Source organism: Malaclemys terrapin, chromosome 25 (assembly GCF_027887155.1).
Source record: "Malaclemys terrapin pileata isolate rMalTer1 chromosome 25, rMalTer1.hap1, whole genome shotgun sequence".
NCBI classification, from domain to species: domain Eukaryota; kingdom Metazoa; phylum Chordata; order Testudines; family Emydidae; genus Malaclemys; species Malaclemys terrapin.
The window spans coordinates 4669907-4913699 of NC_071529.1; the positions used below are offsets into that span (position 1 = coordinate 4669907).

The window sequence follows — 243793 nt, forward strand, 5'->3', positions numbered from 1 at the left end:
GGCTGAGGGGATTCTGGGGAGCGGAGCTGAATCCTCAGCTGGGTTGGGAGGTAGAACAGCTCTCGGGGGGACTGAGAGGACTGGGGGCAGGAGTTCATTCCCCAATGGTGGGAGAGGGGATGGGAGTCACTGGAGAAGAGACGAGATTTTGTCTCGGGGGTTGGGTGGGGGAATCCGTCCCTCAGACATGGGGGGTAGGGAGGAAATTTTGCTGGCTCCCGGTGCCGTTAATCCCCTTTGTTCTCGTGGGTGTCGGAGTCTCTGATTGATCCTTGTTCCCTGGCAACAGGGGGACATTACAGCAAAGGTGATATCCGAGCTCTTTGCTATCAGGAGATTGAGCCAGGTGCCCAAAGCGCTGCAGGGGCTGTGCTCCACGTGGCAGCCTTGAAGACCGACCCCCCGCTTCACATGACTAGAAGCCCCCAGCCCCTGCCACAGGTACTGCTCTGTCTCACTGTGCCTGGGGGAGAAGGGCTGGGGGAAGCGGCCATAGAACCCACAGCACTGAGAGAAAGCCAGGCTGAGCACCTCGCTCTCACCACCCTGCCCCACCCCGACCCCTGGAGCTGGGGCCAGGCCAGATAATGGTTCGGAAGAATCAGGCTGTGGGACTGGCCCAGAAATGAGAGCATCCGCAGAACCAGGGGTTATGCTCAATAGCCATTGCAGTCTGGGAGGGGTGGCCTGACATGGAGCCCCTCCCCTGTCGTCACTGCTCAGACATTCCCATGTCCCGTGTCACCCCTGATGCAGCGAATGTCTGACCATCCCCCACCTCGGGCCCAATCCACCCACCTGGTATCTGAACCCTTCCCAGCCAGGAATGAAACTCGCCCCTAACAGTCTGGGGCAGGGAAGGATCCTCCCCATCTGGCAGGTGGGAACTGAGACGTAGAGGAAGGGCTGTGGGCCTGGTCACACAATCCTGGGTGGAGATCTGGGAAGTGGACTGGGTCCCAGCCTAGAGCCTTTCCCGCAGGGGCACTTTCACTTTCTGCCCTTTATTCTCCTCTCCAGCTAGGGGGTCTGTGAGTGTGAAATGAACAGGGAGGGTGATGGGGTCCTGGCACATAGCCTGCATGGGAGCTCCCCTTGGCTTGGACCCCAGGGTCAGAGACATCTTGGTCATCCTGCTGTCCTTCTTCTATTGCTAGGAAGGGAGTCCACCGATGAGGGGTCTCTCGGGCTCCAGTAAGCCATCCTCATTCCCGCCCGCATGTACCACCCTGCCCTGCCCTGCCCTGCCCTCCGGTTTCCTCGCTGTTGCCTCTTGGCATGACCCTTCTTGGCTCCAGATTTTGGTTATGAACCCCGGCTCAGTATTTTCCTTACCTTTCTCTAGCCTCGCTCCAGTTCCTCCACCCACCCGCTCCAGCATTGCCTCCTCCTCCTGATCTTCCCCAACCCCTCGGATTTTGACTACCCGGATTTGACCTTCGGCGTGTCTGTGGACTTTGGCTTGAGAATGGACTTGGATGATCTTTGGTCTGACCACCCGGCTTCGAACTCTGGCCTGGACTTGGACACTGGCTCTGGTTCTGCTTTGTTGATGGACTCTGATCTCAGTTTTGATCCTGGTGTGTCCCTGGACCTCGATTCTAGCATCACTCTTAGCCTAGGTGCCATCCGTGTGCAAAAGGGGACCCATCACACCAGGTGTGAACCATGGCCTCACTACATGAGCCTGGCCCGGTGCTGCCCCTACTGGAGTTGTGCAATGGAAATGACTGAAAATGTAGGGGTTCCTTTAAACAACCTCCACCAGCATTCTTGACTTGGACACCCGGCCATAGAATAATGGCCCTACCATCAATCAAACCCTAACCCCCCACTTGATTCCTTAAGCCCAACCCCTTGACCCCTTAGTCCCTCCCACCTGTCACTGGAAATCCCGCCCCATGGGGGTATTACTTCCGGGGTCAAGGCGGCCACATGACCAGACGCAAGGTGTGTCATGTGACACCTCTAAGAACTCCTCCCATCACCATCTACCAATCAGAATGGGTTTCATCCCAAAAGGACCACCCCGAGAGGAGATTTGACCAATCAGGGTGCCTTCCGGGGTGGGGTGACCTGACCAGAAGTGGGCCGTGTGACCCCTCTAAGAACTCCTCCCACCACCCTCTACCAATCAGGATGGGTTTCGTCTTGAAAGGACCATCCCAAGAGGAGATTTGACCAATCAGGGCGAGGTCTGGGGCAGAGTGACCTGTCCAGAAGTGGGCCATATGACCCCACTAAGAACTCCTCCCAAGGCCCTCTGCCAATCAGAGTTCAGCACCATTACCCCATCAGTCCCAGTGCTGGACAGAAGAGGCCATCTCTTACCAACGACACATGTTTTAGAAATTGTGGAAAGGCTGTTGAGAGGAAAGATGAACTCCTTCACCACCCCCGGGAAAACTTCGAACTTTGTTTTAGCCCCGAATGTCTTTGACCATACGCAGAGAAAGCGCTACATCAGCAACAGTTTGAGGAGGAGGAGGGAGCGACCGAGGGGAGCCCTTTGGCCCAGCTGTTGATGGATATGCCGGAACCCGAACCCAAAACCAAACTGCTTGTGAGACACCCTGATGAGCATGGTGGCCTCTCTTCGTTCACCCTCTTAGAGGTGAAATGCGATCACGTCTTGCGGGAGTCACCGGTGGACAAGGTGAATGGAAAAGACAGCGCTCAGGTAAATGAACGATTAAGAAGAGACGGTCGAGGTCTTGCGGCCAACATAGATCTTTTGGAACACCTCATTGCCCATGACGGAAGATGATACGTTCAGTTCTGCCATGGCATTCAGAAACACACCCCATTGTTTAGGTACATGTCTGCTAGGAACAGAGCGCGTCTGGGTGACGGCCCTGCCTAAGTCGAGCATGTTAGAATCATTAGCCACAGAGCTTTTATACACAAAAGCCCCTTTATCGTTCCATGAAGAGATATTTTCGTCCTGGCCCAGTTTATTTAGCAATACTAACGCTTATTCACGTTATCCAACACCTCCTGAGCAACAGAGTCTGAGGTCTTTGGTGTTTCTGGAGGTTTGGCAGTTACACTCTGTTCCTGTTCTGGGAGAAACAGACTTATTTTCCCTTTATCCGCATCGTTCTGCTTCACGTACATTAGGTACTTTTGAAGCCCGGCGCTGTAAAGTTTAGCCTTTTTGTATTCGGCTACGTCAGTTCTTTGAAGAACAGACTTCATTTCAGCATCCAGTAAGCGAGTTGCGGTCGTTCTAATATTTTCCTCTGCCAGAGGGGGAGCCCTTAATTGCTCCAGCTGATGGCTGGGCACCAGGTACATTTTTTCTGCATACTCCATTATCGATTAGTTAAAAGCCCTGTTATCAGAGAGATAGCAAAACTTAACAGAGGGCCGATAAACCCCCCAGACTGCTTCACCACATGCTTCTTTCTTTTAAGTGAAACACTTTTATTACAAAAAGAACAGGAAAGCGTGCGTCTCTTTTTCAGCACGTGCACTTGATTCTGTGTTAAAGGTACGTTTCCTTTTAAGGTATTGAGCGCTATTTCTGAGATGGCCACTACTAGATCGTCAGAGGCCTAACACAGTATAGCCCTCCTTTGCTGCGGGGACGATTTGCTAAGTCATTTTAAAAGGCCCAGGTTGCTCTTCACACAGCTAGACAGGTTTTTGGTCAGCAGCCCGGCTGTTAAAAGGGTGCCTGGCAATAATTCATCTCTTTTTATACCCCCTGTTGTTCTTTTCAAAGTATAAACCGCCGGCCAGTCTGGAGGAAAAAGACCAGTTCTTAGTCTATAAGCTTCTGGTGTGGAAGGATTTAAATCCACCACCAGGTAGCCATAAGGTCTTTTGGTAGCATCCTCAAAAGCTTCTAGAAGGAACTGAGCTTTGCCGGGGTACATTTGCCGAGTGAGCGTAGCGATTTGTCATTTATCCCTGGGGTTTTGAACAGAACCATGTACTTTGTGTTTAGGTTAATCGTGAGACTCTTTTTTCCCTAGCAAACTCCAGCATTGCAGGAGTTTTCAGTCCTTCGTTTTTTATTCACACCCCCTAGAGCGCATGCTCTGGGTTTGTGAATGTGTGTGGTTCTGCGCACGTTCAGAGCCCCTAGAGCGCATGCTCTGGGTTTGTGAATGTGGGCGTTTTCACTCACAGTTTCCTCAGGGTTTGGTGTGGCGGCGGCCGCTAAGGAACTGGAGTTGTAGTTGTGTTGTTGCAATACCTCGGGGAGGACCAAAAAAAAAAAAAACATTTTACAAAACTGAACTTTACCATCCTTCTCACCCACACCTATGTATTTACTTAAAATACAAAACCTCATAGAACAACCAAACCAATAAGCAAAATATATTTACGGGGCTTCATCCATCCATCAATCACTGATGATGGTGAATTTTCCTTTTCAGCTCTCTCTTTCCTTTTTCTTTTGAGCTTGTTTTCCCTCTGCTCTAAGGATCTCTCATGTTTTGACCGTACTGCGGAGCAAACAACATTATTATAAAACAAATGAAACTGTCTTGTAAACTTAAAAAATAAAATATTCATTAAGGTGTTTTTCTATTTAAAAAGTCATAGCTTTAAAACAAATAATCCATTTCAGTCTGTACAACAAACACAGGTTTTGAGTTTATTTCTACCACTTAAAAACAAAACAAACAACAATAAACCCACAAATTTTTTTTAAAAAATACATCTAATTTTGCAGAATAAAAAACCAAACTGCTTTTAAAATCCATTTTAAAACATATTTTGCACAGTAAAAAACCTTGTTAGTTTGAAACAAACCAAGTACTTTTTAAAAACCTACACCTATGCCTTGCACAGACCCCTCTCACACACAAAACAGCAGCTTTATAAAACACACCAAACCAAGTCTGCAGCCCTATACTTTTCAATAACCCCCCCATGCATTTAAATGGCCCATGCTTGTTCTGTCCCTCAGCCAGGTGTGCTTGGGCCTTTGGGTTAGTTACTATTATTCCCCCAATTGCCTCAAACCCATTAAAAACAACACATTATGCACAGTAAAAAAAACTGTTAGTTTGAAACAAACCAAGTACTTTTAAAAACCCTACACCTACGCCTTGCACAGACCCCTCTCTCACACAAAGCAGCACATTTAAAAAAAAATACTTTTCAATAACGCCCCCACGCATTTAAAAGCCAATTTCAAAAAAGTTCCCTTTCACTATGGGATAAAGTGTTGCAAGCACATGCTTGTTCTGTTCCCCCCCATGTGTGTTTGGGCCTTCAGGTTAAAGAACAAGAACAAATTGTAGTTAGTATTGCCAACAAATCCCTATACAACTTGCGTAATACCTAAAGTTTTAAAAAAAAGTATTAAGCACAACTATAGTTAAAATGTTTTTTACCTTTGCCTGTTGGTGAACTGCAGCTTAAAGTTACTGGTTCCATGCTAAGCAGATCACACTGCAAGGAAGATAGACACCATTAGGGTTACCATATCTCATAAATAAAAAAAGAGGACCCTCCACGGGCCCTGGCCCCGCCCATTTCCCCACCCCTAGCCCCGCCCCAACTCCACTCCTTCCCCATCCTAACCCCGCCCCTTCCTCCCTCCCACTCCCAGCCAGGGGGAAAGGGCTGCCCCAGCGCTACCGGCTTCAGGGTTTGCCGGGCAGCCCCCAGACCCTGCGCCCCCAGCCGGCGCTTCCCCAGCGCAGCTGGAGCCCGGGAGGGGAAGCGCCCAGCCGGGGGCGCAGGGTCTGGAGGCTGCCCGGCAAACCGTGAAGCCAGTAGCACTTGGGCTTTGGGCAGCCCCTATGCCTCCGGACCCTGCGCCCCCAGCCGGGCACTTCCCCTCCCGGGCTCCGGCGGCGCAGGGTCCGGAGGCACGGGGGCTGCCTGAAGCCGGTAGCTCTCGGGAAGCCCGGCTCTTAAACAGAGCCGAAGAGGAGCAGAGCCTCCAGCCGCGGTGGCTCTGCTCCTCCCCGACTCTTCGGCTCTGTTTAAGAACTGGGCTGCCCGAGCGCTACCGGCTTCGGGCAGCCCCCATGCCTCTGGACCCTGCGCCGCCGGAGCCCGGGCGGGGAAGTGCCCGGCTGGGGCGCAGGGTCTGGAGGCACGGGGGCTGCCCGAAGCCGGTAGCGCTCGGGAAGCCCGGCTCTTAAACAGAGCCGAAGAGTCGGGGAGGAGCAGAGCCGCCATTTTCCCGGATATGTTCGGCTTTTTGGCAATTCCCCCCGGACGGGGGTTTGACTGCCGAAAAGCCGGACATGTCCGGGAAAAAGAGGACGTATGGTAACCCTAGACACCATTATTTTCCAAAGACAGCATGGGCAAAGAGTGGCATTTCAGAGTTAAAGACAGCAAGCCTTACCTCTTTCTGCAGTCCAGCAGCCATTCAAGAACGTTTCTGTTGAAAAGGACAGTCTCCAACATACCTGAGCTTTTTATAGCATCTTAGCCCATTGTTTCAAACAGACTTCAACATAGTAGCTAGCATGTTAATTTAATCACCACAGCTCTGAAAGAATAGATCCTTAAGGACTTTAGGCACCTCTCCCATAGCACACCCTTTTGTGATCTGGGGTGGGGGAACCAAGTTGTCTGCACAACAGGGCTATTTTTTTAAGTAAGTTAAAATAAATTTTTCAGTAGGGCCATCTTACAGTATCGAACAGTACCCATTTCCAAGTGGGGGGCCCTTTGCAGATATTAATGAATGTCTTGGGGCTTTTTTATTAAACATGTCTTTCATGCTTAAAGTTTGGGGGAGGAGGTCCTAGAAAGAATGACCCATAGCAATCAACCAACTCCAGGGCCATATTTAAACCGTCCAATAGTGTCCCACCAACTCCTGGGGTCATATTTAAACTGTCCAATGGAGTTCTGCCAACTCCAGGGGTTATATTTAAACTTTCCAGTCGCATCTGCAAATTCCTGAGGTTTTATTTCATTTCATATTAATCAGAACTCACCATCCACACCCACCCACCCCCCTTACTATGGGTGCACCCCCATCAAATTTAACCCTATGGCAACAAGGGTAAGTAATCGCAGTCACCCTGGCTATTCAGTGAGGGGGGGAGGTGTAGTTAAACCCATTCAGTTCAACTCTATTGTACTCAAACACATGTCTGAACAAGCCCTGTTTGTTTTATTGTAAGCACATTTTTTTAGGATTTTTTCCTTCTCCCACAACATACATTTCAGCTTTTTGCTGTAAATGGGTCACTTTTATACAAAAACCCCACAAGAGCTAGGTGCTCACAAACAATTTATTTTTTATTTAAAAGTCATACAGCTCCTTGAAAACAAACCAAGATGCTTCATTAAAACTTTCAGAAAAGAAATAGTGTAAGCACCCCACTGCTTGTTTTTCGATTTACACAACCCCCAGTTCCTAACCCATTATACCTCCTCCTCGACCGGCGCTTCTTAATAATTCATTTAGCTGTGCGACGTCTTTTCCATTCACTTTGTCCACCGGTGACTCCCCCAAGCCGTGATCGCATTCCACCTGTAAGGGGGTGGACAAAGAGAGGCCTCGGGGCTAAAACAAAGTCCAAAGTTCTCACGGGGGTAGTGAAGGAGTCCATGTTTCCACTCAGCAGCCTTTCCACGATTTCTAAAACACGTGTTCTTGGTAAGAGATGGCCTCCTCTGTCCGGCGCTGGGACTTATGGGGTAATGGTGCTGCACTTTGATTGGCAGAGGGCTTTGGGAGGAGTTCTTAGTGGGGTCATACGGCTCACTTCCGGATGGGTCACCCCGCCCCGGATCTCGCTCTGATTGGTCAAATTCTCCTCTTGAGGCAGTCCTATCAGGGCAAAACACATCCTAATTGGTAGAGGGCGGTGGGGGGAGCTCTTAGAGGCATCACACAAGCCACTTCCAGATGGGTCACCCCACTCCGGAACTCGCCCTGATTGGTCAAATCTCCTCTCGGGGTGGTCCTTTCGGGATGAAACCCATCCTGATTGGTAGAGGATGGTGGGAGGAGTTCTTAGGGGGGTCACATGACACACCTTGCTTCCAGTCATGTGGTCACCTTGATCCCAGAAGTAACACCCCCATGGGGTGGGACTTCCAGTGACAGAAGGGAGGGACTAAGGGTAAAAGGGTGGGGCTTAAGGAGTCAAGAGGCGGGGGTTAGGGTTTGATTGATGGTAGGACTATTATAGTACTGCTGGGTGTCCGAGTCAAGAATGGTGGAGTAGCTCCAGAGACGGAGGTTGGTTAAAGGAACCATAGAATCATAGAATATCAGGGTTGGAAGGGACCTCAAGAGGTCATCTAGTCCAACCCCCTGCTCAAAGCAGGACCAATTCCCAACTAAATCATCCCTGCCAGGGCTTTGTCAAGCCGGGCTTTAAAAACCTCCAAGGAAGGAGACTCCACCACCTCCCTAGGTAACGCATTCCAGTGCTTCACCACCCTCCTAGTAAAATAGTGTTTCCTAATATCCAACCTGGACCTTCCCCACTGCAACTTGAGACCATTGCTCCTTGTTCTGTCATCTGCCACCACTGAGAACAGCCGAGCTCCATCCTCTTTGGAACCCCCCCTTCGGGTAGTTGAAGGCTGCTATCAAATCCCCCCTCATTCTTCTCTTCTGGAGACTAAACAATCCCAGTTCCCTCAGCCTCTCCTCATAAGTCATGTGCTCCAGAGCCCTAATCATTTTTGTTGCCCTCCGTTGGACTCTTTCCAATTTTTCCACATCCTTCTTGTAGTGTGGGGCCCAAAACTGGACACAGTATTCCAGATGAGGCCTCACCAATGTGGAATAAAGGGGAACGATTCACGTTCCTCGATCTGCTGGCAATGCCCCTACTTATACAGCCCAAAATGCCGTTAGCCTTCTTGGCAACAAGAGCACACTGTTGCCTCATATCCAGCTTCTCGTCCACTGTGACCCCTAGGTCCTTTTCTGCAGAACTGCTACCTAGCCATTCGGTCCCTAGTCTGTAGCAGTGCATGGGATTCTTCCGTCCTAAGTGCAGGACTCTGCACTTGTCCTTGTTGAACCTCATCAGGTTTTTTTTGGCCCAATCCTCTAATTTGTCTAGGTCCCTCTGTATCCGATCCCTACCCTCTAGTGTATCTACCACGCCCCCTAGTTTAGTGTCATCTGTAAACTTGCTGAGAGTGCAGTCCACACCATCCTCCAGATCATTAATAAAGATATTAAACAAAACCGGCCCCAGGACCGACCCTTGGGGCACTCCGCTTGAAACCGACTGCCAACTAGACATGGAGCCATTGATCACTACCCGTTGAGCCCGACGATCTAGCCAGCTTTCTATCCACCTTACAGTCCATTCATCCAGTCCATACTTCTTTAACTTGGCGGCAAGAATACTGTGGGAGACCGTATCAAAAGCTTTGCTAAAGTCAAGGAATAACACATCCACTGCTTTTCCCTCATCCACAGAGCCAGTTATCTCATCATAGAAGGCAATTAGGTTAGTCAGGCATGACTTCCCCTTCGTGAATCCATGCTGACTGTTCCTGATCACTTTCCTCTCCTCTAAATGTTTCATAATTGATTCCTTGAGGACCTGCTCCATGATTTTTCCATTGCACAACTCCAGTAGGGGCAGAACCGGGCCAGGATCATGTAGTGAGGCCATGGTTCACACCTGGAGTGATCTGGCTACTTACTTGCAGAGAGCCTGCTTTTATGCAAAAAGTTGCACAACCTGATGTCACATGCTGCATCTGATAATTAGGTCCAGTGGTAGGAGCCTAGGTCGCAGCGAGGTGCAGGATGGCACCTAGGCTAAGGCTGGTGCTAGAATCAAGATCCAGGGACACACCAGGATCAAAACCGAGATCAGAGTCCATCAACAAAGCAGAAGCAGAACCAGAGCCAGTGTCCAAGTCCAGGCCATTACCCCATGCTGTGAATCTCACAATTGTTGGCTCCCAGGAAATCTGCAAAGGTTTTCCTCAAACTTCATCTGCGAGGATTTCCAATCTAACACTCATTTGGGCACGGGACAAATGGAAGACAGATTTCAAAACACACTATGGACATTTTAACTGTCTGATATGCTATTGGAGCTAACTAACAGTCCCCTGACCTTGCAACCCTTCATCAGTGATGTATCTGGGAACAGTGTCATCTATTCAGGTGACATACTCCTCTTTTCGGAGAACCCAGAGCAGCACACACACCTCATCCGGACCTGGAGAGGTTTCGGCAGCGTGGTCTCAACACAGAATTGGTAAAGCGTATCTCCAGCGAACTCTCCACAGAGTTTAGGGGGTACATCCTCTCCCCAGAAGGTGTTACGATTGATGCAAATAAGGTGGAAGCCATTCATAAATGGGACAAAGTTTGAAGTCCTCAGCGCTTCCTAGACTTCACCAGCTTTACTGCTGCATCGGCCCAGGGTTCTCAGAGCCAGTAAACCCCGAGAGCTTCCTCCACAAAATGGCCACATTCGTTTGGTCATCCAAGTTCCAACAAGCCTGCAAACAGCTCAGAATTGCCTTCACCACTGCATCTATTCTGACGCACAGCATTCATCATGGAAGTAGACGCATCTACTATGACCACCAGGGCCTGCTTTGTTTGGTGCTGCCAGATGTGGACTGAAATTCAGACTTAGCTTGACACACGTGACTTCTGCGCTTTCACCAAGGCACCACGCACCTAACTTCTTGGCATCTCAGGCCTCTGAAGACCCTGCTCCGTCCATGGCAGCCATTGCCAAGAATTTCACTCATTCAAATGGCCACATGATGGAACTGACTCTCATAGATCACCTGACCAAGATGGCGAGCTTCATCCCTCTGTGCACGAGTACCTTCGGCTAAGAGGACAGATCAGCTCCAAATTTCCAAAGGCCAATGACACCTTTGTTTTGCTAACTATAGATTTCCCACTGATTTCATGCCACACTACGAATAGTCACTTCGCACTTCCTAGCTATCGACCTGGGTCAACGAATCCACCACATTCAAGAAGAACGAAGGGAGCCCCTCGAGAACACTAGGAAGGAGTCAGATATTATACAGACTGCTGATGACAAGAGGGAAGCCATTTGCTGAAGGGAGGTAGCAAGTCCCTGGCACTGACCGAATCCCTAAGCCCCGTCTGTTGCAGCAGTTCCTGACCCATCCCCCTTGGCTGACCTTCTGATCCCATCCTCCTCCCCTGGCTCTAGGGAGCAAACTCTGGGTCCCTTCCCTCACTCTGGCACAATCCGTGCCCAGAGGGACCGAGCCCCTCACAGACAATGGGACTGTCCTACCTTCTCCTCCTTGTGGGGGGGACTACTACCCCCATTTTACAGACAGGGAATGAAGGTGATGAAATGACCTCTCCAAAGTCACACCTGGAAATGTGGAGGAGATCTGGGAACTGGACTGGGTTTTACAGGAGTGCCCTCCCCACAGAGGCAGCTTCACTTTCTGCCCTTCGTTCTCTCCTCCCCTCGTGGCCCGTCTTCGATGGGGATCTCTGAACTGGGAATGAGCAGGGGCTTCCTCCCCCTCTGTCTTCCAATGTCTGGGATCTGTCCACAGCAACGCAGCTGCAGCTGGCCCAGCTTGGGGAGCCATGACCTCATCCTGTGAAATCAAGACGTGCTGGCTCTCAGTGATGCTAGACGGAAAACCACGCACCCCACACAGAGGTAGGAACCGCCCATTCCCAGGTTGTTCTGAGGAGCCATGATTCCTCCAGGAGCTGGGGAAGGGCACAGTGAGCAGTCTGTCAGAGGTAGGGGAGGATCGTGTGAGGGGAGGGTCTAAGAGAGGAGGAGGGTGAGCTAGGCTCTGTATTTGGGCTTGGCAGGGATCAAGAGAAGGGACGGGGCTATTAGAGGGCAATGCGAGGTGCAAGGGGTGTCGGAGATGGGGGCAAGGCCTGAAAAGTTCAGCTACTTTAGATGAGTTGTGCCAGAGAATCACCGGTTGAGGTGACTGAAAGCTCTGAACTGGGGGTGGCCGAAAGCATCCTCCTCAGATGGGAACATCCCAAATGTCTGCAGAAGCTCAGCCTCTGAGGTGAACGTTGTGGCCCAAACCTCTCTCTGCTCTGTACCTCGCAGGATTCCAGCGGCTGTTCCAATCCAGGGGGAAAACTGTGCCATTGAAATCACACAGCACCTGTGCAGTGAAGTGCCACTTAAACCCGCTGTGATGCACAGACCTTGCCCTGGCTGTCTGCACAGGCCTGAATTTCACCTCTTCAGAGTGTAAGGAAATAATTGGCTGAAGGCCTTTTTTTCTTTTTGGATGACTGTCTAGTGGGGAAAAACTATGGGGATTTTTAACCTGTTTGGCTCCCATGACTGGTGCTTCAATGATGCAGACAAGTGCTGATGCATTGGTTGATTTCCCCACCTTTTAATCTACTCTCTTCTTCTCTTTTAACAGGTATTCTGAGGGCACCCCGTGCTTCATATGGGCATTCTTGGGTGGGCAGATTGCATCAGACCTGCACTTGAATAAATAATAGTGAATGAAATATGCAGACACTAAAGTTCTGCAGCCAAATTCTCAGAAACCTTCCTCTTCAATGGAGGATCAGGATTTTGTTTCTAATTGATTTGTTTAAAAAGTGCTAAGCAGATGCTACACTGTAATAAGAGGAAACAGAAGCAAAAACTGAAAGAATGTTACTGAAACCAATGAACAGATGCGGAGAGTGGAAACACGGCAAAGCAAACAAATGACTACTATGAGTAAATAACCTGAAAGCAAATGGAGAAGAAAAGCTCATCTGGGTAATTGTGGCTCTTGGGACAAAAATCAGGTTCCTGGTATGTAGCCTGGCTGAGATCATACCTTTTCCCTGGATCCCAGACCTGGGCTACAGACGTCATTCTCTGTGTGATGTCCTTATTTTATTCCTAGGGAAAGGATCCCCAACGGAGATGTAAGGATCCTGGACTCTAATGTCTGCAAGAAGCTTCAGCCACCTTCACAGGTAGAAGTCACTGTCTTTCCTACAATGCCACTAGTGCTCTTTCTGCTCTCCAGATCTCCTCCCTCCAGCAGGACAGAGACACCCCTTCACTCGCCGAGTCCTGATTTCCTAAAATTCAAGGGGCTGAGGGTTTGCATTGCCTCCACCATCAGAGACTTTTTCCTATGGGAATCTCCCTAGAGCAGGGGAGAAATCTGTTCTTCCATTAGAATGAGACTGCTCAGTAAATCCACTCACACTGACCTCATCTCAGCTGCTTCGTTTATCCGAGATTAGTGGTATCTTTGGAAAACACTTAGGGTGCCGGGGTGTGAGGTGGAGCAGGGGAGACGGGCGCTCCAGCAGATTCCCCTGAAGAACACCACCCTGTCTTTCTCTGGTCAAGCTCAGACTCACCGTCCATTGTGGAAGTGAAGACCGGATGGGTGCTGCTGGATTGACCTTGATGTGCCATGTCCTTGTGTGGATGAAGGACCTACATCTCAGGGATGGCCAGCAGCAGATGTAACACATGTGTCCAGGAATAGGCTAAACAACCTACACTGATAGGTAAGTAAAATCATGGCCATGTGTAGACATCACAGGAATTGGTGGGGATTGAACCAGGGTTTTCAGCACAAGCCCCTCTCACTCAGTGTCAACCAATCCAGCTCCACCCACTAGATTACATCCCTGTCCATTGTCACAGAACCCAGGAGCCCTGATTCTCAGACCCGGGCCTTACATCACCAGGCCAAACCGCCTCCCATTATGGGTGCTGTAGAAGGGACCATTGGCAAAAACCCCTCTTCATTCCCCCTGTCAGAGACTGCAGCCATGGGTGACAAGAGAATGAGCTGAGATCTCCCCTGTGGGAATCCGAGGGGCTGCACATTTGGGGTTTCACAGGGAAGGCCTCTGGCAGCCGTTGACAGAGTGTTCCTGGGAGGAGATTTTCCGTCTCTAACAAAGGGTTTCTGTTCCCCCAGATCTCAGCCGCTCAGCAGAATGCAGGAGAGCCGAGTGCTGATGGGCTAGAGGGGTCCCAGGAGTCGCTGTGCGGCAGGTGCAGTGTCTGCAGTCACCATGGGCCAAACCCTGCGCTCCAGACAACCCAGGCTGTTTCCCTGGATTGCGAAAGGGACTTTGGCTTGGGGAATCAGTTGCTGGTGCCTGTGTCTACAACTGGGATGTTTTCATGAGGCTACTCAATGGTCCATAAATCACCATGCGAGCAAAGGGAGAATGGACATTAGAGAGCGAGGCTGGGACCTCTGCAGAGCTGCTGCAGTCGAGCATCCACAGCCAGAAGAGAGACGACGGGAAACGCGCTTCGATGGCTGCCACAGCAGCTGTCTCATCAAGCTCTGCTCACGCTCTAGACAGCAGAGGCAGGACAAAGAGCCACACAGTGAGAGCCTGGGTTGCAATTAGCAATACGCCATTTTTTCAGTGGATTATGCTGTCCTGACTGTCTATTTCCTGTAAAGTCCACATCCAGCCTCCCTGGATGACCTCAGTGGGAGTTAGGTTCTCCGTGCCCACAGGACAGGGCTGGCCTTACCATGAGGCGAACTGAGGCGGCTGCCTCAGGTGACAGACTGTGGAGGGGCGCCACTAGGACCCAGAGTGTAGAAAATTGTGTCTGCTCCTGGTACATATGTATCCTCTCTGCTCTAGACGCACAGAGATGGTGGCGTGCTGGGCTGGAGGAAGGAGGGCACAAGAGATATAACAGGCAGGCAGGAGAAAAGGTGAGATGGAATAACAGAAAGCAACAGGAGCTGCAGGAAGAGAGAGGAGGAGGAGCCTCTTATGTACCTCTCCAGCACCCCCAGGAGCCTGGACTGATTAACACCAGCTTCTCAGGGAGCTTCCTGTTTCCTGCTGCTTCCCTGAACCCACTTGAGGAGAACAGGCAGTGAACTGAGGTAGTAGGAGCCAGTTAGGCCCTTAAGACGCTGATATCTTCCCTCACTCAGGTCCTGCTACCAGCCTGCTTATTTGTCCTCTGGGGCAGCATTCAGAAAAAGCAAGCAAGCAAAGGAAGCTTTTCTATCTAAGCAGGAAGGAGCTCTCCTGAGATACATAGACACAAATGTTCACGGTGAGCCTTCCGGCCACAGTGAGGATGTGAGTGGTGAGGAGATGCCTGATCGTCCAGTTAGTCAGAGTGCAGGTGACCTGGCAGCTACTGCAGCATCCATATCTCCATCTCCAATGGATGTAACCATGCAGATTCCTGAAGAAAAGTGTAGATCAGAGAAGAGTGTGGTGGAGGTGCAAGAAACAGCTGCTGCTGAGTTTAGTTCCTTAAATATAGATGATCCAGGACGGTGGACCCACTTGAGCAGTAGCCTGAGGGACTTCCTTGTACTGCATGGGCCACAGCAGGTGAAAAACGTCATGTTCCCCAAAGACAATGAAAATAGAAGTTTCCTTCCAACATATTACTTGTGTGAAATCCCCAATGGTGACAAAGTGGAGAGGCCATGGCTTATGTACTCAAAAACCCAGAATGCTGCATACTGTTTTTGTTGCAAACTCTTCCAGTTTAATGTTCCAGCCACATTGGGTTCTACAGGAGCAAAGGACTGGAAAAATCTGGCTAGAAATCTGGCATGCCATGAGAAGGCAGCAAATCAAGCGAGAGCATTCCATAGGAGGAAAGAACTTGAGATGAGACTAAGGTTAAAGGCCACCATAGATGATCAGCATCAAGAGAAGATTGCATCAGAGTCTCTTTACTGGCAAAATGTTCTGAAAAGGCTCATTGCCATTGTGAGAATGCTTGCTACCCAAAACCTAGCACTGCGTGGCACTTCAGATCAGCTGTATGTGCCAAACAATGGAAACTTCCTTAAAATTGTGGAGCTGATGGCTGAATTTGATGCTGTACTCCAGGAGCATCTAAGAAGAGTCACCACCCAAGAAATGGACACACCCCATGACCTTGGAAAAATAATTCAAAATAAGATCATACAATTACTGGCAACAAAAGTCAAAGAGAAGATTGTGGCAGATCTGAAGTCAGCAAGATATAACTCTGTTATTCTGGACTGCACACCGACATCAGCCGTACGGAACAAATGACTTTAATGGTGCGTGTTGTAACAACAACAGAACCTAGTGAAAATGTCCCTGCAATGGTGGCTGTCAGAGAGCATTTTCTAGAATGTATTGACATTGATGATACTACAGGAGCTGGAATGGCAAATATGCTTCTTAAAAAGCTGGAAGATATGGGAATTGCGATAGCTGACATGAGAAATCAGGTCTACGATAATGGTGCCAACATGAGAGGAAAGAAGAGAGGAGCGCAGACATTGATCCGAGTGTTAAACCCTCGAGCTTTTTTTGTCCCATGCAGTTCTCATTCATTGAACTTGGTGATCAGTGATGCAGCATCAGCTTCTAGCGAGGAGCTGAATTTTTTAATAAAAGAACAGGAGTACTTGTGGCACCTTAGAGACTAACAAATTTATTTGAGCATAAGCTTTCATGAACTACAGCCCACTTCATCGGATGCATAGAATGGAACATATAGTAAGGATATATATATATACATACAGAGAACATGAAAAGGTGGGGGTTGTATCACAGGCTGTAGGTGCTCTTCCTAATTTGAAACAGGTACGTCAAAACTGAAGATCTGAAAAACAAGTCCTAGGTTAGACAATTGTCTTTTGTAACTATAAAAGTAACCTACAAGCTTCAACCAAAGACATGCTGGAGGCATCAGCTCATCCACACATCTTCCCAAATCTAGCCTGGGAAAGAAGATGTGCTTGACCACATTCCCAGAATGTTAACACATCCAAGGGATTGTGGACCAAAGTAGAAGCGAGTTTGAAAGCTGGTGACTCTCTCTCCCCAAAAGATGCTCTGTCCCTAGCCCTCAATTTGAATCAAAATATTTCCAGAGTAAAATTCTTATTCAGAAGATACCAAGAGGAACTGCTCTCTTTCAAAACAGCTTGCATCTTCTATTCTCAAGGACGGCTCTCTGTGCGGACATGGACTACCAGCTTCTGTGAGGGCAGCCTGACTTTACTGCTTTGGAAATAATGGCAGAGGTGTTCATATTGAAAGAGGATGTCTTTCCTTAAAGGCAGCTTTAGCCTCATTCCTGTCAACAATTATGAGAGCTGGTGGCCATTTTGAAAGGCTGCAATTCTCTGAAGAAGAACGATTCACCATTAAAACTTTCGGAACATGTTCCCCTTGCCTATGGAGTTTTTACACACATACACATAAATTCTTATGCATTAACCATTTTAGCAGAAAATTTCAGCTTTTTCTCAAAAAAAAAAAATAAACCTTGAATGCTGGACATTTTTATTTCGCTTCTCTGGACTTTTTCAATTCTCATGTATCTTTTTTTTTTTAGATAGGGCAACCAGAACTGCACAAAGTATTCAGGGACTGAGGATACAATGTATTTATATACAGGCAATATGATCTTTTCTTTCTTATTATTTATCCCTTTCCTAATGGTTCCTAACATTAAGTTGGCTTTTTGAACCACCACGTCACTTAGTTTTCAGAGAACTGTCCACACTGACTCCCAAGATCTCTTTCTTGAGTGGTAACAGCTAATTTAGACCCATCATTTTGTATGTCTAGTTAGGATTATGTTTTCTAATGTGCATTACTTTGCATTATCAACACTGAATTTCATCTGTCATTTCCTTGGCTGATCGTCCAGTTTTGTGAGGTCCCTCTTTAACTCTCTGCAATCAGGTTTGGACTTAACTATCTTGAGTAGTTTTGTATCATCTGCGAGCTTTGAAACGTCCCTCTTTACCCCTTTTCCCAGATAATTTATTAATATGTTTAATACAGTTCTTTATGGAGCCCCGTTGTTTACCTCTCACCATTGTGAAAGCTGGCCATTTATTCCTACCCTTTGTTTCCTGTCTTTTAACCAGCTACTGATCCATGACAGAACCTTCCCTCTTACCCCATGACTGCTTAGTTCGCTTAAGAGCCTTTGGTGATGGGCTTGGTCAAAGATTTTTGGAAAGTCCGGGTACACTATATCCATTGGATCACCCTTGTCTACAGGTTTGCTGACCCCGCTCCAAGAATCCTAATAGATTGGTGAGGCATGATTTCCCTTTATAAAAACCATGTTGACTCTTCCCTCAAAAATCATGTTTATCTATGTATCTGATAATTCTGTTCTTTGCTATAGTTTCAACCAATTTGCCTGGTAATGAAATTAAACTTACTGTTGTAATTGCTAGGATCATTTCTATCATTTTTTGAAATCAGGGTTATATTAATTTTCCTGCAGTCATCTGGTACAGAGGCTGATTTCAGGGATAGGTTACATACACAGTTAGTAGTTGTGCAAATTTCATATTTGAGTTCCTTCAGAACTTGTGCGTGAATACCATCTGGTCCTGCAGTAAAGACCAATGCAAAAAGTTCATTGAGATTCTTCACAATGACCTTATCTTCCTTGAGTGATCCTTTAGCACCTCAATTGTCCATTGGTTGTTTAACAGGCTTCCTGCTGCTGAGGTACTTAAAAACAACTTTCTGTTTTTGTGTCTTTTGCTAATTGCTCTTCAAATCCTTTTATGGCCTGCCGGATTTTATTATTACACTTCACTTTCTCTTAAGCTTGGTTTTCCTCTGCTAGCCTTGGGACTTGCTCATGCAAAACTCCAGGTGACTATGAAATGCTACCTTGCTTTGAAAAGGCTGCCCCGGGTCACTGTAAACACTTGCTGGGTTGCATCACCCCATAGGAAGGTAAAATCACCCCGGGAGTCTGAACTAAGGTGGAGTTGCTATAGGAGCTCACAACGGGACACAGGGGGTGCTGGAGCTCCACCAGCCAGTCCCAGAGCATTTGAGGCTGTGTGTCCTGCCCTTGGGAAAAGTGGCAACCCTTTCGACAGTACTAATGAAAACGAGCTTGCATGCACAGTGATTTCGAAATAAATTACTATGTGAATTGTTTCAAAGACTATGACACTATCAATAGTGGGTTGTTAATACATCTTGCTGTGAAGGGGACATTTTCAGTTAAGTAAAATAACAGGGAAAAAGACCTAAAAAGTTCTTTTCAAAAACCACCCACTGCCCCAGATCCACCCAAGACTTAGTTCTTTGGTCATTTCCATTGAAATAGGGAGGACCTGGGTTGGGTTATTTAGGGAGAAATAAATGGATTGACACTGTGTTAAATTTTTAAAGGACATATTTTTAAAATTAATTTTAATTCAGAAATTAATTAACAGATTCACTAGCAAATTCTCAGAAAATTCATTCTTTAGTCAGGGCGTAGTGCTGTAAATATGAGGAGGACATGGCTTAAATATGTCAAGAGGGAACAGCTGGACACAGACAGATTAATAGGGGAGTACAAGGAAACAAGGAGTTAATATTATCAGCATGAAAGGCAGTGACCTCAGCACACCACCATCAGATCTCTTGATGACAGAATCGCACAATTAAGTAACTAAGACTCACGTTGCAGACAGACATTTTGGGTACAGACTAATTGCCCTCAGATCTATTGTTCTGTTGGGAGCGGGGGTGCGAGAAGAGATTTTTACTCACATGCCCACTATTTCTATTCCTGTTTTCTTGCACAAGGATCATTGATCTTCCACATTTGGGTGGAAGGAGGCCCAAAATAAAGCTCCAATTTCTGATTCTAGTCTATATAGACTTACATCACCATAATATCTGAGCATCGACCAGCAAGGTATTAAGTGACATGATTATTTGTTCTCACTTCTTCTCCCCATTGTTCCTGGGGGAATTCTGTACCATTGCACAGTGCAGAATTCACACCACATTAATATTCTGTGCAGAATTTCCTCCCTTTCCCCCAGATTTGGCATTGCAGAGCTGCTGGCTGCCACTAGGGGCCGCTGGACCCAGCAGAGTCCAGCTCCCAGTTTGCACATAGGAGATGCTGCCAGGGTAGGGAAATGGAGATGAAGGGTTCCTGGCACACCCTGAAAGGAGGAGGTGACATGCAGGAAACTCCATACAAGCACAGGGTCCAGCATCAGGTTGTTTCTCCCTCTGGCTCCCTGGACTTTGGAAAGGGAGGGGTGTGAGTGTCTGGGCGTGGAAGGCTGCAGCTGGGCTCTGGGGGATGGGAGGGGGTGCAGGTGTCTGGGCCAGGGCGGCCCTGTGGCTGGCAGGTATTTTGAAAAATTACCAAAATAATTGAAACCGGTGTGATTATATAGTGTTATTTTGACAAATTAAATACGCAGAATTTAAAAATATTGTTTTGTTGCAGAATTCCCCCAGGAGTACCCCATGGAGAAAGCTCTGTACAGTGGAGTATATTGTTGTGGTTGAGGTTTTTATTATTATTATGATTATTATGATCTGGTTTGCACAGGTTTTACATAGATGGAACTCCAGGGGATTTCAATGCAGTTCCTCTTGATTTGCATCTGTTTATAGCTGTTTAAGAGAGACCTGAATCAAATCTGACTTCAGATTTCAGTTTTCAGTGTAACGGCCTCGACACCCGCCTGTCACGAGCACCCCCTCTCTGGCCGATAAGTGCCTACGGTCACTCCGTTTGGAATGGGGCAGCACCCACTGGTTCAGATTCTCTCTTTAGAAGGAATTTGGTCTGCAGAAGCATTTGGATTCACCGGTCTTTTTATGAAATACTGGATAAACACATAGAAATTGCCAGATTGGATCAGACCTGAGCTCCATCTAGTGCAGTATCATGTCTCTGATAGTGGCTAGTATCAGAGGTTTCAAAAGAAGGTTTAATAGCCTTCAATAGGCAGATGTGGAATAATCAGCCCTTCCCCACATCCTGCCATGATCTCTAATAATTAGAGATTGGTTTAAGCCCTGAAGTGTGATGTTTAGTATCCCTTAAGCAACCGCATCCATACACTATGCCATATAAAGCTGTCAAATCCCTCCAGTTTCTTTGCAATTCTGCTTTAACAGCTCTCCTAGGATCTACAGACATTTCCCAACTTCTCAGCTCACCCAGAATAAGAGCTCAGACCAGCAAGGTACTGAACTCGCTAACCCCAATCCAAGGAAACATAAGCACATGCTTAACATGCTTTAGACTGTAAGAAGCCCCATTGAAATCAAGGACTCTGGGGCTCTGGTCTCAGTTTGCACCTCCAGTCGCTACTGTAAAACTAACAACATTGAGCTACGGGCAAGTTTCAACCACATGCCAGGCTCCTTCTAGGATCTTTTGATTTTATATGTATGACCCAACAGGGCTCTCCTCAGGAATGGAGAGATTGAAGTGGTCTGAGGTATCACAGCCTAAACCCTAGGCCCGCTGCCTTTCAGACCCATGATGCCCAGTCAAACATTTCCCCTCTTTTCCATGCAATTTGCTCCCTTCTGCCTCCTACTGCTGCCACTCCCTTTCTGCCCTCACCCAAACACCGTGGAGTTTTCATCTCCCTCCCCTGCCCCCAACACAGCTCAGACCCAGGGCAGGGGGAAAAGCAATTCTAAAGGCTGGGGAGCCTGCTGCGTGGCCTACAGAAGCAGCGGTATCCTAGAGCTGAGAACTGTGCAGGCAGAGGAAGGGGGCAAAAAACAGAGCCATACCCAGCTACTAGCACCAGCCATCTTAACAAAAAGCATCACTTAACCCATGACAGAATCATAGGACTGGAAAGGACCTCGAGATGTCATCAAGTGCAGGCCCCTGCACTCATGGCAGGACCAAGCACCATCAAGAACATCCCTGACAGGTGTTTCTCTAACCTGCTCTGAACAATCTCCAATGATGGAGATTCCACAACCTCCCCAGGCAATTTATTCCAATGCCTAACCACCCTGACGATTAGGATTTTTTCCTAATGTCCAACCTAAACCTCCCTTGCTGCAATTTAAGCCCATTGCTTCTTGTCCTATCATCAGAGGTTAAGGAGAATAATTTTTCTCCCTCCTCCTTGTAACAACCTGTTAGGTATTTGAAAACTGTTATGTCTCCTCTCAGTCTTTTCTTTTCCACACTAAACAAACCTAATTCTTTCAATCTTCCCTCACAGGTCAAGTTCTGACCCCACAGGAGAGAGCAGGGGGGCTCCTTTCGACCGTGGGCCCGGCGCCACGGCGCCACTGGCACCATTATAAATCCGGTATTGGGGCTTACGTCTTGAGAGGGCTGCAGGGCTGACTCCATGAGGAGTTGCATAAGACGGAACTCCCTCTCTTTACGCGTTCGAGGTTTGAACGCTTTAGAAATTCTGCACTTGTCTGCTTGATGGCCCTCTCCCAGACACCTGAGACAGGAATCGTGGGGGTAGCCCGAAGGCATGGGCCTGCTGTAAGACTTTCAAGGCTTGAAGCCCTGAGAAGGCATGCCCCAGGGCCCCCCAGGGCAGTCGTTCGCAAGACCGCCCTCAACAGCTAAACTACACCTAATACTATAAAAGAACAATTAACACCTAGTAACTATTAACTATTTACAACTAAGATAAGAGAACGCTAGGGATAAGTGGAACACTTGAAAAGACAAGTGTTGCATCTGAAGAAGTGAGGTTCTTACCCATGAAAGCTTATGTTCCCAATACTTCTGTTAGTCTTAAACGTGCCACAGGACCCTCTGTTGCTTTGAAAAGACAAGAGACCACTGTTCCAACAACCTTCACAGGCCGCAAGAAGGAACTGAAGGGGGGTCGGACCGGCAGGGGCTTAAATAGATTGCCAATTCGGCGCCACTCCAGGGGGCTCCCCAGCCGGCCCGACAGGTAGCTGCTAGGGAAAAAGTTTCTGACATCCGTGCACGCAGCATGCGCACACACCTAACTGGAATTGATATGAGCAATCACTCGAAGAAGAACACGGGGAAACCCGCTCCGTGGGCTCCTCCAATCCCAGCCCCATGGTGGGGGGGCACTGCTCCCTACAGCACAGCCTGGATTCCTGGGCCCCACATCCTGCAGACAATTCCACCGCCCCACTGCTCTGGGCCAGGCGGGTTCCTTGGGGATTCAGTCAAGGACATCCCTTTGCTCAGTTCCAGGCCTTCTCCTAGCTCCCCCCACCCCCATTAGGCAGCATTGACTGACACCCCCCCTTCCTTCTCCCAGATCTTGGGGGGGGCTCCCTGCATCCCCTCAGAGACGAGCACTCGTCTCACCCACCCCCACCCCATGGCCCTTCCATGCTCCGGTCAGAGCTTGCCTGCAGGGCCTCTTGCTCTCTGCCCCGTCCCTGTGCTCTCGGAGGCCACGGACATGCCAGCGAAAGGCTGCGTTTCCACTGACAATAAAGCCCCCAGTGGGGGGGTGTCACACCTACCTGAGCTGCAGGGGGCGCTGTACTCAGCCTCTGTGTGTTCATCTGCAACAACAAGGGCCGTGCACCATGAAAGTAATGACTGCAGGAGAGACTGGGGGGGGGGGGCTCAGAGCCCCCCACCTCTCAATCCCACACAGGCAGAGTTACCCCAGCCACAGGGGAGCCCACCTATAAGTCTGACCTGTTAGTGGCAGGGGAGGGGGGTTAACCTCAGCTGTCTGAGTGGGGCTGTGAACTCTCAGGCTTGTCAAGGACCCCTCCAGGCACCAGGGGAACCGTCCTGCCACCTCCTGGCCCAGCACACAGGATTCTGGGGGAGTCTAAGGAACTGCATTGCAGGGGAAATGTGGGGGGCCCTGGAGAGGAGGGCCACACGTGCTCTGGCCATTCCTGCTGGGACGGCTCCAGTTACACCAGCCCCATGTGCCCCACTAGCCCGACGAGCACATGGCTGCCGTGTCCCGCCAGGTGAGCCGACTCCACAGATCAAACCCGGGAACACGCCCCCAGCAGGTGTCTCCAGCTTGACCCCCGCAGGCCCACGGCGGGTCGGCTGCCAGCCTCTGCCCAAGTGTTGGGCCAGGCCCGAGCACGGGGCCGAGATCAGCCATGGACACGGGTGACACGGAGCAGGGGGGATTGCAATGGCACCACCCTCTATCCAGGCACTGACTGTGCCCCAGAGCCCAGGAAAGTGGCTGTAAAGGTGGCGGATCCCGGGCGAGACTCACCCGTCTCATAGTAATCATACAGTCTCACTGGGGCTGCTCTGAGATTCTTCATAGGGAAATCCTGCTCCAGGGAGAAGGTGAAACTCGCCGCCTCCTTCGTCAGCTACCGAGAGAGCGACAGAGCGAGCGCCTGGGCTGAACGTCTGCACTGGCAGCTCGAACCCCCTCCTCCCCGAGGCTCGCACTGGCCTAGCCACTTCCCCCTGCCCCTGCGGCCTGGAGCAATGAGAAAATGCTCCCCCCAAATCCCTGTTCCACCCCCCTGCAAAATATGACCCCCTTTCATCACACTCAGGGCCCAGCTCCAGCTCCCCAACCCTGAGCTCCCCGTCGCTCCGTTCACGGTCCTCCCTGGGGTTTGGCTGAGTCTGGTCCCATCTTCCCATCCTTTATGGAAATGGGTCACTTGGAACCAGGGGAGATTTCAGTGACCCCATGCGGTGCGTGTGACACAGAGCCCATGAGAGCAACCGTAATGGGGGTGGAGCCAGGGTAGGACACGCCCTCCCCATTCACACCAGGCCCCCAGAGCCTGGAGCCGCCTGCACTCACCTGGTCCAGATAGAGCGTCACCTGGTCGTTCTGCACCTCCAGCCTCTTCACCAAAGGCTGCTTCTCCAGCTAGGAGCAGAGGGAGGAAACAGCTGAGCCAGGAACGGAGGGGCTGGGGCCGGAGTCACTGCTCTGCTGGGGGCTGGGACATGGGGCACCAAACGCCCCCGTGGCAGAGGGGCCTGGCTGCCACCTCCCATGCCAGTCACACCTGAGCACTGGGTGTCTGCTGGGGGGGGGGGGCGCTAGACATGGGCGTTGTGTTGTAGGGGGAGCTAAGCAGGGTCAGGACCTGCTCAGTGACTGGATGGGAGACCCAGGGCTGCACAGTGCCCCACGGCAGGGGGCAGGGCTCTGCAGGGGGAGCTCCCCCTGGGGGTCAGAGCTGCAATCTGTGCTCTCCTGCGGGTCTGGACTCTCCCCCATGGATCAGCCCCTGGTTTCATGCTGTGTGACTGGCCCGGCCTGTTCTCCTCCCTGGGAAGCTCACCTGCCGCAGGGAGCTCTTGACAGGGGTGTAGCCGGACGGCAGCTTGGCCTCGATGATGGCCATATTGGAGGCTGGGCGCTCCCCGCTGTACCTGCAACAGGAGCCGTGCACTGAGATTGGTGTTTGCCCTGGTAACAGACCCCAGGGGGATGGAGGGGGAGGAGACGCCTCCCGTCTTCTCGGCCCTGCAGGCGTCTCTAATGCCCTCTGCCTGCTCTGGGCTGTGAGCCCCGCTAGCCCCCGGACAGCCCTGAGCTCCCCAGCAAGGGGCCCCGGCCCCAGGAGCTCCTTGGGAGCTGACTGTCCATTAGATCAGCCCCGGGACCAGCCCTTTAGTCCCTGGCACATTCCAAGGGGCCCCTGCCTCTGCCCTGAGCCCTGTGGGGGGATGGCTCCCCCGGCGATTGATTCCTGCCCCATACCGGCCCTGCAGTGGGGCGGCTCTGCCCCGGCCATTTCCCTGCTGCCTGGGGCCTGCCCCTGCCCCCGGGCGCTCTGACCCAGTGGGGGTGAGGGGCTGGGGCTCGTACCGGGCGTGCAGCACGAGGCTGAAGCGGGATCTGGCGCTCTCGGTGCACTCCTTCGGCTCCGTCTCCACCCGCAGGTCAAAGGTCACGACACTCTTTGGGGGCGGCACGTTGTAGCGCAGAGTCAGCTGGGAGACAAGCAAGAGGGTTGGGGCAGAGCCTGCTGCCTCCACTACCACAGATCAGAGCCTGGGCCCAGAGCCAGGCGCCGTGGGGCAGGGCAAGGGCACAGCCAGTCACCGCTGGGCCGGCTGGTCCCCAGGGGCTCCTGCACTCACCTGCACAAAGACACAGTCCTTGCCACTGGCCCGCACCGTGTACTGCCCGGGGATCTCCTGCAGGGCTGCTCGCTGCAGCACCAGCCGGTTGGCATTCTCCACGTGGAATTGCTGCCGGGCCCCAGCCTGGGAGCTCACCGTCACCGACACAGCCCTGCTCGCGCTGTATGTCAGGGCTGCGTATTTGGCCAGGGCCTGCAGGGCCACCACCGTGTCCTGGGGAGGAGAGTCACCGAGCTGCTGTCACACTCTGGGGAGAGGAGCCTGGCTCAGACTCACTGCAGCAGGATCGGGACCCGCCGGGGCGCTGACACCGAGACCCCGGCTCCCAGCCCCTGAGGGCAGGGGTCTCTGCACCCAGGACGGGCCCCAGTTCAGCTGCGGAGATGCTGCCCCCGGGGGGATCCTGACCCCTTCCTGCACCTGGCCCCCAGCGCTGGTTTGCCCCAAGGGCAGGGGTGTTACCTGCATGGAGGCAAAGCCCCCAAAGGGTTTCTGCTGCTTGCTGAGCCAGCGGACAATCTGGGCGGCGGTTGCCACGTCGGCAGCAGACACATTGGGCAGGGAGAGATAGGCCAGGAGCACGTAAGCCGTCATCTCCACCTCCGCCGACGGGGCCTGGTTCCAATAGGGGCTGGGCAGGGCCTTCACCTTCCTCTGCCAGTGCAGCTGTCCCCCTAGGAGAGGGGCCGAGGAAAGGGCAGCCCCACGGCTGCAGTTACAACACAGTGCGTCACCTGTTTGCTTTCCAAAGGGGCCCCAATGGCTTCCCAGGCCAGTGGGACTCCTGCTCCCCACTGAATGCAGCCACCTCTGGGGCAGGACACGGCAGCTGATTCACAGCGCACAGGAGGGCTACACAAGTGTAACACAACACCCCTGGGTGGGTCGTCAGCAGGGACTGAACCCTGGATGTCTGTCTCGAAACCCCTGAACCTCTGCTGCCCAAGCTACAAGCTGAGCTCCACTGGGTCACGGGGTCTTGGGACCTTGCAGACTGTTCCTGTAACCTATGGCCTGTTTTACCCCAGTGTGGCCCCCCAATATCCCCAGGAGCAGAGCCTCCTCTCCCAGGGGCAGGGGCCAGGTATTGCACCCAACACTTTTCCCGCCTCGGGGCGGGGCAGGAGGTGACACACACAACTCGCGGGCACAGACCAGCTGCAGCCACCACGCTGGGCTTGGAGAGAAGGGACTTTTCACCTGAGCCGAGACATGACAGAGCCGCCCAGACCACGCAGGTGGCTCCTCTCTGTGGGGGGACGTCTCCCCAGGGCCTGGCAGGAACCGAGCGCGCCAGGCCTCAGCTCCCAGCACAGCTCAGTCTGAGCTCAAACGGCGCCGAGGAGACGCGCAGAGATCACTGGGGCGTGGTCATGACGAGTGTGAGGGACCCAACCTGGGCCCCATGCCGATGGCTCCTTCAGCTCAGCACCGACGTGGGGCAGCGCCACCTCCTGCGTCCCCAGCTGCACTCCCAGTGGGCATAGGGCCTCCCATGGGACCTCCCGCCCTATGGGGAGCTGGCCCCAGGCTGCATCGCTCACACCGTGGCTGGGCTGGGAGTGGAACAAACCCAAGAGCATCTGTGCAGGGACAGGCTAGGGGAACGAGCTGGGGGACAGGCAGCCTCCCAGCAGGAACACGGGGACACAGGGTGCAGACAAGGGTGAACCCCCAAGGCCTCCTCCCCTGCCCAACTCCCACGCACAGAGACGGCAGGGCCTAGCCGGCCACCAGCCCAGTGCTGCCCGTTCCCCTCCCAGTATTAGCCGGGCCAAGCAGAGAAGCCTTGGGCAGGGACTCCCCAGCTGGGATGTCTCCAACACAGGATGGGGGCTGGGATCCTCTAGCATCTCCCCAGGGCTCGGTTACGGCCCGTTCCCCTTGGGAGCTGCCTACGCAAGGCCCTGCGCCACGGGCTCTGAGCCCACTGGACCCCGTCACGCTCCTGGCCCCGGGCGCATAAGAGGGCTGGGTTCGTACATGGCGCTTTACCCCTCTAGGTTCTCAGCTCCAATCCCCCCAGGCTGGCAGCGACCCAGCCTCGTCCCCCTTCGCTCCGTACGCTGGGCCCTGGGAAATGGCGGGACGATCTCACTCCAGCTCTGAGGGGAGAAGTGTCCCCATGACAGAGCCCAGCGCGTCGGCCCCTTGCTGGCAGCCTCAGCAGAGACCACGGACTGACTGGGCCACAGAGACCCAGCTCCCCTGCCAGGCTGAGGAGGCCCCGGGGCAGGGGGGCACCTGGGTGGGCAGGGCCATGGGGGGCAGCTGGCCCTGCCCTGTGTCTAGAGGCTGGCAGCGAGGGGAGCACTAGAGCGAGGTGCTGCCGGTACCGGCGCTGACGCTGTGCTGGGCCAGGCGCTGCAGAAGGGCGCCCCGCAGCTCAGTGCTCCCCGCCAGCCCGAAGGCGTAGGCCAGCAACGCCTGCGTGTAGAGGTCACTGGTGCTCGACTTCCGGAGGCACTGGAGGGCCCTGGTCACCATGGGGTCCTGGGACGGGGGAGACACCGAACAGACTCCCCGTCAGGCTGAGACGGCCAGAGGAGATGCCCCGCGCCTGGGTGTGTCCCACGACAACCACCCCATGGGGCCCTAATACCCCCTCCCGCCACCCTGTAATCACCTCCCCCGACCCTGCCCCCACCGCCACCCGCACCCTGCACCCCACAAGCCTCGCCAGACCCCCTCCCCCGAGCGCTAGACACCAAAACAGCCCGGCCCCTCCCCAACCTGCTGAATCTTCCTCCGACCCTGACCCCAACCCAACTACCCACAGCACCCTGACCCCCGCCTTGGTACCAACCCCCACGACCTGTCAACTTCCCCTCCCCCTACCAACCCGCCTCTCCACAGCCCCCCACAGCACCCTGACCCCCGCCTTGGTACCAACCCCTCCCCCCGACCTGTCAACTTCCCCTCCCCCCACCAACCCGCCTCTCCACTGCCCCCACAGCACCCTGACCCCCGCCCCGAATCCTGCCGGCCCCTCCCCTGGGACAGCCGGGCTTGGCCTCACCGTGAGCGGCTGCCCCAGCTCCAGCAGCACCACCGTGATGTAAGCCGAGAGAGAGAGCTCGTCCACCACGCCGCCCTGACGGGGATGGAGACATCGGGAGTCGGCTCAGACCGAGCTACGGGGCACGTTGCCAGGAGCAGGTGAGCAGCTGCCCAGGACAGGCCCATTAGGCCAGAAAAGAACCGGCTCCAGCGCGCCAGGTGGCTGGGTTTGGGTCCCGCCTCCTGCTGGGTCCTGTCAGGCCCATCTGGGTCCCAAGCAGCTGCCCCAGTTGTAGCAGCCAGGGAGGCCACACGGTGGCAGTGAGTTCCACAGGCTACTTCAAGAGAGGCAGTAGCGGCTGCATTGCCAGGGCTGTGCTAGTGCCAATGTAGGAGTCAGGCCTGTATTTTCACCTGAGATAGTATTTTGGGTTTTGCTTGTCTGTTTGATTCTTACTAATCTGTGTGAAAAAAGGACAAACACACTGTGCATGTTGCTGCTGCCTGGCCACTCCCAGCTGGGTTTGTTAGTATAATGGGAACAGCTACGAGCAGTTAAATGTTACCGGGCATGGTGGGAGCACTAGCGTAGCTAGCGGGGTGCAGGGAAAGCAGCCGCTTCCCTCGCCTTTCCAAAAGCGGCCGGAGGAGCGAAGGGGGACCCAGGTTGGCGGCCCGCAGCGCGGCCCACTGCCATGGGGGGGCGGCGGGCGCGGTCGGAGGAGCGGGGGGGGGGCGCAGCATGGTGGCCGGAGGAGCGGGAACGGCCACGGGGGTGGCATGGCAGGGCCGGAGGAGCCATGGAGGGGGAGGGTCGGTGCGGCCGGAGGAGGAGCCAAGGGTGTGTGGCCAGAGGAGGAGCCACGGGGGGGTGCCTTTTTTATCTTTGCTCCCCCCCCTCTTAAAAGCTGGCTACGCCACTGGGTGGGAGTGTAATATCTGAGCGCACTCTTTAAGACTGCCTCCACTCCTATCTCAAGGCAAGGTCAAGCAACCAGTTGGGAGGGGCAAGGAGGGACTGGGGGAAGGTATAAAACACTAAAGGCCAGAGAAAGGCCTGCCCCTGACCGGAGCACTCCTTACCCCTCCCATGGGGTACAAAAGAGGTGGGACAAAGACCCTAGACACACAACCCCCCAAAAGGGAACATGACCATAACTTGTAAGGGGTGGGACTGTGGGCCTGCCTTTCAGGTATAAATACGCCTGCTGAGAAGGTGGGGATGGGACATTTGGAAACAAGGCTCTGAGGTGTCAGAGTTATGAGACACATGCTTGCTGGAAACTAACCCCATAACCATCGCATTGCCTGCACTTCAGAGTTCTGCTCATCTGCTCTCTGTCTGCGTCACAAGAACCAGGGGAGAGGATGAAGGGAAAGTCGTCTAACAATGGCAGAACTGGACTCCAAGTATAAAACCCTATCTGAGCCCCCCTGGAACCAGAGGCTGGGAAGTTGGTTTGAACTGACATTTGCCAGATTTCCTGTGAAGACCAGGGGCCGTTTCTGCAGAGGCTGAGGGATTCGCCCCTCGCTGGGCGAGTTCCTGCTCATTAAATAGTCCCCCCGTGCGGGAATCTGGACTTTGCCTAAGTTTTGTCTCCCCCCTCTAGCTGCTAAACGGCCGGTACAGCCCCAGCCCCTCCTGTAAAGTCCCAGTTCCCTGCAAACTCCAGGGCAGTGGCAGGAATCGAGCTGGATGGGAATTTCCTGCTGAAATGATTTCTCGAGAGTCGATGCACTTTCCACAAAACCAGAACTCTGTGGGAAAACGTTACTTTTGCTGAAACATTTCGATTTCTGTTGGGAAAATAGAAACGCAACATTCTGCTGTGGGTCGGCGGGGCCCAAATCGCAGCCTCTCGGGTTGGCAACCTGAACCGAAACCTTCCACTGTGAACCCGTTGAACATTCAGCTGCACCGGCCTCGTTCCCCCATTCCTCCATGGACTTGGCTCCTTCAGACTACATCTCCCATGATGCACCGTGACCGCCCTTCTGACTGAGCTGCATGGGGAGTTGTGGGAGTCACATGACTTGAGGGCTGGGCTGAGCCCTGCCCCTCAGGTTCTCCATGCCAGGCAATGAGTGCGGGGTCTGCTCAGTGCCCGCGGGGAGACCGGGCTGTGCAGGAGCCAGCGGGGGCTGGGCCAGGGCTGCTCCCTCGTTCGGTGCAATAACCCGCTGCCCCGGCCGTTCCAGCCATTCAGCCATTGCTAAAAACCCAAGGAAATCCCCCAAACCGAAACAGGTCACAACAACCAGCTGCCATGAGAGGCCCGCACCCCCTTCCCCAGCTTGTCCCCTCCTCCCCCATCCCATCAACCCATCCCCCCAGCCTTCCACCTGCAGGGCCTTGTTCAACAGCTTCCCCACACTGCGGAAGCAGCCGGTCTTCCGCTGGTGGCGCTGTAGCCACCTTAGGGCGTCCTCTAGGTGCTTCTCGTCTATGGAGATGTAGGATCTGGCCTGGCCAAAGGACTTGAGAACGAAGGCCGTCAGCCTGGGTGGGGAGAGACCCCGTGAGAGGGACAATCTGCAGGAGATGCTGCGGGCCAGGAGGGAGGTGCGTGGGGGACGGGACTGGGGGTGAGCATTGTGGGGGGTGAGCAGAGCTGTCAGGGGAGCCCAGGACGGGAATGGGGTGGGAGTTTGGAGTGAGTAAGTGGGGCAGAGCTGTGTGGGGAGCAGGAATGGAATAGCAGTGGGGCTGGGGGTCAGGCTGCAGCCCGGTAGGCCCTGCCAACCCAGAGCCCTGACTCGCCCGTGCCGTGCGGCCCCTCACCAGGTGTTGCCCGTGGCGTTGCTCTTCCTAAAGGCGCTGTAAGAGCCATCGTTGTGTTTGTAGAGCAGCTCGCGCTGGTAGCCTGCGGGGACGGGAGAGAGACAGCGAGTCCTGGATCCGCTCACCCCCAGGGGCTAGAATCCATCCCCACCTGCGCCCCGTGGGGCCCGCTAGCCCTCCCCTTCCCCATGACACTGAGACTCAGAGATTCCAGGGGTCTGTTTGAATAGGGGGACAGAGTTAAGGCTGAATAGGGCCCTGATCCTCCAAACCCTCCAGCGCTCCGACCTGGGGCCGGATCCCAACCAGCGCCCCCTAGAGGGGAAAGGGCTCCTCTCCCATTTCCTGAACCCTGAGTCAAACAGTCCTTATGTCCTGGGCCTCAGAATTGGTGCCCCAGAGAGGAAAGGCCAAGGATCTAATTCCCTGATCCCCAGAGCCAGCCAGGGCCCTGATCTGGGTCTGGATTGGAGCCTGGGCCCCAGAGGTGGCATGGACAGGGCCCTCGCATGGCCCCGCCATGCCCTTGGAGTGGAGAGGCGGGAGGACACTCACCTCTCCGGAGGAATCCCTGGGCCTTGTCTCTGATCTCCGGGCTCAGCTGCCCTGTCTTCTCCAGGTACTGTTGAGTGTAGATGTTGGGAGCGAACCAGACCATGTTCTCCTCTCCATCATCATCGGACATGTCCAGCAGGCGGTCTATGTTCTGCAGAGCCGTGGCCATTATGTCTCCAGGCACCAAGGGAGTTGGGGGAGCAGAGAATTACCAGGCTGCACAACAGCTGCCCTGTCCCTAACACCATTTCTGTAGAGCCCTGGCACGCAGGGGCCCAGAGACCCCAGTTTGATTCAGGCTGGGTGGGGTTACATGGATAGAATCATAGAATATTAGGGTTGGAAGAGACCTCAGGAGGTCATCTAGTCCAACCCCCTGCTCAAAGCAGGACCAATCCCCAACTAAATCATCTCAGCCAGGGCTTTGTCAAGCCGGGCCTTAAAAACCTCTAAGGATGGCGATTCCTCCACCTCCCTAGATAACCCATTCCAGTGCTTCACCACCCTCCTAGTGAAAAAGTGTTTCCTAATATCCAATCTAGACCTCCCCCACTGCAACTTGAGACCATTGCTCCTTGTTCTGTCATCTGCCACCACTGAGAACAGCTGAGCTCCATGCTCATTGGAACCCCCCTTCAGGTAGTTGAAGGCTGCAATCAAGTCCCCCCCCCCCACATACACACTCTTCTCCTCTGCAGACTAAATAAGCCCAGTTCCCTCAGCCTCTCCTCATAAGTCATGTGCCCCAGCCCCCTGATCATTTTCGTTGCCCTCTGCTGGACTCTCCAATTTGTCCACATCCTTTCTGTAGTGGGGGGCCCAAAACTGGACAAAATACTCCAGACGTGGCCTCACCAGTGCCGAATAGAGGGGAATAATCACTTCCCTCGATCTGCTGGGAATGCTCTTACTAATGCAGCCCAATATGCCATTGGCCTTCTTGGCAACAAGGGGACACTGCTGAATCATATCCAGCTTCTCGTCCACTGTAATCCCCAGGTCCTTTTCTGCAGAACTGCCGCTTAGCCAGTCGGTCCCCAGCCTCTAGCGGTGCATGGGATCATTCCATCCTTAGTGCAGGACTCTGCACTTGTCCTTGTTGAACCTCAGATTTCTTTTGGCCCAATCCTCCAATTTGTCTAGGTCACTCTGGACCCTATCCCTACCCTCGAGTGCATCTACCTCTCCCCACAGCTTAGTGTCATCCATGAACGTGCTGAGGGTCCAATCCATCCCATGATCCAGATCATTAATAAAGATGTTGAACAAAACTGGCCTGAGGACTGACCCCTGGGGCACTCCACCTCATACTGGATGCCAACTAGACATTGAGCTGTTGATAACTACCCGTTGAGCCCAACAATCTAGCCAGCTTTCTATCCTCCTTATAGTCCATTCGTCCAATATTTGGTGATGAATAGCCAAGATGCCAATGTCCTGGCACAGCTTCATGGCATCACCGCAGGAGTCTATTGCCCTCACTGGGGACGAGGCCCTGGAGCACAGACTGCAGGGACCAGTCCTGCCCTGGCCCCAGATACCCACAAGATCTCATTGGTCTTTTCCAGCCGTGATGCCCCAGCCTCTCTGATCAGAGCGCTGGGTCACAGACGGGCTGGCTGGAGAAGGGCACCGTGCCCTGGCAGGGATGGGGCAGGAGAATTCCTTACCATGGACAGTCACATAGGCCCGCTCGGACCCCGCCAGGACGTTCGCAGGCAGCTGTAAGGAGATTTCTTCGGAGGCTGTGTAACACAAAGGCAAAGACACACCCTTAAAGGCCCGTTGGCACCTGCCCCTGCCTCCAGCCAATCAGTTCCCTCCATTCCTCACCATCTGGGGCTCTCGCCCAGTCACAGCCCCTCTCTCAACCCCAAGCTCCCCCCGCCGTGGCACATACGTGCCCGTGAGGGCGAGGGTTGGGGGTTCTCAGCGGAGGGTCCTGCCCGTGGGAGTCCGTCCCTCTCCTGGCCTCAGAGAGCTGGTGTGACGAGCTCTGCAGGGAGCATCGTACACACGGGCCCAGGCTGCAGGGAAGAGGAGCTGGTGCAACAGGGGCCCAGTGAGACTCGGGAGCAGGAGCCGGACGTTCTCGAGCCTTCGGCCCATGGCAGACGGTTCCATAACTGCCCACTAGGGGGTGCATCTTCCCCGGGCAGCTGGGCCTGGACCCTGTCCCAGGCAGGACATTGGCCTGGATGCCCCCTGGTCCGGTCCGGCCTGGCGGCTCCTGTGCCCCTAGCTGGGCCATCCAGCGGCTCAGCCATCACTGACGTGCCGCAGCCAAGAGACTCCCCGTGTTAGTGACACCCACTGAGCCCCGCACAGGCGCTGGGATCCTACCTTCCTGGCAGAGCAGGGAGCTGTGCGCCTTCTCCTCCAGGATCCCCCCCGGCTGTGGGGAAGGAGCATCAGACAGAAGGTCAGGAGAAGGGACCGTGCACGTCACAGCCTGACAGGGCCTGCTGGGTCAGCCAGTGCCCCTAGCCAGGGCAGGATCATCCCCTACAGCCCGTGCTGTGGGGCTCGGGCACATCCAGCTCTCAGCGCCCCAGCGATGGGGCTCCCGTCCCTTCCCCGGGGAGACTGTTCCCAGCCCAGCAGATCTCGCGGCTTCTTCCTCTTCAGCGCGGAGCTTCCCTCTGCTAGTTCCCTCCGCCCCCTCGAGCTCTCCCATGTGTCACACTCAGCCACCCCCCTTGGGGCTAACCCCATCTCTGTCTGCCCCAGGACTCTCCCGCCAGCTCCCTGATCTCGCTGGGACGGGGTCGTGTGACGGGGCAGTGCAGGTCAGGGTCTGGGACGCGGATGGCACGGTGCTGGGGTATTATTTTCTGTGGCAGGACAAAGAACAATCACAAGTGCAGACTCGGCCCATGGCCCCCAGAGGGTGAGACCCAGGCCCCGGATCTCCCTCTGCTCTGCCCAGAGGCCCCGACCAGACACTGACCTGGACCAGCAGGGGCTTTATCACGGTGTCCACTCGGCCCTGGGCCAGCATCACGGCCACCTCTGTGCCGCACAGCTCCTCGGTGCGCAGAGCCTCGGTGCTGACGGTGACGTTCACCTCCCCTGCCGAGCAAGGCGGGAGATGCCCCCATTAGACAGACCAACGGCCCTGCCCGAAGGAGACAGGACCCCGGGTCTGAGTGAGGGGAGGATAGTGGAAGGGGGAGGGGAGAGGGTGGTGAAGAAGGGAGAGAAAAGCAGAAAAAGAAAGAAAATGGAGAGAGAGAGTGGGGGTGTGATAACTGAAGGGGGGACAGCTCCCTTTGAAGGACACCCAGCCAGCCAGTTGGATGTAAAATCCCTCTTGGTGGCTGTTCTCTGGTTGCTTTACCTGTAAGGGTTAAAAAAGTCCCCCAGGTAAAGAAAAGGTCACCTGACCAAAAGAGCCAATGGGAAGGCTAGAACTTTTTAAAATTGGGAAGGAAGCTTCCCTGTGTGTCTGTGGTTGTTCTCCGACTCCGGAGAGGGGGGAACAGAGCAAAGGCAGGACCATGACTACGCTATGAGCAGCTCTAAGCCAGGTCTGAGAAATCATCAGATTGTACCTGGAAATACTGATTTGAACCCCCCCAAATGTGTAAGTAAATTAGGAATGTTTAGAAAGACGCAATTAGGTTTTTTCTGTTTATTTTTTTAAGGCTTGTGGACTCCTCTGTGCTAACCCCAGATGCTTTTGCTTGCTTGTAACCTTTAAGCTGAAGCCCCAAGAAAGCTATTTTGGGTGCTTAATTTTTGGAATTGCTCTTTTAAAAACTAGCAAAAGCCGAAGTTCCAGATGTATTTTCTTCCTTTTTGTTTTTAATAAAATTTACCTTTTTTAAGAACAGGATTGGATTTTTGGTGTCCTAAGAGGTTTGTGTATGTGGTTTGATCAGCTGGTAGCCACAGCTAATTTCCTTTGTTTTCTTTCTCAGCTCTTCCCCGGAGGGGTGTGAAAGGACTTGAGGGTACCCCACAGGGAGGAATTCCCAAGTGTTCCTTCCTGGGTTCAAAGGGTTTTTTTTGCATTTGGGTGGTGGCAGCGTTTACCAAGCTAAGGTCAGGGAAAAGCTGTAACCTTGGGAGTTTGATACAAGCCTGCAGTTACCAGTATTAACTTTTAGAATCCTTGTGGGCCCCACTTCTGCACTCGGCGTGCCAGAGTGGGGATTCAGCTTTGACATGGTGGCAGAGCAGTGGGATCATTTTGAACCAGAAGCACAGACCTCAGGATTTTAAAAGGACTCATTTTTCCTTTTGGCTTCTTTTCTTTTCTTTGCTGTCTGAGGAGGAACAGGCACGCCAAAGGATTAGCCTGCAAAGACAGGGAGTCCAACTTTTTTTTTTTTTCTAACTTCGTGGCAATGAAATAGTTAGGCTAGAGTAGGGCAGCCCAGTGCAGAAGGTTGAGGTCGGGCACGAAAACCCTAGAGCAACCAGTCTACCTAAGGCGGCTCGCCACGGAGAAGACAGACCCAGATCAAGCCCAGACATCCAGCTCCATGACGGAAATGAAGGGAGGGGATGGGGGACCGGGAACTTCCCAGAAGGGAAGGGTCAGCCCTCCCTCGACCGAGATCCAGGTGCAAAGCTAGAGGGATGCCCTTAACCCAGACCGAGTTTTGACTGCGGAAGACAGGGATTTCTTCCTACAGATGATGCGCTTGGAAGCAGAGGACAAAAGAGAGGTGAAGTGCTTGGAGTTGGAAGCGGAGGAGAGGAGACAGGCAAAGCGCTTGGAGGCAGAGTTAGAGCTGAAGTGCTTAGAGCTGGAAAGGGCTAAGCTGGGTCCACCATGTAACCCTAACAGTCCTTCTCCAGGTACCGTTCCCCATTCCAAGAAATTCCCCACATACAAGGTAGGGGATGATACAGAGGCCTTCCTAGAAAATTTCAAAAGGGCCTGCCTTGGGTACAACTCCCCTATAGATCAGTATATGGTGGAGCTGAGACCGCAACTCAGTGGACCCTTAGCAGAGGTGGCAGCTGAAATGCCTAAAGAACACATGAACGAGTACAAAATTTTTAAACAAAAGGCTAGAATTAGAATGGGGCTAACACCTGAGCATCCCTGTCGGCGGTTCAGAGCCCTAAGGTGGAAACCAGACATGGCATTTTCCTGACACGCCTACCACATTGTAAAAAAATTGGGATGCCTGGATATCAGGAGCAAGTGTTAAATCTCTGGAAGATCTATCTCTCCTAATGCAAATGGAGCAGTTCTTAGAGGGTGTTCCTGAGGAAATAGAAAGGTACTTCCTAGATGGGAAGCCCAAAACTGTAATTGAGGTGGGGGGATCGGAACCAAATGGATGGAGGTGGCGGAGAAGAAGAAAGCTAGTAGCAGTTGGTGGGATACCAGAAGGGACAACCAGAGACAACACCCCACCATCGGAGTTAGCCCAAGGCCCCACCTCACAAGGAGGAGCCCTCCACACAGCCAGGGAGACCCCCGATGCCCTCTTGTCCCACCACCCCACTCTCCAACCACCCGCCTCGCCCCAGCCCACAGTCGGCTGGGTGATGTTTAAATGTAATAAGCTGGGGCATGTGAAGGCCAACTGCCCCAAGAGCACCAGCCGACTACAACTCATCACCCCGGAGTCCCACCAAAAACCTTGAGGCCCAGATGTCTCGCAGATACCCCCAGAGTAAAGGGAAACTGTGAGTGTGGGCGAGAGGAAGATTACTGTGTGGAGAGACACTGGCGCACAGGTGTCAGCTATCCGCCAATCCCTGGTGGACCCTAAATTCAGCGACCCAGAGGCCCAAGTGACGGTGCAACCCTTTAAGGCCAACTCTTCTAACTTGCCTACAGCCAGGTTGCCTGTCCAGTAGAAGGGCTGGTCAGGAATACGGACTTTTGCAGTCTATGACGATTATCCCGTTCCCATGCTGCTGGGAGAAGACTTAGCCAACCACGTGAGGCTAACAAAAAGGGTGGGGATGGTCACCCGCAGCCAGGCTAAACAGGCCTCCACACCTAACTCCATTCCTGAGCCTCCTACAGGGACCCAGCCAGAGGTGGTGGAACCAGACCCCAGACCAGAGTCTATGGCAGTAGTTGTAAATTCAGTTCCTGGGACCCAGGCAGAACCAGCCCCAGGATCAGAACTGGCGGAGCAGTCAGCACCAGAGCCCGTGCCTGCAACCCCACCAGAGTCAGGGGAGCCAGCACCAAAGGGTGCCACAGAGCCTGCACCTGCAGCAGCAGCTAAACCGGTGCAAGAGGCTCAACCGGAGCCTGAAATACCACCTAGTGCACCAGTGGAGAGCGGTTCACAGTCAACAGAAACAACCCCATCACCTGCATCGCTTCCAGTGGGAACAAGCCCAGGTCCACCACCCAGTGAGGAACTAATGTCTCCAGCCTCAAGGGAGCAGTTCCAGGCAGAGCGGGAAGCAGATGAGAGACTCAAGGGAGCTGGGACGGCAGCACGGAGTGACCCACCGCCTCTCAGCTCTTCTAACAGGTCCAGGTTTGTTATAGAAGGAGACCCTTTCTGGTGGGCACAAGGAGGACTGACATCTTCAGAGACAGTTGGTAGTTCCAACTAAGTATAGGGAAAAGCTCTTGAGCTTAGCCCACGATCACCCTAGTGGCCATGCTGGGGTGAACAGGACCAAGGACCATTTGAGGAAGTCATTCCACTGGGAGGGGATGGGCAAGGACTTTTCTACCTATGTCTGGTCTTGTGAGGTGTGCCAGAGGGTGGGAAAGCCCCAAGTCCAGGTCAAGGCCCCTCTCCAGCCCTCCCCATAATTGAGGTCCCATTTCAGCGCGTAGCTGTGGATATTCTGGGTCCTTTCCCTAAGAAGACACCCAGAGGAAAGCTGTACATACTGACTTTCATGGATTTTGCCACCCGATGGCCGGAAGCAGTAGCTCTAAGCAACACTAGGGCTAAAAGCGTGAGCCAGGCATTGGCAGACATCGTTGCCAGAGTAGGTTGGCACTCTGACATCCTTACAGATTCAGGAATTGACTTCCTGGCAGGGACCATGAAACCTCTTTGGGAAGCTCATGGGGTGAACCACTTGGTTGCCACCCCTTACCACCATCAAACGAATGGCCTAGTGGAGAAGTTTCATGGACTTTGGGGGCCATGATACGTAAATTCGTGAATGAGCACTCCAATGTGTTGCAGCAGTTACTCTTTGCTTGCAGGGCTGTACCACCTCCCAGTTTGGGACTTTCACCCTTTGAACTCATTTATGGCCACAAAGTTATGGGGCCGTTACAGGTGGTGAAGCAGGAATGGGAGGGGGTTACATCTTCTCCAGGAACTAACATTTTGGACTTTGTAACCAACCTGCAAATCACCCTCAAGGACTCTCTAGCCCTTGCTCGAGAAAACCTACAAGATGCTCAACAAGAGCAAAAGGCCTGGTATGATAAACATGCCAGAGAGCGTTCCTTCAGAGTAGGTGACCAAGTCATGGTCCTGAAAGCGCTCCAGGCCAATAAGATGGAAGCACTGTGGGAGGGGCTATTTATGGTCTGAGAGCGCCTGGGAGCTGTTAATTACCTCCTAGTGTTCCCAGACCCTACCCTAAAACCTAAAGTATACCATGGTAATTCTCTAAAGCCCTTTTATTCCAGAGAAATCAAAGTTCTCCAGTTTACAGCCCAGGAGAGAGATGACGCTGAGTGGCCTGAAGGAGTCTACTATAAAGGGAAAAGCAATGGTGGCATAGAAGAGGTGAGCCTCTCCATGACCCTTGGGGATAAGCAGCGACAGCAAATCCAGGAGCTGTGCACCAGCTTCACGCCAATGTTTTCAGCCACTCCAGGACAGACAGAACAGGTGTACCACACCATTGACACAGGTGATGCTCGCCCAATTAGAATAATAGAAATCTAGAACTGGAAGGGACCTTGAAAGGTCATCGAGTCCAGTCCCCTGCCTTCATAGCAGGACCAAGTACCATCCCTGACAGATTATTTTTGCCCCAGATCCCTAAATGGCCCCCTCAAGGATTGAACTCACAACCCTGGGTTTAGCAGGCCAATGCTCAAACCACTGAGCTATCCCTCCCCCTACTGGATGGCTCCTTAAGCCAAAACCACAATAGAAAGGGAGCTCAAGGACATGTTACAGAGGGGTGTAATCCGCCCCTCTGAGAGTGCATGGGCATCTCCAGTGGTTCTGGTTCCCAAACCAGATGGAGAAATCTGCTTTTGTGTAGACTACCGTAAGCTAAATGCTATAACTCGCCCAGAAAACTATCCAATGCCACGCACAGATGAGCTGTTGGAGAAACTGGGATGTTCCCAGTTCATCTCCACCTTAGACTTAAGTAAGGGGTACTGGCAAGTGCCGCTAGATGACCCAGCCAAGGAAAGGTCAGCCTTCATCACCCACGTAGGGCTGTATGAATTTAATGTGCTCCCTTTCGGACTGTGAAATGCACCCGCCACCTTCCAGAGTTTGGTAGATAACTTGCTGGCTGGATTTGGGGAATTTGTAGTTGCCTACCTTAACGATGTGGCTATATTCTCAGATTCATGGGCAGAACACCTGGAACACCCTCAGGCTGTCTTCCAGCGCATAAGGGAGGCAGGATTTACCGTAAAGGCCAAAAAGTGTCCAATAGGCCTAAACAGGGTAACATACCTTGAACACCAGGTGGGTCAAGGTACTATCAACTCCTACAGGCTAAGGTAAATGCTATCCAAAATTGGCCTGTCCCTAAGTCAAAGAAGCAGGTCCAATCCTTCTTGGGCTTGGCCAGGTATTACCGATGATTTGTACCACACTACAGCAAAAAACTTTCTGAGTGGGAAAGTCACTGGTCAGTCTCAGAAAAAGAATGTTACGCCATTGTGTATGCTCTGGAGAACCTACGCCCATACATTTGGCGTGTATGGGGGGATTCGATAGCAGCCTTCAACTACCTGAAGGGGGGTTCCAAAGAGGATGGAGCTCGGCTGTTCTCATGGTGGCAGATGACAGAACAAGATGCAATGGTCTCAAGTTGCAGTGGGGGAGGTTTAGGTTGGATATTAGGAAACACTATTTCACTAGGAGGGTGGTGAAGCACTGGAATGGGTTACCTAGGAAGGTGGTGGAATCTCCATCCTTAGAGGTTTTTAAGGCCTGGCTTGACAAAGCCCTGGCTGGGATGATTTAGTTGGTGTTGGTCCTGCTTTGAGCAGGGGGTTGGACTAGCTGACCTCCTGAGGTCTCTTCCAACCCTAATATTCTATGATTCGGGGATGGCAGTTCCACCTGCAGACGGACCATGCTGCACTGAAGTGGCTTCACTCAGTCACAGAAACTAACAAAATATTTCGTCAGTGGACTTTAGCTCTTCAGGACTTTAATTTTAAAATACAACACATTTCAGGAGCCTCTAACAAAGTGGCTGATGCACTCTCCTGGGAAGGTTTCCCAAAATCAGCCAGGTAAAAATGTCCCTGCATTCTAAGTCATTGTAGTCCTTGAAATGTAAAAAGTACTGTTTGGTTCTTCATATTAGTGACATTAGAGGTACATGTATCTTATTAACTCTGTTTCCTAAACCTCCAGGAAGAAATCCCATCCTAAACCAGGCTGGCCGGCACCGGCAGTGATTTGGGGGGCGTGTGATAAATAAAGTGTGTGGCTCCCTTTGATGGACACCCAGCCAGCCAGTTAGCTGTAAAATCCCTCTTGGTAGCTGTTCTCTGGTTGCTTTACCTGTAAGGGTTAAAAAAGTCCCCCAGGTAAAGAAAAGGGCTTGTGGACTCCTCTGTGCTAACCCCAGATGCTTTTGTTTGCTTGTAACCTTTAAGCTGAAGCCCCAAGAAAGCTATTTTGGGTGCTTAATTTTTGGAATTGCTCTTTTAAAATCTAGCAAAAGCCGAAGTTCCAGATGTATTTCTTCCTCTTTGTTTTTAATAAAATTTACTTTTTTAATGAACAGGATTGGATTTTTGGTGTCCTAAGAGGTTTGTGCATGTTGTTTGATTAGCTGGTAGCCACAGCTAATTTCCTTTGTTTTCTTTCTCACCTCTTCCCCGGAGGGGTGTGTGTGAAAGGGCTTGAGGGTACCCCACAGGGAGGAATTCCCAAGTGCTCCTTCCTGGGTCCAAGGGGTCTTTTTGCATTTGGGTGGTGGCAGCATTTACCAAGCTAAGGTCAGGGAAAAGCTGTAACCTTGGGAGTTTAATAGAAGCCCGGAGTGGCCAGTATTAATGTTTAGAATCCTTGTGGGCCCCACTTCTGCACTCGGCGTGCCAGAGTGGGGATTCAGCCTTGACAGGGGGAGAAAAGAGAGAGAAGGCCGGAAGGGAAGGACGGAGGGAAGTGGTGACTGGGGGAAATGGTGAGTAGGCTGTAAGGGGTTTCTCTGCTGGGGTTTCAACTCCTCCACACCCCACAGTTCTTCCCATCCCCTCCCCTTCCCCTAGTCACCAAGCCCTCAGAGACCCTGTTCTGCGCCCTCCTCGTCACTCCCAGCACAGAGCCTCCAATGCCCCTTACCCATCTGTCCCCCCATGCAGAGCCTCCAAAGACCCCTACCTGCTTCCCTAGTGCAAAAGCTCCAGCACCCCTTCTCTCCCCCCCCCACTGTGCAGAGCCCCCCACCCCTTCCCTGTCCCTCCCCTCCGGCACAGAGCCCCCAGCGCCCCTTACCCAGGCTGCTCGCCGTCACCTCCCACTGGAAGGTTTTCTCTTCGTCTGCACAGAGGCAGCTGGTGTAGGCGCCGTCCTCGCCTGCCTGCACCTGGAACTGCACAGACTCGGCCAGCGTCACTCGCACCTGTGGGGCCAACACGAGAGCCCCCTTATGGCTGTGGGGGACGCGCTCATACGCGCAGCTCCAGCCGAGACATGACCCCTCTGGGGCTCAGGTCCCCTCACCGCGATGTGCTGACCCCAGTGGTCACAGGGTCACAGCCAGTGACTGCCGGTGTCACTCGCCGGCCTGCGCCGCTGCCCAGCTCCCCAGCCCCAGGTCACCGGCCCCAGCAGCTCAGCCCCGGGCGGCACTCACCTTGATGCACTGCCGCAGGTAGTTGAAGACGGTGGCCTTTAGGGCGAAGGCCTCTCCCTGGATCACAGAGTACGGCAAGGCCAGCTCCACAAAGAAGGGTTTGAAGGCTGTGAAGGTGGCCATGGGCGAGAGGCCAAAGCCCACTTCCGCCGTGCAGAACATCCCAGCTTTCCACTCTGTGATGGTGTCGGGCACTGAGACTGGGATGTCCTTGGAGCCCCCCTCGCTGGGCCGGGACGGACACAAACAGAGCATCAGACACGTGGCCGCCCCGTGGGAAGTGCCCACGGGCACGGCCACCGGAGACGTCCCTGCCCGACCCTCCGCTGGGCTGGGGCCCTGGGCCGGTGGCACAGAAACAGGTCAATCCCGGACAGCAGAGAGGGGAAGAGCTGTCAGTGCCCCCCTCTCTTCCCCTCCTCCGCCCACGCCAGCTAGCGCAGGATCCTTCCCTGCCCCGGGACTCTCCGGGCTGGGCTCAATGTCCCACGGGATGGGGATCCCCCCTTCCGCAGCCAGACGCGTCTCCCTGTCAGGGGGCTATTCCTGGGTGTCAGCCTGAATTCCCCCTGCTCGGGATCCCCTGCCCCTCCCACTTCTACCCCATGTGCCACCCTGCATGGCCCCCTCCCGGGGGTTCATTCCCCTCCCATGTTCTCAGCGTTGGAGCTTCCAGGCACCACATGGGAATGAAAACACCACAAAGGGCAATGGGGCCAGGATGATAAACCCCCTGCCGACCGCGACGGGATGCAGGGAGGGGCTGGCGCGAACCCCGCTCTGCTGGCGAGTCGCAGGGTCTCGGTGCTACCTGGGTTCCCAGCCCTCTCCCCCGCTCTGCGGGTTCATTATATCTGTAAAGAGACGAATCCCACGAGCCTGGGGGCTTGTTATTCCCTGTTGCTGTACTGGGTTCCTCTCCGCTGGCAACAGGGCACAGGAACCAGCCCCACGCGGGCAGCCAGCCCTCCCCCAGCCAGTGCACCGCCTCTGGGAGCTGCTGCTTTTGAGGGTCTGGCCTGGAGGCCGCTCCGCAGGGACGGTCTGTGACAGCTCCTCACTCACCCCACAGGCACCAGGTCCCACAGCCACGTCTCTGGGAAATACGCACGTGGCGCTGGCTCCTCCTGGGTGCTGGGTTCCGGCACGGGCCGGGCATTGCTCACTGGGGTCCCTGCTGCAATATCCACACCTGCCTCCACGTTCTTAGGGGCCATGACTAGAAAAGATGCAAAGGGGGTTGAGGGAACCCCACACTGTATTGGGGGCAAATCTAGGCGATGATTGACGTGTGTTTGCACCTGTAAAGTCTCAATATTTGGGGACATTGCAGGGACTGGATGTGGCACTGACCCCTGCCCAGATGTGACCTGAACTGGGAGCAGCCAGTGGCAGGGCTGGGGCTGGAGCGGGATCAGGCTGTGGGTGCCCTAGATGCAGCACACACTAGTAGGGGGAAAAACAATAACAGAAAATGTGGAAATGGCAGAGGTGCTTAATGATGTCTTTGTTTCAGTTTTCACCAAGAAGGTTGGTGGTGATTGGATGTCTAACATAGTGAACACCAGTGAAAATGAGGTAGGATCAGAGGCTAAAATAGGAAAAGAACAAGTTAAAAATTACTTAGACAAGTTAGATGTCTTCAAGTCACCAGGGCCTGATGAAATGCATCCCAGAATATTCAAGGAGCTGACTGAGGAGATATCTGAGTCATTAGCGATTATCTTTGAAAAGTCATGGGAGACAGGAGAGATTCCAGAAGACTGGAAAATGGCATGATATTTGCCCATCTATAAAAAGGGAAATAAGGACAACCCAGGGAGTTACAGGCCAGTCAGCTTAACTTCTGTACCCGGAGAGATAATGGGGCAAATAATTAAGCAATCAATTTGCAAATACCTAGAAGATAATAAGGTGATAAGTAACAGTCAGCGTGGATCTGTCAAGAACAAACATGTCAAACCTACCTGATAGCTTTCTTTTACAGGGTAACAAGCCTTGTGGATAGGTGGGAAGCAGGAGATGTGTTATATCTTGACTTTTGTAAAGCTGTCTCACATGACCTTCTCATAAACAAACTAGGGAAATGCAACCTAGATGGAGCTACTATAAGGTGGGTGCATAACTGGTTGGAAAACCGTTCCCAGAGAGTAGTTATCAGTGGTTCACAGTCATGCTGGAAGGGCATAATGAGTGGGGTCCTGCAAGGATCAGTCCTGGGTTCTGTTCTGTTCAATATCTTTGTCAATGATTTAGATAATGGCATAGAGAGTACACTTATAAAGTTTCTGGACAATACCAAGCTGGGAGGGGTTGCAAGTGCTTTGGAGGACAGGATTATAATTCAAAATGATCTGGACAAACTGAAGAAATGGTCTGAAGTAAATGGGATGAAATTCAATAAGGACAAATGCAAAGTACTCCACTTAGGAAGGACCAATCAGTTGCACACACACAAAATGGGAAATGACTGCCAGGAAGGAGTACTGCAGAAAGGGATCTGGAGGGTCATAGTGGACCACAAGCTAAATATGAGTCAACAGTGTAACACTGTTCCAAAAGAAGTGAACATCATTCTGGGATGTATTAGCAGGAGAGTTGTAAGTAAGACACAAGAAGTAATTCTTCCGCTCTACTCCGCGCTGATTAGGCCTCAACTGGAGTATTGTGTCCAGTTCTGGGCGCCATATTTCAGGAAAGATATGGAGAAATTGGAGAAAGTCCTGAGAAGAGCAACAAAAATTATTACAGATCTAGAAAACATGAGCTATGAGGGAAGATTGAAAAAATTGGGTTTGTTTAGTCTGGAAAAGGGAAGACTGAGAGGGGACATGATAACAGTTTTCAAGTACATAAAAGGTTGTTACAAGGAGGAGGGAGAAAAATTGTTCTTCTTAACCTCTGAGGATAGGACAAGAAGCAATGGGCTTAAATTGCAGCAAGGGAGGTTTAGGTTGGACGTTAGGAAAAATTTCCTCTCAGGGTGGTTAAGCACTGGAATAAATTGCCTAGGGAGGTTGTGGAATCTCCATCATTGGAGACTTTTAAGAGCAGGTTAGACAAACACCTGTCAGGGATGGTCTAGTTAATCCTTAGTCCTGCCACGAGTGCCGGGGACTGGCCTAGAGACCTCTCAAGGTCCCTTCCAGTCCTATGATTCAGCACATGGGCGGGAGCCAGGGAGTCCTGAGCGCAGTCCCAGCTCTGCCCCAAGCAGCGTTAAGGGTACGTTGCACTCCCAGAGCCCTTCACAAAGAGCTGCTAGCCAGGCAGGTCAAATCATTAGCCACACTGAGCAGCTGGGACATGGAGGCCTAGGGAGGCTCAGTGCAACCACCGAGCACGAGTGGGCATTGCAGGACCCCATGTGATCGCTTCCATAACACCGAGCTTGATTCTCAGATCCTAGGGCAGCACGTGGGGCTGGAGCTAGAAAAGCCATCGGTCTCTGTGTGAAGCGAGCGTATCTGGGCTGGAGTCAAAGAGAGACAGGCAAGGAACCGGGCAATGCCGCGGTCACCACCACTTGGCACAGTGTGATTAGCATGTGTATTGGGGTGGTGCCCGCAGGAGGTCGGGTACCGTCCCTCCACAGGCAGCTGCAGGCCCTGCCTCAAAGAGCCTCCAGCTGAAGGGGGAGGAGCAGAGCTGAATTGGAAGAGTCAGATGATCACGTGTGCCCAACTCCCACTGAGAACACTGGAGAACCCTCCCACCCTGGCCCCACTGAGAACAATGGAGAATCCCCACCCAGGATCAGAACCCAGGTTCCAGGCCCGATCTATGAGCCCACAGTGCCGTCTCCGCTCAGACGGCAGAGAGGGCATTTGGAATTGCTGATCAAGAGAGATGGAAGTGCCCAGTCCACTGACCTAGTGAGGACAATGCGGGGCCCCGCCCGACAGCCGAGGTTAGGACAGCACGACGTGTTATAAAGCGTTCAGGTTCACAGGGCTTCTTGGTGTTGGTATTGGTGAGAATTTTCAAAGCCGCATCCTGGGTGAGAAGGACGACAGAGGAAAAAGCATCAGGAGCTGCTAAAATAGGGGACTGTGGCATCATACTTTGGCCTTTCTCCTCCCCCACCTACGCTGGAAGCAACAAGAACACTGGGAGGACAAAGACTTCAACTGAGGAGACTGGTCCCAGGCTTAAAAGGGGAAGCCTGTGTGTTAAGAACCGTAACCTCTAGTGGGGTGAGAAAACTGCTTGATCCAAATACTGCCAAGTGTAATAAGGTTTAAGATTTAGATTGTGCACTTACCTTTTATTTTCTTTGGTAGCTATCTCTGACCTTTTGTGCCTACCACTTATAATCACTTAAATCGATATATATATGCCATCATGTGCCAACAAGTCTCTCTGCCATGTACATTGGCCAAACTGGACAGTTTCTACGTAAAAGAATAAATGGACAGATGGTACAGTTCCGGGGTGCAAGGCGGGGGGCTTGGGAGATTGGCTGGTGCCTTTCTCTGTGTGATTCATATGCGGCTCGGGGAGCATTCATGCAATCTAGCTGGGTGGGGGGCTCCACATGCTGTTGTGCTGAGTGATCACAGAGCCTGGAGGGGTTTGCTGCTTGTCACTAGCAAAGCTCTGTGAGAGATAGCCCAGGCTGGAGAGTGAAGGGGGCACAGTAGTATCCCAGTTCCAGGGTGTACCGGGGATCCCATCACACAGAGCTGTGCCTGCCACAGGAGGAGAGGGGCCCATGAACCTCAAAGGGTCCAGTCTGCTGCCGTCCAGCCCTGAGCCGCCTGCTTGGATTCTCCTAATTGGGTGCTGGAGGCTTTGTTCTTCCCTCTGCTCGATGCTCGTTTCCTTGGCAACCCTCTGCAGGAACGGCAGCGTCTGCACGTGGCTCTTACAGCCCTTGAAAACGTCGCCCTCAACCCCAGATTTCGGTATCAGGCAAAACTGCCCAACGGAGCCGCTGCAGAGCTCGGTCACTGTGACACCAGACTGCCTGCAAACCCGCTGGCTCCACGGAGCCCCAGCCTGGCTGCACACGCGCCTCCCACTCTCTGGGCTCAGTTCAGGTTACCCCCCCTCCCCATCAGGGCAAACAGCATGATGATAACCCGGTGGTCGTGTAAACCCATTTTATGAGGGGGGCTGTATCTTGGGCCTCCCACTCAAATGACCCCTCATGTGGCCCACTAGCCCCACCCTGTCCTGCCATGAGGCACAGCACATCTCAGGCCAGGCTGTGGCTGTCAGAGCACTCAGACACTCCTCTTTAAACAGCCAGAGACACTCAACCTCCGCTCGAGCAGAGCTGCTGCCCCCCTGCAATGTGCAGCACCCACCCATGGGGCCGGCCGCGCTCCCCGAGCTCCCCTCGCGGCAGCATCTGTCTGGTCCCCTGGTGCCCAGAACCCAACGCCCCCGCCCGCCTGGGGAACAGTTCTGGGGAGTGACTTGGCCACTGGGCAGCCCCTAGATGCCGCGGTGCGCGCGGTGCTGGGTGCCATGGGCAGCACGCTCACTGTACGGGGCTGCTGGCGGTGGGAGGGTGGGTTCCGGCCCATTCCACTATGGCGTCTGACTGGGCTCCCAGGCCCTGGGGAGGCTGCCATCACTCAGAGCAGCCCCCAGCTGGGACAGAGCCCCCGTCTCCTGAGTCCCAGTCCCCTGAGGGCTTTGGGAGGACGTCGTCCATCCCTCCCTCTGGCGGGGCAAGATACCATCACCCCCACCTCCTCCGCACCCATCCCCCCACCCCCTCCTTGTCCCCTCCGCACCCATCTCCCACCCCCTCCTTGCCCCATCTGCGCCCATCCTCCCACCCCCTCCTTGTCCCCTCTGCATATTTCACTCAGGTGGCTTCTTCCTCCTTCAGGCTGCCTGGGACCGGCAGGGGAGCACTGGGAGCACCAGAGGCACCATCTCCGGATGCTCCGTTCCCACACCCAGGGGCACCGCAGGTCCTGCTGGCCGGGAGGAGCCATTTCAGGAAAATCCTGCTCTGCCCCTGTGGCCCCGGGGAGCAGGCTCATTCGCTCTGTGGTGAAGGCACGCACAGGCCGGTCGGCACGTAGGAGGGGATGGAGCAGGCGCGGTGCAGAGGGATTCCTCGCAGAATAATGCTACCAAATTCCAAGTCTCTGCTGGGCATGTGGGTCCTGCCATTCCCAGGGACTTCCTATTCAGCCAAATGGGGCTGCAAGTCATGGGAAAGACAAAGGGCACCTCCCTGACCCCAGGGAGACCTCCTGGCCAAGGGTCAAGTCTCTGCTCCGAGGCAGGGAGCTTCTCAATTAAACATTTATGCTCTCTGTATGTGTGTATATATATATCTCCTCAATATATGTTCCATTCTATATGCATCCGAAGAAGTGGGTTGTAGTCCATGAAAGCTTATGCTCTAATAAATTTGTTAGTCTCTAAGATGCCACAAGTACTCCTGTTCTTCTTTTTGCGGATACAGACTAACACGGCTGCTACTCTGAAACCTGTCATTATGCAAGGCACTGCATTTAGCCGTATGGAGTGGAAATCCATCAACCTCATGAAAAAACTCGTACAGATACAGACAGACATCATCTTCCTTTCCAAATGCAAGCAGATGGACATCATACCAAAAGGACTAAAGGTAAAAAATCCATTACAATCTACATATCACACAGACTATGCTGAGAGACTGTGTCACACACTCTCAAAGAAACTGCGAAACCACCTGATCAGCATCCTATACAGCAAACAGGGAAAGATTAAGAATGAGCTCTCAGAACTGGATACTCTCATAAGAAACCAACCTTCCACACAAACTTCCTCATGGATAGACTTTACAAAAACTAGACAAGCCATTTACAAGACAAACTTTGCCTCTCTACAAAGGAAAAAGGACACTAAACTATCTAAACTGCTACATGCCACAAGCAGCCACAACAGTAGTTCCCTTAACCCACCCAGCAATATTGTTAATCTTTCCAGCTATACTCTTAGCCCAGCAGAAGAGTCTGTCCTATCTTGGGGCCTCTCCTTTTGTCCCTCCAGACCCATGAATATGATACAGTTCTGCGGTGACCTAGAATCCTACTTTCGACGTCTCCGACTCAAAGAATATTTCCAACATACCTCTGAACAGCATACTAACCCACAGAATCCTCCCTACCAGCACTACAAAAAAAAGGATTCTGCGTGGACTCCTCCGGACGGTCGAAACAACAGACTAGATTTCTACATAGATTGCTTCCGTCACCGTGCAAAGGCTGAAATTGTGGAAAAGCAACATCACTTGCCACATAACCTCAGCAATGCTGAACACAACGCCATCTACAGCCTCAGAAACAACCCTGACATCATAATCAAAAAGGCTGACAAAGGAGGTGCTGTCGTCATCATGAATAAATTGGAATATGACCAAGAGGCTGCTAGACAGCTCTCTAACACCACATTCTACAGGCCATTATCCTCTGATCCCACTGAGGATTACCTAAAGAAACTACACCATCTGCTAAAAAAACTCCCTGACAAAGCACAGGTACAAATCTGTACAGACACATGCCTAGAACCCCGACCAGGGGTATTCTATTTGCTACCCAAGATCCATAAACCTGGATATCCTGGACGCCCCATCATCTCAGGCATTGGCACCCTAACATCAGGCTTGTCTGGTTATGTAGACTCTCTCCTCAGACCCTACGCTACCAGCACTCCCAGCTATCTTCGAGACACCACTGACTTCCTGAGGAAACTACAATCCATCGGTGATCTTCCAGAAAACACCATCCTGGCCACTATGGACGTAGAAGCCCTCTACACCAATATTCCACACAAAGATGGACTACAAGCTATCCGGAACAGTATCCCTGATAATGTCACAGCTAACCTGGTGGCTGAACTTTGTGATTTTGTCCTCACCCACAACTATTTCACATTTGGGGACAATATATACCTTCAAGTCAGTGGCACTGCTATGGGTACCCGCATGGCCCCACAATATGCCAACATTTTTATGGCTGACTTAGAACAATGCTTCCTTAGCTCTCGTCCCCTAACGCCCCTACTCTACTTGCGCTACATTGATGACATCTTCATCATCTGGACCCATGGAAAAGAAGCCCTTGAGGAATTTCACCATGACTTCAATAATTTCCATCCCACCATCAACCTCAGCCTAGATCAATCCACACAAGTGGTCCATTTCCTGGACACTACTGTGCTAATAAGCGATGGTCACATAAATACCACCCTATACCGGAAACCTACTGACCGCTACACTTACCTACATGCCTCCAGCTTCCATCCAGGACACACCAAACGATCCATTGTCTACAGCCAAGCTCTGAGATATAACCGCATTTGCTCCAATCCCTCGGATAGAGACAAGCACCTACAAGATCTCTATCAAGCATTCTTAAAACTACAATACCCACCTGCTGAAGTGAAAAAACAGATTGACAGAGCCAGACGAGTACCCAGAAGTCACCTCCTACAAGACAGGCCCAACAAAGAAAATAACAGAACACCACTAGCTGTCACTTTCAGCCCCCAACTAAAACCTCTCCAGCATCATCAGAGATCTACAACCTATCCTGAAAGATGATCCTTTACTCTCACAGATCTTGGGAGACAGACCTGTCCTCGCTTACAGACAACCCCCCAACCTAAAGCAAATACTCACCAGCAACCACACATCACTGAACAAAACCACTAACCCAGGAACCTATCCTTGTAACAAACCCCGATGCCAACTCTGTCCACATATCTATTCAAGTGACATCATCATAGGACCTAATCACATCAGCCATACCATCAGGGGCTCGTTCACCTGCACATCTACCAATGTGATATATGCCATCATGTGCCAGCAATGCCCCTCTGCCATGTACATTGGCCAAACCGGACAGTCTCTACGCAAAAGAATTAATGGACACAAATCTGACATCAGGAATCAAAATACTCAAAAACCAGTGGGAGAACACTTTAACCTGTCTGGTCATTCAGTGACAGACCTGCGGGTGGCTATATTACAACAGAAAAACTTCAAAAACAGACTCCAACGAGAGACTGCTGAGCTGGAATTGATATGCAAACTAGACACAATCAACTCCGGTTTGAATAAGGACTGGGAATGGCTGAGCCATTAAAAACATTGAATCTATCTCCCCTTGTAAGTATGCTCACACTTCTTATCAAACTGTCTGTACTGGGCTATCTTGATTATCACTTCAAAAGTTTTTTTTCCTCTTAATTAATTGGCCTCTCAGAGTTGGTAAGACAACTCCCACCTGTTTATGCTCTCTGTATGTGTGTATATATATCTCCTCAATATATGTTCCATTCTATATGCATCCGAAGAAGTGGGCTGTAGTCCACGAAAGCTTATGCTCTAATAAATTTGTTAGTCTCTAAGGTGCCACAAGTACTCCTGTTCTTCTTTTCAATTAAACAGCTTCATTTTATCATGGGAAAACCGAGTATTTTCCCCACCTCCCCTTCTGAGCAACTGCTGAGCTGTGTTAGCTGAAATGCCTCAGAAAGTTCAGCCTGAGGCCGACCCCTGGCAGGGGAAATTTCAACACCAACCATTTCAGTCTGACAAAGTTACAAGAACATTAGAGGAGTGAAGTTCTGGAACAGCCTTCCAAGGGGAGTAGAGGGGTCAAAACACATATCTGGCTTCAAGACTAAGCTTGATAAGTTTATGGAGGGGATGGTATGGTGGGATAGTGTAATTTTGGCAATTAATTGATCTTTGATTATTAGTGGTAAATATGCCTGTGACGTTATTGACATAATCTGGGACCATATAGAACACGGTTGCAACCAAAGTCCTGTAGTGGCACCAAATCTTGTATAAAGGGGGTCAAATGAGGTGTCTAAGACAAGGTTAGGGTTTGCTGGTTATAATTATGCTGTCTATATGTGTGTATCAGTTTTGTAGTTGAAGTTATGAATATTGGCTCTATACTGTCTGTATTTCAAACTTATGCTATGCTTCTGGGAGATATCCCAGAGAAGTTGGTGTTAGCTCTGCCTAGCCTGCTTGATGGCCCATTAAGGACCATCAGCTATACAATTGACCCATTGAGAGAAGGCCTTGCAACGCCTTGCAACTCCGAATAGTATGCAGGGACTGGCCCATGTGACTCCAGACTCCATTTTGCTGTAATTTTCCACAGTAAGGACAAAGAGGTGTTCTTACACCTGGAAAGGACTATAAAAGGCTGATGCCTCATTTACATCTTGTCTTCAATCCTGCTTCTTACCTCTGGAGGGACTTCGCTACAAACTGAAGCTCTCCACCAGGTGTCGGCAACCTACGGCACGCGTGCCAAACACGGCACGCGAGCCGATTCTGAGTGGCGCGCAGCTCCCTTCTGCGGTCCCGGCCCCCCGCCCCACTCAGCCCCCCCTCCCACTGCTCTGCCCTGCGGGGGCAGGAGGCAGAAGCTTGGTTCTGCGGCAGCCAAGCTTCCCTCCTCCCCCGCTTCTTCCCCCAGCCTGGTGCTTTCCGGCCCCTCCTCCTCTCCACCCTGCGCCAATCAGCTGATGGCCCTAGCAAGGGGGAGGGGGAAGAGCAGAAGCGTGTACACAGCTCCCTAGAGGAGGCAGAGAGAGGTAGGGACAGAGCCTGGGGGAAGGGGGTGGAACAGGGCATATCCCTCCCAGTCCCCTGCCATAAGCCGCTCAGGGCAGGGGGCTGGGAGCACCCCCATGAGCTGAACCCCCCACCCCAACACACACCCAGCCTTCTGCCCTGCACCCCCCACTCTCCCAGCCCTCTGCCCTGAACCCCCCCCCACACCCAGCCTTCTGCCCTGCACCCCCCACTCTCCCAGCCCTCTGCCCTGAACCCCCCCCACTCAGCCTTCTGCCCTGCACCACCCACTCCCCCAGCCCTCTGCCCTGACCTTTGAACCCCTCCCCACACCCAGCCTTCTGCCCTGCACCCCCATACCCCCAGCCCTCTGCCCTGACCCTTGAACTCCTCCCCACACCCAGCCCTCTGCCCTGCACCCCCACACCCCAACACACACCCAGCCTTCTGCCCTGCACACCCACAGCCCCATCCCTCTGCCCTGACCCTTGAACTCCTCACCACACCCAGCCTTCTGCCCTGCACTCCCACAGCCCCAGCCCTCTGCCCTGACTCTTGAACTCCTCCACACACCCAGCCCTCTGCCCTGAACCCCCCACACCCCAACACACACCCGGCCTTCTGCCCTGCACCCCCCCAGCCCTCTGACCTGATCCTTGAACCCCCACACCCACAGCCCTCTGCCCTGACCCTTGAATGCCCCCCCCACCCAGCCTTCTGCCCTGCACCCCGCACACACCCCAGCCCTCTGCCCTGATCCCTGAACCCCTACACACACCCCAGCCTTCTGCCCTGATCCCTGAAACACCCCCCCCCCAGGTCTGGGGTCCCGGTCATAGGCCCTGCTCAGCCCGCTGCCGGCCTAGGTGAACAGAACCCCAGGCTGGCAGCGAGCTGAGCAGGCTGGTGGCCTAAGATCAGCATTTTAATTTAATTTTAAATGATGCTTTTTAAACATTTTGAAAACCTTGTTTACTTTACATACAATAGTTTAGTTATATAATATAGACTTATAGAAAGAGACCTTCTAAAAACGTTAAAATGTGTTACCGGCACGCGAAATCTTAAATTAGATTGAATAAATGAAGACTCGGCACACCACTTCTGAAAGGTTGCCTACCCCTGCTCTACACAAAGGACTGAATGACCCATCCCAGCTGTGGATGTACTCCAGAGACTTGATTTTAAACCTGCAGTTTATTCTATCACTGCTACAAGCCTAAACCAAGAACTTTGTCATTACTGTATGTAATTGATTCCATTTAACCACTTCTAACTCTCATCTATATCTTTTTCCTTTTATGAATAAACCTTTAGATTTTAGATTCTAAAGGATTGGCAACAGTGTGATTTGTGGGTAAGATCTGATTTGTATATTGACCTGGGCCTGGGGCTTGATCCTTTGGGATAAGGAGAACTTTTTTCTTTTACTGGGGTATTGGTTTTCATAACCATTTGTCCCCATAATGACTGGCACCATATTTGGGGTTGGGAAGGAATTTTTCCCCAGGGCAGATTGGCAGAGGCCCTGAGGGGTTTTCGCCTTCCTCTGCAGCGTGGGGAACGGGTCACTTGCTGGAGGATTCTCTGCACCTTGAAGTCTTTAAACCACGATTTGAGGACTTAAATAACTCAGACATAGGTCAGGGGTTTGTTACAGAAGTTAGTGGGTGAGATTCTGTGGCTTGCGTTGTGCAGGAGGTCAGACTAGATGATCATAATGGTCCCTTCTGACCTTAAAGTCTATGACTCTATGAGTCTCTGAAAACTTCTAACGGGAAGTGCCAGAGAACCGTAAGTAGACGTGGCGCTGCCAGCCCTGCAGGTAATACCCCTGTGTCCAGGAGTGGGGCGGTATGGGGCGTTCCCGCTCCCTGGATACGCCAGGGATTTGTCCCAGGGCCTGGGCCGTGTCTGAAGGTGGCTGGGGAGGTGTATCCCAGGCCTGAGTTTGCTAGGAGCATCTCTGGGGATTCACTAGAACAGGCTGGACCATTTGGTGGGATTCGCCCCTGGATGCCAGCAGCTCTGGCCACATCGGAGCCAGTTTAGTCCTTTCAAGCTACAGAGGAGTGTGAGGCCTGGCCAGGCCCAACCCTACCTTAAACAGGCTGTAAGCGTCATGCCGAGGGGGAGTCCAGCTGATAGTCCATCTGCGACACCTCCACTGGTCACCTAAGGCGCGGCAGTGATGAACTGGAGTTTGAGGCCGGGTAGGATCATCACATGACTCAGGCTCTTGCACTGCGTCAGGATAGCCTCCTTGGGGAAAATCGGGGAGCAGGTTATAGACCTAAAGACAAACACAGACAACATCAGCCATGAAACCAAGACACGAGCTACCCCAGAGCCAGCTCCTGCCCCTCCTCCCACTAACACATCACCCCACAAACCTTCGCTCTCACCCCAGCCTCATCTCTAGCCTGGACACCTCCCCCCACCCTGCCCATCCCCCATCCCTATCCCCCAGGTGGGCGTCTGTCCCTGCACCTCCACCCCCCAACCCTAGGAGAGGGACCCATGGCTCCCAACACCCTGGGAGAACCTGGGGCAGGGGGAGGGCAGGTGCCGCTACTCACCATGTGCAGAGCCCGTGAGCCCCTGGACAGTAGGCACCAGCGATGGGCCGAGTGCGATTCCGTATCCACCCGGGGAAGGGACAACTCCCACAATACACCTGGCCAGTTGTCCCCTGCTGTACATGGGGGCCAGCTGGGGACCAGCTCTGCCCTGGAGAGTGAGCTCCAGTTACCCCGGCCATTATCTCAGCTCCGAGCTCCATGTTCCCAGCCAGAGCCGGGGTGAGGGGGTGCTGGTAGGGGGGCACTGCAAGGGCTGATGGGAGAACAGGCAAGGCAAGCGGGGGCCCCCCCAGAGTTAGGGGCTGTTAAGTGCCATGGGAGCAGCCCCCAGACCGGGGAGAGGTGGCCTTGAGGGGTGTCCCCCAGCAGCCGTGCATCGCCCCTCCCTGCGAGGGGGGAGGACTCGTCGGGAGGGGCCGGGTGAGGGGCCGGGCGAGCAGCCGAGCGGCTCTGGACTCACCGTGTGGATGCTGAGCTCGGCCTCGGGCTTCATGAGCAGCACGCTCTGATCCACGGCGCGGACGGCGCACAGGGACCCGGGGGCAGCCTGCACCCGCAGCTGGAGCTCTGAGCCCGGCAGGGCCTGGTCCTGCGAGAAGGCCAGCTTCACCTGGCGAGGCACAGGGCGTCACAGGGGAGGGGGAGAGAGATCCCCAGGGGCAGGAGGAGATAGGCCAGGGTGGGCCAGGCACCGAGTGTCACTCTGGCCCCAGGCCCCGCTGGCTGAAGGGCTGGGGCTTTGGGAGTCCGTGCTGGGGATGGGGGTTGAGGCAGCCCAGGCTCATTCAGCACCCCCATGGGACAGCTCAGGGAGCTGCAGTTATTCATAGACACCCCATGGCGGGGGGGCGTTGGAGGTGCAGGGGGGTAGGGATACGACAGGATCGCCTGCCCAACCAGCTAAAATTCGTGAATCAGACCCCCGAAAAGTCCTGAGATTCTGGAGGAGGACGAAGCCCTGGGCTGCAGTCTGTCCTCTGGCTTGTCCGCTCCCAGCCTCCCCACCTCAGTGTGTCTGAAGACACACAGCACTGCCCAGGGCGGGGTCGGCTGAAGGCTGAGCAATGAGGCCAGTACCAAGCAGATGCCAGTTGCAGGGGGGGCAGCCACCATTGCTAAGGGGGGCATTGAAATGCCTTCGGGTAACAGTCCACTGCCTCCCCGGGCTGGGGGAAGGAAGGCAGAAGGGTCACACTTACCCCCCGGGCAGTGAGGTGAAGTGGGAGGGGGCAGAAGGACTCAGCCAGACCCCACAAGATGGAGGGGAGAGGTAGAGGAGGAATTCTGTATCTTTGCCTCCCTACTCCAAGAGGGGAAGGGCCTTCCTCACAACTGACCCTTATGTGCAGTGGGGAGGGGGCTGACACTGGTCACTGGTGAAAGCTTTTTCTCAATGACAGGGACGTCTCCCTGCCAGCTGCCCAGAGAAGGGAGTCCCAGCCTTCATGGGGGGGAATTTCTACTGCTCAGCTGGGCAAGAGTGAGAGCCGGCTCCCGACCCAGAGGAGGAGAGGGGCCCCTCCCCTCATGACACTGGTGCCCCAGTAGACTGGAGGGCCAGCGGCCCCTTAGAAGCCCTGTAAAGAAATATGGCCAGCTAGCCATCCCCGCAGGCCTCCAGAGGGGAAGGGGGCTCAGACCATCATATCCTGCCCCCCGCTCCAGGAATCTCCCAGGGTGAGCAGGGGCAGGTGCAGGTTGGAGGATGGGCAGTGGGTAGGGTTGAGGTGGCAGAAGTTCTGGGGGGTGGGGGAGCAAATGGCTGCAGAGACTGGGGAGTGGGGAGGGCTCAGGGCAGGCAGTACCTGCCCGGGAGCCCAGAGTGGGATGGGGAGGGGCCAGGTCACAGGTAGCTGCCTGGACCTGGTCAGTGGGATGGGAGGGACAGAAGCAGGAGCTCTGGGGAGCTGGGTACAGGGAGGGCGAGGGGTGGGACAGGCAGGCAGCAGGTACCTGCTGGGCCCGGAGTGAGAGGCTGAGTCCGTGGGGGAAGCAGGGTGGGCTGGGGGAGGCAGGAAGGGTTTGGGGGAGCAGGTACTTGCTGGGGCCAGGGAGAACGGAATGGGAGGGGGGGAGGGCAGGCACCTGCTCCTCCATTCTGCAGGGGCCGGAGTTCTTCCCGTCACCACAGGAATGCCTGCAGGTGGGGGCAAAATGGCTAGTGATCAATTCACTATAACTGGCACTACCGCAATGACCCTGGTGTTGCTGTAAGGCCGGGGAAGGGAGGGGCTGGGGGCACCGAGCAATGCCCCTGCTCAGGGCTCCTGTTATGGGGCAGCGAACGATTCCCCCACCCCAGAGGCTCCTCCCCCACGAGCTCCAGGCTCACCTTGTTCGGGAAGCACTTGGCCATGTGCAGCCGGGCGCGGTCGGCAGCCATCTCGCCATCGGGCAGCACCGTGTAACCCAGCACCATGGCAGCGGGCGCCAGGTCAGCGCCGACGGGCAGCTCCACGGAGAAGGAGCCCGTCAGCCCTAGGGACGGTGGGAAACACCCAGGGGAAGTCAGGCCCAGCCAGCAGAGCCCCCTCCCCCAGCCTGGCCCAGCTCAAGGGGCTCAAACCCCAGTTGCCCCCTGGGCGCCCCGTATCTGCACAGACCCCTCCCCCCACACTTACCAGCCCCCTCCCTGAGGTCCAGCCCCTTGTGGAGGATCCTGGCGATGGCTCCCTTGGCCACGACCTGCGGAGGAGGAGACGGGGGTCACTGAGCTGTGTGACGCTGTGTGGAGTCTGGGAGACACTTTATGGTATTGTTGATACCAACATTATAAAATCGCAGGGAATCTGACCAGATATGCCATGGAAGGTGTCTGTGAAAATGGTGCGATTTGCCAAGTATGAGGATCTTGTTTATATGTTTGTATCACCTTTGTATTGTGTTCTAGGTCTGTGTGGTACATCTGTATTTCAAAACTCAGGCTGTGGTTCTGGGTGACACCCCCAGACAGATTGGCATCAGCACTGCCGAGCCTGTTCGATGGCCCATCGCGGGTCATAGCCCGACAGTGAGCCCATTGAAAGGAACTAGGGGCTACACCTTAGGAGCCAGCAAGGCATGTAGGGGCAAGGCATGTAAGGACAGAGAACTCTAAGTCTGGCTTTTCCATGCCATGTGCTGTGCAGCTTGTATTTGGGACAAAGGAAGTACCAGCCACATGGCAAAAGGAATATAAAGGGCAGCTGCATCTTCTCCATTTTGTCTCCATTCCTGCTTCTTACCTCTGGAGTAACTTTTCTAAAAACGAAGCTCTGAACAAAGGACTGAACGACCCATCCAAGCTGTGGATCTGTTCCAGAAGGACTTCCAAGCCAACAAACTCACCAATACTGCTCAGAACCTGATATATGGACTTTGACGTCTCTGTTTGTATGTGATTGTTTTACCATTTAACAACTCTCTTCTTGTTCTTTCTTTTTTCCGTATAACAAACCTTTTGTTTCAGACACTAAAGGACTGGCTGGCAGCGTGGTATTTTGAGTAAGATCCAAACTAATATTGGTCTGGTGACGTGGCTAACCGTTTGGGGTCAGAAGAACATTTTGTATAGTGAGCAGAGGTTTTAAATGACTTCTCACTGTCCTGGACCTAGTTGCTGATTGGGAGCCAGAGAACTGGAATGCAGTAGAGGGGGCTGTGTGATTTCTTTTTTAGCTTCTAGATAACCAACATGGTAGGGAATCAGGAGCAGTTTGCGACTGGTTGGTGAGTCCAACTTCAGTGCGAAGCACCAGTTTTGGGAGAATCTGCTCTTCTTTTTACAGCCTGTCCTGACCTTGGCATTTCCAGTGAGGGCTGCCCCAGGCACACTGGGTCACAAGTTGATGCTATACAGGGGGCTGACAAACGCCCCGATGTGGGGATGGCCATGCAGGGTGGAGTCAGGGCAGGGTGCGGCCTCTCGTACCCACGTACTGAGTTAGCAGAGGTGGGGGAGCAAGAAAGAACATTCAGGCAGGTTTCCCATTCCCTAGCCCCCCAGGCCGGCCAGCCCCTGCTCTGGAGCCAGATTGGAACCAGAGCCCCTAGTGGGGAAAGGGGAAAAGCCCAGTCCTGATCTAGCCCCGCCCTTGTAATTCAAAGGAACCGTTCGATTCCCCACTGCTCTGCTGTGGAGTCACAGCGTTGACTCCGCACCTCGTGCTCACACACACACACACACACACACACACACACACACACACACACACACACACACACACACACACACACACACACACACACACACTGTAGTCTCTCAGGACGGGCTCACCAGGAAGATGAAATCCAGGCTCCTGGACCCATTCCCCAGGGCCTCCCTAGCAATGACGTAATCCACCTGGAGCTGCTGGGCCTGGTCGCAGGGCAGCACCCCTCCCAGCGAGCGGATCTTCAGGAAACTCTGGCTCTTGGAGTAGAAGGGCTTCAGGTCACTATAGGCATCCCGGTAACTGGGAGAGACTCTTCCATACACAGAGCTGTGATCCACCTGCTTGAAGCGCCCCTGGGGGATAGAGAGAGCGATGGGGCTCGCCGGGGAGCAGAGCACCCAGCACAGGACTGGAATGCAGCCGGGGCAGGGCAGGCTCTGATGCTGCCGGCTGAGCTCACCCCCATGGCCCCTCGCCCTGCGTCCCAAAAAGTGACATGGAAAACCCCAGCGGTTCGAATGGGGAAGCCAGACAGCAGCAATGGGGCAGCCCCTGGGCTGAACTGCCCGAAGGGGGCGACCTTCCTAACTAAACCCCACCCCAAATATTAATGAGAAGACAAGTGATGGCACTAAGATGCCGTTTGCATCACCCCATTGATGGTTCTGCTGATGGGTTCTGTGCCTCCCTCCCCCCCGCCCGTCTGTCCTGGCTATTCAGTCTGCAGGCGCTTCGGGCAGGGCCGTTTGCTACGCTGAGTGTGTGCAGCACCCAGCACCATGGGGCCCCGATCCTGGCTGCTCCTTAGGCACCACCGTAATAAACATCAACAATCACAGACACAGTAACAGAGGCAGAGTGCAGGGGCCCCACTGGGGCTCGGAGGCCCGTCACTTACCCTCAGAGTGACCCACCCGGTCCAGCCGGAGGTGTCCAGCTCGAAGGAGGCTCTGCCAGACTCGTCCGTCAGGAAGGTCTGGTTCTTATTCTTATCCCCATAACTAACAAAGAGCTGCAGCTTCTCATTCTTCAGTGCAGAGCCATCTGCCGCCTTCAGGAGCATCTGAGCCAGGAGAGAAACGGGGAGACGCACAACTCAAGGGAGCAGACTCCTGGGAGAGTGTTGCCCACTAGGTATTAAAGAGCTGGCTGGGAGCAGAAAGGGACAATGCAATCCAGCCCTGAGATGCACTGGGAAAGCCCAGGGCTGGGATGGGATGTTGGGGTGAGGACTGAGGGGCATTAGCAGATCTGGGAAGAAGTTGGGGCAGGACAGGAATAGCTGGGGGTGCTGGGGTGAGCACTGAGGGGTAACAGGTTGACTGAGCCCTCCCTTGGGATGTGGGCTCTACAGTCCAACCGCCCCCAGGCCCTGAAAAGGACAGTTACCAGTTCCGTAACTGGCGTTCTTCGAGATGTGTTGCTCAGGTGTATTTCACTATAGGTGTGCGTGCTCAGCACGTGCACCGGTGCCGGAAGTTTTTCCCTTAGCAGTATCTATAGTGGGGGAGCACCGCTGCGACCCCTGGAGTGGTGCCGGCATATCACACCATAAAGGGGGCTGCGTGCTCCCCCCACCCTCAGTTCCTTCTTGCCAGACAACTCCAACAGAGGGGAAGGAGGGCGGGATGTGGAATACACCTGAGCAACACATCTCGAAGAACGCCAGTTACGGAACAGGTAATTGTGCTTTCTTCTTTGAGTGATTGCTCCTGTGTATTCCACAGTAGGTGACTCCAAGCCATACCTGACGGAGGTGGGTAGGAGTTTTAAGTGTTAAGTTTTAAGGGTTACCCGGGCGGAGCACTGCCCTACCAAACCCTGTGTCATCCCTCGTTTGGGAGACGATCGCATAGTGCGATGAGGTGTGGACAGAGGTCCTGAATAGGGACGTGAGCCACATAGGCCGCTGATGAGGCTGAGGTCTCGTCAAATGAGCCTTCACAATGGGAGGCGGGGGAATCTAGGGATGGAATAATAGAGGCCAGGGACACCATGTGGAATTTGCAACGAACCAGAAACTGGTTGAGATTCCGCAGATCGAGGATGAGCCGAAGCCCGCCCTTCGCCTTCGGGATATGGAAATACCTGGAGTAGGATCCCTTGCCCTGGAATTTCCGAGGTACCCTTTCCACAGCTCCCAGGGAGAGGAGGTGCTCTACCTCCTGGCGGAGAAGGAGGGAATGTTCCTGGTCCCCGGGCAGCTCCCGGGATGGAGGATGGTTGTCGGGGGTGGGGGTTGAAACAAACTGCAACCTGTACCCTTGGGAGATTGTGCTGAGGACCTATTGGTCCGACATTATACGGGACCATTGCAATCGGAAGGCCGATAAACGGTTGATAAAACTGGGGGGGGGATACACTGGCAACAGGCCCGGTGACCCCCCTCAATGAGTCAAAAACGCCGTTTTCCCGGCCTCTTGGCCTTCGAGGGCCCAGGCTTAGGGGCTGAATGGGATTGGCGTTGGGACCAACGCCTTTGGTCCCACTGACTCTTAGGCGGGGTTTCGTATCTGCCCCAAGCCAGAGGAGCAGAGGTTTGAGGCCTGGGCTTGTCCTTAGAAGGCGGGACATAGAGGCCCAGCATCTGCAGGGTGATGCGGGAGTCCTTCATTCCATGCAGACGGGTATCTGTCTGGTCCGCAAACAACATGTTGCCATCAAACGGCAGGTCCTGCATTATTGACTGGGACTCCACGGACAGCCCCGAAAGTGACAGCCATGACACCCTTCACATGGAGACCGCTGAAGCCACTGACCAAGCGGCTGTGTCTGCTGCATCCGAAGCCACCTGGAGAGCTGCTTTGGCCACCGCCGCGCCCTCTTCGACCAGAGCTCAGAACTTCTTTCTGTCCTTGTCTTGAAGAAGGGGTTTGAACTTGGGGAGGGATCCCCAGAGATTAAACTCGTAATGGCTCAGCAGTGCCTGGTGGTTGGCCACTCTGAGCTGGAAACTGGCAGACGAATAAATCTTTTTACAAAAGGTGTCAAGTCTCCGAGCATCCTTGTCCTTTGGTGTGGGCGCAGGCTGGCCGTTCCGCTCACAGTGGTGGACCGACTCTACCACCAAAGAGTTCGGGGCCGGGTGGGTGTAAAGGTATTCGTGACCCCTTGCAGGGATTAAATACTTCCTTTCAGATTTCTTGGAAATGGGGCCAAGAGAGGCCGGGGTCTGCCAGAGGCCGGTGGTGATGTTGGCCACCCCCTGATGGAATGGGAGGGCCACACGCCCCGGTACCGAGGAGGCAAGGACATTAAATAGCGTGTCGGAGGGCTTCTCCATCTCCTCGGCCCGGAGCTTGAGATTCGCTACCACCCTCCTAAGCAGCTCTTGGTGTGCCTTGAAGTCCTCTTGAGAAGAGAGAGGCGGTACCGCAACTGAATTGCCTGGCGCCGAAGAAGTAGATGGTGCAGTGCCATCAGCCACCGACGGCATTGTGGGCTCGATGTCCGGGTCATGTCCCAGGGTCAGTGCCGGTTGTTCAGCACCCGCGGCCCCATCCTGGTCCCGGGCAGGCGACGCGGGGTGGCCCTGAGAGGCTCCCGCCACGGAGCGAGGTCCCAGCTGTGAGGGTGCCTGAGGCCACTGGCACCATTGTCCTTGCCAAGGTACAGCCTGGAACTGGGACGCCTGGGGCGCAGGCAGAGCTGGCTGCTTCTGTGGTGCGGTGCGGCCCAGGGAGAGACGGCTGTGCGCCGACGCCGAAGTCCTGGAGGAGCGCACGGTGCCATAGGAATGATGGAGTGGTCTCTGTCGTGACGGCTCCTGCCCCGAGACTTTGACCTGGATGACGTAGACAGGTAGATGTCTGAGGAGCTGTCTCTGGACTCCCTACGGCGCCTGTGGTCACGGTGCTTTGGTGCCGGGGACTCTCGGGACGGACTCGGAGCACGACCTCTGTGACGGCGGGCACTAGAATAGGAGCGCCAGTGCCGACGGCGTCGGGACCTGTTCCTCTCGGACTGACTCGAGGAGGAACGGCGTTGTCTCTTGTCACCTCCTCTATGGCGCTTGGAACCGGAGGGGCGGGACTCGCTCGCAGAAGAGCCGGCACGCAGAGTTGACGTACGACGCGGGCCTCTGCTCAGCACCTCGACCCTGGAAGGTACCTCGACCTCTGATACCTCCGGGGAGGGCTGACGGGCGCTCAAAGACAGCTTTCCATGGGACCATAGGCCCCACTGAGGTGGCGCTCCTGGCACCAGAAGGTCTAGGATGTCACGCGCGGCCTGAGCTGCCTCTGGCGTCGAAGGCATGCGCACTTCAGACGAGGCTCATGCGGACGGGACCGGACCACTCTGCTCAGCGCGAGTCGGAGGTCTCTGTCCCGACGGGGATCGTGGGCTGCCCAGCTCGGGTCTGGCCTCACCCCTCTCCTTCTCTCAACGCTGCTGAGTCTTCCCTTGCTTCTTACTGGGGGAGCGGTGCCGAGTTGACGACGGTGCCTCGCTGTGCACCGAAGACGCGGTGCCGGGTGCGGAGTCAGGTCGACGCGCTGGTGCCGGGGCAAATGCCGACTCCATTAGCAAAGCGCGGTGTCAGATCTCACGCTTCCACTTAGTCCGAGGCTTGAAGGAGCGGCAAATCCTATAACGCTTACTAACGTGAGCATCGCCCAGACAGCGAAGACACTGAGTGTGTGGATCGCTTCTGGGCATAAAGTTGCGACAAGAGTTGCACGACTTGAAGCCTGGGCCACGGGGCATGCCCTGAGCCAGGCACTAGAGGAAGAAAAGTTCAGCAAGGAAAGTTCAGTGAAACTGGATACCACTAAGCTATCGACGCTGCAGTCAAGGCTGGAGCAAGTTCCTACTCCCTTCACTGGCGGCAAGAAGGAACTGAGGGTGGGGGGAGCACGCAGCCCCCTTTATGGCGCGATATGTCGGCGCCACTCCAGGGGTCGCAGCTGTGCTCCTCCATTACAGGTACTGCTAAGGGAAAAACTTCCGGCACCGGTGCACGTGGCGAGCACACACACCTATAGTGGAATACACCTGAGCAATCACTCGAAGAAGAACCAGGGCCTCAGATCTCCCAGCCTCGTTGCTTTGCTTACACACATTCTCTCTGAGTCCCATCTGGGCTGTGGCTACGCTGGGCTTTAAGATTAACCCCTTAGGGACAATGTGGTAGGCAAGCAAGTAACCCGGGGTTAACAAAGGAATTTCTAAATCACAGTCACTTAGACGGCTCAAGAGTTACAGATCTTTGCCAAAGAACGAATGTCCTGATGAGCACCCTTCTCTAGTCTGATCTAACCCTGCCCCTGACTCTGGGGTTTGTCAACAGTTCAGGCTGGGCAGAATCAGTAGCTTAGCTAGTGGGGTTCAGGGGAAGCGGCCGCTTCCCCTGACCACATTCCCCAAAAGTGGCGCCTGCGGAACGGGGCCGCAAGCTGGTTCCCGGCGCTCCGGGTGACCGGCAGAACGGGGTCGTGGGCTGGCTCCCGGCGCTCCAGCCGGCACAGCGGGGCTGCGGGCTCCCGGCGCTCCGGCCGGGACTCCGGCCCTGAGAGCGTGGCCGGGGGTCTTGGTGCCCCGGACAGCGCTCCGGATGGGGAAGCGGAGTGGCCCTGCGCATGCGCCGCTCCGTCTTTCGGTGTCATTTTGGCGCATGCGCAGGGCTGCCAAAATGCCACCGAAGGACCGGCACCTTTTTTCTCCGCTGCTCCTCCTCGGCTGCAACCCTGGCTATGCCACTGGGCAGAATCCCTCCCGCCTTGTCTGTCTCCCGCCAGTCCTTCTGGCATGTGGTGATGGTCAGCACAGCTGCACAGAGCAACGCCCCTTCTTAAGTAGAGCCTCTCTGGACCCTTCTGCTATGTGCTCAGCTGGAAAACTCCTTCCTCCTCCCCCAGACGTGCTCACTGCACCTGCAGGCCCTTGTGTAGAAAAAACATTGTCTGTGGGGGTGGGTCAGTAAGTGAGAGACAATCAAAATTGATGGCACTAGATTGCCATCTTGAGATCTTCTCCATGACAGTCCTTAACAAAGTGTCACGCACCTTTTCTAGGCTGGGCACCTGTCGAGAATACAATATGATAATCTGCCTTGGGTAAATTTAGGCGGGTGCACAGCACATCATACAATGGGAAGGTACTTACCTGTTAGTAACTAGCGTTCTTCGAGATGTGGTGTCTATATGTGCTCCACTTCTGGTCTGCGTATGCCCCATGCACCGGAGATCTGAATGCATTAGCCACCAATGTCCATTGGTTGTGCCTGCACCCTGCATGCCTCCCTTGGGAGCTGGGATGTAAGATATAACTAGTAAGCTGTGGTGAACTGGTCCTTTGGGAGCAGCAGGCCTGGTAATTCTGTGGGTGCCCAGAGGAGAAGGGGCCGGACACTACCGGACTGGGGGCTATTACTCCCAGATCCTTTCCAGCGGCGCTATCACCTGGACAGGTGTTCCTCATTTTGTAGCTGTTCATTTGATTTCTCCTTCTTAAGTGTAGTACCTCACACTGGGCTTTAATTAATTTCATCTTGTTGATTTCAGACCAACTCTCTAGTTTGTCAAAGTCGTTATGAATTCTAATCCTGTCCTCCAAAGTGCTAGGAACCCCTCTCTGCTTGGGGTCACCCACACATTTTAGAAGCATACTCTCCATTCCATTGTCCAAGTCTTTAATGCCGATACTGAGTAGTACCGGACCCAGGACTGACCCCTGTGGGACCCCACTAGACACGTCTTCCCAGAGTTCTGCAAACTACTGATAACTACCCCTTGAGTATGGGGTTTCAACCAGTTACAGTAATTTCATTTAGACCAGTCATTTTCAACCAGGGAGCCAGGGCTTCCTGGGGGGCCGTGAGCAAGTTTCAGGGGGTCCACCAAGTGGGGCCAGTGTTAGACATGCTGGGGCCCAGGGCAGAGGGCTGAAGCCCCACCACATGGGGCAATTATCCTGCTTGCTACCCCCTCACGCCAGCCCTGGCTTTTATATGCAGAAAACCAGTTGCTGTGGCACAAGTGGGCTGTGGAATTTTTTACAACATGTTGGGGTGGGGGGGCTCAGAAAGGAAAAGGTTGAGAACCCCGATGTAGACCACATTTCCCTAGTTTGCTTATGAGGATGTCAAAAGCCTTACTACAAGTAAGGGGTCAGTCCCAAGGGTCTGTCCTAGGGCCGGTTTTGTTCAATATCTTCATTAATGATCTGGAGGATGGCATTGCTGGAGGGTAGGGATAGGATACAGAGGGACCTAGACAAATTGGAGGATTGGGCCAAAAGAAATCTGATGAGGTTCAACAAGGACAAGTGCAGAGTCCTGCACTTAGGACAGAAGAATCCCTTGCACTGCTACAGGCTGGGGACCGAGTGGCTAGGCAGCAGTTCTGCAGAAAAGGACCTAGGGGTTACAGTGGACGAGAAGCTGTATATGAGTCAACAGTGTGCCCTTGTTGCCATGAAGGCCAACGGGATTTTGGGCTGTATTAGTAGGAGCATTGCCAGGAGATCGAGGGACGTGATCATTCCCCTCTATTCAGCACTGGTGAAGACACATTGGGAGTATTACGTCCAGTTTTGTGCCCCCCACTACATAAAGGATGCAGACAAATTGGAGAGGGTCCAGCGGAGGGCCACTAGGCCAGTAGCCCTGAAAGCTAGACGTGGCTTTTCTTACTGGGGACTTTAAAATCTCACCTATTGCACCTCAAGGAGACAACAAAGGGGCGTCTGGGAGTTCAGAAACGGTCCAATCACCTGGTGCTGTGCCTGTCGGTGCGGGACACAAAACGAGCTCCAGCACTGTCAGCAGTGGCACGGAAGGACCCGTGCGATGGATGCTGAGTGCCGGAAATGGGACGTCTGGGCCACAGGTGCGGGTAGCAGAGGCACTGAGGAGAGCGGCACCTGGTACAACGAAGGCGAGAGCTCCGGGGGTGATGCGTCGGTGCGGCAAACAGTGGTGCCGAAAGCACCCGCAGCAGCTCCAGCAGCAATGACTGTGCCGCAAGCAGTGGTGCTGAGAGGCCACCACCAAGTGAAATCCTCTCTGGGCACCAAGGGATGAGCCAGCACCAGAACCAAGGACTCAGGACTCCTGCTCTCTGGGCGCCAGAGGGACCAGGGATTGGCCTCGAGCTGCCCTTCTCAAGTGACACAGAAAGAGGTGACGTAGCAGGCACCTGAGGAGGAGGTCTACTCCCGTGCTCCTTGGCAGGATGGTGTCCATCACACTCGAGGTCACTAACCGGGGCAGGCACAGCCTTAGGGGCGGAAGAGATGGCTGCCACGGTACTTTTTACACAAGGGTGATCGGTCCTAGGAGGACCCTGCATCTCTTCAGGGACTGAGCCTGGCCTCCTAGACTTCTCCAGGAGAAATCCCTTCAGTCTAGTCTCCCTGGATTTCACAGCCCATTTGGGGAGGGCTCTGAGGTCCCTGCACTGCTCTCTAGTGTGTGTCTGTGAACCCAGACAATACAGACACTTAGAGTGTCTGTCGTTCCGGGCATGGCAGACCCACATGAGGACCATAATGTAAATCCTGGGGGCAAAACCCCCCTGTACCTGGAGAAGACATCAACTGCTCACCTCAGAGCCCTACCCCGCCCGTAACAGGATTCATAGAGTGCAAGGCCAGATGTCAGCACCCGAGGATAACGTTGTAGCCATCCCACAGTTACAGTTTTCAGCCAAATGGGTGTTGGCCGCTCTGGAAATCAGGATTCTTCTGGGTTAAATGTGGAGTTATCTGGGTTCGTTGCTAAGCGATTAGCACTTGCAGTTTCGAACGCTAAGCGCTAACGTCACTGAGGCCGATTCAGGGCCCAGCGACACAGGCTGGGCCTTCACTCCACTCTGCCAGCTCAGTGCACAGCCAGAGGCCACTCGCGGGAGGGTGTTTAGTCTTTGCATGAATGTGCCCAGGTCTGAACTCCTCATGAGGGATCGATCCCAGTGATGGGCTGAACCAGAACCCCAGATCCAACCCCCAACGCTACCTCTGGGCCCATCTCTAAAGCAGCTGGGCTACAAATGACATGACCACATGTGCAAGTGAGACCCCTCTGCCCCTGGGGGTTCAGTGCTGGGGGCTGCCTGGGGGCATGCATGTGTGCTTGATTTCAGACCCACCTGTCCCCTCCTCCACGAGAAACGCCTTGGCCTGGAGGCTCATCCTGTAGCCAGAGTGGGTCAGGTTGAAGGGAGCTGTCACCACCTCTCTGGAAAAGCAACCGTTGCTCTCAGTCTGGAGGGAGAGAATCACAGCCCGTTAGCAGCAGCTCTGCACCAGGCCCCGCAGGTGTCAGCTCAGCAGGTCTCTAATCGGGCTTGGGCTGGTTAGTGCTGGGACGGGAGACACTCAAAGAAACCCTGGGTGCTGAAGTCAGCAGCAGGGGGCGCTCTCGCCTTGGAGTCAGCCCTGACTCCGGTACCCCAGCATGGCGCTAGGGGGCGCTGTGCAGCTGGAGCTGCTGTGGGTGGGATGAGACGTAAACAGGCCCTGGCCACTTGTGACAACCACAGATCCCCTGGTGCTTGTCCCCCATCGTCGTGGTAACGCTAGCTAAATCCAATCACCCCCCTAGGCCCCCAGGGACTGAGAGCATTCGGGGAGATCTGTATCGTTCCATTGCCCCACCTAACGAGAGCTGCTGATGAGGAAGGGCGGGCCCCGTAACCTGGGGCACTAGCCTAGGTCTGGAGAGACCTGTGGGGCAAGTCCCTGCCCTGCCACAGGGTGCCTGCAAGTCCCTCTGAGTACGGCTCCAGGAGAATCACCCTGCGGCCGCGAGTCTCAGAGCCCAGCCCTGCTGACCCCACTTGTGCTGCAGATTGACGGTTGGGTCCAGGCTCTAGACCCAGGGAGGGGGGAGGGTCTCGGAGCCCAGGCTCCAGCCAAGCGTCTACACCAGGGATCGGCAACCTACGGCATGCCTGCCAAAGGTGGCACGCAAGCCGATTTTTCATGGCACGCGGCGCGGGCTGAGCGGCTCAGTCCGCCGCCGCTCTGGGGTTCCCACTGCCAGCTCCTGCCAGCCGGGGTCCACCGCCAGTGCAACTCAGCACCCGCTGCTGGCCTGGGGGAAGGAACCCCAGGCTGGCAGGGGGCTGAGACCTCAGCTGGAAGGAGCTGGGGGCAGAAACCCCAGAGTGGCGAGGGACTGAGCCGCTCAGTCGCTGCTCTGGGGTTCTGGCTGCTAGCCCCTCCCCTCATATCTATGTAACCCTTCTGCCAGCCGAGTTGATAGCAGCAAGGGCCAGGTTCAATACACAGGGGTCCCCTCCCAACAACGTAACACAAAACCAGCTTGAGCCTCCACCCAGTGACCTGAGAAAATCTTACACAAGAGGCAATACTTCCCCTCTCGCAAGCACAGAGTCTCAGTGTAGCAGAAAATGTTTAATAACATGAGGTAAACAACATCAGCATTAAATTGGGAAAACACAACTAGAGTTCATAGACCAAACCATGAGCAAAGACCCACCCCAGCAAATTGGGCCGTGTCCTTTCCCTTTGGTTCTTGAATCCAGCAACGCAAAAATCACCCAAAGTCCCAAAAGTCCAACACCCCAAAAGTCTCTGCCCCTGGTCAGTGCAGCCCCAGAGTTCAAAAGTTTACCTGCAGGTTTTACCCCCCGCAGCCTGGGTGGAAATGGGGGAGGGGAAGAAGGGGGCGCGCAGGGTGTTAAGGGGCACCTTACGTGGTCCGAGGCCGATTGCCCGCCTCTCCGTGGGGTTCCACTGCAGCCTTCACCACGAGCCGCTCCACTCCACCAGCCGTCCCATGCGCCGCTCCTGCCGCCCCACAAACTGCTCCACTCTACCAGTCGCTCCGCTCCACTCTACTCCTCCAGCTGTCCCCACAAACTGCTCCGCTCCGCTCGCCGTTCCATGGGCCGCTCCAACTGTCCCCGCAAACTGCTCAGCTCGCCATCCCGTGGGCCACTCCATCCGTCCATCAGTTCCTTCTTGCCAAACAACTCCAACAGTGGGGAAGGAGGGTGAGACGTGGAATACAGCTGAGCAACACATCTCGAAGAACGCCAGTTACGGAACAGGTAACTGTCCTTTCTTCTTCGAGGGATTGCTCATGTGTATTTGACTATAAGTGACTCCAAGCTACCCCTGATGGAGGCGGGTAGGAGTTAAAGGTAAATTCTTAAGGGTTACACGGGCGGAGCACCGCCCTACCAAACCCGGCATCATCCCTTGCTTGGCAGACGATCGCATAGTGCGATGAGGAAGTGTGGACAGAGGACCACATAGCAGCCCTACAGATGTTCTGAATAGGGACATGAGTCACATAGGCCGCAGACGAGGCCTGGGCTCTGGTCGAATGCGCCTTCACAATAGGAGGCGGGGGAACCCCTGCCAGGTCATAACAGATGCGAATGCACTAAGTGATCCAGCGGGAGATCCGCTGGGTAGAAACTGGGCATCCCCTCATGCGCTTGGCCGAAGCAATAAAAAGCTGTGGGGGACTTCCTGAAAGGCCTGGTCCTGTTTAGGTAAAAGACTAGCGCTCTGCACAGGTCTAACATGTGCAGGCGACGTTCCTCATTGGAGGAATGGGGCTTAGGACAGAGGATCGGGAGGAAAATATCCTGATTCATGTGGAAAGCCGAGACTAACTTCGGCAAAAAGGCGGGGTGAGGGCAGAGATGAACTTTGTCTTTATGGAATACCGTATAGGGCGGTTCAGAAGTCAACGCCCTAAGCTCGGAGACCCGGCAGGCTGAGGTGATAGCCACAAGGAATGCCACCTTCCAGGAGAGGTGGGACCACGAACATGTTGCTAATGGCTCAAAGGGAGGCCCCGTGAGGCATGACAGCACCAGATTCAGATCCCAAGGCGGAACCGGGGTCTAGCGTAAGGGAATGCCCTGTCCAAACCCCTCAAAAACCTGGAAGTCATGTGGTGGGAGAACACGGACTGTCCCGTCACTGGAGGGTGGAAGGCCGAAATGGCCGCCAGGTGCACCCTGATGGAGGAGGGCGCCAGCCCTTGGGTCCTAAGGGATAGGAGGTAATCGAGGACAAGCTGGATAGACGCGGAAGAGGGAAAGGAACCTCTTTCCCTCACCCACATAGAGAACCTATACCATTTAGCAAGGTAGGTTCGATGCGTTGAGGGCTTCCTACTCTCCAGCAGGACCAATCTCACCTCCACAGAATACCTGCGTTCCTCCTCGGTCAGCCACAGAGAAGCCACGCTGTCAGGTGAAGCGCGGCTAGGTTGGGATGGAGGAGACAACCCTCCTCCTGGGAGAGGAGGTCCAGGCGGAGCGGCAGCCTGCAAGGCGGGGCCGCTAAGAGTTGCAGTAGGGTCCCGTACCAATGTTGACAGGCCCAATCCGGGGCTATGAGGATAACCCTCGCCCCATCTGATTTCACCATCTGGAGGACCTTGCCTATTAGGGGAAAGACCCTGGGGGCAGTAGAAAGGCCAAAGGGGAGGACCGTGAACTGGTAGTGGTCCTGACCCACTAGGAAACGGAGGAAGCACCTGTGACCCTCGAAAATGTGAAAGTATGCATCCTGGAGGTCCAGCGCTGTAAACCAATCCCCCTGGTCTAGGGAGGGAATAATAGATGCCAGGGACACCATGTGGAATTTGCAACGCACCAAGAACTGGTTGAGATTCCGCAGGTCGAGGATGGGCCGAAGCCTGCCCTTCGCCTTGGGGATGAGGAAATACCTGGAGTAAAAACCCCTGCCCTGGTATTCCCGAGGTACCCTTTCCACCGCTCCCAGAGAGAGGAGGAGCTCTACCTCCTGGCGGAGGAGGAGGGCATGCTCCGGGACCCCGGACGGCTGTCCGGACGGGGGGCAGTTGGGAGGGGTTGACACAAACTGCAGTTTGTAACCTTGGGAGATGGTGCTGAGAACCCATTGGTCCGATGTTATATGTGACCACTGCAGTCGAAAGGCCGATAAACAGTTCAAAAAAGGCAACTTTATTAACTGGGTGGGGGGTGCACCGGCAACAGGCTCGGTGACCCCCCTCAACGAGTCAAAAACCCTGTTTGCCCTACCGCTTGGCCTTTGAAGCCCCAGGCCGTTGGGCCGAGCAGGATTGGCATTGAGACTGGCGCCTTTGGTCCCTCTGCCTCTTAGGCAGGGGTTCATACCTGCCCCTAGCTTGTGGAGCAGGGGGCTGAGGCCTGTGCTTGTCCTTGGCAGGCGGGACATACAGGCCTAGGGTCTGCAAGGTGGTGTGGGAGTCCTTCATCCTGTGCAGACGGGTGTCTGTCTGGTCCGCGAACAGGGCCTTGCCATCAAAGGGCAGGTCCTGTATGATGGCCTGGGATTCCGAGGACAGCCCCGAAAGTGAGAGCCATGATGCACGCCTCATGGAGACAGCAGAGGCCATCGAGCGAGCTGCTGTGTCCGCCGCATCAGAAGCTGCCTTGAGTGCAGCTTTGGCCGCTGTCGCGCCCTCCTCGACCAGCGCCCGAAACTCCTTCACCTCTTTGTCTGGGAGGAGGGGCTCAAATTTGGGGAGGGATCCCCAAAGGTTAAACTCGTAACGACTGAGGAGTGCCTGATGGTTGGCCACGCTAAGTTGGAAACTTGCTGATGAATAAACCTTCTTACCAAAGGTATCAAGTCTGTGAGCATCCTTGTCCTTTGGCGTGGGTGCGGGCTGGCCATTCCTCTCATGGTGGTGGACCGACTCTACCATCAGAGAATTTGGAGCGGGATGGGTATACAGGTACTCCAGACCCCTCGCGGGGACAAAGTACTTCCTCTCAGCCTTGGAAATAGGCCCAAGAGAGGCCGGGGTCTGCCAAAGGCCAGCGGTAATATTGGTGACTCCGTGATGGAACGGGAGTGCCACACGCCCCGGTACCGAGGAGGCGAGGACATTGAAGAGTGTGTCGGAGGGCTCCTCCATCTCCTTGGCCCGGAGCTCGAGGTTGGCTGCCACCCTCCGAAGCAGCTCTTGGTGGGCTTTAAAGTCCTCCTGGGACGAGGGAGGTGGCACCGCAACCGGATCTCCCCTTGTCGAAGACGTGGAGGGCGCGGTGCATTTGGCCGCTGCCCGCACCACGGGCTCAACGTTGTCCGGTGCTGCAAATGGTGCCAGGGGTTCAGCGCCCACGGCTTGATCCTGGTGCCAAGGAGGTGACGCAGGGCGGCCGTGAGAGGCTCCCACCACGGATCGTGGTCCCAACTGGGCAAGCACCTGCAGCCACGGTGCCTACTGGCACCATTGTCCCTGCCAGGGCACGGCCTGGAACTGAGGTGCTTCGGGTGGCGGCAGGACAGGTTGGACTTGCGGCACGGTGCGGCTCACAGAGAGACAGCTGCACGCCGATGCCGAAGTCCTCGACGAGCGCACGGTGCCGAAGGAGCGACTGGAGTGGTCTCTGTCTTGACGGCTCCTGCCCAGAGACTTCGACCTGGAAGAGGTCGACAAGTAAATGTCCGAGGAAGTATCCCTGGACTCCCTGTGGCGCCTGTGGCCACGGCGCCATGGTGCCGGGGACTCTCGGGACTCGCTCCAGGCGCGGCCTCTGCGACGGCGGGCGCCAGAGTGCGAGCACTGGTGCCGTCGGTACCGAGGCCTGTTCCTCTTGGAGCAGCTCGTAGAGGAACGGCGCCGTTTCTTGTCTCCACCGCGTGTCGTTCAAGAGTGGAGGAGTGGGATCCGTTGAGCGACGAATCCAGACGCGGAGTAGACCTGCGGCACGGGGCTCTCGCCTGCACCTCGACCCGGGAGGGTGCCTCGACCTCCGAAACCTCCAGGGAGGGCTGATGGGTACTCAACGGCGGCTTTCCACGGGGGCCCTGACTGTGTGGCGGTCCCGGCACCGGAAGTGTCAGGATGGCCCACGCAGCCCGAGCTGCCTCCGGCGTCAAAGGCATGCGTACCTCTGGTGAGGCTTGTGCGGATGGGACCGGACTACTCTGCTCAGCCCGAGTCAGAGGTCTCTGTCCCGATGGGGATCGCGGGCTGCCCAACTCGGGTCTAGCCTCCCCTCTCTCCTTCTCCCGGCGTCACTGAGACTTCCCTTACTTCTTAGCCAGGGAGCGGTGCCAGGACGTCGACGGCGCCTCACTGCATACCGAGGATGTGGTACCGGGAGAAGACTCGGCACACCGCACCTGCGGCGCTTTGGCACTCGCCGAAGATGCGGAGCCTGGCGCAGTGTCGGCTCGACGCACTGGTGCTGGGGCCAATGCCGACTCCATTAAAAGCGCTTGAAGTCGGATGTCTCGCTCCTTCTTTGTCCGCAGCTTGAAGGAGCGACAAATCTTACAATTCTCACTCACGTGAGACTCGCCCAAACAGCAAAGACACTGATTGTGTGGGTCGCTTCTGGGCATAGAGTTGCAACAGGAGTCGCACGACTTGAAGCCTGGGCCACGGGGCATGCCCCGAGCCAGGCGCTTGTCAGAGAAGTTCAAAAAGGAAAGAGTTCAATGAACTGAGTACCACTAAGGCTAGAAGAGCTGCAGCTAAGCTGGAGCAAGTTCCGACTACCTTCACTGGCGGCAAGAAGGAATTGAGGGTGTGGGGAGCATGCAGCCCCCTTTATGGCACGATATGTCGGTGCCACTCCAGGGGTCACAGTGGTGCTCCCCCACTACAGGTACTGCTAAGGGAAAAACTTCCGGCACCGGTGCATGTGGCGAGCACGCACACCTATAGTGGAATACACATGAGCAATCACTCGAAGAACACTTTATTTCTCCTGCCCCAATAACAGAGAAACTGGGGATCCCACAGCAGCCAAAGTGACCATTTTGGGCTGCCGTGGGCTCATGCTAGGCGGGGTGGGTGTGCCTATGCAAACAAGATCAGCCCCTGAAGTTATTTTCCACACTAGCCATAATTCACCACCAGATGTCAGGGTAGAGCTCATCCTGACTCTGCTTACATCTAGACTAAAAGAACTGTCCATCTCTGCCAGAACAGTTGAGAGACACATAAGGGAAATGGCAGAAAACATTAAGGAAAAGCAGACAACTGCATTGAAAGACACAGCAGTGTTTAGTGTTGCAGTTGATGAGAGCGTGGATATAAACGATGTTCCACGTTTGGCAATTGTTGCAAGATATTGTGCTTCCGATGAAATCCAAGAGGAACTTTGTTGCCTAAAACCCCTGCATGGCACAACAAAGGGGGCAGATATACTGGAAAGTTTTGTAAACCATTTTGAAGAACAAGGCGTTGACATCAGAAAAATATTTTGTGTGACAACAGATGGTGCTCCTGCCATGGTCGGAAAACAGAAGGGATTTGTAAAGTTACTTGAAGATCAAATTGGCCATCCGACAGTCAAATTTCACTGTATCATCCATCAAGAAAACCTGTGTGCAAAAATTTCTAATTCAGAGCTTAATAATGTGATGAATACAGTGGTGCAAATTGTGAATTTCCTTGTTGCTCGATCTGCTTTGACTCACAATTTCAAGTACTGCTAGAAGAGATGGACAGTGCTTATAACGACATCCCACTTCACAGCAACTTTTGGTGGCTATGTTGTGGCAAGGTTTTGGTGCGCTTTGTAAACTGTTTTGATGCAATCAAGGCCTTTTTGTTGGAAAAAGAACAAAACTACCCCAAACTGGATGATGACAAATGGCTGTGTAAGCTCATGTTTCTAACTGATATCACTGCTCACCTAAATGAACTCAACCTCTGTCTCCAGGGTGCAGGGCAAACAGTTCTGGATCTTTATGAAGCCTGGAAAGCATTTGTTGTGAAACTAGCAGTTTTTTCCAGGGATATTCAAACTTCTACTTTCCGCTACTTCCAACTCATAAAAGAGCTATCGACACGTTGCACTGTCAGTGTCGATGAGATTGGAAAGTACATGCAAGAATTGGTATCAGAATTTTCTGACAGATTTCAAGATTTCCAGCGATTTGGCCCAATGCTTTCTTTTCTAATTAAACCTGAAAAGTTCAACGAAAGCAACTTGGATTTGTCTGTATTTCAGTGGATGGGTGTCGAAGATTTCGAAATGCAGCTCATTCAGTTAAAAAGTTCAGAATTGTGGACATCAAAGTTTGTGGATCTGCGGAGCGCACTTGAAGCTACCGCGAGAGCTCATGGGGCCTCTATTCTGACCTGCTGGACGTCCCTGCCAGTGAAATTTAACTTTTTGAAGAAAATTGCGTTTGCAATGCTTTCGGCATTTGGATCCACATACCTGTGTGAACAGGTATTTTCACACATGAAATCTGTCCTCTGTCCCTCTGTGACGGAGCAGGGAGCAGGGCAGATTTGACCTGGGAATGTTGCAGGGGGGTTGCAGTGGGGATGTGGGACTTCCCTTGAAGGAAGCTACCTGAGCTGTAACCTGAGCCAGGAACGGGGGTGGGGAGAATTAACACCTTCTGCCCGGGAGACTGAACAAAGGAGAGGAGCAGCGGGAGGAGTTTTGAGTTAGTTTCGGTTTGGGCTGGGTGGTGCAACGCAGGAAACCCCAAGCTGGGGTCTAAGCTCCCTGAACCTCCCAGAGGGACCTAATTGAGGGGGTCTGGTCGTACCTACATGCTCTGCTTGAGACTGTGTTCCTGTCCTTAAATAAACCTTCTGCTTTACTGGCTGGTTGAGAGTCGCAGTGAATCTCGGGAAGAGGGGTGCAGGGCCCTAACTCCCCCACAATCCGCAACTACTGGTGGCAGCGGCGGGATCTACTGCACCCCGTGGACGGCGCTTCCTGCAGTAAGTGACTGGGGAGCAGTAAAACGAAGGGGGATTGACGGGGACCAGGCCTGCTGAAGAGTGGGAGAGAGACGGTTATTACCCCTGGGAGTGTGTGACCAGCGAGAAGGACTTTTGCAGTAACAGGGTCCCCCGGGGGGATCGCAGCGAGTGGTCCCAGGGGCGGAGGAGTCTGCAGCTCGACCCTGGCAGAGAGGCGGTGACCTCGAGAAGGGCTGGCACACTAGGGGTCCCCCTGGGAACTGTGGGGAGCTGTGAGCACACAGGCCGGTGAGTGGCCAGCAGGAAGATGTATGCCAAGCGGCTTAAGAGCGACCTGGTGGAGCTGTGCAAGCAGAGGCGGCTGCGCATTGGGAGGCTCACCAAAGAACAGCTCATTGCCCAGCTGGAGGCGGAAGATCGCGCGAATGAACTGATCCCTGTGTCTCAGGGAAGCAGCCTGGCAAATGCAGCGCAGGCACCAGTGTCTGTCCCAGCTGGGAGTGGTCAGCCGGCTGCTGAGGGCTTCCCGAGACCCCTCCTTCCTATGCCTAGGGGAAGGGTGGGGAGGAGCCCAGCAAATAACGAAGGCGCCGTGACCCCCCCGGCCAGCAGGGGACCCTCCCGGCGAAGCTCGCCGGCCAGCAGAGGATCCTCCCGGCGACGCTCGGCATCCGTGGAGCGGAATTGGCTGGAATGGGAGAAAGAGCTAAAACTGAGAGAGCTGGAGGATCGTGAACGACAGAGACAGCATGAACGGGAGGAGAAAGAGAGACAGCATCAGCGTGAAGAGAGACAGAGACAGCATGAACGGGAGGAGAATGAGAGACAGAGACAGCATGAAGAGAGACAGAGACAGGAGAATGAGAGACAGCGTCAGCATGACCTGGAACTGGCGAGATTGAAGGGCAGCGAACCCCCGGCTGCGGTGAGTGAGGGGGGACCCAGGACTGCACGGAGCTTTGATAAGTGCATCATGGCCCCATACAAGGAGGGGGAGGACATGGATGACTTCCTGGAGGCCTTTGAGACGGCCTGCGAGCTGCACCGGGTTGATCCCGCGGACAGACTCCGGGTCCTTACCCCCTTACTGGACCCCAAAGCCGTGGCATTGTACCGCCAACTGGGAGAGGCAGAGAAAGGGGACTACGAACTATTCAAAAAGGCCCTGCTACGTGAGTTTGGGCTGACTCCTGAGATGTACCAGGAAAGGTTCCGGAGTCAAGATAAAACCCCTGAGATCTCATATCTGCAACTAGCCGTCCGCATGGAAAGATACGCCAGCAAGTGGGCTGGTGGGGCCCCGACGAAGGAGGACCTGATTAAACTGCTGGTACTGGAGCAACTGTATGAGCGGTGCCCATCCGACCTGAGGCTGTGGTTGGTGGACAGAAAGCCAGAGAACCCGCGACATGCCGGGCAGCTGGCTGATGAGTTTGTAAAGAGCCGGTCAGGGGGTGGCAGGGAGGAGCCCCAAAGGAACAGGCCCGCCGCGATGCAGAGAGAGAGTCACCCTGGGACCTCCCAAAGGGGGAATATGGGGAATCCCCTCCCACGGGGAATGCCCAGCATCAGGGACAACCGACCGGCTTGAGGGGACCCACGGGACCTGAGCTGCTATTACTGCGGCCGAAGAGGCCACGTTCGGGCCCAGTGCCCCAAGCTCAAGGACAGACTGAGCAGACCGAACCCGCACCGGGTTAACTTGGTAGAGGCCCAGACGGACGAGGGGCAGGCTTCCCACGCAAGAGGGGCTGGCAGCTTATCAACTGCTCAAGAGAGAGAAGGGCCCCCGGCCAGCTTCTCTGGGGGGCCAGATGCTCCGGATTCAAAGTTCTCCGTTTACAGGGTTGGCGCGGGGCTGTCCCTGCGGAGCGAGTGCCTTGTTCCCCTGGAGGTGGATGGGAAGAAAGTTTATGGATACTGGGACACGGGCGCAGAGGTGACACTGGCCCGGCCCGAGGTGGTGGCCCCAGATCGGGTGGTGCCCAACACCTTCCTGACCCTGACCGGGGTGGGCGGGACCCCATTCAAGGTTCCCGTAGCGAGGGTACACCTGAAATGGGGGGCCAAGGAGGGCCCCAAGGACGTGGGAGTGCACCACCATTTGCCCACTGAGGTGTTGATGGGGGGGGACCTAGAGGACTGGCCAAGCAGCCCCCAGACCGCCTTAGTCGTGACCCGTAGCCAGAGCCGGCGAGGGGCACTACGCCCTGACCTTGGGAAGGATGTCCCACCGGAGGCACCGAACCCTTCCCGGGTGGGGAGGGAACACCCAAGGACAGGCCGCGGGGTGGCTGGGGCTTCCGACCCAGCCGACGAGAGGGAGCAGGTCCCCATCCCTTCCCCAGCCGCCGAGTTCCAGGCCGAGTTGCAGAAGGACCCCTCCCTGCGGAAGCTAAGGGGCCTGGCTGACCTCAGTGTGGTACAGACCATGAGGAGAGGATGCAAGGAGAGGTTCCTGTGGGAGAAGGGGTTCCTGTACCGAGAGTGGGCTCCCCCGGGGGAAGTGGAGTCGTGGGGGATCAGGAGGCAGCTGGTGGTTCCCCAGAAGTTTCGCCACAAGCTACTGTACCTGGCCCATGACATCCCTCTCGCAGGGCACCAGGGGATCCGGCGCACCAGGCAGAGGCTGCTACAGAACTTTTACTGGCCCGGGGTCTTCACCAACGTCCGGCAGTACTGCCGATCCTGTGACCCCTGCCAGAGGGTGGGGAAGGCCCGGGACAAGGGGAAGGCAGCATTGAGACCTTTGCCCATCATAGAGGAGCCTTTCCAGAAGGTGGCCATGGACATAGTGGGACCTCTCAGCAAGACGACCCGGTCTGGGAAGAAATACATCCTGGTGGTGGTAGATTTCGCCACCAGCTACCCCGAGGCAGTGCCCTTATCGTCCATTGAAGCAGACACTGTGGCGGATGCGCTGCTGACCATTTTCAGCCGAGTGGGGTTCCCCAAGGAAGTCTTGACGGACCAAGGGTCCAACTTCATGTTGGCCCTACTCCGGTGCTTGTGGGAGAGATGTGGGGTCCGGCACAACTGGGCCTCAGCATATCACCCCCAATCCAACGGGCTGGTGGAGAGGTTCAATGGGACGCTAAAAATGATGCTGAAAACATTTATGAATCAGCACCCGCAGGACTGGGACAAGTACTTACCTCACCTGCTGTTTGCGTACAGGGAGGTACCCCAGGAGTCTACCGGGTTTTCGCCTTTCGAACTGCTATATGGAAGGCGGGTAAGGGGGCCCCTGGACCTGATGAGAGACGAATGGGAGGGGAAGGCCACTCCTGACGGAGAGTCGGTGGTGAAGTATGTCCTGACCTTCCGGGAACGACTTGCCGAGCTCATGGGCCTGGCCAGGGAGAATCTGGCCAGAGCCCAGAGGAAGCAGAAGGTCTGGTATGACCGCACAGCACGGGCCCGCGCCTTCGCCACTGGGGATCAGGTGATGGTCCTCATCCCCGTGAGGAAAAACAAACTCCAGGCCGCCTGGGAAGGGCCCTTCAAGGTTGTCAAGCAACTAAACGAGGTAAACTATGTGGTGGAGCTGTCGAACCGGGCACACCACCACCGGGTGTACCATGTGAATATGATGAAGCCATATTATGACAGGGGGAATATGGTGTTGGCCGTGTGTGGACAGTGGGAGGGGCAGGGAGATGACTCTTTAGTAGATCTATTCCCTGGGACAAGAGTTGGCTTCCCCCTGGAAGCAATTCCCCTCTCTGATCGGCTAACCCCTGCCCAGCGAGCTGAGATCGGAGGGGTGCTGCATCTGTACCAGCAGCTGTTTTCCAACCAGCCTGGACGCACTAATCTGACTGTCCACCGGGTGCAGACAGGATCGCACCCGCCTATAAAATGCTCCCCCTTCCGAGCCACAGGGAAAACTGCTCAGGACCTGGAAAGAGAGGTCAATGACATGCTGGCTTTGGGGGTGATCCAGCCGTCTTCCAGCCCTTGGGCCTCACCGGTGGTGCTGGTCCCCAAAAAGGACGGGTCGATCCGGTTCTGTGTGGACTATCGGAAGCTCAATGCCATCACTGTAGCCGATGCCTACCCCATGCCCAGGCCGGATGAGCTCCTAGACAAGCTGGGAGGTGCTCGGTACCTTACCACCATGGATCTTACAAAGGGCTATTGGCAAGTGCCGCTGGATGCAGATGCCAGGCTGAAATCGGCCTTTGTCACCCCTCTGGGGCTCTATGAGTTCCTGACCCTGCCCTTCGGCCTCAAGGGAGCGCCGGCCACCTTCCAGCGCCTGGTGGATCAGCTACTGAGGGGGATGGAGAGTTTTGCCGTGGCGTATATCGATGACATCTGTGTCTTTAGCCAGACCTGGGAGGACCACATATCCCAGGTTAGACAAGTGCTGGACCGACTCCAGAAGGCTGGGCTGACCGTAAAACCGGAGAAGTGCAAGGTGGGGATGGCTGAGGTATCCTACCTAGGCCACCGGGTGGGAAGCGGCTGCCTAAAGCCGGAACCAGCCAAAGTGGAGGTGATCAGAGACTGGCCCGCTCCTCAAACCAAAAAGCAGGTCCAAGCCTTTATTGGGATGGCAGGGTACTATCAGAGGTTCGTGCCCCACTTTAGCGCCATAGCCGCCCCCATCACTGAGCTGTGCAAGAAGGGGAAGCCAGACAAAGTGGTCTGGACCGAGGAGTGCCAGGAGGCTCTCCGGGCGCTGAAGGAGGCTCTGGTCAGTGGCCCAGTTCTGGCAAACCCAGACTTTGACAAGCCCTTTATGGTGTTCACCGACGCCTCAGACACAGGACTGGGGGCGGTGTTAATGCAGGAGGATGAAAAGGGGGAGAGACACCCCATCGTGTACCTGAGCAAGAAGTTGCTACCCCGGGAGCAGAACTACGCGGCCATCGAGAAGGAATGCCTGGCCATGGTGTGGGCCCTCAAGAAACTAGAGCCATATCTTTTTGGGCGTCACTTCACCGTGCACACCGACCACTCTCCCCTGACCTGGCTGCACCAGATGAAAGGAGCCAACGCCAAGCTCCTGAGATGGAGCCTGCTCCTGCAGGATTATGACATGGACGTGGTCCATGTGAAGGGACGTGACAACCTGATAGCGGACGCATTGTCCCGGAGAGGGAGCCCTGAACTTCCCCAGGTCACTGGTCAGAGTGACCCCGCTCAGTTCAGTCTCGAAGGGGGGAGAGATGTGACGGAGCAGGGAGCAGGGCAGATTTGACCTGGGAATGTTGCAGGGGGGTTGCAGTGGGGATGTGGGACTTCCCTTGAAGGAAGCTACCTGAGCTGTAACCTGAGCCAGGAACGGGGGTGGGGAGAATTAACACCTTCTGCCCGGGAGACTGAACAAAGGAGAGGAGCAGCGGGAGGAGTTTTGAGTTAGTTTCGGTTTGGGCTGGGTGGTGCAACGCAGGGAACCCCAAGCTGGGGTCTAAGCTCCCTGAACCTCCCAGAGGGACCTAATTGAGGGGGTCTGGTCGTACCTACACGCTCTGCTTGAGACTGTGTTCCTGTCCTTAAATAAACCTTCTGCTTTACTGGCTGGTTGAGAGTCGCAGTGAATCTCGGGAAGAGGGGTGCAGGGCCCTAACTCCCCCACAATCCGCAACACCCTCTCAGAGCCGTTAACAACTGATCACTCAGAAGCCTGTGTGCAGCTTAAAGTATCCAAATACGTGCCAGACATTGGAAAACTCAGCAAGGAAAAGCAAGGGCAAGGATCACACTAAACTGATAAGATCTGCATTTTGATTTAATTTTAAATAAAGCTTCTGAAACATTTTGAAAACCTTGTTTACTTTACATATAACAGCAGTTTGGTTATATATTATAGACCTATAGAGAGACCTTCTAAAAAACGTTAAAATGTATTACCGGCACGTGAAGCCTTAAATTAGAGTGTATAAATGAAGACTCGGCACACCACTGCTGAAAGGTTGCTGACCCCTGGTCTTCACTGTTCCTTTAGCCCCGCAGCACAAGCCCCAGGCAGCAGAGCTGGGCTCAGAGATGCTGCCACAGGTTTTTTGCTGTGCGGACGGACCCTGAGCATCTCTGTGCCTCAGTTCCCCATCTGTACAATGGGGACAGGAGCCTGCCCCACCTCCCGGCGGCTAGGAGGGTAAGTGAGTGTGATGAAGTGGGACTGTTCTTAATGTTTCCTCTGAATACTGTGTGGGTGCCTCAGTTTCTGTCACCTGGCAACTAATGGCCAAGCCCTTTCCCCATGCAAGGGGATGCTAAAGGTGTGGGAGAACAAAGAGACCAGGTGACCTCCTGGTCCGGGAAAGGAACTCAGCAGAGAACGGGGGCTGGAGGGGGTTTCAGTTTGGAGCTGGCTGGGGACGGGAAGTGAGGACAGACGGGGTTATCTGGCTCGCTGGGCCCCAGAATGGACCTGGCTGAGGGGTCCCGTTCATTGTACCTACAAGCTCTGTTTTAGACCGTGTTCCTGTCATCTAATAAACCTCTGTTTTATTGGCTGGCTAAGAGTCACGTCTGACTGCGAAGTGAGGGTGCGTGCAGGACCTCTGGCTTCCCCAGGACCCCGCCTGGGCGGACTCGCTGTGGGAAGCGCACGGAGGGGCATATGCTGAATGCTCCAAGGGTAGACCCAGGAGGTAAAGCCGTGTCAGCTTCTCACCCTGAAGACAGACTGCTCCAAGGGAGAGGAGACTCCCCAAAGTCCTGACTGGCTTTGTGGGGAGCAGTTCCAGAGCATTGCCCGGGGGCTCCGTGACAACTGGTGGCAGCGGTAGGATGTACTGCACCCCGTGAATGGCGCTTCTCGCAGTAAATGACTGGGGAGCAGTAAAACGAAGGGGGGATAATGAGGGCCAGGCGTGCTGAAGGCTAGAGAGGGACGGTTTCAGGGGGTGATTAACCCCTAGGAGTGTGTGACCAGCGAGAAGGACTGTTGGAGTAACGGGGTCCCCCGAGGACTGCAGGGAGCAGTCTCAGGGGCGGAGGAGCTTGCCGCTCGACCCTGGGAGAGAGAAGGACTTTTGCAGTGACAGGGTTCCCCTGGGGATTGCAGCGAGCGGTCCCAGGGCGGAGGAGTCTGCAGCTCAACCCTGGCAAAGAGGTGGTGACCTCGAGAAGGGCTGGCACACTAGGGGTTCTTCCTGGAAACCGTGGGGGAGCTAAGAGCACACGGGCCTGTGAGTCCAAAGCAACTTGGGAACAGCGGAGTGATGGCCTATCACCATCTCCTTAAGAAGGACATTGTAATACTGTGCAAAAAGAGAGGGTTATGCATTGGGAAGTTCACCATGGCCCAGTTAATCGTGCAGCTGGAGGACGAGGACCACTCTAAGGAGCAGATTCCTGACCCAGCTGGGGTTACAAGAGGATCTGGGAGAAGCTGGAGCAGTAGCCAGGCATCCCCAAAAGTCTGGCCTCCAACCAGACGAGGGTCTTCATGATCGGGTTCCCCATCAGGGGATCGGAGAAGGATGGGACTGGAGCTGAGTCTGAGAGAGCGAGAGGACCGTGAGAGACAGCAAGAGCCTGAGGAAAAGCTGCAGGAAAAGCAACACAGCATGGACTGGTGCTGGTGGAGCGGAGAGGCATAGGGGGCTCCCCAGGGGTGAGTGGGAATAGACCCCGTGCTGCCAGTTCCGCAGGGAGTCTCGACACTAAATTGCTGCCCCTGGTTAAGCGGGGGGGATGTGGATGCCCACCGCACGGCCTTTGAGCAGGCGGGTGATTTGAACCAGGGGGACCCTGTGGAAAAGCTTCGGTATCTAGCTCCCTTGCTGGGTTCCAAGGCCATAGACACTGTCAGCCAGATGGGTGGGGTGGTGGACAGGCTCCCACTCCTGGCCCCGGCCTATGTGTCTGCCTGGAGTCTCCTGGGCTCAGGCCCCTCGGACCCCTAGTGGGAGCAGAAGGTCGTGGTCAAGGGGGAGACATGCCTGGGGCAGCCAGACCCTGGGACACAAAGAACTGTTGTCGGGCCCCGGGTGGTGCAGCCGCAGATCCTGAGGGGCTGGGTGACCTGGGTGAAAGTCCCAGGGATGGAACCATTCATCCTGCCTATAGCACGGATCCCTGTGCAGACCCAGGAGGGGTCGGGCTGGCTGGTCATTGGGGTTCTCCAGGATATCGGCTGTGAGGTCCTGTTGGGGGGTGACTGTGTCTCTTTGGGACAGGATCCAGGCCCTGCTCCTGTAACGGCTGAGGATTTGAATTTGAATCCAGGGAACCAATTGGCTAAGATGGAAATGGTCAGTGAAAATGCAAATGACCTGGTTGGCAGAAGGGAGGGGCTGCTGGGCTCAGGATACCTGCCCACCTGTAACCCGACCCCAGGGGCTGAGTGTGTCAGAGAAATGTTCCCTGCCCTCCTGCACACCGGAGAGGGGGTTCAGGCTGGCTCTGATGCTGTGACCAGAGCAGGGAGCTTGCTGCCTGCCCCGACTGGGACAACAAGGGCAGCGCTGAGCATGGTGGGAGCTGAGACCCCAGCTGAGTGGGGGGGGACACAGGCAGGGCAGGTTGGCTGCCAACCAGGTTTGCCTGGTCCAGACGTGCTGCTGGGAAGTGATTACACAGCAGGGAGGAAGCTACCAGGGACAGGGCTTAGAGGGGCTGTGACCCCAGGCCCAGCCAGCGAGAGGGAGAAGGTCCCACTCCCTTCCCCAACAGCTGATTTCCAGACCGAGCTGCAGAAGGATCCCTCCTTGGAGAAGCTGAGGGAACTTGCTGGCCACAGCGCTGCAATCTGCCTTGGGGAAGGCTGCAGGGACAGAGTCCTGTGGGAGAAGGGATTCCTGTATCAGGAATGGGCTCCCCAAGGGGAAGTAAAACTGTGGGGAATTGGGAGGCAGCTGGTGGTGCCCCAGGAATCCTCAGGGTTCTTCCCTTTTGAGCTGCTGGATGGGAGGAGAGTGAGGGGACCCCTGGACCTGGAAGGGGAGGATTGGGAGGAGAAGGGGGAGGACCCCCTGGTGGATCTCTCCCCTGAGGTGGGAGCCAATCTCCCCATCAGGTGTTCCCCGTTCAGAGTCACTGGGAAAGCAGCCCAGAACCTGGAGAAAGAGGTCAAGGACATGCTGGCTTTAGCTGTTCAAGAGCCCACGGGCCTCACCCGTGGGGCTGGTCCCCAAGGAAGACGGGATGATCTAGTTTTGTGGGGACTATCGGAAGATTAAAGCCATCACAGTGTCCGATGCCTAGGCCTGGGGAAATTCTAGACAAGCTGAGGAGGATAGAGAACTTGGCCCTGGTGTACATCGATGACATGTGTGTCTTTAGCCAGACCGGGGAGGAACAGGTGTCCCAGGTGAAGAGGGTGCTGGGCTGCCTCAAGGAGGCAGGACTGATGGTAAAAGCCGAGAAGTGCAAGGTGGAGATGATCAGAGATTGGCCCATTCCCCAACCAAGAAACAAGTCCAGGCCTTTATCAGGATGGCGGGGTGCTACCAGAGGTTTCTACCCCACGTTAGCCCCCTAGCTGCCCCCATCCCTTAGCTATGTGAGAGGGGTAAGCCAGACGAGGTGGTCTGGACTGAGCAACGCCAGAGGGCTTTCTGTATACTGAAGGAGACTCTAATCCAGGGCCTGGTAAATCTGGTAAACCCAGACTTTGCCAAGCCTTTTGCTGTGTGCACCGATGCCTCAGATGCAGGGCTGGGCATGGTGCTGATGCAAGCTGATGCTAAGGTGGGGAGACACCCCATCGGGTACCGGAGCAAAAAACTGCTGCCCCGGGAGCAGAACTATGCAGCCTCAGAGAAGAAATGCTTGACCATGGTGCAGGCCCTTAGAAAGCTGCTGCTGTATCTATTTGGGCGGTGCTTTACTGTGTATACTGACCACTCTCCTCCGACGGGGCGGTGTCAAATGCAAGGTAGTGAGGCCGAGCTGCTGGGGACAGAGACACCTGTTCAGAGAGTGGTGAAGGTCAAGATGGGGGCTCTTAACCAAGAGAGCCCAAATTGCAGCCCTCCAAACTGGAGCGCTGGGACAAGATCCAATCCCAGTTTAAACCCCAGGGGTATTGGGGTGGCAAAAGGGTACGGGCCGCATAAACCTTCCCACATGCAGCCTGCAAGTGCCATCAAGCACAACAGACCCACGGGAGGGCCTGAAACTGGAATGTCCTGTGTAACTCCCACCAAGAAATGGGAGAGATGCTGGGGCATCCATGGGAACGTTGGTGGGTTTGAACTTCCCCAGATCACCGGCTAAAGTGACCTCACTCAGTTCAGTCTCGAAGTGGGAGAGATGTGACTAAGTGGGACTGTTCTTAATGTTTCCTCTGAATACTGGCCGACCCTCTGTCGCCTAGCAACTAATGGCCAGGCCCTTCCCCCATGCAAGGGGATGGTAAAGGTGTGGGTGAACAAAGAGATCAGGTGACCTCCTGGCCCAGGAAAGGAACTCAGCAGAGAAGGAGGGGCTGGAGGAGGTTTTCAGTTTAGAGCTGGCTGGGGACTAGGAGTGAGGGCAGACGGGGTGTCGGGCTTGCTGGGCCCCAGAATGGACCGGGCGGAGGGCTCTCGTTCGCTGGACCAACAAGCCCTGTTTTAGACCGTGTTCCTGTCATCTAATAAACCTGTTTTACTGGCTGGCGGAGAGTCACGTCTGACTGCGAAATGGGGGGGCAGGACCCTCTGGCTTCCCCAGGACCCCGCCTGGACGGACTCGCTGTGGGAAGCGCAAGGAGGGGCATATGGTGAATGCTCCAAGGGCAGACCCAGGAGGTGAAGCCGTGTGAGCGTCTTGCCCTGAAGACAGACTGCTCCCCAAAGTCCTGACTGGCTTTGTGGGGAGCAGTTCCAGAGCATTGCCCAGGGACTCCGTGACAGTGAGGCACTGAGATATTGTGGTCAAGGGGGGCTGTATAAGTCCCTAAGCCCTGCTACACAGCTGCCAGTCCCCACCCCCAGCCTGCCAGATGGGGACCCGGATGGATCCAGGGCCTGATTCGCCTGCACTTACACCAGCTTTACACCAATGTTACCAACATCACCAAGGCAGATCACAGCGCCCCCTCTGGCCAGTGTAAGAAAATCATGGAGAGGTGCCTCCTCCAGCAGCATGTCATGTACCTCCCCCCGTCCCCGGCTGCACTCACCTGGCCAGTAAGCTCAGTGCACAGATCCCCGGTTAGCACGCCATGAAGATGGTACCAGTGATCTGCTGATTGTTCCTCCCGACACAGGCTGGCCTGGACCCTCCCCTGGACGGGCTTCCCGTAGGTGTCTCTGTTTAGCAGAGGGGAAGGAGAGGGTAAGTGGGAGGGGAGGGGCCCAATGCCCCTGCCCATGGTGGGGGGTCCATCACCCTGCTGGGGTGGGGCTGGTTGTGTGGCTGGGAGTGAGAGCCCCAGGGAACCCTGCCTGGCCATGAGCATGGGGCAGAGGGGCGCAGGCAGGGAAGGGGCAGGTCAGATCCTGGCCTAGGGGGCCGGGGAGGGGAGTCAGGTCCAGGGCGGTACCAGCCCCCCTTTATCGGCCCAGCAGGGCTGCTTTCACACTCACCGGCCGCACACCCGCAGCAGGAGCGTCTCATCCAGCACCGTCACCACGGGGGGCAGCTCCAGGGTCACTTCGAACTTGGGCAGCACTAGGGGGCAGAGAGGGACGGGGTGAAACCAACCCGCAGCCCCGGCTCGGGGTTTAATCGCGATCCTCGGCCTCGGAGCTTCTCCCCGGGTCTTGCAGCCCCCCACCAACCTGCCGGCCGGGCAGGAAGGGGAAGGGCCTGGAAATGGAGCCGGGCTGGGAAGAGGCTGCAGCAATGGTCTCAAGTTGCAGTGCGGGAGGTCTAGGTTGGATATTAGGAAACACTATTTCACTAGGAGGGTGGTGAAGCACTGGAATGGGTTACCTAGGGAGGTGGTGGAATCCCCTTCCTTAGAGGTTTTTAAGGTCAGGCTTGACAAAGCCCTGGCTGGGATGATTTAGTTGGGAATTGGTCCTGCTTTGAGCAGGGGGTTGGACTAGATGACCTCCTGAGGTCCCTTACAACCCTGATAGTCTATGATTCTAACTGTCTAATCACACATACCAAAGCACCCTTGCTGTGCCCTCTGCCCTGCCCCTTCCCCTCTGCCCCGCCCATGCCCCTTCTCCGAGGCCCTGTCCTGCTCATTCCATCCCCCTCGCCCATCACTCATTCTCCCACACCCTAACTCACTTTCACTGGGCTGGGGAAGGGGGTTGGGGCTGGAGTGTGGGAGGGGGTGAGAGGTGCAGACTCTGGGAGTTTGGGTGCAGGAAGGGCCTCAGGCCTGGGGTGCAGGAGGGGTGTGGGCTCTGGTCGGGCAGCTCCCAGTTGGCAGCACAGTGGGGCTAAGGCAGGCTCCCTGCCTGCCCTGGCCCCACGCCACTCCCAGAACGAGGCAGCACCTCCCTGCAGCAGCCCCTGGGGGGCACCAGGGGGCTCCACATGCTGCCTCTGCCTGCAGGCACCACCCCCCGCAGCTCCCATTGGCTGCAGTTCCCCAGCAATGGGAGCTGCAGAGTTGGTGCTCAGGGCAGGGGCAGCGTACGGAGCTCCCTGACCCCCCCAGAGGCCACAGGGACATGCTGGACACTTCCAGGAGCTGTGCAGGGCCAGGGGCGGCAGGGACTCTGCCTTAGCCTTGCTGCACCACCAGACTTTTAGCAGCCTAAAATCTCCAGGTTTGGCTTCAGTAGCCTCCTGATTCCAGGAGCTCCCAGAGAAACTGGGAGGGTTGGTAACCCTAACTTGGGCCCAGTGGACGTGGGCGTTTCTCCCGGCTGATGAGGTCCCGGCTGTTTCCCTCCGGGAGCTGGTGTTCAGCTGGGACCTCATCCCCAGCAGGCCCCCGCCAGGCAGCCTGGCCAGACAGGGCCAAATTCACACCTGGCTCAGCCCAGAGGAGCCGGGGGACTTCTCCAGGGCAGTTTGTCCCTCAGGGTCTGGGCCGTCCTGGGGCACTGACAGGAGCTGGCTGAGCGGCTCTGAGGCCCAGAACCCCAGGAGGGGAGTGTTTGTTGGGGCTGGGTGAATGTGCAGCGCTGGGATGGGCCAGTGAAGGGGGGGGGTGGTGTTTGGGGTTTATGTCCTTTTTCCCTTATGCTAGGGAAGGGGGGGTGGGAGGCAGTTGGGGGAGGTCAGGGGCAGATGTCAGGGGCGAGAGGGGGTAGGTGGCAGCTGTTTCAAGGAAGACATCAGAGCTCTTCTCTCCCCCTCCCCCGCAGGAGCCAGAGGAGGGTTTGGGTGGGGGGATGAAAAGGGGACCACTGACATTTCCCTCCCCCTCCCAGCAACACCAGCTCTGGGAAGGGTGTGTATGTGTGAAGAGCCCCTTGTGCTCCAGGAGGTGGCACTGGGAGGCACAGGGCAGATGTGGGTGGGTGCTGGGCTGGGCTAGGCTGAGGTGGGGCTGGGGGGACAGAATTAGATGCTGGGGGGTTGGTGAGAAGCTGGAAGCTCCGTCCCATCCAGCAGCCAGTGAGCTCCTGCAGTGGGAGCCAGGATCAGCTCCCACAATAACTTTGTTAGAGTTGGCAATAGGGTAACTCTTCCCCTCACCCTCCCCCCGCGACACACACACACGCACACACACATACAGGGGCAGGGGTATGTGTGAAAAAATCCAAAGTCAGACCTAAAAGAATGAAAAGACGGTTACTCACCTTTGTAACTGTTGTTCTTCGAGATGTGTTGCTCATATCGATTCCATTAGGTGTGTGCGCGCCGCGTGCACGATCGTCGGAGAAGTTTTCTACCCTAGCAACACCCGGTGGGTCGGCTGTGGAGCCCCCTGGAGTGGTGCCTTCATGGCGCTGGATATATACCCCAGCCGACCCGGCGCCCCGTCAGTTCCTTCTTGCCGGCTATTCCGACAGTGGGGAAGGGGGGCGGGTTTGGAATGGATATGAGCAACACATCTCGAAGAACAACAGCTACAAAGGTGAGTAACCGTCTTTTCTTCTTCGAGTGCTTGCTCATATCGATTCCAATTAGGTGACTACCAAGCCTTACCTAGGTGGTGGGGTCGGAGTGAGACATTGCCGTGTGCAAAACCACTGATCCAAATGCAGCATCGGCTCTGGACTGCTGTACAAGCGCGTAGTGAGCGGCGAAGGTGTGGACTGACGACCAAACTGCAGCTCTACAAATGTCCTGGATTGGAACTTGAGCCAGGAAGGCAGTCGAGGAGGCCTGGGCCGTCGTGGAGTGAGCAGTGAGGCGCGGAGTCGGGACACCGGCCAGGTCGTAGCAAGCACGAATGCAGGACGTGATCCAAGAGGAGAGACGTTGGGAGGAGACCGGTAGGCCCTTCATCCGGTCGGCTACTGCAACGAAAAGTTGCGTCGTCTTTCTAAATGGTTTCGTACGTTCAATATAGAAAGCAAGGGCCCTGCGCACGTCCAAGGAGTGCATACGCCGGTCTTGACATGTAGCATGCGGCTTAGGATGGAAGACTGGGAGGAATATATCCTGGTTCACATGAAAAGCTGATACCACCTTGGGAAGGAAGGCAGGGTGGGAGTGAAGCTGCACCTTGTCTTTATGGAAGACTGTATACGGAGGCTCAGATGTGAGCGCCCTGAGTTCAGAAACACGCCTTGCTGAAGTGATGGCTATGAGGAAGACTGTCTTCCAAGATAGGTAAAGGAGCGAGCAGGTAGCCAATGGATCAAACGGGGATCCTGTGAGCTTGGAGAGGACCAGATTAAGATCCCACGCTGGAACAGGTTGGCGTTGCTGCGGGTAAAGGCGGTCTAAGCCCTTGAGAAATCTAACCACCATCAGGTTAGAGAAGACCGAGGAAGCGTGTTCTCTTGGGTGGAACACCGATATAGCGGCCAGGTGAACTCTGACTGAAGATATCACCAAGCCCTGCTGTCTCAGGGACAGGAGATACTCGACTATGAGGGGAATAGACGCCTGCAAGGGGGGCGTGGCCCACTGTTCGCACCAACAGGAGAACCGCTTCTACTTGGCTAAGTAGGTGGTCCGTGTAGAGGGCTTTCTACTTCCCAGCAGAATCTGTTGCACAGGATGTGAGCATTGCAATTCTGTCCAATTCAGCCATGGAGCATCCACGCTGTAAGGTGGAGCGATTGCAGGTCGGGGTGACACAATCGACCGTGGTCCTGGGAGATCAAGTCTGGGCACAAGGGAAGCGTGATCGGAGTTTGAATCGATAGCTCCAGAAGCGTGGTGTACCAGTGCTGTCTTGGCCAAGCTGGAGCGACTAGAATCATATGCGCCTGGTCTCTGCGTAGTTTGAGCAGTACCCTGTGGACCAGTGGGAATGGAGGGAAAGCGTAGAACAGCTGGTCCTTCCACGTTAGAAGGAAGGCGTCGGACAGGGAGCCTGGAGATCGCCCTTGAAGGGAGCAGAACGCATGGCACTTCCTGTTGGCTCGCGATGCGAACAGGTTGACCTGGGGAAATCCCCACCTTTGGAAGATGGATTAGATTATGTCCGGCGAATCGACCACTCGTGCGTCTGGAAGGATCTGCTGAGACGGTCTGCCAGAGTGTTCTGGACTCCAGGGAGGAACGATGCCATGAGATGTATCGAGTTGGCAATGCAGAACTCCCACAGGCAAATGGCCTCTTTGCATAGGGGAGACGACCGGGCTCCTCCTTGCTTGTTGATGCAGAACATGGCCGTGGTGTTGTCTGTGAAGACTAACACGCAGCGGCCATGTAGGAGATCGAGAAATGCCTGATAGGCTAGGCGCACAGCCATCAGCTCCCGAACATTGATGTGCAGAGCTAGTTGGGATGCAGTCCACAGGCCTTGGGTATGGTGCTCCCCGAGGTGAGCCCCCCAACCTAGAGATGAGGCATCCGTGACTAGGTGTATGGAGGGCTGTGGGGCGTGAAATGGCATTCCTGCACAAACCGCCTTGTGATCCAGCCACCAGTTGAGAGAGGTCAAGACCGAGCTTGGAATCGTGACCACCATATTCAGGCTGTCCCGAGAAGGGCGGTACACGACGAGACCCAGGCCTGAAGTTGACTAAGCCGAAGTCTGGCATGTCTGGTTACGTACGTGCAAGGGGCCATGTGACCCAACAGACCGAGACACGTCCTTACAGTGGTAATCAGGAAGGCCTGGAGTCCATGGATGATGTTCGTGATGGCGCGAAACTGAGTGTGTGGCAGAAGAGCTCGGGCGAGTGTGGAGTGTAGGACTGCCCCGATAAACTCTATTCTCTGGGTTGGCTCCAGAGTGGACTTCTCTTTGTTGAGTAGAATGCCTAAGTCGTGGAATGTTTGCAGTATTATGCGGACATGCGCCCGAACTTGTTCCCTGGTACGGCCGCGGACCAGCCAGTCGTCTAGATACGGGAACACCTGTATCCTTTGTTGACGAAGGTATGCTGCCACGATGGTCATACACTTGGTGAACATTCTCGGAGCCGCGGACAGCCCGAAGGGAAGAATGGCAAATTGGTAGTGTACCTTGTTTACCACGAAAAGAAGAAAGCGTCTGTGAGGGGGGTAGATCGCTATATGAAAATAAGTGTTCTTCTTGTTGAGGGCGGCATACCAGTCTCCAGGATCCAGGGAAGGGATGATGGTCCCCAAGGAGACTATGCGGAACTTCAACTTTACTATGAATTTGTTGAGTCCGCGTAAGTCTAAGATGGGTCGCAGGCCTCCTTTTGCTTTGGGGATCAGGAAGTAGTGGGAGTAAAACCCCTTGCCCCTTAACTCTGGGGGAACCTCCTCAATGGCTCCCATAGAGAGGAGCCCAAAAACCTCCTGTATGAGGAGATGCTCATGAGAAGGGTCCCTGAAGAGGGACGGGGAGGGGGAGTGGGAAGGAGGGGAAGAAGAAAACTGGAGAGCATATCCCCTCTCTACCGTGCGAAGAACCCAACAGTCCGAAGTTATAAGGGACCAAGCACGGTGGAAACGGGAGAGGTGATCCCGAAAGAAAGGAAATGGATCCTGGGTAGTGGCTGGTGCGCCGTCCTCGGGCACAGCTTCAAAAGTCTTGCCTAGGGCCTGAAGACGGCCTAGGTGGGCCCTGATTCTGACCCTGCTAAGGGCCAGTCGATCTCCGTCTACCACCTCGTCCCCGCTGTCTGGGGAAGTCCTGTCTCGGACGAGGAGGAGGAGGGTAGAACCTTTGCGGTTGGGGCCTAAATGGCCTGCGTTGGGGTCCTGGGACATGCATCCCCAGGGAGCGCATCATGGTTCTCGAGTCCTTGAGGCTCTGTAACCTAGAGTCCGTCTTTTCGGAGAACGAGCCTTGGCCGTCAAACGGCAGATCCTGCAGGGTCTGCTGTAGTTCTGGTGGCAACCCCGAAACCTGGAGCCAGGAGACACGTCACATGGCTATCCCTGATGCTAGTGTCCTGGCGGCCGAGTCCGCAATGTCGAGGGAGACCTGTAAGGAGGTTCTAGCCACCTTTTTGCCCTCCTCCACCAGGGCCCCGAACTCCTCCCTCGAGTCCTGGGGGACCAACTCTTTAAATTTCCCCATGGAGTTCCATGAGTTATAGTTATATCTACTTAAGAGCGCCTGTTGGTTTGCAGCCCTGAGCTGCAGACCCCCCGCCGAATAAACCTTGCGTCCAAACAAATCAAAGCACTTAGCGTCCTTTGATTTGGGCGCTGCCGCCTGCTGGCCATGGCGATATCTGGCTTTCACTGATGAGACTACCAGTGAACACGGTGGGGGATGTGTGTAGAGGTACTCATAGTCTTTGGAAGGAACAAAGTACTTCCTCTCTACACCCTTGGCAGCGGGAGGGATGGAGGCCGGGGTTTGCCATATGGCCGTAGCGTTAGCCTGAATTGTTCTGATAATGGGTAACGCCACCCGGGTTGGGGCAGCCGATGAAAGGATGCTCACCACCGGGTCCTGCACCTCCACTAGCTCCTCGGCCTGTAAGTCCATATTTCATGCCACCCTACGTAACAAGTCTTGGTGGGCACGAAGATCTATAGGAGGTGGGCCTGCGGGTGTTGTACCTGCCACTGCCTCATCTGGAGAAGATGAGGACGACGCCTCAGGGGGTAAAGGACCTGTGTGGGGGTCCGGCTCCACTGGACTCGGAGGTGCAGGATCCCCTGCACCAGGGTCTGGCTCCTGGGTGGGCGTCGGGGCAAAGCCTCCATACCCCCTGGGAGAGGACGGGAGATGGTGGCCTCAGGAGCCCTGGGCTCAGAGTGAGCCGAGCGAGAGGTCGCTAGTGGAACCCCTTGAGCCTGGCGATACGCCCAAGGGGTCCAGAAAGACCAATGCGTAGGGTCTTGTCGCAAGTTTTCTGCCCCCTCCTGCCAATGACCCAAGTCGTCTGCAGCTTGACCCTGAGCAGGGTACGCTGAACGGGGGGTCCCTTCAGACGAGTGAGACGCCGATCTCGAGGGCCAGGGCGGTGCCGAGCGTGGGTGCAGAGAATCGTCCTGGTACGGTGCTGAGCGGTGCCGACCCAACGGCGAGCGACCTCTGCGTGGTGCCGGTGAACGGTACCGGGATTGAGAACGGTGCCGATGTCCATGTCAGTACCGGGACCCAGATCTGGATGACAAAGACCGTCTGTAAACTCGGTGCCGGGAGCGGCTTCGCGACTGTGAGCGGCGCTCATACCGGTGCCGGGAGCTGCGCCTTGACTCCGACCGGTACCGGTGCTCGAGTCGGTGCCGAGAAGACCGGTGCCGGGAGGTAGATCTGTGCTGCGAGTACGACCGATGCCGAGATGGAGATCGGTGCCGGGACTGCGAGCGGCGTCGAGACCTGCTCCGAGAACGGGAGCGGTGCCGTGAGTCCACTCCCGGAGACGGCGGGCGTATCAAGGTAGGCTTGCCCCTGGACTGTACTGTACGAAGCGGTGCCACAGGTTGAGAAGGCGCCGGCTCCGTGAGCGCAATGAGGTCTCTCGCCGTGGCGAACGTCTCCGGTGTGGAAGGGAGACAGGGCTCCACCACTTGATGAGGCGGTGAGCCAGTTCGCGCCGGACTTAATGGCTCCACCCCCGGTGCCAGAGTCAACGGTGCCGATGATCCTTGCACCTTCTGGCGTTTGGAAGCCGGGCGTGGCTCTACCCCCGCGGGGGGAGCCGGTGCCTGAAGGACAGCAGCGTCCTGAGTCTTATGTGGCCTTTTATGTCCCGGAGACAGGGACCAGCGCCGAGGGGCTTGAGGTGGACGCGGTGCCGAGGGAGGACGGTGCCGAGGCGCCTTCCCCGCGTCTGTCCGCGGTGCAGTACTGGACGGTGCCGCTGGGGTGCTACGCACCGAGGCGCTCGGTGCCGGAACCTGGCGCGCCGAAGGAGGATCCGGGCTAAGTGCCGCCTCCATGAGGAGCTGCTTAAGTCTGAAGTCCCGCTCCCTTTTCATCCTTGGCCTGAAAGCCTTGCAAATCTTGCACTTGTCCGTTTGGTGAGACTCCCCTAAGCACTTCAAACAAGAGTCATGTGGGTCTCCCGTTGGCATAGGCCTAGCACATGTTGCGCACAGCTTAAAGCCGGCAGCCTTGAGCATGAGCCCGACTGTGCACGTGGGGGGAGGGGGAGAGGAAAGGGGGGATAATAGCCCCCTTAGCCCCTGCTAACTACAAAAACTATTTATAACTATTAACAACTACTAATCTAAAGAACACAATTAACAACTATCTACAAGAAACAACGGGTAAGCTAGGAGAGTGGAGGACAGCTATGCCGCGCTCCACAGTTCCAACGACCGTCACGGGCAGTAAGAAGGAACTGAGGGGGCGCTGGGTCGGCTGCGATACATATTCAGCGCCATGAAGGCGCCACTCCAGGGGGCTCCACAGCCGACCCACCGGATGTTGCTAGGGTAGAAAATTCTCCGACGATCGTGCACGCGGCGCGCGCACACCTAATTGGAATCGATATGAGCAAGCACTCGAAGAAGAAACAATGTTTCAAAATAAACCTCACCATTTTGGATTTTGACTCATGATTGTGACATGACTGGGGCCAGCCATACTGAAATCCCCGGCTCTGCGTCACTGCAGTGGCGCTGACCTGAGACCTCCCCCAGGGTTCTAGAGCAGAGTGGGGCAGGGCTGGGGTGGGGTGGGCCAGGGAGGCTGAATTCCCCCTCCCACAGGGCCCTATTGTAGGAGGAGTGGCCATGGGGTGGCTGAGGCCCAGGAGAGTTTGGAGCTGGCTGGGCCAGTCCCAGGGGTCTGAGCTCCCAGGGACCCGCTGACAGAGACCCACGGACACTGTGCCCCAGGGAGACTCAGGAATTCCCCTCCCTCCCCACGTGCCAGAGCCGCGGCTTCGGTTGCTGACCTGGACCCACGCTGAATGAGTGCCTTGTCCCCTGCGCTTCGGTGGCGTACGTCCCCACGGCCGGCTCTGCAGATAGCAGGAGGGACAGATCCACGATGCCCTGCTGCGGAGTCACGTCTCGCCACTGGGCGATGAGGTTCCCGCTGGGATCCTGGCACATGGACATGCCCTGTTCAGCCGCTGCCCCCACAGACAGCTCATCCCCGGCAGCCCCCGAGTGCCTCGTGCTGCCGACGGGGGCTGGATCGACGGCCGGGGGCTCAAATCCTTCTCCGTAGCCTGGAGCAGGCACCGCCGGGCAGCCGCTGGGTAAGGGGGCCCCTGCCAGCGCCCCTCAGCCCTGACCTGAGGGCACCGCCCCTGGGGGGAACAGGCTCCCGAGGGACACCCCATCTCCAGCCTGGACAAAGCCCAGGGAACTTGCCATATGGACCGTTTCCATCTCAGTGCTAGGCCTCTGTGGGTATGTTCCCTGCACCCCTCCCGCCACGCAGCCTCCCCAAACCTCCATCTCTCCCCTCTGCCCCTGCAGCTCCCAGAGATCCTCCCTCCCCCCCGCCCTTCCCTCATCAGGCTCCCAAGGGAGCTTCCCACTGAGTTCCCCATTGGCCTGATCAAGTCACTGCCTGACCCAGAGTTCAGGGGCTGGGAACATTCGGGGTGAGCGACTCAGGCAGGGATCCCAGCCAAGCCCAAACACACCTGCCTCCCGGACAGACAGCCCCAGATGCTGCAAACTCGGGGTGGGGAGGACGTAACCCGATGGCACAAATGTCCCCTCCCTGCCCCCCATGGGGCCCAGCCCAGAAACGCCCTGTGCTCTGGGACCCTTTGCACCCCCACAGCAGGGCAGAGGGGTCTAGGGCTGGATTGCTGGACACTGTGGTCACAGCCCAGACTCCTTTGGGCTCCCCACGACTGAACACCCCCGGGGGCCCTCGGATGAGCCAGACAGGAAGAGGAGGAGGCTGGAGAGGCACAGACTGACCTGCACGGTCACCAGAGGCAGCTGCAAAGCAAACAGACAGGAGATGGCTGGTTAGAGGGATGGGAAACACCCCCCACTGCCCACGGGTCTGCCTGTGACCTCCCCAGGGTTGGGGTGTCTCTGGGGCCATGGCGGATCATGCGGACAGCAGCGGGGGTGACCGAGAGAGCAGGGACAGGAAGGGGAGCCCTTGAGGCTGCAGCCCTCACACCTCCCATGTCCCCCTCCTGGGTTGGCGGAGACAGGGCAGTGGGTGGCTGGTGTGTGCGTGGAGGAGCAGGGCGAGATGCTGGGGTCTCTGTCAAGGGGTAGTCTAAGGGCCGGGGGTCTGCGTTGCAGCCAGTGCCTGAGCAAGATGGCTGGGAGGGGAGCTGTCAATCTGTATTTCCACACGGGGCCCGATTCTGCCACGTCACTCAGAGCACACAGCACGGTTAGGCTGAAAGGTGCTAATGACTGTCATCCCGGGGGGGGGGGAGGGGCGGGGAGGCTGGCACAGCCAATCACAGACTGCACTAACGCCAGTGGGTGCCCAGCGCCCTCATTCCGGCTCCATGCAATGTGCAATCAACCCTCTCTGCGCAGTAAAGAGACTGCAAACAATAGAGGCCACTGCCCAAGGCACTAGGTCTGTAGCCCAGGGGGCTGCTCCACAGGGCTGTTTTCAGCAGGCCAGCACAAGCCCTGCTACTGCAAGGCTGTTAACCTGCCCTGGGAGACTCGCCCCCTGCAGCAGTGAAGACCTGCGGTTCTCAAACATTAACGCTCAGGGCGGGGACACGCGCAGAGACCCTCTGTGACAAAGTGGGACTGTTCTTAATGTTTCCTCTGAATACTGTGTGGGTGCCTCAGTTTCTGTCACCTGGCAACTAATGGCCAGGCCCTTTCCCCCTGCAAGGGGATGCTAAAGGTGTGGGAGAACAAAGAGATCAGGTGACCTCCTGGCCCGGGAAAGGAACTCAGCAGAGAAGGGGGGGCTGGTGTAGAACCAATGTGAATAAAATTGTTTTTAAGTTATCCACTGTACCATTGTAACTTCTGTTACTACATTGTAACTTTCATTACACTTGCCATTTTGCTACATTGTAACTTTCATTACACTTGCCATTTTGCCTACATTGTAACTTCTGTGCCATATTGTAATTCAAACCCCATTTTAAAATGCTTACTCCATTTTGTAAGGGCTTGCTGCAACCTTCATTTTTGCAAACCCTGCTGTAACCTTATTAGTCTAGTTAAGATGTGTGAATGAGGGATGTATGGGTGATAGAATCAACCTCCAGCACCAGCCCGTCCTGATGAGATAAAGTTCAAATACCAACGGCTGAAGAACTAGACAACAGCCCTAACTCAAGCAAGAAGCATCCACCTTAAAAAGAAACAACAGAAGGAAGATCAAAGCCAGGTCCCAGGCTGACAGTCACGCCTGCAATTGACGGGTGATCAAGTCAAACCCAGAGGCGGCGTGACACAGCGAGACCTAGAGACTTTGAATCCAAAAACTCCTATAAAAAAGGAAGGGTGAGATGAGAGACTTTGGGTAACGTTCTGCTATCAACATCAAGGAGCATCGGTGCGCGCCCGACAGAGACCCGGCTCCCCCTCGTGCTCAGCTCTCCTGGCCAGTTAGCTGTCACGAGCTACGATCCCAAGCTGCGAACTCAAACTACACTCAGGACTGGTAACTATCCAGCAGCTGCAGAACATTTTGGTGTGTGTGTGTGTGTGTGACTGTATGTGTATAAGCATTGAGGTATTTGTTAATAGTTACAGATTAATAATAAATGTGGCATCTTTGCCTTGACCCCTAAAACGATCCTGTATAAGTTTGTGGGACAACACTGGAGGGGGTTTCAGTTTGGAGCTGGCTGGGGACAGGAAGTGAGGACAGACGGGGTTATCTGGCTCGCTGGGCCCCAGAATGGACCTGGCTGAGGGGTCCCGTTCATTGTACCTACAAGCTCTGTTTTAGACCGTGTTCCTGTTGTTAGGTAAAAAGCAAGTCCTCACTCACCTCTCCAGCACCCGAGTTCGTGCGGAGTTGGTATGGGGCTCACAATCTGTCAGAGACCAGACACCAATTCGTTGATCAACGGGCTCACACTATCCTTAGCTTGAAAAGCTTCAGAGTAAGTGTGGCAAATTTATTAGGGGTGAGCATCAATATTTATACACAGAAGTAAACAAAGTGATTAACAGATCATAATGGTCATGCATAATCAAACAAGATTTTACAGGATAAAACAGGTTAAAATGTATATTCAAAAAGAGATAAGGGGAGATGGCTACTTAAGGGGAGGGGGGGGTGTCATGAGTAGTTCGCAGGTCAGAGCTTCGGTTAAAAGTTCAGACAGAGACATCAAGTCTGGGTTAAGTTTAAGCTCATCAAAAGTTCAGACTCAACATTCCTCCATTTGTAGCTTTGGGATAACTATTTACCAAAAGCTACACCCCATTTAAAGGAGCCAAGGGCCGCTTGGCAATTTCAGCCTGGGCCAACTTGAAGAGAGTAAGGCCCTTGGCTGAAGTAGGAAAAGAATAAACTGACCTACATGAGTTTATGAGGGAGGGGACACACTGAATACAGCAACACAGTATTATAAGGATTACTATGGCCCCAACAATACCCACCAAGAGTTTTTTTAACCCACCCAAATCCAGGCAGCCAATTTCATAAGGCTCCCCACCAATTATAAGGTGGCTGGCCAGAGGAGTAGTTCTTAGCCATTTCCCTTAGATGTTTGGTACATTGAAAAGTGTCAGAGTAGGTGTCATTTACAAAAACACAGCATTCTTCATTTATGAGGGCACAAGTTCCTCCCTGGGCTGCTAACATTATGTCTAAAGCCATGTGGTTTTGCAAAGCTAACTGGCGCAGCTGGGACATTTCCCCGGCCTGATTCTCAAATAGGGTCGCAGTTTCATTGGTTAAAGATTCTAGTAGTCCCTGTTCTGCATTTACTGGAAATTGAGTACATACCCAGCAATTACTTCTATTTCCTAAAATACGAGTTTTAACCTCATGGGAATATCTAATAAAAGCATTATCTTCATAAGTAGAAAATAAACTAAAAAGGCATAATAAAAAATATACAGTTGTCAGAATAAAAGGTCCTCTCATTTTTGCCGAGTCAATTTAAGTCTGATGTCTGAAAGAGGTAAGCTGGTCCACTGGTTGGAGGCAGTGTCCTCAGTGGTGGCAAGAGCTGCTGGTCCGTCACTGTGGTCCACTACGGCTGGCTTGACGTGGGAGTGGTGGATCCAGGATTTGCGTCCTTCCAGGAACACTGCAGTCTGGGTTGTTAAAAGAACCTGGTGGGGTCCAGTAAACCTCGGCTGGAGGGTGTCGCCACGAATGAACTTTTTGGCCCAGACGAAGTCCCCTGGTTGGAACGGGTGGATCTGTTCTTCCAGCGGCATGGTCTGGGAAAACTGCGAGGCTTTCCAAAGGGTACGGAGGCGAGCCTGTAGGGAGAGAAACTGGCACGCGGTCATATGATCCCCTCCCAATAGTGAAACATCAGCACGTGGTAGCGCCCCGCCTTTGAAAGGGGGGTGTCCATAGAGTAGTTCAAAGGGGGATAATCCCAATACACGGGTTGGGCGAGTACGAAGGTGAAACAGGACCAAGGGAAGTACCTGAGGCCACTTTAATCCTGTTTCCTGACAGTATTTAGCCAATGTAAACTTAAGCTCCCTATTCATACGCTCAACTTTCCCGCTAGACTGAGGGTGGTAGGGTGTATGAAAGGAGTGTGAAATGCCCAGTCCTTGTTCTAAACAGCCAAGGACATGACCAGTAAAGTGAGGTCCGCGGTCTGAGTCAAGCACGAGAGGGATGCCAAAACGGGGTACAATGTCTCTAAGGAGAATCTTCGCCACTGTGGCAGCAGTACAATTAGCAGTAGGAAAAGCTTCGACCCAGGAAGTCAGAGGGCAAACCAAAACAAGGAGGTGCTTTTTTCCAAAAGCCTTTGGCATATCTGCAAAGTCAATTTGAAGATGTTGAAATGGAGCAGCAGGCGGAGGTCTTCCACCCTTAATTTTTTTAAGAGGCGGAGCAGGTCCATTACGCTGACATGTGCTGCATGCTTTCACTATTGACAGGAAGTAGGGTTGAATGCCTGGAGCATACCAAAAGCGAGCGATGGTGTCCACAAGGGCGTGCGTGCCGTAGTGACCCCCCTTATCATGGTGCCAGTGAACTGCCACGGGGTATGTGGAGCGAGGGAGGCAGGCTCAGCCATCCGGCATAAGCCAGGTCCCTTATTTGTAAGATGCTATAAACTACTTCCAGTCGTGCTGATCCTGGAGGACTGGCAGGTCAGGAAGCAAGGTAGCTGGATTAAGGGGCCCACACCTTTCAAAAATTAGGTTAGTGTCTTTTAAGAGTTCGGCCTCTAGCTGTTGCTGACGATGGGCCGAAAAGACTTGGGTTGTGCCCCTACGCAGAAGGGCTGACAAGGCATGAGAGGTCCAAACCGTGGTAAAATGACCCAGGGTCAGGCTCTTTGCCTTTGTGATCAGCAGGGCAGCTGCTGCCAGAGTCCGGGTGCAGGATGGGGTTCCCTGAGCGACAGGGTCGATCTGCTGAGAGTAAAAAGCAAGCGGGAAATGGTGGGGCCCGCTCAGCTGGGTAAGGACGCCACTAGCAATTCCGCCCCTCTCGTGGACAAAAAGGTGAAAGGGTTGCTGTAATTGGGGGGCGGAGAGACATGGAGGAGGCCACACTGTCCTTGAGTAACTGAAAGGCTTGGATTGTGTCCGGGGACCACTGCAAAGGGTCAGGAGCAAGGTTAGCAGTGAGTCGGTGGAGTGGTTTGCTTAACTCCCCGCAGGACGGCAACCAGGGGTGACAGAAGCCAATTAATTCTAAGAAACCTTGAAGTTGTTTCTTGGTGTTTGGCAGAGGGCAGTTTTGGATAGTCTTTATGCGGACTGGGTCCATTTGTCTCCCCTCTGGGGTTAACAGGAAGCCCAGATATCGGACCTTCTGTGAGACCCACTGAATCTTGTTAGGGTCTATCTTGTGGCCTCTGGTGTGTAGGTATAATAAAAGTGCCTTACCATCGATGCGGAGGGCAGCTTCTTCGCGGTTACCTAATAGGATGTCATCTACGTATAGGACTAACGTGGATCCCTGCGGACTGGTGAAGCCTTCCAAGTCGTGGCGGAGGCATTGGCTGAAAATCATGGGGCTGTCTCTGTAGCCTTGAGGAAGTCGTTGCCAGACATAACTTTGTCCCTCCCAGGTGAAACCAAAGAGATACTGAGAGTCTGGGTGCACAGGAATGCTGAAAAAAAGCTGATTTTAAATCAATAACAGTGAACCACTCAGCATCCCAGGGGATTTGGCTGATGATAGTAGCTGGATCAGGAACTACTGCATGAAGAGGGACCACATACTGATTAACAACCCGTAGATCCTGTACAAAGCGCCAACGAATAGGGTCTCCGTCCTTTTTAGGAGGCTTTTTGACAGGCAGTATAGGGGTGTTACAGGGGGTGCGCTGAGGGCGGACTAGCTTTTGTGCAATGAATCCCTCGATAATGGGGCGGATGCCCTCCCGGGCTTCCAACGACAGGGGGTATTGAGGGACTGACGGGGGGGTTAAGGAGGGCTTCACTTGAATCCTTACTGGCTCTGCTGAAAGGAGCAGGCCAACATCAGTGTCAGAAATTCCCCAGAGGGTTAAAGGCAAGTCAGTGAGGTCAGGGGAGGGGGGGGGGGTTCCCAATTACCCTGAGTTGGGGCCGAATCTCCTAACACTGTCATCAATAATCCTACCCCTTCAGGAGTGCAGGTTAAAGTAGCCTCAAGCTTACAGAGTAAATCCCGGCCCATCAAAGGGATCGGACAAGCTGGGGAAAAAAGAAAATGGTGAGAAAAACATTTATCAGCATAAATAACATTTAGAGGCAAAGTGAGTCCCAGAGACTGGGTTGCCCTCCACCCCAGTTGCAGTTTTAACCTCAGAGGATAGCCAGGGAGAGGGGGCATGATTTAAAAGAGAGAAAGTAGCTCCAGTATCATTGAGGAAGGAGACAGGCAGTCCCTGGACTGAAAGGGTTAGACGAGGCTCTTTGCTGGGAGGGGAGAAAGTGAGGAAGGAGCCGGCTAAAGACATTAAGGAAATAAGACCATCACATTGTTTGCCTTTGCCCCCGGGGTACCATCATTGAGGAGGCTGAGTTTGCTGCAGCTGCTGCTGTTGCCCGTAGTTGATCCAGGCCTGGGGAACGGGCTGAGCTGGTGGTGCAGGGGTGTATTCGTCTCTGGTGTAAGTATCTGCGGATGCGACCGGACCCTCTGGGCGTCCCCAGGGGAGGGGTATGCAACCTGCTGCATCTGCTTGGTCATTTGCCTAGTAATTATTCCTCCCAAGGTGTGCCCTTCCATTTCCCCCTTATCCCTCTGCAGAGATTCCGACCTGGAGTCCTGCAGATTCCCCTCTGCACCCTGGAGAGAGTCCCCCTGCGGAGGAATAGGGGCAGGTGCAGTGGGGACCAACTGACGAGTCAAAACACGCCGTGGTTTACACCCTTCATCGAAATAACATGGAGGGGGGTTCACTCTCGGGAGAATACCTGACTGCCATAATTTTTAAAGATTTCCACAGCTCTGCTGCTGTGTCCCAACAAAACCAGTAACATAACTGTCCCGGATGGTCTTTTTCGATCTGGCTCCTTACTCCTCTTAAGGCAGCCTGTTCGAAAGAGCCATACGAAGGCCACCTCATCTCCGGGTTGGCCAATACCGCGGTATACCCAGTCCAATTCCTTACACACAGTGTGTACAACTTTCTCCTAGACATTCCTGTCTGTACTGGGAGTTTCCCTTCGTTCCATAACTTATTTACAATCCCCAACGGACTCTCAAGAGGCACACTAGTCCCTTGACCCATGGTGTCTGACAGGAGCCCTCCAACTGGCGTTTACCCTGCTGTCCAGTACACGACCCCTCAATATTGAATTGGCTGGGAGAAATCTCCCGTGGCACCTGCCAATTCGTATATGAGTGGTCTGACCACTGGACAGAGGCACCGCACCAGAAGGAAATCCCGGACGAGCCCCCAAATTGTTAGGTAAAAAGCAAGTCCTCACTCACCTCTCCAGCACCCGAGTTCGTGCGGAGTTGGTATGGGGCTCACAATCTGTCAGAGACCAGACACCAATTCGTTGATCAACGGGCTCACACTATCCTTAGCTTGAAAAGCTTCAGAGTAAGTGTGGCAAATTTATTAGGGGTGAGCATCAATATTTATACACAGAAGTAAACAAAGTGATTAACAGATCATAATGGTCATGCATAATCAAACAAGATTTTACAGGATAAAACAGGTTAAAATGTATATTCAAAAAGAGATAAGGGGAGATGGCTACTTAAGGGGAGGGGGGGGTGTCATGAGTAGTTCGCAGGTCAGAGCTTCGGTTAAAAGTTCAGACAGAGACATCAAGTCTGGGTTAAGTTTAAGCTCATCAAAAGTTCAGACTCAACACTGTCATCTAATAAACCTCTGTTTTATTGGCTGGCTAAGAGTCACGTCTGACTGCGAAGTGGGGGTGCGTGCAGGACCCTCTGGCTTCCCCAGGACCCTGCCTGGGCAGACTCGCTGTGGGAAGTGCACGGAGGGCATATACTGAATGCTCCAAGGTCAGACCCATGAAAGTGAAGCCATGTCAGCTTCCTGCCCTGAAGACAGTCTGCTCCATGGGAGAGGAGTTCCAAAGAATTGCCCAGGGACTCTGTGACATCCTCTGCCTCCCCACCGGGGATGTGCTGTCTGCTTCTGGGAGCGGCACGGAGCCAGGGCAGGTAGGGAGCCTGCCTTAGCCCCGCTGCACTGCTGACCGGACTTTTAGCTCCTAAAATCTCCCGGTTTGGCTTCAGTAGCCTCCGGGAGATAGAGGTAGGGAGGAGGAGGGAGGAATTGATGAGTGGGGCCTGCGGATCTGGAGTTCAATCGGGGACCCCTAGGGGTCCACGGACCCCAGTTTGAGAAATGCTGTTATAGACCAGGGTGGCCGCTGAGACATTCCCAGAATACCGGAGATCCTGGTACTTCCAGGAATGGCGTGGGCCTGTCCCCGCTGGCGTGACCTCGCACACTCGGTGTGTGTGAGTTCACGCCAGCAGGGGCGGAGCAGTGCGCTCTTCCAAATGGCGCCCCCCATCCAATACCAGACACAAGCACTAGCCTTGGGCAAACAACCCAAGAAGAGAACATTCCGATCTCAAACCGGATGAATGGCCTGCCTGGTGTAGACAAACCTAATGTGTCCAGTGCACCAGGGCCTGGTACCCTGCCCCCCACCCCACACCCCCAGCTCTCACCTTCCGGGTACTGGGAACGAAGTCTTTGTCCAAACTGACAATTCGAAACTTCACTGGAAAGGAGCAGAAGCAGAGGCAGGAATCAGCCCTGGCTTGGTTTGTCTGAGTGAATTCCCAGCTAGGGAAGGTGCCAGCCCGACGCCCTGGGCACTGACGGCCTCTGTGAACCTGCAGAATGGGCCCAGCCCGGGCAGTGCAGTGCCAGCTTCCCCACGCTGCCCTCTGCCAATGAGCCACGGCCCTGCCCTGCGTGGCTGGAGGGGAGTTCAGCATGGGCGACATGTGAGAGGCTTGTCCCCGGCCCGCTCTTCCCAGCCCCTTCTGCCGGAAGTTCCGCCCCCTCCTGCCCTCTTGCCCCTGCCAGAGGCTAGAGCCCTACCTCCCACCTCTCCGCAGATGCCCCCTCCCTCGCCCCAGCCCTAGGCTGCCTGAGAGCCTCCACCCTGGAGCGCTGGACAGGCGGGCGATGCAGCCCACAGCCCCAGAGTGCTATGCGGGTGGTGCAGCCCCCAAAGCCCCAACCCCCGGAACTCCCATTGACCGGGAAAGGGGAACCACGGCCAATGGGAGATTTGAGGGTGGTACCCACAGGTGAGGGCAGCGCGCGGCGGAGCTGCCTGCCCCACCCCACCCCCAGGAGCCACTGCCAGACATGCTGGCCACTTCCGGGAGCAGCAGGGGGCAGGGCAGACAGGGAACCTGCCTTAGTTCTACTGCCACCCTTAAGCCGCTTGAGGTAAGTGGCGCCAGGGCGGAGTCCACACCCCTCCTGCACCCGCACTAAAACCCCCTGCCCTGAGCCCCCTAACATCCTGCCTTGAGCCCCCTACTGCACCCCTCCTGCACCCCAATGCCCTGACCGGAGCCCCCTCCTGCACCCCACACCCAAACCCCCTGCCCTGAGCTCCCTAACCTCCTGCCTTGAACCCCCTGCCAAACACCTCCTGCACCCCAACCCCCTGTTCTGAGCCCCCTGCCTCATCCTGCCTACACCCCAACACTCTGCCCGGAGCCCCTCCCACACCCTGCCCTCACTCCCACATCCCAACCCCCTTCCACAGCCCTACATCCATGGCTCTGCATACAATTTTCCCACACAGCTGTGGCCCTCAGGTCAAAAAGTTTGCCCGCCCCTGGGCTAAATGGAGGGGCGGCCAGGCAGTTCTGTGCAGTGCACGCTGCCCGCCCCCCCATCCCCAGGCACCGCCCCCACAGCTCTCATTGGTTGCAGTTTCCATGCAAAGGGAGCTGCGGAGCCGGTGCTGAGGGTGGGGGAGCACATGGAGCTTCCCTGATCACCCCTGTGCCCAGTGGCTGCCTCCAGGGAGCTGTGTGGAGCTAGGGCAAGCAGGGAGCCTGCCTTAGCCCTGCTGCGCCACCACCTGAACTTTAAACGGCCCGGTCACAGTGCTCACTGGAGGCACCAGGGTTCCTTTTTGACTGGGGGCGTTCCGGTCGAAAACCAGACGCCTGCCAACCCGTCCCCCAGTGCTTGTCGGGCAGTGCAGCCTTCAGCGCCCCCAGCCCTGGAGCACCGGGAGGCCAAGCACCAGCTCCAGCCGCCTCGAGTCCCTGATCGCAGGCCCCGGCCATGAGGGAAGAGCTGCAGAGCGCTGGCAGGAAGCAGGAGGGGTCCTGGGGATGAAGCGTGGGCGGGGCTGTTTGGGGAAGATTAGTGTCCCCCAGCCTGTGATACCTGCTGTCCGTGGAGCTCAGCCAGAGGAGTGCCCCCTGCCGTGTCTGTGCCATCAAGGAGGACAGGCTCAGACCCCCACTTGGTTCCAGACAGGCCCCCAAACAGGCCTTAGGCTTTGGGTTCCTTGGTGCTGGGTGCAGACAGGGGCCTAGAGAGTCCTGAGTCCCTCGCTAGGCCCCCAGCCCATCCCCAGAGCCCAGGAGTCCATCCCCATCCCAGGAAACTCCCTCCAGCAGCTCCTGCCCTCTCACCTGTTTGTCCCGGCTTGTAGATGGCCTTGTCCGTCTGCACAAAGGTCCTGGGCTGCAGCGCCCACAGCAGCACTTTCTTCCGCTCAGAGAACTGCAGGGCATCTCCCCGGATCGAGACGTGCAGCTCTGCCACTTCCTGCTGCCCTCCGGACGGGGCTGGAACCTGCACATGGAGACCCCCAGCAAGGCCACAGTGGCCAGTAATGGGCCGGTCATGGTGCAGACCCACTATCGCATAGGCGGGGAGGGGGGGAGTGGTAGTTTGTGAGTGCCCGTCAGGGCCGGTGCTACCATTTAGGCCAACTAGGCAGTTGCCTAGGACACCAAGATTTGGGGGTGACAAAAAGCGGCGCCCCCAATTTTTTTTTAAAGCAGTCCAGCGGCCGCTGCGCTGGGAGGGAGAGAGAGTCTGAACTGCCAGCAGGCAACCTAGGAGTTCCTCTGTGTCCATGCACCGCCGGCAGCCCATGGGTTCCCCTGCCAGCGACGCGCTGACTCAGGGGAACCGCTGGGCTGCCGGTGGCGCGCGGACACAGGGGAACCCCTGGGCTACCTGCCAGCGGTTCAGACTCCCTCTCCCTCCCAGTGCAGCGGCCGCTCCATCCCATGTGATTCCTGTCATCGCCGGCGGGTGCGCCGGCGGCTTACGGCAGGTGGCACGAGCCCGGCGACGGCGACGGGCGCAACTCAGCAGGGCTTCTGGAGGAAAGGGGTGGCTGCCTCCTGGCTCAGCCTCCACGGTCAACCCCAGCGGGGGGCACGGAGAAGAAAAGAGCCACAGGCGGCGGTCTGGTGGAGCAGAGGAAGAAAGAGGACCCCAACGCCCTTGCATTGCTTCCCCTTGGCCTTAGGCGCCTGTGCTCCTGCCCCCTTGGTCCTTGGCTGGTCCCTGCTCCTGCTCCCCTTGTGCGTGGGCGGCTGGAGAGGATGGCAGCCTGCAGAGCTGAGCTGCCCCAGTGCCGCCCTCTCTCTGCTTCAGCCTCTGTCATGCCTGGTATCTGAGTGCAGGGCCATGCGGGGGCGGGGGGGGGGAAAGTGGGGCAATTTGCCTGAGGCCCCGGGCCCTGCAGGGGCCCCCACGAGTATGTCAGAGGCTCCACCTGCCCCACGAGTATGGAGAAGTTGTAAGCAGCATGGTAAGGGGCCAGGGCCGGGCACCCCCCTGACCCCATCCCCCACATCCCTGAGCCCAGCCCCTGTGAGCCGGGCACCCCCGAACCCAGAGCCCAGCTCCCCACCCAGCCCTGGGCAACAGCAGCACGACCCCCAGGCAGCGACAGCCCATTGGCACCAACCATCACCCAGCAAGAGCCCATTATGTAATTGCAAATGTATACATACCATTACAGCTTTTAATGTTTTTAAATAATGTATTTAGTGTATTTTCAAATGATTAAGAATTATTTTTTGAATGTATTTCACTGGTTATTTTTTACATTTCCAAATACATGTTACTAGAGTATTGCAACTTTTTTTATGAAAGGGTCCCCCAAAATTGCTTTGCCCCAGGCCCCCTGAATCCTCTGGGTGGCCCTGTCTGAGTTTTAAGCCCTGCTGCTGTGTTATGCCTGCATAAATTATAACATGTTACTCTGTGACCGTGTATTGTGTATAATGTATGTGATTTATTTTTGGGGGGGGTGGGTGGGGGCGAGGTGGAAGCTTCGCCTAGGGCGCAAAAGATCCTTGCACCGGCCCTGGTCCCTGTTCCAGCCCCCCCCCAACCACAGGAACCCCCGTCCCCAGCCTGGGGGCCCTGAATGGGAGGGAGCATGAACCTGGGGCGTTCGATGGAGTTGGAAGCCAGGGTGCTCGCTGTACCCCCCACCCCATCCCCGCTCCCTCCTGCCTGTCGCTGCTGAGGGATGGGCTCGAGTTCTGTGGCTACAGCTGCCCATTGAGTGACCAGCTCCGTGCCCATGGCCAGTCCCTGAGACCTGCTGTGCCCGGGGCCTGAGGCTGGGCTGGGGCTGCAGACCCGGGGCTGACGGGCTCCATGCCCATGGCCAGTGCCCGGGGCCGTGTCGATGGCTGTGGGCGGGGGCTCACCTGGAAGCGCACGTTCTCGTGCAGACGGGGCTCCTGGACCTCTCTCTCCAGCAGGGTGATAGTGCTGAGCCCACCCCTCCTCTCCAGCCGGACGCTCACCCGGATGGTCTCATTGAGGTCGCTGAGATGAACTGACACCGTCCCCGTGTGCGGGTGGTAGAGTACGGCTGGGCTCACCACCACATAGTGCCTGGGGAGGGGAAAGCACCGGGGGCAGTGCGGGAGGGGGAGGGGACAGCCCAGAGTCTCCCCCAGGACCAGGGTGACTCCTGCTTTCTGAGTCCCTCCTGCTGGGGCCAGAGCTGGGTCGATGGTGCTGGAGGCTGATTCGTTTCTCTAACCATAGGGCAGGGACAGAGCAAGGCACCCCTGCTCCTTCCCCTGCCACAGCCTGCCTCCCGCGGAGCTGGAGGGGCCCCGGAGATGCAGTGAGGGGCTCAGTCCCCATCCATCCCCAGCCTCTCGGCTGCTCGGTCTGCCCAGAAGGGGGCAGCTAGTGGCGCTGAGAGTGAGTAGAGACCCCTGTGCACGGCGGGGGGAGGCTGGTTAGTCTGGGGCTGTACTGAGCACCTGAGCCCTTTGCAGCCAGTAACTGGCTTAGATACAGCCTCACCCCCATCCCCACCCCCACCCCCAGCTCAGTCTGCACCCCGGGGCCTCCACCCGCCTTCGCAGGAACCCTTCGGCATTTGCACCTTCGGGGTAAACCCAGGTTCTGGCTGAGATGTTCGTTTAACGCACTGGGTTTGTCGGTAATTCCTGTTCTATTTCACTGGTGCCTAGAGGCCCAGCCCAGCCTGGGCCCCCTGCACTGGGACTGGACAGACCCAGAGGCAGAGACAGGTCATGGCCCGAGGAGGTGACAGGCCGACGGGAGCAGGCAGCCGCAGAGGATCATCACCCCATGGTACAGAGGGGAGCTGAGGCTCAGAGGGTCGGTGTCTGGCTGGGGGCACACAGGGTGTCTATAGCAGAGCCAGGCACTGAACCCAGCTCTCCTGCGCCCCAAGCCACTGCCTTAACCAGAGCCAACCTCCCCCGCCGCTGGGAGGGGCAGGACTAGGAGGGCCCAGGAGGGACCCAGCGTCAGGGACTGAGCTCCCAGGGGAGAACAGATCTGTCCCGTCAGTTTTGGATCGAGCAGCCCCGTCATCGGTGCCCTCGGCTGCTTCCAACCCCCACCCCGCACTGCCCACCATGCGGACAGACAGACAGACACGGACAGGGCTTACGGCTCTGCAGACGTCCCAGCTGTGAGGTGCAGGAGGAGCAGCAGGCAGGCCGGGGTTACCGGGGCCCCCATTCCTGGGGTGCAGGCAGACGGGCAGACACAAGGGGACACACACACGTCACCCCCCTCTGGGTCCTTCTTCCTCCCTCTCCCCCGCTCTGTGCTGGAGACCAGCCTGCTCTGCCCTGATATACACTCTGGAGCCGGAGCTTCGCCTTTGATCCGGGGTAAACAAGGGCCGTGTCAGGTCTCTGGCTGGGGCTGGGGACGCAGCCAGGACAATATTTACCCACCGCCCCCAGCTGCTGGATTCGAGGCTCTGGCAGGTTGTTGCAGCTTGAGTCAGAGGATGCTGCCTGGCAAAGGCTCAGACAAGCCAGGAGGCCCCTCGCATTGGTTACATGGCAGGGGGTGGGACCCCTCTGGGGGTCGTTGGTGGTGCAGTAGCCGGGATGCTGGGGAAGCCCTGGCAGGAGCAGGGGGGAGGAGCTTGCTGAGAAATGAGTTTGTTAAAGTGGGTTCTGTCAGCGACCCCACTACTGCAATGCAAATGAGAAGAACGTTGGGGTTGCTGAACATGTCTCATGAAACCCCCATTCACGATCGCTTCCAACGTTCCCACACTGGGACTGCCAGGGATGAACTTTCCATGCTCAGGCTCTGCCTTGGGTTGAATTTTTTTTGTAAACTGTGACGATGCGGTTCTGGCGGGACCCAACTGAGAGCGCCAATTCAGGACAAAGTGCTAAAAACAGGGCAGTCACAGCCCAAGGCTGGGGTTTTTCCGCCTCTAAGGCAAACCAAACCAGCCAGACTAAGGGGACTTGGGTCTCACCCCACTGGCTAACCACAAGTCACACAAGCAATTCCCTTAGACATTCCAGTTTCCCAGTATCACCACCAGTGCCACTCGTTATGGGGACAAATGGTTATGAAAACCAATACCCCAATAAAAGAGAAAAGGTTCTCCTGATCCCATAGGACCAAGCCCCAGACCCAGGTCAATATACAAATCAGGTCTTACCCACAAATCACGCTGTTGCCAATCCTTTAGAATCTAAAATCTAAAGGCTTATTCATAAAAGGAAAAAGATAGAGATGAGAGTTAGAATTGGTTAAATGGAATCAATTACATACAGTAATGGCAAAGTTCTTGGTTCAGGCTTGCAGCAGAGATAGAATAAACTGCAGGTTCAAATCAAGTCTCTGGAATACATCCCCAGCTGGGATGGGTCATCAATCCTTTGTGTAGAGCTTCCGTTTGTAGCAAAGTCCCTCCAGAGGTAAGAAGCAGGATTGAAGACAAGATGGAGATGAGGCATCAGCCTTATATAGTCTTTTCTAGGTGTAAGAACACTTCTTTGTTCTTACTGTGGAAAATTACAGCAAAATAGAGTCTGGCGTCACATGGGCAAATCCCTGCATACTTTGCTGAGTTACAGGGCGTATGTGCCTTCTCTCAATGGGTCAGTTGTATAGCTGATAGTCCTTAATGGGCCATCAAGCAGGCTAGGCAGAGCTAACTCCAACTTGTTTGGGATGTCACCCAGAAGCACAGCATAAGTTTGAAATACAGACAGTATAGAGCCAATATTCATAACTTCAACTACAAAACTGATACACCCATATAGACAGCATAATCATAACCAACAAACCCTAACCTTGTCTTAGACACCCCATTTGACCCCCTTTATACAAGATTTGGTGCCACTACAGGACTTTGGTTGCAACCATGTTCTATATGGTCCCAGATTATGTCACATAAACTTTCAGCAAAAACTAATCGAGCCATTTCTGAGAACACGGTTGGCATTAACACAGGTAGTTTTTTCCAGGGCAATCCATTTTTCTGAGCATTTTGTTGAGTTCTAGCGCCTCCATGCTTTTGATCCTGAGACTGAAATTTGGCAGGGGGATTGTGCTAGGGGAAGAGAAGGTTTTTCCTGTTGCCATTAAAATCCATGTCGATGGATCCATGTGGCTAAGTTGTAAAGTAAAGAACATTGCCATTTGCACATGGTCAGTAGAGTGTCTCAGACTTGTCTCCGAGTCACTGACATCTTGAGAGAAAATGATCTTGAATGGTTATGGATCCCTGTCCTAACCGATGCAGCACAAGATGGGGGGTTAGCTGGTGTCTGGGGCAGATCACCAAATCACACTAAGGAACAGGATGAGTGGCTCCTTATGCAGCTCTTTATAGAATGTAGGAAAAGAAGCTGTGTGATCCTGGGGGATTTCAATGTGAGTGACACATGCTGGCGGTCAGGTGCTGCCAGTACTAAAATGTCTTTGGAATTTCTTATATATTTTCCTAACTCAGAAAGTGTTCCATCTTCCAGGGGAGTGTTCTATATGAGCCCTCGACTTGAGAGATAAAGAGGAGCTGATCACAGAACTAAACATGAACGGTAACCTAGGTACAGGTGATCCTGACTCAATCAAATCTATAATGTGCCAAAAGATTAAAGTCCAGACTAGCAATATTTCCACTCGGTGGTTGAAAGGGCCTGTTTCACAAAGCTGAAAACACTTATGAGGCAAACCAGCTGGGAAGAAAAATTTAATCAGAAAAATGTGAATGAAAATTGGGAATTATTTAAGAACACTTTACTAGATGTCTCAAAAGCCACAATCAATCAAACTGGTTAAAAAACTGACCTGGCTCAGAGGGCAAATGAAAGCAACTATGAAATATTTTTTAAAATGATGTATATCAAAGGGAAGAAGGAGAAGTTGACAGAAATGAATATAAATTAGGACTGTAGAAACTTGATAAGGGAAGCAAAATAACACATGAAGAAATCTATGGCCAGCTGAGTTAAGGACAATAAGAAGGAGCTTTTAAAGTATATTAGGAACAAAATGAATCCTAACAATGGTACTGGTCCATTATCAAATCAAATGGCAGAATTATCAACAATAATGCAGACGGGATGCTGGAACGGGGGGGCGGGCAGGTAACTGATACAGAATTCTATGGATAACTTGGTAAGCTGAGAACAGGCCAAACAATATGTGTTTCAGTGTAGCTCAGTGTAAATGTACACATCTAGGAACAAAGCACGTAGGCCTTACTTACAGGATGGGGGACTCTATTCTGGGAAGCAATGACTGAAAAAGTTTTGGGGGTGTGTATGGATGAGGTGAACATGGCCTCCCACTGTGATGCTGTGGCCCAAGGGGTTGATGTGATCCTTGGATGCATAAACAGGGGAATCTGGAGTAGAAGCAGAGAGGTGATTTTACCTCTGTACAGTATTTGCACTGGTGTGACCGCTGCTGGAATCCTGTGTCCAGTTCCGGTGTCCATCGGTCAAGAAAGATGTGGATAAATTGGAGAGGGTTCAGAGAAGAGCCACGAGAATGACCGAAAGGATTAGAAACATGCGTTATAGTGATATCCTCAAGTGCTCAATTTATTAGCTTACCACAGAGATGGCTAAGGGGTGCTATGGTTACAGCCTATACGTACCTACCTGGGCGACAAATAACAGATAACAGGCTCTTTAATTTAGCAGAGGAAGGTCTAACACGATCCAATGGTTGGAAGTTGAAGCGAGACAAATCGATACTGGAAATATGGTGTACATTTTTAACAGTGAGGGTATTTTTTAAATCAAGATTAGATGTTTCTCTAAAAGATCTGCTCCAGGAATTATATTTGGGAAATTCCCTGGCCTGGGTTATACAGAAGGTGAGACTAGATGATCACAATGTTCTCTTCTGGCCTTGGAATCTATCAAGCTATGAATATTTGTCTTTGTACATTGCATCTGCACTGAGGATGCTACAGCCCTGGTCTCTTCACACACACACACACACACACACACACACACACTGAGGCTGGAGCCTGCTTGCCCTGGCTTGCTGTCAGCTCCAGGGATGCAGAGATCTGGCCCCAGGTCACTGCCCCTTGCTGATTTACCCTCAAATATTTATCTGTTCCCTGGGACGGTTCAAAGGTAACAGGGATTTCAGTCCCACCAGGCAGTCAGGGCCCTTTGGGGCTGGTGAAGCCGGGGGTGTGGTGGGAGGCCCCTGCCCGGGGGAGAGCGATTCAGGAAAGGGGTGAGTGTCAGGCATCAGCCTGGGGCCCGTATCCCTTAGATCGTCGTCCATGGAACAGCTCAGGTCTCCGTCACGGCCAGTCCTGGCATCACAGAGCCCCATTCTGCCCTGGGTCACAGCTGGGCATCCCGAGACAGCCCCAGCCAACAACCCAAACAGGCTCCGCAGCCCCAGTGTGGTCTGGGCACAGCTGCGGGAGCGTCTCCCAGAGCAGCATTCGCCCCCCGGAAATCAGAGCTGGGACCAAGCAACTGGGGACAGCTTGTCCTGCCCCTCCCGACCCGGCCCTGTCCCCGGTCAGTGCAGGGCTTTCCCAGGGCTGGATTGAAATGACTCAGGGGATGGGTCTGCAGCGCCCCCTGCTGACCAGGCTAATGGCTCTCACAATGAGGAAACGCCTGGCAGTGCCCAGCGTGAGCCCATCACTAGTGGGTAGATGACGGGGAGCCACGTTCTATGATGTCCATTGAGGGCCCAAGCGAGTGGCACGGGGGAGTGGGGCACTCGGTGAATGTGGGTCACAGCGACACAGCGCTGGCCTGAGAGACAGAGCGCACCATGGACTCCCCAGAGCAGCCCCACTGCTGCTCCCTGAGGATTGGCATGTTTAGGTCCTTCTCATTCCTGCTTCCTAGGAGCCCCTCTCCCAGAGGCTGTTCGCTTCCAGCCTTTCTGGCCAGAGCAAAGAGAGAGAAGATCCCCAAGGCGGAAGTGTGGGGCAGGAGGCTGCTAACGGAGCTGACACAGAACCCCTGGGCGGCTGTTAGTTAGGGCAGTGGGAGGGGGCTCGTCTGCACCCCAGGGACGGGGTCGGGCCCCATCGTCTGGACCAGTCTCCTCAGGGCGTGTTAGCGAAACGCAGCAATGACGCCAGCTCGGGAGGAGCTGCAAAGAGCAGGGGGGACAAGAACTTACCCGACGGGACCTGGCCCGAGTCGGGGGATGGGCAGGAAATAAGAGAAACACGATTCAGCTCAGAAACTGACACTAATACGCCAGGGCCAAGAGAACCCGACCCAGTCGGGTCCAGCCAGGTTTGAACGCTGCCCCCTCCTGAGACATCTCCCGTCCGCCAGGGCTTTCTCCCCACAGGCCCCACGTGCCCAACTGTATCTCAGGCTTCACCACCTCCACTGTGGGCCTCTCCTGCCTCGCCCGCTGGCCCTGGGAGCCTCCTGTCTAACGAGGGACCCCACAGGGCCTAGAGAACACGGCTCCATCCCCATGTGCCTCCCCCTCCACACACGGACTGAAGAGACTCGGGGAACCTGGGGGGATCCACAATCGGAGCAGAGGGTCCCCGTAAAGGGAAAACAGAGCTGGTGGGACATGAGCCCACGGGGGCTGCGCAGGGACCCACTGCTCTCTTGCGCTGTCTCCGTTTGATCTGCTCTGCGGTTTTCAGCTGCGTCTCCAAGGCTCAGGTCGTGCTGAGCCAGCCCTGGGACTGACACATTCACAACTGAATTCCGTCTCCAGGCTTCACTCCGCAGCGTCCAGTATGTGCTGAGCGTGCAACGTCCCTCTGTGTGTTTGAACCTTCAGCACAGGCTGCTACTCCTTGCGCCACGGCATTATGTTCAGTGGCAGCAGGAGCAGGTTGTTGTCCTGGGTGGGTGATGGGCTATTTGGCTCAGTGGGCTGGGTGGGACGGAGGTCCTGCTCCATGTGATCCCCCAGAGGTGCCATGGGCCGCTGGAGCCATGTTCTGTGCCCAGTGAGGGAAGCCCACACCTCTTGCTAGAGCAGCTCCCACTTGTTCCCAGGACAGGAGCTGGAGCTACTGCTTTGGGGGTGGCAGCAGGAGGCAGCACGGTGGGAGGTTCGAGCTCAGTGATATTCGGGCAGGAACACAAGTGCCGGAGGGGAAATGGGGATTGTTCTGAACAGTTTATGTCAGTGGTTCTCTCTCCACCTGTGGCCCAAGGACAAACAGGGGCTGGCAAACTAGGTCTAAGGAGTTCGTGAAAGGCCGTCGTTCCCATAGAACAGTGGGAGTCGTGGGACTCCCCGTGGGAGTCGGCAGACTATATCTAAGATTTCCAAGGGGGTCCGCACCTCCATTTGAAATGTTTTAGGGGTCCCTAAATGAAAAAAGGTAGAAACCCCGGGGTTCCTATCTAAGCAATATCTGAATGGAATCTGATGGAACAAAGAACAAAGATGGGGAGGGAGGGATAGCTCAGTGGTTTGAGCATTGGCCTGCTAAACCCAGGGTTGTCAGTTCAATCCTTGAGGGGGCCACTTAGGGATCTGGGGCAAAATCAGTACTTGGTCCTGCTAGTGAAGGCAGAGGGCTGGACTCAATGACCTTTCAAGGTCCCTTCTAGTCCTAGGAGATAGGATATCTCCATTTAAAAAAAAAAAAAAAAAAAAAAGCAAATTCTCCAGCCTGAGGGCCAAATATCAATGACCCACTGCAAACAATGGTGGGGTGAGAGCATCTCAAAGAAAAGACTGCAAGAGGATTTTATCATGGAAAGGGTCAGGCAGCCTAAATAGAGGGGCTGCTATTAGCTCCCGAAATAAACATCACTGGGAACAGGAATTAAATACCACCAGCTCTGTTAGTGTAACGTTATCGTTACAGAAGCCAGGCCCGGGCAAAGAGAAGGAGAAATGCCAAGCAAGAGTTGTAAGGAGTCAGACAAGTTATTCCTTCTTCTCTTGCGCCTTGGCTTTTAAAATCAATTTACTTCAACCCATGCAAGTGGGTAGAGGTGAACCTGTTGGCCTGAGGGAAGAGTTGATTCTAGTTTAGCTTCCATTCTTAATTGATTAAAGCTAAACTAAAATAACCCTCCTTCACACCACAATAAGTGCATCTACACTGGGGTTTTCACTGGTGTAAGTAAACTGGTTTAAAAACTAACTTCAGTTGAATTGGTTCATTTTCATGTAGACGTGTGTAACGAGGGCAGCTCTGCCAGGCGGGGCTGGAACCCGGGAGGCTGTCACTGACGCTGCCTCCCCAGGGTTAAAGCCAAACCCCACAGCAATGACCGAAGGGCTGGGGAAGGGGACAGAGCCACGGTCCCAGGATCTGGCTGCTCTAAGGATGCACAGGAGCCGTGTGAGGAGCAGCAGCAGGGCAGGAACAAAGCGACAAAACAGCCTCACAAAGAGGTGGGGTTTTGTATTTTGTTTTACACTGAACCAGCCGCTCCAGGCAGGACGGGCAGCAAACCCCAGGGGTTCCCACTGCAGCCACTGGTCACCGCATGTGACAGACAGCTGGGATCACGCGGGCCGGTCTGGAGGCTGAGAGATGGGAGAGCAGGTGGGATGTTTGCAGAGCAAACGGGGAGGCGTTGGCTGAAGAAGGTGCTAAGGGGGATAGTGCAGCTGGTTCGGAGAAGAGCAGCAGCTGAGCCGAGGCCTGTCCGTGCCCCCCTGATCCTGGGGTGTCGGCTGCCGGCGCGGGGCTCTTGGGACAGGAGGGGAGGGGGCTGCCCAGCAGGGGCGGGGGCTTCAGCGGGAATTTTCCATCGTGTTGGCGTCAGGGGCTTTAAACAAACACAAACATCCCCTGAGACAGGATCAAAATCACCCCCCACACCCAGCAGACACCTGTGGACATGGGCCCCCAGAACTCTCCCAATCCCTGATAAAACTGTCCCCTCAGAGTCACCGCCTGCCCTCAAGACAGATTCCCTTGTGCCCCACAGAGACCCTTCCCCCCTGAGGGCTCTCCCCCCACACACATGGTCCTGGTGGGTTTCATGCTCCCATCTCCCCCCTCCTCTGCCCTCTACAACACACACAGACCTCTCCGGCCCATGGATTCCCCCCACCCATAAAGTTGTAGGGACTGGAGTTGTGTGTGGGTGCATCACACCTACCTGAGCCACAAGGGGCGTTGTACTCAGCCTCTGTGTGTTCACCTGCAACAGCAAGGGATGTAAGGAATGGAGGAGAGATCCAGTGGGGGGATGACAACCCCTCCCCCTAATCCCACACAGGCAGAGTCTGTTACCCCCGCCCCAGGGGATCCCTGCTGTAGGTCTGTGTGACGGAGCAGGGAGCAGGGCAGATTTGACCTGGGAATGTTGCAGGGGGGTTGCAGTGGGGATGTGGGACTTCCCTTGAAGGAAGCTACCTGAGCTGTAACCTGAGCCAGGAACGGGGGTGGGGAGAATTAACACCTTCTGCCCGGGAGACTGGACAAAGGAGAGGAGCAGCGGGAGGGGCTTGGAGTTGAGTTTCGGTTGGGGCTGGGTGGTGCAACGCAGGGAACCCCAAGCTGGGGTCTAAGCTCCCTGAACCTCCCAGAGGGACCTAATTGAGGGGGTCTGGTCGTACCTACACGCTCTGCTTGAGACGGTGTTCCTGTTCTTAAATAAACCTTCTGCTTTACTGGCTGGTTGAGAGTCGCAGTGAATCTCGGGAAGAGGGGTGCAGGGCCCTAACTCCCCCACACTCCGCAACAACTGGTGGCAGTGGCGGGATCTACTGCACCCCGTGGACGGCGCTTCCTGCAGTAAGTGACTGGGGAGCAGTAAAACGAAGGGGGATTGACGGGGACCAGGCCTGCTGAAGAGTGGGAGAGAGACGGTTATTACCCCTGGGAGTGTGTGACCAGCGAGAAGGACTTTTGCAGTAACAGGGTCCCCCGGGGGGATCGCAGCGAGTGGTCCCAGGGGCGGAGGAGTCTGCAGCTCGACCCTGGCAGAGAGGCGGTGACCTCGAGAAGGGCTGGCACACTAGGGGGCCCCCTGGGAACTGTGGGGAGCTGTGAGCACACAGGCCGGTGAGTGGCCAGCAGGAAGATGTATGCCAAGCGGCTTAAGAGCGACCTGGTGGAGCTGTGCAAGCAGAGGCGGCTGCGCATTGGGAGGCTCACCAAAGAACAGCTCATTGCCCGGCTGGAGGCGGAAGATCACGCGAATGAACTGATCCCTGTGTCTCAGGGAAGCAGCCTGGCAAATGCAGCGCAGGCACCAGTGTCTGTCCCAGCTGGGAGTGGTCAGTCGGCTGCTGAGGGCTTCCCGAGACCCCTCCTTCCTATGCCTAGGGGAAGGGTGGGGAGGAGCCCAGCAAATAACGAAGGCGCCGTGGCCCCCCCGGCCAGCAGGGGACCCTCCCGGCGAAGCTCGCCGGCCAGCAGAGGATCCTCCCGGCGACGTTCGGCATCCGTGGAGCGGAATTGGCTAGAATGGGAGAAAGAGCTAAAACTGAGAGAGCTGGAGGATCGTGAACAACAGAGACAGCATGAACGGGAGGAGAAAGAGAGACAGCATCAGCGTGAAGAGAGACAGCGTCAGCATGAACGGGAGGAGAAAGAGAGACAGAGACAGGAGAATGAGAGACAGCGTCAGCATGAAGACAGACAGAGACAGGAGAATGAGAGACAGCGTCAGCATGACCTGGAACTGGCGAGATTGAAGGGCAGCGAACCCCCGGCTGCGGTGAGTGAGGGGGGACCCAGGACTGCACGGAGCTTTGATAAGTGCATCATGGCCCCATACAAGGAGGGGGAGGACATGGATGACTTCCTGGAGGCCTTTGAGACGGCCTGCGAGCTGCACCGGGTTGATCCCGCGGACAGACTCCGGGTCCTTACCCCCTTATTGGACCCCAAAGCCGTGGCATTGTACCGCCAACTGGGAGAGGCAGAGAAAGGGGACTACGAACTATTCAAAAGGGCCCTGCTACGTGAGTTTGGGCTGACTCCTGAGATGTACCGGGAAAGGTTCCGGAGTCAAGATAAAACCCCTGAGATCTCATATCTGCAACTAGCCGTCCGCATGGAAAGATACGCCAGCAAGTGGGCTGGTGGGGCCCAGACGAAGGAGGACCTGATTAAACTGCTGGTACTGGAGCAACTGTATGAGCGGTGCCCATCCGACCTGAGGCTGTGGTTGGTGGACAGAAAGCCAGAGAACCCGCGACATGCCAGGCAGCTGGCTGATGAGTTTGTAAAGAGCCGGTCAGGGGGTGGCAGGGAGGAGCCCCAAAGGAACAGGCCCGCCGCGATGCAGAGAGAGAATCACCCTGGGACCTCCCAAAGGGGGAATATGGGGAATCCCCTCCCACGGGGAATGCCCAGCATCAGGGACAACCGACCGGCTCGAGGGGACCCACGGGACATGAGCTGCTATTACTGCGGCCGAAGAGGCCACGTTCGGGCCCAGTGCCCCAAGCTCAAAGACAGACTGAGCAGACCGAACCCGCACCGGGTTAACTTGGTAGAGGCCCAGACGGACGAGGGGCAGGCTTCCCACGCAAGAGGGGCTGGCAGCTTATCAACTGCTCAAGAGAGAGAAGGGCCCCCGGCCAGCTTCTCTGGGGGGGCCAGATGCTCCGGATTCAAAGTTCTCCGTTTACAGGGTTGGCGCGGGGCTGTCCCTGCGGAGCGAGTGCCTTGTTCCCCTGGAGGTGGATGGGAAGAAAGTTTATGGATACTGGGACACGGGCGCAGAGGTGACACTGGCCCGGCCCGAGGTGGTGGCCCCAGATCGGGTGGTGCCCAACACCTTCCTGACCCTGACCGGGGTGGGCGGGACCCCATTCAAGGTTCCCGTAGCGAGGGTACACCTGAAATGGGGGGCCAAGGAGGGCCCCAAGGACGTGGGAGTGCACCACCATTTGCCCACTGAGGTGTTGATGGGGGGGGACCTAGAGGACTGGCCAAGCAGCCCCCAGACCGCCTTAGTCGTGACCCGTAGCCAGAGCCGGCGAGGGGCACTATGCCCTGACCTTGGGAAGGATGTCCCACCGGAGGCACCGAACCCTTCCCGGGTGGGGAGGGAACACCCAAGGACAGGCCGCGGGGTGGCTGGGGCTTCCAACCCAGCTGACGAGAGGGAGCAGGTCCCCATCCCTTCCCCAGCCGCCGAGTTCCAGGCCGAGTTGCAGAAGGACCCCTCCCTGCGGAAGCTAAGGGGCCTGGCTGACCTCAGTGTGGTACAGACCATGAGGAGAGGATGCAAGGAGAGGTTCCTGTGGGAGAAGGGGTTCCTGTACCGAGAGTGGGCTCCCCCGGGGGAAGTGGAGTCGTGGGGGATCAGGAGGCAGCTGGTGGTTCCCCAGAAGTTTCGCCACAAGCTACTGTACCTGGCCCATGACATCCCTCTCGCAGGGCACCAGGGGATCCGGCGCACCAGGCAGAGGCTGCAACAGAACTTTTACTGGCCCGGGGTCTTCACCAACGTCCGGCAGTACTGCCGATCCTGTGACCCCTGCCAGAGGGTGGGGAAGGCCCGGGACAAGGGGAAGGCAGCATTGAGACCTTTGCCCATCATAGAGGAGCCTTTCCAGAAGGTGGCCATGGACATAGTGGGACCTCTCAGCAAGACGACCCGGTCTGGGAAGAAATACATCCTGGTGGTGGTAGATTTCACCACCCGCTACCCCGAGGCAGTGCCCTTATCGTCCATTGAAGCAGACACTGTGGCGGATGCGCTGCTGACCATTTTCAGCCGAGTGGGGTTCCCCAAGGAAGTCTTGACGGACCAAGGGTCCAACTTCATGTCGGCCCTACTCCGGTGCTTGTGGGAGAGATGTGGGGTCCGGCACAACTGGGCCTCAGCATATCACCCCCAATCCAACGGGCTGGTGGAGAGGTTCAATGGGACGCTAAAAATGATGCTGAAAACATTTATGAATCAGCACCCGCAGGACTGGGACAAGTACTTACCTCACCTGCTGTTTGCGTACAGGGAGGTACCCCAGGAGTCTACCGGGTTTTCGCCTTTCGAACTGCTATATGGAAGGCGGGTAAGGGGGCCCCTGGACCTGATGAGAGACGAATGGGAGGGGAAGGCCACTCCTGACGGAGAGTCGGTGGTGGAGTATGTCCTGACCTTCCGGGAACGACTTGCCGAGCTCATGGGCCTGGCCAGGGAGAATCTGGCCAGAGCCCAGAGGAAGCAGAAGGTCTGGTATGACCGCACAGCACGGGCCCGCGCCTTCGCCACTGGGGATCAGGTGATGGTCCTCATCCCCGTGAGGAAAAACAAACTCCAGGCCGCCTGGGAAGGGCCCTTCAAGGTTGTCAAGCAACTAAACGAGGTAAACTATGTGGTGGAGCTGTCGAACCGGGCACACCACCACCGGGTGTACCATGTGAATATGATGAAGCCATATTATGACAGGGGGAATATGGTGTTGGCCGTGTGTGGACAGTGGGAGGGGCAGGGAGATGACCCTTTAGTAGATCTATTCCCTGGGACAAGAGTTGGCTTCCCCCTGGAAGCAATTCTCCTCTCTGATCGGCTAACCCCTGCCCAGCGAGCTGAGATCGGAGGGGTGCTGCATCTGTACCAACAGCTGTTTTCCAACCAGCCTGGACGCACTAATCTGACTGTCCACCGGGTGCAGACAGGATCGCACCCGCCTATAAAATGCTCCCCCTTCCGAGCCACAGGGAAAACTGCTCAGGACCTGGAAAGAGAGGTCAATGACATGCTGGCTTTGGGGGTGATCCAGCCGTCTTCCAGCCCTTGGGCCTCACCGGTGGTGCTGGTCCCCAAAAAGGACGGGTCGATCCGGTTCTGTGTGGACTATCGGAAGCTCAATGCCATCACTGTAGCCGATGCCTACCCCATGCCCAGGCCGGACGAGCTCCTAGACAAGCTGGGAGGTGCTCGGTACCTTACCACCATGGATCTTACAAAGGGCTATTGGCAAGTGCCGCTGGATGCAGATGCCAGGCTGAAATCGGCCTTTGTCACCCCTCTGGGGCTCTATGAGTTCCTGACCCTGCCCTTCGGCCTCAAGGGAGCGCCGGCCACCTTCCAGCGCCTGGTGGATCAGCTACTGAGGGGGATGGAGAGTTTTGCCGTGGCGTATATCGATGACATCTGTGTCTTTAGCCAGACCTGGGAGGACCACATATCCCAGGTTAGACAAGTGCTGGACCGACTCCAGAAGGCTGGGCTGACCGTAAAACCGGAGAAGTGCAAGGTGGGGATGGCTGAGGTATCCTACCTAGGCCACCGTGTGGGAAGCGGCTGCCTAAAGCCGGAACCAGCCAAAGTGGAGGTGATCAGAGACTGGCCCGCTCCTCAAACCAAAAAGCAGGTCCAAGCCTTTATTGGGATGGCAGGGTACTATCGGAGGTTCGTGCCCCACTTTAGCGCCATAGCCGCCCCCATCACTGAGCTGTGCAAGAAGGGGAAGCCAGACAAAGTGGTCTGGACCGAGGAGTGCCAGGAGGCTCTCCGGGCGCTGAAGGAGGCTCTGGTCAGTGGCCCAGTTCTGGCAAACCCAGACTTTGACAAGCCCTTTATGGTGTTCACCGACGCCTCAGACACAGGACTGGGGGCGGTGTTAATGCAGGAGGATGAAAAGGGGGAGAGACACCCCATCGTGTACCTGAGCAAGAAGTTGCTACCCTGGGAGCAGAACTACGCGGCCATCGAGAAGGAATGCCTGGCCATGGTGTGGGCCCTCAAGAAACTAGAGCCATATCTCTTTGGGCGTCACTTCACCGTGCACACCGACCACTCTCCCCTGACCTGGCTGCACCAGATGAAAGGAGCCAACGCCAAGCTCCTGAGATGGAGCCTGCTCCTGCAGGATTATGACATGGACGTGGTCCATGTGAAGGGACGTGACAACCTGATAGCGGACGCATTGTCCCGGAGAGGGAGCCCTGAACTTCCCCAGGTCACTGGTCAGAGTGACCCCGCTCAGTTCAGTCTCGAAGGGGGGAGAGATGTGACGGAGCAGGGAGCAGGGCAGATTTGACCTGGGAATGTTGCAGGGGGGTTGCAGTGGGGATGTGGGACTTCCCTTGAAGGAAGCTACCTGAGCTGTAACCTGAGCCAGGAACGGGGGTGGGGAGAATTAACACCTTCTGCCCGGGAGACTGGACAAAGGAGAGGAGCAGCGGGAGGGGCTTGGAGTTGAGTTTCGGTTGGGGCTGGGTGGTGCAACGCAGGGAACCCCAAGCTGGGGTCTAAGATCCCTGAACCTCCCAGAGGGACCTAATTGAGGGGGTCTGGTCGTACCTACACGCTCTGCTTGAGACGGTGTTCCTGTCCTTAAATAAACCTTCTGCTTTACTGGCTGGTTGAGAGTCGCAGTGAATCTCGGGAAGAGGGGTGCAGGGCCCTAACTCCCCCACACTCCGCAACAGTCTGTCCCCTAGAAGGGAGTGGGAGGTTGCCCCCAGCTGTCTGAGTGGGGCTGTGCGCTCAGCAATCACCACTGAGTCACTCCTGAAAACACCCATGGAAACCGTCCTGCCACCTCCTGCACCCAGCACAAAGGATTCTGGGGGCGTCTGAGGAGATGGATGGCAGGGGAAACGTGGGGGGCCCGGAAGGGGTGGGACTCCCCAGCTCTCGCTGGGATGGCCCCAGTTACACTAGCCACACCCTCCCCACTATTCTGACGAGCACACGGCTCCCGTGTCCTTCGCGGTGAGCTGACCCCACAGATCGAACCCGGGACGGCTGTGACCTGAGTGGAATTTATGGAAATGGGGCACTTGGCACCTGTGTAGATTTCAGTGACCCCACGCCCTGAGTGTGACACAGAGCCCACGAGAACAGCTGTAATGGGGGCGGAGCCAGCGCAGAACATGCCCACCCAGCCACTGACTGTGCCACAGAGCCTAGAGAGTAGCTGTAATGGGGGCGGAGCCAGGGCGGGACTCACCCGTCTCATAGTAATCGTACAGTCTCACTGGGGCTGCTCTGAGATTCTTCACAGGGAAATCCTGCTCCAGGGAGAAGGTGAAACTCGCCGCCTCCTTCGTTAGCTACCGAGAGAGCGACAGAGCGAGCGCCTGAGCTGAATGGCTGCAATGGCAGCTCGAACCCCCTCCTCCCCGAGGCTCGGCCTGGCCCAGCCGCTTCCCCCTGCCCCTGCAGCCTGGAGCAGTGAGAAAATGCTCCCCCGAATCCCTGTTCCACCCCCCTGCAAAATGTGACCCCCTTTCATCACACTCAGGGCCCAGCTCCAGCCCCCCAACCCTGAGCTCCCCGTCGTTCCGTTCATGACCCTCGCTGGGGTTTGGCTGAGTCTAGTCCCATCTCCTCGTCCTTTATGGAAATGGGTCACTTGGAACCAGGGGAGATTTCAGTGACCCCACGCCGGGAGTGTGACACAGAGCCCATGAGGGCAACTGTAATGGGGACTCGCCCTCCCTGTTCACACCAAGGCACCGGAGCCCTGAGCCGCCCGCACTCACCTGGTCCAGATAGAGCGTCACCTGGTCATTCTGCACCTCCAGCCTCTTCACCAAAGGCTGCTTCTCCAGCTAGGAGCAGAGGGAGGAAACGGCTGAGCCAGGAACGGAGGGGCTGGGGCCGGAGTCACTGCTCTGCTGGGGGCTGGGACATGGGGCACCAAACGCCCCCGTGGCCGAGGGGCCTGGCTGCCACCCCCCATGTCAGTCACAGCTGAACACTGGGTGTCTGCTAGGGGACAGGTGGGAGTCTAGACATGGGCGTTGTGTCGTAGTGGGAGCTAAGCAGGGTCAGGACCTGCTCAGTGACTGGATGGGAGACCCAGGGCTGCGCAGTGCCCCACTGCAGGGGGCAGGGCTCTGCAGGGGGAGCTCCTCCTGGGGGTCAGAGCTGCAATCTGTGCTCTCCTGGGGGTCTGGGCTCTCCCCCATGGATCAGCCCCTGGTTTCATGCTGTGTGACTGGCCCAGCCTTTTCTCCTCCCTGGGAAGTTCACCTGCCGCAGGGAGCTCTTGACAGGGGTGTAGCCGGATGGCAGCTTGGCCTCGATGATGGCCATGTTGGTGGCTGGGCGCTCCCCGCTGTACCTGCAACAGGAGCCGTGCACTGAGGTAAGGGTTTGCCCTGGATACAGACCCCACGGGGATGGAGGGAGAGGGGAGGCTTCCCATCTTCTCGGCCCTGCAGGCGTCTCTAATGCCCTCTGCCTGCTCTGGGCTGTGAGCCCTGCTAGCCCCCGGACAGCCCTGAGCTCCCCAGGCAAGGGACCCGGTGCCAGGAGCTCCTTGGGAGCTGACTGTCCATTAGATCAGCCCGGGGGCCAGCCCTTTAGTCCCTGGCACATTCCAAGGGGCCCCTGCCTCTGCCCTGAGTCCTGTGGGGGGATTGCTCCCTCGGTGATCGATTCCTGCCCCACCCCGGCCCTCCAGTGGGGCGGTTCTGCCCCGGCCATTTTCCCGCTGCCTGGGGCCTGCCTCTGCTCCCGGGCACTCTGACCCAGCGGGGGTGAGGGGCTGGGGCTCGTACCGGGCGTGCAGCACGAGGCTGAAGCGGGATCTGGCGCTCTCGGTGCACTCCTTCGGCTCCGTCTCCACCCGCAGGTCAAAGGTCGCGGCGCTCTTTGGGGGCGGCACGTTGTAGCGCAGAGTCAGCTGGGAGACAAGCAAGAGGGTTGGAGCAGAGCCTGCTGCCTCCACTACCACAGATCAGAGCCTGGGCCCAGAGCCAGGCGCCGTGGGGCAGGGCAAGGGCACAGCTAGTCACCGCTGGGCCGGCTGGTCCCCAGGGGCTCCTGCACTCACCTGCACAAAGACACAGCCCTTGCCGCTGGCCCGCAGCGTGTACTGCCCGGGGATCTCCTGCAGGACCGCTCGCTGCAGCACCAGCCGGTTGGCGTTCTCCATGTGGAATTGCTGCCGGGCCCCGGCCTGGGAGCTCACCGTCACCGACACAGCCCCACTCGCGCTGTACGTCAGGGCTGCGTATTTGGCCAGGGCCTGCAGGGCCACCACCGTGTCCTGGAGAGGAGAGTCACCGAGCTGCTGTCACACTCTGGGGAGAGGAGCCCGGCTCAGACTCACTGCAGCAGGATCGGGACCCGCCCAATCGCTGACACTGGCACCCCGGCTCCCAGCCCCTGAGGGCAGGGGACTCTGCACCTAGGACTCCCTCTCCCAGGAAGGGCCCCAGCTCAGCTGCGGAGCTGCTGCCCCGGGGGGACCCTTGCTCCACCAGGACCCCAGCGCTGGTTTGCCCCAAGGGCAGGGGTGTTACCTGCGTCGAGGCGAAGCCCCCATAGGGGTTCTGCTGCTTGCTGAGCCAGCGGACAATCTGGGCGGCGGTCGCCATGTCGGCAGCAGACACGTTGGGAAGGGAGAGATAGGCCAGGAGCACATAAGCCGTCATCTCCACCTCTGCTGACGGGGCCTGGTTCCCGTAGGGGCTGGGCAGGGCCTTCACCTTCCTCTGCCAGTGCAGCTGTCCCCCTAGGAGAGGGGCCGAGGGAAGAGCAGCCCCACGGCTGCAGTTACAACACAGTGGGTCACCTGTTTGCTTTCCAAAGGGGCCCCAGTGGCTTCCCAGGCCGGTGGGACTCCTGCTCCCCACTGAAAGCAGCCACCTCTGGGGCCAGACACGGCAGCTGATTCACAGCGCACAGGAGGGCTACACAAGTGTAACATGACACCCCTGGGTGGGTCGTCAGCAGGGACTGAACCCTGGATCTCTGACTCAAAACCCCTGAGCCTCTGCTGTCTGAGCTAGAAGCCGAGCCCAGGTGGGTCACTGGCTCCTGGCAACCCCTAAGCTTCTGGGGTGCAGCCACTAGAGGGGGGCAGAGATCCCCTGTGTTAGTTTGGCCCCCTGCTCAGAGCCCGACCCAGGCAAAGGGCACGGGCAGAGCTGATGGCGGGTTAACAGCCCCCTCCTGAGTGATCCCTGGGGCCTTTTCAGTCCAGTGTCCAACGGGCCCTCAGTGCACCCCTAGGAGCACAGCTCAGTCTGAGCTCAAATGGAGCCGATGAGAAGCCCTGATGGGGCGCATGGTGCAGACAGAGACGCACCCAGAGGCCTCCTCCCCACCCAACCCCCGCTCCCAGAGCTGGCAGGGCTGTGAGTTGCTTGGGCCCGAAGCAATTGCTTAGTCTGCTTATGCCTAGTGCGGCCACTGCTGGGGCGGGGCGGGGGGGGGGGCAGAGAGCCCCTGAGGGAGTGCGGGGCCCCCTGGGGCTGGGAGCTGGACCCAGCTGAAGGGCAGCGCTGGGCTGACACTGGGTTAGCACAGACCCCACAGGGTCTTAGGGACCTCGCAGATGGGCTCTGTAATGTCACAGATGGGTCCTGTTTCCCGAGGGCTGTTTCACCCCAGTACCTGATGGCCCTTCGGTGCCCCCAGCAGCAGAGCCCCCACCTCTCCCCTCCCTGGGGCAGGAGCCACGTGCTGCTCCCAGCACTTCTTACCCCCCTCGGGGCAGGGCAGGAGGCGACTCACACAACTCGCGGGCACAGACCAGCTGCAGCCGCCGCGCCGGGGCTTGGAGAGAAGGGACTTTTCACCTGAGCCGAGACACGACAGAGCTGCCCGGACTACGCAGGTGACTCCTCTCTGTGGGGGGACGTCTCCCCAGGGCCTGGCAGGAACCGAGTGCGCCAGCTCCAGGCACGGCTCAGTCTGAGCTTGAACGGCGCCGAGGAGACGCACAGAGATCACTGGGGCGTGGTCATGACGACTGTGAGGGACCCAACCTGGGACTCCCAGCGCCCCCTGGCCTCATGCCGAGGGCTCCTTCAGCTCAGCACCGACATGGGGCAGCGCCACCTCCTGCGTCCCCAGCCGCGCTCCCAGTGGGCCTAGGGCCTCCCATGGGACCTCCCTCCCTATGGGGAGCTGGCCCCAGGCTGCATCGCTCACACCCGGCCCAGTGCTGCCTGTTCCCCTCCCAGTATTAGCCTGGTCAAGCCGAGAAGCCTCGGGCAGGGACTCCCCAGCTGGGATGTCCCCAACACAGGATGGGGGCTGGGATCCTCTGGCATCTCCCCAGGGCTCGGTTAAAGCCCGTTCCCCTTGGGAGCTGCCTACACAAGGCCCTGCGCCACGGGCTCTGAGCCCACTGGACCCCATCACGCTCCTGGCCCCGGGTGCTTTAGAGGGCTGTGTTGGAACATGGGGCTTTGTCCCTCTAGGTTCCCAGCTCCGATCCCCCCAGCCTGGCAGCGACCCAGCCTCATCCCCCTTCGCTCCGTGCGCTGGGCCCTGGGAAATGGCGGGACGATCTCACTCCAGCTCTGAGGGGAGAAGTGTCCCCATGACAGAGCCCAGCGCGTCGGCCCCTTGCTGGCAGCCTCAGCAGAGACCACGGACTGACTGGGCCACAGAGACCCAGCTCCCCTGCCAGGCTGAGGAGACCCTGCAGGGGGCACCTGGGTGGGCAGGGCTGTGGGGGGCAGCTGGCCCTGCCCTGTGTCTAGAGGCGGGCAGCGAGGGGAGCACTAGAGCGAGGTGCTGCCGTTACCGGCGCTGACGCTGTGCTGGGCCAGGCGCTGCAGAAGGGTGTCCCGCCGCTCAGTGCTCCCCGCCAGCCCGAAGGCGTAGGCCAGCAGCGCCTGCGTGTAGAGGTCGCTGGTGCTCGACTCCTGGAGACACTGGAAGGCCCTGGTCACCATGGGGTCCTGGGACAGGGGAGACACCAAACAGACTCTCCGTCAGGCTGAGATGGGCAGAGGAGACGCCCCGTGCCTGAGTGTGTCCCCCAGCAACCACCCTATGGGGCACAAATACCCCCTCCCGCCAGCCTGTCGTCACCTCCCCTGACCCATGCCCCCACCGCCACCGGCACCCTGCGCCCCACAAGCCTCACCAGACCCCCTCCCCCGAGTGCTAGACACCGAACAGACTCTCCATCAGGCTGAGCTGGCCAGAGGAGACCCCCTGCGCCGGGCTGTGTCCCCCGGCACCCACCCCATGGGGCCTTAACAATGCTCCACTAGGCAGGCAGCTGTCACCTCCCCCGACCCATCCACCCTCCCCACCGCCACCCGTGCCCCGGGCCCATCTATAAACAGCTCACCCACGCCTCGCCCAGATCCCCCCCAGAGCCAGACCCAGAAACTGGCCGAGCCGCTGAATCTTTCTGATGCCCTGACACACTTTCCCCATCCCTATCTCTCCCTGACCCGCCTCCAGTACCAACCCCTCTCCTCACTGCCCCCGTCTCACCCCAAATCCCTCCCTGGTACCAACTCCCCATAGCTCCCCCATCTTATCCCAAATCCCTCCCTGGTATCAACCCCCCACGACTCCCCTGTCTCACCCCAAACCCTTCCCTTGCATTAACTCCCCCCTCACTGTCACCAACAATCTTCAATCCCCCCCGACTGCCGGCCCCTCCCCTGGGACAGCTGGGCTTGGCCTCACCGTGAGCGGCTGCCCCAGCTCCAGCAGCGCCGCCGTGATGTAAGCAGAGAGAGAGAGCTCGTCCACCACGCCGCCCTGAGGGGGATGGAGACACCGGGAGGCAGCTCAGACCGAGCTGCGGGGCACATTGCCAGGATCAGGTAAGCTGCTGCCCAGGACAAGCCCATTGGGACAGAGAAGACCCGGCTCCAGCGCTCCGAGGGGCTGGGTTTGGGTCCTGCCGCCTGCTGGGACCTGTCAGGCCCATCTGGGTCCCAAGCAGCTGCCCCAGTTGTAGCAGCCAGGGAGGCCACACGGTGGCAGTGAGTTCCACAGCTTTGTTATAGGGAGAGGCAGTAGCTGCTCCATTGTCAAGGCTGTATAAAATTTCAGTATAAAATCCTATCTGAGCCCCCCTGCAACCAGAGGCTGGGAAGCTGATTTGAACTGACATTTGCCAGATTTCCTGTGAAGACCAGGAGCCGTTTCTGCAGAGGCTGAGGGATTCGCCCCCGCGGAGCGAGTTCCTGCTCATTAAATATTCCTCCCGTGCGGGAATCTGGACTTTGCCTAAGATTTGTCTTCTTCTAGCTCCCAAACGGCCGGGTAAAGCCCTGGCCCCTCCCGTAGAGTACCAGCTCCCTGCAAACTCCGGGGCAGTGGCAGGAATTAGGCTGTGACTCGAGCTGGGTGGGAATTTCCTGCTGAAATGATTTCTCGACAGACGATGGAGTTTCCACAAAACCAAAACTTTGAGGGAAAACGTTACTAATGCTGAAACGTTTCGATTTCTGTTGGGAAAATAGAAACGCAACATTCTGCTGTGGGTCGGCGGGGCCCAAATCGCAGCCTCGCAGGTTGGCGACCTGAACCAAAACCTTCCCCTGCAAGCCGATTCAACATTCAGCTGCACCGGCCTCGTTCCCCCGCTCCCCCATGGACTCGGCTCCATCGGACTACATCTCCCATGATGCACCGCGACCACCCTTCTGACTGAGCCGCATGGGGAATTGTGGGAGTCACATGACTTCAGGGCTGGGCTGGGCCCTGCCCCTCAGGCTCTCCATGCCAGGCAATGGATGTGGGGTCTGCTCAGTGCCCGCGGGGAGACCGGGTTGTGCAGGAGCCAGGGGGGGCTGGGCCAGGGCTGCTCCCTCGTTCGGTGCAATAACCCGCTGCCCCGGCCGTTCCAGCCATTCAGCCATTGCTAAAAACCCAGGGAAATCCCCCAAATCGACACGGGTGACAACAACAAGCTGCCATGAGGGCCCCCCCCCTTCCCCAGCTTGTCCCCTCCTCCCCCATCCCATCAGCCCATCCCCACAGCCTCCCACCTGCAGGGCGTTGTTCAACAGCTTCCCCACACTGCGGAAGCAGCCGCTCTCCAGTTGGTGAAGCTGCAGCCACCTTAGGGCGTCCTCTAGGTGCTTCTCGTCGATGGAGATGTAGGGTCTGGCCTGGCCAAAGGACTTGAGAACGAAGGCCGTCAGCCTGGGCAGGGAGAGACCGCATGAGAGGGACACTCTGCAGGAGATACTGCGGGCCAGGAGGGAGGTGCGTGGAGGACCGGGCTGGGGGTGAGCATTGTGGGGGTGAGCAGAGCTGTCAGGGGAGCCCAGAACGGGAACGGGGTGGGGGTTTGGAGTGAGTAAGTGGGGCAGAGCTGTGTGGGGAGCAGGACTGGAATAGCAGTGGGGCTGGGAGTCAGGCTGCAGCCCGGTAGGCCCTGCCCACCCAGAGCCCTGACTCGCCCGTGCTGTGCGGCCCCTACCAGGTGTTGCCCGTGGCGTCGCTCTCCCCAAAGGCGCTGTAAGAGCCGTCGTTGTGTTTATAGAGCAGCTCGCGCTGGTAGCCTGCGAGGACGGGAGAGAGACAGCGAGTCCTGGATCCGCTCACTCCCAGGGGCTAGAATCCACCTCCAGCCTGCGCCCCGTGGGGCCCGCTAGGCCTCCCCTCCCCCACGACGCTGAAACTCAGAGATTCCAGGGGTCGGTTTGAATAGGGGGATGGAGTTAAGGCTGAATAGGGCCCTGATCCCCTCAAACACTTCAGCGCCCCGACCTGGAGCTGGATCCCAACCAGCGCCCCCTAGAGGGGAAAGGGCTCCTCTCCCGTTCCCTGAACCTTGAGTCTGGGCTTCGGAACTGGTGCCCCAGAGAAGAAAGGCCAAGGATCTAATTCCCTGACCTCCAGAGCCAGCCAGGGTCCTGATCTGGGTCCGGATTGGAACCTGGGACCCAGAGGTGGCATGGACAGGGCCCTTGCATGGCTCCACCATGCCCTGGGGGCGCAGGGGCGGGAGGACACTCACCGCTCTGGAGGAAACCCTTGGCCTTGTCTCTGATCTCCGGGTTCAGCTGCCCGCTCTTCTCCAGGTACTGCTGGATGTAGATGTTGGGAGCGAAGCGGACCATGTTCTGCTCTCCGCAGCCATAGGGCATGGCCAGCAAGCGGTCTATGTTCTGCAGAGCTGTGCCCATTATGTCTCCTGGCACCAAGGGAGTCAGGGAAGCAGAGAATTGCCAGGCTGCACAACAGCTGCCCCGTCCCTAACACCACGTCAGTGGAGCCCTGGCACGCGGGGGCCAGAGCCCCCAGTTCAATTCAGGCCTGGTGGGGTTACGTGGATACGTGGTGATGAATGGCCAAGACGCCAATGCCCTGGCACAGCTTCATGGCATCACCGTAGGAGTCTATTGCCCCTCACTGGGGACGAGGCCCTGGAGCACAGACTGCAGGGACCAGTCCTGCCCTGGCCCCAGACACCCCCAAGACCTCATTGGTCTTTTCCATCCATGATGCCCCTGATCAGAGCACTGGGCCACAGACTGGCTGGCTGGCGAAGGGCACCGTGCCCTGGCAGGAATGGGGCAGGGGAATTCCTTACCCAGGACAGTCACGTGGGCCCGCTCGGACCCCGCCAGGATGTTCGCAGGCAGCTGTAAGGAGATTTCTTCGGACGCTGTGTAACACAAAGGCAAAGACAAACCGTTAACGGCCTGTTGGGAACCTGCATCTGCCTCCAGCCAATCAGATCCCTCCATTCCTCACTGTTCGGGCTCTCGCCCAGTCACAGCCCCTCTCTCAACCCCAACCTCCCCCAACCATGGCACATACGTGCCCTTGAGGGCGAGGGTTGGGGTTTCTCAGCAGAGGGTCCTGCCTGTGGGAGTCGGTCCCTCTCCTGGCTCCAGAGAGCCGGTGTGACGAGCTTTGCAGGGAGCATCGTACACACGGGGGCCAGGCTGCAGGGGAGAGGAGCTGGCACAAGAGGGGCTAGTGAGACTCGGGAGCAGGAGCCGGACGTGCTCGAGCCTTCGGCCCATGGCAGACGGTTCCATAACTGCCCACTAGGGGGTGCATCTTCCCCGGGCAGCTGGGCCTGGACCCTGTCCCAGGCAGGACATTGGCCTGGATGCCCCCTGGTCCGGTCCGGCCTGGCGGCTCCTGGGACCCTAGCTGGGCCATCCAGTGGCTCAGCCATCACTGACGTGCCGCAGCCAAGAGACTCCCCGTGTTAGTGACACCCACTGAGCCCCGCACAGGCGCTGGGATCCTACCTTCCTGGCAGAGCAGGGAGCTGTGCGCCTTCTCCTCCAGGATCCCCCCTGGCTGTGGGGAAGGAGCATCAGACAGACGGTCAGGAGAAGGGACCGTGCACGTCACAGCCTGACAGGGCCTGCTGGGTCAGCCAGTGCCCCTAGCCAGGGCAGGATCATCCCCTACAGCCCGTGCTGTGGGGCTCGGGCACATCCAGCTCTCAGCGCCCCAGCGATGGGGCTCCCGTCCCTTCCCCGGGGAGACTGTTCCCAGCCCAGCAGATCTCGCGGCTTCTTCCTCTTCAGCGCGGAGCTTCCCTCTGCTAGTTCCCTCCGCCCCCTCGAGCTCTCCCATGTGTCACACTCAGCCACCCCCCTTGGGGCTAACCCCCATCTCTGTCTGCCCCAGGACTCTCCCGCCAGCTCCCTGATCTCGCTGGGATGGGGCCGCGTGACGGGGCAGTGCAGGTCGGGTCTGGGACGCAGACGGTGCCGTGCTGGGGTATTATTTTCTGTGGCAGGACAAAGAACAATCACAAGTGCAGACTCGGCCCACGGCCACCAGGGGGTGAGACCCAGGCCCCGGATCTCCCTCCGCTCTGCCCAGAGGCCTCGACCAGACACTGACCTGGACCAGCAGGGGCTTTATCACGGTGTCCACTCGCCCCTGGGCCGGCACCACAGCCAGCTCGTTGCCGCACAGCTCCTCGGTGCGCAGAGCCTCGGTGCTGACGGTGAAGTTCACCTCCCCTGCAGAGCAAGGCGGGAGACGCCCCGTTAGACAGACCAACGCCCCTGCCCGAGGCCGAGAGGAGTCCGTGTCCGAGGGTGGGAGGATACTTGAAGGGGAAGGGTGGTGAAGAAGGGAGAGAATAGCAGAAAAAGAAAGAAAATGAAGAGAGAGAGAATGGGGGAGAAAGGAGAGAGAAGGCCAGAGGGGAAGGAAAGGACGGAGGGAAATGGTGACTGTGGGAAATGGCGATTAGGCCGTAAGGGGTTTCACTGCTGGGGCGTCCTCTCAGCCCCCTCCCCCGCAGCTCTTCTCATCTCCTCCGCTTGGCACCAAGCCCTCAGCGACCCCATCCTGTGCCCTCCTCACTCCCAGCACAGAGCCTCCAATGCCCCTTACCCATCTGTCCCCTCACGCAGAGCCTCCAAAGGCCCCTACCTGCCTCCCTAGTGTGAAGGCTCCAGCACCCCTTCTCTGCCCCCCACATTGTGCAGAGCCCCCCACCACTTCCCTGCCCCTCCCCTCCGGCACAGAGCCCCCAGCGCCCCTTACCCAGGCTGCTCGCCGTCACCTCCCACTGGAAGGTTTTCCCTTCGTCTGCACAGAGGCAGCTGGTGTAGGCGCTGTCCTCGCCCGCCTGCACCTGGAACTGCGCAGACTCGGCCAGCGTCAGCTGCACCTGTGGGGCCCAACACGAGATCCCCCTTAGGGCTGTGGGGGACGCACCAGCTCCAGGCCAAGACGTTACCCCTCTGGGGTTTAGGCCAGGCCCCACTCACCGCGATGTGCTGACCCCAGTGGTCATAGGGTCACAGCCAGTGACTGCCGGTGCCACTCGCAGGCCTGCGCCGCTGCCCAGCTCCCCAGCCCCAGGTCACCGGCCCCAGCAGCCCCAGCAGCTCAGCCCCGGGTGGCGCTCACCTTGATGCACTGCCGCAGGTAGTTGAAGACGGTGGCCTTTAGGGCAAAGGCCTCTCCCCGGATCACGGAGTACGGCAAGGCCAGCTCCACAAAGAAGGGTTTGAAGGCCGTGAAGGTGGCCGTGGGCGAGAGGCCAAAGCCCACCTCGGCCGTGCAGAACATCCCAGCTTTCCACTCTGTGATGGTGTCGGGCACCGAGACTGGGACGTCCTTGGAGCCCCCCTCGCTGGGTCGGGATGGACACAAACAGAGCGTCAGACACGCGGCCGCCCCCTGGGAAGTGCTCACAAGCACGGCCACCAGAGACGTCCCTGCCCGACCCTCTGCTGGGCTGGGGCCCTGGGCCGGTGGCACAGAAACAGGCCAGTCCCAGACAGCAGAGAGGGGAAGAGCTGTCAGTGCCCGCCTCTCGTCCCCTCCTCCGCCCATACCAGCTAGCGCAGGATCCTTCCCTGCTCCGGGACTCTCCGGGCTGGGCTCAGTGTCCCATGGGATGGGGATCCCCCCTTCCGCAGCCAGACACGTTTCCCTGTCAGGGGGCTATTCCTGGGTGTCAGCCTGAATTCCCCCTGCTCGGGATCCCCTGCCCCTCCCACTCCTACCCCCTGTGCCACCTTCAATTCCCCGCTGCTGTGCTGGGTTCCTCTCCGCTGGCAACAGGGAGCAGGAACCAGCCCCACGTGGGCAACCAGCCCTCCCCCAGCCAGGGGGCTGCCTCTGGGAGCTGCTGCTTTCCAGGGTCTGGCCTGGAGGCTGCTCCGCAGGGACAGTCTGTGACAGCTCCTCACTCACCCCACAGGCACCAGGTCCCACAGCCACGTCTCTGGGAAGTACGCACGTGGCACTGGCTCCGCCTGGGCACTGGGTTCTGGCACTAGCCGGCCATCGCTCACTGGGCTCCCTGCTGCAATAACCACCATTTCTCCCTCAGGGATCATGTCTAGAAAAGATACAAAGGGGGGTTCAAGGAGCTCCACCCTGGTTTGGGGGCAAATCCAGACAATGATTCATGTGTGTTTGCACCTGCAAAGTCTCGATGTTTGGGGACATTTCGGGGACTGCACGTGGCCCCCGGGAGCTCTGAGAACTGACCCCTGCTGGCAGGGCTGGGGCTGGAGGGGGTCGTGCTGGGGGTGTCCTACATGCAGCACACACTGGTGGACTCAGCAGGGGGCAGGAGCCAGGGAGTCCTGAGCTCAATCCCAGCTCTGCCCCGAGCAGCGTTAAGGGTACATTGCACTCCCAGAGCCCTTCACAAAGAGCCGCTAGCCAGGCAGGTCAAATCATTAGCCCACTGAGCAGCTGGGACATGGAGGCCTAGGGAGGCTCAGTGCGTTTCTACTGCAACCACCGAGCATGAGTGGGCATTGCAGGACCCCATGTAATCGCTAGAAAAGCCATCAGTCTCTGTGAAAATAAGAACATAAGAACGGCTATACCGGCTAAGAGCAAAGGTCCATCTAGCCCAGTATCCTGTCTGCCGACAGTGGCCAGTGCCAGGTGCCCCAGAGGGAATGAACAGAACAGGCAACCATAGAGTGATCCATCCCCCGTTGCCCATTCCCAGCTTCTGGCAAACAGAGGCTAGGGACACCATCCCTGCCCATCCTGGTTAATAGCCATTGATGGACCTGTGCTTCATTTATTTTTCTAATTCTTTTTTGAACCCTGTTATAGCCTTGGCCTTCACAACATCCTCTGGCAAAGAGTTCCAGCCAAAGGAGGAGGAGCAGAGTTGAATTTTAAGGGTCAGATGATCATGCGTACCCAGCCCCCACTGAATACACTGGAGAAAACCTCCCACCCTGTGCCCTGCCCCATTAAGAACAACGGACATACTCCCACCCTCAGCTTCTTTGAGAACAATGGAGAAACCCCCACCCTCCACCTCATTGAGAACAATGGAACAGACAAGGACAGTGTCAGAACCAGGATCAGAACCCAGGTCCCAGGCCCGATCCATGAGCCCACGGGTCTCCCCTCTGAGGGCAGAGAGGGCATTTGGAATTGCTGATCAAGGGGGATGGAAGCTCCCAGCCCCACTGACCTTCCATGGGAATTAAGGGTGCCATGTCATAATACTCCTCCATTGAGAATTCATGTTCACAGGGCTGCTTGGTGTTGGTGTTGGTGAGAATTTTCAAAGCCGCATCCTGAGAGAGAAGGAAGATGGAGGTAAAAGCATCAGGAGCAGCGAAAGAACAAGAGGCGGCGTGATGCCTGCTGTTACTGCCCAAGGTCACACAGCAACAGAGCAACACAGGAGCAGAATTCACAGAGACTTGGATGCTGCCCAGCACCCTGCAACTGGCTTTGTAAAGGGGCGGGATCAGTATTTTACATATGGGGAAACTGAGGCACAGGGCCACAGAGCACGGGAAGGGGAAAGACCCATCGGCTCATCTCTCCGCCCCCTTGTCCCCCGGGGCCAGGGCCGGGCTGATTCTTACAGCATTTCTTCCCAGGGGGTTGGCTTTAGCACTAAAAGTCCTAAGCGAGGGGGCCTCCTCCAGGAGACGATTCCAGCCTCACACTGTTGGGTCATTCTCCTGCTGATGGTTCCGGCACCTGGATCCCAGGACTCCTCGCTGTGCCCCATGACATTCAGCACGGGCCAGAGGCTGGGACAGTGGGCTGGGAGTCAGGACACCTGGGTTCTCTTCCTCCCTTCACCACCCACCTGCTGGGTGACGTGGGCAGGTCCCGTCTCCTTTCTCGTTCCCTCCCTCCCTTTGCCTGCTCAGCCTGGGAGCTCTCAGGGCAGGGGCGTGTGTGACTGTCTGTTAAATGCCCCCAAACGTCCTGGACATAGACTGAAGGTTGCCCAGTGGTGCCCCTGCCCTTCTGGACTGGGGAGAGCACCTCGTCCTGACCCGCTGAACACCAGGCAATGAAGAGTTAAGGGAGGTGCCACCCCAGCCCAGCCTCAGTTCTGCCCAGGAGCTGGCACTGCCCACAGGGCAGGTGCCAGAGGTGGCGCCATGGGCAGTGGATGTGACGAATGACTGAGAAGGGGCCCTTGGCTGTGGGACACGATGGGAATTGCTGCGAGGTTGTGGCCGTGCTCACTGCGCTGGGTGCAGCTGGGTGTGATGGGGCAGGAGAGGGGCCCGTGAACCTCAAAGGGTCCAGTCTGCTGCAGTCCAGCCCTGAGCAGCCTGCTTGGATTCTTCTAACCGGGTGCTGGAGGCTTTGTTCTTCCCTCTGCTCGATGCTCATTCCCTTGGCAACCCTCTGCAGGAATGGCAGCATCTGCACGTGGCTCTTACAACCCTTGAAAACGTCGCCCTCAACCCCAGATTTCGGTCTCAGGCAAAACTGCCAAATGAAGCCGCTGCAGAGCGGAGGCAACGGGCGCAACTCACCCTGGGTGGGGACTGAACTCACAGCCCGTGGGCACCCCAGCGATTCACAGGACGCAGCACGTCCCCTGGCGCCCCTCGGTCACTGTGACACCAGACTGCCTGCAAACCCGCTGGCTCCACAGAGCCCCAGCCTGGCTGCACATGTGCCTCCCACTCTCTGGGGCCTCCGTTCAGGTCTCCCCCCCAATCAGGGCAAACAGCATGATGAGAACTGGGCGGTCATGTAAACAGGTTTTATGAGGGGAGCTGTATCTTGGGGCCCCCCCGCTCAAATGACCCCACATGTGGCCCACTAGCTCCACCCTGCACTGCTATGAGGCACAGCACATCTCAGGCCAGGCTGTGGATGTCAGAGCACTCAGACACTCCTCTTTAAACAGCCAGCGACACTCAACCTCTGCTCGAGCAGAGCTGCTGCCCCCTGCAATGTGCAGCACCCGCCCATGGGGCCGGCCGCGCTCCCCGAGCTCCCCCCACGGCAGCATCTGTCTGGTCCCCTGGTGCCCAGAACCCAATGCCCCCGCCCGCCTGGGGGACAGTTCTGGGGAGTGACTTGGCCACTGGGCAACCCCTAGACACACAGTGCGCACGGTGCTGGGTGCCATGGGCAGCACGCCCACCGGACGGGGCTGCTGGCGGTGGGAGGGCGGGTCCCAGCCTATTCCACTATGGCGTCTGACTGGGATCCTAGGCCCTGGGGAGGCTGCCAACACTCAGAGCAGCCCCCAGCTGGGACAGAGCCCCGGTCTCCTGACTCCCAGCCCCCTGAGGGCTTTGGGAGGATGTCGTCCATCCCTCCTTCTGGCGGGGCAAGATGCCATCACCCTCCGAACCTGTCATAAACATACAACTAAGGGTAGCATAAAATCCCTCCTTTACCTGTAAGGGGTTAAGAAGCTCAAATAACCTGCTTGGCACCTGACCAAAAGGACCAATAAGGGAAGAAGATACTTTCAAATCTGTGGGGAGAGGGACCAGGGCAGGAAAAAACATTTCCTAAAACCTTACCTGAAATAAGCATCTAAGGTTACAAAAATTGTAAATAATAGCAAGGAAATGCATTGAATTATCTTTTATTTTAGCTTGTGAATTTTCCCTATGCCAAGAGGGAGGTTTATTCCTGGTTTTTCTAACTTTGAAGTTGAGCCTAGAGGGGAATCCTCTGTGTTTTAACTCTTTTTATTACCCTGTAAAATTACCTTTCATTCTGATTTTACAGAGGTGCTTCTTTTACTTTTTTCTTTATAATAAAGTTCTTCTTTTAAAAACCTGATTGGTTTTTAGTGTCCTTAAAATCCAAGGGTCTCGTCTGTGCTCACTTGGTTAACCTATTGGTTGGTAGATTATTGTCAAGCCTCCCCAGGAAAGGGGGTGAAGGGACTTGGGGGGATATTGTGGGGAAACAGGAACTCCAAGTGTCCTTTTCCTGAATCTTGGTCTAAATGACTTGGTGGTGGCAGCAACACCGTCCAAGGACAAGGAAGGATTTGTGCCTTGGGGAAGTTTTTAACCTAAGCTGGTAGAAATAAGCTTAGGGGGTCTTTCATGCGGGTCCCCACATCTGTGCCCCAGAGTTCAGAGTGGAGAGGGAACCCTGACATGGTGGCAGCGCCATGGGATCATTTTGAACCAGAAGCACAGACCTCAGGATTTTAAAAACATTTTTTCATTTGGCTGATTAAAAAAAAACCTCCCTGGTTTTCAAAGGACTTTTTTTTTTTTTTTTTTTAAGCTGAGAGCAGCTGGAGTTTTTTTCTTTGCCTGGAGGCAGAGCAGTTAAGTTATAACAAGGGGGAATTCACAACTTGGTTTTTTTCTTTCTTTCTAGGCTGAGCACAGGAAGGCTAGGATGATGGAAAGTGAGGTCTAAAAGAAAAAGACGGCTACTCACCTTTGTAACTGTTGTTCTTCGAGATGTGTTGCTCATATCCATTCCAATTAGGTGTGCGCGCCGCGTGCACGATCGTCGGAGAAAATTTACCCTAGCAACACCCGGTGGGTCAGCTGTGGAGCCCCCTGGAGTGGCGCCTTTATGGCACTGGATATATACTCCAGCTGACTCAGCGCCCCCTCAGTTCCTTCTTACCGCCCGTGACGGTGGTTGGAACTGTGGAGCTTGGCTTTGCTGCTCTCCACTCTCCCTAGCGTTTTTCCTCTCAACAGTGTTAATAGCTTGTTAATAGTTTATAGTTAGTATAGTTATAGAGTTTTTATATAGTTATAGGGTAAATAGTTCTAGCGGGTTGGTAGGGATCTTCCCTCCTCCCCACCGGTAGCTTGGGCTCATGCCCAAGGCTCCGGGCTTTAAGTCCTGCTCCAAGCCCATGCCAATGGGCAACCCCCATGACTCTTACCTAAAGTGTCTGGGGGAATCTCATCAGACCGAGAAGTGTAGGATCTGCAAAGGTTTCCGGCCCCGGACTAAAATAGGAGCGGGACTTTCATCTGCGACAGCTCCTCATGGAGGCAGCTCTTAGCCCTCAACCTCCAGCACCGTGCCAAGACCTGGCACCAAGCACTTCGGTGCGCAGCACCCTGGTGGCAACAGTAGGAACTGCACCGTGGTCGGACTCTGATAGAGTCCTAATTGGAATGGTGGAAGATCTGTCTTTCCTAATGCAAAAAAACGGTTACTTACCTTTCTGTAACTGTTGTTCTTCAAGATGTGTCGCTCATATCTATTCCAGTTAGGTGTGTGCACGCACCGTGTGCACGGATGTCGGAAACTTTTACCCTAGCAGTTACCCGTCAGGCCGGCTGGGGAGCCCCCTGGAGTGGCGCCAATAAGGTGATCTATATAAACCCCTGCCGGCCTGACCCCCCTTCAGTTCCTTCTTGCCGGCTACTCTAGGGTGACCAGATGTCCCGATTTTATAGGGACAGTCCCGATATTTGAGGCTTTTTCTTATATAGAAGCCTATTACCCCCCACCCCCATCCCAATTTTTCACAGTTGCTGTCTGGTCACCCTAGGCTACTCCGACAGAGGGGAAGGTGGGGGTGGGGGGGGATGGAATAGATATGAGCAACACAGCTCGAAGAACAACAGTTACAGAAAGGTAAGAAACCGTTTTTTCTTTTTCGAGTGATTGCTCATATCAATTTGGGTTAGGTGACTTCCAAGCCTTACCTCGGAGGTGGGGTCGGAGTCAAGGAACCGCAGATTGAAGGATCACTCTGCCAAAGGCTGCATCAATCCGAGAGTGCTGGATGATGGCATAGTGGGACGTGAAGGTGTGAACCGAGGCCCATGTGGCAGCCCTGCAGATTTCCTGGAGAGGAATGTGTGCCAGGAAGGCAGCTGATGACTCCTGAACTCTCGTGGAGTGAGCCGTGACAGCAGGCGGAGGGACGTTTGCCAAGTTGTAGCATGAATACACCTGGTGATCCACGAAGATATTCGCTGAGAGGAAACCGGAGCACCTTTCATCCACTCCGCGATGGTGACAAACAACTAGGTTGTTTTACGGAAGGGCTTTGTTCGGTCTATATAGAAGGCAAGTGCCCTTCTGACGTCCAGAGAATGGAGACGCTGTTTCCGAAGGTCAGCATGCGGTTTTGGGTAGAAAACCGGTAGGAAGATATTCTGGCTCACATGAAAACGGGACACCACTTTTGGCAGAAAGGCCGGGTGAGGTCTTAGTTGAACTTTATCTTTATGAAAAACGGTATAGGGCGGCTCACACGTGAGAGCCCGTAGTTCGGACACCTGACGTGCAGAAGTAATGGCCACTAGGAAGGCGACCTTCCAGGAGAGATAGAGAAGTGAGCAGGAGGCCAGTGGCTCGAAAGGAGGGCCCATAAGGCAGGAGAGGACCAAGTTAAGGTCCCATGCAGGCACGGGTGGCTTCGTTGGAGGATGGATTTTCTCCAGGCCTTTGAGGAAACGCTGCATGACCGGGTGTGCAAACACCGAGCACCCGGCCACGCCTGGGTGAAACGCAGAAATGGCCACGAGGTGGATCTTAAGGGATCCAAAGGCTAGGTGCTGGTCCTTTAAGAACATCAGGTAGTCCAAGATGTACGGAATGGAAGCCTGGAGCGGGGGCACCTGTCACTGAGCGCACCAGCTGGAAAGCCTCTTCCACTTGGCCTCATAGGTAAGCCTAGTCGACGGCTTGCGACTTTCAAGAAGCACCCACCTTACCGAGTCCAAACAGGTGCGTTCAGCCTGGTTCAGCCACGGATCCTCCAGGCCGTGAGGTGGAGCGACTGAAGGTCCGGGTGCAGGAGACGACCGTGGTTCTGAGAGATGAGGTCGGAGCTGAGAGGGAGACATAGGGGAGCCTGAATTGACAGGTTCAGCAGGACCGGGTACCAACACTGGCGCGGCCAGGCAGGGGCTACCAGTATGACATCTGCCTTGTCCCGGCGGACCTGGAGGAGCATCTTGTGGAGCAGCGGGAACGGTGGGAAGGCATAAAGCAACTGGCCCAACCATGTGATCTGGAAGGCGTCTGCTATCGAGCCCGGGCTGTGACTCCAGAAGGCGCAGAAGGCTGGGCACTTCCTGTTGGTCTGCGAAGCGAACAAGTCGACTCGGGGAAACCCCCAGGTGCGGAAAATGCAATGAATGATATCCAGACGTATCGACCATTCGTGTGTAAGAAAATGCTTGCTCAAGCTGTCCGCCAGTACGTTCTGGACACCCGGCCGGTACGAGGCCTGAAGGTTGATGGAGTGGGCTAAGCAGAAGTCCCACAGGGAGAGGGCTTCTTGGCAGAGCGGCGATGACCGGGCTCCGCCTTGCTTGTTCAGGTAGAACATGGCCGTGGTGTTGTCCGTTAGGACTGCTACGCAGTGGCCCTGCAAGTGGGGAAGAAAGGCTTGGCACACAAGGCGGATCGCCCTGAGCTCTTTGATGTTGATGTGCAGCGACAGCTCACTCTCATGCCATAAGCCCTGCATTGTCAGGCTGCCGAGGTGGGCCCCCCGTCCCAGGGCAGACGCGTCTGTAACCAGAGTCAAAGTGGGTTGGGGGGGATGGAACGGAACCCTGACACCCACCATCCGAGGATTCAGCCACCACTGCAGGGAGTCGAGTGTGCACTTTGGGACTGTGAGGACCATGTCTAGACTGTCGCATCCCGGTCAGTAGGCTGATGCCAACCACATCTGTAGAGGCCAGAGTCTTAGCCTGGCGTGCTGCACCACGTAGGTACAGGACGCCATGTGACCCAGCAACCTGAGGCACTGCCTTGCTGTGTTGGTGGGAAACTTGGAGAGGTTGGTAATTATGCCTGCTATAGCCAGGCACCGTGCTTCCACAAGGAAAGCCCTCGCTTGCTTTGTGTCCAGGGCTGCTCCTATAAACTCTATTGTTTGAGTAGGGGAGAGGACAGATTTGCTGATGTTTATCATGATGCCCAAGCGAGTGAACGTGTCCATGACCAGTTGTACCTGAGACTGGAGATGTTGGTGAGACCGTCCCCTTATAAGCCAGTCGTCGAGGTATGGGAAGACATGCACGTGGTGTCGGCAAAGAAAAGCGGCCATGACCGCCATGCACTTGGTAAAGACGCGAGGGGCTGTGCACAAGCCGAACGGGAGGGCTGTGAACTGATAGTGCGTCTAGAGTAATCGAAATGTGAAAGTACGCGTCTTTCATATCGAGGGCGGCATACCAGTCTCCCGGGTCCAGTGAGGGAATGATAGTGGCTAAGGAGACCATAGGGAACTTCAGGTTGACAATGTACTTGTTGAGCTCCCTGAGGTCCAGAATGGGTCTTAGGCCTCCCTTTGCCTTGGGGACAAGGAAGTAGCGGGAGTAGAAACCCTTGCTCCTGAGCTCCTGAGGAACTTCCTCCACTGCCCCTAGGCAAGGTGGGATTGAACCTCCTGGACGAGGAGTTGCTCATGAGAAGGGTCCCTGAAGAGAGACAGGGAAGGGAGGTGATAGGGTGGGATGGAACGGAAATGGATAGAATATCCCACCTGCACTGTGTGGAGGACCCAACGGTCCGATGTAATATGAGACCAGGCATGGTAGAAACGGGATAGACGGTTCAGAAAAAAACGGTTACTCACCTTTGTAACTGTTGTTCTTCGAGATGTGTTGCTCATATCCATTCCATTAGGTGTGTGCGCGCCGCGTGCACGATCGTCGGAGAATTTTCTACCCTAGCAACACCCGGTGGGTCGGCTGTGGAGCCCCCTAGAGTGGCGCCTTCATGGCGCTGGATATATACCCCAGCCGACCCAGCGCCCCCTCAGTTCCTTCTTGCCGGCTACTCCGACAGTGGGGAAGGAGGGCGGGTTTGGAATGGATATGAGCAACAAATCTCGAAGAACAACAGTTACAAAGGTGAGTAACCGTTTTTTCTTCTTCGAGTGCTTGCTCATATCGATTCCAATTAGGTGACTACCAAGCCTTACCTAGGTGGTGGGGTTAGAGTGAGACATCGCTGAGTGCAGAACCGCTGATCCAAACGCAGCATCATCTCTAGATTGCTGTACTAACGTGTAGTGAGTGGCAAAGGTATGAACAGATGACCAAATCGCCGCTCTACAGATCTCATGGATCGGGACCTGAGCCAGGAAGGTGGTCGAGGAGGCTTGAGCCCTCGTCGAGTGGGCGGTGAGGCGCGGTGTCGGAACACCGGCCAAGTCGTAGCAAGCACAAACACAGGATGTGATCCAAGAGGAAATAGGTTGCGTGGAGACCGGCAGGCCTTTCATCCGGTCAGCCAGTGCAACGAAGAGTTGAGTCATCCTTCTAAATGGCTTCGTACGCTCGATATAGAACGCGAGGGCCCTGCGCACGTCCAAAGAGTGCATACGTTGATCTTGTCGCGTAGCGTGCAGCTTAGGACCTAAGGGTACCGCCGGCCCCTCCCTCCCTATTTTCCCGGACATGTTCAGCTTTTTGGGATTTCCCCCTGGACGGGGATTTGAGGCCCAAAAAGCCAGACGTGTCTGGGAAAATCCGGACGTATGGTAACCCTAGCCTATACCCACAGCTGCGTCAACCGGTTCCGGCGTGGGACCTTAACCTGGTTCCCTCTAGGCTCACAGGGCCCCCATTCGAGCCAATGGCTACCTGCTCACTCCTTTACCTATCTTGTAAGACTGCCTTCCTTGTAGCCATCACTTCAGCAAGGCATGTTTCTGAAATCAGAGCCCTCACGTCAGAACCTCCGTAGGTACAGAGAACAGGACCCCTCAGCCGGGTCCATTCTGGGGCCCAGCAAGCCAGACAACCCCATCTGCCCTCACTTCCTGTCCACAGCCAGCTCCAAACTGAAACCCCTTCCAGCCCCTCCTTTCTGGCCTTTTTCTCTTTCCCGGGCCAGGTGGTCACCTGATCTCTTTGTTCCCTTTTAGCTATTCCCTTGCAGGGGGGAATGGCCCCAGCCATTTGTTGCCAGGATACAGGGTGTTGGCCATTTATGCACACTGGAGACTTAAGAAATGCATAGGGGAAACTGAGGCACCCACACAGTATTCAGAGGAAACATTAAGAACAGTCCCACTTCTTCACAGCATGGAGATGCTGGTCTGAGGGCTTCCAGTCTGAACATCGCCAGTTTACCCTTGGATGGTACCAGAACTCGTGTCGGAGCTGGTGCTGGGACCGGGGGCACTGGAGCCGTCATTTCAATGAGCCCTCTGGCAGCCTCGAAGGTATCCGGGGTGGAAGGTAATGTAATCTCTTCCACTTGCACGGTCCCTTGTGCGGGGCTGGCGTGAGCAGACTGGGGCCTAGCGACCTTGTCCTGCTTAGAGGCCTGGTTCAAGGCTTGCTCGGTCGGGGCCAGAACAACAGCTTTGGCCCTAACAGGGGGTCCTCCCAAGGATTGCTTCTTCCTAGCCACCAGGAAATGGGAGTGGTGCCGAGGTGGGCGTTTTTAGGGCCCAGGAGATCGTCGGTCCTGAGATGAGCGCAGGAACTTCTGTGGTGCTGTAGACGGTACCTCTGGTGGAGCACGGTGCACCGAGGTACTCAGGCCCGCGTCTTGAGAGGGCGGCAAAGCAGACTCCATAAGGAGTTGCTTGAGTCGAATTTCCCTTTCTTTTTTTGTCCGGGGCTTGAATGCCTTACAGATTTTACACTTCTCAGCCTGATGGCTCTCCCCCAGACACCTGAGACAGGAGTCGTGGGGGTCGCCCGTAGGCATGGGCTTGTTGCAAGACTTGCAAGGCTTGAAGCCCTGGGACGGCATACCCCAGAGCCCTGCAGGGCAGTCATTGAATGGGGAACTGCCCTCAACTACTAAACTACACTTAACGCTATAGAGAAAACACTTAACACTAACTATTAACAATTAACTAACAATTAAGATAAGAGAAAGCTAGGGATTAGTGGAGCACTTGAGGAGACAAGAGACCACTGTTCCAACAACCATCACGGGCGGTAAGAAGGAACTGAAGGGGGGGTCGGGCCGGCAGAGTCTTATATACAACGCCATATCAGCGCCACTCCAGGGGGCTCCCCAGCCAGCCCGACGGGTAGCTGCTAGGGAAAAAGTTTCCAACATCCGTGCATGCGGCGCGCGCACACACCTAACTGGAATTGATATGAGCAATCACTCGAAGAAGAATGGAAGTAGTTCTTAGAGGGTGTTCCTGTGGAAATAGAAAGGTACATCCTAGATAGGAAGCCCAAAACTGTAATCGAGGTGGGGGAGATCGGAACCAAATGGGTGGAGGTGGCGGAAAAGAAAAAAGCTAGCAGCAGTTGGAGCAGACATCAGAAGGAGCAACCTGAAACAACACCTTACCACCGGGGGCAGCCCAAGACCCCACCTACGTCCCACACTGACAGACCTGACCAAAAAGAAACAATGCAGTTCAGTGGACTGAAGAGTGTCAAAAGGCCTTTAACCAGCTTAAAGTGACACTCATGTCTGACCCCGTGCTAAGGGCCTCAGACTTTGACAACCCTTTCCCAGTAACCACAGATGCGTCCAAGCGTGGTATGGGAGCAGTTTTAGTGCAGGAAGGACCGGATCAAGAATTCCATCCTGTCATGTTTCTCAGCAAAAAACTGTCTGAGAGGGAAAGCCACTGGTCAATCACTGAAAAGGAATGTTATGCCATTGTGTACACTCTGGAAAAGCTACGCCCATACGTTTGGGGACGGCATTTCCACCTGCAAACCGACCATGCTGCACTGAAGTGGCTTCATACCGTCAAGGAAAATAACAAAAATCTTCTTCGGTGGAGTTTAGCTCTCCAAGATTTAGATTTTGAAATACAACACATTTCAGGAGCTTCTAACAAAGTGGCTGATGCACTCTCCCGGGAAAGTTTCCCAGAATCAACTGGTTAAAATTGTCCTTGAAATGTGGAAAATATTCATTCATAGATTCATAGATTCTAGGACTGGAAGGGACCTCGACAGGTCATCGAGTCCAGTCCCCTGCCCTCATGGCAGGACCAAATACTGTCTAGATCATCCCTGATAGACATTTATTAACCTACTCTTAAATATCTCCAGAGATGGAGATTCCACAACCTCCCTGGAGATTCCACAACCTCCTATTGTTAGTTTTTATATACTCAGTAGTATATCTAGAGGCACATGTGTCTTATTAACTCTGTTTTCCCCTAGAGCTCCAGGAAGAAATCACAGACGGTGTGGAACAGGCTGCCCAGCACCATCTGTGATTTGGGCGGCATGTCATAAACATGCAGCGAAGGGTAGCATAAAATCCCTTCTTTACCTGTAAGGAGTTAAGAAGCTCAAATAACCTGCTTGGCACCTGACCAAAAGGACCAATAAGGGAAGAAGATACTTTCAAATCTGTGGGAGGAGGTTTTTGTTTGTGCTCTTTTTGTTGTTCTCTCTCGGACAGAGAGAGACCAGGGCAGGAGAAAACATCTCCTAAAACCCTACCTGAAATAAGCATCTAAGATTACAAACATTGTAAGTAATAGCAAGGAAATGAGTTAGATTATCTTTTGTTTTAGCTTGTGAATTTTCCCTGTGCTAAGAGGGAGGTTTATTCCTGTTTTCTCTAACTTTGAAGTTGAGCCTAGAGGGGAATCCTCTGTGTTTTAACTCTTTTTATTACCCTGTAAAATTACCTTCCATCCTGATTTTACAGAGGTGCTTCTTTTACTTTTTTCTTTATAATAAAGTTCTTCTTTTAAAAACCCAATTGGTTTTGTGTCCTAAAAACCCAAGGGTCTGGTCTGTGCTCACTTGGTTAATCTATTGGTTGGTAGATTATTGTCAAGGCTCCCCAGGAAAGAGGGTGAAGGGGCTTGGGGGGATATTGTGGGGAAACAGGAACTACAAGTGTCCTTTTCCTGAATCTTTGTCTAACTCACTTGGTGGTGGCATCAATACAGTCCAAGGACAAGGAAAGGATTTGTGCCTTGGGGAAGTTTTGAACCTAAGCTGGTAGAAATAAGCTTAGGGGGTATTTCTGGCGGGTCCCCACATCTGTACCCCAGAGTTCAGAGTGGGGAGGGAACCCTGACAACACCCAACCCCATCCTTACCCCTCTGCACCCATCCCCCCACCCACTCCTTGCCCCCTCTGCACATTTCACTCAGGTGGCTTCCTCCTCCTCCAGGCTGCCTGGGATGGGCAGGGGAGCACTGGGAGCACCAGAGGCACCATCTCCAGATGCTCCGTTCCCACACCCAGTGGCACCTCAGGTCCTACTGGCTGGAGGAGTCATTTCAGGAAAATTCTGATCTGCCCCTGGGGCCCCAGGCTGGAGCAGGCTCAGTCGCTCTGTGGCGAAGGCGCGCGCAGGCCGGTCGGCACGTAGGAGGGGATGGAGCAGGCGCGGTGCAGAGCAATTCCTCGCAGAATAATGCTGCCAAACTCCAAGCCTCTGCTGGGTATGTGGGTCCTGCCATTCCCAGGAGCTTCCCATGCAGCCAAATGGGGACTGCATGTCATGGGAAAGGCAAAGGGCACCTCCCTGACCCCAGGGAGACCTCCTGGCCTAGAGTCAAGTCTCTGCTCCCAGGAAGGGAGCTTCTCAATTAAACAGCTTTGTTTTATCATGGGAAAACTGAGTATTTTCCCCACCTCCCCTTCTGAGCAACTGCTGAGGTGTGTTAGCTGAAACACCTCAGAAAGTTCAGCCTGAGACCGACCCTTGGCTGGGGAAATTTCAGCCCTAAACATTTCAGTCTGACAACGTTACATGAACTGAAAATTTATAACGGGAAGTGCCAGAGAACCGTAACTGGAGGTGGCGCTGCCAGCCCTGCAGGTAATACCCCTGTGCCCAGGAGTGGGGCGGGATGGGGCGTTCCTGCTCCCTGGATACCCCGGGGATTTGTCCCAGGGCCTGGGCCATGTCTGAAGGTGGTTGGGGAGGTGTATCCCAGGCCCGGGTTTGCTAGGAGCATCCCTGGGGATTCATTAGAACAGGCTGGACCATTTGGTGGGATTCACCCCTGGATGCCAGCAGCTCTGGCCACATCGGAGCCAGTTTAGTCCTTTCGGGCTACAGAGGAGTGTGAGGCCTGGCCAGGCCCAACCCTACCTTAAACAGGCTGTAGGTGTCATGCCGAGGGGGAGTCTGGCTGCTAGTCCCTCTGCGACACCTCCACTGGCCACCTAAGCCACGGCAGTGAGGAACTGGAGCCTGGGGCGGATCATCACATGACTCAGGCTCTCGCACTGCATCGGGATAGTCTCCTCTGGGAAAATTGGGGAGCAAGTTATAGACCTAAAGACAAACACAGACAACATCAGCCATGAAACCAAGACACGAGCTACTCCAGAGCCAGCTCCTGCCCCTCCTCCCACTAACACATCACCCCACAAACCTCCGCTTTCGCCCCAGCCTCATCTCTAGCCTGGACACCTCCCCCACCCTGCCCAGCACCCAGCCCCATCCCCTACATGGGCGTTTGTCCCTGCAGCTCCCCCCCCAGCCCTAGTAGAGGGACCCGTGCTCCCAATGCCCTGGGAGAACCTGGGGGGGGAAGGGCAGGTGTCCCTTCTCTCCATGGGGCAGCGAATGGCTCTTAGCACCCCTCCCCCTCTCTGTCCGGATCACAGAGGGACTGCGTTGGGGTCTGGCCCTGGGACCATGGCTCACAGGGACACGTGACTCAGCCTCTGGCCCATCGAGTCCCGTCTCCTGCTGCCCCACGGGGCTTTGGGAGGCTCCACTCGCCGTGTACAGAGCCCGTGAGCCCCTGGATGGCAGGCGCCAGCGACGGGCCGAGTGCAATTCTGTATCATCACCCGGGCAGGGACAACTCCCACAATGCACCTGGCCAGTTGTCACCTGCTGTACATGGGGGCAGGGAATTCTCCTGCCCCTGCCCCTGGGGACCAGCTCTGCCCTGGAGAGAGAGCTCCGGTTACCCTGGCCATTATCTCAGCTCCGAGCTCCATGTTCCCAGCCGGAGCCGTGGTGAGGGGTGCTGGGAGGGGGGCACTGCAAGGGCTGATGGGAGAACAGGCAAGGCAAGAGGGGACCCCCCTGAGTTAGGGGCTGTCAAGTGCCATTGGAGCAGCCCTCAGACGGGGAGAGGTGGCCTCGAGGGGTGTCCCCCAGCGGCCATGCATCGCCCCTCCCTGCATGGGGGAGGACTCGTCGGGGGAAGGTCCGGGCGCACGGCTGAGCTGCTCTGGACTCACAGTGTCGACGCTGAGCTCGGCCTCGGGCTTCATGAGCAGCACGCTCTCATCCACGGCGCGGACGGCGCACAGGGACCCGGGGGCAGCCTGCACCCACAGCTGGAGCTCTGAGCCTGGCAGGGCCCGGTCCTGTGAGAAGGCCAGCTTCACCTGGCGAGGCACAGCACGTCACAGGGGAGGGGGAAAGAGACCCCTTGTCAAGGCTGAATCCCCGCTCTGGCACTCCGAGTGCAGAAGTGGGGCCCACAAGGATTCTAAAAATTAATTCTTGGCCTCTCCAGGCTTGTATTAAACTCCCAAGGTTACAGCTTCTCTCTGACCTTAGCTTAGTAAATGCTGCCACCACCCAAATGCAAAAAAAAAAAAAAAAAACCCTTTGAACCCAGGAAGGAGCACTTGGGAATTCCTCCCTGTGGGGTACCCTCAAGCCCTCTCCCCCCCAGGGAAGAGCTGAGAAAGAAAACAAAGGAAATTAGCTGTGGCTACCAGCTAATCAAACAACATACACAAACCTCTTAGGACACCAAAAATCCAATCCTGTTCTTTAAAAAGGGAAATTTTATTAAAAACAAAAAGGAAGAAAATACATCTGGAATTTAGGCTTTTGCTAGATTTTAAAAGAGCAATTCCAAAGATCAAGCACCCAAAATAGCTTTCTTGGGGGTTCAGCTTAATGGTTACTGTGACGAAGTGGGGGGTTTTCTTGTTTTCTGTGGGGTTTCAATGGAGGGGGTGGGACTCAGTTTCACTGGGTGTTACTGGTTTAACGAGGGGAGGGGAGATGGAGTTTGTTGTTACAGAGGACCGGAGAGGGAACTTGGAAACCCAGCCAATGGTCTGGAGGATGGATACCCCAGCGACCGGTGACCTGAGACCCCGACCCGGAGACCCAGCTCAGGAGTTGCAGCCGGTTCTGGCCAGTGGGAGGACAATGGGCTGCAGAGTGAGGACGCAGTGACCTAACCAGCCGGTTCCAGCCAGAGGACAGAAGGGAGGAGAGGAGGCCCCAGTTTACAACCCTGTTTACCTGGAGAGAAGACAATGGACAGAGGCGGGGCTTGGGGCAGGGGATATCAGATGCCCAGCTGGGCAGTGGGGGGGGTCAGGGCTGGAGAGGGGGAGCAGGCAGAGCCCGCCTGGATGCAGGGAGACTGGGATGTGCTGTGCTGAGGGAGGCCAGGCCTGAGGGTCAGAGAGTTTCCTGTGCTGTGTTCAACGCTCAATAAACCCTCTTGTTTTATGCTGGCTGGGATTCACTCCAGTCTAGAGAACAGGGTTGCATCAACCCCTTCGGGGGGTGGAGGCCCTGAGGGTCCAGAGCGAGTGGACTCTCTGAGGGGGCCCACGGCGAGAAACGGATGTGCTAAGGCTCAGAGAGGTGCGGCTCCAGGAGGTGGAGGGGCCTGACCCCAAGAGAGAGTGGACCCCCGAGAAGGGCTGTCTCACTGAAAGGGGCACCCCCCCCACGGACCGCACGGGGCCCAGAGTGGGAATGATCTGTGAGTCCGTGACAGTTACAAGCAAACAAAAGCATCTGGGGTTAGCACAGAGAAGTCCACAAGTCAATAAGAAATAAAAGAAATAACCCTGATCGTTTCTTTTTCGACATTCCCTAATATTACTTATATAACTGAGGCTTCCAATAAGTAGATTCGAGGTATGAATTGATCATCTATAATCACACCTGGCTTAAGCTGCTTATAGCATTGCTGCTCCGGCCCTGCAGCCCAGAACAACAAACAAAAGGAAAGTTTCTTTCCCAATTTTAAAAAGTTCTACCTTCCCATTGGCTCTTTTGGTCAGGTGCCCACTCCTTGTCTTTTACCTGTGGGCTTGTTAACCCTTTACAGGTCAAGCAAGCAGAGAACAGACCAAGAGGGATTTTACAGCTAACTGGCTGGCTGGGTGTCTATCAAAGAGAGCTACTCCCCCCACCCCCTCCACTTCATGTATCACACCCCCGCAGGGGCAGAAGGAGACAGGCCCAGGCGAGGGGGGCAGGCACTGAGTGTCACTCTGGCCCCAGGCCCCGCTGGCTGAAGGGTTGGCGCTTTGGGAGTCGGTGCTGGGCGTGGGGGGTTGAGGCAGCCCAGGCTCATTCAGCGCCCCCATGAGACAGCTCAGGGAGCTGCAGTTATTCATAGACACCCCAGGGGGAGTGGGTGGGAGATAGGAGGTGCAGGGAGGTACGGATACAATAGGATAGCCAGCCTCACAGACAAAACTCATGAGGCAGACCCCCGAAAAGTCCTGAGATTCTTGATGAGGACAAAGCCCTGGGCTGCAGTCTGTCCTCTGGCTTCTCCGCTCCCCCTGCCCCCTCCCGCAGTGTGTCTGGACATGCACAGAACTGCCCAGGGGGGGTCGGCCCCCTTAGAAACCCTCTAAAGAAATATGGCCAGCTGGCCACCCCCGCAGGCCTCCAGAGGGGAAGGGGGCTCAGACCATCATATCCTGCCCCCTGCCCCAGGAATCTCCCAGGGTGAAAAGGGGCAGGCACAGGTTGGAGGATGGGCAGTGGGTAGGGTTGAGGTGGCAGAAGTTCTGGGGGGTTGGAGGAGCAAGTGGCTGCAGAGACTGTGGAGTGGGGAGGGCTCAAGGCAGCAGGTACCTGCCAGGGAGCCCAGAGGGGGCCGGGGAGGGTCCGGGTCCTGGTCAGTGGGATGGGAGGGACAGAAGCAGGAGCTCTGGGGAGCTGGGGACAGGGAGGCGAGGGGTGGGACAGGCAGGCAGCAGGTACCTGCTGGGCCCGGAGTGAGAGGCTGAGTCCACGGGGGAAGCAGGATCGGCTGGGGGAGGCAGGAAGGGTTTGGGGGAGCAGGTACTTGCTGGGGTCAGGGAGAACGGAATGGGAGGGGGGAGGGCAGGCACCTGCTCCTCCATTGTGCGGGGGCCGGAGCTCTTCCCGTCACCGCGGGAATGCCTGCAGGCGGGGGCGAAATGGCTAGTGATCAATTCACCAGAGCTGGCACTACCGCAACGACCCTGGTGTTGCTGGAAGGCCGGGGAAGGGAGGGGCTGGGGGAACCCAGCGATGCCCCTGCTCAGGGCTCCTGTTATGGGGCAGGGAGAGATTCCCCGACCCCAGAGGCTCCTGCGCCCGAGCCCCAGGCTCACCTTGTTCAGGAGGCACTTGGCCATGCGCAGCTGGGCGCGGTCGGCAGCCATCTCGCCATCGGGCAGCACCGTGTAACCCAGCACCGTGGCAGTGGGCGCCAGCTCAGAGCCGACGGGCAGCTCGACAGAGAAGGAGCCCTTCAGCCCTAGGGACGGTGGGAAACACTCAGTCAGGCCCAGCCAGCAGAGCCCCCTCCCCCAGCCCGGCCCAGCTCAAGGGGCTCAATCCCCAGTCACACCCTGGGCGCCCCCATCTCCACAGACCCCTCCCCCCACACTTACCAGCCCCCTCCCTGAGGTCCAGCCCCTTGTGGAGGATCCTGGCGATGGCTCCCTTGGCCACGACCTGTGGAGGAGGAGACGGGCGTCACTGAGCTGTGTGACGCTGTGTGGAGTCTGGGAGACACTTTATGGTATTGTTGATACCAACATTATAAAATTGCAGGGAATCTGACCAGATATGCCATGGAAGGTGTCTGTGAAAATGGTGCGATTTGCCAAGTATGAGGTGTGACGAACTGGGACTGTTCTTGCTGGGGTGTGGGAATGCTGACAGGGGAGTGTGACTAGGATGGTCTGCATCGGGGGATGGGAGTCGGCCCAAGGGAACATACCTGAGCTTGTAACATGAGAACCCAGGAGGGGATTGGAGGTCAGGTGACTCTGGGGCCCGGGAAACTGAACAAAGGCTGTGGGAGGGGTCGCTGAAGGCAGAGTGCTGGAAGCAGGCTGGAAGGAGGCTGGAGAGATGGCTGGGAGGCAGAGATGGCTCTGACCCCCCAAAGGGGGGTGGGCTGGCATGCCCTGGGACCCCAAGCTGGACCTAACTGAGGGGGGGGCCCTGTTGTCTGTGCCTGCAAGACCTGTCTTGGACTGTATTTCTGTCATCCAAATAAACCTTCTGCTCTACTGGCTGGCTGAGAGTCATGGTGAATCGCAGGAAGCCGGGGGTGCAGGGCCCTGAGTCCCCCAATACTCCGTGACAACTGGTGGCAGAGGTGGGATCTACTGCATCCCGTGGACGGCGCTTCCTGCAGTAAGTGACTGGGGAGCAGTAAAACGAAGGGGGATTGACGGGGACCAGGCTGGCTGAAGAGTGGGAGAGAGACGGTTATTACCCCTGGGAGTGTGTGACCAGCGAGAAGGACTTTTGCAGTAACAGGGTCCCCCGGGGGGATCGCAGCGAGTGGTCCCAGGGGCGGAGGAGTCTGCAGCTCGACCCTGGCAGAGAGGTGGTGATCTCGAGAAGAGCTGGCACACTAGGGGTCCCCCTGGGAACTGTGGGGAGCTGTGAGCACACAGGCCGGTGAGTGGCCAGCAGGAAGATGTATGCCAAGCGGCTTAAGAGCGACCTGGTGGAGCTGTGCAAGCAGAGGCGGCTGCGCATTGGGAGGCTCACCAAAGCACAGCTCATTGCCCGGCTGGAGGAGGAAGATCGCGCGAATGAACTGATCCCTGTGTCTCAGGGAAGCAGCCTGGCAAATGCAGCGCAGGCCCCAGTGTCTGTCCCAGCTGGGAGTGGTCAGCCGGCTGCTGAGGGCTTCCCGAGACCCCTCCTTCCTATGCCTAAGGGAAGGGTGGGGAGGAGCCCAGCAAATACCGAAGGCGCCGTGGCCCCCCCGGCCAGCAGGGGACCCTCCCGGCGAAGCTCGCCGGCCAGCAGAGGATCCTCCCGGCGACGTTCGGCATCCGGGGAGCGGAATTGGCTGGAATGGGAGAAAGAGCTAAAACTGAGAGAGCTGGAGGATCATGAACAACAGAGACAGCATGAAGAGAGACAGCATCAGCGTGAAGAGAGACAGCGTCAGCATGAAGAGAGACAGAGACAGGAGAATGAGAGACAGCGTCAGCATGACCTGGAACTGGCGAGATTGAAGGGCAGTGAACCCCCGGCTGCGGTGAGTGAGGGGGGACCCAGGAATGCACGGATCTTTGATAAGTGCATCATGGCCCCATACAAGGAGGGGGAGGACATGGATGACTTCCTGGAGGCCTTTGAGACGGCCTGCGAGCTGCACCGGGTTGATCCCGCGGACAGACTCCGGGTCCTTACCCCCTTACTGGACCCCAAAGCCGTGGCATTGTACCGCCAACTGGGAGAGGCAGAGAAAGGGGACTACGAACTATTCAAAAGGGCCCTGCTACGTGAGTTTGGGCTGACTCCTGAGATGTACCGGGAAAGGTTCCGGAGTCAAGATAAAACCCCTGAGATCTCATATCTGCAACTAGCCGTCCGCATGGAAAGATACGCCAGCAAGTGGGCTGGTGGGGCCCAGACGAAGGAGGACCTGATTAAACTGCTGGTACTGGAGCAACTGTATGAGCGGTGCCCATCCGACCTGAGGCTGTGGTTGGTGGACAGAAAGCCAGAGAACCCGCGACACGCCGGGCAGCTGGCTGATGAGTTTGTAAAGAGCCGGTCAGGGGGTGGCAGGGAGGAGCCCCAAAGGAACAGGCCCGCCGCGATGCAGAGAGAGAGTCACCCTGGGACCTCCCAAAGGGGGAATATGGGGAATCCCCTCCCACGGGGAATGCCCAGCATCAGGGACAACCGACCGGCTCGAGGGGACCCACAGGACATGAGCTGCTATTACTGCGGCCGAAGAGGCCACGTTCGGGCCCAGTGCCCCAAGCTCAAGGACAGACTGAGCAGACTGAACCCGCATAGGGTTAACTTGGTAGAGGCCCAGACGGACGAGGGGCAGGCTTCTCACGCAAGAGGGGCTGGCAGCTTATCAACTGCTCAAGAGAGAGAAGGGCCCCAGGCCAGCTCCTCTAGGGGGCTGGATGCCCCAGACTCAGGGTTTTTGGTTTATACGGTGGGCGCGGGGCTGTCCCTCCGGAGAGAGTACCTTGTTCCCCTGGAGGTGGATGGGAGGAAGGTCAATGGATACTGGGATACGGGCGCAGAGGTGACGCTGGCCCGGCCCGAGGTGGTGGCCCCAGATCAGGTGGTGCCCAACTCCTACCTGACCCTGACGGGGGTGGGCGGAACACCAGTCAAAGTGCCCGTGGCAAGGGTACACCTGAAGTGGGGGGCCAAGGAGGGCCCCAAGGATGTGGGGGTACACCCATATTTGCCCACTGAGGTATTGATGGGGGGGGACCTGGAGAACTGGCCAAGCAACCCCCAAAAGGCACTGGTTGTGACCCGCAGTCAGAGCCGGCGAGGGGCCCTGCGCCCTGGCCTTGGGGGGGGTGCCTTGCCTGAGGCGCAGGACCCTAACCTGGTGGGGAGGGAACGCCCAGGGACACGGCTCAGGGAGGCTGCAGCTTCAGACCCAGCGGGCGAGAAAGAGCAGGTGGCCATCCCTGTCCCAGCTGCTGAGTTCCAGGCTGAGTTGCAGAGAGATCCCTCCTTGCAGAAGATAAGGGACCTGGCCGACCTCAATGCGGTACAGACCATGGGACGAGGTGGCCGGAAAAGGTTCCTGTGGGAGAAGGGGTTTCTGTACCGAGAATGGGCTCCCCCAGGGAAAATGGAGTCAGGGGGGATCAGGAGGCAGCTGGTGGTACCCCAGAAGTATCGCCGCCAGCTGCTGTGCCGGGCCCATGATATTCCCCTCTCAGGGCACCAGGGAACCTGGCGTACCCAGCAGAGGCTGCTACGGAGCTTTTACTGGCCTGGGGTCTTTGTTACTGTCCGACAGTACTGCGGATCCTGTGACCCCTGTCAGAGGGGGAGGAAGGCCTGGGACAAGGGGAAAACAGCTTTAGGACCCTTGCCCAGCATAAAGGATCCTTTCCAGAGGGTGGCCAAGGTTAAAAGGGCGGCTCTAAACCAAGAGAGCCCAAAGCACAGACCTCCAGACTGGAGCGCTGGGAGAAGACCACAGCCCAGTTGGAACCCCAGAGGTATGGGGGTGGGAAAAGGGCACAGGCCGCATAAACCTTCCCACATGCGAACTGCGAGTGCCATCAAGCACCCCCGACCTAAGGGGGGGCGTGGAACGGAAGGGGCCTGGTGTAACTCCCACCAAGGAACTGGAGGGATGCAGGGGCATCCATGGGAACGGGGGTAGGTTCGAACTTCCCCAGGTCACTGGCTAAAGTGACCCTGCTCAGTTCGGTCTCGAAGGGGGGAGAGATGTGACGAACTGGGACTGTTCTTGCTGGGGTGTGGGAATGCTGACAGGGGAGTGTGACTAGGATGGTCTGCATCGGGGGATGGGAGTCGGCCCAAGGGAACATACCTGAGCTTGTAACATGAGAACCCAGGAGGGGATTGGAGGTCAGGTGACTCCGGGGCCCGGGAAACTGAACAACGGCTGTGGGAGGGGTCGCTGAAGGCAGAGTGCTGGAAGCAGGCTGGAAGGAGGCTGGAGAGATGGCTGGGAGGCAGAGATGGCTCTGACCCCCCAAAGGGGGGTGGGCTGGCATGCCCTGGGACCCCAAGCTGGACCTAACTGAGGGGGGGCCCTGTTGTCTGTGCCTGCAAGACCTGTCTTGGACTGTATTCCTGTCATCCAAATAAACCTTCTGCTCTACTGGCTGGCTGAGAGTCATGGTGAATCGCAGGAAGCCGGGGGTGCAGGGCCCTGAGTCCCCCAATACTCCGTGACATGAGGATCTTGTTTATATGTTTGTATCACCTTTGTATTGTGTTCTAGGTCTGTGTGGTACATCTGTATTTCAAAACTCAGGCTGTGGTTCTGGGTGACACCCCCAGACAGATTGGCATCAGCACTGCCGAGCCTTTTCGATGGCCCATCATGGGTCATCAGCCCGACAGTGAGCCCATTGAAAGGAACTAGGGGCTACACCTTAGGAGTCAGCAAGGCACATAGGGGCAGGCTGGTGGACAGAGAACTCTAAGGCTTTTCCATGCCATGTGCTGTGCAGCTTGTGTTTGGGACAAAGGAAGTACCAGCCACATGGCAAAAGGAATATAAAGGGCAGCTGCATCTTCTCCATTTTGTCTCCAGTCCTGCTTCTTACCTCTGGAGTAACTTTTCTACAAATGAAGCTCTGAACAAAGGACTGAATGACCCATCCAGGCTGTGGATCTGTTCCAGAGGGACTTTCAAGCCAGCAAACTCACCAATACTGTTCAGAACCTGATATGTGGACTTTGAAGTCTCTGTTTGTATGTGATTGTTTTACCATTTAACAACTCTCTTCTTGTTCTTTCTTTTTTCCTTATAATAAACTTTTCATTTCAGACACTAAAGGACTGGCCCTTGTAATTCAAAGGAATCGTTTGATTCCCCACTGCTCTGCTATGGGGTTACAGCGCTGATTCCGCACCTCGTGCTCATAGATGTGCGCACACATGCACCTTGTGCTCTCTCTCTCTCTCTCTCTCTCTCTCACACACACACACACGCTTTAGTCTCTCAGGACAGGCTCACCAGGAAGATGAAATCCAGGCTCCTGGACCCGTTCCCCAGGACCTCCCTAGCAATGACATAATCCACCTGGAGCTGCTGGGCCTGGTCGCAGGGCAGCACCCCTCCCAGCGAGCGGATCTTCAGGAAACTCTGGCTCTTGGAGTAGAAGGGCTCCAGGTTACGATGGGCATCTGGATAACTGGGAGAGACTCTCCCATACACAGAGCTGCGAGCCACCTGCTTGAAGCGCCCCTGGGGGATAGAGAGAGCGATGGGGTTCGCCGGGGTGCAGAGCACCCAGCACAGGACAGGAATGCAGCCGGGGCAGGGCAGGCTCTGATGTTGCCGGCTGAGCTCACCCCCATGGCCCCTCGCCCTGCGTCCGTAAGAGTGACATGGAAAACCCCAGCGGTTCGAATGGGGCAGCCCAACAGCAGCAATGGGGCAGCTCCTGGGCTGAGCTGCCCGAAGGGGGCAACCTTCCTAACTAACTAATCCCCACCCCAAATATTAATGAGAAGACAAGTGGCGGCACTAAGATGCCGTTTGCATCACCCCATTGTTGGCTCTGCTGGTCGGTTCTGTGCCTGTACCCTGCCACCGTCTGTCCTGGCTATTCAGTCTGCAGGCGCTTCGGGCAGGGCTGTTTGCTACGCTGAGTGTGTGCAGCACCCAGCACCATGGGGCCCCGATCCTGGCTGCTCCTTAGGCACCACCGTAATAAACATCAAAGATCACAGAATCAATAACAGGCTGGAATGCAGGGGCCCCACTGGGGCTCAGAGACCCGTCACTTACCCTCAGAGAGACCGTCCCGGTCCAGTCGGAGGTGTCCAGCTCGAAGGAGGCTCTGCCAGACTCGTCCGTACGAAAGGTCTGCTTCTTATTCTTATCTCCATAGCTAACAAAGAGTTTCACCTTCTCATTCTTCAGCGCAGAGCCACCTGCCGCCTTCAGGAGCATCTGAGCCAGGAGAGAAAGGGGGAGACACACAACTCAGGGGCGCAGACTCCTGGGAGAGTGTTACCCACTAGGGGCTAAAGAGTTGACGGGGAGCAGAAAGGGACAATGCAATCCAGCCTTGAGATGCACTGGGAAAGCCCAGGGCTGGGATGGGGTGTTGTGGTGAGGACTGAGGGGCATTAGCAGATCTTGGAAGAAGTTGCAGCAGGACTGGAATAGCTGGGGGTGCTGGGGTGAGCACTGAGGGGTAACAGGTTGTCTGATCCCTTGACTGAGCCCTCCCTTGGGATGTGGGACTCTACAATCCAGCCACCCCCAGGCCCTGAAACCAGGGACTCAGATCTCCCAGCCTCCTTGCTTTGCTTACACACATTCTCTCTGAGTCCCATCTGGGCTGTGGCCATGCTGGGCTTTAAGATTAACCCCTTAGGGACAATGTGGTAGACAAGCAAGGAACTCAGGCTTAACAAAGGAATTTCTAAACCACAGTCACTTAGACGGCTCAAGAGTTACAGATCTTTGCCAAAGAACAAATGTCCTGATGAGCACCCTTCTCTAGTCTGATCTCACCCTGCCTCTGACTCTGGAGTTTGTCAACAGTTCAGGCTGGGCAGAATCCCTCCCGCCTTGTCTGTCTCCAGCCAGTCCTTCTGGCATGTGGTGATGGTCGGCACGGCTGCACAGAGCAGCGCCCCTTCTTAAGTAGAGTCTCTCTAGACCCTTCTGCTATGTGCTCAGCTGGAAAACTCCATCTCCCTCCCCCAGATGTGCTCACCCCACCTGCGGTAACAATAACATTGTTCTGTGGGGGTGGGCCAGTAAGTGAGAGAAAATCAAAATTGATGGCGCTAGATTGCCATCTTGAGATCTTCTCCATGACAGTCCTTCAGCAAAGTGTCACGCACCATTTCTAGGCTGGGCACCTGTCCAGAATACAATATGATAATCTGCCTTGGGTAAATTTAGGTGTGTGCACAGCACATCATACAATGGGAAGGTACTTACCTGTTAGTAACTAGCGTTCTTCGAGATGTGGTGTCTATATGTGCTCCACTTCTGGTCTGCGTATGCCCCATGCACCGGAGATCTGAATGCATTAGCCACCAATGTCCATTGGTTGTGCCTGCACCCTGCATGTCTCCCTTGGGAGCTGGGATGTAAGATATAACTAGTAAGCTGTGGTGAACTGGTCCTTTGGGAGCAGCAGGCCTGGTAATTCTGTGAGTGCCCAGAGGAGAAGGGGCCGGACACTACCGGCGACGCTCAGAGGACTGGGGGCTATTACTCCCAGATTGTTTCCAGCAGCACTATCACCTGGCCAGGTGTTCCTCATTTTGTAGCTGTTCATTTGATTTCTCCTTCCTAAGTGTAGTACCTCACACTGCGCTTTAATTAATTTCATCTTGTTGATTTCAGACCAATTCGCTAATTTTTCAAAGTCGTTATGAATTCTAATCCTGTCCTGCAAAGTGCTAGGAACCCCTCTCTGCGTGGTGTCATCCACACATTTTAGAAGCACACTCTCCAGTCCATTGTCCAAGTCTTTAATGACAATACTGAGTAGTACTGGACCCAGGACTGACCCCTGTGGGATCCCACTAGACACGTCTTCCCAGAGTCCAGCAAACTATTGATAACTACCCCTTGAGTATGGGTTTTTCAATCAGTTGTGCACCAACCTTGCAGTAATTTAATTTACAACAGTGATTTTCAACCAGGGGGCCAGGGCCTCCTGGAGGCCCACGAGCAGGTTTCAGGGGGTCCACCAAGTGGGGACAGTGTTGGACATGCTGGGGCCCAGGGCACAGAGCTGAAGTCCCACCACATGGGGAAACTGCCCTGCTTGCTACCCCTTCACGCCGGCTCTGGCTTTTATATGCAGAAAACCGGTTGCTGTGGCACAGGTGGGCTGTGGAGTTTTTACCGCATGTTGGGGTGGGGGGGCTCAGAAAGGAAAAGGTTGAGACCCCGTCGTAGACCACGTTTCCCTAGTTTGCTTATGAGGATGTCAAAAGCCTTACTACAAACAGGATATATCGAGTCTACTGCTTCCCCCCACCCACTAGGCCAGTAACCCTGACTGCTAGACATGGCTTTTCTTACTGGGGACTTTAAAATCTCCCCTATTGCGCCTCAAGGAGCCAACAAAGGGCATCTGGGAGATCAGAAACGGTCCAATCGTCTGGTGCTGTGCCTGTCGGTGCGGGACACAAAATGAGATCCAGCACTGCCAGCAGTGGCATGGGAGGACCCGTGCGATGGATGCTGAGTGCAGGAAATGGGACGTCTGGGCCACAGGTGCGGGTAGCAGAGGCACTGAGGAGAGCGGCACCCGGTGCAACGAAGGCGAGAGCTCCTGGCGTGATGCGTCGGTGCGGCAAACAGTGGTGCCGGAAGCACCCGCAGCAGCACCAGCAGCAATGACTGTGCCGCAAGCAGTGGTGCTGAGAGGCCACCACCAAGTGAAATCCTCTCTGGGCGCGAAGGGATGAATCAGCAGCTGAACCAAGGACTCAGGACTCCTGCTCTCTGGGCGCCAGAGGGACCAGGGATTGGCCTCGAGCTGCCCTTCTCAAGTGACACAGAAAGAGGTGACGTAGCAGGCACCTGAGGAGGAGATCTACTCCCGTGCTCCTTGGCAGGATGGCGTCCATCACACTCGAGGTCACTAACCGGGGCAGGCACAGCCTTAGAGGCGGAAGAGATGGCTGCCAGGGTACTTTTTACCCAAGGGTGATCGTTCCTAGGAGGACCCTGCATCTCTTCAGGGACTGAGCCTGGCCTCCTAGACTTCTCCAGGAGAAATCCCTTCAGTCTAGTCTCTCTGGATTTCACAGCCCGTTTGGGGAGGGCTCTGAAGTCCCTGCACTGCTCTCTAATGTGTGTCTGTGAACCCAGACAATACAGACACTTAGAGTGTCTGTTATTCCAGACATGGCAGACCCATACGAGGAACATTATTTAAATCATGGGGGCAAAACCCCATTGTACGTGGAGAAGACAGGAACTGCTCACCTCAGAGCCCCACCCCCCGCACCAGGATTCATAAAGTCCAAGGGTAGAAGGGACCATTGTAGTGATCCAGTCTGACTTCCTGCCTAGCACATGCCAGAGACCTGCCCCAAAATAATTCCCAGAGCTGACCTGTTAGAAGAACATCTCGTCTTCATTTGCAAATTGTCAGGGACGGAGAATCCACCACGAACCTCAGTAAATTGTTGATTAATTACCCTCACTATAAAAAATTTACACCTTATTTCCATTTCAATTTGTGTACCTTCAACTTCCAGCCATTGGATCGTGTTCGGCCTTTCTCTGCTAGATTGGATATTTGTTCCCCAATATTTACAAATTGTAAACAAGTCACTCTTTAACCTTCTCTTTCTTAAGCTAAATAGATTGAGGTCTTCGAGTCTATCACTATAAGGCATCTTGTCTAATCCTTTCACCAGTCTTGGGGCTCTTCTCTGAACCCTCTTCAATTTATTAATATCCTTGTTGAATTGTGGGCACCAGAACTGGACACGGGGTTCCAGCATCAGTTGCACTCCTGCCAAATACAGAGTATCCGACTCGAGAGTCCCCTGTTTATACATCCCAGAGTCGCATTAGCGCTTTTGGCCACAGCATCGCACTGGGAGCTCATGTTCAGGTGATTATCCACCACGACCCCCAAGTGTTTTCCAGAGTTCCTGCTTCCCAGGCTAGATAGTCCCCCACCCCACACGTATAACTGACATTCTTTGCTCTGAGGAGAGGGAGTCTAAGACTGAAATCCTCCCTAAAACAGGAGAGTTCAGCTAAACTAACTAAGCCACTATCTCCAGTAACAATTATTAACTATCAAAATGACTATTTACAAAACGTCAAGAGAAAAACTTCAGCGGAGTAGGAGACCGGACACTGCTGCTGGCTCTGTCTCTCAGCCAGAGGCCGTGAGAAGGAACTGAGGGTTGGCTGGTTGCTCAACCCCCATTGTGCCCTCGGTAAGAGGGGGCTTGAGCACATGGAGAGCGCAGCTAACGCATCCGATCTCCAGTGAATGGGGCACATGGGCACCAGAAGTGCAGCACATCCGGCAAGCAGTCAACACCAATGGAGTTTACAGTTGGTACAGACATATTCCACTCTGTCACACCGGTAATCCCGGTACCTTGCCAGTGTAGGGGATTCCAGCCTTGTAGGTAGCGTCAGCGTCCTCAAAGGTCACCGTAGCGATTTCAGACATGATGTCACAGCTCTTGGTCACGTTGAGCTCCACCCCTAGCAGGAGAGGGAGGCACAGTAGGAGGAATGTGCTGGTGCTGGGAGTGACACCAGAGTTCAGGCTACGTCCCACATTTCTCTCCATAACAATCCGCGCAGCCATTTCTACCCCCTCTCACTATGGACTGGAGGGTGTGATTTGGGGGAGAATTTGGGAGGTTTGGATGGGGTGAGAGAAGGATTTTCCTGGGGAATCTGGAAACTAGAAAATGTAGATCCACCTTTCCCTGGGGCTTAATCCCAAACCAGCCACTTGACATTTGCCAGCAGGGTCTCCTGGCTCTGTGGCCCTTTCCCCAGCACAGAGCTCCTTACTGAACAGCCCCAGAGCTGACCCCACACACAGGCCTCTCGGCACAGGGCCTGCCCCCAGAAAGGGCCATTTTCTGAAGTGCCCAGTGACCCGTTGCCGTTCTGGACCCGCTCTCCTCCAGCTACTTCGTCATCGCTGATGTTAGCACCCGAGGGTAATGTTGTAGCCACCCCACAGTTTTCAGCCAAATGGGTGTCGGCCGCTCTGGAAATCAGGATTCTTCTGGGCTAAATGTGGAGTTATCTGGGTTCGTTGCTAAGCGATTAGCACTTGCAGTTTTGAACGCTAAGCGCTAACGTCACTGAGGCCATGACTCAGGGCCCAGCGACACAGGTTGGGCCTTCACTCCACTCTGCCAGCTCAGTCCACAGCCAGAGTCCACTCGCGGGAGGGTGTTTAGTCTTTGCATGAATGTGCCCAGGTCTGAACTCCTCATGAGGGATCGATCCCAATGATGGGCTGAACCAGAACCCCAGATCCAACCCCCAATGCTACCTCTGGTCCTGTCTCTAAAGCAGCTGGGCTACAAATGACATTATCACATGTTCAAGTGAGCCCCCTCTGCCCCTGTGGGTTTAGTGCTGGGAGCTGCCTGGGGGCGTGCATGTGTGCTTGATTTCAGTCCCACCTGTCCCCTCCTCCATGAGAGACGCCTTGGCCTGGAGGCTCAGCTTGTAGTGAGAGTTGGTTAGGTTAACGGGAGCTATAACCACCTCTCTGGAAAAGCAGCCATTTCTCTCAGTCTGGAGGGAGAGAATCACAGCCCATTAGCAGCAGCTCTGCACCAGGCCCCGCAGGTGTCAGCTCAGCAGGTCTCTAATCGGGCTTGGCCTGGTTAGTGCCGGGATCAGGAGACACTCAAAGAAAATCTGGGTGCTGAAGTCAGCAGCAGGGGGCGCTCTCACCTTGGATTCAGCCCTGACACCAGTACCCCAGCACGGCGCTAGGAGGCGCTGTGCAGCTGGAGCTGCTGTGGGTGGGATGAGACGTAAAACAGGCCCTGGCCACTCGTGCCAATCACAGATCCCCTGGTGCTTGTCCCCCATCGTTGTGTAACGCTGGCTAATTCCAATCACCCCCCTAGCCCCCCCTAGACTGAGAGCATTCGGGGAGATCTGTATTGTTCCATTGCCCAACCTAACGACAGCTGCTGATGAGGAAGGGCGGCCCCGTAACCTGGAGCACTAGCCTAGGTCTGGAGAGACATGGTGGCAAGTCCCTGCTCTGCCACAGGCTGCCTGCAAGTCCCTCTGAGTACAACTCCAGCAGAAACACCCTGCGGCCGTGAGTCTCAGAGCCCAGCCCTGCTGACCCCGCTTGTGCTGCGGGGCTAAAACCAGGAGGTCGATGGTCGGGTCCAGGCGCTAGACCCGGGGAGGGGGAGGGTCTCGGAGCCCAGGCTCCAGCCGAGTTTCTACACTGTTCCTTTAGCCCTGCGGCGAAAGCCCCAGGCAGTGGAGCTGGGCTCGGAGACACTGCCGCAGGGTTTTTGCTGCACAGACGGACCCTGAGCATCTCTGTGCCTCAGTTCCCCATCTGTACAATGGGGACAGGAGCCTGCCCCACCTCCCGGGGGCTAGGAGGATCAGTGAGGCACTGAGATATTGTGGGGAGGGGGGAGCCATATAAGTCCCTAAGCCCTGCTACACAGGTGCCAGTCCCCACCCCCAGCCTGCCAGATGGGGACCCGGATGGATCCAGGGCCTGATTCGCCTGCACTTACACCAGATTTACACCAATGTCACAAAGCTCATCATGGCAGATCACAGCGCCCCCTCTGGCCAGTGTAAGAAAAACATGGAGAGGAGCCTCCTCCAGCAGCATGTCATGTACCTCCCGTCCACCCCATCCCCAGTCACACTCACCTGGCCAGTAAGCTCCGTGCACCGAATTAGCGACACATAAGAACTGAACCTGAAATATGGTGGTTGTTCCGCCCAACACAGGCTGGCCTGGACCCTCCCCTGGACAGGTTTCCCGTAGGTGTATCTGTTTAGCAGAGGGGAGGAAGAGGGTAAGTGGGAGGGGAGGGGGCCAACGCCTCTGCCCATGGGGTGGGGCTGGTCATGTGGCTGGGAGTGAGAGCCCCAGGGAGCCCTGCCTGGCCATGAGCATTGGGCAGAGGGGCGCAGGCAGGGAAGGGGCAGGTCAGATTCTGGCCTAGGGGGCGGGGGAGGAAGGTCCAGGGCAGTTCCAGCCCCCCCTTTATCGGCCCGGCAGGGCTGGTTTCACACTCACCGGCCGCACACCCGCAGCAGGAGCGTCTCATCCAGCACCGTCACCACGCGGGGCAGCTCCAGTGTCACTTCGAACTTGGGCAGCACTGGGGGGGCAGAGAGGGATGGGGTGAAACCGACCCGCAGCCCCGGCTCGGGGGTTTCATCGCAATCGTCGGCCTTGGAGCTTCTCCCTGGGTCTTGCAGCCCCCCACCAACCTGCCGGCCGGGCGGGAAGGGGAAAGGCCCGGAAATGGAGCTGGGCTGGGAAGAGGCTGCAGCAGGAGCCTTAGCCGGCAGGAGTCTTTTCAACCCCACTGACAATAAACTGAAAAACAGCCTCTGTCCCCACTGCCTGGCCCCAATGGGCAGGGGCAGCGCTAGGAATGACATGGACTTCAGAGCTGTGGTTTGGGCTGAGAGCGGGAACATGCCAGGGACCACGTGGGCTAGGGCTAGGAGCAATGGTCTCAATTTGCAGTGGAGGCGGTCTAGGTTGTATATTAGGAAACACTATTTCACTAGGAGGGTGGTGAAGCACTGGAATGGGTTACCTAGGGACAGGCCGTCCTTAGGCATACGCAGCATACGCAGCTGCGTAGGGCACCATGAAATTTGGGGCACCAAATTTCCCCAAATTTCATGGTGCCCTACGCAGCTGTGTGGTGCATACGTGGCAGAACCAGCCCTGGCGACCAGCCCTATCCCTCAGCCGGCCCCCGCTGCAAGGGTCAGGGTGGTCCCTAGGGGGGTGCGGGGCCCCGGACAACTCCCTCCTCCCTGCCTCTTACCCTTCCCCCCTGCTCTGCCTCCGGCCCTCCCCCATTCCACCTCTTCCCCCAGCAACCCTACACTCACCGGCAGCAGGAAGTGGAGCGCCGCGGCTGGGAGCTGGCGGAGTGGAGCGGGCTGGGACTGGGCTGCTCCGCTTCCCGCCGTGGGGGGGGGGGGAATTTCCCTTCCCGCAACTTCCCTCCCCTGAGCGACACAGCTGGGTCCGGGGCGAGGGAAGCAGAGCGGGCTGCTCCCAGCCCCCCGCTAATTCCCCGGGCCACACTGGGCCTGTGGAGCCCCCAAAAGTGGCCCTCCACAGCTCCTGCCTCCCAGGCACTGGGGGAGGGGAGACCAGGGGGGCTGCATAGGGCTCCCAAATGGCTAGGGACAGCCCTGCCTAGGGAGGTGGTGGAATCTCCATCCACAGAGGTTTTTAAGGCCCGACTTGACAAAGCCCTGGCTGGGATGATTTAGTTGGGGTTGGTCCTGCTTTGAGCAGGGGATTGGACTAGAACCTCCTGAGGTCCCTTCCAACCCTGAGATTCTCTGATTCACACAGACCCAAGCACCCTAGCTCCGTCCTCTGCCCCGCCCCTTCCCCTCTGCCCCACCCATGCCCCTTCTCCGAAGCCCTGTCCCACTCACTCCATCCCCAACCCCCCATCGCTCGCTCTCCCATACCCTCACTCACTTTCACTGGTCTGGGGCAGGGGATTGGGTGTGGGAGGGGGTGAGAGGTGTGGACTCTGGGAGGGATTTTGGGTTCAGGAGGGGACTCAGGGCTGGGGCAGGGGATTGGAGTGCAGGAGGGGGTGAGGGGTTCTGGCTGTGGGAGGGAGTTTGGGTGCAGGAGGGGACTCACGGCTGGGCAGGGGATTGGGGGGGATAAGAAGTGCAGACTCTGGGAGGGAGTTTGGGTGTAGGAGGGGACTCAGGGCTGGGGCAGGGGATTGGGGTGCAGGAGGGGGTGAGGGGTTCTGGCTCTGGGAGGGAGTTTGGGTGTAGGAGGGGGTTCTGGGCTGGGGCAGGGGGTTGGGATGTGGGAGGGGTGCAGGCCCTGGTCGGGCGGCTCCCACTCGGCAACACAGTGGGGCTAAGGCAGGCTCACTGCCTGCCCTGGCCCCGCACCACTCCCAGAACCGGGCAGCACTTCCCTGTAGCCCCTGGGGGGAAACAGGAGGCTCCGCATGCAGCCCCTGCCTGCAGGCACCACCCCCTGCAGCTCCCATTGGCCGCAGTTCCCCAGCAATGGGAGCTGCAGAGTTGGCGCTCAGGGCGAGGGCAGCATGCGGAGTCCCCTGACCCCCCCAGAGGCCACAGGGACTTGCCGGTCGCTTCCAGGAGCTGTGCAGGGCCAGGGCCGGCAGGGAACCTCCTACACCCAAACTCCCTCCCAGAGTCCGCACCTCTTATCCCCCCCACACCCCAATCCCCTGCCCAGCCGTGAGTCCCCTCCTGCACCCAAACTCCCTCCCTTAGCCCTGCTGCGCCACCAGACTTTTAGCAGCCTAAAATCTCCAGGTTTGGCTTCAGTAGCCTCCTGATTCCGGGAGCTCGCAGCGAAAGTGGGAGGGTTGGTAACCCTAACGTGGGCCCAGTGGACGTGGGTGTTTCTCCCGGCTGATGAGGTCCTGGCTGTTCCCCCCAGGAGCTGGTGTTTGGCTGGGACCTCGTCCCCAGCAGGCCCCTGCCAGGCAGCCTGGCCAGACAGGGCCAAATTCACCCCTGGGCTCAGGCCAGAGGAGCCGGGGGGCTGCTCCAGGGCAGTTTGTCCCTCAGGGTCTGGGCCGTCCTGGGGCACTGACAGGAGCTGGCTGGGCGGCTCCGAGGCCCAGAAGCCCCAGGAGGGGAGTGTGTATCATGGCTGGGTGAATGTGCAGCACTGGGATGGGCTAGTGATGGAGGGGGGTGTTTGGGGGATGCCTAGGGTTACCATATTTAGTGCCTCCGAAAGGAGGACACTAGAGGGGCCCCAGCCCTGCCCCCGCCCCAACTCCGCCCCCTCCCCAAAGTCTCCGCCCCCTCCCCTGCTTCCCGCGAACATTTGAGTCGCGGGAAGTCTGAAGCAGGTAAGGGGGCGTGTGGGGGGAGGTGGCGCGGCCCACCCCCGGCCCCCAGCACCGCAGGTCCCCAGCCCATCCCCCGAGCCCCCGGCCCGGCCCCCGAGCCCCCGGCCCGGCACCGCCGGCCAAGCCCCCGGCCCGGCACCCGAGCCCCCGGCCCGGCACCCGGCATCCGAGCCCCCGGCACCCGAGCCCCCGGCCTGGCACCCGAGCCCCCAAGCCCCCGGCCCGGCCCGGCACCCGAGCCCCCGGCCCGGCCCAGCACCCGAGCCCCCGAGCCCCCGGCACCGCCGGCCGAGCCCCCGAGCCCCCAGCCTGGCCCGGCACCGCCAGCCGGGCCCCCACTCCGCCGGCCCGGCACCGCATGTCCGATTTTCCCAGACATGTCCGGCATTTTGGGATTTCCCCCCGGACGGGGATTTGGAGCCCAAAAAGCCGGACATGTCCGGGAAAATCCGGACGTATGGTAACCCTAGGGGTGCCTCCTTTTTCCCTTATGCTAGGGGAGGGGGGGTGGGAGGCAGTTGGGGGGTCAGGGGCAGGTGTCTGGGACGAGGGGGGGTAGGTGGCGGCTGTTTCAAGGGAGACATCAGAGCTCTTCTCTCCCCCTCCCCCGCAGGAGCCAGAGGAGGTTTTCTGGGGGGAGGGTGGAGAGGGGGCTGCTGACATTTCCCTCCCACTCCCATCAACACCAGCTCTGGGAAGGGTGTGTATGTGTGAAGAGCCCCTTGTGCTCCAGGAGGCGGCACTGGGAGGCACAGGGCAGATGTGGGTGGGTGCTGGGCTGGGCTAGGCTGAGTTGGGGCTGGGGGGACAGAATTAGATGCTGGGAGGTTGGTGAGAGGCTGGAAGCTCCATCTCATCGTGCAGACAGAGACCTCCTGCAGCGGGAGCCAGGATCAGCTCCTGCGATAACTTTGGGAGAGTTGGCAATAGGGTAATTCCCCCCGCCCCCCTCCCGGCGACAGACACACACATACGGGGGCAGGGGTGTGTGTGAAAAAATCCAAAGTCAGACCTAAAAGAATGAAACAATCTTTAAAAATAAACCTAATGATTTTGGGGTTTTGACTCATGATTGTGACGTGTCTGGGGCTGGCCATACTGAAATCCCCGGCTCTGCATCCCCACAGTGGCGCAGACCTGAGCCCTCCACCAGGGATCTAGGGCAGAGTGGGGCAGGGCTGGGGCAGAGCCCTATTGTGGGAGGAGTGGGCATGGGGTGGCTGAGGCCCAGGAGAGCTTGAAGCTGGCTGGGCCAGTCCCAGGGGTCTGAGCTCCCAGGGACACTCTGACAGGGACCCACGGACACCTCGCCCCACAGAGACTCAGGAATTCCCCTCCCCCACCACGTGCCGGAGCCACGGCCTCGGTCGCTGCCCTGGGCCCCGCTGCGCACCGTATTCCTCCACGCTGAACGAGTGCCTCGTCCCCTGCGCCTCGATGGCGTACGTCCCCAGGGCCGGCTCTGCAGACAGTGGGAGGGACAGATCCACGATGCCCTGCTGTGGAGTCACATCTCGCCATTGCGCGATGCGGTTCCCGCTGGGATCCTGGCACATGGACACGCCCAGCTCAGCCGCTGTCCCCACACACGGCTCGTCCCCGGCAGCCCCCGAGTGCCTCGTGTTGCCGACGGGGCCTGGATCGACGCCTGGGGGCTCATATCCTTCTCCTTAGCCTGGAGCAGGCACCACCGGGCAGCTGCTCGGTAAGGGGGCCCCTGCCAGCGCCCCTCAGCCCTGACCCGAGGTCACCGCCCCTGGGGGGAACAGGCTCCCGAGGGACACGCCATCTCCAGCCTGGACAAAGCTCAGGGAACTCGCCATAGGGACCGTTTCCATCTCAGTGCTAGGCCTCTGTGAGTATGTTCCCTGCCCCCCTCCCGTCACGCAGCCTCCCCAAACCTCCACCCCTGCCCTCTGCCCCTGCAGCTCCCAGAGACCCTGCCTCCTCCCCTGCCCTTACCCCATCAGGCTCCCAAGGGAGCTCCCTGCTGAGTTCCCCACTGGCCGTATCGAGTCACTCCCTGACCCAGAGTTTGGGGGCTGGGAACATTCGGGGTGAGCGACTCAGGAAGGGATCCCAGCCAGACCCAAACCCACCTGCCTCCTGGACAGACAGCCCCAGACACTGCAAACTCGGGGTGGGGAGGATGTAACCCGATGGCACAAATGTCCCCTCCCTGCCCCCATGTGGCCCAGCCCAGAAATGCCCTGTGCTCTGGGACCCTTTGCACCCCCACAGCAGGGCAGAGGGGTCTAGGGCTGGATTGCTGGACACTGTGGTCACAGCCCAGACTCCTCTGGGATCCCCACGACTGAACACCCCCGGGTGCCCTTGAATGAGCCGGACAGGAAGAGGAGGAGGCTGGAGAGTCACAGACTGACCTGCACGGTCACCAGGGGCAGCTGCAAAGCAAACAGACAGGAGATGGCTGGTTAGAGGGATGGGGAACACCCCCACTGCCCACGGGTCTGTCTGTGACCTCCCCAGGGCCGGGGTGTCTCTGGGGCCTTGGGGGATCATGCGGACAGCAGCGGGGGTGACCGAGAGAGCAGGGACAGGAAGGGGAGTCCATGAGGCTGGAGCCCTCGCACCTCCCATGGGCCCCTCCCTGCAGTGGCGGATACAGGGCAGTGGGTGGCTGGTCTGTGCGTGGAGGAGCAGGGTGAGATGCTGGGGTCTCTGTCAAGGGGCAGTCTAAGGGCCGGGGGGTCTGCATTGCAGCCAGTGCCTGAGCGAGATGGCTGGGAGGGGAGCTGTCAATCTGTATTTAAACACTGGGCCTGATTCTGCCACCTCACTCAGAGCGCACAGCACGGTTAGGCTGAAAGGTGCTAATGACTGTCATCCCGGGAGAGGGGGCTGGCATCCACAGCCAATCACAGACTGCGCTAAAGCCAGTGGGTGCCCAGTGCCCTCATTCCGGCTCCATGCAATGTGCAATCAACCCTCTCTGCGCAGTAAAGAGACTGCAAACAACAGAGACCACTGCCCAAGGCACTAGGTCTGTAGCCCAGGGGGCTGCTCCACACGGCTGTTTTCAGCAGGCCAGCAGAAGCCCTGCTACTGCAAGGCTGTTAACCTGCCCTGGGAGACTCGCCCCCTGCAGCAGTGAAGACCAGCAGTTCTCAAAAGGTAGCACTCAGGGCGGGGGCAGCCCGCAGAGACCCTCTGCCTCTGCCCCGGGGACGTGCTGGATGCTTCCAGGAGTGGCGTGGAGCCAGGGCAGGTAGGGAGCCTGCCTTAGCCCCGCTGCACCGCTGACTGGACTTTTAGTGCCTAAAATCTCCTGGTTTGGCTTCAGTAGCCTCCGGGAGGTAGAGGGAGGGAGGGAGGGGGAGGAATTGATGAGTGGGGTCTGCGGATCCTCTGGAGTTCAATCGGGGACCCCCAGGGGTCCACGGACCCCACTTTGAGAAACACTGGTGTAGACCAGAGTGGCCACTGAGACATTCCCAGAATACCGGAGATCCTGGTACTTCCAGGAATGGTGTGGGCCTGTCCCCGCTGGCGTGACCTCGCACACTCAGTGTGTGAGTTCACGCCAGCAGGGGCGGAGCAGTGCACTCTTCCAAATGGCGCCCCCCATCCAATACCAGACACAAGCATGCACTGGATGGGGGCAAACCACCCATGAAGAGGACTGTCCGATTTCAAACTGGATGAATGGCCTGCCTGGTGTAGACAAACCTAATGTGTTCAGTGCAGCGGGGCCCTGGTACCCTGACCCCCCTCCCGCACCCCCAGCTCTCACCTTCCGGGTACTGGGAACGAAGTCTTTGTCCAAACTGACAATTCGAAACTTCACTAGAAAGGAGCAGAGGCAGAGGCGGGAATCAGCCCTGGCTTGGTTTGTCTGAATGAATTCCCAGCTGGGGAAGGTGCCAGCCGGACACCCTGGGCACTGACGGCCTCTGTGAACCTGCAGAATGGGCCCAGCCCGGCAGCGCAGTGCCAGCTTCCCCACACTTCCCCCCGCAGCCCTGCCTTGGGCGGCTGGAGGGGAGTTCAGCATGGGCAACATGTGAGAGGCTTGTTCCCGGCCCGCCCCGCTCCGCCCCTTCTGCCCGAAGTCCCGCCCAGTCCTGCCCTGTTGCCCCCGTCAGAGGCTAGAGCCCTACCTCCCACCCCTCCGCAAATGCCCCCTCCCTCGCTCCAGCCCTACGCTGCCTGAGAGCCTCCACCCTGGAGCGCTGGATGGGTGGGTGGTGCAGCCCACAGCCCAGAGCGCTATGCAGGTGGTGCAGCCCCCAGAGCTCCAATCCCCAGAGCTCCCATTGGCTGGGAAAGGGGAACCGCAGCCAATGGGAGATTTGAGGTACCCACAGGTGAGGGCAGCGCGCGGCGGAGCTGCCTGCCCCACGCAACCCCCAGGAGCCACTGCCAGACATGCTGGCCACTTCCAGGAGCGGCGCGGGGCCAGGGCAGGCAGGGAGCCTGCCTTAGCCCCACTGCCACCCCGGAGCTGCTTGAGGTAAGTGGCGCCAGGCTGTCGCCCGCAACTCTCCTGCACCCCGCACACAAACCCCCTGTCCTGAGCCCCCTAACCTCCTGCCTTGAAACCCCTGCCAAACACCTCCTTCACCCCAACCCCCTTTCCTGAGCCCCCTCCTGCACCCCACACCCCTCCTGCACCACAACCCCCTGCCCATAGCCCCCTCCCATACCCTGCACTCCCTCCCACACACCAAACCCCTGCCACAGCCCTACATTCATGGCTCTACATACAATATCACCACCCAGCTGTGGCCCTCGGGCCAAAATGTTTGCCCACCGCTGGGCTAGATGGAGGGGCGGCCAGGCAGCTCTGTGCAGTGTGCGATGCCCGCATCCCAAGGCACCGCCCCCACAGCTCTCATTGGTTGCAGTTTCCATGCAAAGGGAGCTGTGGAGCCGGTGCTGAGGGTGGGGGAGCACGTGGAGTTTCCCTGATCGCCCCTGTGCCCAGGGGCCGGACATGCTGGCTGCCTCCGGGGAGCTGTGTGGAGCTAGGGCAAGCAGGGAGCCTGCCTTAGCCCTGCTGCGCCACCACCTGAACTTTAAACGGCCCGGTCACAGTGCTCATTGGAGGCACCAGGTTCCTTTTTGACTGGGCATTCCGGTCGAAAACCAGACGCCTGCCAACCCGTCCCCCAGTGCTGGTCGGGCAGTGCAGCCTTCAGCGCCCCCAGCCCTGGAGCACCGTGCGGCCGAGCACCAGCTCCAGCCGCCTGGAGTCTCTGACCGCAGGCCCCCTAGTCCCAGCCCAGCCCCTGTCTGGGACCCCGGCCATGAGGGAAGAGCCGCAGAGCGCTGCCAGGAAGCAGGAGGGGTCCTGGAGATGAAGCGTGGGCGGGGCCCCACAGGGCTGTTTGGGGAAGGTTACTGTCCCCCAGCCTGTGATACCTGCTGTCCATGGAGCTCAGCCTCCAGGGCCAGCCAGGTCCCTGCCACCCTCCTGAGGCCGCCAGAGGAGGCCAATCGGTGCCCCCTGCAGTGTCTGTGCCATCACCGAGGACGCGCTGAGACCCCCACTTGGTTCCATACACACCCCCAAACAGGCCTCAGGCTTTGTGCTTCTTGGTGCTGGGTGCAGACAGGGGCCTAGAAGTGAGAGTCCTGAATCCCTTGCTAGGCTCCCAGCCCATCCCCAGAGCCCAGGGGCCTGGGGTCCCAGTAAACTCCCTCCAGCAGCTCCTGCCCTCTCACCTGTCTGTCCCGGCTTGTAGACGGCCTTGTCCGTCTGCACAAAGGTCCCGGGCTCCAGCACCCGCAGCAGCACTTCCTTCCGCTCAGAGAACTGCAGGGCATCTCCCCGGATCGAGACGTGCAGCTCTGCCACTTCCTGCTGCCCCCCAGACGGGGCTGGAACCTGCATACAGGGACCCCCAGCAAGGCCACAGTGGCCAGTAATGGGCCATTCGTGGCGCAGACCCACTATTGCGTTGGGGGGGGGGCAATGGTGTTTGTGAGGAACCCTGTCACAACCCAATTGCCCCCTCCCTCAGGGAGTCCCCTGGGAAGGCAGTTCTGCATTGTATATTGCTAACGCTGCTGCTAGTATCGCAAAGCATTTTGGGAAGGGTCAAACGTGTGGGAGTGGGGAGTGGAAGTTTCCTTTGCAGGTACGAGAGGCCGAGGGGGGAGAGAAAGAAGAAAGCAAAGAACGGGTTAACTCAACACCGCAGCTAGCAAGCTCAGTCTGTAGATAAGACGCTAACTCCAGCCAGCTCAAGGCCACAGCACACATCTGACTCTCGGCTGCCAGCCAAGAAAGAGAGGGGCTCAGAATCCACAGACCAACCATGAGAAACAAAGATTTAATTGAACAGACACAGACCTGCAGAGCCAGCCCATAACAAGTGAGGCAAGTGAAGGCCAGCACAGAGGAAAACAGAGAGGACAACAGAGTCTAACTGGTGTGTTTTGGAGAAAGTCAAGACCACAGGAAGCTGGTTTGCACTGGCACAGAGGGCACCAGAAGCAAAGGTCCCCGAACGGAGCACTCCTCCCCCCGATAAGCAGGACTTAAAACCCTCCTGAGAGCTGGAGCAATTTGGAGAGCACAGCAGATCCTTGGACGACCTGGGCCCTGGACAGCACTCCCGTCCACCTTCCCCCGTCTCTTCTTCTGACATCACACCCAGACTTGGCCAGTCTGGGTTGTGCATGTGTGAGTATGAAAGTGGGTTAGGGCTTGGGGCTCTAATGCTTTCTTTCTTCCCCCGAGTGACGTGGGAGCGTTCCCAGCACTCTCTGCTGTATTTTATTATTTTATTAATAAAGCTTTAAAATTTAAACACTTCGTGTGTTACGTCATCTCCTCCCCAAACGATCCTGCGGCGTCAGCCTGATCACCTGATGCTCCAGGCAGATTGGAAACTAAAATTTGTCACAACCCCCCTCCCCAGCCTGGGGGCCGTGAATGGGAGGGAGCAGGACTCTGGGGCGCTCGATGGAGTTGGAAGCCAGGGCACTCTCTGTGCCCCCCACCCCGTCCCCACTCCCTCCTGCCTGTCGCTGCTGAGGGATGGGCTCGAGTTCTGTGGCTACAGCTGCCCATTGAGTGAACAGCTGGGATGGGGCTGCAGACCCGGGACTGACGGGCTCCGTGCCCATGGCCAGTGGCGGGGGCCGTGCCGATGGTTGCAGTTGGGGGCTCACCTGGAAACGCATGTTCTCATGTAGACAGGGCTTCTGGACCTCTCTCTCCAGCAGGGTGATAGTGCTGGGCCCATCCCCCCTCTCCAGCCGGACGCTCGCCCGGACAGTCTCATTGAGGTCGCTGAGATGAACTGACACCGTCCCCGTGTGTGGGTGGTAGAGCACGGCTGGGCTCACCACCACATAGCGCCTGAGGAGGGGAAAGCACTGGGGGCAGTGGGGACGGGGGATGGGAGGGGACAACCTAGACTGTCCCCCAGGACCGGGGGTGACTCCTGATTTCTGAGTGTCCCTCCTGCCGGGACAGAGCTGGGTCGATGGTGCTGGAGGCTGATTAATTTCTCTAACCACAGGGCAGGGGCAGGGCAAGCCCCCCCGGCTACATCCCCCGCCCCAGCCTGCCTCCCGCAGGGCCGCCCAGCAGATTCAGGGTGCCTGGGACAAAGCAATTTCGGGGGCCCCTTCCATTAAAAAAAGTTGCAATGCTATAGAATACTATATTCTCATGGGGGCCCCTGCAGGGCCTTTGGCCTGGGGCAAATTGCCCCACTTGGCCCCCCCTCTAGGCGGCCCTGGCCTCCCGCAGAGCTGGAGGGGCCCCAGGGGTGCAGAGAGGGGCTGAGTCCCTCTCCATCCCTGGCCTCTCGGCTGCTCGGTCTGCCCAGAAGGGGGCATCTAGTGGCGCTGAGAGTGAGCAGAGACCCCTGTGCACGGCGGGGGGAGGCTGGTCAGTCTGGGGCTGTACTGAGCACCTGAGCCCTTTGCAGCCAGTAACTGGCTTAGATACAGCCCCACCCCCAGCCCAGTCTGCACCCCCGGGGCTTCCGCCCGCCTTCGCAGGAACCCTTCGGCATTTGCACCTTCGGGCACTCCCCGGTTCTGGCTGAGACGTTCGTTTAACGCACTGGGTTTGTCGGTAATTCCTGTTCTATTTCACTGGTGCTTAGAGGCCCAGCCCAGCCTGGGCCCCCTGCACTGGGGCTGGACAGACCCGCAGGCAGAGACAGGCCGTGGCCCGAGGAGGTGACAGGCTGATGGGAGCAGGCAGCTGCAGAGGATCATCACCCCATGGTACAGGGGAGCTGAGGCTCAGAGGGTCGGTGTCTGCCCGGGGGCGCACAGGGCGTCTGTAGCAGAGCTGGGCACTGAACCCAGCTCTCCTGTGCCCCAAGCCACTGCCTTAACCAGAGCCAACCTCCCCTGGCACTTGGAGGGGCAGGACCAGGGAGGCCCAGGAGGGACCCAGCATCAGGACTGAGCTCCCAGGGGAGAACAGATCTGTCCCGTCAGTTTCAGATTGAGCAGCCCCCTCATCGGTGCCCTCGGCTGCTTCCAACCCCCCCGCACTGCCCACCACGCGGACAGACAGACAGACACGGACAGGGCTTATGGCTCTGCAGACGTCCCAGCTGTGAGGTGCAGGAGGAGCAGCAGGCAGGCCGGGGTTACCGGGGCCCCCATTCCTGGGGTGCAGGCAAACGGGCAGACACAACGGGACACACACACGTCACCCCCCTCTGGGTCCTTCTTCCTCCCTTTCCCCCACGCACTGTGCTGGAGACCAGCCTGCTCTGCCCTGATACAGACTCTGGAGCCGGAGCTTCGCTTTGATCCGGGGTAAACAAGGGACGTGTCAGGTCTCTGGCTGGGGCTGGGGACGCAGCCAGGACAATATTTACCCTCCACCCCCAGCTGCTGGATTCGAGGCTCTGACAGGTTGTTGCAACTTGAGTCAGAGGATGCTGCCTGGCAAAGGGTCAGGTGGGCCTGGAAGCCCCTCGCATTGGTTACACGGCAGGGGGTGGGACCCTTCTGGGAGTCAGTGGTGGTGCAGTAGCCGGGATGCTGGGAAAGCCCTGGCAGGAGCAGGGGGGAGGAGCTTGCTGAGAAATGAGTTCGTTAAAGTGGGTTCTGTCAGCGACCCCACAACTGCAATGCAAATGAGAAGAACGTTGGGGTTGCTGAACATGTCTCATGAAAACCCCATTCACGATCGCTTCTAACGTTCCCACACTGGGACTGCCGGGGATGAACTTTCCATGCTCAGGCTCTGCCTTGGGTTGAATTTTTTTTTGTAATTTTCAGCAAAAACAAGTTCAGGCATTTCTGAGAACATGGTTAACATTACCACAGGTAGCGTTTTCCAGGGCAATCCATTTTTCTGAGCATTTTGTTGAGGAGTTCTAGCACCTCCATGCTTTGGAGCCTGGAATTGAAATTTGGCAGGGGGATTCTGCTAGGGGAAGAGAAGGGTTTTTCCTGTTGCCATGAAAATCCACGTCGATGTGGCTAGGTTATAAAGTACAGAACATTGCCATTTGCACCTGGTCAATAGAGTGTCTCAGACTTATTTCCGAGTCTCTGACAACTTGGGAGAAAATTATCTTGAATGGTTATTGATCCCTGTCCTAACCGGTACAGCACAAGATGGGGGGTTAGCTGGTGTCTGGGGCAGATCACCAAATCACACTAAAGAACAGGATGAGTGGCTCCTTATGCAGCTATTTATAGAATGTAGGAAAAAAGCTGTGTGATCCTGGGGGATTTCAATGTGAGTGACACATGCTGGCGGTCTGGTGCTGCCAGTACTAAAATGTCTTTGGAATTTCTTATATATTTTCCTAACTCAGAAAGTGTTCCATCTTCCAGGGCAGTGTTCTATATGAGCCCTCGCCTTGAGAGATAAAGAGGAGCTGATCACAGAACTAAACATGAACGGTAGCCTAGGTACAGGTGATCTTGACTCGATCACATTTACAATGTGCCAATACATTAAAGTGCAGACCAGTAATATTTCCATTCAGTGGTTTGAAAGGGCCTGTTTCACAAAGCTGAAAACAATTATGAGGCATTTAATCAGAAAAATGTGAATGAAAATTGGGAATTATTTAAGAACACTTTACTAGATGTCCCAAAAGCCACAATCACTCAAACTGGTTAAAAAAACTGACCTGGCTCAGAGGGCAAATGAAAGCAACTATAAAATATTTTTTTAAATGATGTATATCAAAGGGAAGAAAGGAGAAGTTGACAGAAATGAATATAAATCAGCACTGTAGAAACTTGATAAGGGAAGCAAAATGACACATGAAGAAATCTATGGCCAGCTGAGTTAAGGACAATAAGAAGGAGCTTTTAAAGTATATTAGGAACAAAATGAATCCTAACAATGGTACTGGTCCATTATCAAATCAAATGGCAGAATTATCAACAATAACGCAGATGAGATGCCGGAACAGGAGTGGGGGATGGGGAGGGGGCCATGGCTCCATTACATTTAGAAGACTAAGGGGAAGAGGTGGCATTGGGGGCAGGTCCTTGGGGGTGGTGCCTCGGATGGAATGGGTGGTATGAGGGTGGGGCTTGGGGAGATGGGGCAGTGTGGGGTGGGACCTCAGGGGGAAGGGCAGTGTGGGGGCAGGGCCTCAGGGAGAAGGTGTGCTGTGTGGGGGGGGGCAATGGTTCGGTGCCGTTGGCCCCCCCCAATTTTAGGGAGCGTCCATCAGTCCTGAATGCTGAAAAGGCAGAAAGGTTCAATAAATATTTGTGTTCTGCATTTGGGAAAAACCAGTTGAAGTTGTCATGTCATATGAAGGAGAGAACACTCGTTCCATTCCACTAGTATCTGGGGAGAATGTTAAACAGCAGCTACCAAAGTGAGACATTTTAAAATCAGCAGCTCCAGATAACTTATATCCAAGAGTTTTAAAGGGGCTGGCTGAGGAGTTCGCTGGACCTTTAATGTTGATTCCCAGCAAGTCTTGAACACTGGGGAAATTCCAGAAGACTGGGAGAAAGCTAATGTTGTGCCAATACTTTAAAAAGGTAAATGGGATGAACTGGGTAATTAGAGGCCTGCCAGTCTGACATGGATCCCTGGCACAATAATGGAGTGGCTGATATGGGACTTGGTTAATAAAGAATTAGAAGAGACTCTCATGATTAATGCCAAATCGCAATGGTTTATGGAAATCAGATCCTTTCAAACTAATTTGATATCTTTTTTTGATGAGATTATAAGTTTAGTAGATAAAGTCAATAAAGTTAATAGTGTCAATGTAATTTACTGAGATTTCTGTAAGGTGTTTGATTTGATACCACATGACATTTTGATTAGAAAACTAGAATAATATAAAATAACACATTACATGGATTAAAAACTGGCTAACTGATAGGTCTCAAAATGTAACTGTAAATGGGGAGCCATCATTGATCGAGAGGATTGCGTAGGGATCAGTTCTTGGTTCTGTGCTATTTAACATTGTTATCAATGACCTGGAAGAAAACTTAAAATCATCAGTGATAAAGTCTGCAGACAACACAAACATTGGAGGAGTGGTAAATAACGAAGATGACTGGTCACTGATACAGAGTTCTATGGATCACTTCGTAAGCTGGGCACAGGCAAACAATATGTGTTTCAGTGTAGCTCAGTGTAGATGTACACATCTAGACACAAAGCACATAGGTCATACTTACAGGATGGGGGACTCTATTCTGGGAAGCAATGACTTCAGGGGTGTGTGTGGATCAGCTGAACATGGCCTCCCAATGTGATACTGTGGCCCAAAGGGTTAATGTGATCCTTGAATGCATAAACAGGGGAATCTGGAGTAGGAGCAGAGAGGTGATTTTATCTCTGTACAGTATTTGCACTGGTGTGACCGCTGCTGGAAAACTGTGTCCAGTTCCGGTGTCCATCGGTCAAGAAGAATTTGATAAATTGGAGAGGGTTCAGAGAAGAGCCACGAGAATGACTGAAGGATTAGAAACATGCGTTATAGTGATATCCTCAAGAGCTGAATTTATTAGCTTACCACAGAGATGGCTAAGGGGTGCTATGGTTACAGCCTATACGTACCTACATGGGGGACAAATATCAGATAGGCTATTTAATTTAGCAGAGGAAGGTCTAACACGATCCAATGGCTGGAAGTTTAAGCTAGACAAACCGAGACTGGAAATATGGTGTACTTTTTTAACAGTGAGGGTAATTTTTAAAACAAGATTAGATGTTTCTCTAAAAGATCTGCTTTAGGAATTATATTTGGGAAATTCCCTGGCCTGGGTTATACAGAAGGTCAGACTAGATGATCACAATGTTCTCTTCTGGCCTTGGAATCTATCAAGCTAGGAATATTTGTCTTTGTACATTGCATCTGCGCTGAGCACGCTCCAGCCCTGGTCTCTTCCATCCACATTGAATATAGTATCATTGGGACTGGCTGGGTCCTGCAGGGAGACTCACAAGGGAGCTCTGGATTTGAGAAGAGGGGGAGGGGAGAGGGCTGGTCTGTCACACACACACCCACACACTGACATTGCAGACACCTACACAGTGAGGCTGCAGCCTGCTTGCCCTGGCTCGATGTCAGCTCCAGGAATGCAGACATCTGGCCCCAGCTCACTGTCCCTTGCTGGTTTACCCTCTGTGATGAAGTTGGACTGTTCTTAATGTTTCCTCTGAATACTGTGTGGGTGCCTCAGTTTCCCCTATGCATTTCTTAAGTCTCCAGTGTGCATAAATGGCCAACACTCTGTACCCTAGCAACAAATGGCTGGGGCCCTTCCCCCCTGCAAGGGAATAGCTAAAAGTGAACAAAGAGATCAGGTGACCTCCTGGCCTGGGAAAGAGACAAAGGCCAGAAAGGAGGGGCTGGAGGGGGTTTTCCAGTTTGGAGCTGGCTGGGGATGGGAAGTGAGGGCAGACGGGGTTGTCTGGCTCGCTGGGCCCCAGAATGGACCACGCTGAGGGGTCCCGTTCTCTGGACCTACAAGCTCTGTTTTAGACCGTGTTCCCATCATCTAATAAACCTCTGCTTTACTGGCTGGCTAAGAGTCACGTCTGACTGTGAAGTGGGGGTGTATGCAGGACCCTCTGGCTTCCCCAGGACCCTACCTGGGCGGACTCACTGTAGGAAGCACACAGAGGGGCATATGCTGAATGCTCAAAGGTCAGACCCAGGAAGGTGAAGCCGTGTGAGCTTCTTGCCCTGAAGATAGTCTGCTCCATGGGAGAGGAGGCTCCCCAAAGTCCTGACTGGCTTCGTGGGGAGCAGTTGCAGAGCATCGCCCGGGGACTCGGTGACATCCTCAAATATTTACCTGTCCCTTAGGATGGTTCAAAGGTAACAGGAATTTCAGTCCCACCAGGCAAACAGGGTCCTTTAGGAGTGGTGAACCTGGGGGTGGGAGGCCCCTGACCAGGGGAGAGCGATTCAGGAAGTGGGTGAGCGTCAGGCATCAGGCCTGGGGCCCGTATCCCTTAGATCAGCGTCCGTGGAACAGCTCAGATCTCTGTCACGGCCAGTCCTGGCATCACAGAGCCCCATTCTACCCTCGGTCACAGCTGGGCATCCTGAGACAGCCCCAGCCAATGACCCAAACAGGCTCCGCAGCCCCAGTGTGGTCTGGGCACAGCTGCGGGAGCGTCTGCCAGAGCAGCATTCGCCCCCCGGAAATCAGAGCTGGGAAAGAACGACTGGGGACAGCGCCTCCTGCCCCTCCCGACCCGGCTCTGTCCCCGGTCAGTGCAGGGCTTTCCCAGGGCTGGCTTGAAATGACTATGGGGATGGGTCTGCAGCGCCCACTGCTGACCAGGCGAATGGCTCTCACGATGAGGAAACGCCTGGCGGTGCCCAGCGTGAGCCAATCACTGCTGAGTAGATGACAGGGAGCCACGTTCTATGATGTCCGGTGAGGGCCCAAGCGAGTGGCAGGGGGGGAGTGGGGCACTCGGTGAATGTGGGTCACAGCGACACAGCGCTGGCCTGAGAGACAGAGAGCACCACGGACTCCCCAGAGCAACCCCACTGCTGCTCCCCGAGGCTTGGCAGGTTTAGCTCCTTCTTGTTCCTGCTTCCCAGGGGCCCCTCTCCCAGAGGCTGTTCGCTTCCAGCCTTTCTGGCCAGAGCAAAGAGAGAGAAGAGCCCCAAGGCAGAAGTGTGGGGCAGGAGGCTGCTAACGGAGCTGACACAGAACCCCTGGGCGGCTGTTAGTTAGGGCGGTGGGAGGGGGCTCGTCTGCACCCCAGGGACGGGGTCGGGCCCCATCGTCTGGACCAGTCTCCTCAGGGCGCGTTAGCGAAACGCAGCAATGACGCCAGCTCGGGAGGAGCTGCAAAGAGCAGGGGGGACAAGAACTTACCCGACGGGACCTGGCCCGCGTCGGGGGATGGTCAGGAAATAAGAGAAACACGATTCAGCTCAGAAACTGACACTAATACGCCAGGGCCAAGAGAACCCAACCCAGCCGGGTCCAGCCAGGTTTGAACGCTGCCCCCTCCCAGGACATCTCCCATCCGCCAGGGCTTTCTTGCCAGAGGCCCCACGTGCCCAGCTGTATCTCAGGCTTCACCACCTCCACTGTGGGCTCTCCCGCCTCGCCCCCCAGCCCTGGGAGCCTCCTGTCTAACGAGGGACCCCACTTGGCCTAGAGAACACGGCTCCATCCCCATGTGCCTCCCCCTCCACACACGGACTGAAGAGACTCCAGGAACCTGGGGGGATCCACAATCGGAGCAGAGGGTCCCCGTAAAGGGAAAACAGAGCTGATGGGGGCTGCGCAGGGACCCACCGCTCTCTTGCGCTGTCTTCGTTTGATCTGCTCTGCGGTTTTCAGCTGCGTCTCCAAGGCTCAGGTCGTGCTGAGCCAGCCCTGGGACTGACACATTCACAACTGAATTCCGTCTCCAGGCTTCACACCGCAGCGTCCAGTATGTGCTGAGCGTGCAACGTCCCTCTGTGTGTTTGAACCTTCAGCACAGGCTGCTACTCCTTGCGCCACGGCATTATGTTCAGTGGCAGCAGGAGCAGGTTGTTGTCCTGGGTGGGTGATGGGCTATTTGGCTCAGTGGGCTGGGTGGGACGGAGGTCCTGCTCCATGTGATCCCCCAGAGGTGCCATGGGCCGCTGGAGCCATGTTCTGTGCCCAGTGAGGGAAGCCCACACCTCTTGCTAGAGCAGCTCTCACTTGTTCCCAGGACAGGAGCTGGAGCTACTGCTTTGGGGGTGGCAGCAGGAGGCGGCACTGTAGGAGGCTCGAGCTCAGTGATATTGAGGCAGGAACACAAGTGCCGGAGGGGAAATGGGGATTGCTCTGAACAGTTTATGTCAGTGATTCTCCCTCCACCTGTGGCCCGAGGACAAACAGGGGCTGGCCAACTATGTCTAAGGAGTTTGTGAAAGGCCGTCGTTCCCATAGAACAGTGGGAGTCGTGGGACTCCCCGTGGGAGTTGGCAGACTATATCTAAGATTTCCAAGGGGGTCCGCACCTCCATTTGAAATGTTTTAGGGGTCCCTAAATGAAAAAAGATAGAAACCCTGGGGTTCCTATCTAAGCAATATCTGAATGGAATCTGATGGAACAAAGAAAAGCCAATTCTCCAGCCTGAGGGCTGAATATCAATGACCCACTGCAAACGATGGTGGGGTGAGAGCATCTCAAAGAAAAGACTGCGAGAGGATTTTATCATGGAAAGGGTCAGGCAGCCTAAATAGAGGGGCTGCTATTAGCTCCCCCTATAAACATCACTGGGAACAGGAATTAAATACCACCAGCTCTGTTAGTGTAACGTTATCGTTACAGAAGCCAGGCCCGGGCAAAGAGAAGGAGAAATGCCAAGCAAGAGTTGTAAGGAGTCGGACAAGTTATTCCTTCTTCTCTTGCGCCTTGGCTTTTAAAATCAATTTAGTTCAACCCATGCAAGTGGGTAGAGGTGAACCTGTCGGTCTGAAGGGAAGAGTTGATTCTAGTTTAGCTTCCATTCTTAATTGATTGAAGCTAAACTAAAATAACCCTCCGTCACACCACAATGAGTGTATCCACACTGGGGTTTTCACTGGTGTAAGTAAACTGGTTTAAAAACTAACTTCATTTGAATTGGTTCATTTTCATGTAGACGTGGATAACAAGGGCAGCTCTGCCAGGCGGGGCTGGAACCCGGGAGGCTGTCACTGACGCTGCCTGACCCAGGGTTAAAGCCAAACCCCACAGCAATGACCGAAGGGCTGGGGAAGGAGACAGAGCCACGGTCCCAGGATCTGGCTGCTCTAAGGATGCACAGGAGCCGTGTGAGGAGCAGCAGCAGGGCAGGCACAAAGCGACAAAACAGCCTCACAAAGAGGTGGGGTTTTGTATTTTGTTTTACACTGAACCAGCCGCTCCAGGCAGGATGGGCAGCAAACCCCAGGGGTCCCCACTACAGCCACTGGTCCCCGCGTGTGACAGACAGCTGGGATCACGTGGGCTGGTCTGGAGGCTGAGAGATGGGAGAGCAGGTGGGATGTTTGCAGAGCAAACGGGGAGGCGTTCGCTGAAGAAGATGCTAAGGGGGATAGTGCAGCTGGTTCGGGGAAGAGCAGCAGCTGAGACGAGGCCTATCCGTGCCCCCCCGATCCTGGGGTGTCGTCTGCCGGCACAGGGCTCTTGGGACAGGAGGGGAGGGGGCTGCCCAGCAGGGGTGGGGGCTTCAGCGGGAATTTTCCATTGTGTCGGCGTCAGGGGCTTTAAACAAACACAAACATCCTCTGAGACAGGATCAAAATCACCCCCCACACCCGGCAGACACGGGCCCCCAGAACTCTCCCAACCCCTGATAAAACTGTCCCCTCAGAGTCACCCCCTGCCCTCAAGACAGATTCCCTTGTGCCCCACATAGACCCTTCCCCCCCGAGGGCTCTTCCCCCACACACATGGTCCTGGTGGGTTTCATGCTCCCATCTCCCCCTCCTCTGCCCTCTACAACACACACAGACCTCTCCGGCCCATGGATTCCCCCCACCCATAAAGTTGTAGGGACTGGAGTTGTGTGTGGGTGCATCACACCTACCTGAGCCACAAGGGGCGCTGTACTCAGCCTCTGTGTGTTCACCTGCAACAGCAAGGGATGTAAGGAATGGAGGAGAGACCCAGTGGGGGGGATGAGAACCCCTCCCACTAATCCCACACAGGCAGAGTCTGTTACCCCAGCCCCAGGGGATCCCTGCTGTAGGTCTGTCCCCTAGAAGGGAGTGGGAGGTTGCCCCCAGCTGTCTGAGTGGGGCTGTGCGCTCAGCAATCACCACTGAGTCACTCCTGAAAACACCCATGGAAACCGTCCTGCCACCTCCTGCACCCAGCACAAAGGGTTCTGGGGGCGTCTCAGGAGCTGGATGGCAGGGGAAACGTGGGGGGCCCGGAAGGGGTGGGACTCCCCAGCTCTCGCTGGGACGGCCCCAGTTACACCAGCCACACCCTCCCCACTAATCTGACAAGCACACGGCTCCTGTGTCCTTCGCGGTGAGCCGACCCCACAGACCCGGGACGGCTGTGACCTGAGTGGAATTTATGGAAATGGGGCACTTGGCACCTGGGGAGATTTCAGTGACCCCACGCCCTGAGTGTGACACAGAGCCCACGAGAACAGCTGTAATGGGGGTGGAGCCAGGGCAGGACTCACCCGTCTCGTAGTAATCGTACAGTCTCACTGGGGCTGCTCTGAGATTCTTCACAGGGAAATCCTGCTCCAGGGAGAAGGTGAAACTCGCCGCCTCCTTCGTCAGCTACCGAGAGAGCGACAGAGCGAGCGCCTGAGCTGAATGGCTGCAATGGCAGCTCAAACCCCCTCCTCCCCGAGGCTCGCACTAATCCAGCTGCTTCCTTTTGCCCCTGCAGCCTGGAGCAGTGAGAAAATGCTCCCCCCGAATCCCTGTTCCACCCCCTTCAAAATGTGACCCCTTTCATCACACTCAGGGCCCAGCTCCAGCCCCCAAACCCTGAGCTCCCCGTCGCTCCGTTCACAACCCTCGCTGGGGTTTGGCTGAGTCTGGTCCAATCTCCTCTTCCTTTATGGAAACGGGTCTCTTGGAACCAGGGGAGATTTCAGTCACTCCACACCGTGCATGTGACACAGAGCCCATGAGGGCAACTGTAATGGGGACACGCCCTCCCTGTTCACACCAGGCCCCCGGAGCCCCGAGCCGCCCGCACTCACCTGGTCCAGATAGAGCGTCACCTGGTCGTTCTGCACCTCCAGCCTCTTCACCAAAGGCTGCTTCTCCAGCTAGGAGCAGAGGGAGGAAACAGCTGAGCCAGGAACAGAGGGGCTGGGGCCGGAGTTACTGCTCTGCTGGGGGCTGGGACATGGGGCACCAAACGCCCCCGTGGCCGAGGGGCCTGGCTGCCACCCCCCATGTCAGTCACAGCTGAGCACTAGGTGTCTGCTAGGGGACAGGTGGGAGTCTAGACATGGGCATTGTGTTGTAGTGGGAGCTAAGCAGGGTCAGGACCTGCTCAGTGCCTGGATGGGAGACCCACGGCTGCACAGTGCCCCTCTGCAGGGGGAGCTCCCCCTGGGGGTCAGAGCTGCAATCTGTGCTCTCCTGGGGGTCTGGGCTCTCCCCCATGGATCAGCCCCTGGTTTCATGCTGTGTGACTGGCCCAGCCTTTTCTCCTCCCTGGGAAGCTCACCTGCCGCAGGGAGCTCTTGACGGGGATGTAGCCGGACGGCAGCTTGGCCTCGATGATGGCCATGTTGGTGGCTGGGCGCTCCCCGCTGTACCTGCAACAGGAGCCGTGCGCTGAGGTCAGGATTTTCCCTGGATACAGACCCGAGGGGGAGGGGAGGCCTCCCGTCTTCTTGGCCCTGCAGGGGTCTCTAATGCCCTCTGCCTGCTCTGGGCTGTGAGCCCTGCTAGCCCCCGGCCAGCCCTGAGCTCCCCAGGCAAGGGACCCGATGCCAGGAGCTCCTTGGGAGCCGACTGTCCATTAGATCAGCCCCGGGACCAGCCCTTTTGTCCCTGGGGCATTTCAAGGGGCCCCTGCCTCTGCCCTGAGCCCTGTGGGGGGATGGCTCCCCCGGCGATCGATTCCTGCCCTGCCCTGGCCCTCCAGTGGGGCGACTCTGCCCCAGCCATTTCCCCGCTGCCTGGGACCTGCCCCTACCCCCAGGCGCTCGGACTCAGTGGGGGTGGGGGGCTGGGGCTCGTACCGAGCGTGCAGGACAAGGCTGAAGCGGGATCTGGCGCTCTCGGTGCACTCCTTCGGCTCCGTCTCCACCCGCAGGTCAAAGGTCGCGGCGCTCTTTGGGGGCGGCACGTTGTAGCGCAGAGTCAGCTGGGAGACAAGCAAGAGGGTTGGGGCAGAGCCTGCTGCCTCCACCACAGCAGATCAGAGCCTGGTGCCGTGGCCCAGAGCCAGGTGCCGTGGCGCAGGGCAAGGGCACAGCTAGTCACCGCTGGGCCGGCTGGTCCCCAGGGGCTCCTGCACTCACCTGCACAAAGACACAGCCCTTGCCGCTGGCCCGCACCGTGTACTGCCCGGGGATCTCCTGCAGGGCCGCTCGCTGCAGTACCAGCCGGTTGGCGTTCTCCACGTGGAATTGCTGCCGGGCCCCAGCCTGGGAGCTCACCGTCACCGACACAGCCCCGCTCGTGCTGTACGTCAGGGCCGCGTATTTGGCCAGGGCCTGCAGGGCGACCACCGTGTCCTGGGGAGGAGAGTCACCGAGCTGCTGTCACGCTCTGGGGAGAGGAGCCTGGCTCAGACTCACTGCAGCAGGATCGGGACCCGCCGGGGCGCTGACACTGGCACCCCGGCTCCCAGCCCCTGAGGGCAGGGGACTCTGCACCCAGGACTCCCTCTCTCAGGAAGGGCCCCAGCTCAGCTGTAGAGATGCTGCCCCTGGGGGGACCCTTGCTCCACCAGGACGCCAGCGCTGGTTTGCCCCAAGGGCAGGGGTGTTACCTGCGTCGAGGCGAAGCCCCCATAGGGGTTCTGCTGCTTGCTGAGCCAGCGGACAATCTGGGCGGCGGTCGCCATGTCGGCAGCAGACACGTTGGGAAGGGAGAGATAGGCCAGGAGCACATAAGCCGTCATCTCCACCTCTGCTGACGGGGCCTGGTTCCCATAGGGGCTGGGCAGGGCCTTCACCTTCCTCTGCCAGTGCAGCTGTCCCCCTAGGAGAGAGGCCGAGGGAAGGGCAGCCCCACGGCTGCAGTTACAACACAGTGGGTCACCTGTTTGCTTTCCAAAGGGGCCCCAGGGGCTTCCCAGGCCAGCGGGACTCTTGCTCCCCACTGAATACAGCCACCTCTGGGGCAGGACATGGCAGCTGATTCACAGCGCACAGGAGGGCTACACAAGTGTGACACGACACCCCTGGGTGGGTCGTCAGCAGGGACTGAACCCTGGATCTCTGACTCAAAACCCCTGAGCCTCTGCTGCCTGAGCTAGAAGCCGAGCCCAGGTGGGTCACTGGCTCCTGGCAACCCCTAAGCTTCTGGGGTGCAACCACTAGAGGGGGGCAGAGATCCCCTGTGTTAGTTTGGCCCCCTGCTCAGAGCCTGACCCAGGCAAAGGGCACGGGCAGAGCTGATGGCGGGTTAACAGCCCCCTCCTGAGTGATCCCTGGGGCCTTTTCAGTCCAGTGTCCAACGGGCCCTCAGTGCACCCCTAGAGCACAGCTCAGTCTGAGTTCAAATGGAGCCGATGAGAAGCCCTGATGGGGCGCATGGTGCAGACAGAGGTGCACCCAGAGGCCTCCTCCCCGCCCAACCCCCGCTCCCAGAGCTGGCAGGGCTGTGAGTTGCTTGGGCCCGAAGCAATTGCTTAGTCTGCTTATGCCTAGTGCGGCCACTGCTGGGGCGGGGCGGGGGGGGCGGGTGAGCAGAGAGCCCCTGAGGGAGTGCGGGGCCCCCTGGGGCTGGGAGCTGGACCCAGCTGAAGGGCAGCGCTGGGCTGACACTGGGTTAGCACCAGACCCCACAGGGTCTTAGGGACCTCGCAGATGGGCCCTGTAATGTCACAGATGGGTCCTGTTACCCGAGGGCTGTTTCACCCCAGTACCTGATGGCCCCTTGGTGTCCCGAGCAGCAGAGCCTCCACCTCTCCCCTTCCTGGGGCAGGAGCCACGTGCTGCTCCCAGCACTTCTTACCCGCCTCGGGGCGGGGCAGGAGGTGACACACACAACTCGTGGGCACAGACCAGCTGCAGCCGCCGTGCCGGGCTTGGAGAGAAGGGACTTTTCACCTGAGCTGAGACACGACAGAGCTGCCCGGACCACGCAGGTGGCTCCTCTCTGTGGGGGACGTCTCCCCAGGGCCTGGCAGGAACCGAGCGCGCCAGGCCTCAGCTCCAGGCATGGCTCAGTCTGAGCTTGAACGGCGCCGAGGAGATGCACAGAGATCACTGGGGCGTGGTCATGACGAGTGTGAGGGACCCAACCTGGGACTCCCAGCGCCCCCTGGCCTCATGCCGAGGGCTCCTTCAGCTCAGCACCGACGTGGGGCAGCGCCACCTCCTGCGTCCCCAGCCGCGCTCCCAGTGGGCCTAGGGCCTCCCATGGGACCTCCTGCCCTATGGGGAGCTGGCCCCAGGCTGCCTGTTCCCCTCCCAGTATTAGCCGCGCCAAGCCGAGAAGACTTGGGCAGGCACTCCCCAGCTGGGATGTCCCGAACACAGGATGGGGGCTGGGATCCTGCAGCATCTCCCTAGGGCTCGGTTATGACCCGTTCCCCTTGGGAGCTGCCTACGCAAGGCCCTGCCCCATGGGCTCTGAGCCCACTGGACCCCTTCACGCTCCTGGCTCCGGGTGCTTTAGAGGGCTGTGTTGGGACATGGGGCTTTCCCTTCTAGGTTCCCAGCTCTGATCCCCCCAGGCTGGCAGCGACCCAGCCTCGTCCCCCTTCGCTCCGTGCGCTGGGCCCTGGGAAGTGGCGGGATGATCTCACTCCAGCTCTGAGGGGAGAAGTGTCCCCACGACAGAGCCCAGCACGTCGGCCCCTCGCTGGCAGCCTCAGCAGAGACCATGGACTGACTGGGCCACAGAAACCCAGCTCCCCTTCCAGGCTGAGGAGGTCCCGGGGCAGGGGGCACCTGGGTGGGCAGGGCCGTGGGGGGCAGCTGGCCCTGCCCTGTGTCTAGAGGCGGGCAGTGAGGAGAGTACTAGAGCGAGGTGCTGCCGGTACCGGCGCTGACGCTGTGCTGGGCCAGGCTCTGCAGAAGGGTGCCCCGCAGCTCAGTGCTCCCCGCCAGCCCGAAGGCGTAGGCCAGCAGCGCCTGCGTGTAGAGGTCGCTGGTGCTCGACTTCCGGAGGCACTGGAGGGCCCTGGTCACCATGGGGTCCTGGGACGGGGGAGACACCAAATAGATTCCCCGTCAGGCTGAGACGGCCAGAGGAGATGCCCCGCGCCTGGGTGTGTCCCACGACAACCACCCCATGGGGCCCTAATACCCCCTCCCGCCACACTGTCATCACCTCCCCCAACTCTGCCCCCACCGCCACCTGCACCCTGCACCCCACAAGCCTTGCCAAACCCCCTCCCCCGAGCACTAGACACCGAACAGACTCTCCATCAGGCTGAGCTGGCCAGAAGAGACCCCCTGCGCCTGGGTGTGTCCCCCGGCACCCACCCTGTGTCCTGGGCCCATCTATAAACAGCTCGCCCAAGCCTCGCCCAGATCCCCCCGAGAGCCAGAGCCAGAGCCAGACCCAGAAACTGGCCAAGCCGCTGAATCTTTCTGATTCCCTGACACACTGTCCCCAACCCTATCTCTCCCTGACCCGCCTCCAGTACTAACCTCTCTCCCCACTGCCCCCATCTTACCCCAAATCCCTCCCCGGTACCAACCCCCCACAGCTCCCCCATCTTACCCCAAATCCCTCCCTGGTACCAACCCCCCACAACTCCCCTGTCTCACCCCAAACCCTTCCGTTGCACTAACTCCCCCCTCACTGTCACCAACAATCTCCAATCCCCCACGACTGCTGGCCCCTCCCCTGGGACAGCCGGGCTTCGCCTCACCATGAGCGGCTGCCCCAGCTCCAGCAGCGCTGCTGTGATGTAAGCTGAGAGAGAGAGCTCGTCCACCACGCCGCCCTGAGGAGGATGGAGACACCGGGAGCTGGCTCAGACCGAGCTGCGGGTCACGTTGCCAGGATCAGGTGAGCCGCTGCCCAGGACAAGCCCATTGGGACAGAGAAGACCCGGCTCCAGTGCTCCGAGGGGCTGGGTTTGGGTCCTGCCGCCTGCTGGGACCTGTCAGGCCCATCTGGGTCCCAAGCAGCTGCCCCAGTTGTAGCAGCCAGGGAGGCCACACTGTGGCAGTGAGTTCCACAGCTTTGTTATAGGGAGAGGCGGTAGCTGCTCCATTGTCAAGGCTGTAAAAAATTTCAGTATAAAATCCTATCTGAGCCCCCCTGGAACCAGAGGCTGGGAAGCTGATTTGAACTGACATTTGCCAGATTTCCTGTGAAGACCGGGGGCCATTTCTGCAGAAGCTGAGGGATTCGCCCCCACGGAGCGAGTTCCTGCTCATTAAATAGTCCTCCCGTGCGGGAATCTGGACTTTGCCTAAGATTTGTCTTCTTCTAGCTCCCAAACGGCCTGGTACAGCCCTGGCCCCTCCCGTAGAGTCCCAGCTCCCTGCAAACTCCGGGGCAGTGGCAGGAATTAGGCTGTGAATCGAATTGGGTGGGAATTTCCTGCTGAAATGATTTCTCGACAGACGATGCAGTTTCCACAAAACCAAAACTTTGTGGGAAAACGTAACTTTTGCTGAAACATTTCGATTTCCGTTGGGAAAAAAGAAACGCAACATTCTGCTGTGGGTCGGCGGGGCCCAAATCGCAGCCTCTCGGGTTGGCGACCTGAATCTATACCTTCCACTGCAAACCAGTTCAACATTCAGCTGCACCGGCTTCATGCCCCCATTCCCCCATGGATTTGGTTCTGTCTGACTATGATGCACCGCGACCTCCCTTCTGACTGAGCCGCATGGGGAGTTGTGGGAGTCACATGACTTCAGGGCTGGGCTGGGCCCTGCCCCTCAGGCTCTCCGTGCCAGGCAATGGGTGCGGGGTCTGCTCAGTGCCCACAGGGAGACCGGTCTGTGCAGGAGCCGGGGGGCTGGGCCAGGGCTGCTCCCTCGTTTGGTGCAAGAACCCGCTGCCCCGGCTATTCCAGCCATTCTGCCATTCCAAAAACCCAGGGAAATCCCCCAAACCAACACGGGTCACAGCAACCAGCTGCCCCACCCCCTTCCCCACCTTGTCCCCTCCTCCCCTCATCCCATCAGCCCATCCCCCCAGCCTCCCACCTGCAGGGCGTTGTTCAACAGCTTCCCCACACTGCGGAAGCAGCCGCTCTCCCGTTGGTGACGCTGCAGCCACCTTAGGGCATCCTCTAGGTGCTTCTCGTCAATGGAGATGTAGGGTCTGGCCTGGCCAAAGGACTTGAGAACGAAGGCCGTCAGCCTGGGCAGGGAGAGACCCCATGAGAGGGACACTCTGCAGGAGATGCTGCGGGCCAGGAGGGAGGTGCGTGGGGGACCGGGCTGGGGGTCAGCATTGTGGGGGTGAGCAGAGCTGTCAGGGGAGCCCAGAACGGGAACGGGGTGGGGGTTTGGAGTGAGTATGTGGGGCAGAGCTGTGTGGGGAGCAGGACTGGAATAGCAGTGGGGCTGGGGGTCAGGCTGCAGCCCGGTCGGCCCTGCCCACCCAGAGCCCTGACTCGCCCGTGCTGTGCGGCCCCTCACCAGGTGTTGCCCGTGGCGTCACTCTCCCCAAAGGCGCTGTAAGAGCCATCGTTGTGTTTGTAGAGCAGCTCGTGCTGGTAGCCTGCAGGGACGGGAGAGACAGCGAGTCCTGGATCCGCTCTCCCAGGGGCTAGAATCCACGCCCAGCCTCCGCCCCGTGGGGCCCGCTAGCCCTCCCCTCCCCCATGACACTGAGACTCAGAGATTCCAGGGGTCGGTTTGAATAGGGGGATGGAGTTAAGGCTTAATAGGGCCCTGATCCCCCCAAACGCTTCAGCGCCCCGACCTGGAGCTGGATCCCAACCAGCGCCCCCTAGAGGGGAAAGGGCTCCTCTCCCATTCCCTGAATCCTGAGTCTGTGCCTCGGAACTAGTGCCCCAGAGAGGAAAGGCCAAGGATCTAATTCCCTGACCTCCAGAGCCAGCCAGGGTCCTGATCTGGGTCCGGATTGGAACCTGGGCCCCAGAGGTGGCATGGACAGGGCCCTCGCATGGCCCCGCCATGCCCTGGGGGCGCAGGGGTGGGAGAACACTCACCGCTCTGGAGGAAACCCTTGGCCTTGTCTCTGATCTCCGGGCTCAGCTGCCCGCTCTTCTCCAGGTACTGCTGGATGTAGATGTTGGGAGCGAAGCGGACCATGTTCTGCTCTCCGCAGCCATAGGGCATGGCCAGCAAGCGGTCTATGTTCTGCAGAGCTGTGCCCATTATGTCTCCTGGCACCAAGGGAGTCAGGGAAGCAGAGAATTGCCAGGCTGCACAACAGCTGCCCCGTCCCTAACACCACGTCAGTGGAGCCCTGGCACGCGGGGTCCACAGCCCCCAGTTCAATTCAGGCCTGGTGGGGTTACGTGGATACGTGGTGATGAATGGCCAAGACGCCAATGCCTTGGCACAGCTTCATGGCATCACCGTAGGAGTCTATTGCCCTCACTGGGGACGAGGCCCTGGAGCACATACTGCAGGGACCAATCCTGCCCTGGCCCCAGACACCCCCAAGACCTCATTGGTCTTTTCCATCCGTGATGCCCCGGCCTCTCTGATCAGAGCACTGGGCCACAGACTGGCTGGCTGGCGAAGGGCACCGTGCCCTGGCAGGAATGGGGCATGGGAATTCCTTACCCAGAACAGTCACATGGGCCCGCTCGGACCCCGCCAGGATGTTCGCAGGCAGTTGCAAAGAGATTTCTTCGGACGCTGTGTAACACGAAGGCAAAGACACACCGTTAACGGCCTGTTGGGAACCTGCATCTGCCTCCAGCCAATCAGATCCCTCCATTCCTCACTGTTCGGGCTCTCGCCCAGTCACAGCCCCTCTCTCAATCCCAACCTCCCCCAACCATGGCACAAATGTGCCCTTGAAGGCGAGGGCTGGGGGTTCTCAGCAGAGGGTCCTGCCTGTGGGAGTCCGTCCCTCTCCTGGCCCTAGAGAGCTGGTGTGACGAGCTTTGCAGGGAGCATTGTACACACGGGGGCCAGGCTGCAGGGGAGAGGAGCTGGTACAAGAGGGGCTAGTGAGACTCGGGAGCAGGAGCCGAACGTGCTCGAGCCTTCGGCCCATGGCAGACGGTTCCATAACTGGCCACTAGGGGGTGCATCTTCCCCAAGCAGCTGGGCCTGGACCTGACCCAGGCAGGACATTGGCCTGGATGCCCCCTGGTCCAGTCCGACCTGGCGGCTCCCGTGCCCCTAGCTGGGCCATCCAGTGGCTCAGCCATCACTGATGTGCCGCAGCCAAGAGACTCCCGTGTTAGTGACACCCACTGAGCCCCGCACAGGCGCTGGGATCCTACCTTCCTGGCAGAGCAGGGAGCTGTGCGCCTTCTCCTCCAGGATCCCCCCCGGCTGTGGGGAAGGAGCATCAGACAGAAGGTCAGGAGAAGGGACCGTGCACGTCACAGCCTGACAGGGCCTGCTGGGTCAGCCAGTGCCCCTAGCCAGGGCAGGATCATCCCCTACAGCCCGTGCTGTGGGGCTCGGGCACATCCAGCTCTCAGCGCCCCAGCGATGGGGCTCCCGTCCCTTCCCCGGGGAGACTGTTCCCAGCCCAACAGATCTCATGGCTTCTTCCTCTTCAGCGCGGAGCTTCCCTCTGCTAGTTCCCTCCACCCCCTCGAGCTCTCCCATGTGTCACACTCGTTTGGGCTAACCCCTGTCTCTGTCTGCCCCAGGACTCTCCCGCCAGCTCCCTGATCTCGCTGGGATGGGGCCGCGTGATGGGGCAGTGCAGGTCGGGGTCCGGGACGGGACGTGGTGCTGGGGTATTATTTTCTGTGGCAGGACAAAGAACAATCACAAGTGCAGACTCGGCCCACGGCCACCAGGGGGTGAGACCCAGGCCCCGGATCTCCCTCCGCTCTGCCCAGAGGCCCCGACCAGACACTGACCTGGACCAGCAGGGGCTTTATCACGGTGTCCACTCGCCCCTGGGCTGGCACCACAGCCAGCTCGTTGCCGCACAGCTCCTCGGTGCGCAGAGCCTCGGTGCTGACGGTGAAGTTCACCTCCCCTGCCGAGCAAGGTGGGAGACACCCCGTTAGACAGACCAACGCCCCTGCCCGAGGCCGAGAGGAGTCCGTGTCTGAGGGTGGGAGGATACTTGAAGGGGAAGGGTGGTGAAGAAGGGAGAGAATAGCAGAAAAAGAAAGAAAATGAAGAGAGAGAGAATGGGGGAGAAAGGAGAGAGAAGGCCAGAGGGGAAGGAAAGGACGGAGGGAAGTGGTGACTGTGGGAAATGGCGATTAGGCCGTAAGGGATTTCACTGCTGGGGCGTCCTCTCAGCCCCCTTCCCCGCAGCTCTTCTCATCTCCTCCGCTTGGCACCAAGCCCTCAGCGACCCCATCCTGTGCCCTCCTCACTCCCAGCACAGAGCCTCCAATGCCCCTTACCCATCTGTCCCCTGACGCAGAACCTCCAAAGGCCCCTACCTGCCTCCCTAGTGTGAAGGCTCCAGCACCCCTTCTCTGCCCCCCACATTGTGCAGAGACCCCCACCACTTCCCTGCCCCTCCCCTCCGGCACAGAGCCTCCAGTGCCCCTTACCCAGGCTGCTCGCCGTCACCTCCCACTGGAAGGTTTTCCCTTCGTCTGCACAGAGGCAGCTGGTGTAGGCGCCGTCCTCGCCCGCCTGCACCTGGAACTGCGCAGACTCGGCCAGCGTCAGCTGCACCTGTGGGGCCCAACACGAGATCCCCCTTAGGGCTGTGGGGGATGCACCAGCTCCAGCCAAGACGTTACCCCTCTGGGGTTTAGGCCAGGCCCCACTCACCGCGATGTGCTGACCCCAGTGGTCATAGGGTCACAGCCAGTGACTGCCGGTGCCACTCGCAGGCCTGCGCCGCTGCCCAGCTCCCCAGCCCCAGGTCACCGGCCCCAGCAGCTCAGCCCCGGGTGGCGCTCACCTTGATGCACTGCTGCAGGTAGTTGAAGACGGTGGCCTTTAGGGCAAAGGCCTCTCCGCGGATCACAGAGTACGGCAAGGCCAGCTCCACAAAGAAGGGTTTGAAGGCCATGAAGGTGGCCGTGGGTGAGAGCCCAAAGCCCACCTCGGCCGTGCAGAACATACCAGCTTTCCACTCCGTGATGGTGTCGGGCACTGAGACAGGGACATCCTTGGAGCCCCCCTCGCTGGGCCGGAATAGACACAAAGCAATTTTAGACAAACATGTAACTCAGGTTTTCTCTGTCTGTCATCCCACCTCAACCTCTGGATGGCAGCTGTATGTTACACAGTAGTATAGAATCCCAGGGAATGTCCCTTGTGGACAATGGTGTCTCCACATTAAAAGAATTTATGCACAGACATCCTCCAAATTCATGTCCCCGTCCCAGAGAATTGTGACCTGAATGTGGTGAAGTGGCATGAGTGTTCCCATGATCCTGAGAGCGATGCTGTCGGGAGTCTCATCCTCCTGGCAGAGTCACCCAAGTCAGCAAGGTTGAAGGTGAGGTTCCAGACAAACATCAATCTAATCCCAGTCTCCCCAAGTCCTTAACAGGAGAGCAGGCGGATGAGGGAGAAAAACTGAACATTGGGAGGAGGGCTGGGGATCACTTATTGGACCAACTGACCTGCTGGGACTCATAGGGAACTCCCCACTAGCAGGGGATAGAGGTTGCAACCAATTCGAAGAGAAAGCAGGGAGGTCGGAAGCAGCCCATATGTAACTGATAGAAGACTGGTCAGGTATGCTAGGAAGAGACAAGCGAGGCACTCCATGCCTCTTTCCCTTGGGCGCTGGGCCAGGACCTGGTGAAAAGGGAGGGCCCAGTCCCCCTAACTTCCCCTCTGCCTATTCATTTGGGGAACAATGTACTGCTTGGCACCATCAGAGAAGTCCATCCCAGGACTTTCAGGGTAGGAAAAACTGTTGAGGCATGACCTGTCCACTAGGCCTGCTGGCCTCCGAGTGAAAGCCACTACCAATGTCTATTGTCATTAAATAATTACTGTCTGACCTGCCCTGTTGTCTGACCTCCCATCATTTTCTCCAAACATGCTTAAAAATAAACATAGATATTCTCATAGAATCATGGAATCATAGAATATCAGGGTTGGAAGGGACCTCAAGAGGTCATCTAGTCCAACCCCCTGCTCAAAGCAGGACCAATTCCCAACTAAATCATCCCAGACAGGGCTTTGTCAAGCCAGGCCTTAAAAACCTCCAAGGAAGGAGACTCCACCACCTCCCTAGGTAACGCATTCCAGTGCTTCACCACCCTCCTAGTGAAATAGTGTTTCCTAATATCCAACCTGGACCTCCCCCACTGCAACTTATAGATTCATAGATTCATAGATTCTAGGACTGGAAGGGACCTCGAGAGGTCATCGAGTCCAGTCCCCTGCCCGCATGGCAGGACCAAAAAACTTGAGACCATTGCTCCTTGTTCTGTCATCTGCCACCACTGAGAACAGCCGAGCTCCATCCTCTTTGGAACCCCCCTTCAGGTAGTTGAAGGCTGCTATCAAATCCCCCCCTCATTCTTCTCTTCTGGAGACTAAACAATCCCAGTTCCCTCAGCCTCTCCTCATAAGTCATGTGCTCCAGACCCCTAATCATTTTTGTTGCCCTCCACTGGACTCTTTCCAATTTTTCCACATCCTTCTTGTAGTGTGGGGCCCAAAACTGGACACAGTATTCTAGATGAGGCCTCACCAATGTTGAATAAAGGGGAACGATCACGTTCCTCGATCTGCTGGCAATGCCCCTACTTATACAGCCCAAAATGCCGTTAGCCTTCTTGGCAACAAGAGCACATTGTTGACTCATATCCAGCTTCTCGTCCACTGTGACCCCTAGGTCCTTTTCTGCAGAACTGCTACCTAGCCATTCGGCCCCTAGTCTGTAGCAGTGCATGGGATTCTTCCGTCCTAAGTGCAGGATTCTGCACTTGTCCTTGTTGAACCTCATCAGGTTTTTTTTGGCCCAATCCTCTAATTTGTCTAGGTCCCTCTGTATCCGATCCCTACCCTCTAGTGTATCTACCACGCCTCCTAGTTTAGTGTCATCTGCAAACTTGCTGAGAGTGCAGTCCACTCCATCCTCCAGATCATTAATAAAGATATTAAACAAAACCGGCCCCAGGACCGACCCTTGGGGCACTCCGCTTGAAACCGGTTGCCAACTAGACATGGAGCCATTGATCACTACCCGTTGAGCCCGACGATCCAGCCAGCTTTCTATCCACCTTACAGTCCATTCATCCAGCCCATACTTCTTTAACTTGGCGGCAAGAATACTGTGGGAGACCGTATCAAAAGCTTTGCTAAAGTCAAGGAATAACACATCCACTGCTCTGACACATTCTCTGTCAACATTATAATTATAAAAAATTAAAATTGAATTCTGCCAAGCCTAGACACGGGACTCAGTTCTGCCCTTGATAAGGCCCCTTCAGGCTACTACGGGAGCACAAAGGGGGCTTAAAGCAGCCGTAAGCCAGCATGAAGTGTGCTTGCTGGCTAGCACAAAGGTCTCTCTCCTCTAAGTTGGGGGCTGACTCTACCTTCAGCTGCTCTAGGAATATGGAGGCCAGAAAGGTGATGCAATGCCATTGCTGTCCCCCTTCCTGGGGTGTGCCAAATTCAGTCTTTGTAGTCCCACTGCTCCTTCTCTGTCCCTGTTGTCTGGAGCCTTTATTTGGGGTTAACTCAGGATATTTGGATTCAGCACAGAAGCAACAAGGGAAGTCTTTAGAGCAGAGGTCCCAAAACTGTGGGGCCCACCCACCAAGGGGGCATGGAGGAATGTTCAGGGGGGGCACAGCTGGCTCGGGCCAGGATCCATGGGAGGGAGCGCCAACAGCCCTGCCCCACACCCAGCTCTGTTCCAGCCCCGCCCCAGCCTTGGCCCCGCCCCCAGCCTCGGCACGGCTCCACACCTGTCTGGGGGCCTGGCTGCCAGCTCCCAGTGTGGCACGGCTGCGGCTCCACTCCTGACCCCAGCCCTGCCCTCACCCTTGGCCCCTGGCCACGGCTCCGTTCCCAGCCCGGGGCAGAGGGTGGGTGCAGGGGTGAGGCCAGGGGCAGAGTCGCACCCGGCTGCAGGCCTGGCTTCCGGCCCCCACTGCAGCCTGGCTGCGGCTCTGCTCCTGCCCCCGCCCCCAGCCTTAACCCCTGGCCAGGGCTCTGTCCCCGGCCCTGCTCCTGGCCCCAGCCCCACCCTCAGCTGCAGCCTCAGCTCCCTAACCCCTGTTTGCTGCCCCCACCCCCTGGAGCCACGGCCCCACTTCTGACCCCAGCTCCAGAGCAGGGGCAGAGGCAAGGGGAAGAGGGGGCACAACCTTCAAAAGTTTGGGGACCACTGCTTTAGAGGATCTGGCCTGGAGGCTGCTCCATAGGGAAGGTCTGCAGTAGCTCCTCACTCACCCCACAGGGACCAGGTCCCACAGCCACGTCTCTGGGAAGTAGGCACGTGGCGCTGGCTCTGCCTCGGTGCTGGGCTCTGGCTCCGGCAGGGCATTGCCTAATCCACCATGCCCCACTTGTACGTTCTGCCTCGAAATCCCGCGTCTATAGGAAGAGTCTAGAAAAGTGCGAAAGGGAGTAGCCAGGCTTGTCACCCGCACACAGGCAGCGTCAGGCACATCCAGGCCCTTCCCCACCCCACACACATCTCTAGGGGCACAGAGGCCTTTCCCCCACACCAACCCTCCTACCTGCAACAACACCCCTCCCCTCCGCAAAAACACCACTAGGCACACTACCTCCCTCCACATTCACTCACACCAAGAGCCTTCCTCCACACAGCGTTAGACAGAGCAACACCCTCCCCTCACACACACCAAACACCCTTCCCCCCAGCGTTAAACACAGCAACGCCCTCCCCTCACACACACCAACACCCCTCCCCCCACAGCGTTAGACACAACGCCCTCCCCTCACACACACCACTCGTCTTTTTTTTTTTTTTTTGCTGCTTGGGGCGGCAGAAAAGCTGGAGCCGCCCTTGGCTCCAGGGCTGTTTAACTGAGGTGTAGACATTCAGGCGTGGAATGGAGGCCGGACTCTGATGTCCTGCGTGGGGAGAGGGTCCTGGAGCCCAGACTCCAGCCTGAGCCCGAATGTCTACACTGCAATTAAACAACCCCATAGTTCGAGCCCCATGAGTCAGCTGACATAAGCCAGCCACAGGTGTTTACTAGCAGCGGAGACAGACCCTCTGTGGCCACAGCATCTGACTCCATAACTCCTGAAGCTTCAATGAATCCCCCAGAATTTATTTCTATTTGTTCTAAATCTCTCAGCTGTCTGTTCATTCAAGCAAATGTCCCCTGGGTCTCATATTGTGGGGCAAGATCCAAAGCAGGGACTGAGCTCTTTCCTCTAAATCCATCAGACTCTGAAACATCTCAGTAAAGTCCCCTCCTTCTCTTCTTTTTTTCTAGACTAAACAACTTTCGTTCTGCCACGAAATCCCCCATCAGCATTGCCCTTCTCTAGGCCTTCCCCAGCTCAGGAGCAGCAACCAAAACTGAGTGCAAGGCTCCACATGAAGGTGGTCAGTGCTCTCTCTAACGCCACTGAAACACGTTCTCTGTAACCCACCACCAACACGGGTTGGCTTTTCTGAGTGCTGCTTCACTCTGGACAGATGGTTTCATAGAGCTCTCTCCCCAGCGACTGAGGGCTTTCCCCACCCTGACCAATCCCATTTCTGGCCTTCAGGGAATGGAGAATCCATAGGGAATTTCAGAAACAAGAAGGATGGGAACTCACCCATTGGACTTCCTGGAGGGCCGAATTTAAGGATGGGTTGACTGCTGAACCTGAAGATCGGAATATCAGGGCAGATGAAAGGTTTCTTGGTGTTCGCATTAGTGAGAATTTTCAAAGCCGCATCCTGGGAAAAAGGAAAGAAGGGAAAACAATATAACCAGTAAAAAACTGTACAAGAGGCAGCAAGGGGCTGTTTTTCGCTGCCCATTTAAAGGGAATGTAACTATGAAGGAATAAAGCTGAAATACTAGCAGACCCAAGACTGTGGTACTATATCTGTGAGTTTGCTTGGATGAGAGGAGGCAAGTCTCCTAAACTCCAGATGCTCACATAACAGCAACTCATCACACAAACAACCCTCCCAGCCCCACGGCTCAACCTGGACAATGCAACAAACAACCAGTCTAGCAATTCAATTCGACAAAATACCTCACTCACTGCCATGTCACTCTGCCCTCCCCAAACTCACCCCCAGGTGCCGGAGAAACAGATGGGCCTTGCAGCATCTATTGACCTCCAAGGTCAACATGTTCGGGTGACTCAGGTTTCTGGTGCATTAGTAGGAGCGTTGCCAGCCAATTGAGGGAAGTGATTATTCCCCTCTTTCGGCACTGGTGAGGCCACATCTGGAGTATTGAATCCAGTTTTGGTCCCCCCACTACAGAAAGGATGTGGACAAATTGGAAAAAGTCCAGTGGATGGCAATGAAAATGATCAAGGGGCACATGACTTACGAGGAGACGCTGAGGGAACTGGGCTTATTTAGTCTGCAGAAGAGAAGAATGAGGGGGGATTTGATAGCAGCCTTCAGCTACCTGAAGGGGGGTTCCAAAGCGGATGGAGCTCGGCTGTTCTCAGTGGTGGCAGGTGACAGAACAAGGAGCAATGGTCTCAAGTTGCAGTGGGGGATGTCTAGGTTGGATATCAGGAAACACTATTTCACTAGGAGGATGGTGAAGTACTGGAATGGGTTACCTAGGGAGGTGGTGGAATCTCCATCCTTAGAGGTTTTTAAGGCCCAGCTTGACGAAGCACCTGGCTGGGATGATTTAGTTGGGGTTGGTCCTGCTTTGAGCAGGAGGTTGGACTAGATGACGGTCTCCTGCAGAGAACACCCCACAGCCAGTTTCCCCCTCCTTTTTTAACAACTCCAGCAGCTCTGCTGATCACCACTGTGGCACTCTCCCTGTGTCCCTGCAGCCCAGAGAGGGAGGAAGCAGGAGAGTGTCTGGCTGATGGCTGAGCTCCTCTCCCGCCACTTGGGGCTGCTGCATCTTCCCTGCTTCTGGAGTCACATGTGTTGCCTCTGCCTCCACTCCCTGACTCACCTGGGCGGATGGTCTGCAAAGCAGGCAGCAGCACTGGGGCTCCAGCAGCAGAGAAGGCATAGCAGCCCCATGTGATGAGGGAAGAGCTCAGTCAGCAGCCAGCCACCTGGCTGCTTCCTCCCTCCCCTTGGCTGCAGGGACACAGGGAGAGTGCCGCTGCCAGGCGCAGTGCTGCCTCCTCGCTACTGGGCATCCCCCCAGAGGCATAGGGTGACCAGGTGTCCAATTTTTGACTGGAACATCCGGTCGAAAAGGGATTTTGGCGGGTCTGGGGCTGTTGAGTGTCCAGTTGGCGACGCTGCGCAGCAGGGCTGGCAGGCTCCCTGCTAGCCTCCATGCTGCACAGCTCCTGGGAAGCAACTGGTATGTCCACCTCTGGCTCCTACGCATAGGGGCAGCCAGGGGGCTCCGCCTGCTGCCTCCACGCCAAATGCTGCCTCCGCCTGCGGACGGGGCAGCGTGCAGAGCCACCTGGCTGCACCTCCACGTAGGAGCTGGAGGGGGGACATGCCGCTGCTTCCAGGAGCTGCTTGAGGTGAGTGCTGCCCAGAGACTGCACCCCTGACCCTCTCCCAGGCCACAACCCCCTGCCCCAGCCCTGATCCCCCTCCCGTCCTCTGAACCCTTCAGTCCCAGCCTGGAGGCCCCCCATACCCTGAATCCCTAATTTCTGGCCCCACCCCAGAACCTGCACCCCCAGCCCAAAACCTGTACCTCCTTCCACACCCCCACACCCTGCCTCAGCCCAGAGCCCCCTCCCATATTCCAAACTCCTCAGCTCTACCCTCCAGCCTGGAGCCCTCTTCTGCATCCCAAATCCCTCATCCCTGGCCCCACCCCAGAGCCTGCACCCCAAGCCAGAATCCTCACCCCCTCTTGCATCCCAACCCACTGCCTCAGCCTGGAGCCCCCTCCTGCACTCTGAACTCCTTCTGGCCCCACTCCAGAGCCCACACCCCCAGCGGGAGTCCTCACCGCCTCCTGCACCCCAGCCCCCTGAGCTAGCCCAGTGAAAATGAGCAAGTGAGTGAGGGTGGGGAGAGTGAGCAGGGGGTATGGAGTGAGCGGGGGCAGAGCCTCAGACAAGGGGCGGGGCATGGGCAGGGCCTCAGACAAGGGGTGGGGCAAGGGTGTTTGGTTTTGTGAGACTAGAAAGTTGGCAACTCTACAGAGGCATCCTGAGAAATCGGGGGTGGAGGGACATGACCTTGCATGCCCCCCGCATGTGTCACCTCTGCCAGGGAGGCATATGTCCTCTGATCTACATTAAAAGCTGCTCACTTGAACTTCAAGTTTACTTGGTTTTGCTTCTCAGATATTGTAGAACTTTTTAGGGGAAAGAGTAACATCTTTGATATATTATACAGCACTAAGTAACACTTGGGAATAACACACAAGAATAACCTTAAAGCTTATTTTCAACAAACGCAGAGAGTGATTCAGCAGATCTGAATGAATTGCCTGTGGCTTCCTCACTCCGTGCACTGCACGGACGCACCGAGAGTGCCGCTGTGTCCCCACCACAGGCATCCCGAGGAGTCTGGGGGGCATGTGACCCCCCAGAATCTTTCATTTGTGCCCCCCCACTAGCCACAGCTACAGAGTTTTGCGCCAGCCCAAGTCTCTGAACGGACTGATGGTGCTTTCCCTGTGGAGCACAACGCAATAACCCAAGTCTTGAGGTGACAAAGGCCTGGATAATGGTAGCAAAGTCCACTCCAGACTGAAAAGGTTGCAACAGTTTGATCAGACTTATGTGGAGAAATGCCATCCTGGCTACAGCTGCTATCTGATCAACTCAAAGCAGCTACAGAGTCATTGTGTCCTGCACATTGCAAACTTGTGGGCGACCTCCTCGTCGGAGGAGCTGATACAATCTCTGCCATCTCTTCTGGTTGTTTTCCCCAATCTAATCTCAGCCTTACCTGAACAGCCTGATAGCTCTGCTATGCCTCAGCCTCAACTGGACCCTGGGTAAAGCACTCGACTGAACCTTTGTGGCTTAGTGTGATGGACACAAAGAGCTGCACATCGGCAGCAGACGGAAGGCATTGCAAGCTACGCCTCCTCACTCACGCTCCTGGCACTGCACAGACCCACTGGATAGGAGCGGGAGACAAGGCAGGACCTTGAAACATGCACTAAGGCACTCAGGAGCGAAGAGCGAGAGCCCAGCACCAACCTCTGGGATCTCTACCGAAGGGACAAGACTACTTGAGGGCGAGTTTCTCAGCTCTCTCTAGGGTCCACAGGTGAGTCAACAGCCCCTCATGATCAGCGATATCTCAGGCAAGCTAGCGCTACCATGTCCCTGTCTCCATGAGCCAGACCCTCAGCATAATCGGCGTTATTTCATTGACTCCAATGGTGCTGTGCCAATTTACTCCAGCTGGCGATCCGGCCCTTTTGACTCCAGTGGTGTTGGGACCATTTACACCAGCTGGGGATTTGGCCCCAATACCTATGTATATTTCTCTCTCTGATTTTGAGGCTTCAGGTCAGCAACTGTGGCCTCATCAGGCTCTGGCCTCCGCATTTACTTTACCTTAAATAAACGGTAGGAGTCACTGTTGGAAAACTGGACAGCCTGGGGCCTTCTGTGAGGCCGCCACCAAGGACTCATGTATTCGGAGTACTCAGAGAAATATGGACAATCGCCTGACTCGTGCTCTCGAGCTGCAGTGGGATAGTCTCCTTGGGGAAAATGGGGGAGCAAGTTATAGACCTAAAAATAAACAGACAACATGAAGCGTGGGAGCTAAGCCAGAGCCCAATTCCAGCCCCTTCTCTCACAGACGCATCACTCCATAAACCTCCCCAATCACCCTGGCTAATCTCCAGCACAGATGCCTCCCTCCACCCAATCCCATCTCCCGCATGGACGTCTGTCGCTGCAGTTCCCCCACATCCATTCCTTTCTATCACCCAGGCAGGGACAATTCCCACAAAGAACCTTGCCAGTTGTCCCCTGTTGTACATGGGGGCAGGGAATTCTCCTGCCCCCACCCCTGGGGACCAGCTCTGCCCTGGAGAGCGAGCTCCGGTTACCCCGGTCATTATCTCAGCTCCGAGCTCCATGTTCCCAGCCAGAGCCAGGGTGAGGAGGTGCCGGGAGGGGGGAACTGCAAGGGCTGAAGGGAGAACAGGCAAGGCAAGCGGGGACCCCCCAGAGTTAGGGGCTGTCAAGTGCCATAGGAACAGCCCCCAGACTGGGGAGAGGTGGCCTCGAGGGGTGTCCTCCAGCGGCCGTGCATCGCCCCTCCCTGCGAGTGGGAGGACTCGTTGAGAGGGGCCGGGTGAGCGGCCGATCTGCTCTGGACTCACTTTGTCAACGCTGAGCTCGGCCTCGGGCTTCATGAGCAGCACGCTCTCATCCACGGCGCGGACGGCGCACAGGGACCCGGGGGCAGCCTGCACCCGCAGCTGGAGCTCTGAGCCCGGCAGGGCCCGGTCCTGCGAGAAGGCCAGCTTCACCTGGTGAGGCACAGCGTGTCACAGCGGAGGGGGAGAGAGATCCCCAGGGGCAAGAGGAGACAGGCCCAGGCAGGGGCGGGGGCTGAAGGGCTGGGGCTTTGGGAGTCCGTGCTGGGGGTGGGGGTTGAGGCAGCCCAGGCTCATTCAGTGCCCCTGTGGGATGGCTCAGGGAGCTGCAGTTATTCATAGACACCCCAGAGCGAGTGAGGTGGATGAGGGTGCAACGACCCTGGCACTGCTGTAAGGCCAGGAAGGGAGGGGCTGGGGGCACCCAGCAATGCCCCTGCTCAGGGCTCCTGTTATGGGGCAGCGAGCGATTCCCCCACCCCAGAGGCTTCTCTGCCCAAGCTCCATGCTCACCTTGTTCGGGAGGCACTTGGCCATGTGCAGCCGGGCACGGTCAGCAGCCATCTCGCCATCGGGCAGCACTGTGTAACCCAGCACCTTGGCAGCAGGCGCAAGGTCAGCACCGATGGGCAGCTCCACGGAGAAGGAGCCCTTCAGCCCTAGGGATGGTGGGAAACACCCAGGGGAAGTCAGGCCCAGCCAGCAGAGTCCCCTCCCCCAGCCTGGCCCCTGCTCAGGGGGCTCAAACCCCAGTTGCCCCCTGGGCACCCCCTATCTGCACAGACCCCTCCCCCCCACACTTACCAGCCCCCTCCCTGAGGTCCAGCCCCTTGTGGACGATCCTGGCGATGGCTCCCTTGGCCACGACCTGCGGAGGAGGAGACGGGAGTCACTGAGCTGACGCTATCTGGGGGGCTGACAAATGCCCTGACGTGGGGATAGCTACGCAGGCTGGAGTCAGGGCAGGGTGTGACCTCTGCTCCCCACGGACTAAGCCAGCAGAGGTGGGGGTGCAAGGAAGAACATTCAGGTAGGTATCCCATTCCCCAGCCCCCCAGGTCAGCCAGCCCCCGCTTTGGGGCCAGATTGGAACCAGAGCCCCTAGTGGGGAAAGGGGAAAAGCCCCATCCTGATCTAGCCCCGCCCTTTTCATTCAACGGAACTGTCCTATTGCCCACTGGTCTGTCTTGGGGTCACAGCGCTGATTCCATACCTCATGCTCATACACATGCACACACACATGCACCTTGTGCTCACACACACACACACACACGCACATGCACACACACATATACACACACTTTAGTCTCCCAGGACGGGCTCACCAGGAAGATGAAATCCAGGCTCCTGGACCCGTTCCCCAGGGCCTCCCTAGCAATGACGTAATCCACCTGGAGCTGCTGGGCCTGGTCGCAGGGCAGCACCCCTCCCAGCGAGCGGATCTTCAGGAAACTCTGGCTCTTGGAGTAGAAGGGCTCCAGGTTACGATGGGCATCCGGATAACTGGGAGAGACTCTTCCATACACAGAGCTGCGATCCACCTGCTTGAAGTGCCCCTGGGGGATAGAGAGAGCGATGGGGATCATCAGGGATACAGAGTGCCCAACATAGGACAGGAATGCCGCCGGGGCAAGGCAGGTTTGCCAACTGATTTCTTCATCAAGACCCCTCACCCTGTGTCTGTAAGAGCTGTAGTAGAGAGAAAGAATCTGGAGCACTGGGCCTAGTGTAAAACCTGAGGCCTGAACCACAATCAACATAGCCAGGCCATGCTATGAGCAAAATTCAGGCCCTGTCATAAAGCAGATGCTTGCTTACAAGTCCACTGTCTGGTACATGAATTTGGCAAAGATATGACTAGTGTTGCTAAAACACAGGCTTTCCTAAGAAGTACTAGGTGTTCATGTAAACACATTCCAGAAGGCTTGCACAGGTACACCCTAACCTAGAGTTCTCACGTAACGGCATAAACACAATCCTTGGAGATGTTACAGGAACACACCGACCCAAAGTAAGATAAGAATGGGATGACAGAATAGTGAATGGGGATGTTTTGTTTGAACCAGCAGGTACAAAGTGTAGGGTTGATAACTAACCATATCAGGAGTGTCATATGTAACTTGTTTGCATCAATGTATAAAAGGGTAAGTCATAAGAAGGGCACCTTTGTCCAGCGGAGGGAGCAGTCCCGCTGCTGACTGAGCTGGTCCACTGTCATGAGCATACATATGTTAGTGTATCTCTAACCACAGAACCAGGGCGCTAGGACTGTGCTTTGTGGACAATAAACCTAGCCTTCGTCACTGAACTGTGCGTGTGGTGTTTCTTTATGAGTAACATCGGGGTCTGCTGAATTAGCAGGCTGCACTCTCTGCTAGTGCTGATAACACCGGAGCTCCAAGAACAGAAGCACTGAGCAGCTGCAACAGCTTAGCAGCCTAGACAGCGTAACCGCAGCAAAAACAACATTTCTCAGCACTTAACAAAAGCGACATGGAAAACCCCAGTGGTTCGAATGGGGCAGCCTGACAGAGCAACCCCTCAGCTGCTGGGCCCAGTGCTGGGTGCCCTCGTACATCAAGAGCGGGTGTCCAGTCCCGCTCAAAGGAGATGATCAGAGGCTGGAGTGCAGGGTCCCCACAGGTGTTGGGATGCCCATCACTTACCCTCAGAGTGACCCTCTCTGTCCAATCGGAGGTGTCCAGCTCGAAGGAGGCTCTGCCAGACTCGTCCGTCAGGAAAGTCTGGTCCTGCCTCACATCTCCATAGCTAACAAAGAGCTGTAGCTTCTCATTCTTCAGTGCAGAGCCATCTGCCGCCTTCAGGAGCATCTGAGTCAGGAGAGAAAGGGGGAGACGCACAACTCAAGGGAGCAGACTCCTGGGAGAGTGTTCCCACTAGGGACTCAAGAGCTGGCTGGGAGCAGAAAGGGATAATGCAATCCAGCCCTGAGATGCACTGGGAAAGCCTAGGGCTGGGATAGGGTGTTGGGGGTGAGGACTGAGGGGCATTAGCAGATCTGGGAAGAAGTTGGGGCAGGATGGGAATAGCTGGGGACTCTGGGGTGAGCACTGAGGGGTAACAGGTTGTCCAACTCCTTGACTGAGCCCTCCCTTGGGATGTGGGACTCTGCAGTCCAACCGCCCTCAGACCCTGAAACCAGGGCCTCAGATCATCTCCTGGAACCCCCTCCAGCCCCTCCTCCTCTGGCCTTTGTCTCTTTCCCGGGCCAGGAGGTCACCTGATCTCTTTGTTCACCTTTAGCTATTCCCTTGCAAGGGGGGAAGGGCCCTGGCCATTTGTTGTCAGGAGACAGATTTTCAGCCAGTTATGCACACTGGAGACTTAAGAAATCCATAGGGGAAACTGAGGCACCCACACAGTATTCAGAGGAAACATTAAGAACAGTCCCACTTCGTCACACCTGCCCATCCTGGCTAATAGCCATCACTGGACCTATCTTCCATGAAGTTATGTAGTTCTTTTTTGAACCCTGTTATGGTTTTGACCTTCACACCCATCCCTTGGCAAAGAGTTAAACAGGTTGACTGTGCAATGTGTGAAGAAGAACTTCCTTTTGTTTGTGTTAAACCTGCTGCCTATTAATTTCATTGGGTGACCCCTAGTTCTTGTGTTATGTGACAGAGTAAAAAATTCTTTACTCACTTTCTCCGCACCAGTCAAGATTGTATAGACCTCTATCTTATCCCCCCTGAGGTGTCTCTTCCAAACTGGAAAGTCCCAGGTTTTTTAATTTCTGCTCATATGGAAGCTGTTCCATACCCCTAATCATTTTAGTTACCTTTTCCTGTACCTTTTCCAATTCCAATATATCTTTTTTGAGATGGGGCGACCAGACCTGTACACAGTATTCAAGATGGGGAAGTTCTATGGATTTACATAGAGGCATTTGGATAATTTCTGTCTTGTTATCTATCCTATCCCTTCAAGCTCTGTCTTCCAGATAGAAGGACAGGGCTTGAAGGACATCTAACGTGTAAAGCCACTTCACCCCTCAAGGAATGGGACTTAGGAAAGAATACAGGTAAAGATATGAAATGGTTTAAATGATAGTCTGAAACCGCTTATGAGAGAAATTTAGGATGTGGTTTAAATGCCACATTATCTTTATGAAAGACAGTCTATGATGACCTTGTAATCTGCCAACCCTTTGAGCTGACATAAATGTTATAAGGAATGAAGTCTTCATAGGCCAGTGTAGACCAGCTCAAACAGATGGTCCATCAGACAGATAAGCACCATATTAAGGTCCCATAATGGAGGAAGCTGTTGCTCTGGGAGAAAGACTCTGATAAGTCCCCTTAAAATCATGTTTACTATAGGGTGAGAGAAAACTTTATAATGTTGGGTTGGTGGATGATGCGCCAAGTTCACCACCAGATGAACCCGTACTGAGCTTAGAGATGGTCCAGATGTTTTCAAGGACAGCAAATATTGAAGTATATCAGGAATTGATGGCCCTGTTGGGGGCAGATTGTGTTGAGATGACCATGCAGAGAGGTGTGTCCATATCGCAGCCTAGGTACACCCTACTGGACTGTTTCTACTCTGAACTAGGATGTTTTGTACATCTGCAAAACAAGTTGTTTCTGAGTCCAGTAACTAGGCAGTTTCCATGTTGTCAGATGCAGTGATATCAGGTCTGGGTGAAGAACAGATCCATTGTTCTGGCTGACCAAGTCTGGACACAGAAGTAGTGCAACTGGAGGGGTCAGTGACAGAGATTTGAGTTCTGGATGCCAGTATTGTCTGCCCAAGCTGGGGCTGCCAGTATGACATTAGCTTTCTCCTGTCTGATTTTCTGTAAGACGCGTGTATCAAAGGAACAAGAGTATAAGCATAATGTGGTCCCTGAGTCAGGAGCACTAGAAAAGCATCTGCTTGAGAAGCCAGACTCTGCCCCCCTGTGGAACACAAGGTGTTGCATTTTCTGTCATGCTTAGTGGCAAACAGATCTGTGTGAAGAGCTCCCCATCGATGTAAAATGGACCTCATAACTGAGTCCATTATGGACTATTCATGATTTTGCAACCAGTGTCTGCTCAGATGATCCAACAGCATGTTCTGTAGACCTGGCAGATAAATTGCAGAAATCCTAATGTTGTGACATACATACCAGTTCCACAGAAGGATGGCCTCTCTTCATAAAGGGGTGGACCTGGTCCTTCCTTGCTTGTTTACATAGAGCATCATAGTGATATGGTCCAGAATTATCTGGATGTTCTGGCCATTGATATGGGGTAGAAAAACCATGCAAGCAAGTCAGATGGCCCCGAGTTTCAGGATGTTGATATGGAGTTGAGTCTTCCACTGGGACCAACAACCTTGAACTGTTACGCTCTCGAAATGAGCTGCTCATCCCAGTGCAGAAGCCTGGGTCAGGATGGACTTTGTGAGCAATAACGGTGAGAGAGGCGCACCTTTGCAAACTTGCTCCGGGTCATTCCACCAGTTGAAGGAGTTCATGAATCTGCACTTTCACATCTTTGCTGTGTATACTGGAGACAACCTAAATGGTGAGTGCGGTGGATGGAGTCACCAATGTGCATGAAGCCATATGACTAGGGCCCTACCAAATTCGCGGTCCATTTTGGTCAATTTCACGGACACAGGATTTTAAAAATAGTATATTTCATTATTTCAGCTATTTAAATCTGAAATTTCATGATGTTGTAATTTTAGGGGTCCTAACCCCAAAAGGGGTTGTGGGGGGTTATTGTAAGGTAGGTTGCGGTACTGCTACCCTTACTTCTGCGCTGCTGCTGGTGGCAGCGCTGCCTTCAGAGCTGGGCAGCTGGAGAGCAGTGGCTGCTGGCCGGGAGCCCAGTTCTGAAGGCAGAGCCGCTGCCAGTAGCAGCACATAAATAAAGAGGGTATGGCATGGCATTGCCACCCTTACTTCTGCACTGCTGCAGGTGGGGCGCTGTCTTCAGAGCTGGGCGCCCAGCCAAGGACTGATGTTCTCTGAAGGCAGTGCAGAAGTAAGGGTAGCAATACTGCGACCCCCCTAAAATAATCCTGTGACCCCCACCCCCATGACCCCATTTTGGGTCAGGACCCCTAATTTGAGAAATGCTGGTCTCCCCTGTGAAATCTGTATAGTGTAGGGTAAAAGCACACAAAAGACCAGATTTCATGGGGGGAGACCGGGTTTCACAGTCTGTGATGTGTTTTTCATGGCCGTGAATTTGGTAGGGCCCTAATATGACCCAGCAATTGGAGACCATAGTGAGTTAGCTGTGGGTACTCCCCTTCTGGGTCAGTGTGAGGCGCCACCCACAATCAGGGAATTAGCAGAGTAATAAGCAGTCTAAGGTCTGGCCCTTAGGCAGGGCAGAGCACCAAACAGTCTAGAAGCTTCTGGCCCTCAGTCAGGGCAGGACAACTAGCAATGAGTGGGTTCTGGCCCTCAGGCAGGGCAGAGTAAGCCAGCAGTCTGTAAGCTCTGGCCCTTAGGCAGGGGTAGAGCTGCAATGAGTCTAGGAGCCCAGACCCTCAAGATGGGCAGAGCATCAAACTGTCTAGGGGCTCAGGCCTCAGGCCAGGCGGAGCACGAAGGGGTCTGTGGGCTCAGGAGAGGGGTTCTCTGACTCTGAGGCGGGGTGGAGCAGTAGACCGTCTATTGCCTGACATCTTGGATCAGGAAGACGGCAGACAAACGCAGGCCTTGTGGTCTAAGATGGGGAGGCTGCCACCCTGAGGGGGGGGAGGCAGAGGGTAGGGGGACCCAGGCCCACCCAACTCCACTGGGTCCCAGCCCAGGGCCCTAACAGTGGTGGAGTGTTCCGCCATTGGGTCAGCGAGGAATCCAGCTGCAATACATTGACTGGGTGTCCGGCAGCAGTGCAGGCAGACTGGGGTCAGCTGTCTCTGGGCCACTTCCAACCATCCCCTCGCGATGTACCTGAATCTGCGGGGGTCCTCCATTTCCTCAGGGTACAAAGCCAGCAGCAGTCCCATTGGCTCTTTGGTGCCTTGGATGGCTGATGGCTCCGGCAGGTCTGACCGCTCCTCAGCTCAGCAGGGTGCCTCTTCAGTCTCCAGCCTCAGGAGCAGACGGGAGACGTCTGCCTCCTCTGGCGGTGCCCAATGGAGCTCCAGGACCCACCCTTTATACTTCCTGTCCCACCCCTTACCTTCCAATGGGAGGGGAAATCCCAGCCTGGCTGCATCCACTAGGGACTACTGAGTAACTCCTCCCACTCAGATTAAGTGGGAGGCCACTCCGCCTCACTACTGAGGCGTGTCCTCATTGTGGTTTGCAACTTGGTCTGCATTGGAATGATCAGAGCCAATGTATTGCTGAAGCTGGCTGTGGCAGATAGGCCTTTGCTGCAGCAGAGTTTATGAAGGCTCTAATGAATCCCGTTTTCAGAGTGGAAATTAGATAAGATGTGTCCTTGATTATCATTAGTCCCAGAATGGAGAACAGTGTCAAGAAGTATCGAATGCTTTCTGTGACCTGTTGGGGAGAAGAACCCTGCACCAACCAGTTGTTGAGGTACGGTACACTAAGATGCTGTTCTTTCTAAGATGGGCTGCTACCATAGCCAGACATTTCATGAAAGTCCTTGGAGCTGTTGATAGCCAGAATGGCAGCACTCTGTACTGATCGTGTGTGTTGCCCACACAAAACTACAGATATTTGTTGTGTGCTGAACGGGTGGAAATATAGAAATATGCATGGTGCAGACAGAGAGCTGCAGAATAGTCCAGAGGATCCAAGGAAGGACGTATGGAGGAGACACTTACCATGTGAAGCTTGAATTGGCTGTGACAAAGTGGGAATTTTCTGTAATATTTTCAGGAAGCCTATCTGTACCTCAGTTTCCCTTTGTGCTCTGTATTGCTACCCAGTCAACCTAGAGGCATGCAGGAAGCATGAGGTATGTGTATCACCTAGCTGTCTGGTTGGAATGAATAGGGTCATTAAAGAACGGTCTGGAACCAACCCAAATCACCAGAAGGTCCAGCGAAACAAAGAGATGCCCCACAACTGAATAATGCGCACCTAACAGCAGGAAAATCCAGTGGGTGGGACATGTGAACTGAGCTGGAGAACAAAGGGAACAAGATGTCAGGTGATCAGGAGAAGGGCGGCCCTTCTGAGGGACTCAGCTGCTTTCACTGGGGTGGACAAAGGACAGAGGGAGAGAGAGACCAAATCAGGGATGGAGTCCATCACAGCTTGGCTGGCTCATCATGGCACATTGGCATACAAAAGGGTTCAGATCCTTGAAGTATAATACCGGACACTGACCTTCTGACTTCTTGGGGACCAGAAAGTAGTGGGAGTAAAACCACTGTCCCTGAAACTGGTGAGGAACCTTCTCTGTTGCTCCAAGAGATATAGAGATATAAGTGACTGAATGTCTTGCTGTAATAACCATGCATGGGAGGAGTCCCTGGTGGGGCGGGGAAGATGGATGAGGGTTCAGGAGGACTTGGAATTAGATCAAGTACATTTGTTGAATTACCTCAAGTAGGTACTCACTGATCAGTGGTAATATGGGTTCAGACTTCCTGGAAATAATGTGGATGGTCTGCAAATGGGGTGGGAAAGGGTAAAGTCATCTGAGTCTGGTTGGCAGCTCTTGATGGAAATGTCAAACTCACTGCTTGAGGGAAGAGATGGGAGGGCTAACAGCTGTAGTTATTGTAGAAGTCAGCTTTCATTTGTGAGGATTTTGCTTCTTTCTGGACCGCTCTGAAGACCTCTGGTAGGTGTGGTAGAATGGAGCAGTAACAGGATGTCTCTGAAATGGACAAGATTGCTGGCGGGAAATCTTTTAGCATGTGTAACACTGGGACCCAAGGCAGCCAGTAGAGAGCACGGGGGAAGAAGGGTCTAGGGAGCCCCTGAGTCTGGGATGTCTGTGTGACAGTCTGTACCCTTATGTTCATCCTGTTTACAAGACTATGATACATTTTGTACAAAGTATGCCTTGTGAGGTATTGTTGGATAACTCATACTTTGTTGGTCATTATTGTCCTGGTGAAATGTGTGGCAACATTGTATGTAAAGTTATAAGATTCTACTGTATGGTATTAATAAGACATGTTCCATGTCTGGAGGGCAGTCACAAACCGGTTCCCCAGAGACAAAAGTATAGCTGATGCCTAAGCCAGGTGTCAATGAAATCAAATGAACCGTCACTTGGTTAAGTGGCCACTCTTTGGCAGGAGAGAGGATGTGGGCAAAAAATCTACATCTTGAGAAAGAAACAGCTTGAGGTTCCCATCCAAACAGACTTTCTGTCTCCTGACCTTCAGCTGGAGATAATTCTCAAAGAAGAGGAAAAACTATAAGAAAGGAGAGCAGATGCCCCAAATGATATCTCCCTTTCTCTCTACCCACAGTATTGACAACACCTGAAGAACAAAGGAAGCAGCATTGGACTGGGGAGGGATCCACACTGAAAGAGATTCAGCCAGTAAAACTGTGGCAACATGTAGTGAGAGAGACCTTTGCTTTGAATATACTTAGTTTGTTAAGTTAGGTATTAGTTGCTTTTTACTTTTATTTTCTTGTAACCAATTCTGAAGTTTAGGCCTCATTACTTGTAATCACTTCAAATCTATCTTTTGTAGTTAATAAATTTATTTTGCTCTTTGATTTAAAACTGGGTGTTTGGATTGAAGTTTTTGGGAAATTCCATTTGGGATAACAGGATTTGTGCATATCATTTCCTGTTAATAAAATTAGGGACTTTATATGAGCTTGTATTGTCCAAGAAGGCACTGGGCAATACAAGACGCACATTTTGGGGGGAAAGTGTGGGACTGGGAATTTGCTGGGATTGCTCTACAGTGTAATTCAAGAGTGGCTGGCCATAGCACTCATACAATATAACTGGGAGTAACTTACATGCTAGAGGCTTGGTGTGAGCAGACCAGAAGTGGTAGCTCTCACAGCAAAGCAGTGTAAAAGGCACCCTAGGTTGGACAACTGAGGGAACAGAGCTGTTCATTGGTCTAGATTGTACCTTGGCTAATGTCACATTATGTACTAGTTTGCCAAAGAGTATCATGTATGGTCTTTAATGAAAGCCCATGTCACACTGGTCATCCTAACAGAAAAATAGGAGTTATGTGTATGTATTAAAAATATGTTCTCTAGTCTGTGAGTTAAGGCAGGTCACCAAAAGGTGATCCACATACTCCTGTCAGGCAGGGGGGAAGAGATGCTTCTCTCTCTCTGGCCACTCAGGTGTAAACTGAGTTTTGAGTGGCTCACAGTGGGGTACCAGTTACAGTCTGAGCAAAATGCTAATCAACAGATTGTGAGAGCTGCAGGAAAAAAGAAAAGCAGCAGGAGATATCCTGTTGAGGAGTAAATGCAATGAACATTTGGAACCATATCTGGGGTGCAGATGAACCCCCAGTTATCCTTTACCGGGGAAGCAAGCTGCCAGGGGCTTCACCACATGAGAGAAGAGTCTCAGCCATCCTGGTTGAAAAATGCCATGAGAAGAGGACTTGGGGTAAGCAGTGCCTTATTAGACAAAAGGGCATCTTGTTAACTGAGTTCAGGCTCTGGAATGTGTTTATGATTTTATTGTATATTTAACCCCTTGTTTCCAATACTTTGGTTTACTGGCATAGGGATCTCTGTGCTTTGTTAAATAAACACCCACTTGCTTGCTCTGTAAACAAATCTAAGTTCTGTGTGTTAATTGGAGCTGGGATCTAAGGTATAACTAGTAAGCTGTGGTGCACTGGTCTTCTGGGAGCAGTGGGCCTGGTAATTCTGTGAGTGCCCAGTGGAGAAGGGGCCGGACACTGTGGGAGATGCTCAGATGACTGGGGGCTGGAGTGTGCCTATTGCTAACTTATGAAGAAAGAGTGAGGCGTGTGGAGGCCTGGAGAGCAATGCTTGTGTTGCTAGTCAGGGAACTGAGTCCAGGCAGGCTCAGTCTAGGCCTTCTCACACTAAGAGCAGGTGGTAGCGAGGTTGCCTCACAAGCCCGGGGAACCTTGGGAAGAGTCACAAACACTTCAGCCGGTTTTGCATTTTAAAGTTCACTCCCCTCAAAGGGAAGAACGTCCAATATATTTCCAACTTCCCTTGGCAGCCCAGAGCACTGTAGCCATGACGGGCGATGCTCGGTGACTGCTGTCACCATAGATATTGAAGTGGGGTCCACCGCCTCTATTGGTGCTGAATGAGGCCCTAACTATTAACTGACCCTGAAATTTGTCCTTGGCTTCAGAAGGATGTTTCTCCAGGACCTCAATGGCCTTGTTCCAGTTCAAGTGGTCAGAACAGGAAAGGAAATTTTGATAATTTGCCACACAAACTTGTAACTCGCAGACGAGTAGCTCTTCCTTTCCATGAGATCCAGTCTTTTCAGTTTCTTATCTTAAGGGGTGGTCTTAGAAGATTGTTGTTTAGTCATTGCCTGTGCTGCAGTCACCACTAAAGAACCAGGAGGAGGCTGAGAACAGAATTATTCAAATCCTACAGGAAGGACTTGATGTTGCTTTTATGTCTTCTTTGACACTAGTGGTAAAGATGGTGGAGTCTGCCACAATAAATGGACAGGTACAAAAATGCCCTTTTATAGGAAGTGCAAGTCTCTCAGGCAAAGGAGTGTGTAAAATGTCAAGCAATTAGTCCCTTTTCCTGGACAGTCTGCATTGGGATCCCCAATGCCTCCACCATGCACTGCAGAAGCTCTTGGTACATTTTATAGTTCACCAATAGAGATGTAGGAGGTGGTACTGTGACTTCATCTGATGATGAGGATGTTCCCGAATTGCACCTGCAAGTAGCTGTTGGGGCATAACTTCTTGCATCATCTGGGGCTGTATGTCAGAAGCTTGAGAAGTCTACGGCACAACCAGTTGATCCTTCAAAGAATACCTCACCCTCAAGTGGATCTGGCTATGTGTTTAGAAAGTCATGAGACCATGGGGGCCAGTAAGGCCAGGAACCTTGGCCATACTGGTAAAGGGAATGAAGCCATGTAGGTGGATACAAGCAGAAGGTCTAGTGCTATCATGCCTATATCTACCCTTATTCCTAAAGGGTTTCTCTAATACATAAGGGCCATAAAAGGGTATCCTAGCGGAACAGAATATTGAGCCCCCTTCACTACCCCTACAAGAAGAAGTGGAGGCTGAAAACTCTTCTAATGGATGGGCTGATCTTAAGGGTGTCTGAGGAACATCACAGAATCACAGAAATGTAGGGCTGGAAGGAACATTGAGAGGTCATCTAGTCCAGCCCCCTGCACTGAGGCAGGACCAAGTAAACCTAGATGAGACCATCCCTGACAGGTGTTTGCCCAACCTGTTCTTAAACACCTCCGGTGATGAGGTTTCCACAACCACGCTTGGAAGTGTGTTCCAGAGCTTAAATGCACTTGTAGTTAGGAAGTTTTTCCTCATACACCTCTACCCCGATATAACGCAACCCGATATAACATGAATTCAGATATAACGCGGTAAAGCAGCGTTCGGGGGGGGGGCGGGGCTGCACACTCCAGCGGATCAAAGCAAGTTCGATATAATGCGGTTTGACCTATAACGCGGTAAGATTTTTTGGCTCCCGAGGACAGCGTTATATCGAGGTAGAGGTGTATTTAACCTAAATCTCCCTTGCAGCAGATTAAGCCCATTACTCCTTGTCTGACCTTGAGTGGAGATGGAAACAATTGGTCTCCATCCTCTTTATAACAGCCCTTAACATATTTGAAGACTGTCCTCAGGTCCCCCTTCAGCCTTCTTTTTTTCAGACTACATATGTCCAGTTTTTTAACCTTTCCTCATATGGCAGGTCATTTGCCTTTGATCATTTTTGTTGCTCTCCTCTGGACTGTCCCCAATTTATCCACATCTTTCTTAAAGTGTGGCACCCAGAACTGGACACAGTATTGCAGCTGAGGTCTCACCAGTGCCGACTGGAGTGGGACAATTCCCTTCTGTGCTATACATTCAGCACTCCTGTTAATACACCTCAGAATGAGATTAGCCTTTTTTGTAACTGCATCACACTGTGGACTTGTATTCAATTTGTGACTGACTGTAACCCACACATCCTTTCCAGCAGTATTATCATCTAGCCAGGTATTCCACATTTTCATTTGATTTCGACTCCCTAAGTGTTGTACTTTGCACTTGTCTTTAATTAATTACGTCTTATTGATTTCAGACCCATTCTCTAATTTGTCAAAGTTGTTTAGAATTTGAATCCTGTCCTCCAAAGTGCTTGCAACACCTCCCAGCTCGGTGTCATCAGCAAATTTTACAAACATACTCTCCATTCCATTATCCAAGTCATTAAATGACAATACTGAGTAGTACTGGACCCAGGTCTGACCCTTGTGAGACCCCATTAATCACAAAATCCTCTCTGGGCACCAAGGGATGAGCCAGCAGCGGAACCATGGACTCAGGACTCCTGCTCTCTGGGAGCCAGAGGGACCAGGGGTTGGCCTCGAGCTGCCCTTCTTAAGTGACAAAGAAAGAGGTGACGTAGCAGGTACCTGAGGAGGAGATGTACTCCCATGCTCCGTGGCAGATGGTGTCCATCACACTTGAGGTCGCTAACCGGGGCAGGCACAGCCTTAGAGGTGGAAGAGATGGCTACCAGGGTAACATAACCTGTCTACTCCTACTCGAGAGTCCCCTGTTAATACATCCTAGGATCGCATTAGCTCTTTTGGCCCCATTGACACACTGGGAGTTTGTCTTCAGCTGATTATCCATCACGATCCCCAAGTGTTTTTCAGAGTCCCTGCTTCCCAGGCTAGACTCCCCGACCCTATATGTATGGCCGACATTCTTTGCTCCGAGGAGAGGGGAGTCTATGACTGAAATCCTCCCTAAAACAGGAGAGTTCAGCTAAACTAACTAAACCACTATCTCCAGTAAAAATTGTTAACTATCAAAAATTACTATTTACAAAATATAAAGAGAAAAACTTCAGTGGAGCAGGAGACCGAACACTGCTGCTGGCTCTGTCTCTCAGCCAGGGGCTGTGAGAAGGAACTGAGGGTTGCCTGGTTTTCTCAACCCTCATTGTGCCCTTGGTAAGTGGGGGCTTGAGGACATGGAGAGTGCAGCTAAAACATTCTGATCTCCAGTGCATGGGGCACGTGTGCACCAGAAGTGCAGCACATCTAGCAAGCAGTCAACACCAATGGGGGTTACAGTGCGGTACAAACATATCCCACTCTGTCACACCGGTAATCCCGTTACCTTGCCAGTGTAGGGGATTCCAGTCTTGTAGGTCTCGTCAGCGTCCTCAAAGGTCACCGTAGCGATTTCAGACACGATCTTGGAGCTCTTGGTCGCGTTGAGCTCCACCCCTAGCAGGAGAGGGAGGGACGATAGGAGGAAGGTGCCAGGAGAGCCACCAGAGTTCAGGCTATGTCCCAGATTTCTCTCCATAACAATCCGTGCAGCCATTTTTACCCCCTCTAGCTATGGACTGGAGGGTGTGATTTGGAGGAAAATTTGGGAGGTTTGGCTGGGGTCAGAGAAGGATTTTCCTGAGGAATCTGGAAACTAGAAAATTTAGATCCACCTTCCCCTGGGGCTTAATCCCAAACCAGCCACTTGACATTTGCCAGCAGGGTCTCCTGGCTCTGCGGCCCTTTCCCCAGCAGAGAGCTCCTTACTGAATGGCCCCAGAGCTGACCCCGTACACAGGCCTCTCGGCACAGGGCCTGCCCCCAGAAAGGGCCGTTTTCAGAAGTGCCCAGTGACCCGTTGCCATTCTGGACCCGCTCTCCTCCAGCCACTTCACCATTGCTGATGTCAGCACCCGAGGGTAACGTTGTATCCACCCCACAGTTACAGTTTTCAGCCAAATGGGTGTCGGCCGTTCTGGAAATCAGGATTCTTCTGGGCTAAATGTGGAGTTATCTGGGTTCGTTACTAAGCGATTAGCACTTGCAGTTTTGAACGCTAAGCACTAACATCACTGAGGCCGTGACTCAGGGCCCAGTGACACAGGCTGGGCCTTCACTCCACTCTGCCAGCTCAGTGCACAGCCAGAGGCCACTCACGGGAGGGTGTTTAGTCTTTGCATGAATGTGCCCAGGTCTGAACTCCTCATGAGGGATCGATCCCAGTGATGGGCTGAACCAGAACCCCAGATCCAACCTCCCAACGCTACCTCTGGGCCTGTCTCTAAAGCAGCTGGGCTACAAATGACATGACCACACGGGCAAGTGAGCCCCCTCTGCCCCTGGGGGTTCAGTGCTCGGGGCTGCCTGGGGGTGTGCATGTGTGCTTGATTTCAGTCCCACCTGTCCCTAGGCTTGCCAATTTTGGTTGGATGTATTCCTGGAGGTTTCTTCGCACAACATAATCTTTAATTAAAGATTAATCTTTAATTCCTGGAGACTCCAGGCCAATCCTGGAGGGTTGTCAACCTTACCTGTCCCCTCCTCCACGAGAGACGCCTTGGCCTGGAGGCTCCTCTTGTAGCCAGAGTGGGTCAGGTTGAAGGGAGCCATCCCCACCTCTGTCGAAAAGCAGCCATTGCTCTCAGTCTGGAGGAAGAGAATCACAGCCCGTTAGCAGCAACTCTGCACCAGGCCCCGCAGGTGTCAGCTCAGCAGGTCTCTAATCTGGCTTGGCCTGGTTAGTGCTGGGCCAGGAGACACTCAAAGAAAATCTGGGTGCTGAAGTCAGCAGCAGGGGGCGCTCTCACCTTGGAGTCAGCCCTGACACTGGTACCCCAGCGCGGCGCTAGGGGGCGCTGTGCAGCTGGAGCTGCTGTGGGTGGGATGAGACGTAAAACAGGCCCTGGCCACCCGTGCCCATCACAGATCCCGTGGCGCTTGTCCCCCATCATCGTGATAATGCTGGCTAATTCCAATCAGCCCCCTAACCCCCCAGGGACTGAGAGCATTCGGGGAGATCTGTATCTTTCCATTGCCCCTGCCTAACGAGAGCTGCTGATGAGGAAGGGCGGCCCCGTAACCTGGGGCACTAGCCTAGGTCTGGAGAGACCTGGGGGCAAGTCCCTGCTCTGCCACAGGCTGCCTGCAAGTCCCTCTGAGTACGGCTCCAGCAGAAACACCCTGCGGCCGTGAGTCTCAGAGCCCAGCCCTGCTGACCCAGCTTGTGCTGCGGGGCTAAAACCAGCAGGTCGACGGTCGGGTCCAGGCGCTAGACCCGGGGAGGGGGAGGGTCTCGGCGCCCAGGCTCCAGCCGAGCATCTACACTGTTCCTTTAGCCCCACAGCACAAGCCCCAGGCAGCAGAGCTGGGCTCGGAGACACTGCCGCAGGGTTTTTGCTGTGCAGACAGACCCTGAGCATCTCCGTGCCTCAGTTCCCCATCTGTACAATGGGGACAGGAATCTGCCTCGCCTCCCGACAGCTAGGAGGATCAGTGAGGCATTGAGATATTGTGGTGAAGGGCGGGGCCGTATAAGTCCCTAAGCCCTGCTACACAGCTGCCAGTTGTCTGTAGTGTGTGTGTTTGTGGTGTGCTTGCTGCTTGATTGAAATATACCGTATGGTCTGTTTGTTTGTGCTGACTGTGTGTGTGCTGAGCCTAGCGGCCTGCTAGGCAAGGCTGAGAGCTGCTTAAGGAGGCTGTGATCCCTAAGCCCTTTAGCCCCCATCAACCCTTAACCAGGGGGCGTGGCTACTCAGGAAGACCAGGGCTTTAAAAGCCTGCTCCTAAGCAACCAGAGGAGCTAGTGAACAGGAGCTGCTAACAGGGGAGTTTTGCGAGGGAGTTTAGAGCAGGGAGTGTGAGCTGGGGGGCTAGATACTCTTAACATTCTTTACATTTAAAGCCCAAACCACCCCCTGATAAAACCAAAATAACAACAAAGGACCAAGCTTCAGGAGTAAAAAGAGAATGCAGGAAGAAGTCCAGCAACAGAGTGGGGGCTATCAAGTTTATTGCACCCAATGCAGCATGTATGATTACCTGCCCTATGGCAGGTGGCATATGTGTGCATTTGGTGCAAGGAGCTCCTGGCCCTCAGATACTGTGTATGAGCTTGGGAGGCCAGGGTGGCTGAACTGGAGGAGCTGAGGGACACAGAGAGATACATAGATGAGACTTTCCGGGACACAGTAGAACAGTCCCACCCCCCATCTGACAGCCTCTGTGCTGTTGAGGAGGATGAAGGAGAACATCCAACTGGAGCAGAGGGAAATGATCCCATAGTTGGGACCCTCCTTTCAGATGATGTTGTGGTATCCTCTCGCCCTGAGGATACCTCTCTGGGGGAGGGAACTCCAGTTATTAGGAAGAGACAGGTAATAGTTATGGAGGATTCGATCATTAGAAACATAGATAGCTCGGTTTGCGATGACCGGGAGAACTGTATGGTGACTTGCCGGCCTGGTGTGAAAGTTGCAGATCTCTTGAGACATCTAGATAGACTTCTGTGTAGTGCTGGGGAGGAGCTGGTGGTTGTGGTATATGTAGATACCAATGACATAGGGAAGGATAGGAGAGAGATCCTGGAGGCCAAACTTAGGCTAGGTAAGAGATTGAAGTCCAGGACCTCCATGGTGACATTATGCATCCAAAGAAGTGAGGTTTTTACTCACGAAAGCTTATGCCCAAATAAACCTGTTAGTCTTTAAGGTGCCACCAGACTCCTTGTTGTTTTTGTAGATACAGACTAACACGGCTACCCCCTGATACTTGACATTATGCTTCTAGTTCCACACACAGGGCCAGTTAGACAGGCAGAACTGCAGGGTCTCAATGTGTAGATGAGAGAATGGTGTAGGGAGGAGGGGTTTAAGTTTATTAGGAACTGGGGAAACTTTTGGGAAAGGGGGAGCCTATACAGGAAGGATGGGCTCCACCTAAACCAAAATGGAATCAGATTGCTGGCACTTAAAATTAAAAAGGTCATAGAGCAGTTTTTAAACTAAGGCCTGGGGGAAAGCCAACAGAGGCGGAGGAGCACGTGGTTCAGACAGCGACATCCCTTAGGGGAGGATCTATTAATGCAGATTTTCTATGTCCTAGTAAGGAGGAGAGGATGGAAGATGATAAAATACAGGTAGGATCTGATGAGAAACAGTCAAATGAAAAAAAAAGTCCCATTCAATTACATCATGTAATGGCAGACAGCTAAAAAGTGACAAGTTTTTAAAGTGCTTATATACCAATGCTAGAAGTCTAAATAATAAGATAGGTGAATTAGAGTGCCCCATTTTAAATGAGGATATTGATATAATAGACATCACAGAAACTTGGTGGAATGAGGATAATCAATGGGACACAGTAATACCAGGGTATAAAATATATTGGAAGGACTGAACAGGTCATGCTGGTAGGGGAGTGGCACTATATGTGAAAGAAAGAGTAGAATCAAATGAAGTAAAAATCTTAAATGAACCAAACAGTACCACAGAATCTCTATGGATAGTAATCCCATGCTTTAATAATAAGATTATAGCAGTAGGGATATATTACCAACCACCTGACCACAATGGTGATAGTGACTGTGAGAGGCTATAAAAATAAAAAACTCAATAATAATGGGGGATTTCAACTATCCCCATATTGACTGGGTTCATATCACCTCAGGAAGGGATGAAGAGAGAAAGTTTTTTGACACCTTAAATGACTGCTCCTTGGAGCAGCTAGTCCTGGAACCCACAAGGGGAGAGGCAATTCTTGATTTAGTCCTAAGTGGAGCACAGGATCTGGTCCAAGCGGTGAATATAGCTGGACCGCTTGGTAATAGTGACCACAATATAATTAAATTTAACATCCATGTGGTGGGGAAAACACCACAGCAGCCCAACATGGTAGCATTTAATTTCAGAAAGGGGAACTACACAAAAATGAGGAAGTTAGTTAAACAGAAATTAAAAGGTACAGTGCCATAAGTGAGAACCCTGCAAGCTGCATGGAAACTTTTTAAAGACACCATATTAGGGTCTCAATTTAAATGTATCCCGCAAATTAAAAAACATAGTTAGAGAACCAAAGAAGTACCACTGTGGCTATACAACAAAGTAAAAGAAGCAGTGAGAGGCAAAAAGGCATCCTTTATTAAATGGAAGTTAAATCCTAGTGAGGAAACTAGAAAGGAGCATAAACTCTGGCAAATGAAGTGTGAAAATATAATTAGAAAGGCCAAAAAAGAATTTGAAGAACAGCTAGCCAAAGACTCAAAAAGTAATAGCAAACATTTTTTTAAGTACATCAGAAGCAGGAAGCCTGCTAAACAACCAGTGGGGCCACTGGACAATCGAGATGCTGAAGGAGCTCTCAAGGATGATAAGGCCATTGCGGAGAAACTAAATTAATTCTTTGCATCGGTCTTCACAGCTGAGGATGTGATGGAGATTCCCAAACCTGAGCTGTCCTTTGTAGGTGACAAATCTGAGGAACTGTCACAGATTGAAGCGTCACTAGAGGAGGTTTTGGAATTAATTGATAAACTTAACAGTAACAAGCCACCGGGACCAGATGGCATTCACCCAAGAGTTCTGAAAGAACTCAAATGTGAAATTGCGGAACTATTAACTATGGTTTATAACCTGTCCTTTAAATCAGCTTCTGTACCAAATAATTGGAGGATAGCTAATGTCACGCCAATTTTTAAAAAGGGCTCCAGAGGTGATCCCAGCAATTACAGGCTGGTAAGCCTGACTTCAGTACTGGGCAAACTGGTTGAAACTATAGTAAAGAACAAAATTGTCAGACACATAGATGAATATAATTTGTTGGGGAAGAGTCAACATGGTTTTTGTAAAGGGAAATCATGCCTCACCAATCTACTAGAATTCCTTGAGGGGGGCAACAAGCATGTGGACAAGGGGGATCCAGTGGATGTAGTGTATTTATATTTTCAGAAAGCCTTTGAGAAGGTCCCTCACCAAAGGCTCTTAAGCAAAGTAAGCTGTCACGGGATAAGAGGGAAGGTCCTCTCATGGATTGGTAACTGGTTAAAAGATAGGAAACAAAGGGTAGGAATAAATAGTAGGTTTTCAGAATGAAGAGAGGTAAATAGTGGTGTCCCCCAGGGGTCTGTACTGGGACCAATACTATTCAACATATTCATAAATGATCTGGAAAAAGGGGTAAACAGTGAAGTGGCAAAATTTGCAGATGATACAAAACTACTCAAGATAGTTAAATCCCAGGCAGACTGGAAAGAGCTACAAAAGGATCTCTCAAAACTGGGTGACTGGGCAACAAAATGGCAGATGAAATTCAATGTTGATAAATGCAAAGTAATGCACATTGGAAAACATAATCCCAACCAATGTTCCCTCTAATTTTTTCCATCCATGTGCGGAATAAATTTTGTTATGTGTACCAGTAGAAAAAAATAACCTAGATCTAATATATTTTTAAAAAGTTACCATAGGAATAATTACTCCAGCCAGGACAGGTTAGGCATTTTAGAACTCAATACTCACATAATTAAATTTAAGTGTAAGAGAAATAAAAATTATGAAATGCATAGACCAGTCAAAACACTAAAATAACAGACTTTCAAAGAATAAAATTACAGAGAATATATGTGCATTACAGGAAGTACCAAGAGGTAGCAACAATAATACAAGTATGTGTTGGGAGGTGAATGTGACAGAGACAGAGTGTGTGTGTGACAGACTCTGTGTGTGACACAGAGACTGTGTGTCTGTGACACAGAGAAAGTGTGTGTGCTGGCTGCTGGGGAAAGCCGTGCACTGTCTCTTTAAAAAGAACAGGAGTACTTGTGGCACCTTAGAGACTAACAAATGTATTAGAGCATAAGCTTTCGTGGACTACAGCCCACTTCTTCGGATGCATATAAGGTGCCACAAGTACTCCTGTTCTTTTTGCGGATACAGACTAACACGGCTGCTACTCTGAAACCTGTCTCTTTAAGACATTCACTGAAAGCTTTCCTGCTCTGTCCTGAGCCCTGTTGTCTCCCCTCCCCAGCTCTGCGGAGATGGGGTACCTGGGCATGGGGAGGGGGAGAGAGACAGAGACTCTGTGAGCTGGCTGCTGGGGAAAACTGAGAAACAGTGCCCTCACTGTCTCTTTAAGAAAGACACTCAGCCACTCACCATTCAGAGGGCAGCAGCTAACCAACCTGATAGCCATCTATGATGAGATAACTGGCTCTGTGGATATGGGGAAAGCAGTGGACCTGATATATCTTGACTTTAGCAAAGCTTTTGATATGGTTTCCCACAATATTCTTGCCAGCAAGTTAAAGAAGTATTGATTGGATGAATGGAGTATAAGGTGGATAGAAAGCTGGCTAGATTGTCGGGCTCAATGGGTAGTGATCAATGGCTTGATGTCTAGTTGGCAGCCGATACCAAGCGGTCGGTCCTGGGACCGGTTTTGTTCAACATCTTCATTAATGATGTGGATGATGGGATGGATTGCACCCTCAGCAAGTTTGCAGATGACAGTAAGCTGTGGGGAGAGGTGGATACGCTGGAGGGTAGGGTTAGGATCCAGAGTGACCTAGACAAATTAGAGGATTGGGCCAAAAGAAATCTGATGAGGTTCAACAAGGACAAGTGCAGAGTCCTGCACTTAGGAAGGAAGTGCACCGCTGCAGGCTGGGGACTGACTGGCTAAGCAGAAGTTCTGCAGAAAAGGACCAGGAGTTACAGTGGACGAGAAGCTGGATATGAGTCAGCAGTGTGCCCTTCTTGCCAAAAAGGCCAACAGCATATTGGGCTGTTTTAGTAGGAGCATGGCCAGCAGATCGAGGGAAGGGATTATTCCCCTCTATTCAGCACTGGTGAGGCCACACCTGGAGTATTGCATCCAGTTTTGGTCCCCCTACTACTGAAGGGATGTGGACAAATTGGAGAGAGTCCAGCGGAAGCCAACGAAAATGATTAGGGGGCTGGGGCACATGAGTTATGAGGAGAGGCTGAGGGAACTGGGCTTATTTAGTCTGCAGAAGAGAAGAGTGAGGGGGGATTTGATAGCAGCCTTCAACTACCAGAAAGGGGGGGGGAGGTTCCAAAGAGGATGGAACTCGGCTGTTCTCAGTGGTGGCAGATGACAGAACAAGGAGTAATGGTTTCATCGTCAACTATTTCACTAGAAGGGTGGCGAAGCACTGGAATGGGTTATCTAGGGAGGTGGTGGAATCTCCATCCTTAAAGGTTTTTAAGGCCCGGCTTGACAAAGCCCTGGCTGGGATGATTTAGTTGGGGTTGGTCCTGCTTTGAGCAGGGGGTTGGACTAGATGACCTCCTGAGGTCCCTCCCAACCCTGATATTCTGTTTCTATGATCCCAGTCCTACTGAGCCAGGCTGTCCCCTCTGCCCTGTTTTGTGAAGATGGGGTACAAGGGGCAAGGGAAGAGGGACACCATGACATCAGCACCCACCCCTCTGCTCTGCACAGCGAGCAGGAGGGTCCCGGCTCCCAGGAGCAGCTGCAAGATGGAGCAACATGGGGGGAGGGGCACCTGAACACATGCTGCTGGCTGCTCTGCTAATTAGCTGGGTGGCACTTAATTCTCATCTCTCGCAGTTTACAGGGAACACAGATCCCAACTATACATAGACAATGATGGGGTCTAAATTAGCTGTTACCACTCAAGAAAGAGTTCTTGGAATCATTGTGAATAGTTCTCTGAAAACATCCACTCAATGTGCAGCAGCAGGTCAAAAAAGCAAACAGAATGTTGGGAATCATTAAGACAGGGATAGATAATAAGACAGAAAATATCATGTTGCCTCTATTTAAATCCAAGGCATGGCCTCATCTTTAATACTGTGTGCAGATGTGGTTGCCCCATCTCAAAAAAGATATATTGGAATTGGAAAAGGTTCAGAAAAGGGAAACAACAATGATTAGGGGTATGGAACTGCTGCCATATGAAGAGAGATTAATAAGACTGGGACTTTTCAGCTTGGAAAAGAGATGACTTAGGCTTGGTCTACACTACCCCCCCCCAATTCGAACTAAGGTACGCAACTTCAGCTACGTGAATAACGTAGCTGAAGTCGAAGTACCTTAGTTCGAACTTACCTTGGTCCACACGCGGCAGGCAGGCTCCCCCGTCGACTCCGCGGTACTCCTCTCGCCGAGCTGGAGTACCGCAGTCGACGGCGAGCACTTCCGGGTTCGACTTATCGCGTCCAGACTAGATGCGATAAGTCGAACCCAGAACTTCGATTTCCAGCCGTCGAACTACCTGGTAAGTGTAGCCAAGGCCTAAGGGGGGATATGACAGAGGTCTATAAACTCAGGACTGGTGTGGAGAAAGTAAATAAGGAAGTGTTATTTACTCCTTCTCATAACACAAGAACTAGGGGTAACCAAATGCAATTAACAGGCAGCAGGTTTAAAACAAACAAAAGGAAGTATTTCTTCACACAACACACAGTCAACCTGTGGAACTCTTTGCCAGAGGATGTTGTGAAGGCCAAGACTCTAACAGGGTTCAAAAAAGAACTAGATAAGTTCATGGAGGATAGGTCCATCAATGGCTATTAGCCAGGATGGGCAGGGATGGTGTCCCTAGCCTGTGTTTGCCAGAAGCTGGGAATGGGCGATGGGGGATGGATCACTTGGTGATACCTGTTCTGTTCATTCCCTCTGGGGCACCTGGCATTGGCCACTGCCGGCAGAAAGGACACTGGGCTAGATGGACCTTTGGTCTGACCCAGTCTGGCCGCTCTTATGTCCCCACCCCCCAATGTCACCAACATCACCAAGGCAGATCACAGCGCCCCTTCTGGCCAGTGTAAGAAAAACATGGAGAGGAGCCTCCTCCAGCAGCATGTCATGTACCTCCCTCCGCCCCAGTCACACTCACCTGGCCAGTAAGCTCCGTGCACAGAGCCCCGGTTAGCACGCCATGAAGATGGTACCGGTGATATGGTGGTTGTTCCTCCCGACACAGGCTGGCCTGGACCCTCCCCTGGACGGGCTTCCCATAGGTGTATCTGTTTAGCAGAGGGGAGGGAGAAGGTAAGTGGGAGGGGAAGGGGCCAACGCCCCTGCCCATGAGGGGCGGGTCCCTGCTGGGGTGGGGCTCGTCGTGTGGGTGGGAGTGAGAGCCCCAGGGAGTCCTGCCTGGCCATGAGCATGGGGCAGAGGGGCGCAGGCAGGGAAGGGGCAGGTCAGATTCTGGCCTGGGGCGCGGGGGAGGAAGGTCCAGGGCAGTTCCAGCCCCCTCTTATTAGCCTGGCAGGGCTCGTTTCACACTCACCGGCCGCACACCCGCAGCAGGATCGTCTCATCCAGCACCGTCACAACGGGGGGCAGCTCCAGGGTCACTTCGAACTTGGGCAGCACTGGGGGCAGAGAGGGACGGGGTGAAACCGACCCGCAGCCCCGGCTCGGGGGTTTCATCGCAATCCTCGGCGTTGGAGCTTCTCCCTGGGTCTTGCAGCCCCCCACCAACCTGCCAGCTGGGCGGGAAGGGGAAGGGCCCGGAAATGGAGCAGGGCTGAGAAGAGGCTGCAGATTGCAGCAGTAGGGTTGTCAGGTGTCCGGTTTTCGACTGGAACGCCCGGTCGAAAAGGGACCCTGGAGGCTCCAGTTGGCACCACAGACCGGGCTGTTAAAAGTCCGGTCGGTGGGGCAGTGAGGCTAAGGCAGGCTCCCTGTGTGCCGTGGCTATGTGTTGCTACCAGAAGCAGCGGCATGTCCCCCCTCTGGCTCCTGCCCATAGGGGCAGCCAGGGGGCTCCGAACGCTACCCCCGTCCCAAGCACCGCCCCCCACAGCTCCCATTGGCTGGGAACCATGGCTGAGAGCTGGAGGGGGGACATGCCACTGCTTCCAGGAGCTGCTTGAGATAAGCAACGCCCACAGCTGGCACCCCCAAGCCACCCCCTGCACCCCAACCCCCTACCCCAACCCCAGCCCTGATCCCCCTTCCGCCCTCCGAACTCCTCGATCCCAGCCCAGATTCCCCCTTCTGCACCCCAAACCCCTCATTCCCGGCCCCACCCCAGAGCTCACCCCCCCCCCATCGGAGCCAAAAAAGTCGGGTCAGTAGGACAGGGCTTAAAAAAAAGGACTGTCCTGGCCAGGGATGTATGGTCACCCTAGCTCGAGACCAGGGACAATGTGGGCCTGAAAGCGGGGACACGTCAGGGACCATGGGGGCCCATTGACATGGGTGTTTCTCCTGGCTGATAAGGTCCCGGCTGTTTCCCTCTGGGAGCTGGTGTTTGGCTGGGACCTCGTCCCCAGCAGGGCCCCGCCAGGCAGCCTGGACAGACAGGGCCAAATTCACACCTGGACTCAGCCCAGAGAAGCCGGGGGGCTGCTCCATGGCAGTTTGTCCCTCAGGGTCTGGGCCGTCCTGGGGCACTGACAGGAGCTGGCTGGGCGGCTCCGAGGCCCAGAAGCCCCAGGAGGGGAGCGTGTGTTGGGGCTGGGTGAATGTGCGGCGCTGGGATGGGGCACCAGGTGGGGTGGGAAGTTGGGGGTGCCTGCTTTTTCCCTCCTGCTTGCGGTATGGCGGTTGGCCAGCAGTGGAAAGGGGGAGCATTGGGGAGGGTGGGGCTCAAGGGCAGGGTGTGTGGGGAACTGGGGTGGGAGGAAGTTGGCGGGGGCAGTGGCAGGTGTCTGGGGCGAGGGTGGAGGTAGGAGGCAGTTGGGGGCTCAGGCAGGGTGTCTGGGGCAGGGGAGTGGGAGGCAGTTGGGAGGGTCAGGGCAGGGTGTCTGGGGAAGGGTAGGGGTAGGTGGCAGTTGTTTCAAGGGAGACATCAGAGCTCTTCTCTCCCCCTCCCCCGCAGGAGCCAGAGGAGGTTATTTTTGGGGTGGAAGATGGAGAAGGAGCCACTGACATTTCCTTCCCTCTCCCAGCAACACCAGCTCTGGGAAGGGTGTGTTTGTGTGAAGAGCCCTTGTGCTCCAGGAGGAGCAGAGGTGGGGCTGGGGGGCACAGGACAGATGTGGGTGCTACCCTGGGCCCCGCTGCGCACCGTATTCCTCCACGCTGAACGAGTGCCTCGTCCCCTGCGCCTCGATGGCGTACGTCCCCAGGGCCGGCTCTGCAGACAGTGGGAGGGACAGATCCACGATGCCCTGCTGCGGAGTCACGTCTCGCCACTGGGCGATGCGGTTCCCACTGGGATCCTGGCAAACGGACACGCCCTGCTCAGCCGCTGTCCCCACACACGGCTCGTCCCCAGCAGCCCCCGAGTGCCTCGTGCTGCTGACGGGGGCTGGATCGACGGCCGGGGGCTCAAATCCTTCTCCTTAGCCTGGAGCAGGCACCGCCGGGCAGCCGCTGGGTAAGGGGGCCCCTACCAGTGCCCCTCAGCCCTGACCCGAGGTCACCGCCCCTGGGGGGAACAGGATCCCGAGGCACACCCCATCTCCAGCCTGGACAAAGCCCAGGAAACTCGCCATAGGGACTGTTTCCATCTCAGTGCTAGGCCTCTGTGGGTATGTTCCCTGCCCCCCTCCCGCCACGCAGCCTCCCCAAACCTCCACCCCTCCCCTCTGCCCCTGCAGCTCCCAGAGACCCTGCCTCCTCCCCTTCCCTTCCCCCATTCAGGCTCCCAAGGGAGCTCCCTGCTGAGTTCCCCACTGGCCTGATCAAGTCACTGCCTGACCCAGAGTTCAGGGGCTGGGAACATTCGGGGTGAGCGACTCAGGCAGGGATCCCAGCCAGGCCCAAACCCACCTGCCTCCTGGACAGACAGCCCCAGACGCTGCAAACTCGGGGTGGGGAGGACGTAACCCGATGGCACAAATGTCCCCTCCCTGCCCCCCATATGGCCCAGCCAGAAATGCCCTGTGCTCTGGGACCCTTTGCACCCCCACAGCAGGGCAGAGGGGTCTAGGGCTGGATTGCTGGACACTGTGGTTACAGCCCAGACTCCTCTGGGATCCCCACGACTGAACACCCCCGGGTGCCCTTGGATGAGCCAGACAGGAAGAGGAGGAGGCTGGAGAGGCACAGACTGACCTGCACAGTCACCAGGGGCAGCTGCAAAGCAAACAGACAGGAGATGGCTGGTTAGAGGAATAGGAAACACCCCCCACTGCCCACGGGTCTGTCTGTGACCTCCCCAGGACTGGGGTGTCTCTAGGGCCTTGGGGGATCATGCAGACAGCAGTGGGGGTGACGGAGAGAGCAGGGACAGGAAGGAGAGCCCTTGAGGCTGGAGCCCTTGCACCTCCCATGCCCCCCTCCCGCGTTGGCGGAGACTGGGCAGTGGGTGGCTCGTGTGTGTGTGGAGGAGCAGGGCGAGATGCTGGGGTCTCTGTCAAGGGGTAGTCTAAGGGTCGGGGAGTCTGCGTTGCAGCCAGTGCCCAGGTGAGGTGGCTGGGAGGGGAGCTGTCAATCTGTATTTAAACACTGGGCCCGATTCTGCCACCTCACTCAGAGCGCACAGCACGGTTAGGCTGAAAAGTGCTAATGACTGTCATCCCGGGAGAGGGGGCTGGCATCCACAGCCAATCACAGACTGCGCTAAAGCCAGTGGGTGCCCAGCGCCCTCATTCCGGCTCCATGCAATGTGCAATCAACCCTCTCTGCGCAGTAAAGAGACTGCAACCAACAGGGGCCACTGCCCAAGGCACTAGGCTCTGTAGCTCAGGGGGCTGCTCCACACGACTGTTTTCAGCAGGCCAGCACAAGCCCTGCTACTGCAAGGCTGTTAACCTGCCCTAGGAGACTCGCCCCCTGCAGCAGTGAAGACCAGGGTGGCCGCTGAGGCATTCCCAGAATACCAGAGATCCTGGGATTTCCAGGAATGGTGTGGGCCTGTCCTCGCTGGCGTGACCTCGCACACTTGGTGTGTGTGAGTTCACGCCAGCAGGGGCGGAGCAGTGCGCTCTTCCAAATGGTGCCCCACATCCAATACCAGACACAAGCATGTACTGGATGGGGGCAAACCACCCAAGGAGAGGACTGTCTGATTTCAAACCAGATGAATGGCCTGCCTGGTGTAGACAAACCTAACGTGTTCAGTGCACCAGGGCCCTGGTACCCTGCCCTCACCCCCCACCTCCAGCTCTCACCTTCCGGGTACTGGGAACGAAGTCTTTGTCCAAACTGACGATTCGAAACTTCACTGGAAAGGAGCAGAGGCAGAGGCGGGAATCAGCCCTGGCTTGGTTTGTGTGAGTTAATTCCCAGCTGGGGAAGGTCCCAGCCGGACGCCCCGGGCAGTGACGGCCTCTGTGAACCCGCAGAATGGGCCCAGCCCGGGCAGCGCAGCGCCAGCTTCCCCATGCTGCCCTCTTCCAATGAGCCACGGGCCTGCCCTGAGTGGCTGGAGGCCTCCAGGGGAGGCCGATGGGTGCTGAACACAACTGCATGAACTGCCTCAGGAACAACTCTGACATCATAATCAAAAAGGCTGACAAAGGAGGTGCTGTCATCATCATTAATAAGTTGGAATATGAACAAGAGGCCTCCAGGCAGCTCTCTAACACCACAATCTACAGTCCATGATCCTCTTATCCCACTGAGGGTTACCAAAAGAAATTACACCATCTGCTCAAGAAACTCCCTAAAGAAGCACAGGAACAAATCTACACTGACACTCCCCTAGAGCCCCGACCAGGGGTATTCTACCTGCTATCCAAAATGCATAAACCTGGGAATCCTGGACACCACATCATCTCAGTCATTGGCACCCTGACAGCAGGATTGTCTGGCTATGTAGACTCTCTCCTCAGGCCCTACGCTACCAGCACTCCTAGCTATCTTTGAGACACCATTGACTTCCTGAGGAAACTACAATCCATTGGTGATCTTCCAGAAAACACCATCCTGGCCACTATGGATGTAGAAGCTTTCTACACCAACAGTCCACACAAAGATGGACTACAAGCCATCAGGAACAGTATCCCCGATAATGTCACGGCAAACCTGGTGGCTGAATTTTGTGACTTTGTCCTCACCCACAACTATTTCACATTTGGGGACAATGTATATCTTCAAGTCAGTGGCACTGCTATGGGTACCCGCATGGCCCCACAGTATGCCAACATTTTTATGGCTGACTTAGAACAACGCTTCCTCAGCTCTCGTCCCCTAACACCCCTACTCTACTTGTGCTACATTGATGACATCTTCATCATCTGGACCCATGGAAAGAAGCCCTCAAGGAATTCCACCATGATTTTAACAATTTCCATCCCACCATCAACCTCAGCCTAGACCAATCCACACAAATGGTCCATTTCCTTGACACTACTGTGCTAATAAGCGATGGTCACATAAACACCACCCTATACCAGAAACCTACTGACCGCTATACTTACCTATATGACTCCAGCTTTCATCCAGGACACACCACACGATCCATTGTCTACAGCCAAGCTCTAAGATACAACCACATTTGCTCCAATCCCTCAGACATGAGACAAACACCTACAAGATCTCTATCAAGTGTTCTTAAAACTACAATACCCACCTGCTGAAGTGAAAAAACAGATTGACAGAGCCAGCAGAGTACCCAGAAGTCACCTACAAAGGACAGGCCCAACAAAGAAAATAACAGAACGCCACTAACCGTCACCTTCAGCCCCCAACTAAAACCTCTCCAACACATCATCGAAGATCTACAACCTATCCTGAAAGATGATCCCTCACTCCCAGAGATCTTGGGAGACAGACCTGTCCTCGCTTACAGACAGCCCCCCAACCTGAAGCAAATACTCACCAGCAACCACACACCACACCACAAAAACACTAACCCAGGAACCAAACCCTGCAACAAACCCCGTTGCCAACTTTGTCCACATATCTATTCAAGTGACACCATCATAGGACTTAATCACATCAGCCATGCCATCAGGGGCTCGTTCACCTGCACATTTACCAATGTGATATATGCCATCATATGCCAGCAATGCCCCTCTGCCACGTACATTGGCCAAACCGGACTGTCCCTACACAAAAGAATAAATGGACACAAATCTGACCTCAGGAATCATAACATTCAAAAACCAGTAGGAGAACACTTCAACCCCTCTGGTCACTCAATAACAGACTTAAAGGTGACAATTTTGCAACAAAAAAGCTTCAAAAACAGACTCCAAGGAGAAAATGATGAACTTGAATTAATATACAAACTACATACCAACAATTTAGGCTTAAACAGAGACTGGGAATGGCTGAGTCATTACACACATTGAATCTATTTCCCCATGTTAAGTATCCTCACACCTTCTTGTCAAACTGTCTGAAATGAGCTATCTGGATTATCACTACACAAGTTTTTTCTCCTGCTGATACCAGCTCATCTTAATTAATTAGCCTCGTAGAGTTGGTAGGGCAACTCCCACCTGTTCATGTTCTCTGTATGTATATATATCTCGTCACTATATGTTCCATTCTATGCAACCGATGAAGTGGGCTGTAGCCCACAAAAGCTTATGCTCAAATAAATTTGTTAGTCTCTAAGGTGCCACAAGAACTCCTGTTCTTTTTTCATAGAATCATAAAATATCAGGGTTGGAAGGGACCTCAGTTGGTCATCAAGTCCAACCCCCTGCACAAAGCAGGACCAATCCTCAATCAAATCATCCCAGCCAGGGCTTTGTTGATCACCAAGGACAGGCTGAGACCCCCACTTGGTTCCATATAGCCCCCCAACAGGCCTCTGGCTTTGGGCCTCTTCTCCCCTGGGGCAGGGTGCAGATAGGGGCCTAGAAGTGAGAGTCCCAAATCCCTCGCTAGGCCCCCATCCCATCCCCAGAGCCCGGGAATCTGTCCCAAGGGCCTGGGGCCCTAAGAAAATTGCTCCAGCAGCACCTGCCCTCTCACCTGTCTGTCCCGGCTTGTAGACGGCCTTGTCTGTCTGCACAAAGGTCCCAGGCTGCAGCGCCCGCAGCAGCACTTTCTTCCGTTCAGAGAACTGCAGGGCATCTCCCCGGATCGAGACGTGCAGCTCTGCCACTTCCTGCTGCCCCCCAGATGGGGCTGGAACCTGCACACGGGAAACCCCAGCAAGGCCACAGCGGCCAGTAACCAGCCGATCGTGGTGCAGATCCGCTATCACATGGGGGGCAGTGGTGTTTGTGAGTCCCTGTTCCAGCCCCCCCAAAACACAGGAACCACCCTCCCCAGCCTGGGGGCTCTGAATGGGAGAGAGCATGAACCTGGGGCGTTCGATGGAGTTGGAAGCCAGGGTGCTCTCTGTACCCCCCACCCCATCCCCGCTCCCTCCTGCCTGTCGCTGCTGAGGGATGGGCTTGAGTTCTGTGGCTACAGCTGCCCATTGAGTGACCAGCTCCGTGCCCATGGCCAGTCCCCTGAGCCCTGCTGTGCCCGGGGCCTGAGGCTGGGCTGGGGCTGCAGACCCGGGGCTGACGGGCTCCGTGCCCATGGCCAGTGCCCGGGGCCGTGCCGATGGCTGCGGGCAGGGGCTCACCTGGAAGCGCACGTTCTCGTGCAGACGGGGCTCCTGGACCTCTCTCTCCAGCAGGGTGATAGCGCTGGGCCCATCCCCCCTCTCCAGCCGGACACTCACCCGGACGGTCTCGTTGAGGTCGCTGAGATGAACTGACACTGTCCCCGTGTGCGGGTGGTAGAGCTCGGCTGGGCTCACCACCACATAGTGCCTGGGGAGGGGAAAGCACCATGGGCAGTGGGGGAGGGGGATGGGAGGGGACAGCCCAGAGCCTCCCCCAAGACCGGGGGTGACTCCCGCTTTCTGAGTGACCCTCCTTCTTGGGCCAAAGCTGGGTTGACGGTGCTGGAGGCTGATTCGTTTCTCTAACCACAGGGCAGGGCAAGGCCCCTCCTCTACATCCCCCACCCCAGCCTGCCTCCCGCAGAGCTGGAGGGGTCCCGGGGGCGCACAGAGGGGCTCAGTCCCCCTCCATCTCCGGCCTCTCAGGTGCTCGGTCTGCCCAGAAGGGGGCAGCTAGTGGCGCTGAGAGTGAGCAGAGACCCCTGTGCACGGCTGGGGGAGGCTGGTTAGTCTGGGGCTGTACTGAGCACCTGAGCCCTTTGCAGCCAGTTACTAGCTTAGATACAGCCCCACCCCCACCCCTAGACCATTCTGCACCCCGGGGCTTCCACGTGCTCTCGCAGGAACCCTTCAGCTTTTGCACCTTTGGGGCACTGTCCTGTTTTGGCTAAGACGTTCGTTTAATGCACTGGGTTCATCAGTAATTACTGTTCTATTTCACTGGTGCCTAGAGGCCTACCCCAGCTGGGCCCCCTGCACTGGGGCTGGACAGACTCACAGGCAGAGACAGGCTGCAGTCCGAGGAGGTGACAGGGTGACGGGAGCAGGCGGCCACAGAGGATCATCACCCCATGGTACAGAGGGGAGCTGAGGCTCAGAGTGTCGGTGTCTGGCCGGGGGCGCACAGGGCATCTGTGGCAGAGCTGGGCACTGAACCCAGCTCTCCTGCCCCCCAAGCCACTGCCTTAACCAGAGCCAACCTCCCTCGCCACTGGAGGGCCCAGGAGGGACCCAGCATCAGGGACTGAGCTCCCAGGGGAGAACGGACCTGTCCCATCAGTTTCGGATTGAGCAGCCCCCTCATCGGTGCCTTCGGCTGCTTCCAACCCCCCTACACCGCCCACCACGCGGACAGACAGACAGACACGGACAGGGCTTACGGCTCTGCAGACATCCCAGCTGTGAGGTGCAGGAGGAGCAGCAGGCAGGCCGGGGTTACCGGGGCCCCCATTCCTGGGGTGCAGGCAGACGGGCAGGCACAAGGGGACACACACACGTCACCCCCCCCCCGGGTCCTTCTTCCTCCCTCTCCCCTGCTCTGTGCTGGAGACCAGCCTGCTCTGCCCTGATATACACTCTGGAGCCGGAGCTTCGTTTTGATCCGGGGTAAACAAGGGACGTGTCAGGTCTCTGGCTGGGGCTGGGGACGCAGCCAGGACAATATTTACCCACCGCCCCCAGCTGCTGGATTCGAGGCTCTGACAGGTTGTTGCAGCTTGAGTCAGAGGATGCTGCCTGGCAAAGGCTCAGGTGGGCCAGGAGGCCCCTTGCATTGGTTACACGGGAGGGGGTGGGACCCCTCTGGGGGTCGGTGTTCATGCAGTAGCCGGGATGCTGGGAAAGCCCTGGCAGGAGCAGGGGGGAGGAGCTTGCTGAGAAATGAGTTTGTTAAAGTGGGTTCTGGCAGCGACCCCACTACTGCAATGCAAATGAGAAGAACGTTGGGGTTGCTGAGCATGTCTCATGAAAACCCCATTCACGATCGCTTCCAACGTTCCCAGACTGGGACTGTCGGGGATGAACTTTCCATGCTCAGGCTCTGCCTTGGGTTGAATTTTTTTTGTAAACTTTCACCAAAAACAAGTCGAGCCATTTCTGAGAACACGGTTAGCATTAACACAGGTAGTTTTTTCCAGGGCAATCCATTTTTCTGAGCATTTCGTTGAGGAGTTCTAGCACCTCC

At 55.7% G+C, this 243793-nt stretch overlaps 4 protein-coding genes across 4 annotated transcripts; all 4 read right to left on the reverse strand.

Moving 5' to 3' along the window:
• Positions 1-7083: 7083 nt before the first annotated feature.
• Positions 7084-66509, reverse strand: LOC128829283 (alpha-2-macroglobulin-like protein 1). Its single transcript, XM_054014630.1, has 27 exons — positions 66420-66509; positions 61213-61377; positions 60437-60667; positions 58803-58866; positions 58514-58659; positions 56642-56791; positions 55701-55892; positions 46920-47043; positions 44113-44266; positions 43048-43273; positions 42687-42813; positions 35027-35148; positions 34420-34471; positions 33747-33821; positions 32077-32250; positions 31522-31603; positions 31083-31239; positions 28756-28830; positions 28073-28229; positions 26199-26410; positions 25734-25949; positions 25459-25583; positions 24929-25019; positions 24439-24507; positions 23887-23989; positions 23156-23197; positions 7084-7765 (listed from the first exon to the last, which is right to left on the reverse strand). Exons 2-27 carry the CDS (start codon positions 61375-61377, stop codon positions 7626-7628), a joined length of 3471 nt encoding a protein of 1156 aa, XP_053870605.1. The 5' UTR covers positions 66420-66509; the 3' UTR covers positions 7084-7625.
• Positions 66510-69350: 2841 nt separating this feature from the next.
• On the reverse strand, positions 69351-112985 carry LOC128829338 (alpha-2-macroglobulin-like). The gene is made up of 9 exons (XM_054014719.1): positions 112699-112985; positions 111467-111656; positions 109418-109580; positions 107471-107523; positions 99136-99156; positions 98148-98298; positions 89418-89502; positions 89012-89141; positions 69351-69518 (listed from the first exon to the last, which is right to left on the reverse strand). The coding sequence occupies exons 1-9, from the start codon at positions 112767-112769 to the stop codon at positions 69351-69353; spliced, it is 1032 nt and encodes a 343-aa protein (XP_053870694.1). The 5' UTR covers positions 112770-112985.
• Positions 112986-119889: 6904 nt separating this feature from the next.
• On the reverse strand, positions 119890-181632 carry LOC128829282 (alpha-2-macroglobulin-like protein 1). Its single transcript, XM_054014629.1, has 36 exons — positions 181498-181632; positions 180108-180297; positions 178653-178815; positions 176719-176771; positions 175349-175369; positions 174358-174511; positions 170144-170228; positions 169771-169894; positions 168534-168648; positions 167480-167589; positions 163162-163326; positions 162385-162615; positions 157316-157379; positions 157034-157179; positions 153917-154066; positions 152808-152993; positions 140037-140142; positions 138782-138929; positions 137990-138215; positions 137621-137747; positions 136967-137088; positions 136360-136411; positions 135687-135761; positions 135111-135287; positions 134571-134652; positions 134134-134290; positions 132821-132895; positions 131919-132075; positions 129682-129893; positions 129210-129425; positions 128935-129059; positions 128405-128495; positions 127912-127980; positions 127377-127479; positions 120611-120652; positions 119890-120274 (listed from the first exon to the last, which is right to left on the reverse strand). The coding sequence occupies exons 1-36, from the start codon at positions 181566-181568 to the stop codon at positions 120240-120242; spliced, it is 4425 nt and encodes a 1474-aa protein (XP_053870604.1). The 5' UTR covers positions 181569-181632; the 3' UTR covers positions 119890-120239.
• A 7595-nt stretch (positions 181633-189227) lies between these two features.
• On the reverse strand, positions 189228-243228 carry LOC128829243 (alpha-2-macroglobulin-like protein 1). The gene is made up of 36 exons (XM_054014555.1): positions 242991-243228; positions 241789-241978; positions 241182-241344; positions 238424-238476; positions 237366-237386; positions 236374-236527; positions 234646-234730; positions 234250-234379; positions 225899-226013; positions 224713-224822; positions 213153-213317; positions 211812-212042; positions 211291-211354; positions 211000-211145; positions 210490-210639; positions 209711-209890; positions 205838-205961; positions 204488-204644; positions 201021-201246; positions 200662-200788; positions 200008-200129; positions 199414-199465; positions 198743-198817; positions 198160-198336; positions 197624-197705; positions 197186-197342; positions 195892-195966; positions 195055-195211; positions 192832-193043; positions 192359-192574; positions 192077-192201; positions 191557-191647; positions 191081-191149; positions 190547-190649; positions 189938-189979; positions 189228-189612 (listed from the first exon to the last, which is right to left on the reverse strand). Exons 1-36 carry the CDS (start codon positions 243059-243061, stop codon positions 189578-189580), a joined length of 4452 nt encoding a protein of 1483 aa, XP_053870530.1. The 5' UTR covers positions 243062-243228; the 3' UTR covers positions 189228-189577.
• Positions 243229-243793: the final 565 nt, after the last annotated feature.

Coding starts and splice junctions, on each gene's coding strand:
- LOC128829283 (XM_054014630.1), bottom strand. CDS start 61,377: ATGCTCCTGAAGGCGGCAGATGGCTCTGCACTGAAGAATGAGAAGCTG. Junction 55,893..56,641: donor CCGAGCTCAGCATCCACACG/GTGAGTCCAGAG, acceptor GTTTGTCTTTAG/GTCTATAACCTGCTCCCCGA. Junction 25,950..26,198: donor GGGGCTTTGCCTCCATGCAG/GTAACACCCCTG, acceptor TCTCCTCCCCAG/GACACGGTGGTGGCCCTGCA.
- LOC128829338 (XM_054014719.1), bottom strand. CDS start 112,769: ATGGGGGCCCCGGTAACCCCGGCCTGCCTGCTGCTCCTCCTGCACCTC. Junction 111,657..112,698: donor GCTGGGACGTCTGCAGAGCC/GTAAGCCCTGTC, acceptor TCCCCTCCCCAG/GCACTATGTGGTGGTGAGCC. Junction 69,519..89,011: donor GCACTGAGCTTACTGGCCAG/GTGAGTGCAGCC, acceptor CTCTCCCTCCAG/ACTGAGAGCAACGGTTGCTT.
- LOC128829282 (XM_054014629.1), bottom strand. CDS start 181,568: ATGGGGGCCCCGGTAACCCCGGCCTGCCTGCTGCTCCTCCTGCACCTC. Junction 134,653..135,110: donor CAAGGGTTTCCTCCAGAGCG/GTGAGTGTCCTC, acceptor CCGTCCTCGCAG/GCTACCAGCGCGAGCTGCTC. Junction 120,653..127,376: donor GTACGATTACTATGAGACGG/GTGAGTCCCGCC, acceptor TTGCTGTTGCAG/GTGAACACACAGAGGCTGAG.
- LOC128829243 (XM_054014555.1), bottom strand. CDS start 243,061: ATGGGGGCCCCGGTAACCCCGGCCTGCCTGCTGCTCCTCCTGCACCTC. Junction 198,337..198,742: donor GGCCCATGTGACTGTTCTGG/GTAAGGAATTCC, acceptor CCTTGGTGCCAG/GAGACATAATGGGCACAGCT. Junction 197,706..198,159: donor CAAGGGTTTCCTCCAGAGCG/GTGAGTGTTCTC, acceptor CCGTCCCTGCAG/GCTACCAGCACGAGCTGCTC.